Genomic DNA, 207,408 nt, shown 5'->3' with positions numbered 1-207,408 from the left:
CTTCTGGGGGAAGGAGAGGAAAGGAAGGATACCACGGAGGAGGTAGAGCTGGTAGTGTGACTTCTTAGAGACGTCAGATATGTGAGGAGAGAAGGAGAGTGTGGAGTCGAAGTTGACCCCGAGGTTTTTTGCCTTGCAGGTAGGAGCAGGAAGAGGGCCAAGAGAGGCCGGCCAGAGAGCTGCAGGGAAGCAGGGAGTGGGTGTGCCGATGAGTAGAATCTCAGTCTTACTGGCATTAAGGCAGAGGTCGTTGGCGGCACACCATTCCTGGATAGCAGAAAGACAGTCAGAGATGAGGGAAGGAGAAGAGGAGGCCGAGGGTAGCCTGAAAATGAGCTGGGTGTCATCCGCATAGCACTGAAAGTTGGGGCAGAGAGCGGTGATGCGGTGGGCGAGGAGTGCCAGATACTGGTTAAACAGCCAAGGAGAGAGGTTAGATCCCTGGGGGACACCACAGGTAGAGAAAAAGATGTCACAGAGGAAAGACCCCAGTTGGACCTGGGAGGGTCGATTGGGGAGGAAAGAGGACAGCCACGCCAGAGTCTGACCAGTGATACCCAGGTTATCACGGAGACGGTTGAGCAGGATGGTATGGTTGACGGTGTCAAAGGCAGAAGAGAGATCAAGCAAAATGAGAACACATGGAGTGTTAGAGTCAGGATTCGAGAGCAGGTCCTCACGGATGTTCAGGAGAGCAGTTTCCGTGCTTATGGCGGCTCTGAAGCCAGACTGATGGTCATGAAGACTATCAACAGATTCAGCATGGAGATTGAGCTGGGAGATGGCCAGTTTCTCCAGGAGCTTGCCCAGGAAGGGAGTGATAGAGATTGGGCGATAGTTAGCAGGGCAGGAGGGGTCAGAAGAGGGTTTCTTCAGAAGGGGGTGCACAAGGGAGTGCTTGAGAGGGGATGGGAAGACTCCAGAGGCGAAGGAGTGATTGCAGAAGTCAGCAAGGGCAGGAGCCAAGGAGTCGATGTGGTCCTTGATAGTTTCGGAGAAACAGGGGTGGACCTGTTTGGACGAGACTTTCATAGATCGGACTTGTCTCGAAACCTCGTCAGCAGAAAACAGGGAAAGGCAGAGAAGGAGAGAGGAGGGGTGGCTGCAGAAGGGCCAGAGGTAGAGCAGGGAATAGCTTGTAAGAAAGAAAATCAATGTTACCATTAAAAACACACAAAGCAAAACACAACAGAGATTAACGTGACATTTTTCTTTTTCTGCTGTTATTGAAACTTGTGCCTCTCAAACTTGCCCCCTGAGCAGTTTCGCCAGAGGTGACATGCCTATTTGAGAAGAGTTTTGACATCCGGCCCACAGCCGCCTACACCACAACTTAACAAAGGCAGAGAAGCCATAGTTCTGGTTCTGGTTCTGCTGTCTGGTATGGAATTTCATTGCACTTTGTTTTCTAAGTTGCTGGCATCAAACATTTCCTATATATTACATCACACCGCTTGAACTAAATATTAACATAAGATTTTCAGTGGAAAAGCTGCAGATATGCATACAATCATATGTATAAATACTTGCAAATATGGATGGAAAATAAGAACTACCATGTTCAGTTGATTCAGTCCTTCTGATGCTTGCCACATCCTGTGACAAACTATCTGGTCTATATCTCGGTCTGCATCTTAACTTGTGCTGATGTATGTATTTTGCAGAGTGCTGTGTATTGCCTTGACATTCATTCTAAGTTTATACTCACCTTATGGGTGGGATCACATGAGAAGTCTGGCCCTTGCATCTATTAGCCACCATGATGGAATGACCAGCCAGAGTGTAGGTTTGTCTGGAGATTGAAGGGTCGTGAACAGCACAGTTGTTAATCTCTTCTATTGATCAATCCCTCAGAAAAAGGTAAAATTATGCCATACAGACCTACAATTCAGGAAAAGCTGTTATTCTTTTTTGATTGTTCTTCTACTGTTTCTATCAAAGTCCGAAACAATACAGCAGCCTGTCCTTCCAGAAATACATACCCATGAAGACCCAAATGCCTGGCTCAGAATATCTACCCTTCTTCCCAGCACAAGACTTCCGGACCATTGTGGAGGCCCTAGTGGCCTCACACATGGATGGGGGAGAAATGCTTTACTGACAGGGTTCCCAGCTGTTTACTTGGCTCCCCTAAAAGCAGTCCAACCCACTGCAGCATGTCTTATTACAGGAACACGGAAATTTGACCGAATTACCCCATCCTACGCGATCTACATTGGGCCTCATTACAAGTTTGCCAGTAGCGTTGCCGGTAAAACTGTCAGGCTGCCGCCAAACTTGCAATATTTTCTGGCACCCGTGAATGGGCAATTACCGACCTGGCCAGACCCAGTAATTGGCCATTTGCGGGCGCCGGAATGAATTAATCCCCTATAGGGCTCAATGGGAATGGGGATGACGTTAGCACCGGCACCGTGCAGAATGGTGCCGGTGCTAACGTCAGTGTCTGCGGGCGGGTGCCAGAGCGCCCACCAGGTCAGACCTGGTGGGCGGGAAGGAACCCACCCACAGAACTCGTAGTTTGCCAGTCCGGGAGCTACGGTACCGGCAAGCTTCCCGGTATCATAGTTCCCAGACCGGCAAACTTGTAATGACCCCCATATTTTCTTCCACTCCAAGCCAGAATTCTGTTCTAGATTGCATGTATCATCTACAGAGCAGTCACAAATAGCACACCAGCGTACCTGGCGGCTAAGATCCACATATCTGGTGGCACACGCTCCTCGTGCAGCAAAGCAACCAACTGTCCTGAATCGCAACTCATCTGCAAAGAGAGGATCCTCAAACAATCCTTCTCTTGTCACACACCCACCCTCTGAAACTCAATCCCAGTGTCAGCTCGGAATGCCCCCACAATACTCTAATTTTGCAAATCTCTAACAACATGGTTCTTTCAACAACACCTAACCAAGGACTCATTCCAGCGGACGCATGCACTGATGCACAGACCTCACAGTGCTGTGCTACTGTTAAATGATGCCAGCCCAAATGCTGGCTACCCGCACTCTCTACAGCTCTCTGCTGCTCTCGAGCTAAGTCTGCGCTTTAAACAATACAAATAAATAATAAAATAAAGTCCCTTTCTGCACTACTTGTGCTGGCTGTAGGCAGTTGCAGGGACACTGGCAGCCATCAAGGATCAAACTTAAACTTCCACAGACGCTAGTGATTAGTAAAAATATCTGATGGTGTTACAGATTCTGACACATGGCCTGAAGCCCTACCTGAGCCAACGAGTCTGCAGACTGAGCAATTTCATCAAAGCGACCTGCCCATTTCAGACAGTTTTCGCAGCCGCTCAACTGACAACGCAAGTGTACAAAGACTGAGTAGCCAAAAACCAGTCATGTTGCACAAAGTCATCAACAAAGAGCATATTCTTTATATAATAAGATAACCATAATCGTATTTAATTAGGAAAAAGTTGGGTCATCCCCAAATCAGAAAGATATGTGCAGATTAAACTTTAAAAATGAGATGAGTTTAATGTTGAGCAACTTCTTGTTTAGTACATTCTTGAGTAGAAAGGTTTGCAAGCGGACATAAACATCCTGCACACTGATTGAAAAAAGATGGAGGCTAGAAAGACCATGGGCCTCATTACAACATAGGCGGCCGCGGAATGAACGGTGCCGGTAAGGGACCGGCACCGTTCATTCCGGGCCGCCTCATAACGAGGTATGCAGTGGGTCCCGCTCTGGATGCCTGGCCAGACCAGACGTGCAGAGCGGGACCTGCTGTGAAAACAGAAAAATAATATGAGGCCGGGAAGCCCAAAAGGAAACACACCAACACAGGTTACAAAGAAACATACAAGTACTTTATTTCAAGTTACAACAGTTACCAAGTCAACGGACAAACGGATAGCTATTCGGCTCTCAGTATAACATAACGAACTTCAACGAGGGTTCGATGTGTTCAGTGAGAGCCCGCACATTGGAATACCCGGGCCATTTATACAATTTGTCCAGCCCTTGGCCAACCCTCTGGCGGGTTAACCATTCTGCGAAATACAATACTGGTCTTAGGGTTCCTTGTCAGGTCAACCTTTAATATATGCATTTTGATTAGTTTTGCTAATATAAGTACTACATTTACATATCGGTCAACAGTAGGACAAGGTCTCTGTTCGTGACCCTGACAAGTGGCCTGCAGGCATATTAATTATTCAGCTGTACGGAGGTCACAACGGCCAGAATCTATTCGAAATGCCATTTGGCCTCCATTTTGATGTTCGGGTGACTGCTACACAACAAGAGAACCTAAAATGGCGGCTTAATCCAAGATGGCGGCTTACATTGATTTCTCTGAGGTCAAGACCTTGCCATGGAGTTTGTTCGCGCATGATGTTTAGACAACTTGGCGTAGGCCAATATACATACAACTATTACAATAGGAGGCATAATATTATTTCTATTCCAACACTGCTAGCAGACCAGGATGCTAACAATGGGCCCGTCATTAATGGGCCTGTTGTTAGCATCCTCCCCATTCCCATTGAGCCCTATGGGGGCTCAAATGGGAATGGGGATGTACCGGGTCCCGGTCCCACAAAAGGGTATTACCGGGCCCTCCAAGGTCAGAATGGCCCAGTAAGTACCCTTTTGCGGGACCCGGTACCCGGTTTGGGGATAGCCATGCCGCTAAAACGGCATGGTTACCTCCAAACTCATAATGAGGCCCCATGACTTCCTGACTAAATATTAAGCTTAGAAATTAAAATGAATAGGACCAATGATAGCTGTAGATAATAAAGAAGAATCAATCACTCAACTTTTTGATGTAGAATAAGCATTGGGATGGCTATATAAATGTAATAATTCAAAATGAAAACAATGTACCGTCTGAACCACGGGCCCAGGTCCCTGCCCTTCTAGTTGCACACCTGCACTGCATCCTGGCAACCCTGCACTTGGGGCTTTATCTGCAACCCTACAGTCCCCCTACATGCACTTATCTAACACTTGTTGTCTGCACTTAACCCCTGCACTGCCACCTGCTCGCAGCACTTCTTGTTTTTTCGATGTTTGATCCTATGTCTTGCACTTGCTCCTCCTCTCGTTCCCCAGGCACTTTTCCCCTTCCCTCTCCCCTGCAGCTGCGCGTTCTCAATGTCACTGGGCCAAGTAACATTGTTGTCTTGGCCTCCCTTTGTTCCCCTCCCTTGCCTCGTCGAGCCTTGAGACACTTGTGTATAGGCACACTATAAATGTCTTATATCAATGCATGCTAAGATTTCTAGAGTATGTACAAGGATTTAGCTGAAAATCTTAATGCATTCAATGTCAATAAGCAAGTTAGTAAACCCAATTTTGCAAGTGCGCACTTTAGAAAAGATTGCACTTAGATCAGGGAATCAGTCTCACCATAGTAAGCAATTTCTATCAATTGAGGTGGTTAAGGAGATAGTTCCAATTGCCAATATGTACAACTCTGATCTTGATAAGTAGGACACTTTCGAGCCCGATAAGATACAGAACATTGTGTACATATCTTTGATACCCAGGAATCACAATCCTAAGTATTATGCATTGTGCTATTGGGATCTTCAGCCAGATAGACCATATTGCCATTAGTAGTCATCTGAACTTGTTAAGGCAGTTTGTATCAAGCCTGGACAAACTGCATAGAATACTTACACTGAAACCCAAAGGTGCCTGCCATGCTGAAGAATCAATATTATACTCAAGTTAAACTTTATTATACACACAGAAAATCCTTTAAAAGAAAATATAAAGACATATACATTTTATAGGTGTGGAGGTTTCTTAGTGGTTGTATTCATGGAGTTGTGTATCACAGTGGGCTGGCGGACTAACCAATTTATCAGATTGTTCGGTAAAGTCTTCCTCATCAGTAGGACACAAATCGTTCTCCCGTTCCCTTTCCTCCTCACCTGAGCTTGAATTTAACTTCTTTCTTCTGGCGTGGAGAGCGGGAAGTCTCTTCTTCTGTAGAAGGTAAGGTCGGCCTCGAAAGGAAGCCACCGCGGCTCCAAACACAGGAGGCACGGTGACCCCCCTCCGCGACGGACTAACAACGGAGTGAGGGGAAAAGCCAGAATGGCATAAAAACCCCTCCGGAGTACTTGAGCAGGCAGGAACCAGAAACACAGGAATACTCGGGGAAGCACAATCAGACGAATATGCAAGGTGAGTAAGAGAGTGTACAAGAGGGACGAGCTGCGATGAGAAAGGAGCCGAGAAAGAGACAGCCAGGGAAAGGAACGAAACCGGTGAAGACAACCGGGAAGAGAACACTGGGAAGGCTGGAAGGAGAAAGAGCGTAAGGGAAAGAGAGCAAGGGCCAGGTAGCCCCAGAACAGCACGGGCGGAGCACCGCCAAGGAGAAAACAATAGAGGAGCGAGAGCAACAGAGGGAAATCCGAAGTTGCAACGCGCCGAACTGCCTAGCGTGTGGAAGTAAATACGCGTAGGCAGCGGCCATGTTGAAAAAAGACTAGACCGTTAATGCTGTCAGGGAGAAAACGTGGTGGCACAAATCAATGGCGGCCCCGCTTCCACCTCTCCCACAGCCGCCAGCGTCCAGCGGTCGTGACATTGTGGTCTGCACTGAACTGAATGAATTCCGGGGGAAACATGGACTCAATTTTGTATTTTCGTTCGTATTTAGCTTTTATTGCCTAAGCGCGGAAAAATAATATGTTTTGGTACAATAAAATGAATAATGTCTATTATGAAGAAGATAGAAAGTGTGTTTTTAGACAAGTGCGTAAAGAAGAGAAAGAGGTAAGGCACCAGACATATAGTGGAAGGGAATCCCATAATTTTGGTGCTGAAAGCAAAATACGAACAGAAGCGTGACTGGGCACTCGAGGACTTTGCACAGATCGTAAACACGGTCTAAGTGAACGCAGAGAGCGAGTGGGCTCATACAAAGAGATCAGTGCAGAAACATAGAGGAGCAATCCCATGCAGACATTTGAAAACATTACAGAGAAAATGGATTTTAAGGTGAGTCTCCAAGGTTACCCGTTGCAGAGCATGAAGAGCATTAGATATAGGATCAAGGGGAGAACGAGAACATACGAGGTATATATAAATATTGAAAATGGCTGCAAAAGGGGCAAGATGACAGGTGGCCAGACCAAGAAGAAGAGATGAACAATAGTCATGACATGGGAGAATACTAGACACCAGGAGTTTGGTGGCGCTAAAAGTAAGAAACCGCCAGGCTTTCCGAATTTTGAATCAATGGACACGGCAGTGTCGAGTAACCAATGAGATATGAGGGTTAAATTAAAGGGAAGAATAGAATAGAATGCCAAGGTTGAGAGCTGGAGTAGAGGAAGATGGAATCGAGGAAAAAAGGTAGAGGGTGGAGGAATAGGAGGGGGAATTTGAGATGAAAGAAAGAACACAATTTCTGTTTTAGCATAATTTAGATGGAGAAAATCAAGAAGAGTAAACAATTGCTGAAAGAGGAATAGTGGATAGCGTGAAAACATAGTGGACTAAGGACTGAGCCCTGAGAGACTAAGGACTGTAGAGGACAGGAGGTAGAAGAATATGCAGCCCAGAAGTAGAATAAAAGCACGAAGTGTGATAGGGAAGAAACCAAATGTGAACACCTCCAGGGATGTCAAGAAGACTGAATAGCGTGATCAACTGTGCCAAACTCCACTGATAGGTTGAGTTAGATGAGTATAGAACAATGTTTATTGTAGCGAGAAAACAAAAGAGAATCCACAAAAAAAGTCCATCATTCTCCAACTCTGATGCTCCCAGGTAATGAGGAAGAACATCTTCCTACTGCAATGCCAGAAAAACAATAATTGCTTGCTTCATACCAAGGCAGCAAAAATTGAGAAGGTGGGATAGGCGGGAACACCCGTGAATATATGGATTGGTGGCTGGGGATGTTTAGAACTCACAGAATGATAATGGGCATAAGGGGATCTATGTGATTACTGTGGCAATTTTAGTGCTACAGCCAAAAATTTCAATTTATTTTTTTAATTTGTACCCCATTTTCACTGCATTTATATATTTTGGGGACTGCACCGCCTACTCCCTTCCACATTATTTACTGTACCCATCCCCCACATATATATGGGTTGAAATGGGGATAACAAAAATTGACATTTTCGGCTGTCGCAGTAAACTTGGCGCAGTAATTGTATGATGCTGGCATAATTATAAGAATTGTTTCTGAGTGATTCGAATCCTGGTGTGTTTTTAAAATCTGTGCACCCCCATTTTGCATTGCATTTCTGTGCTTTTTGGTAATTCGAATCCTGGTGTGTTTTTAACATCTTTGCACCCCCATTATGCATTGAGTGTTGCTATTGTTTATGTTTTTCTCGCTTCCTTGGCTAATTGGCTACCTGGTGAGTTTGTGTTCGTGCTGTGCAACTTCTACTCTATCTGCCATCCTTATATCTACACCACCCCTATGGCACTGACCATCTCTTCTATCTATTCTAACTGCTATACTATCACATCCTCCCTCCATCATGAAGTCTGGAAGGAAAAAGTCATTGCATACACCTGCATCAGCATTGCACACACCTACATCAGCCCAACTTTCAGACAGTTTGTCACTGATATCGATATCTTCTATTCTGTCCCCTCTCCAGATCTTTGCACTCCACATCAGATCTCCACTCTCTCTCCTCTCACTTCTTCATAGATTAAGGGTGGCACTAGATGGGAAGTACTCTTGGTGGCCTTCCCATCATCGAGGTGTATCATTAATATCTATCGCAATGGCACTATCATGGCTCATGGTTCTCAACCCAACCTCCTCCTTCGATTGGCTCTTGTCATCCGTCATCAACTTTCTTCCCACACCTGTCGCTCCATCTTCCTCTCTCTCTCTGCCCCCTCCTCCGACTGGTGTACCACACCACTGTACCCCTCCTCGGAAAACCTTCAAAGACAGATGTGACCTTTTGCATCTATCCACGCTTAATGCCCGCTCTGCTATCAAACACTCTGCCAACATCTGCATCCTCCTTGAAGACATTAACCTCGATCTCCTCGCTCTCACCGAGACGTGGTTCAATACCAGCTCAGTCACTGATTTTGACTCCCTTCTCCCTGATGGCTTTAAGATCATCTCCAAGCCTGGCCCTAACCTTGCTGGCGGTGGGGTTGGCCTGATCTTCCCTGAGTGGATTCCTTCTTCCCTCATACCCACCCAGCCATATTCCTCCTTTTGAGAGCCTGGTCTGCAAGCTGGTCATCTCTCCCACATCCTCCCTGACCATTGCCACAATCTATAGGCCACCTGGCTCTATCACCCTGTTCCTCTCTGAATGGGCTGATTTTGCCTCCTCTCACCTCACATCTACCTCTAAACTCCTTCTCCTGGGTGTCTTCCACATCGACCTTCTCTCCTCAGCCACGGCATCCACTCTCTTCCGTCACCTCTGCACCTCGCTCTCCCTCTCCATTCTCGCCTCTGGCCCTACCCACTCGGCTGGAAACACTCTTGATGCCTTGATCCACACTGATATTTTGTTCTCCGCCATACCCACCACCCACTCTGGTCATACCACTCCCTCCTCTCCTCTCACCTGGTGCCTCTCTGCCATCTGACCGCAACTACTCTAGCCCTGCCAACATCGTTCGCGGACAAACAACCGATGAAACGAGTGTCAGCTGATGCCTTCTCAGCCACTGCGATGCCCCCCCACTGCAGACTTGACCTCTGACCCTGTTCTCAGCAACCTCCATCTTGCCATCACTAACACTATCGACATTCTTGCCCCAGTCATGAGGATCTGCCTGAAACATGCCTGCAAGCCTAACACCTGATACGATTCTGAACCTGCATCCCTGAAACACAAGTGCAGAGCTGCAGAACGGAAGTGGCAGTCCGCAGGCTCACCCTCTGACAAACTGGCCTGTTGTTTCCTTCTCCAAAGGCAGTACCGACTTTCCATTTGTTCCAAGAAAAGGGCCCACATCCAGGCTCTCATCTCTGGGGCATCCAACAACACGGCTGAACTCTTTAAAATCTGCAAAGAACTAGCCAACCCTTCAGCAGTCGACACCTTACCTCTTCTCTCGCAGGCCCTTTGCAATGCCCTGGCCACACACTTCACTGCAAGAACCCAGGACATCCTGAGCACTCACTCTTCCCTATCTCCCTCCCCCACCTCCTGGTACCGATGGCCTCCCCACCCCCTCTTCCTTTCTCTCCTCCTTCTCTCCTGTCACATCTGAGGAGGTTACTAGAGTTGTCTGCTCTATGAAGGTCTCCTCCAAACAGGTATCCCCCTGTTCTACCATAACTATCAAGGACAATATTGGCTCTCTTGTCCCTGCACGAGCTAATTTCTGCAATCACTCCTTTGCCACTTGGTTTTTCCCTTCTTCCCCCAATCACTCTCTTGTTTGCCCCCTTCTGAAAAACCCTTCCATCGACCCCTCATGTCTGGCTAACTACCACCCCATCTCTATCACTACCTTCCTTGGAAAACTCTTGGAGAAGTGGGTCTTCCCCCAACTGACCCAGCACACTGAGCTTGTTGGTTGCCTACACGAAGAGCTATCTGGATTCTGAACATCCAGAAGTACAGAAACTTCTCGTCTGAACACCCATTAGGAACTGCTTGCATCTCTTGACTCCAACTCCCCAGCTGTTCTCATTCTACTTGATCTCTCCTCTGCATTTCATATGGGCAACCACTCCATCCTCATAAAACGGCTCCATGATACCCTTGGTATCTTGGAGCGGCCACATGACTGGCGGACTTCCTTCCTCAATGACCGTCCCTCACAGGTTATCCTGGGCTCTTTCTCCTCTCCCACCTTTGGCATTCCCCAGGGCTCCAACATGTCTCCCTGGCTCTTTAACATCTATTTTGCTCCACTTGCACATCTAATCTCCACGTTCTCTCCCTACTTCCAGTGTTATGCACAACTCTTCTTCAAACTACCCTCTGATTCTCTCCTTACTTCCTCCATCATTCCTGACTGCCTATCTGCCATCCAGTTCTGGAGTGCCTCCAATGATCTCTGCCTTAATGCCAGCATGACTGGGATCATACCCCATGGGACTCCTGCTCAGTCTTTCTTCCCCTTGCTCTGGCCACCCTCTATGGGCTCTCCCCTTCTCCTTCATATGAATCCAGAAACCTCTTTGACTCCTCGCTTTCCTTCCGTCCTCAAATCCAGGACCTTTTCAAGAAGGCCCACTTTCAACTCTATCTCCTCAAAGGAATCCTTCCTTTCCTCACTTTCCCCCAGAAGGGCAATTTCTCCAGAGTTCTGGTACTGTATGCTGGACTATTGCAACAGCCTCTTCCTTAATCTCCCCTCTTCCTCTCTATGTCCCCTCCAGCTTATCGAGAATAGTGCTGCAAGACTTATCCTTGGCCTCAAATCCAGGGACCGCATCTCTCCAGCCCTAAAGTCTCTCCACTGTCTCCTGGTTGCTGCAAGGATCAAATTTAAATCCATATGCATCATCCATAAGGCTGTATAGAGTCAGGGACCACGATATCTTCAACTTGTTCTCACGAAATACTATCCCTCCAGATCTTTACGCTCTTCCGGTGCCACCTCGCTGCATGCCAAGCGCTTCTCTAAACAGTGAGCTGGTGGCCGATATCTTTCCTCAGCTGGCTCCCTTCTCTGGAACAGCCTCCCCCTTCCTCTCTGTCTTGGGCCGGATCTTCTCATATCCTGGAAGCTCCTCAAGACTTTCCTTTTAACACCCTCCTTCCCCCTCACACTACCATGCTAAAACCCCACAGTTGCCGATATTGGTGACCAGGGCCGTTATGTGACCTTCTGGTACCTGCCCCCCTCATAGCCTTCATCCTCTGCCCACCCCCAGAACTTGCTGTTAGGGTCCCACTGGCCTGTGCTATCTGACAGGCCTGCCCTTATTGTTTTCTTGTCAGTGACCACTCTCACCAAGTGATCTCTGCCAGGCACTTAACAGCTGCTTGCAACTTAGTCCTCAGCACTTCCCTCCGTGGTACTCCCAGCACTTACCCCCATTCCTTCTCTCTCTCTCTGCACTTGCACATTCTGAATGCTCACAAGGCCAAGTAGGACCGCCTCTCTCTTTCTTTTATTATTGTATTTGCCTTTCTTTCTCATGTTACCTCCCCTTTGCTCTGTGGGCACTTAAAACAATTTACTTGTTAAAATACAAAAAAGGTAGCAGGCGCCCTCTCTAGAAAGAACATGGCATGATAACCTGTTCTTTGTTTTTTTCCCACTTCGAGAGTCGGCAGCCATCGCTTTTTGCTCACTGTACTTTTCATAAAGGCGGAATATCCATTTGCATATTAGTCTTTGGCCCGCCCACAAGGGCAGTCCACCATCAAAATGCAAATGGGTATTCCTCCAAGTACAGTGAGCAAAAAGCAATGGCTGCGGACTCTTAAAGTGGGAAAAAAACACAGAACAGGTTATCATGCCATGTTCTTTCTAGAGAGGGGTGCTTGCTACCTTTTTTGTACAATTGACTTGTTGTATATGCACCTTACAAATGCACTATAAATAAATAAATATCCTGAATCCGTCTTCCTTGTTTGTTTGTATGATTGAAGAATTCATCTTACAACTAAGTCGTTGCCAGATGCATGTCTACATTAATTGGCGTACACTTTGACTGCAATGTTTTTACGTTTGCTTCTCTGTCTTTCTCTAATCTCATTTAGCATGCTGGAAAAGGACTGGGTGAGGTAATCTAGTTATTAATGGCTGGGTCATCACGAGTTCATCTTGCATCATGCAACTTGGTGATATAGTGATGCAATACCTTGCACAATGCTTGTCAAGCTCTGCTCTTTTTGCTGTTCTCTTGATTGTGGCCATGAATCTTTCTTTCATGCCATTGGCTTGTGGCCACAAAGGCATTACCTTTTGGTGTGTAATCAGCTTATCACTTGACTCTTCTCGGGATATCGCCTTCACCAAAAACCTCATATTATTTGAACTGTTGTTTTGAAGTATTCCTGGTTATTGGGAATCTTGAATATTCATCTATCAAAACAAACCCATAAAACCCCTCTTGTGTTGGTCCACAGACCCCTATGGCTACTGTGTGCCATATTGTTTCTGGAAGGCCCAGGATCTTTAACAGAGTCGGTCGATTTGCCTTGGCCATCATTTGACCCATTTGCCAGGTTTCACTCGTTGGGCATCATTCCAAGTTTGATGGTATTTCGGAAGTAAATTCTCCAAAATTCCACCAAACAGATTTACTGTTACTGCCACTTACTCCAGCAGAATTACAACCAGATTACAAGTGGTGGTAGGCGGTGTTAGTCCTCATTTATTTTAGTTCATATGACTCCATGGGGATTTCAGCAGAATTACCGCCAGTGGTAATTCTGACGATTTTGCCTATTTTTTTGTGGTAAGGTGTCGTATTTTCCAAAAGGTGGAGAAAAATCCTCCACCTTACCGCCAAAGTTGTAGTATGGGCGGGGCAGCAATGCAGCAGTATTACCACAATTTTTTGCTGCAACGCCACACTTGTAATAAGGCACATTATTTCTACGGGGTGATTTTTGTTGGGAAACTAGACTTGATGACATAGGAATCTCTTGGTGTTGAATACTCCACAGTGGCCATCATGTGCAATATGCACTATGGTTTTCCTCGAAGCTGCAGGATTACTTACTCTCATACCTATCATGAGCAGTGTGATGAATCCTATGGAGTCACTAATTCCCCGACAAAGATGTCCTCCCATGTGGCTAGGGGATGTCCTCCCATGTGGCCTGGGGATGGTATTATGGGGGAGGATTACGTGGGAGGGGGCAGCTGCTCAGGAAAGGTGGTGACCCCATCAGGAGAGACACAAAGGGGAAGACTGCATCATTACTAAGATTGTGATGGGTTGTTGTCCCTATACAAGCCCTTTCTGTTGTGAACCCCAAAAACCTCTTCTTGAAAATAACTCTAGGCATAACGCCATTCGTACCTCATACACACATAAGACTCCTTTAACATCTCTTCTCTCTAATGATTCTCAGAACAGATGTTCTGAATAATATCACATTGGGAGTCACAGAAACTCTATGAACGCCAACTCGCAGACAGCCTCAGTTACTGATATGAGGAGGAAGGAGTTAATGCGGATCAAGAGAAACACAAAGTTAAACATACAGACTAGTTGTTTTGGGGAGGTCTGAGTGAGTGGGACATTTAAAAATGGTGTCCACATTGAAAATGTGTGAGCCGCAAAAAGAAGGAAACAAAGCCGGATATGAGGGAAGCAGAGCCAAAGCAGGCCACAGTACGAGGAAGAACTGTGCTGGGGGAAACAAGCATTTCCACTCCGCCGCTCGCAAGCGTTACATACCTGTGTGGTGCAAGGCCAAAATGGGCACTGCAGGCACTGAGACAGAACCGTCGAAGAGCTGGCAGCAACCACAGAGCTACTGGCAGCGCGGTCGTGCAGAGGAGCAGCTGTCATGTTGATGGGTGAAAGTGGAGCTGCCTGGAGAGCTGCAAGGAAGTCTGCACTGTAGGAGAGGCCGTCCCGGAGTTGAAGCTTCACCGCCACAGGTTGGAAACGCTTCAATGCACCAGTGCATCTTCCCAGAACCTTTGGGGACCCAGGGACATACCAACAAGCATGTGAACAGACAGAAATATTTGAATGTTGACCCAGTAAAACATAAAGAAATAACTTGAACAAGTGCCCAGGCATGAGATATCAATATAGGGAAAGTCGGAAAAGTAGTACATCAAGCCAATGAAGTAGAAAGCACAGTGAAGTAACACAACTGTGTTGAATTAAGACTGTGATTTCAAGAAGAAGTCCTTGTGAAAGGAACACACCAACAAGTGACCATTGGTAGACAAGATACATGGCAGGAAAGTACACAAGGGGATCTGTAAGACCCAGAAAGGGTTTCCTGGCAGGGGAGTATACCAGAAGGTCCAGTGAAGTCATATAGAAAGTGGAAAACCCCCTGGCAGGGAGTATACCAGGGTATCAATGATTCCTGGCAGGGGAGTATACCAGGAGGTCTATTAAAGTTGTATAAAGAAAAGTGCTTGTTTTGCAAAATATATGGTAAAGAAGTACACCAGGGATACTTTTGCCTTCCTAAACGAATTATTGTTTGAAAAAGACAATTTTACCATCTTTGAGAAATTATTGTTTGAAAGAGACACTTTCGCTATCCTTTAGAAGCTGTTATTTGAAAGAGACTCTTCTGCCACCCTTAAGAAACTATTGTTTGAAAGAGACACTTTTGCCATCATACTTAAATAATGCAGGGGAAGGGAAAGGCGCACCTGCGAGAAGTACCTGGGAAGTGCCTCTTTGCCTGACCGGCTGGTGGTGGACCGTGGACTGTGGACTGTGGATCCTGCTGCGGTTATTCTGTGGACGTTATGGCCTTTACAAGGAATAACAATTGTGGAGTGATTAGCCATGCCCCCAGCGAGGTAACGGCTTAAAATCAAGCCTGCGCGCGCGCACCTGCGAGACGGGCCTGGGAAGTGCCTCTTTGCCTGACCGGCTGGTGGTGGACCGTGGACTGTGGATCCTGCTGCGGTTATTCTGTGGACTTTGTGGACTTTACAAGGGTATTTTTAGTGCACTCCTTGATACGAAGTTTACGAGTGATTGAGGACCCGTTTCTTTTAGCATTTGCTTTCTCTACTTTATTGTAGAATAACAATTGTCGAGTGATTAACCACGCCCCTAGCGAGGTAACGGCTTAAAATCAAGCAAGTGCGCACGTGCACCCACGAGAAGTACCTGGGAAGTGCCTCTTTGCTGAGGCGTCGAGACTTCGGGGCAGTTCAGGTGCTTCTTGCAGTGCAGAACAAATTGGCCCTCATTACGACCCTGGCGGAAAGTAACTGACATGACCGCCATAGCGCAAACAGCGTTTCCGCCACTGCACGAAGGAGCAAAGTGCGGCTGATTCCGACCCATCAGGCACGAGCATTACGCCATGGCGGAAGTGCAAAGTCCGCGACGGCGGAAATGACCCCAAAACGCCCCTTACCGCCGTCGTACGCCGCCCTAGGTGCAATACCGCCACCCATCTCAGCGGTCACCGGAATGAGCGGCCGGCGCAAACTACGGCCACCGTAAATATACGGAAACGGAAGCTAAAACATGGGGCCGGAACGGGAAACAGCACACCGTACACCTATAAAACAGAACCCCCACACAACCATTAAAACTCCGACCCCGAGACACATCCCAACCCGTCAGCCAGCCCAGATTAAAAAACTAAAATGGGAAAAGTAGCCAAAAAAGCGTGCGACCGCAAGCGGCAGGTCCATTTCTCCCATGAGGAACTCACCGTGCTCACGGAGACCCTCCAGGAGCATGCTGCCGTCGTCTTCTCCACGCAAATGACGAGGACGGCCCTTGCGAACAAGAAGGCCATATGGGCCCTGGTGGCACAGTGGGTAAGTGCGGTGGGGACCGCACCCCGCAACCCACAGCAATGCAGAAAGCGATGGGACGACCTACGGATACGCGTCCGGAGCATACTCTCTGCCAACCGGAACATCGCCACAGCCACCGGGGGAGGATCGGAATCACCCATCAAGTTGACCCCCTGGGAAGAAATCTGTGCCTCCACCATTGGAATGGAGAGCATAGAGGGAGTCGGAGGGATGGAGAAAGGAGTGCAGACATCCGAAGAATCAGGTAGGTGGCCCAATTGAAACCATGCCAAATCCACTATTACCAACCATGTGAAGTACCTGTGTCCCCATAGTGCAATAGGAACACATGTCCAGGAGAACGACCACATACACCGCCATGACAGCGCCCTTTAAAAGTCAGAATAAATACATAAATAATTAAAAACCCCAAAAACACACCCTACATGTGCAGCATGCACACCCTAACTGCAGACTGCAAAATAACTGCATCCCCAATCCACACTAAAATGAGACCACCTCCAAGGCCCTGACCCAAATCACCCTCAGGTACCACCCCAATGCATGTGATACAATGCCATTACAATTACCACAGACCCATGAATAACGCTCGCCCTCCTCTACTCCACCACAGGGTCCGATTCAAACGACGAGCTCCAGGATACCCCTACCAGCACACCTGCAAAGAGGGCCAAGACCAACGGCCAAAGACCCTCCACCTCAGCTGCACGGATCAAGACACGGCAGCAGCACAAATCAAGCGGCAGCACACTGGAGGGGACGCCAACAGGCACCCCAGCAGCCAGCACGTCCACAACAGCAGCACCACAGGTCCCCCCAACGGATGCCACAGAAGGCACTGCCTCTGGTGGCAGCAGCACCATGGGTGACACTGCATTCATGCCAGCATGCTCCGACACAGAAAACGGTGCTGTCGACGTAGGAGCCATCCGTGACCTGTCACAATCCCCCTGTCTGCATCATCCCGTACACCATGAGGAAACCACGCAGGGGCACCCACAAGACGACGACTGGCCAACCCCCCCAAGTCCTGTGGCAAGGCAACATGAGGCGTCCAGCCCCTCTGTGACACCACCGCAAATGGGCATGGCCCAGCAGAGGCAACAGTCCCTCGAGCACATGATCGTGCAACAGCAGCAACTGGCCACGCTCCTCAAGGACCATGCTGCTGAATGTGGGGGTTCTAAGGCAGCCATTGAAACATCTACTGAGACACTCAGGGCAGAAATGGAGAGAAGCACCGAGAGCCTGAGGGTACAGATGGAGAGAAGCACCGGGAGCCTGAGGGAACAGATGGAGAGAAGCACCGAGAGCCTGAGGGAACAGATGGAGAGAAGCACCGAGAGCCTGAGGGGGGAACTGCATGCGACGTCCAAAGACGTATGTGGTGAACTTGCCGCTGTGCGCCGTGTGCTCACTGAGCTCTCACAAACCCTTAGGGACATGCATGGACGTGAGCAGGCAGAGACATCATCCGTTGCAAGTTCCGTCCAGGGCAGCCCCCAACGTAGATCTGGGAGGACCCGGCGCTCTACAGGCAGGGGTGCCCCTGATACCCGGAGAGGAGGCTTGCAATAGCGTCTGCCCACTGACAATGAGCATCTCTGGACACTGGTGTTCGGGGGGGAGGTGGGAGGGTGTAGGGGGTGTGTTGGGCTACATTGGGTGGCGGGTCGATTGGGTGTGTAATGTCATTTCACAAATGCAATACAATCCTACACAATCATCCTATGAGATGTGTGGACATTGATCTTTGTGTACGAGGCCTATCTATGCGTACAGTCCACAATGTGCATGTCCCAGACACACACAGTGCCACAAGTCCCGTGTCCATGTAACAGCCACCAGGCGTGAGTGCTAGAAGCATGCATCTATGATACTCTGACGAATCTCACGGGCCTCCTGTGCCTCGCGGCCTCCTTGAGGTGCTGCCACATCCCCGCCCTCATCATGACCATCTTCAGGTGCTTGCAGTTCTGCGTCGGGGGGCATGGCCACATTCCTACGTACGCACATGTTGTGTAGCATGACACATGCCATGACCATCTTTGCAACCTTCTCATGGCGGTACAGGAGTGCCCCGCCAGACCTGCTGAGGCAGCGGAAACGAGCCTTCAGTAGGCCGAATGCCTGTTCTATGACCACACGGGTACGTGAGTGGGCATGGTTGTAGTCCTCCTCATGCTGGTTCTGTGGGTTCCGGACTGGTGTAAGGAGCCATCTCTTCAGCGGATACCCGGCATCACCTGTATGTGGACAACAAAGGATGTTTGTGGAATGTCATTGCTACGTACGCATCCCCCACCCTTCCTGCCAGGTCATTCACGCATCGCCTACCCCACATACTCATGCATCAAATGAGACTCACCGAGTAGCCAGGATCGGTGCCCTGCGTGTCGCTCCATGTAGCGTGGTATCCTAGAGTTCCGCAAGACCATAGAATCATGGGTTGATCCTGGAAATCGTGCACAACAATGTGTAAAGATCCTGTTGGAGTCACACACCATTTGTGCATTGATAGAATGATATTGTTTCCGGTTGCGGTACTGCACCTCCATGGCATGTGGGACAACCAATTCCACATGGGTGCAGTCGATGGCACCAATGCAACCCGGTATGCCGCCAAGTGCATGGAATCCCACTTTGGCGTTTGTAATCTCCTGCTCCGAGCGTGGTAAAGTGATGTAGTCGTCTGAGTGCTTCAGGAGGGCATCAAGCACTTGGAATAGTGTCCGTGAAAATAGTGGCTGTGAGATGCCATGCAACTGTCCGACTGTGTGCTGGTAGGTGCCTGTGGCCAGGAAGTGGAGTACAGACACCACCTTCAGTAGGGGTGGGATGGCGGTTGGGCTATCTATCATGCTGACAAGGTCGGCGTGTGTCATGTTGACAATGGCGGCTATGGTGTCCCGGTCCAAGCGGTAGAGGGTGTGGATCTGCTCAGCTGTGAGGTTGAACGGATTAGCTCGGAGGCGTGGGATTGCGGGCTGCCTGCGTGGTGCTGGTGGGGCTTGCTGGCCCTGCCTTGCCCTCCTCCGCCTCCTCCTCCTCCTGCGTCTCCTCTGTGCGGCCGGTTGTTGGAGTAGTTGGCGTTCGTCTTCTTCCTGCAGTTGGAGTACTTGCAGTGCAATCAGGTCCCCCAGGCCCAACATCGCTAGTCCTGCCGGTAGCATTCTGGAGTGGGTGTGGTTGGGGGAGGGGGTTGGCCGTGCAATTTATGTGTGTTCAGGCTGTATGGCCTTCACCTGTGGTGATTCATTCCACCTGTGTCAGCTGCGATGCCTTTCGTGCGAGCACGTCCCGCACACAACGCTGCAATCCGACGCATGGCATCTTGCATTTACATTCATGTTTTCAATCCGGATGGCAGTGGCTTATTGGTTTATTTGTTGATTCTGCTATGGCCCCATTGTTCCACATACTATATTAGCATTCGCGAGCAGACTTATGAAGGGTCAGTGGAATGTAGTACTCGATCAACGGTGGACCCTCATGCAGCACCGTACCGACGTGCACCGACGGGAGGGGAGTACCATTGCTGATTGGGTGCAGTTGCCATTTTCACACACAGCCGCACTGCATAGATGAATTTGTGAATTGAAGCGTACACAGGTGCCTTATCGACGTGATGTTGCAAATTAGGAATTCGAAGGACAGCGCTTTCGGGTCTCAACTAGCGGCGTGGAGACGCCCACGGGTCTGACTGGAAATGTAACGTTCCATTGTTGAATGTCCTTCGGACAGGGCCCATGACGGGTATGCAATGATTGATATGAATTGTATGGGATGCGCAATAGCGTAGTGGACGATTAGGCAGGACGTTCCCAAATACATGTTCCTTCACTACACTGGGAATCCGGGCAGGAGCACAGTGGATTTTGCAGGCTGCATTACGCACAGACTCAATGGAAATTTCTAATGTCATGTGAGTGGATATTCTGGCGTTTTCATACCGGGATGGGGGAATGATGGATGGATGGATGCATGGACAGTTGATTTAATTGGGGGTCTGCCATGTACATGGCTATTTGGAATCTGTCCCCTTCCCCTGCGCTATGTGATGCAAAGCTGCCATAGTGGGACCATCGTCTGTCTGCCCTTGTTGGACCCTCCCTGTCTCGACGCGCCTTCAATCACTTGTGTCTATGCACGTTGATAATCCCATCTGATGGATCCTGTACTGACAGGCGCATGCACATAGACACTCGTTTGTGATAGTGTATCCACCTCGATTAATGTCGTTGTATTTCGCAAGTGATTTTCGGGTGGAATTGGTCCGTTTGGGTGGGCTAGCATGCATATGGTTGTATGTTTAGTGTGTTGCATGTAGTGAGTTATTCGTATGGAGTTCGGATGCCCATGCCATTTTCTTTTTCATTCGGGTGACAGGTATCTCCTCCCCTTCTGCCGCTGCCATCTGTACGCCACTCCTGCAGATGGCTTCTTCAGTCGACACCTGCAGCTTCGGGTTAATCAGTGGAGCTCCATTACGGTCTTATGGGACGATCGTCAATGGGCCACATGTCCTTACGCAGTACTAGTGGCTAGGAGCAGCATACCTACCTTCCAGCTGGACTAGTGCCTACTTCATGGGACGGCCCTGCGGTCCTGGGCGCTTCCATGTTGCCTTTTTGGACGTTGATGTAGCCCCTGTGTGCCATGGGGGTACAGGGCGTCACACAAGGGGCAGCTGGTCATTTCTTGCGGATGCAGCCCACAGTAATGATGATCAGTTGGGAGTTTATGTTCGTATGGCTGTATGGGCTTGGTGATTTTGGTGTGCATTAAATATTTATTCAGATATTGCCCGTGTGGCGTTATTCTTTGCTGGTAATGTGGCATATCCCGATTAGTGGCGCGATGTGTTGTGAGGTGATCTGCATTGGGTTCCGGCTTCTGGGTACAGTTGTGTGGTACGTGCTTGTGCTGATGGTTGGTTTGGCAACTGGCATGTGTACAGGGCTGGTGCGGTCTCCCTCAGGTTGCTGCTTTGCATGTTTACACTGGTGGCATGCGATGGGGACTTGTTCATTCCACTGGTTGCATGGTGTGACTACATTGCGCCTACAGGGAGTTGTGCTATGTGGCCAGGTAGTGGAGTACGGGCACTCGGCAGGGCCATTTACGGTTGGTTCGCGATGCCGTAGTTCTCGCCATGGCGGAATGGTACTTTCCGCCATGCTTGATGGCGTTATGTGGATGTCCGCTGGGGTCGGCATTCGCGTACCGTTGCGCCATGGCGGAATTTACGGTTTTGCAGGGCGCGCGTGCGCGTACTTGGTGCAGTTTGCATTGGCGTTCACTACGGTGTCGCTGATGGCATCGTACTTTACGGTGACGGGTCTTAATCGCAACGGGCGGTATTCGATGGCGGAATTCCGTTTCCGCCATCGTTTTTCGGTTTCCGCCAGGGTCGTAATGAGGGCCATTGTGTTGTGTATGGAACTAGTCTAGTGTTGTACTAGATAGTAATGATCCGGCAAACCTTGAAAACGGGCATGCCGGCGCGAAGCCCCTTGAAAAGTGAGAAAGCAGCGCAACCAATAAAAATCAATTTGACCACGCATGTAAGTTCCACACCTAGACGAGGTGGAAATAAGAATGGTTCATTGGGAACTGCGGATATCCGCAGATTTTGTAATGGGTCCTTGTCTGCATTCCGAGCTCAATCTGGAAAAGGTCGAAGTGAGATGGGAAAGTTATTTATTGAAAAGTCGGTCGCTGAAATGAACGGTGATGTGGACCTTGTTAAAAATATAAAAACTCCTGAGCAAGCCCTAGGAATGCCGGTGGCTTGCATAATGGCGGCGTGTTAACTATTGGACACGGCCTTGTTAGACTCTGTTCCAATTACAGGGCTTACTCAGAAGGCTCCAGCTGTGTGTCATGAGCGAGTGGAGGATGTAGTAGGTGTAGTTGTAATCGATTTAGATGCAAATGACTTAGGCCCTCATTACGACCCTGGCGGAGTACCATGGTGCAAATTGCACCATGGTACATGGCGCAAAGCTGCCAATTCCGCCAGGGTGGTTGGCGGATTTACCGCCCCATGCCGACCTTGGTGGGGCGGTAAATCCCCAATCCCCATTTACCCTTCCCCATTCCCATTTTTGCCCCATAGGGTATAATGGGAGTGGGGAAGGCGTTAATTACGCCGCCGTAGAATACGGTGGCGTAATTAACAACGAGGGTCTCTACCGCCATGGATTTTACCGCCTGCAAAAAGCAGGCGTAAAACCCTCCATGGCGGTAGAAAATCTCGTAGTATGGCGGAGAGGTACGCCATGCACTACGCTGGCGTATAACCCTCTCCGCCATGGTCGTAATGAGGGCCTTAGTCTTTTCAAACAATTTGCTACCTGAAAATCTGTCAGCCTCCCCAGTAATGTTTTCGGAGAGTAGTATAAGTGACTCCTTTTCTTCTAATGTTGCTCCCTCCCTGATAAAATTGATAACCAATAATCACAGTACGAATACCTCCGTCATTATTCAGCAGCCCGACAACATGTTGGGAATTACCTTGCAGTCATTGAATTTGGCGATAGTATCTCTGTCTAGATCATTGACTATATGTGAACAGAAATTACTTGTTCAGGGTGAAGTTTGGAAAAAATTATTGCGTGGCAAACGAGGAACGCCCGCCAAATTGTCAGAGTAGTTGATAAAAGAGTAGCAGGTGAGTTGGAGATGAGCATGGCCTCTGTGGCATCTCAAACTGAAAGTAACTCAATTAGTACCCAATCTCCTAAAAATACTCCTCATGATAATAGAAAAATGCAAGTAATTAAGTCTGCAGTACCATGCATTAACAATATCATAAAACGAAGTTATGGCAGATAAAGTCACAGGTCCACAGCACTTGTATAACAATTAAAAAGATCAACCAAGGCTGCAGGTGTCTGGGTGGTGTGGGTATACTGCCAGTATAAATCCACGAGGTAAGTTATGAAGAACAAAAGAGGTCCCAGTCTCGCTGCGCCAAGGAATTGGAATTTATTAAAGGTGAAAAACGCCTAACACATCTTTCAAGCTGCATACAGCTCTTCTTCAGAGGCTACAGTTATAAAAAAAATGGCAAGCAAATTATAAATAAATTACAATGTATGCAGTTGGTGCAATGTATCAAAAACAAACAAAGGTACAAGGGAAGGGAAAGGAACCAGGGCAAGGTGCAACCACAATTAACACATGTGTAATACATGTAAAAAGCCGAATAATAAATGAGGTTAAATTACTGCAAGTTGTCAATTTCATTCGTAGCAGCACGTGTGCATGGAAACAATTACAGAGAAAAATTAAATATGAATACCAATTGTAGCCAGATGTTCACAGATCCTAATTTTAAGTGGGCGAATAGTGCTCCCTATGGCGTGGCAGTTTGAGGTATGTTATAATCTTTAATGAACCTGGTATCTTGGTTATAAATGTTTTTGTTCTAATTTTGGTTGATTATATTCATTACATATTGGGGTCCTTTCAGAATTTATCCTGGCATTGTCCTACGTTCAATTTTGACGACTGATTGCTGTAATTCAAGGTAAATCCGTTTACTTCACAATTATGGGGCACATACTAGTCTTTTATTTTAAGATTTATCTGATTGATTCGTTTGGTACATGATTGCGCTGCTATGGTCAACCTTTGTTTCTAAAATTGTGCTTTAATTTTTCTCTGTAATTGTTTCCATGCACACGTGCTGCTACGAATGAAATTGACAACTTGCGGTAATTTAACCTCATTTATTATTCGGCTTTTTACATGTATTACACATGTGTCAATTGTGGTTGCACCTTGTCCTGGTTCCTTTCCCTTCCCTTGTACCTTTGTTTGAATATGAATATGTAGGGCGACCTTGGGGGAGGTTTCTTTGTCAGTCTCTTCTGTCCTCTTCTGTCACGAGGAAGACATAGTCCTCATGAGGTTCTTATAGCGTCAGTGGGTTAATATCTATATGTTTATATCCTGCACTTCTTCATGGGGCTCTTCTGTCCTCTTGTGTCATAACATTGGGCGTTTAACATTAGGGTTTCCTGGATGTTGTGATGGGAAAGGTCGCACATCTCTGCAAAACTTTTGAAAATGGTATTGATGGCTGCTTTTGTTGCATCTTTGGCTTAGGCCAGCACACTGACCTTTATGGGGGGGGGAAGGAGAAACCACATTGGTAACATATATTCAGTGGATGGTCAGTAGCAGTAAGTGGAGCCAGGGCACTCTTGTTTGATATGCGTGTAGGGTGAAAGTTGGTGGTTAGTGTCATTGCGGTTTCGGATTTCTGTGGGGCTTCCATGGTAGCAGCCTGGGAATCTACTCACTCAAACTCTAGCAACATCAAGTATTTCATGTAGCAGTAGTGGTTTCTTGAGATGTTTTCAAAATGTGCATGATGTGCACCCTTCAATTATGCAGAGTCATATTGCTTCTTCATCAGAAAATGCTTTGGATTGGCAATGGGCTACTTTTTGTAGCCTATGGTCACATTCATCCATTGTTTCTTTATTGCTTTGCTTGCACTGGTTAAATGTGTTTCTCTCATAATCACGATTCTGTTTGGCCACAAATGGGCTCAGAGAACTGTCTGTCCAGATTGCAAAGTGTCTTAGAGCTAAATTTCATTTCTCTGCCTACCAGATTTTTGAATATATCCGCCATGTCATTGGCCTATTTGTCAGCTATGGCTTTGATAAAATCCTCAAAACCCTCTACCCAGTCTGACCATCTGGTACCTCTGTTGGGTTCAGGTGCATGTTCAAATAGAAGTGCAGAGAAATGGTGCCCTGTGATTAAGATGGTGGCCGAGGGAGGGCTTCATTGTCCTGCTTGATGTGTTTTCAGAGGAATTTCATTTTGCCCTCATTGGTGAGGAAATAAAGCTTTATTCCATGCAGTAGTAAATAGAGAGAGTTCAGTGGCCCATACAGTGTTTCAGTCGGCAATGCATAGGCTTACCTCAGGAAGGCCCAATATCAGCATAGATTGGCCTTGTAAATAGCATGAGAGGCCACTAGGGTGGGTGAATTGCACAACTAGTCTTTGTGAGGAATGTAATTCAGGAACCCTCCCAAGGCTTGTGTAGAGTCACGTGTGCAGTGACACGTGACCCATGACACGTTAAGTCATTGACTAAATAAAAGGGCTGCACGGCTCCCTGTGCGGCAATTGAACACCTAACTCATTGACTCCTGTGTCCATGCATGGCCACTATGCAGGAGGGGGTCCAACTTATCCGGTGCCTATAACAATGGCGACAAGGGTCTACAAAGCTTGCGGGAGGCCTGACCACGCCGAAGTGCATGGCTGGAAGCACCCACCAAGCAGAACTGCCAAATCCTATGTGAAATCTGGTCCAACGACCGTCAGCCATGCTGACGAGGACCCGAGGTGCTCGGGCACCGGTCACTGCAGTCTCCAGTGCAGACTTGCAAGCACCATCTGAAATATGTCAGGGGCAATCCTGATGACTGCTGGTTCGCTGGGTCCCATGGTGCATGGGCGCAGCACTGCTGGAGTCCCCAGTGTGGGCCTCATCGCACTGTCCAGCAATGACAGGGGCAGTCCTGTCGACTTCCGATCCGCCAGCGAGAGTTGCGCACACCAGAGAGCCCGGGCATGCAGTAGCAGCAGCGGGAAGCAGAACCCACTGTTCTGTTGCTCCCTGCCGGTGCACCGCTGAAGGGAAAACAGAAAGGGGGCCTGCGTGGGGCCCTGACTGCTGAGCTGCAAATGATACACACGACACGCGTTGTCTGTGGTATGCCCGTAGCTGCATAGTGTGTACGATCTGGCATATGTGCTCTTCTGTTTCTTCTGCCTCATTCACTTCTCCAAAGGTGGCTGCCCTGGGGTGCTGGGATAGGAAGTCCGCTGGGTTGTCAGTGCCCGCTTGGTATGCCAACTCAAACTTGTAATGTTGCTGGTGGAGCAACCACTTCCCTATTCTGGTGGGGGGGGGTGAAGATGACCCTGTGAATATTGGGAAGAGGGGCTTGTTGTCTGTGTAGGCCCTGAATTTCCATCCGTAGAGATAGATGTGGAAATGGCGGCATCCCCACAACACTGCTATGGCCTCCTTCTCGATGTGTGAGTATTGTTGCTCTGTTGGTGTTAAGGGACGGGATGCGTAGGCAATGGGCTTCGTTTCCCCTGTTCGAGACACTTGAACAAGGATGGCCCGAGGCCGACAGGGCTGGTGTCGACATACAGTTCTGTTGTTAGTGTAGGGTCGTAGTAGGCCATTGTCGTCTCGGTCGAGATGGATGTTTTGATACGCTCGAATGCCTCTTGGCAGTCGGGGCTCCAGGCCCATTTGGTGTTCGATCTGGTGAGTTCACTGAGTGGCTCGGACATCGTTGCCAGGTTGGGGATGAACCTCCCGCAGTATGTCGCCATTCCTAAGAAGCTGCAGATTTACTTGTGTGTTGTTGGGGGGGAGGCCTCCTTTATGTCCGCGACTTTTTGTGGGTCGGCCGACACTCCCGCGCTTTTGAACACGTATCCGAAGAATGTGATCTCCTCCTTCATGAACTCGCACTTTTCCCTGTGAATGGTCAACCCAGCAGTCTCTAACCTGCTGAGCACCATCTCGAGGCGACGCATGTGTTTGTGCCTGTCACTGGCGTGGATGAGAATGTCATTACTGATGTTCAGCACTCCAGGGATACCCTGCATTGCCTCCTGAATGGCCTGCTGGAAAACCTCTGCCGTTGAGGAGATGCCGAAGCTCAGTCTTTTGTATTGGCGTAGGCCCAGGTGCGTGGAGAAGGTAGTGATGTATCTTGAGTCACAATGTAGTTTTAGCTGATGGTACGCAGCGATGAGGTCAATTTTCGAGAACACTTTTGACCCTGTAAGGTCCATGATGGTTTCATCCAGTGTGGGGGTGATGTGCCATTCATGCTTGATTCCCGCATTTAGAAGGTGCATGTCGATGCAGATTCTCACTTTCGACGGCTGCTTCGGCTTCTTTGTCACCACCATGGGAGACACCCAAGGCGTCGGTCCTGTTACCTCTTCAATGATTCCTGCTTTTTCAAGTTCTCGCAGTTCCTTCTCAACCAGGTCCCTCATGTGGAATGTGGTCCTTCTGTGGCGTACTGCTCGGGGCTGTACTGACTGGTCGATGTCAAGCTTTATAAGTTTGCCTTTTCGGCATCCAATGCCCTTGAGGATGCCCGGGTACTTCCCCAGGAGACTGGTGATGTCCGATTAGTCCGCTACATCGCAGAGGAAATAGATGAGTCTCAGGTCTTCCGCTGCATTGCCACTAAGTAGGCATTCGATTCCTGCATTGACGACGTATACTTTTGACTGGAGGACTCGATCACCTCTGCTTAGTGTTGTTCTGAAGCGTCCCTCCACTGGTAGTGGGGTTTTGCATCTGTAGGACAATAATAGTGTGTCAGTTGGCTTGAGGCCAGGACAGGGACGCAGTTCTTGGAACATTGTTGCCGGCATGACGTTTACTGGTGCTCCAGTGTTGATTGTCATTTGCGTCTCCTGGCCTTGTATGGACACGAGGCAATTGCGTCTTCTTTGTCTCTTTGCCGACTATACACCTCTGTGATCAAGTGCCGAGACCAAGTATACTTTCCTTCTTCTTCTCCTCCATCCACTTTCCGCATTTTTTGCTGGGTCACCATCGGCATCACCGGATTCGTCGTTTGACGATTTGTCAGACTCTACACGGCGGGTGTTGGCTTGTTTCTTCTTTTTGGGGGTGCTTTTGTCCAGTTGCGGTTGGGGTTGGGGGCGTTGTGATTGCCCTGATGATCTGCAGACGAGTGTGTAGTGTTCCTTCCGGCCACATGCTCCACACGTGGTTCCTTGTGCTGGGCCGTTTCTTCTTCCGTGATGGTACCTCCACACCATCCACACTCTGTCGGCCATGGGATCCATGATTGCCACAGTGGTGAGTTGTTTGTGTCGTTGAATTCCACTCTCGGTGGTTGGCGGTTGGTAATTTGAGCTGTTGTCACCGTCGTCTGCATCAGTTGGAGCTTCTGCAATGTGGTGCACATGTGTGCTGCCCTCGCGTGTAACAGTTCTCTTTGGCGCCCATATTTGAGGATCCTGGCTAGGGAAATGCCTTTCTCGCTCAACACCATTCTACATAATTTTTCGGAGTGCATGCCATTGATAATTTGGTGCCTTATCTCCTTCTCAACGTTGTCGAATTCACACGAGAGTGCAAGTTTCCTGAGTCTTGTATGCTAGGCGTCAAGTGTTTCCTCCTTCATCTGAACCGTGGTGCAGAAGATGAATGTTTCGTAGTCCGTGTTCAGTTGTGGCATGAAATGTGTGCTGTGAGAGCGTCTTTGCCTAGTTGATAAATGTCTGACCCATCACCGATTACCACCAGTGAGTTGAAGATGCGCAGGACGTCGTCGCCAACGTTGAGTAGAAGGTGCAACCTCATCTTCCTGGGCGTTGTGATGTCTTTGCAGTCCATCGCCATCTCAAACTTCTGGATCCACAATAGCCAACGGGGGCCCACTGACGATGGGTCGGTGCAAGGGTCGAACGGCCCCAGCGCCATTGTCGTCCCACCGTGAGGCCAAGGGAATGGTGCTGTAGGTGTCAGTGATGCTGCAATCCTTGACGGCGTGCTGGATCTGGGTGTGGCCAGGCCAGTCGCCATGTTTTTAACGGTACTGGAGTTGCCGCTGTCTTTGTGTGTGTTTGACGAAGCACTCCCCACCTTCGTGAACTTTGTGTCGATGGGGCCTTCAGGTACCCAACAGCTCTGCTCCGTTGCCGTCTGCAGTGCAGTGGCGCTTGCTGCACTGCGCAGAAGACAAACCTCAGACGGACTGTGAGACATGCAGCCCTCAGTCCACCGGGTATTCCCACTGCATCTGTGCCCAGCCACCATCGCAGGTTAGTCTCCACTTCCCGACCCAGGGGCGGAAAGTGTCCTCCCCCCCGTGGATAAGGGACCGGCAGGAAGCCCTCTCCCAAAAGGAAGCACGAGCTCTTTGCCAAGACATGGCGAACGCCAAAGAAAGGACCTCACAATTTGTTCTGGCGCTTGCATTGGTGGCCGCGCAGGCATGCCGCCGCCATCCTGCATAGCCTAGCAACTTATGGTCGTGGTGCTGCAAGGGACCAAATCAAACTCTTCACCTTCAAAGGTACGTCTTCGCGCAGCATTTGCATTAGACTTGGCACAAGTGTTTACAGTCATGCGTCCCAGCACAGCATAATTACCATAATAATGCAGCAAAGCAGCGCCCACCCCCCCGCCCGCATTCATGGCAAACCCTGGTGAACCCCCAACAGCATGGGACCTGTGGATTGATGCCTTCAAGGTATCTGTAAGAGCTGCAGGGGGCGCAGGGTACTCTGATGATGAGAAGGAAGCAGCATTGCTGAACTGTTAGGGGACTGAGGGGCTGAGAGTGTTCAGACATCTTCCGGTAGAGGATATGCATGTTCCAGATGCAGGAGAAGGGGAGATGGTGGCGAGTATGTATGAAACTGCACTCTAGAAACTGGAAGGGCGTTTTGGCAAGAGGCCCAACGTGGTTTTAGAGAGATACCATTTCCTCTCCAGGGCACAAGCTGCAGTGAATCAATTGATGCCTACATCACTGCTCTGTGCACACTTATTTCAACCTTCAAGTTTACGGGCGTACTGGACGAATACATAAGGGACCAACTCATGATGAATACCAGTAATGCCAAGGTGAGAGAGAGACTATTGATCGATAGAGATCCTCGCCTGGAAAAAGTGATCGAGATCACCAGGGCAATTGAAGAGTTGCGACTGAGTGTGCAAGTTGTGACTGAGAAAAACGACAAGGAAAGCCAAGGTGGTCAAGAGGAACAAGTGCACCCCGTCATCCCCAAGAGAAATGCAGGGGGGGTGAGGGTGAGATTCAACCGAGGAGAGAACATTGCCAACAAGGACAACAGAGGGACCTCTACTGGAAAACAGACTTGCCGTAGGTGTGTTTGGACAGGTCACTCCACAGGAGCCAGGCAGTGTCCAGTCTGGAATGTTGATTGCAGGAGATGTAGGAGGAGGGGGCACTTTGCCTGAATGTGCAGAACACTTGCTAAGGCAAGACAAACTGTGAGGATGTTGGATGCTGAGGGAAATGTGGGCGGTGCAGTAGGCTATGTGAGTGAGGGTGCGCGCGAGGGAGTGTTGTTGCGTGTGGGAGGAGCCCCAAAGAAAGGAGCATGGGGTATGGTCACCATTAATGGTGCACAGATTGAAATGCTAGTGGATTCACGGCCACCATACACCATGATATCTCCCAAATTGTATACCAAGAGCTATGGAAAGGCATTATCCACACTCTTCTGATATGAACCCATATGCGTATGGCCAAGTACCCATAAAGGTCCTGGAGTATGAATGGGCAAAGATTGAATTCAAGGGCCGCACTACTGAAGGGAAGTTCTATGTTGCACACAAGGGCGTCAGTGTTCTAGGGTGGGATGAGCAAGCTGCCTTGGAAATTAAGATACATTCAGGGAAAGTCATTCCTGTGCTTTGTGTGGAGGATGGTGGGCGAATGCAAACTGAGGGCGCTGTAACTGCTGAGTATTTGAAGGATACTTTTCCCACTGTTTTGTCAGAGAAGTTAGGGATGCAGAGTGGTTTTTCCCACAAAATTGTGTTGAAGAAAGGAGTGGTACCCAAGGCTCATAAGGTCAGGGGAGTGACAGTGATGGCCAGGGAAGGTTTAAAGAACGAACTAGCGAAACCTATCGATGCAGGTATAATTGATTAAATTGAGTGTTCAGAATGGTTACCACCAGTGGTACTGGCATGAAAGGTGGATGGGAACATATGGGTTGATCATCACCCTTTGCCCAACATTAATGAGCTCCTAGCAAATGTAAAGCGAGCAACGTGTTTTTCCACACTCAATCTATCTTCTGCCTACCACCAGATACATATGCATGAGGATTCCCGACCTCTGACCTCTTTTGTCACACTTTTTGGGGTGTACCAGTTTTGATGCATGCCATTTGGTTTGGCATCAGCCTCCGCTGTGTTTCAACGGTTGATGTAGATGCTGTTCAGGAAGGTGCAGGGGGTGGAATATTTCCAGGACGACATTTTGGTTTGGGGCAAGGACCGTAAGGAGCATGAATCTAGGGTGTTTCAGGTAATGCAAGTCCTGAAGAAGAGTGGGCTGACTGTTAAGTTGTCCAAGTGCCATTTTGGTGTTCCGAGTGTCACCTCTTTGGGCCACACATTGGAGGCTAAGGGGATAAGTCCCAAAGAGGAGTTGGTGAGAGTGATGAGGGAGGCACCGTCTCCTGTGAACAGGGAACAGCTCAGGCCTTTCCTGGGCATGACTGAATACTATGCCAACTTTATTCCATCTTATGCAGAGAAGACCATGAACATACATGCATTATTGAAAAAGAACACCAGGTTCAAATGGTCAGAGTATTGACAAAAGGAGTTTGTCGATTTGAAGAGCGATGTGGGTCATGCTCCATCCCTTGGTTCATTCAACCCGAGGAATAAGACTGTACTTACTGTGGGCACTAGTGATGTTAGTTTGGGTGCGGTGTTGGAGCAGTGGTAGGACAGGCCCAAAGCCTTTGCATCTAGGGTGTTGAGGAATGCAGAGAAGCATTACGCAATAATTGAGAGAGAAACATCGGTAATGGTTTGGGCATTTAAGCTTTTTTTGACGTTTTTGTGGGGCATTCCCTATGTGGTCCAGACGGATCACAAACCCCTCACATTTGTGTTGACAACTAAGGGGATAGGGTCTGTCTCATCCAGGATAGCAAGATGGATGGCTGATCTACAAGAATTTGGGTGGAACACCTCTCTGGATTGAAGAACATTGTGGTGGATTGTCTATCCGAATTGCCTGGCGGCTGCAATGAGCTGCAGGAGGAGGTTGAGGAAAACATGCAGGATGCATGTGTGTTTCCAGCGGTTGATAAGGATGAGTGGAATAAGAAGTGTGTGGAGGATCCAGAGCTGGCATGGATCAAGGAGGGTTTGAGAAGTGAGTAGACAGAGCTGAACTTCAAAGGAGAAGGAAAGGGTTACGTGCATGTTTGGCACACATTGTTAGATGGGCCGTGGGGTGTTACGAGAGGGGAAAGGTTGGTTCCTCGTCTCAGTTTGAAGTCAACGTTTGTGAACTTAGCTCATGAAGGGTATCTGGGCAGATCCCTGATGAAGAGAAGTTTGCAGGAATCAGATTGATGGCCAGGGATGGATGAAGATGTTGAACAAGTGGTGAAGGATTGTGTTGCGTGTTCTATAAGTGATAAGAGCAAGGTGGGGCAACCGCAGCCGGTATACCCTGTGGAGGTCCCCAAGGAAGTGTGGTCAAAATTGGCTTTGGACATTGTTGGGCCCATGGATTTGCTTGGGGGGCAGTTGAGGTTTGTCGTGGTCCTGGTAGATTACACTTCTCATTGAGTGGAAGCTACAGCTCTGGATACGGTCACGGATGATAAGATTGTGAATTTTCTAATTAAGTTCCTTGACAGGGAAGGGGTTCTAGCTGGTACTGTCAGGGATAATGGGGTGCAGTTTGTGTTGAGTTGCATTCAAGATGGTCTGAGGAATTTGGGCATAAGGCATCACAGGACCGCTTTGTACAAACCTTCTGCAAATGGGTTGGTGGAGAGGATGAACCAATTAATTAAGGATGTCATCCAATTGGCTGTTGACAACAGGTTGGTTTGGACGAAAGTGTTGTCTGAAGCTTTGTCTGCGCATAGGTGTTCACCTTCAATGATCAGCGGACATTCTCCTTTTGAACTCATGAGAGGTAGGAAGGCTGGTTCGAAGTTGAGGACTGTTGCCCTTGGTGGGGGCATCTGCACCGAGGTGGATATGGCTGAGGTGTTGGCAGGGTGCACCTATGTCTGGAGAGTGTGACAACCTTACATGGCCCTTGGGTGGGTAAAAACACTGTATTTTGTATTTGGCTGGCGAAAGCCCATTGATTCCTATGGGAGTGGCAGGTGACACCCACCAAAAGCGTGTGAGTTGAGAGGTATGCAATTGGACAGGAAGCCTCTTGAGGTTTTTCTTGGTGATTGTGTTGTGTGAAAAATCAGCGGTTTGTGCCCAAGGGTTGTAGTGTGTACATGGCTCTGCGCACCATGGTAAAGGTGGGTGCAGGTTATGTTGTGTTCAACGACGGTTAGTGGTGGAGCAAGAAGAGGGTGGTAGTGCCAAGGTGATCAGTTGTGCCTTTCAGGCATGTGTCTAGTGAGGGAGTATTGTGTGCGTGGGGGCCCAGTGAGGGTTCCGATTCTGTGACCATGGAGTGGTGTGAATGGGGAGGTGTTTAGCCAGAGTGGGTAAGCGCCCAGCCCAGGTGTGGAAGGGTACGCGAGCCAGAGGGGTGTTTCTGTTCCTTGTGCCCCTGTGGAGGAGGAGAGGAGGCAAGAGCAGTTTAGTTCTGCTGAGGATGAACGAGTGGGGTATGGATGCACCTCAAGGATTAAGCTGCCTCCCATCAAGTATAAATACTATGTGCTCTGGGGTGCCATGGAAGTGAGCTGTTTTTCATTCCGTTTTTATTAGTAAGTTGTTCCTTTCATGTTCTTTTACCTCCTTTGTCTTTTCTTCTTTTCTCTTTTCCTTTCCTTTGTTTCCATCCACGGGGGAAGACGTGTTGTAATGTAACCCTGGTGTGTGGACTTGTGTCCAGGGTGCCATTTTCTGTTTCAGTTACGGCGGAGAGAGAGAGCAGCTGGGTGGATGAGGTTTGTGCTCCATTAAACTAACTGTTCCTCACCCTGTGTATGCAACTTTCTTTCATTTTACCTTTATATGGGCATCCCCCCATCTCAAATATGTTTGAATGTCAGCCAAGTAACCACATGTAATGAAAGTGTTGCAGCCACACATAGAGACTTGTGCAGTGTCACGTGACACATGATGTCATTGACTAAATAAAAGGGCTGTACGCCTTCCCTGTTTAGCAGTTGAATGCCTTACTAACTGACTCCTGTGTCCATGCATGGCCAGTATGTAGGGCGGCGGGAAGGGGGGTGAGGGGGCGCACCGGCCTTATCCGGTAACCCATAACAAGGAACAGAGACGGATGTCTCAAGAGTCAGCAGGGTGACTGTTGACAGCAGGTGGCACATTGGTGAAGCAGGAGGAGGACGACGCGGGGAACAGTGGCCGGTTGTGTAGAGAACACCAGTTGAAGGAGTTGGAATCCTGACAGTTTACACCCCCGATACAATGCTGTGTAATGAAGGTGCAGCAGGAATGTTAAATGTTAAATGTTAAAGGTATTTGTACCGCGCACCGTCACCAACTGAATTGGTCCCCAGGTGCTCTGGCGGATCTGTAAACGATAAGGTGGGATGGGTTAGTAAGGTGAAGAGGGAGTAGGATAGTGAGAGGAGTGGTGTTCTGTTGGCAGCTTCAGCTCGGTATACACCAGATACTGAGCTTTGGTGCAGGTCTTGGATTGGTGTCAGTCCGAGTGTGCTGTTGCTCCGGCTTATGTGTTGTTGCAGTGTTGTGAAGTGCGTGCGGCTTGTGGTGCGAGAGATGGTTGTGTGTGTTTTTGAGTGAGATAAGCATGCAGAGTTTGAGGTTATATTGGTTAGTGGGTTACCTGACCTTTAGCATGCTAACATTCACAGTTTTCTCTAAGTGTGGCACTTGTTGGCCTTCACAATCTTATCTAGAAGCGGCACAGGCCAATGTTCAGAGTTCTATCTAGGTGTGGGCATTCACAATTTTATCTAGGAGCGGCGCAGGCTGCTGTTCACAGTTCTAAGTGTGGCACATGTTAACCTTCAAGTTTCATCTGGGCGCGGGGCATGCTATCCATCAATCAAAGGCCTATTTAGATGCGACGCAGGCTAAAGTTCCCATTCTATCCAGATGCCACGCAGGCTAATGTTCACAAATGCTACATACATGTTAACATTCTGAAGCAACTGGGCGATTTTGTCAAAGCGGGAGAAAAATATTTTCCCATTGGCTTACATTGGGGCTAGATATATTTTAGGCTGGAGAACGGGAAACATAGCAATATTGTAAATGAAAAATCTGGAGACTCCTGCCTAAATTGGGATGGCTACCACACATGTTAGTATCACCCTCTCTAAGAATGTCCACTTTATTTTAGTGATGATTTGCAGCACTTCTTTCCGGCCGGTCACTTTCCATATGGATCGTGTACTTTTTATGAGCGCCACCTGTTTCCTGATGCCAAACCCCTCGATGGAGGAGCATTTTATTATTGCTGTCTCTTTTTAAGTGTGCTTTGCTGGTTGGTGTCTCTTCTGTGCGCATGCGTGTTTGATCGGCACGTGTCTGGTTTATTTGTGTCTGTTCACTGAGCGTCTCTATCGGCTGCGCATGCGCTATTGATTCTATTTTCGGAACCTTTCTCCTAGTGGACACCTTAAATAGCGGCGTTATTGCGAGCCCACGGTGCGCATGCGCTGTCGGGGCCCCCTACTGCGCATGCGCTCTGATATTAAGTCTTGCACACTTTGGTGGAGTGCACGTGTATATTCTCCTCTCTCCGGACCGCTTCCCGTGTCTCGTTTGCGTGCAAACTATAGAGGAACACGTACAGCATATAGTGATATTGGTGAGTAACAGGGAGCTGCTCCACTCTCATTTTGAAGTGAGAAAGTAATCTTTTTTTATGGCAATTGTTAAATTGGCTCTGCCTTATCTTTACGAATGTCTCTTAGTGCTCGGCTGTATCACAGTGGTAGAAATAGAAAACAATTGGTGGGGGCGTTGAGTTGAGGTTGGAGTGGGGTGGATTCTCCCCCCTGGTATATTCACATGATTGTTTTGCTGTGGATGTCTTGCAATGCTCAGAGTATGTGCTGTAAATCAAGGATACATTAATGATATGCCAATGGTTGCTTCCTCCAGGCCTGAAAAACTGTTGCCAGGAAAATGTGAGACACACAGGATATAAAGGCAAGTGACTGCTGTGGTTTAAGTTTACCCTTGTGCACACGTTGTTCTTTGATTCTGAGGTAGTTTGTCTCGTGTGCTCCACGTCTCCCTGCCCTTTGTGCCCCTCTCTTTCCTTCCTCCTTTCCTGCCTCGTCCTAGGGGTCAAGTCCTAAAAATTCAAGTGGGGGGACTCATCAACAAACACAAAGGGATGTGACATCGTCAGGAATTAGCATATCAAGGTGAAATATGCACATTTCATTAAATTGGGTTTGCATAACCACGCAAATTGCACAGGACGAATGGCATTTGCCTTTCTTAAAATGAACACATACACACAAAAACCAAGAGGATATTTTCTTCCAATAGTGTTTTTGAAAACGTTAAAAGGTGTGCATGTTTTAAACTCCAAGAACCAATACAAATATTTTCCCTGGGACTTGCAGTACCAAAATGGGACATTTCACCTTTAGTTTATTTTTCCTCATGTTATATATAGTGCAGTGGTGAAGTGTCCAGCCAGCAAACCTGACGACTGCGGTTTGATCCACGAGGTTGGCTTTAATTCATGAATTCAAAGAGGACATTCAATGTTTCTCATTTTAGCTGGGGGGGACTGAGTACACTCTGTGAATAAGGTGGGTGGACTCTGTCCCCCTGCGTGTACCCTCAACTTGAGCCCTGCTCTTCCTGGAGTTGTTTATCGGGTCCCTTTGATTTCTGATTCGGGGTCCAGGTCAGTGGACAAGTGCTCCCACTATAGATTACGCTTGACATCTTGATCGCTGTTTCCAATCCCTCCATGTCCCCTCAACCTTTCATCCTTCCAAGGTGGACAGAATAAGTACCACTAATCTGGGAAGCAATACACCTGTTATCCGTCTATAGCTGCAAACTACCCCAGGGTGAGTGCGCAGGATGACCACGCTGTATCATACAGCACCCACCGCAAAGAGAATGGCGAGGAGTGCCTGAGCAAATCAACGTGAAAACGGATGCGATGCAGTTGCTTTTACCAGCGTTCTGTTTTGCATCCAGGGCTCACTTTTCAACTGGCTCTCAATTTCACAAGTCGATAATCGCCTGAGTAAAATAAGTATGTACGTCAATCTCACATGTTGCATTTTACCCGAACTCGTGGATCTCCCTATTTTCACCTCCTGTAAGCACTGAAATTTGACCAGGGCACTAGGTCAATGATTCTCTTTTGCGTCTCGGAGAGAAAATTACTTCCCCTCTAATGAGCCCCCACAGGGTCGTAAACGTCCTGTATCGGACCATGCTGGTGGTACTGGTTTCGCCAAGATGCATAAGAGTGGCACCGGTCCGCCGGCCCAAGGAGGACATGTGGAGAATGCACATGAATAAAAGAAGTGGAAAACTAATTCCGTATCCAGGCCTGCGTCGCTTGTCATTCAAAAAGAGTAGAATGGGGAAGTTGTCGGGCTACTAATCATACTCGCAGTCTCTCCGCTCAATGGGAGGAAAGGCACAGAGCGCCTGCCCCAAATGAGGCAGCAAAGCTAACAGCACCGCCGCTCGAAATAAGGAGGGGTGTGTGCTCCCCAAGGAGAAGCCCGGCGGAATGAAGTAAGGAAAAGGGGTGGGCCGATTGCCCTCCCATGTCAAAAGAACAAAGCAGCCGCAGCCGCGAGAATAGTGTATGGGCGAGTGTCTGCTGCCCCACCCTTGCCCCATACCCGAGCGTGTCGGGAGTGATAGAGGTGTCCCGGGCCAGACGATGAGGTGAAGGACAGAGGCTGCCCACCCACAGCAATGGTGCAGGCAGAACTCTGTGGTACCAGCGGGCCCAGCTGCTGTAAGACCGGGCCGCCGGTGATGAAACCCATGGCTCCAGGTTGGAGCAAGGAAACGGAGAGCCCTGGGGGGCCCCAGCGGTGCTGAAGGATGAAGGGCTCCAAGTCGGAGCATGGAAAAATAAAAGATGAAGAAAAGATGGACATGGTTCGGTGATCCCAGGCCCATCAGCAGTGAGGTGACCGCTCCAATGTGGAAGTTGGAGTGTAACTCCTGCACTGATCCCGGGCCTCGGCGGTGCAGATGGGGGGAGATACAATAATGTGGTTTCCCCCATGTGTGTGTCCTAGTTCCTCAAAGGCCAGGTGGTACTCTGTTGCAGTGTGGCAGTTTCCTTCTCCTCCCTGCTAAGTAACATGGGCATCGGAATGACCAGCTGGGATGCAGAGTGTGTTGCAAGTTTGCTCACCAGAAACATAGCTCATCTATACCACAGAACAACCTCTCACCCATAAGTGAATGGCCCACAAGAGGACTGGGGTGGAGGGTTGCGTTAAAGAAATGATTATGGAATGACCCATTTCCAGCTGAAGCCACTGCCTTAATGCTACAGGGTTGCCCGCAGCCCGTGTGGAATTGCTCTCCATTGACATGGTACAAGATGAAAGAAGTATGCTAGCACCGCAGGAATCAAAGATGAAGGCACACTGTATGACCCCGAGCCATCTGGCGATGGGCACGAGGTACGTGCGGAATAGTCCCAGCGAGGCCCCAGGTGCCCGGTGGTAATAGAGGTAGCTATGTGCCAGAGGCGCCCCAGCAGCTGATCCTAAGGCGCAACCGGTGCTGAGTGCACAAGACACCAAGCAAAGCAATTGCACTAGCGCCCCACCAGCGCCAACAAGGACCACAGCGCCTCTGAGGTGGGGATTCCACCCTCATGCTCCTCAAGGCTCCCAACCTGAGTTCAGTCGACAACTTGTGTCCGACCAATTAACCAGGCAGCCCCGGGCCCCAACAAGAAGAATCTGCGCATCAGGCAAGAAATGGGTTGCAGCTCATCGTGAGTGCTTGTGCACCCTCCTGCGCTCCTGGAGGAAAGAGACGTGCCGGATTGGGAGAACATCGCTGACGAGGGAGTGAGTTAGTGATGTCCTCTCACACCGTGCCCTGTCAAAAGCACATGGAGCAGCCTGGATGCCCTGCGATCTGCGACTCACGGCCCTGCTCTGAACATCAAGGGACCATGCCGATGTGGCCCATGGTACCCGCCAGGTGCGGCTTTGCCAGCCATAAACTGTACCATCAATGGACCTGGACCCGGGAAGTGACTCCTGAACGGACACTGATGGAAAACTAACTGGTCTCCTGCAGTCCTGCAATTTCTTAAAGAGGACTCAGTAAACTTGTGTGTTTTGATGCTGTGAACCTGCATAGTAACTACATGCTTAAAGTGGTCTCAGTAAAGAACAATAATGTGAAGCTGTGATCCCGCAGTTGTGAGGTGTGCATGTAGTGCCAGCCGCCGACCATGGCGTTCTTTTCGGTGGTTGCCGTTCCGAACCCCAGGTTAATAAAGGGTTTTGTAAATTGTGGTAGTACTGCATTTCACCGGCAGCTCATCGACCACGACTGTCACCCGCTGAGTATGTTTAGAAATTGGTTAGTATGTGTTATGTCTGTAACTGTCGGAGTTAGTTATGTATGTGTCAGTGGCATATCCTACTATCTGTTTACCCTGTAAGTTCTAAAGTGAAAAGTATTTCGTTGTTTTGTAACGGGCAGGTTGCATATATGTTTCAGCAATATTTGTTTTGTTCCTTATGAAAAAGGAAGAGTGTTAGGTGTGACCCTCCCATGTATATTGCCCCTTTAAGGGGATGTGTCCCTCACACATGTATTGCCCCTTTAATATGGGCCATGACTCTGTCATGGCCCAACCTAATAAAAGGAGCCCCTGCAGGCACGTGAGACAGAAGGGCTGCAGACTCCAGAAGAGGAGGTCCTGAGTCCGTGGTTCATTTCGTGTAGGCCTGCAGCCCTGATGCCGTGGGACCCACGTGCCAGGACAATGGCAGAGGTTTGCATGGTCAGGGGCCTGGTAGGCTGTGCCCCCACCCCAAATGGTGCTGATGCCCCATGGCACCAGGGGGCATGCCGGATGTCCAGGGTAGGCCCCAACCCCCACAGGCACTGGGCCTGACGTGTGCTGAACAGAATAGCACCTGGGGTGCCTGCTGGATGTCCATGGCAATCAACCCCCCCAACAGTAGGTGGCTGATGCAGTGACTGAAAGCTACCCCGATCCTTTCCACAACAGGATTCAAACAGGAACAGTTTGGGTGAGAAATGGGACGGTGTCCAAAAATAGGGCCGTGTTCAAATTCCAATGTATATGGAAGTTACACAATTGTTTACACAATTGTTTACCCAGCTGTTAAAACACCTGTCAAAGTCAGAGATAAAAACAAAAGACTGTGAGTGCCAAACCTATAACGTTGCAAAACTATTTACAAGCAGAAACAATGAAATGGTAGCAGTCTAACCGTTAACATACAATGCCATCATTTCACGGGACAAACAAAACGCACAGACATAGATCCGCATTATGCAAGCAGCTGCAGCGAGGGTCGAATGATGGATATTTTTATTTATTTATTTATTTATTTAGATGTATATAGCATGCAAACAGCCTTTGGGCATCAAGGCGCTGTTACATGGGATGAACTTAGTTACAGGGGGCATCAGAGATGCCTTAGGAATCAATGCAGATTATTTGCATACATTTAAACATAGTAGGCAGGTAGTATAAGTGGCAGGCAAGTACTATTGACAGTGTAGTGTATGTGTAGCATATGATAAAGGTTTAGATGCAGAGTAGTGTCTTGACCACTTTGCGGAAGGCCATGTGTGAGTTTTTCGGCTCTGAGAGACGGCGGAAGGGCGTTCCGTTGCAGTGCTGCCAGGTAGGGGAAGCTGGCTCCACCTTCTCTGACTGCTTTATCATCTTGGGCACTGTGAGCCTGTTAGAGTATGGAGTTCTGATAGGTCTTGTGGATGCGGATAAGTGTACTCTTTGGTGCAGGTAAAAGGGGGCAGTTTGGTGGACACATTTGTGGGTCAGAGTGAGGGTCTTAAAGAGGACACACTCCTTAATGGGTAACCAGTGTGCCTGTTTCCTGGCAGTGTTTATGTGTTCCCGTTTGGGGATGCCTAATGCTGCCGGCAGTGCGCTGTTTTGTATAACTTGCAGTTTCTCCATGTTTTTTGCTGACGTGCCTAGGAAAAGGGTATTACGGTAGTCTATCAATGGTTAAGCAATTGTCTTTGGATAGAAAGTGCCTGGCTGTGTTTAGGAGTTTGGCGGGGTAAACCGCGGCAGAGGCGATGGCATTGACTTGCCTGGTCATGGAGAGGTTTGAGTCGAATTAAACTTCAAGCGTTTCACTGAGTCTGAGACTGGTATTTTGATGTTGTCAATGGTGAAATGACTCAAGTATTAAGATTTTTTAGAGTTTCAGTGGAGCCAATCAGGAGAAGCTCAGTTTTGTCACTGTTAAGTTATCTCTCGAGTGCCTCTGTCTCAGCAGCAACTCGGCAGGGCCAGCGAACCACACCATGGGCACAGAGCTCTTTCAGCAGACGGGGCGGAGCTGCAGCAACACTGTGCATGCGGCAGAAAGCCCACAGACTCCATGCTCTTCGCAGGAGAAGAGCGTAAAAACCCAGAGTCTCTGGCCTAAACCCGGAGGTTATACAGCTATGGAGATGGTCCTGTGGCATTAAACAGGTTCATTCATAGGTACAAATCAGTTGTCTCTTTTAATCACCGGGGGAGCCAGCGTTTGATTGTAAAGTCTTGCTGAAGAGGGAACCAATGCTGGCTAATGGACCGCCTCTCACTGGATCCGAGATCCGGCATCAGATCTCCAGCCAGATCTCGGGAGCCAGCTTGCCTCTGCCCCAGCCCTGCCAACCAAATGTGCACAGTGCGCTCACACGTTATCTAATCTGCTCTATGCGAACGCACTGTGCACACAGACACTGTGTGCACAGTGCGCTCGCAAAGAGCACATTACGTCACAGAGGCCCAGTGACTAACCGAGGGGGAGCAGCTGCAGGGCGTTTATCAGTGGGACACCTGTCCCGTTCAGCACCTCTATGAGGGTGCCCAATAGGAAAGGTGTCCCGCTGGCGGGGCAATCTGTGTTGAGCAATTCCTGCTCAGTGCATTCATTGTCCTGGCGGCAGGACACCTTCACCTTTGCGAACTGAGAGGTGTCCCGCTGCCAGGAAAATGTCCCAAGGAGCTCCGGGCATGGAGGGGCTCTCACGTTGCTTTGTGTAAACAGATGTGAGCTATTAGGCACTGATGGAATGAAGGTGGGACTATTAGTAGAGACTTTAGTCTTTAGAAATGTGAATGGGGAGGGATAAGTGTGCATAATGTTGCATGCTTTATGAAATTATGACTATGGGCATCGTTACAAATCAGGCGGTCCGGAAATAACGGTGGCGGTAAACCCGCCGCCATCGTTGTTTCCGGACCGCCTGATCCCGACTCCTGCAGGCGGGAGGTGATGTTTCACCTGGCGGGTTTAACACCGCCCGCCTGCAGGCAGACGAGGCAACACCGGCAGCATCACGAGATGCTGCCGGTGTTTCCATGATCCTGGGACTAAATGGGAATTGGGATTAACACCATTCCGCCTCCATGATTCCCTGGAAACCGGGGTTGTAATGCCCCGGTAATTCCGGGAATCACGGAGGCGGAATGGTAATACGAGTCCGGCGATAACCAGGTGGTTTTACCGCCTCGGTTACCGCCGGACTCGTAATGAGGCCCTATGGCTTTAAAACCCAAGGGGCATTTGTTAGGCTCACTTTGAATGCAGGAGGGGGAGACTAAAACTAAAGCCATACTCATATTGCTCAACTTATTTATATGACAATGTATATAGTGTATAGTTAGTTTACTATGAAAGGCTAGTTTATTATGTAATGTGGTTTGCTTCTAAGGCATTGCTACAAATACAGTTTTATTTAAGCACAGGAAATGCAAAGCAAAACCTTAATAAATAGGTATATCAGCTAAACCTGGGAAGATGTGCTCATTTGCTTTAAATTGTCCACATCCCGGTTTCACCATGTGCGATCCTGGGCAAGTCATTTATCTGCAGCTCTGTTAAGTGATTCTGATTCACGTCATAGCTTATATTAATATATCATGATATTATGAAAAAAGCGTAATGACTATAGAGTTGCTCCATATATAATAATAGTGCAATTAAGATATTTTGCACCATGAAGTTATTTGCCACTTGGCTTACTTATGGCAACGTGTTCTAAAGTAATTTCCATGGTGCCTCCAAGTATCAAAGACTGATGATGCTCCTTTCAATGTCCTTTTCTGTGAAGTCACTTCTGTTTGTGCAATCCATATGCAAATTAGTAGCTGTGCATGTATATTGCCCTGGAGCACCTGGACAGAGCCCTCTATAGATGAGTGTCCTGCATCTGTAATGATTCTGCAGTTTAATTTGTTTTATTATTTGTTAAACTGCCATCTGCAACTAATGTTACCAAAAATGCAGATTGCAGCGAGGGTGGCCGGTTTGGGGGTACGAATGAGACGTATGTAATTGTGCGCACTGCATTTGGGGGAAAAGTAGTAGGACTTTTTTCATAGCTCACCCCCCACTCTTGCAATGTTGGATACTCCCCTGCTGGGGACAACCCCCAGGGTCGCCGAGGGTCAAAGACCTTGTGACAGAGCACAAAGCGCACTGTGCACACAGAGTAGAATCCATTTGGAAAACGCAATGATCACCGAGCCCCCAGATTTGTGGGCTCGGTAATGTAATCAGCTCTGTGCGAGCACATTCTGCACACAGAACTGATTACATTATCGAGACCCCGGTGATCTTTGCCTTTCCCAAATAGTTTCTGGTATTTTTAGTCTTGAGAAGATGGCTTGAAAAGTGCGCAAACCATAGTAATGTACGATAGTGCATATCTTACTATGGATTGTGTACTTTTCAAGCCATGAAAGAAATTACGCAATTTTAAAACTATTTTGAACATCCTTAGATCAGAGTTCAACTGCCAGCTCTGCCACCTCGGAACTCTGTCCCTCCTCTAAACGCCGCCCCCATCCTGGCCCTTGTGGGATCCCCCTTCACATTTTTTCCATTTCCACCACTGCATACAACTCCTTCCTCAGCAATACTTTACCATGGTACCTGCTGTCACTGGCTGAATGTATCAGCTAGAGTGGGGAATTACACAGCCTACATGCTAATCTGTCCAAGAAAAAGTAGGTAGCAAGGCCCCTTCCATCCACGCTTCACCAATGAGCTACAGCCTTTAAAAGAGAAAGCTAGTCAAGCTGAGAGAAGTTGCAGGAAACGCAGCAAGTGCTCACAGGATCCTAGTGTATGATTCAGCCACATGGGGCCAGCTCATCAAAGGGAGGATGCGCAGAGCATGTTTCTTACTGAATTCTTGTCACTAAGTTGATTCCGTTACCTTTGATGCTCTGAAACATGTAAGGCCATCATCCAGAATAAAAGTTGACCACAAAGGGTTGTTTGTGTCTTGTGTCTCTTCCTTGCCCTGGTCCTGCATGAATGTGTGCTTGATGGAACGCATGCTGCAATGTTAGCTGGTGGAATGTTGTGGTGTGAGTGCGCCTTGAAGTTCAATGAATGTGGCGTTCATCCCCCGTTCCAGGGATATTATGATGACGTATTAACGTCAGTAAACGTTCCGACGTTCGCATGAATGAAATTGCACGCAGCTGGGTACTCTTTTCTTAGTGAACCGCATTCAGGAACTCATGCCAGTGATGTAGGACTGAAACGGCATGTGCGGCTGGTGTCGCATGATGAAAAGAAAGGAAGGCGTATCGGTGGAGGTGCTGTGGCATCCTGGCATGTTACTGTGGCAAGCGTTCAGAGAACTGTCAAGAGAAATGAGGTACTGTGATGCTAAGCTAGGGGAAGCGCTGTCATTGCTGGGTATGGTTGAGTTTTTACAGGTGCTCCTTTCAGCGTGCCCTGGCATGGTCGGAACATTTTGGGGAGTGCCTCTGTGCACAATGCTAAGTTACATGGAATGGTGTGCCATGCTGCTGGTGCCACCATTTCATTTTGATCACTTAACTGTTTTCACTTGAGAGACACTCTGCTGTCCATTTCAGCTGCAGGTAGCATCCAGTATCTGTTGGTTATGGAGGTGTCGACGGGGTGGAACCCTTGTGGAGGCACCCAGACAACAGGGCAGCATCCTCCTTCCTCACCCTGGTTATGGGGGAGGAGTTTGCGGCAAAAGCCCAGGAAGCTGGAGGGTGATCCCGGGAAAGACTCAAAGGGGCTGGAAGCCTGCAAAAGACAAACAATAGGAAGTGAGCATGCCTGGGGGGATAAATACGGCACAGACACTGGCAGCATCAGTGTTGCCAACAGAAGATGCCGGAAGATAGGAGGTAGCGAGCAGATTTTGGCTGCTGCTGCCAGCAGCTGATAGCAGTAGCGGGACGTGGAGGTGAGAGAGGAAGGGGGATGCAGAGCAGCTGACCGCTCGCCCCTCTCGCCACGGCACAGATGCATCGCGAGACGGCGTACCGCTTTGAACGGTACAAACCTCTCTTCCCACTGAAAAAAGAACCAGGCATTCCAGGCCGCGACGGTGAGAAAGCTCGATTGCAGCTGTTAGACTTCAAAGGGCCGCGGCGGGGACGGAAGAGCCCATTTTTACAAAAAAAAAAGAAAATACAAGATGGATCGGAAGCCACCAATAAGGGGGACTTTCCCTTGCATATTACATTGTGGAAATAGTTTCAGGCAACAACGGAATAGGCAAAAAGATTGGAAATGAAATAAGGTAGTGACATTGAAAGTACGCAGTGCATGTGCCTGAAAGGCTGCTGCAGGGACTGCATAACAGTACGTGTGAAGTGCAGTGAAAGTCGAAGGAAGAGTAGCAAACCTATGCAGTGCGTGCGCCTTAAGGGCCGCTGCAGGAATGCATGATGTCAACACAAGGGGGAGGCATACCAGGAGCAAGCTACCCGGAGAAAGAAATACAGCAATTCATGCAGACGGCACGAATGGTAGCTGCCAGGCATGGGGCAAATTGGCTGCAGAAGGTGGCAACTGAGCTCAATGGGGAAGTGGCTGGGCCAAGCAACAGGTCACAGTCGCCTTTGCTGTTCCCCACGTACACAAAAGAAGAGGCTATGCAGGAACTATTGGCAATTGAGGAAGAGGAAACTGGGACCATTGAAGAAGAGGAGCCGGTATCCAAAAGGAGAAGGACACTGACTGCAAAAGCCAAGGCTAATAGGCAGCAGATTGAAGCAACCAAAACACGGAAAGCAACAGGGGGAGACAAAGACAGAGGGAAGAAGCAGGGGTTGTTGCCAATCCGGCGGCTTTGCCTGAGAGGTTCCAAGGTGTAGCGGCAGTGGACCCAGCACGCATGCAGCAACACGGTGGCAGTGGCATCATAGGGACCTGCATCCTTGGAGCAAGTCATAGATATGGTTATGCAGTGCTTGCAAGCTTGGGATAGTGTTTATATTTGTATTTGTTTATTTATAGTGCGCACCTTGCCCAAAGGCTTCTGGGCGCATGTTTAGAGAGTAGTTACAGTTACAATTTACAACAAAAATAGCTGAAGTATACAATTTACATTGTGCCAAATGAAGCATGTTTAGAGAGCAGTTACAGTTACAGGTTACAAAAAAATAGATAAATTATGCAATTTACATTGTGCTAACTTAAGCATGTTCATGGTGAGGCAAACAGTTGAGGAGGCGGAAGTAATACAAATCCAACAGATAAATTACGGTAAAACATTTTCTTTTCTTCACATATATACATCGTGTACATCATAGCAGTTAGCGTGTTGGGAACAGTCAATTGTTATTTGGTAATGTCAATGCATTTAATCAATTCAGAAGGAATGCTGAGGCAATCCACCAGCCGGGGAAGGTCCAGAGAAGGGTGCTGAGCAGTTTGAAGGGGGCCATGAGCCCTGGCACTCAGGGGCAATCCAGTGCTTTGCCTAGAGAGAATTCTCTAGGGGTGGTCAGTCAGCTGCAGCAGGCGACTACAACGCCGGCCAGCAGTCAGGCGCAAGGCATGTTTTTGTGTAATGGTATACTGTATGGGGGAGGGATGCCAGGCTTTGCACCAGTGCGGGCGGTGTGGAACGCATTACTGTGGCATATCCCTATGGCATACAAGGAGAGGATTTGGCAGAAGGAGTACTTTGATATTTTTGCCTTGCTTGATATAGAACCAGTGGGGCTTGACCTGCTGCAGAGTTCAGAAAAAGAGAAGGATAGAAAGAGGGTTAAGAAAGAAGAGAGCATTCACAATTGGTTAGCGGCTTTCAGAATTCTGGCATCCATTATGATAGAGAAGTTTGCCCAGGATGTGGGGGCGCTATTCGCATGTGAGCAGTACATCAATACAAAATCTGCAAATTCAAGCACGCATTTGGCAAATGTTCAGGGAATCACAGCACGATGGGGGAAAGAAGAGCCGTAGTGCAAAACTGAAAGAGAATGCAAAACATAATTGACACCCCTCTGCCCACATCAATACTCCTTGCCTGAATGACCCCATTCCTAAACACATACCACAATAGCACAGATGCAAAGCTGCTTTGGCAAGGCTTCAGGGTGGGGCGGTTTGTAATCCCTTACAAAGGCACAATGGGAAGCAGGGATGCGGACAATCTGAAATCAGCATTAAGAATGCCGGAGGTAGTGGAGCAAAAAATTGCTAAAAACATTAGACTGGGTACGGTGGTTCATCCTTTCACTCCTCCTCCTTTGAAGAACTTTTTTGTATCCCCCTTGGGTTTGGTTCCCAAGAAAGAAGGGCAGTTTCGCCTCATCCAACACCTGTCCTTCCCAGAGGCAAACGAGAGGATGACCCCATTCAAGGGGCAGTGGTGGGGCATGATAGAGAAAATCTGAGCTCACTGGTCGACTCAGCATTGGCACCAGGCACAGGAAGGAGGTACAAAGTGTTGGGAGCGATTCTTGACCTTTAAGGAGCAGTTCTTGACTGAGCAACCAGGGGGATCACCAGCATGTGCCTTTGTCGGTTGGGGCTGGCGGAACCGGAAAACCAGATCCTGGATAGCTTATCACTTGGCAGCCATTCGATACTACCACAAACTGGGGGGAAGCCCGACCCCACGAAAGAGCATTGAAACACTTGTGTATAGGAGTGTTATAAATGCCATATCATATCATAACGTCACAATGGCAATTAAAGGTTGGGCGAAACACATAGAGAGGAGGCCCGATCCTAGGCAACCCATAGATATTCTGAAACTACACGTTTAATTGGAACTCTGCCTAAAATTTGCCTGAGTGATGGGGAGAGAGTTCTGTTCACAACAGCATTCACCTTGGCCTTCTTTGGAGCTTTCAGAGTGAGCAAGCTGGTCTCACAGAATAGGGAGGGCCGAGGTTCGGGGATTTTGAGATTGGAGGATGTGGAGTTGATGGGGGATTGTGTGCACATTCTCCTAAGGCAGTGGTCTTCAAACTTTTTTGGCCGGGGCCCCCCTGTGCAAAATTTGGGCAGGTCGGGACCCCCCAGAAATGCCAAATGGACAGTATATATTGCGCGTCGTCACCTGCTCCCATCACAGTCGCTGGGCTCCCTCATCCCACTCCTACCCAGTTGCTGGTCTCTCCCCACCCCATCACACACCCCGGGCTCTCCCCACTCTGCTCCCACCACTATCCCATGGTTCCCACCCATTGTGCTCCCACCATACTCCCTGCGTTCCCCCATCCCGTTCCCAACACAGTCTGAGGGCCAGTGGCGGCTGGTGATTCTTTTTTAAGTGGAGGGGCATAACTATTTCTGCCAAAAATGCAATAGCGACCGAGCATAGTGAGGGAGCTTGAACCAATAAAAGTGGTTTCGGGGGGGGTTTCCCCCCTGTGAATTTTTTTTAAATAATAGGTTAAAATGTTGCATTGTAGAGCATACTTTTAACAAAAAATGGGTAAGTAGCCAAACAGTTTGCAATTGGTGCTGGGAGTCCAGGGGGCAGGCATTGATATTTATATTGATATTTTATCTTTATCGCGCTCATACACAAGTGTTTCAGAGCGCGACAAGGCAAGGGAGGGGAACAGAGGAGAATAAAACAGCGATCTTACTAGGCCCAGTGACATTGAGAACGCGCAAGTGTGAGGGGAAAAGTGCATGGAAGGGGGGAGAAGTGGAAAGTGCGAAGCAGAGGAGAAACAGATAAATAACAATAAATAAATAATAAAGGCAACAAACAGTGGTAGTGCAGCCAGCAATTTGCAAGTGCTACGTTTAAGGCAGCAGACAGGGTAGGTCTGATAAGTGCAGGAAGAAAGATGGTTCTCCTCAAGTTTTTGAGTGGCAGGGCGCTGTTCCAGAGGGAGGCCCCAGCCGAAGACAGAGATCTACCCCCAGCTCGTTTCTTTGATAAACTGACCCTGAGGGAGTTGGAGGTAGAGGAGTGAAGAGCTCGAGAGGGGAGATATTTGCGGAGGAATAGCTGAAGGTATTTTGGACCGATGGCCCCAGAAAGCCTTGTGGCAAATGCAGAGGGTTTTGAATGATGGATGTCCAGTAAAAACATACCATCCCTGTCCCCTGGGCCCCACTGGTCCTAACACAATCAACATGATTATGTGTGTATGTAAGGCGCTGCACATTCATACAGCAATCACTCTATCATTCACATGAGCATCCATCACCATACACTCATAACATAAGCATACACGCATCCATACACATGTTTAAATAAAAACAATGAACATAAATGTACCTACTGCATTGGCCCGTGCGTTGGTGCTGAAACGGCCTGCTCCAGCTGCTCTGTCCGTATGTGCGAGGAGGCGCAGGAGCTCCTCCTCGGACATACAGACATGCAGTGCCCCAGCCAGCATTTCCAATGAGCTATGCAATGCTGGTGAAGCAAAACGCCCCAGCACTTGCATGGCTCAGTGAGCATGTGCGGCTGGGGAACTAAACTGAACTGTCAAAGGGAAACAGTGTTTCCCTTTGACAGTTCAGCCAGCCCAGGAGCACTCCATTAGCTGGATAAAGCAGCTGAGGGAGTGCTCACTGTTTCACTGGGCTGGCTCCTTAGCTCCTCCATAATGGGTGAGGGGCCACTGGGTGGGAGCCCCTTGCCATTATGGATGAGCCTCCAGGCTCGGACAGGCCTATAGGGCAATACCTGTACCAAAAATGTAAAATGCTAGTGTGGGCCAGTCAAAATGGGCCACCATTTTGGCCAATGTGGACCATTTTGATGAGTTGCTTAACTATGCAGTTAGTAATGTTGACCATTGTTGCTGAATATATCACAATTTACTTACATTTTAACAGAAAGCACCCTCTTGGGTACTATTGAAACAGTGGGCTTCATTATAACTCTGGCGGTAGCTGTGCCGGTAAAACAGGCACGGCTGCCGCTGGAGTTGCATCCGGGTCTGGCACCCACGAATGGCCAATTACCAGGTCATGCCGAGTTAGGTGGACATGATAATTGCCCTTTCGCGGGTGCCGGTACCGGTAGATCCCACTTCCCATTTGAGCCCCATAGGGCTGAATGGGAATGGGGAGCTCGGATGCACCGGTACCATTAATAACGGTGCTGGTGCATCCGACGAACTGTGCTCGCGGGTGCCGCACGGCCTGCCAGGTCAGACCTGGTGGGCTGTCAGGCACCCGCAAGCACAACTCTTACTATGGCGGTACGGTAGCAGCGGTGCCAGTAGCTTACCGGCACCGTTGTTACCATACCGCCATAGTTGTAATGAGGCCCAGTCTGTGACTAAAGGAATGAATATCCATTTACAACTGTGGCCCACTTTTTCATTGTTGCCTGAGACAGTTTCATGCTTCAGCCCGACCATGTGAGCCACCTCTACCCATTTCTTTGAATCTAAAAAATGTTGTTATAATTCATGCTGATATGATATAATATGATACGGTATTTGTAACGCGCCTATACACAAGTGTTTCAAGGCGCGATGAGGCAGGGAGGGAGGGAAACAAGGGGAAAAACAGACAAACGATCCTACTAGGCCAGGTGTCATTCAGATCGCGCAAGTGCAGAGGTAAGGGGAAAAGGAGGAAGTGCAGGGGGGAGGAGGTGGGGGGGAAGTGCAGTACAAGGTAAGTAGCGTAAAAAATAATAAATAAAAAGGGCCAGCTGGTGGCAAGTGCGAGGTAAGTGCAGAGCAAGTGCTGGGAAAGGGGCTGTAGGGATACAGTGACAGTCCCACAGTGCAGGGTGAGCCAGGGAGGCAGTGCAAGTGGAGAGTGGCTGGGCCCTGGACCGAGGTTGCTGAGAGTGGCCCAGATGCAGGTTTAGTGCTGAATTCAGTGGGGAGTTAAGCAGGATTAGCAGGGGAGAGGGAGAGAGAAGGCAGAAGCGAAGAGGAAGGTTTTGAGGTGCTTCCGGAACCGGAGATGGTTCTCCTCAAGTTTCAGGGAGGCAGGAAGGCTGTTCCAGAGGGAGGCCCCTGCTGCGGAGAGAGATCTACCCCCAGCTCGTTGCTTCGAGAAGCGGCTGACCATGAGGGAGTTGGAGACGGATGAGCGAAGGGCTCGTGAAGGAAGATATTTAGGAAGAGAGAGTTGGAGGTATTTAGGTCCCAGGCCCCAGAAGGCCTTGTGGACAATGCAGAGGGTTTTGAACTTAATCCTCGCAGCCACTGGGAGCCAGTGAAGAGATTTCAGTCCTGGAGAGATACGGTCCCTGGGCTTGAGGCCAAGGACAAGTCTCGCAGTTCTGTTCTGGATAAGTTGCAGAGGGCGGAGAGTGGAGGCAGGCAGATTAAGATAGAGGCTGTTACAGTAGTCCAGCCTTGAGAGAACCAGGGCTCGAGAGACAGTGAGCTTCTGGGGGAAGGAGAGGAAGGGAAGAATACCTCTGAGGAGGTGCAGCTGGTAGTGTGACTTCTTAGAGACGTCAGATATATGAGGAGAGAAGGAGAGTGTGGAGTCGAAGATGACCCCGAGGTTTTTAGCCTTGCAGGTAGGGGCAGGAAGGGGGCCAAGGGAGGCCGGCCAGAGAGCTGCAGGGAAGGAGGACTCAGGACCCCCCCAGGGATGCACCCGCGGACCCCTAGGGGGTCGCGACCCACAGTTTGAATACCACTGTCCTAAGGAGATCTAAGACGGATCAAAAAGGGAAAGGGAGAGCGATCACCCTCTATAGCATCCAGGGAAACACAGTTTGTCCGGTCGTTGGGCTAGCTGCTTACCTTCAAGGAAAGCAGCCGGTGGGGACTGGGTCACCTTTATTTTTGCACAGGGACGGGTCGGTCTTCAGCAGGTTCCAATTCAAGAGTGTGATGGGCATGGCTTTGAAAGTCATGGGAGTGTCAGAGGTCTTTTATGGAACCCACTCATTTAGAATTGGAGCAGCCACATCAGCGACAGAGCTGGGCATGAGACCTGAGACAATTATGAGAATCAGGGGTTGGAAGTCTGGCTGTTTCAAGAGGTATATAAGGCCAAACAAGATGTGATGTTAATATACCACGTTCTCATCTCTTCCCAAATAACAGCAGCTCGAAGGAGGAGATGGTCCGTTTGGGTGGTGGGTCATTCTTTTGTGACAATGGCCAAGGCTAAATGGACGACGGAAAGAGAGAGGTTGACCGCCGGTGAGTATCGGATCTGGTGGCATAGGGTACCCGGGATGAGATGGGCACAGCTACAAGGGCACATGGATAAATTGTTAGGCAGGCATCACAGGCCCGACATGTAGATCATTCATCTAGGTGGAAATGACCTGACAAGCTTCGGCAGAGGGTCATTAATGAGGGAAATAATGAACACCTTACAGGGATTGGCCTCTCGGTTGGGAGATACGGAGTTCATCTGGTCCGAGATTATTCCAAGGAAAGACTGGAGGGCAGCAGAAAGGCATGCAGCGGTGGAGAAATCAAGGAGAAAGTTAAATGGGGCAATGGCCAAGTTCTGCAGGGGCAGAGGTTTCACTCAGGTCAGGCATGGCCTGATCAACCTAAAGTCACCCGAGTACTACAAGAGGGACAGTGTGCATTTGTCACCGGCAGGCATGGATCTGTTCTTCTGGGACCTGTGCACGACGCTGCTGGAGTTTAAAGCAAGGACTGGGAGAACCACAGAGAGTGTGGACCCTGAGACAGTGTTTTTGAGACCAGTGGCACTGTACAGACTATTAATGAGTCGTCCGAAAGCGGGAAGGGTTTTTGCTCTTCTCGCAATCAGCGACCCTTTGAAGCCTAGCGCAAAGGGCTCTGGACGTATCGATGAGGGCTTGGCTTCCCCCGGCAAAACGGCACTCCCCAGCTCAGGAACACCTAAAGGGCAGGTGGGGCACAGACAAGAATGGTTGGGGGAGCTTTGGCCTAGAGGGGACTTGGTTGGAAAAGGGGAAAGCAAGGTTTGGACACGGAACAGTCGGCAGTGTTAGGGAGAATTCTCTTTTAAGGCTAATTTCCCTCACTTAGTGAGTCCCCCAGCAGCTTTGCTGGATTTTTGGGGTTTGTTTTTTTCTCCTGCTAAGAGTGAGACTCTTTTCCTCCCACTCTTAGGCATGATATGTGGTATATCTTTGACTTGGTATGTGTTCATGGGCTATGGGTAACCTTTTTACTCCATAGGGCATCATCTCTTTTTCCTATGTGTGTTACACAGCACCCTAAGTGCAGTGACACAGGGGTGTCATAGTGACCCCCAAACATAGACTCCATACCCTGGGACTGACTACTGTCTCCCAGGACATGTAAAGTCACCATTGGCTTTACTAGTCCAAATCTGTGAACAGAACAAGTACAAACCATCATATTGTGGAAGTACTGGGTAGGGGTAATTCGATTGCCCCTGGGTCTGTTTTCAAGGGGGCACTGTCCAGTCCCCCCTTGTCGAGTTTCTGGCTGGTGGCAGTGGTTACCACGCAAAATATTCCTTTGGAATATTCTCTATGGGATTTTCCCATTGATTTTAAACGCACCACTTTTTGACTTTTTGGTGCAATGTTAAAGATACCGCCGGGCTATTTATTTAATATTAATTCCCCGGTTGGGTCTTTTTGCCAGAACTTGGTTCTAAAATGGCGTTTGTGTCCGTCTCTGTGACTCTGACCAAGGTCGAGCCCTTTGTTCCACAGAAGTCCTCCAAGTGGTGCCACTCTCTCTGGGTTCCATAGGAGGGGGTAGAGGGGGGATTAGGCACCCTGGACTGCGTTGCCTTGGCAACCCAAGTCACACTCTTCTCTGATTGGCCCAGTGGTGAGCCGCCCAGCTTACCACTTAGCATGTGTGATTGACAGCTAGGCTGATGAATGGGGGTTTTTCTGCATAAAAGCAGGGCCTTTGGGACTGGAACTTCAGAAGTCGCCACAGGACCTAAAAATCCGATGAGGAATAAGCTGAGCCACCTGCAACCCGACGACACCACCGGTGAAGCCCTGCTGCACAAACTCACCACTTTCCAACGACAGGGAAGATCTTCAACTGGAGAGTCTTTCCCCCTTTGAGCTGGTGGGACCAACCAGTTCGCCTTCTTTCGCTCCCAGAAGCGTTACTTGGTCGAATCGCCCGTGCCAAGCACCCCGGTGGCCGGATAGCCAAGCTCACCACTTTTGACCGCGAATAAAAGGACTGCACCTTTTAATCGGGAACTCCGCGGCTGGTTTCATCCCTGGGCAGGGCAACGACTCCAAGCTTCCTCTACGACGAAATCCTCTTCCTCTGACTGGAACAACGAGCTGCAACCACTGCCAGGAACAACTGCCCCGCTGGAGCTTCCTTCCCATTTAAGGTACTATGTCCTGCCTGGCCTCCCTTTCTACAGAGTGCCCAAGGTGTCCCCTAAATCCTTGACCTCTATACTGGGTTGGCCCCAGACCTGCTAAACTTTGCCTTTCTGAACTATTTCAACCCTTTTTGACTTTTCTGCATTTCCACTGTGTGATCTTGGGCACATTCCGCCTTGCTGTCTCCAAGAGTGGGCCTGGCCTATGAACCTTTTGCTCTACAATAGACCCTGCCTTTCTTGACTTGCTGTGGTTTCTTAAAAGTGTTGATACTGTGTTATTTCCATACCCTGCCTTTTCTCTCCCCTTTTAACTGAATTATTGGAGTTTGTTTTGTTTGTTTATTTATTTCTATAGCGCTCCGGACCCAGGAGTATAGGGGCGCTTAGTACAAGGTTACAAGGCACGGTACAGGGTAATAAACAGTGAAGCTAGAACAATTTAAATAGCAGTTATATACAGGCAGTGAAGGTGAAAGCACGTAGTAGTAACATAAGTGACATAAGTAACATAAGTGAGGAATAGATAGTCAATACATTATATAACTAGGTCTGACTTCAAAGTTGGCTATTTGTCAGAAGCCACCCAATGACCAGTTTCCTAAATGACTGGAAGGAGTTGGAAGCTTTAATGCTCAGTGGCAAGGAATTCCAGAGTTGAGGGGCGAGGACAGTAAAGCTCGAGCCTCCGGCTCTTTTGGAGTTAAATCTAGGCACTGTAAGGCATAAGGTGTTGGAAGATCTCGTGGTTCTAACGGACGGTTTCATGGTGAGTTTGTTGGTCAGGTATGGGGGTGCTAGATTGTTGAGGGCTTTATACGTCAGGCAAAGTGTTTTTAGGTCGATTTTATGTTGGATGGTGAGCCATCTGCATGTAGTTCTGGTGGCTGAGATGTGCTCACGTCTGGGGATATTTAGCGCTGCCCGAAGTGCATTGTTTTGAAGGACTTGGAGCTTGTTGATTGACGCTTGATTGGCGCCTAGGTAGAGACTATTGCAATAGTCTAGTTTCGATTGTATAAGGGCTCTGGATAGTATGAGGCAGCTGTTAGGGGAGAGAAATGGTCTACAGGCTCTAATGAGTTTTCCGGTATATGCCGTGGCAGAGGCGGTAGCATTAATTTGTTTGGTGAAGTTAACGTTGGCATCAAGATAGAAGCCAAGTGTTTTCACATTTTTGGCAACCGGGATGGTGTTGCCATCGATTATGATGTTAGAGTAGTTAGGACTCAATTTTTGTAGGTTATTCGGTGAGCCAACAATGAGCAGTTCGGTCTTCTCGTCATTGAGGCAGAGGCCATGTGTGGCCATCCATGCCTGAATGACGGAGAAAATTTCATTGATCCTAGCTACATCAGTATCGTAGTTGCCCGAGATAGTGAGGAGTATATGGGTGTCATCCGCGTAATTTGTGTAGATGACACCCAGGCGGTCCAGTTTATCGAAGAGGGGCTTTGTAAAGATATTGTAGAGGGTGGGTGAGACACATGATCCTTGTGGGACACCACAGGATATGGGGATAGGGTCTGCTGCTGCCTCCAGAGAAAAGACCCTCATAGATCTGTTGGCTAGGAAGGACTGTATCCACGAGACAGCAGAGGGGGAGAAGTGGGCGGCAGAGGAGAGGTGGTTACAGAGTATTTTATGGTCAACCAGGTCGAAGGCCGCTGAGAGATCTAATAGGAGTAGGATAGCAGCCTTACCCTTATCTTTGATTTCGTCAATCTGACTTTTAAGGTCGACAAGAGTAGTTTCTGTTCCATGCTGAGGCCGGAAGCCAGACTGACGCAATCCGAGTAATTGGTTAGCCTCTAGGTAGTGCTGAATTTGCAAGTAAGCAACTCTAACGAGTATTTTTAGCAAAAAGGGAACAGTTGTAATGGGCCTGTAGTTTGTGGGGATGGAAGGATCCAGAGTCTGTTTTTTTAGTAGCGGGAGGACCCAAGATTGTTTCAGATTGTTGGGTACTGAATTAGTGGAGAAGGATGCGTTTATGAGCTTGGAAATGAAGGGGGCGAGGTCTCTAGCAGCATCTTTTATGATCTGTGCAGGGCAGCTGTCCCCTTTGCAGTTTGATGGTTTGAGGGAAGTTATGATTTTTTTGCACTTCTAGTGCGGTTACGTTTTTGAAGGTGAATCCCTGGTTGGTGTTGGGGGTGGTAGGTGGGCTGGGCATGATGGTGCTAAAGATAGGGCTGCTATTAGAGAGTTGAAGTCTTTTGTTTTCGATTTTAGTTTGTAGGCCAGTGATTTTGTTTGCCAGGGCATCTTGGATATTTGTGCACCAAGATTGGTCCTTCACAGACGAGTCCATAGGTGGATTGGGGTTTTCTAGCTCCTTCAGGATAGTGAATAGCTCTTTGGTACTGGAGCTGGCATTACTTATTCTAGTGTTGTAGGCTTCCTTTTTAGTGCGGATAATTTCTTTTTTGTAGAGGGAAGATGCATTTATGAGATTGACTTTTTGTTCCACGGAAGGGTTCTTTTTCCAGAGGGTTTCCATTTTGGACTTATTTTTTCTTAGTATTTTGAGTTCTGGAGTATACCAAGAATTGAGGTGTGCTTTAGGTTTACTTTTGCGTAATTTTAGTGGAGCAATACGGTCAATAGCATTAGCCATGACGCTATTGTAGGTGTCTACTAGAAGGGTAGGGTCTGATGTGTTAGGGATCATGTTAAGGGTAGGTAGAACAAGTGGGATGAGGGCTTCACTGGTGATGTTCCGTTTGTTTCTCGTCAGGCATGCTGGTGCAGGCGGGTGTTGTCTGTGGAGGGGGTTGTTAGTACTAATGTCGAATGGGAGTAGGAAGTGGTCAGTCCATATCAGTGGTTGTGGGTCCCTGCAGATGATGTTGCAGTTATGGGCAGCGAGCCAGTCTAGGGTTCTGCCTTTTTGATGTGTGGGTAAGGTGTTGAGTTGAGTGTAGTTGTGTTCGACAAGTACATTGGTGAGGGAGGAAGCTGGAATGTCATGAGGGTCATTGTAACCCAGGTTGAAGTCGCAGAGGATAATATTCTGTGATAGAGGTTTGGATTTTTCGGCTATGAGGGTGGTTATGTCTTCTTCGAATGAACCTATGGGCCCAGGGGGGCTGTATAATAGGTCCAAGGTAATGGAGTTCTTGGGGGAAGTTTGAATTTTGATTGATAAATATTCGCAGGACTGTAGAGGAGGGGCGGTCACCGGTCTAATGTCAAGCGAGGATTTGAAGATGAGTGCTACACCTCCTCCACGGGCATCCGGTCTGTCGGCCCTGAGGATGGAGTAGTTGTCTGGAACTGCAAGAGATAGAGAGGGGCCTGCTGCCGTATGGAGCCAAGTTTCTGTGATGGCTAGGAAATCCAGGTCTGCTGACCAGATGATGTCTGCAATTTCCGTAGGGTGGGCCACAAGGGATCTAACATTGAGTAGGGCTCCTTTGAGTGGCACAGAGTTTGCAATGGTGATTTTATTGGTGATTTTAGTGATATGATTCAAGGTCATTTTGCTAAGTAGGGTAGGGAGTCTACAGCCTAGTCTGTCGTTACGGGTCATGATGTTGGGGTAGGCTGCAGGGCAATGTTCGATTGAACTACGCAAGTTTAAGATGTTGTCAGAGTGGTCATTTGTAACGAGGCTGCGTGTGGTATTACCTAAAGTAGCGCTCGTTTTAGTAATAGGGTCTATGGATGCGCTGTGGGAGAAAGGAGGTGGGGAAGGTAGGAAGGGTGTAGGGCAAGGAATGGGGTGATGTCTAGGACAGGCAAACTTGGCGAGTCCATTATTGAAAGGGATATAGCTGTTTCTACTGCATGGTGTGCAGTCAGGCATAATGCAAAAGGGGAACATGATGAGTATTAGCCAGGCTGGCATAGTTTGGGTGTGGATTTGGGTAGTATCTGGCTAGCAACCAGAGGGCCCAACACAATCAATGTGGTCGAGTAGCGACCAGAGGCACAACACAGTGAGAGAGGTTTGTTAGCGAGCAGAGGGCGCAGTACAATCAGAGTGGTCTAGTAGCGACCAAAGGCACAACTCAGTTGCAGTGGTCCGTTAGCGAACATAAGGCACAACTCAGTTACAGTGGTCCATTAGCGACCATAAGGCACAACTCAGTTACAGTGGTCCATTAGCGACCATAAGGCACAACTCAGTTACAGTGGTCCATTAGCGACCATAAGGCACAACTCAGTTACAGTGGTCCATTAGAGACCATAAGGCACAACTCAGTTACAGTGGTCCATTAGCGACCATAAGGCACAACTCAGTTACAGTGGTCCATTAGCGACCATAAGGCACAACTCAGTTACAGTGGTCCATTAGCGACCATAAGGCACAACTCAGTTACAGTGGTCCATTAGCGACCATAAGGCACAACTCAGTTACAGTGGTCCATTAGCGACCATAAGGCACAACTCAGTTACAGTGGTCCATTAGCGACCATAAGGCACAACTCAGTTACAGTGGTCCGTTAGCGACCATAGGCATGACAGGCCAGGGTAACATAGTCAGGAGCCAAATTGTATGCAATAGGGCAAGGTGGTAGCTATGCAAATATCGTTAGGCGCAAGTCATGATAGGCAGTGGTGGTAGTTCGGGGTTTAGCAGATACCAGTTTGGAAAAAGTCAAGGTGCAGTGCAGGATAAGGAAGGTTGTTTGCTGTGCAAATTTAGAATGTAACCGCAGATATGTACTCATGGGAGTTGTTAACTGGTAGCCGAATGAAAACTGCTCCTCCGACTTTGCAGGAGGTTTCACTCTGCCGGGCTGGTGGCGCAAAGTGGCGAACACAGTAAACAATAAAGGCGGCGGCCATCTTGGGTATTCGGGAACTCGTGTCGTAGTGCACACGATTCCGAGTGCCTGCGAGAGGGGGCACGGCGTGGGTGCGCACCGCCGGTGGGCTTAAGGCTCACCTGCCACGGGCGGGGGGGGTCAGCTGGGCGCTTCCACGCGCTTCTGAAGCCAACTTCAGATGATGCATGGCTGCTCCTGCAGTCCGTGTTGTAGATAGGCGGCGGGACGCGGGTGGTGCATCAGGTGCACGGTGAGGGGGCTCCTGCCCTCTCAAGCGTCAGGATGAAGTGAGCGATGATGGAGTGCCATCTAAGGTTACACGCTCACCTCTGTTTTGCAAATAAGTGGTGTCTTAACTTAGACTTGTCGAATAATTTAACTTGGGAGGTGTATATACTTATAGTGAGTGTGTTTGAAATTGCTTGATATATTACTGCTAGTGTATTTTCATAAGTGTGTTTTTAAATAAATAATTATATACTTTTATACCAAAGCTCAGGTCAGTGTTTGCTTGTGCTACTGTATTTGTGTACCTAATGAGTATACTCGATATACTGACTAACTCTTCTTGAGAGAAGTCTGACTGTTCAGCCACAGCTACCAGGTAAATCTGGGTGGTGCAGATGGCTACCAATTGGGTTTACTGCCAACACCTGTAGTCTTAATCTTCTTGCAGTGCTCCCTAAGGGAACTGCAAAGGATTCTGCCTAACAGCCGCGCCTTGAGAACTATTTTCACAAAGTTTGGTTTGCAGTGATTTGAAGCATGTAGTTATTAGCAATGTTGTGAAAATAAATCTGCAACCTTTTATGCCAACAAAAGAAAGATGTCTCCATCTGCACTTTTTTCTAAAGGAGGGTGGCAAGGGTAGCGAATGGAATAAGCAACGATGTTGGTGTAATTATGGACAAATGCCCAGGTTATGTACTGTGCTGGGCATTGTGTTACCCTGGTGTATTGACTGAGCGAGGACATGTGTTTTCATCTCAGTGAGACAAAAGTTATTCAATTTTGGTATTTTAACTTCTGAGTACTATTGTGTTATTAGTGCATTGTCATATGAGGCCTGATTAATTGAATTTGCCTGTGTTTGTTTCCATGATGATATGTTTTGGTTTTGGATGTGAGCTTCAGCATTTGTGTCATGGCCTCTGTCATTTCTTTTTGCCAAAGTGTAAGAGGCGATATCAGAAATTCATCCATTCTGGCAGAAATGTTTGCATAATGTATGTTTAATTTTCTAACAGACATTAGTGCCTCCACAGCACCACCCATGTGAAAGGACTTTGGAGCTCAGGGCCATTGGACTCGATTAGAGTAGGATTCTCTCGTTTGCCAAGCCTTTAATGCTCAATTTGGTTTATAGTGATAATGTCGAAAATAAAATGTCGAACTACAAAAATGTCAAAAAAAATGTCGAAAATGAAAATATCGAAAAGATATACATATAGCTAAAAGAGTCAATTTTTTGAAAAGTAAATGTCGAAAAAAAACATTGATTAAAAATATCAATAACCCGATGTAAAGAAGCAACAAGAGTATCATTTAATAGGGTGGGTTCCCCCCAACCCCTCCTCACCCAACACCCCGCAGCCACCCACCAGCCCCCCGACCACCCTCTCACCCCTCATACACAACACAAGAGGGTAAAAAAGGGTTAAACTCATAGGTGACAACCGCGAGTAAAGAACCTTGTATAGGTACCAAGAAACCAATAACGGTTGTGGAAAACCGTCATTACCTGACTAGGGGTGTCACGGTATTAGTTTTATGACGGTACAATAACCTTCTTGCCAAATGACGGTATATTATGGTTATCGCGGTATAGCAGGTGGAGTTAACTAATCTTAACAAATATTTTCTAAAAGGTCATAAATTGTCAGATTTATCATCACAAACAAAACCAGGCACCCAGGGCCAGAATTGGGCTTTTCAACATACTTTCCACTGAAATGCCACCCCTTGCTTCCACCAAACACAAACACACATGTGGAGAGGAGACAAACACACGTGTGGAGAGGAGAGGCGGAGGGGAACCCTGCTGCAACTGGCAAAGCAAACTGAATAGCTTTTCTTAAGTGGTCATTTTGGCTTTTAGCCCCCCACTGGCTACTGGTGAAGATGAACATGTTGCTATCTTGATAACCTGCATGCCACAGATCAATGGAGTCTGATGGTAGTATACGCTTGTGCGCATACACACACACGCACACACGCACTCTCTCTTTACATTACAGCCTTCAGTTTACTTGCGGGCCAAAAGGTGTTCAGTAATCACGGACATGTTACACTTTGGCATGGCAGCAGAGAATACCCACAGAGATGAGTACATTTCGCACTATGACTTATTATATGTAAATTCAATGATGGAACCAGGGAAATCCCCCATTGTCATATGTTTAGAAAACATTATCCATTATAAATATATAAACCCCAAACCGCCAACCCAAAGTAAACACTTTTCCTTCTTGGCACTGTATTTATTGTTCCTATTGCTAACATATTGATTTTGTGTCAGGCACGTGTGGTTTATGGAATGGCATTAAAAACTGCTCCAACTGAAACTACTTGGCAGACGGCACATCCAACAGTGCAAGACCAAGACTGCGCAGCACTTGCTTACTGCAGCCTTTCCAAATCAGATTGAAAAGCACACTTAACGGTATGAACGGTATACCGGTATAAACAATGTGACGGTTATTATTGTTCAATTAAGTGGTTCACGGTAACTTTAACCGTATACCGTAATAACGTTACATCCCTATACCTGACAGAACATCACTTGAGAACGTACTGCAGGAAATCGATTGGAGTTGCTTCAGACTAAAACAGGTAATATCGTCATAACGAACATGTAACTAGACATTAGGGTATCATACAATATACAATTGTGTGACAGGAAAGATAAAACAGTTAATTTTATTGTTTATTTTAGACTAAAGAATGGAGAACATCACCATACAAAAAGGAGGAAAGCAGTTGGTTATAAATGGTTACGTTTTCTATAAGAAAACCCCAAAAAAAGAACGCATTTACTGGAAATGCAGAGTATGCCAAAGCGAAATGCTGCGCACGAGCAATTACAGAGGGCTCAGATATAAAAAGTAAAAATGAACACAACCATCTACCAGATCAGACCAATATTATTATCAGAAAAACAATATCCAAACTAAAAAGAAAAGCCGTGGAAAGTCAAGGTGAAGCTAGTGGATCAGTGCTTGCAGGTGTTTGTGACAAATTACCCACACATATATCGGCTCAGTTACCAGCTGAAAAATTAATGCAGCGTACGATAAACTGTACTAAACAGAAAGAAAATCTGCCACCAGCACCAATGTTATTTAGTGATATGACAATCCCGGATATTTTTAAATTAACCGCCAAAGGAGACAGTGTTCACCATGCCACACTGGAATTGAACAATGAAACAATATTGATATTTCCGACTGCTGCCAACTTTCAACATCTCACTCGGAGTCAAAATTGGCAAAGTGACGCAACGTTTAAAGTGTGCCCACAACCTTTTCACCAGTTTTTCACCGTCCATGGGACAATTAATGACAAAATCATACCACTTTTATATATTTTGATGCCAAAAAAAAGTGAGGAAACATATAAAATCGTGTTCAACAAAATTAAAGAGACTGCACCTGATTCTAATCCAAATACAATAATCATGGACTACGAAACGGCGAAAATTAAGGGATTTTCATCAGTGTACAAAGGGACAAGGGACAAGGGTTCAGGGGTGTTTTTTCATTTTACACAGAGTATATGGTGAAAGTTACAAAAATTAGGATTAAGTACTAAATATACAGAGGACAGTTGTTGCCAATACAACATAAAAAAACTTTTTGCATTGGCTTTTGTACAGGAAAATTATGTTGTTGATTTTTACGAACAATTGATTGAAACTGAATACTACAAGAATCATGAGGAGGAAAATATTGATTTATTAGACTATTTTGAGAACACTTAGATTGGACAATTGACTCGAAATGGAACAAGACGCAGGCCAAAATACCCGGTACCGTTGTGGAATTGTTACCAAGCTACATTAGAAAGTACACCGCGCACCAGTAATACATTAGAGGGATGGCATAGCAGATTAAGTAAACATTTCAACATCAACAACCCTAATTTATGGCATTTTTTTAAGGACTTGCAAATTGAAGAATAATACCAAGAATTTAGGTTATCACAAACAATTTCATTGGCAAACCGAGAACCAAAAAGAAAAAAATACAGGGATTACAAAAGTAAACTGGTACAACTGATACGAGATTTTGACGCACAGAATAAAGAAAACTTCCTGAATTCGGTGGCATCTAACTTAAAATGTTAAGTAAACTTATGTTTCATGGACATCTACGATCCAGTGTGGCATAGGCGAAGTAAATTCAAAAACACCAATCAGCAACGCCATAAATCTGAATCTGCAACGGCAATCGATCCAGCAGGGAAGAATATCTGCAACTCCAAAACGTACCCATACAAAAAAAAATCCACAATCCTCAATGAGAAACTCCAAAAATCCAAGTCTGCAACAGCAATCCATGTAAATAAGCAAAGAAAAAAAACAAGAAAAATCCAAATCCAGCAGGGAAGAAAATGTGCGACTCCAAAAGTAACTCATATGAAAATAATCCACAATCCTCGATGCTCCTGAAGAAAAGGGATAAAAAATCCATAAAAGCCACTTAATCCAATGGGAAAAACATGATTGCTCCAAAAAAAACCATGAAAAAGTAAGAAAATCCACGACAGGAGTAACGGAGACGCGAACGCTGGGGAACCGGTTGGAAAATTAGCTTTAAAAATGGTGCTTACGCATACGAAAGCAGACGTAACGTACATAGGAAAACATAAACAAACAATATATATATATAGTAAAATACATGTTTCTAATGCTCTAGCACCATCTACTGGACAATAAGTATAGTGAACGTTAAACTTAATAAAAACTTGCATGTTATATGATGTTATATATTTATGAATACGTTTACAATTACATAAAAAAATAAACTATTAATTCATATAATAAATAGAAGTTATTATTACAAAATGTGTTGTTAATAAATAAAAAAAATGATATAATAATACAATAAAAACACATATTATTATAATGTTATTTTTGGATTTGTGTTACCTTATATAATGCTTTTATTAATATTTTCGAAAAAAATATAGAAAGAATTCGACATTTATAATTTTCGACATTTTATTTTTTTCGATAACATTTTTTCGACATTTTGACTTTCGACTTTATTGTATTCGAAATTATGACTGACCACCGCTCAATTTGCCTATACTTGTGGGGAGAGGCCTTATATGTCGTATGTCTTATGTTGTAAACCCGCCTAGTGGCCTAGCAAACTACTTGTTAGTGTTTGTGGTGGCCCCACCCTATTTGTCTGTGTTTTTACAGTTCTCTGTCCGCTGTAGAGCTTGACATGACTGAGTTCTGTTGGTGGTGCAGTGTCCGCTGTAGAGCCTGACTTGGCCATGGTCCGTCCGGGGTGTTGGACATCTGGCTTTTGGGGGGTTTGGACCCATACCTCTTTCATTCAGTAGAGTTGGGGTGGTGGACACCAGCACTTCGGGGGGGTGGGGGTTTCCAGCCCGTGCTCCTGTGAAGTTCGACACTTCATCTTTAAGAGAATGGTCCTTTCCGCCTGTTGGCAGGAAGGTGTGGGTGCCTGTGCCCTGTCCTCTAGTGCATTTGTTTTGAATTACATTGGTGTTGTTATGGTGTAGAGGTGTGTTGCAGTTCAACGCACCACAGATGACTCAGTTTGAAGGTTGTGGCATTGATGTGAGTTGTTGTGGTTGGGCTGGTTCCCTTAGTTAGTGTGTCTGCTGTGGGCCTGCAACCAAATAGAGTGTACTGTGGTGGTTGCCTGTTTTCAGATTGAGGGAATGAGGTTGGTGGGAGCGTTGCTCCGTGTTCTTCAGAATGGAGTGAGTGGTACCAGTAATGGTTTTGAGTGAGTGGAGTTGGGAGGTTGGTTGCAGCCAGAGTGTTGGTTTCTTTTACGCTTTGGCTCCATTACCTGGTGTTGTTTCCTTTGTGCTCATTCCGTACCTTGTCCCCTGGTTTGGGGTTTTGGTTTCCATTGAGGAGGGAGATGTGTTGTTTCTTGTGTCTCCCTTGCCCTGCTCCTGCATGAATGCTTGCTTGATGGAACGCATGTTGGAATGTTAGCTGGTGGAATGATGTGGTGTGAGTGCGTCTTGAAGTTCCATGGATGCCAGTTGGCGTGAAGCTGCTGTTGAGAGTGGAGGCCGGTGGATGTCTTGTAGTCTTCTTGTACCTTCCTACTTACTTACCCATGGACTTATGTGTCTCTGGAGTACTTCATTCTGTCCCTGAGCACATCTTATCAGGTTTACCGTAAGGGGAAGCCTGTGTGAGTCACGTGTCTGTCACAATTCTGCAGTGGAGTAGCAAATGAGCTCAGGTGCACATAATTTCACTTCTGTGGTAGCATTTCACATCACCTGCTATTTAGTTATCTTCAAACATTGAACACACTGTTATGGTAATACTATCAGACAGCACATTTCAAATTTGCACACTTCCTTCTATGATGATGTGGCCCCCAGGCAGCTATAGAAGCCTCTAGCTGCCGTACATTTATTTCAGAAGATCAGTCATTGACACACATTTTATGTCTGTCAATTACAAAGTAATTCCTTCTTGTTTTTGCTCAACTCAGTCAGGACCTGTTAATCTTTGTATTACCTGAAAGGATTCCTGTCCCCCGATTTCATTTAACCACCAACCTATGGGAAGCTGCTTTAGCTCAAGCCCTTAGCAAACTGAAAACTTCAGACCCAGCCATTGATGTGATTCCGGGTGGGCTCTGCAGTCTTTGCTGAGTGCATATCCCTGTATGTATTGGATATCTGTAATGGCTCCCTGCAAAGCTGTGATGCGCCCACCACTGTGTATAAAGTGCTGAGCTAGCATCTTCCCTTCATCCCAATGTTCATGGTAACTACCGCTCTCTTAGCTTTCTCCCCCGGGAAGCTGTAGCCTTGCAGTGGGAAAGGGTAGGACTGCAAGGTCAACTTAAAGAACACCCTCTTCTCTGGCTTTCTCAGTCAGTTGTTGGGCTTCGATATGGTGCAGAACCTGCCCTGCTTGAGGCTTGGGTCCAAGCTATTGTTCAGGGATTTTTCTGAGGTGGCATCTTTATTGGTGCTCTTGGTACCTCCTGATATGTTATATTTTATTTGTATTGCGCTCATACACAAGTGTCTCAAAGCACCACGGGGCAAGGGAGAGGAAACAAGTGCCAGTGACCTCGAGAACGCTCAAGTGCAGCGGAGAGGGAAGTGGGAAAGTGCAGAGGGAAGGGCGAAGTGGAAAGTGCTAAGCAAGGGATCAAAACAACAACAATTGATAGTGTAGTGAGCAGGGTGGCAAGTTCAGGGTTTAACACGCATACCAGGGGTGTCTGATAAGTGCAAGTAAGGGGACTGTAGTGTTCTAGATACAGACCAAAGTGCAGGGGTTGCCAGGAGGCAGTGCGGGTGAGTGGATGGGTCGGCAGGGACCTGGGCCCGAAGTCAGAGGGTAAACCAGGTGCAGGGTACTGATGCAAAACAGATCAGAAGGGGAGAGGAAGAGCGAAGGCAGAAGCAAATAGGAAGGTCTTGAGGTGCTTCCGAAACCGGTGGTGGTTCCCCTCAAGTTTTAGAATGGCAGGGAGGCTGTTCCAGAGGGAGGCCCCAGCCGAGGAAAGAGATCTACCCCCCAACTCGTTGCTTGGAGAAGCGACTGACTCTGGGGAGTTGGAGGTGGATGAGCAAAGAGCTTGAGTGGGAACGTATTTACGGAGGGTGAGTTGAAGGTATTTTGGACCCAGGCCCCGAAAGCCTTGTGACATTCTGTGCTGTTGAGCAACATCATATTGTAATATTTCTTGGAGATCCATCTGTGCAGCCTCCTATCATTGAGGTGGTTTTCTTCACACAAACCCTTGGGCATCAGAGCGCTTTTACCAGTTACATGGGGCCCGTGGGAGGGCAAGTCATAGATTATTTCACAGATATAATTTCCAACACAGAAGTACTAGTATTAACATCATCAATGTACATACCAAGTACATAGGGGTTGGACTAGGTGAACAGCCAAGTTTTTAAGGTTTTACGGAAGATCCAGTAAGATTATTCGGCTCTGAGGGCAGGGCGGGGGGGCGTTCCAGTACTTAGCAGCCAGAACTGGGAAGAACTGGGAAGCTAGATCCTCCTGCTTTAGCTCATTTGAATCTGGGTTGGCCCAGCCTGTGAGTGTAGGGTGTTCGCGTAGGCCTGTTGGTTTGCACTTTCATAATTTTCTGTGCAAGTTAAAGAGGGGCTGAGTTAGAGATGCATTTGTGGGTGAATGAGAGTGTCTTGAAAATTAATGGATAGCCATTGGGTGGGCAGCGGTGATGTGGTCTGTTCATGGGATAATTAGGGCACCGCGTTTTTGTGCAGTAGAGCGGTCTGAATGGAGTTGCACCAGGTTGAGTGCTTGTGGAGTGTTATTGCATGGGGGATAGGAGTCTCTAGTTCCTTGAGAATAGCGAATCGGTCTTTTGAGTCAGAATTGGCATTAGCAATTCTGATGACGAGGGAGGGGGCCTTGGCGTGAATGATGACATTCTTGTATAACTTAGACTGAGTAGAAAAGGCTTGTTTCGAAGATGAGGGGTTGATGCTTCATCTAGATTCACAGTCTTTTTTTCCACTCTTAGTGTGGTGAATTCAGTGGTGTACTAGTTATTGGTGTGGATAGTTGGTTGGGCACTTTTTGCAGTCAGGGGGGCAATTGTGTCAATGGCGCTGATGAGGGTAGTAGTGTACTGTAGTAGTAAGGCCTCCGGGTCATTAGTCTCCAGTCGGTCAGGATTGAGTGCGCTGAGAAATGGATCTCCTTGGTGTGTTTGCGGGAGCTACGGGCAAGAGTAGGGGGGGTGGAAGCTTGAAGAGGTTTGGACAAGGTGGGCATGCTGGTAGAGAGAAGGAGATCATGTGGTGGTCTGACCATGGCCATGGGGAGTTACTTTTGACGGAAATGGGGCAGTTAGCATCAGCAATCCAGTCTAGCGCTTGTCCTTTTATATGCGCGAGGCCGCAGAAATGCTGGTCGAAGCCAAGATCGGACAGGGCAGTAGCTAGCGATGTAGCTAGGGGTCAAGAGGGTCGTTGGGCCCAGGTTTATGTCCCCGAGGAGTATTACTTGGGATGTGGGCTTGAGGTTGTTCGTTTGAAGGAGAAGTAGGTCCTCTTCAAAGGTGAGGGTGGATCCTGGCGGGCAATAGATGAGTGAATGGTGACTGTATTGGGGGGGGGGTGGACCATTTGATTGAGAGGATGTTGCTGTTATTGTTCAGGAAGGAGGGGTCTTGTCTAATGGAGTGGTGGTCTTTGGCAATAAGGTCCACTCCCCCTCCTCTAGCGTTGGGTCTGCCGCTTCTAAAGATTCTGTACTCTCAGGGGATAGCGAGAGATAGTGGGGGGCTGGAAGCGGTGTGCAACCAGGTTTTGGTTATAGGTAGGGCTTCTAGGTTGTTCACAGTGAGTAGATTGTGGATCTCGAGGGCATGTGCGGTAAGCGAACAGGCGTTGATTAGAGCAAGGTTGATGTTGTGGGAGGCGGAAGAGAGGGATCACTGCAGAGAGTTGTGGGCGATGTTATAAGTAGTTAGGGCGGGCCAGCAGGGCTTCTCTGCTGCTGGTGAAGGGGAGAGAGGAGGCACTCCTGTGCCCTCTGTATTACTGTTCAAATATACAAAGGGCACTGTTAGATAAAATTGCCATACGGCAAACGAAAATTAATGCCAAAAAGAACACCTCATCCGATATTTCACTGAACACACCACCGCTCGACCTCCCTGTCCCCTCACGCCCTCTAAAACCTTTTAGTTTCTCTCCGCTATCCATTGTGGAAGTGGAAGATATTATCAAAAAGCTTAAACCTTCAAATTGTCAAGGAAGCTGAGCATGACTTTGCACCATTCATCACTGCTTTCATGAATGCCTCCTTCAGATCGGGCATTGTCCCAGATAACCTCAAGGACGCTTGGGTTATCCCACTAATCAAAAAACCTTCCCTTGACCCAAGCAACCCTGCCAACTATAGGCCTATCACCACAGTACCATACCTTCTAAAAATTCTGGACCGCGCTGCATACCTGCAAATTCAGGATTATCTTATTTTATTATTATTATTATGATTTTTTTAATCAAACCAATTACTTGGTCTTCGTCAATCCGGCTTCTGGCCTAGACACGGCACCGAAACCGCCTTGATTGACTTAAAAACTCAAATTGACAGTCTAAAAGATAAGGGCAAGTTGGCACTCCTCTTGCTCAATCTGTCAGCAGCTTTCGACTTAGTTGATCGTAAAATTCTCTGCCACCATCTCAAAATTCCTGCCCACTTTTCGGACTCGGCATCGTCCTGGATCAGTTCCTTCTTAGCGAACAGAACCAGCCTCAGCTGAATCTGCACCTGTCCTTTGCGGAGTCCCCCAAGGATCCTGCGTCTCTCCCACATTATACAATGTGTTTACCCAAGCCTCTCTTTGACATACTTGACTATCTGGGTGTCTCATACACCAACTATGCTGATGAAACCCAGATACTCATCCCTATCTCAGGTGACTTTGCTTTGGATACCTACCTTATCATCCAGGCTTGGATGGCTCATCAAGGGCTTTGCCTCAACGATGAGAAAACGGAGCTACTCATCCTTCGATCGCACATCAAACTAGCTAAACTCGACCCAGCATATAAGTCATTCACCATAGACGGCAACATCATTAAAGTGTTGAATGTAGCTAAAACTGTAGGCATTTATCTTGACGCCACACTATCGCTAACCAGACAAACCAACGCCATAGCATCTGCCTCAGCCTATGCCTGTAAACTCATCACAGCCTGCAGACCTTTCCTGACCACTGATAATTGCATCATTTTAGCGAGAACACTAATCATGGCAAAAATAGACTATTGCAATGCCCTCTACCTAGGGACTAGCCAAAAAAACATTGACAAGTTACAGGTTACACAAAACAATGCCATCAGGGCCGCCCTCAACATCCCTAGAAGATCCCACATTTCAGACATCAGACGCAACCTCCACTGGCGACCTGTCACGCAGCGAATTTCGCTCAGAACATTAGCCTTTAACTACAAGACCCAAAATAACCCGACACCAGCTTATCTGACCAGCAGGTTCTCACAGCATGTTGCGCACAGACCTCTGAGATCAGCCTATGTCAACACACTCTCTATTCCCAGATTTAAGTTACAATCTGCTGGGGGATCTAGCTTCCCAGTCCTCGCAGCCAAACTATGGAACACCACCTCATCCACACGCCTTCAAAACTAACACCAAACGTTGGCTTCACAAGCTTGATGAGCCGACTACACCCGCATCATAGGTGCCTCCGCAGCACTCGAGCACTTCTCTCCCTGGTCTAGCTCTTATATGTTCTCTCTTCCTCTCTCTCTTTTACAGCCTTTACTTTAGCCTCTAGTATCCGCTGTACACTGGAGTAACTTGGTGTAAATTGCTTTGCTTTGTCACTACTTGTCTCACTGTAAGTTACATTGCTTTTCTCTGTTAGACTGCTCCCCGAGGGGAACATGTTATGCCTGCCTGTAACCACCTTCTTGTAACTATGCGCCCAGATGCCTCAGACAAAGATGCGCTTTACAAATAAAATAAATACAAATACAAATACTTGCAATGGGCATGGCATCATGGCTAATGTCGGACAATGCAGCAGAAATCACTTTAGGCTGAGTTGTGGTACTGCCATTGGATGTGGGGGTGGGTACAATACTATCATGTGGCATAACAGTGATAGCATTTGACAAAGCAGTAATATCAATTGGCAAAGCAGTAGTAGCATTTGACCTAGCAGTGATAGCATTTGACAGCACAGTAGTATCAATTGGCATAGCAGTATTTTCAATTGGCAGAGCAGTAGTAGCATTTGGCTGTAGAACTGTGCAGGCAATTGGGGCAGAGATGAGTAAATTGCAAACATTGGACGTTGCATCCAGTTTATATTAGAGGGTACTGTGTGCATACTGGGTGCCAGTATGAAAGCCATGTCTGGAGGCTGCCTGTTGGTAGAGCTACGCAGATGAACAGTGGCGTGAGGCATGCATAGCTTTAGGCAGGTGTAGGAGATTGGTAGAGTGACTGTATGTGCACAATGGTGCGCTGCAGGGATCATTGACATGGGCATAGATGTGTATGTCATAGGGATGCAACCCTTCCATTTTTTGTTTGTGCCAGGGGTGGGCGGGGCGCCAGTCATTTTCAGGCAGAGTTGTAGGGGCGGCCTTCTCTTGGTGCCAATTCTAGAGCAAATGCGATAGCACCTCAATGCTGGTCGGAGGGGTATACTTTTGAGGGACGGAGGCAGCGCAATACGGCTTATGAGTCTTAGGTTTCGTACGCTAATGCTGAGGTGAAGCATAGTCATGGGCAGAGACGTGATTGAGGGAGTTGCTGCAGGTACAGATCTTGATGGGCTTTGGAGAACATTGGGTAGAAACAGATAGGGTGGGATGGAGTACCAGCTTGGCAAAATGACTGAGGATGATAGTCTGAGTCGGAAACCAGTAACGGACACATACCGTTGCTTCCCGTGATCCGGTGTTGTCCGTTCGGGATACGGACAGGGCCAGACATGGGTTGTGCTTGGCCTTAAGAGTGGGCCTTCAGAAGAGGACTGCAATGCCTGCGACAACCAAAACGCTGAGCAGGTTCAACACCAGCTGGGCCATCAGCTCGTCGCAGGGGCGGGAACACCCTCCAGACAGCTTCTCCAGGTCCTCAGACAAAATAAGAATGCCGCAGCCGCGGCCATCTTGGTCGTGTAATGTTCTTTGTTGCGGTGGGGCCCAGCAGGGAATCTATACTGCTGGGGCAAGGGAGAGAGGAGGCACTCCTGTGCCCTCTGGATGAAAATGTCAATATGCACCGTTCCTTACATCTCAGCATCTCCTTCGTTTGGGCTGTCAATCATATGAGGAGGACCCTCAAATGTACCCGGCTATGGATGGTCGGCCAGATCGACTGGAACACTTATCCAACTGCTTGGCCTGAAATATATAGGGAGCACTATTCGCCCACTTAAAATTAGAATTCGTGAACATCTGGCTTCCATTGGGAGCCAAGATGCTAAATACCCCCTTGCCTATCATTGGCAAAAATCTCATTAAATGGACTGCAAAAATGACATTCGTTTTGTGGGGCTGTGCAAAGTGTCATTGCCCCCACGGGGTGGTAACCTTACACTAAAATTACGACAATTGGAGGCCAAATTAATTTGTAAATATCGCACTTTTTCTGATGGACTTAATTCAGATCATGAGTTTGCCATATTTTTATAATTCATATTTCCTCTGTTGGGGTTGACAAGTGCCTTTAATTATCCTCTTGGGGGGAGCCCGTCCTGTAATTATATTCTTGTTCCACGTGTATTATTACTGTGCAATGTGCCTTTATTTGTAATGTTGTTCAGTAGCAGCGCACTCAGGCCCCACACTTTTTTTTAGTGCATTGGAATTGTTGGTTTATTTAAATACCACTTCAATTATTCATGACTAGCAGTGGCTTGTTACTTTTAAATTAATTTTGTCTCTAAAAAATAAATAAATAAATAAATAAATAATAAAAAAATAAAACTAATATATATTTAAATAAATAAATAAATTTAAACAAAAAATACATTTCATCAGCAAAACATGAGTAATAATTGTTTGCTAAATTCTCCTTTTTATTTTTTGGCTAATTTGGGCTTATGGACCGGTTTCACTAAGTTAGGCTTTTCTAAAGGTGTGTTTAGTTCACCCAACATGGCGATCCTTTTTGCCACTTTCTGTTTGTCTTACTTGGAAGGCCATGCATTGTGCTATACTTCATTCCAGTATATTTAGTCCTACCTTTCTTTCGTGCATTGTGCAATGGTAACACGAGTAGACTGAAACAAGCGGTCATTGAGGTAGGTCTGTTTATTTTGCTCTCCCCATGTTGTAGTTTTAACTTTTAATTGGCTTTTTTGGTTAACCAGTCAGGAATTGTCCACAGTCCTTTTGAATCACGAGTTAATTGGAGTTAATCTAATGGGTACTTTGGTGGTTTTTTGAATACTAATTTGAGATTTATTTTCTTTTCCTTGTTTCTTTGGCTAAATTAGCTTTCCGCAACTGCGAGGCATATTGAGGTATGTTTTTATTGACAGCATTACGGTTTGTTTTGGTAACTTACGTAATATTTTTCTGCAATTGGCTTTCCAGTAATTACTTAATCTATCTGCCTACAGAACTGTATCTGGCATTGTCCTACTCAAAATGTGGAGTTCTTATTGCTGCAACCTAAGGTACTTATTTTTGGAATACATTACAGTGTTTGATTTAAGACTAAGCTTACTAAGTGGAACTTGATTGCGCTGCTATGGCCAACTTTTGTTTCTAAAATCATGTTTCTTTTTCTTCTTTTTTTGTTTGTCTGTCAACGGACTACTACGAATGAAATTGGTTAATTTGTGGTAACTTAATTTCTACTTTTTTACTCTTCCTACATGTGATGTACATGTGTTATATTTTTTGTGGTTGCATCGCGCCCTGGTGCTTGCTCACAACTTGTGCCTATGTTCTTTATGTAACAATTCTTTGCACAAAACAATCATGTGTATATTTTATTTTTAACTTTACCCAATTTGTATGGAAATGATGTACTATGCAATTTAAGCCTCTGATGAAAAGCTGTACACAGCTTGAAACACGTGTCAGGCTTCTCTTCGCACAAACAATGAAGGCTTTTCTTTGCACAAACAACTAATTATAATTTCTTGGCGCATTGAGACTGGGAACATCTTTGTTTTTCTCTAACCCTTATTCATGGCCTGACAAGACTGAGGCTCTTCAGCAAATACTCAAAGAGAATGGCGGACAACTATTTCCAAGGCATACATTCGTTTTCAAAAATTGATTAGCAGAGTTTCCTTATTACATGTTTCTGGATTAGCAAACAACCCTATTTGATTAGCAGTGTTGTACTAATATTTATAATGCCACCAGAAGGTATTTGTACACATGACATAAAATGAGCATCAATACAGCATTTTTGTGTACCGCTGACGTAATAAGCTAGTGAGATGAGCCAAGCTTTCAAATTCCCCTAGACCTGCAAATCGAGTAACTTAGTTTACCTACTTGACCTAAGAGAAATGCACTTGACCCATGGTAACGGATGACAACAAAATGTAAATGCCCTTTCTGTAAAATGGCACATGTCGCCAAAAATCGTCTTTGTTTGGCACACTGCAGCCACCCAGAGGCCAGCCATTCGCAGTGCAACATTTATTTGATATTTATTTCAAACAAAGTAAATGGCACATAAAAGTTTCAAAGATCCCCTGCAAATGGTACTCACCCTTCATAATATCTAATAAACTATGTGAGTGTTTAAGCAGATTTTGCGAACCCCCAAATGCCTCCTCATATATAATTCACTTCCAGCCCCCTCCTGCACCACTCCAGGAGCCTCTTCCTGGACATCATCTTTCTGTAATCCTGCCCCTATTAGACTCCAGCATTTCACATGAATGTACTGTCAACAGGCTTCAGTCCAGTTCCATTAATCCATTTCTCTCTCGACCGACTGGGAAATGTGTAATCAAATGTTTCCCCTTCCCTACTTTATTTCCTTTACTCTCTGCTTTCCTTCCATGTTTCTTTCCTTTTAGGATGCAGCACCAATTGAGAAACATTTTCCTCTACTGTGATTTCCATTTCCCATTGCTCTTTCCAGCGCTTCAGGGTCCTTATTTGTCCCAAATAATTAAGCTTTTAGTCTTCTTAAAAATGTCCTTGATCCTAGGTTTAACACAATATTAGAAATTTTTGTTTGGATTTTCTTTTTATTAGACCGAGCATTAATGATATGATAGTTTATTTATATAGCGCCTATACACAATGTGTATCAAAGCGCTTCAAGGCAAGGGAGGGAACAAGGGAAAATAGAATTGCCCTCATCACGAGCATGCCTGTCAAGTAACAACGGTGCCAGTAAGCCTAACGGCACGTTGTTACCGAACCAGCACACTCAGTATTCTGCAGGCGGGTGCCGTCCCGCCCGCCAGGTGACATGGCGGCCGGGATGTCAACCGCCCGCAGACTTTGATGGAAGCACCAGCACTGTTGAGCATGGTGCCGGTGCTTCCGCCCTCCCCATTCCCATTGAAGCCTATGGGACTCAAATGGGAATGGGGAGTAACAATTGCTGCTGCCTGACTTAACCAGTCCGCCGGGGCTGTAATGCCCCGGTTATTCCGGCAAGTCAGGCGGCAGCAATTCATTACGGGTCTGGTGGCTACCTGCCGGTTTTACTGGCACGGCTACCGCCGGACTCGTAATGAGGGCCAATGACATTCTTCCAGGCCATGAACAGTAAGGATGTGAAATTAACTATCATACTCGGCCTGACAACATTTCAGATAGTGCAAGAGCTAAAACACAGATAAGGAAGGAAGGGGGAGAGTGGGAAGGAAATGGAAGCAGACAGGCGTCTACCGTACTAGGCCTTACAGCATTTCTGATAGAGCCGCAGAAAACAAAAAGTGAGGGAGAGCGGTGCAGAAAGGGAGTAGAGGAATAAAACAAGCGACTAGGCCTGATGACATTTCGGATAGTGCTGGGGGGGACATTTAGGGAAGGGTGGAGGAGCCCCTATCATATTAGGACCAGGGACAATTCTGATAGAGGAAGTGCATAGTAGAAAGTAAGGGGAGGAGATAGGAAAAGGAGAGAACAGAGAGTAAGCAGTCAAAAAGAGTGGAGAAGCAAGAGGGGAGAGCGAGTACAATTGCAGAAGTCAGTAGTAACACATAATGTTGCAAGCCTGGATACAAGATGAAGACGGGAACAGCATGTTTCAGGTCCACCAAAAGAAAGGCTGACACACTGCGAATCAATGAAGTCCATAAAGTCAAATCCAGCACTGGCCACAAGACAGTGATGGTGAAACCAGAATGTATCAGGACAGACTCCTGCAGAAGTAGGCTGGAGAGGGGATAGGGGGAGCAGGATAGGAGAATCAAGCAAAACTGGCAACACAGCTAGTTCACAACAATACAGTCACTCCCACTCCATTAACATCTGCAGTATAGACATTGGAACCCACTGTAGCAGCGTGAACCAAGTCAACAATTATAACAGAAGGTTCTTGAGACATTGCTGCCGAAATCACCTCATGCCCCATTTCTTAGTCCGACACCCTCCATAACCAAGTACAGTCTCTCATTAGATTTGACATAGATATAACCCTTGTAAGAAATCCAAGGGTACTCTCATGTCTGCTCCCCTGGTATCCTCTGTTCAGGTGGCCAGGCGAAAGGCCATCCTCTTGATCCCGAGCCTGGGGGTGGACAAGCGAGGGAGGATCACCTAAGTGGGGAGTCCTTGGGGATTGGAGAGAGGGTACCTCTAGGCGAGACATGGTATCCCCCTTTCCTAGTACTGACCTACCCTCCATTAGCCTTTATGGGATATTGTCAGTCTAAGTCCATTATACCAAATGACTTTCTTTTAAGTACTGAGAAGAAGAAGAGGCAACTAGGAGCAATACAGATTACCACTCTGGTACTGAGACAAAGAAGAGAGGATTAGCAAACAAACCCATTTGATTAACAATGGTATACTAATCATTTTAATGTCACCAGAAGTTGTTTTTACCCAAGACATATAAATACAGCATTTTTGTGTACTGCTTAAGTCAACACATTTGTGAAAAAGAGTCAGGTCTTGCAAATTCTTTAAAATTAGGCTAGACCTGCAGGTCTAGAAACTTAGTTTACCTACTTGACCGAAGAGAAATTTACTCAACCCTTGGCAACAGATGCCAAAAAATCTAAATATGCTTTCTGTAAAATGGTGCAAGTCACTAAAAACACACTTTGTTTGGCATGCTGCTGCCACCAGAGGCCAGCCATGCACAGTGAAACTTTGATTTGACATTTACTGCAAACAAAGTAAATATTAAATACAAGTTTCAAACGTCCCCTGCAAATGGTACTCACCCGTCATAAAATCTACTCGACTATGAGATTGGGCAAGCAGACTGCCTTCCCTGGATGAGTGTCTGTGAAAGGTTAGCTCCATCAGTGGACACACATAGATGCAATAAAAAAGGCTCTAGAAACAGTTTGGCCAACTCTCGTGCTTATGCTGTTATAGAAGGTAATCCTAATCGTAGAGCAAATTGAGCTCTGGAGGCTAAATACGGTGGATGGTATTGCTGCAGATCAGTAGATGTACAGACTGGATGGAACTATTGACCACTATTTTGTGTACATATGTAGTTATTTTTTGTGTATTCATTATGTAAGTGGAGGGAAAGTAAGAGAGTTAGCAGAGTGGATGGCGTAGAAGGCAGAGGACTTGACACACTACGTGGAAAATTGTAGTTTGTGCCCATCTCACTTTCAGGGTAGATGGTATATATAAAGCAACATTGCACAATCAAAATTAAATTTTTTTAAATGAAATTAAAAATAAATAAAGCAACAGTGTTATAAAGATAGAATGTACAGCAGTATGGGTTCAGCTCCTGGGCTGAGCACCAGTGCAGGTTTGCCATCTAAAGTGTTTGACTGTGTAATCGTGCATATTTTCAAAAGTGTTCTCTCATCTATATGAAGCAGCTTCCCCAATAAAATGAAATCTACTTGGCACTGAGATTTAAATATACTAACCTAAACTTTACTGTAAAGCCGGGCGACACCGCAGTGTTTTACAGAAGCAATTATGCATTATGTAAGGAATGGAAATGCATGACTGTCTTTTAAAAAATACAAAGCTAACGCATACTGGTTTTTGCCAGACAGGATATAGTTGGCTTAATAAAAGTGTCACTCCAATTAATTCTGGCTTGCAATTATTTGAAGAAAAGAAATTCTTGACTAGCACTCCGACGCAGGCCTTTGGCACTTAAGAATGGAGGAGATGATTACTGCAGTTAACAGAGGAAAAAAGGGTGGCGAGAGGCATGAGGGCAAGAGAGGAATGCAGGGTGAGCTGTGCATTCATTGAACAGGGCAATTTAAATAGCTATTTTTGCTACACAAGTGTCACTTTAATTAACAAACCTGCAGAATGGCATAGCAAATTGCTATACGACTGCTTATTTTATGCCTTGAAAATATACCTTTGTTGTCTGTGTCATCTCTCTTGATACCATGTCTGTCTCACACACTCTAAAAAGGTCCACTGTGCCACGTTGTGAGGGTACGCACCTGAGATTTCAAATCTGCTCTTGTAATCTCATATAATTTTACTAGCGATGTTAAAGCAAAATTTAGTGCATTCATAGCTGAGTTGGAGTCTGATGCCCCTTCCCCATGTGATGAATTTAAATGATATATTGGTCGTTGCAGTGCTGACGATGCAAAGAGCTTTGTGCTCTGAGGTATAAAGGGAAGGAGGATGGGATAAGTCTGACGTTCGTGAATTACCAGTTCGAGTAAGAAACCCTGATACAATAGTATGCTCAGGCACATGGTCTTATGGAGCTTGGGTATGAGTTTCTCCCAGTTCTATTAGCAATTGCGTCAACTTATTGCCCTGTATTTTATCTGTCACAGCCTCCAACATACAATTGTCAGTCACCTAAAGAGATATCAGTTTCAACGGTTGCACATGGCATTGCTAATGTAATTTCTTTTTTGAAAAACAAATTTTATTGGCATTTTAAGTTATAACAGCACACATTGTTCATCACAGCTTTTATCCTGTACATAATTATAACAATAACCCCTCCCCTGAGCCCCTCTCCCCCTCCCACAACCATGGTTCAAACAGATATGCCTGGAACATTGATAAGGCTTCACTTCAGGACGCAATCAGGACTGTACACGTATACACACCAGAGCCTTGGGCTTGAACTTACCCCCCTTATAGTACTCAACATTTGCAACATGTCTTTTGATCGGGTCACTTTTTCCGGAGATCTGTCCAACCCCAGGTTCCTTTCAGGCCCTTATTCATCACCTCAGGTCAGGCGACCATATTTATAAAAAAAAAGGAAGCCATATCACTTTGATATCCGATTGAAACTCATCTATGAGATGCGTTAAGAACTCCATATCATAAATGGCACGGACTTTGGTGACCCATTCTTTTTCGCTCTGCATCCGCAGGCTGTTCCATTTTTGGGGCCAGGCAACACCTAGCGGCCACCAACAAAATCTGTAGCATAGGGCCCTGTGTCATGTCATGGTTCCACCCCACATCAATCCCAAAGAGAAGGAGCCATGGGCATGGGCTCTCCACTCCGTCCACCCCCTTTATCCAGGACAGAACTTCTCCCCAGTATGTTTGCACTATTGGGCATCTCCCCCACATGTGTATGTAATCTCCTTTCACAGTCCGACATTTGCAACAGTGCGGATCATACCCCTCTTTCATCCGGGCTATCCTCTGCAGAGGGTAATGCCACCTATGTAACACCTTCAGGGCCTGGTGCCGGAATTGGAGCGAGGCCGTAGAATGACTGGCTCGTCTACACATTTTGGACCATCTCCTATCGTCAATTTCTCCCCCCAAATCCCTCCCCCACTGTGTCCGTGCTGGAGCAGGGTCCCTTGGTGCCGCAAAGAGCAAAAGCTTGTAGATGCGTGATATCACTCCCTTGGATCCCCGTCTTGAGATGAAAAGCTTTTCAAAATCTGTTAGGTCCCTTCTAAGTGTATCCCCCCCAGGAGGGTTCAGTGAGAGCTCCCTTTAGCTGAAGATAACGGAATGGGAAGAGATTACTCAACCCCAAGGGGATCCTCCAGGTGCTTCAAGGGCATAAAAGATCCCCCCACCCAGAGCTTTTCCTGCTTTACTAAGGCCAGCCTCATACAAGAGTTGGAACGCGCTCGGTTCAGCAATCTTATCCCTGATCGGAGGTGCCCAAATGCAGCACAGCGGGGAAGGCCATGTTGTAGGCCACCTGTAGTATCCCCCTTCTTTCCACACCGACCATAACCCCACCACCACTGGTTGCTGCAAGACCCTCCTCGGGATACACTTCTTGGGAACTCAGAGCCATTCATCCAATGTAACCGGGGAGAGAACCCTGTTGTCCATTGCCACCCACTGCTTTTCCATCCCCAGGGTAAAGTGATCCACCGGTATCCTCATTTGGAAAACCTTATAGTATGTTTCTAAATCCGGGAATCACACTCCCCCATCTTCCTTGGGCCTCGTTAACACCTCGTAAGAGATTCTATGCTTCTTACCCGCCCAAAGGAACCTTAGGAGGGCTCGCCTCACCTCTACCAAAAATGTCTTAGGGATGTACACCGGGAGTATTTGGAACAGAAATAAGAACGTGTGGAGAATCACCATTTTCACTCACACCATCCATGAGAATCCTGCTCTCCCCCCACCTCTCCATATCTCTCTTAACCACTGGCCAAAGAGGGAGAAAGTTATTAGCAAACAAATCTTCGGGGCTTTGCGTCACCTGGATTCCCAAGTAGCAAAATGTATCCCTCTGTACTCGAAAGGGGAGCTCTTCTACATATTCCACCTCTGCGTCCGGTAGATTGCCCACAACAAATGCCACGGCTTTCCCAAGTTAACTTTAAACCCAGAGAAGTCTCCATATTGTACCAAACTTTGCAAAACCCGGGGTACCATTTGAAATGGCCTGGTTATATACAGCAGTGCATCATCTGCGAATAAGCCTATCTTGCAGTGTGATTTCCCAATTCTTACCCCGTCAATCGCCCCATCCTCACGGACATAGGCCGCCCAAGGTTCCATTACCAAAGCATATATAAGGGGTGACAGAGGGCATCCCGGCCTCGTGGCTCTCCTCAGGGGGAAGGGGCCTGACTCAATCCCATTGGCAACCACCTTGGCTGTGAGGGCAGAGTATAAAGTCGCTATCCAGCCCAGCCATCTCAGCCCCATCCCCAAAGAAGCAAGAACCTCCCCCATGTAGGCCAAGCTGACCCTATCGAAGGCCTTTTCGGTGTCCAAAGCTAGTAAAAGCTAGTCTATTCAACACGAAGCCCACCTGATCCGGGTGTATTAAAGGAGGGAGGTATGTCTCCAGATGGGATGCCAGGATCTGTTACGCTCACCTGGCCTCTGCGGAGGCGTTGGGGCATGGTTGCAGCCCTCCCAGGGATAAGGTTGCTCGGGTCCGACTTCGCCCTCTGCGCTTATGTGGTGACTGGTGGTAATAGGTGATGCTGCTCGGGACTGCTCCTGTTGATTAGTTTTGGTGAGCACTCCATCCTGCTGCTTCTGGCAGGGGCACTTGTTTGATCTGGACCGAGTTCCTTCACTGGTCCCTTGCATGTGGTAGTCCAGTCCTGCTGCGACTAAGCCACTATACTTCAGGTAAGTGTTCCTGTTTGCCTTAGTCTTTCCTCGTCTGTTTTTATTGTATTGTAAAGTTTGTTGTCTTGTATTGCTGTCCATTCCACTTTTGATGTTTGCTCTTTTGCTTTCTTCCCTTGCAGGTGCTGTTGCCGGGCCGGCAGAAGCTGTGGAGCTTGAGGTGGCAGCCGGAGGGAATGAGGAATGAAGCTGCAGCGGTACAGTAGCTGTTAAGTTGTTAACTAGGGGGCGAGCAGGGTTCAAATGCGGTGCGGCCCTAGGACGGATGTTCTAACCTTGTCTTTCTTCTTCTTCACAGGGTCTGAGTTTGCGGAGTGCAGTGCTGCGGCGTCGGGATCAAGATCACTGGATGTCAGGAGATGAGTCTGCAGATGAAGCGATGAAGCACTGGTTTCCTGGAGGTGAGTATGCAGGAGAACGCCTGGTTTCCAAATGTAAGTAAACTGGTCCAAGCGGTGGTGAGCATCACATTGCACGTGAGTGCACAGTAAGGATGTTGCAGCTTATATAGCTGAGCTTCTGAAGCCATGTCCACCGGGTTCAGCCTGCATGCCACACCCTGCCATACCCAATGAGTCAGCACATGAAGACCAGGCCTAGGGAGCCACACCCGATGAGTCAGCACATGAGGATGTCCTCTGGAATAAAGACTTTCAGCTCCTGGAAAGTTCTTGTAAAATAAAATCGCTCCTGCACTGAAATAAAGTAAAAGCACTCCTGCACTGAAATAAAGTGTTCCTGTTGACATCTCTATATGAGCCTGACGCCAAAGGCGCCAGGACTGAGTCCAGCCAGGGCCCCTGTATTTATAGGTCGCAAAGGGACATAAGTGAGTCAAGTGACCCATAGCCCCCATCACTAGATGGTGTGGTTTTTGTGTTCTGGGGCCTGTGGCCATGACAGCACCCCCCCCCTCAAGGCACCTCTCATGGGTGGTTTCCCCCCTGGCCCTGGTTTAGTGGGGTTATTGCGGTGGAACTGCTCGATTCATCATGGAACGTGGGCATGCTCACTGGGTGCCCAGGTCCGATCTTGGGGTCATAACCTTTCCAGTCTATAATGTAGTATAACTTGGACCGGACCATCTTAGAGTGTAGGATCCTTTTAACTTCGTATTCTGGTTCTCCTTCAACTATTTTGGGATCCGGTGGAGTATCGATCTGTGTACCTGGTCTCCATGGTTTTAGGAGGGAGACATGAAACACCGGGTGGATCCGCGTGTGGGCCGGTCATTCTAATTTCACAGCCTTCATAGTGGAGGGTCCCAGATATCTAGGACGGAACGCCCATTGTCCTTTCAGGGGGATGTTTTTGGATGCTAACCAAACCTTGTCTCCGACTTGGTAGTTGGGAGCTTCTCTTCGGTCCTGATCCGCAAACTGCTTCTTTTTCTCTTTGGCTCTGGCAAGATGCTCTGCTGCTTTCTTAAAAACCTGGGTGATGGTTTTGTGTAAGTCGTTACAGCCGGCATTTCTAATGATTCGAGTAGGTTGAAAATGGATGTCCGTGGATGTCGACTGTACTCTATGTAGAATAAGATTTGTCCCATACTGGTGTGAATGCAATTGTTATATGCGTATTCTGCTAACCAAAGTATATCCTTCCAGGTATCCTTGGTTTGTTGCAGCATACACCTTATGTATTGCTCAAGGGTCTGGTTAGTCTGTTCGGTCTAACCATCAGTTTGGGGGATGATGGCTTGTAGATAACTGGAGGTCGATTTTGGCAATTTTACAACATCTTTTTCAGACTGCAGAGACTAACTGAGTTCCTTGGTCTGATATCAATATTGATGGGAACCCGTGAAGCCGGACAATCTGTTCCAAAAACACGGTAGCCAGAGTAGAAGCAGTTGGGAGACCTTTCAGAGGAATAAAGTGGGCCATTTTGGAAAACAGATCTACGATGATTAAGATGGTATTGTATCCGTTACAGGAGGGAAGGTCTGTAATAAAATCCATTGATAGTGTATGCCAAGGTGCTGGGGGTACTTCTAAAGGACGTAGCAGACCTGCAGGACTTTCATTTTGGGACGTGTGTTGTGCACAGGTGCCACAGGTTGCGATGAACTGGACAATGGGCCTCATTACGAGGCTGGCGGCCGCGGAATGAACGGTGCCGGTAAGGGACCGGCATCGTTCATTCCAGGCCGCCACATTACGAGGTCTGCAGTGGGTCCCGCTCTGGACGCCTGACCAGACCAGACGTGCAGAGCGGGACCCGCTAGTAGCCCAGCATGCTAACAACGGGCCCGTCATTAACAGGCCCGTTGTTAGCATCCTCCCCATTGAGCCCTACGGGGGCTCAAATGGGAACGGGGACGTACCGGGTCTGGGTCCCACGAAAGGGAATTACCGGGCCCTCCAAGGTCAGAATGGCCCGGTAAGTCCCCTTTTTTCGGGACCCGGACCGGAGTTTGGAGGTAGCCATGCCGCTAAAAATGGCATGGCTAGCTCCAAACTCGTAATGAGGCCCAATGTCCTTTTGCTAAATTGGCCACCAGTAATTTTTCTTTATTTTATATTGGGTTTTGGCTATTCCTGGATGCCCCTCTACTAATGAATCATTATAATTTGCGATGATTTGGTTCTGTAATTTCTTATCCGGGATGTACAATCGTCCTTGGTAGTATGGTAGGTTGTCCACGATCGTATACCGGTCTCCCTTCCCTAGCCATTCCTGTTGCGCTGGTGGACTCATCAAGTGTTGCAGGTCAGATTTTAAGTTGTCTAGAGTGATGGTTGCGGCAATCATGCCTTGGATTCTTCCTTCAGGGATGATGGCAACGGGGTCTGGTGTAGTGAATGCCTCTTCTCCCTCACTCATCCAAGACAGGGCGTCCGCTTTTCCATTGTGTACTCCGGGTCTATAGGTGATGACGAAGTCGTATTCCACAAAGAAGAAACCACATTGGAGTTGGCGTGATGATTGCGCTTTAGCAGTCTTCAGATATTGTAGATTGCGATGATCCGTGATGATGGTGACTGTATGTCTAGCTCCAAGAAGATAATGGGCCTCATTACGAGTTCGGAGGTAGCCATGCCCTTAAGAAGGGCATGGCAACCCCCAAACTCGGGTCCGGCTCCGGGTCCCGCAAAAGGGGACTTACCGGGCCATTCCGACCTTGGAGGGCCCAGTAATTTCCTTTCGCGGGACCCGGAGCCGGTACGTCCACATTCCCATTTGAGCCCCAATAGGGCTCAATGGGAATGGGGAGGATGGTAGCAGCAGTACCATTCATAACGGTACCGTTGCTACCATCCTGGTCTGCTCGCGGGTGCCGCTCTGCACGCCTGGGCTGACCAGGCGTCCAGAGCGGCACACGCGAGCAAACTTGTAATGTTGTGGCATGGCAACAACGGCACCGGTGCACTACCAGCGCCGTTGTTGCCTTACCACAACGGTCGTAATGAGGCCCAATGTCTCCAGGCTTGGAATGCTGCCTTAATAGCTAGCAGTTCTTTATCAGTGATTGCATAATTCAATTCAGGGGCTTAAATCTTGTGAGGCCAGAATGCCACGGGATGCAACTGACCTGTTTCGGGGTCTCGTTGTGACAGGACTGCTCCCATTGCTATGTTGGAAGCATCAGTTTGGACCACGTATGGTAGTTCTGGTCGAGGATGCTGTAGAATTGGTACTGTGGTAAATGTTTGTTTTAGCTCCTAGAAGGCTTTCTCTGCCTCTGCGGACCAATTAATTTGTTTATTTTTCTGTATTAAAGTGATGATTAGGTGGACGATCTGGGAGAACCCGGGAATGAACCGGCGATAAAAGTTGGCGAACCCGAGTACACTCTGTACTCCCTTTATGGATGTCGGTGAGGGCCAGTTAAGGATAGCGTCTACCTTGCGTGTGTCCATGCGTACGCCCCGTGGTGTGCCAATAAAGCGGAGCAATTCTATCTCTGTCACATGAAAGAAGCATTTCTCCAATTTGGCATATAGCCGGTGTTGCCGCAGTTTCTGCAAAACTGCCCGGACATGGTTGACGTGGTCCTCCTTGGTGGTCGAATAGATAAGAATGTCATCAATATAGACAAGAGCGCAGACGTCCAACAGTTCGCGGAGCACGTCATTCATGAATCATGAAAAACTGGAACACTGCCGGGGCATTACATAGTCCAAAGGGCATAACCTGATATTCATAAAGGCCATATTTCGTGCGAGAGGCCGTCTTGTACTCGTCTCCTTTTTTGACTCTTACTAGATGGTAGGCCCCTTGTAATTCTAGTTTTGTAGATATCTGAGAGTTTTTGACTTGATCCAAGAGCTTGGGGATAAGCAGTAACGGGTACCATTTTTTTACCGTGATCTGGTTAAGTGCTCTGTAGTCAATGCAAGTTCTCAGGTCTCCCTCCTTTTTAGGCACAAAAAAGAGGGGCGAGGATGCAGGGGACTTGGACGGACGAATGAAGCCATTTGCCAGATACTGATCAAGGTAGGTTTTTAGATGCTGGTTTTCCTGTTCTGTTTGGGCGAAATCCGGCTGCAGGGAGCTCCAGGTACCAGATCAATTTGGCAGTCATACGGTCTGTGCGGAGGTAGGGTGTTCACTTGCTCGTTTTGAAAGACATCTTGGTAATCAAGGTATTCAGGTGGTAGTGAACTGGTGAGGCCCAGTATGGTTTCTTTCTTCGACGAACCTGGTTGGTAAGACCTTTTAATGAGAATCCCTTGCTAGAACAGGTGTTGGCACAGTCTTGGGGAAAGGTCATAACTCGTTTACGGCAGTCAATCCTGGGATTGTGGGTCTCCTGCCAGGGCATTCCCAATATCATCTGGAACTGAGGAGCGCAGATGAGATCAAAGGTGATGTCCTCTTGGTGACCGTCCTGACACAGAAGCGTGACCTTCTCAGTGTAATGCGTCACTGTCTCCGATGATAGCTGAGATCCATTAACTGCTGTGACGTTTTCCAAAACCTGCTTCTGTCGGAGAGGAAGGCCTATCCGTGTAGCCAGATCTTGGTCCATGTAATTTCCCACAGCCCCACTGTCAATGTATGCCTCCAAGGCATGTATTTTCGACGGTTGCTTTTGGTTTACCATGAGCACAGAGATTACTAGATGTGAGGTCTGTATAGGTATCTTTTCAACGCTCGACAAGTGGACCCCTACGCTTGCCGGGCGTTGGAGTTTCCCGAGTCCTGTTCTTCACCCTTGTCAGTTGCTCCAACTGCTTGCCTGGGTGGTTTCACCGGGCATTCTCTGAGATAGTGACCTGCCTTACCACAGTACAAACAAAGCTGCTGCTGTCTCCTTTTCTCCCTTTCTGCCTTGGTGAGTGGGCTCTGCAAGCCTCCGATTTCCATTGGCTCGGACTGATCGTGTGATTTGGTTTGATTCTCACAGGGTCGCACGTAGACCGACCGCCCCTCGGCCTTGGCCCGATCCATCTTCCGATCCTGCAATCTGTGATCGAGCTACGCTGTCAGGTCGATGTATTCAGCACATCTTTCCAGGGGATTTACTACTTGGGCTAATACGTCCTTAAGTTCCCCTTGCAAACCTCGGTAAAAGAGCGTAGTTATTTTCTCTTCTGGCCAGTTAGTTTGTGCTATCAGACGATTGAAGGAAGCAATATATGTAAGTAGGTCTTGATTACCCTGCCGTAGTGATAACAGTTCATTGTCCAGAGCCCGCCCTTGAGTATTTCGTGCAAATAGTTTCTCCATTTCACGCTGGAAACTGTCATGATCTTTGCTTCCAAAAGGTCAGGGTTTTCCCAACTCCCTTGGAAGCAGATCCATAACCCAGGTTCCGAGTGCCAACCAGTCCCAATTGGGACCTTTTGGACCCAGTCCTGGCGCCAGTGGCACCAGGCTCATAAATATGCCCAGTCCCAGCGCTGGAAGCGCCGGGCTCATAATGCTTGGGTGGACTTACCTGCAGCAGACCATGCTGCTTACTTGCCTGCCATTTGAGCCTCTGATCCTCTTCTGTTTGGAACTACTTTTCCTGTTGGGTGGGGCAGGAGCCACTCCCTAGATTCAGAACACTGGAACTCTTCTGGAAAGCAGGAACTCTTTTCTTACCTAGGCGTGGCTGTGGAAGGAGACACCTAAGCACTACAGGAGGCTATTTAAACCACACCCGATGGATGAATCTTGCTTTGCGTTATTCTGCATCCTCTGCAGCAGAACGCTCATCGTGTCTTCTGCATCTGATCCTGGGCCTAAGGGAAAAGGCTTACCATCCTGAATCCAGTCTTCAGCAACACCTATAAAGACAAGAAAGAACAGGTTAGCATTACGGTCTTCAGTGACAGCTCTTCACTTACCTGGTCCATCGGCTGTCACCAACGCCTCGCGCTGCATTCCGGCATCTGAAAGACAAAGGCTTACCTACTCTTTGTGCGCTCCGGAGGTCTTCACACTGCATTCCGGCATCTGGAAGACAAAAGCTTACCAACTCTTCGCACGCTCCGGAGGCCTTCGGCGCTGCATCCCGCATCTGAAAGACAAAACAAGGTGCGTTTAAAGACATTGGGGAACTTTAATACTCACGTGCCATTACTCCTTTCCACATCTAACCCAGTGGGTATTCCGGCACCCTGCAGCCGCTCCGAACTTGTACCTGCAAAATAAAAAGACAGTTAGAGCGCATCGTGAAGCAGGCAACAAGCGCTTACTTACGTGCTTCCAGGCGCTTCTATTCATCACACGGGTTCCATTTTCAACTCACTTCAGCCTGTCATCCGCCATCGCCGGAACCCTGCAAAACAAGAGACATCATTACTAAAGACTTTAAAGACATTAGATTTACTCGAAACTTACCGTTCGTGCAGTAAACGACGGACAGCAGTCCTCTGAAGTCAAGAGGCCTGCTCCCCTTATCCAGTGAAGAAACTGGTTACAGCACCCTGCCCCGAGGCAGATGGAGAGCACGGCGTTCACTTACCTAAGGTGAGAGCATTAACCTTTGGGGTTCTACAGGAGAAGAGAAAGGGAAGAAGAGAGAGACATTCAATAACCCAGTTCCTTAATCCCATATTTTCTATCTGCAGACATCTTACCCTTCGAGTCAGACATACAGTGCACAGAGGTCCAGCCCAAAGAGCCAGCCGTGTGTTACACATCACCTTTGAAGATACGGTATACGCCCAGTCAAGACCGGCGCCTCTACGGGAATCAGGTGAGCGTTACAGAACGCAAAGCCTACCACAAAACTCCCGTCCAGGCGCTATGGAAACCTTGGATACCGACCAGCTAGCCCAGTTACTTGGGGAACTAAGGGCAGAAGTGCATGCAGCCTGTCAGGAAACGAACGCTCTAAGAAGGGAACTGATTATTTCCAAGGAGCGAACTGATGATCTCGCTAGACAATTGCTACAGTCTCAAGCCGGACAGACCCCGTTACCCGCATCTGGGGGAAATCTTCCTTCTACATCCTCTATGAATCCAGTGCAGATCAACCTACCTGGGAATGTACCTCTGGCTCCGCCCGAACGATTTTCTGGTGACCCAAAGAGGTTTGCAGTATTTATCAATCAGTGCCGGTTGCATTTCTTATGCCGGCCAGCAGCCTTTCCAACTGATCAAGCTAAAGTAGCTTTCGTGCTTTCGTACCTTAGTGGCAATGCGGCAGACTGGTCGATCCCTCTAGTAAATCAAGATGATCCGGTCCTCCATGATTTTCAAGCTTTTCAGCTCAGTATGGAAAAACTGTTCGCAAGACATTCACAGGGGCAGGCCTTGGACAATGAGCTTCTTTCGTTGCGACAAGGTAATCAAGACCTTTTGGCTTATATTGCGTCTTTCAACAGACTGATAGTGGAAACTCAATGGCCTGAGGACAAAAGGATTACGCTGTTTTATAGAGGTCTACGTGGAGAGCTCAAAGATGTGTTAGCCCAAGTAGTGAATCCCCCACAAGATTGTTTGGACTATATAGACTTAGTCGTTCAAATAGATCACAGACTGCAGAACAGGAAGGCCGATCGTTCCAAGTTTGATGCTCGAGTATTTTCCAAACCGCCAACTCCTTCCAAAGGAGTAGACTCCGGGGAACCCATGCAAATAGGGGGTCTGAAAGGTCCTCTAACACAAAAGGAGCGGGAAAGGAGAAAACAGTTGCAATTATGCCTCTATTGCGGAAACTCAGGGCACTTTCTTCGAGACTGTCCGGTGAAACCTGCCAAGAAGGCAGTAGGAGCTGCAGTTACCAAAGTTACAAACTCTGAGCAGGGAAACGACCTCGCCCGACAAGAATAGAGGTCCTCTTGCCGAGCGTGAAAACCAGTTCCGTGACCTCGCATTTCGTGATACCTATGGTCCTCATTAGCCCTGATAATCCGGATCGATTACATGCAATTGAAGCTTACGTCGACAGCGGTGCCATCGGCAATTATGTGGATCATGAAATGGTTTTGAGGATGAATCTAACTCTTTGTCCCAAGGCTGTAAAGGACGTCATTACTACGGTGGATGGTACGGAGATAGCCTCCGGGCCAGTAACGCATACCACTCAAGAAGTGACGCTAGTAAGTCAAGATGGACACCATGAGAAGATCGTGTTCGATGTGATCAAGGCCCCTCAGTTTCAGATTATTCTAGGAATACCTTGGTTAGAGAAACACAATCCTCTGATCGATTGGCGAGCAAGAACGGTCCAGTTTCCAGAATGTGTCTCTACTTGTCACCCTCCACCTGGTGTTGCACTGGCAGCAATTTCTTCAGAGACTCCCCAGTTACCTCCCGAATACCTAGAATACCAAGATGTTTTCCAGAAGGATCAGGCTAACTCTCTACCTCCTCATAGGTCTTATGACTGCCAGATAGACCTGATACCTGGATCTACTCCTCCTTGTAGTAGAATTTATGCCCTCACCGAGCCTGAGAACCTTCACCTTCGACAATACCTGGATCAATACCTGGCAAATGGGTTTATTCGTCCTTCCAAGTCCCCTGCTTCTTCAGCTTTGTTCTTCGTTCCAAAAAAGGAAGGAGACCTTAGAACTTGTATAGATTATCGCTCCCTGAACCAGATCACCGTTAAGAATAGATATCCGTTACCTTTGATTCCTGAACTCCTGGACCAAGTCAGAAAAGCATGCATATATACAAAGCTGGATCTTAGAGGAGCTTACCACTTGGTACGAGTAAAAGAGGGCGATGAATGGAAGACGGCCTTCCACACCAAGTATGGGCTATTTGAATATCAGGTCATGCCCTTCGGACTTTGCAATGCCCCGGCCGCCTTTCAATATTTTATGAACGATGTCCTCAGAGAGCTCATAGATGTATGTGTTGTTGTTTACATTGACGACATCCTCGTTTATTCTTCATCGGAATCTGAACACCGGAAACACGTGAAAATGGTCCTCGAAAGATTGCGTCAACACAAACTTTTCGCTAAGTTGGAAAAATGTGTTTTCAACGTGACTGAAGTTGAATTCTTGGGATTCATATTATCACCTGGCGGAGTGCATATGGATTCAAAGAAGGTCGATGCAGTTCTCAAATGGCCATCACCATCCTCCGTAAAAGGTGTGCAAAGCATGTTAGGCTTCGCTAACTTTTACCGCAGGTTTATCCCCGAATTCTCTCGGATAGTCCAGCCCATCACTGCCTTGTTAAAGAAAAACAAACGTTTTGAATGGTCTACCGAGGCGGAACAAGCTTTCCAGGATTTGAAGACTAAATTTATCTCTGCACCAATCTTAAAACACCCTCGCCCCAAACTCCCCTACATCGTGGAAACTGATGCTTCAAGCCTTGCCATGGGGGCAGTTCTATCACAAAAGGACCCGGTAACCAATCAGTTGCATCCCGTGGCATTTTGGTCCCGCAAATTCTCGCCTCCTGAAATCAATTACACAATTACTGACAAGGAACTTCTGGCTATCAAGTCTGCCTTTAAGGCTTGGCGGCATTATCTGCTGGGGGCCCGACACACCGTTACTGTGATTACGGATCACCGAAACCTGCAATATTTGAAAACCGCAAAAGCCCAATCCTCTAGACAACTCCGTTGGGCATTATTCTTGGCCGAGTTTGACTTCATAATTACCTATCGACCTGGTACAAAGAACGGTAAAGCTGATGCCCTTTCTCGGATGGGAGTGGAAGAACACTTGATCAACCCTAAACCTGTACCAATCATTCCCGAACAAAGAATTCGGGGTGTAATCGCCACAGAATCCATAGAGGAAGTTAAGGATAAAGCCAGGCAACTTGTAACTCCAGCGGACATACAGAATTGGCATCTGCAGGGAAAGGACTTTGCAGTAAAGGACAACTTATTGTATTTCCAAGAACGATTATACCTACCCAGCACAGATTTACAGAAAAAAGTAATCTCTTGTTATCACGATTCTTTAATGGAAGGACATCCCGGTATGGCCAAGACCTCAGAAAAGATCAAGCGCTACTTCTGGTGGCCATCTTGGAAAAAAGATATCAGAGACTTTATAATGTCCTGTGGAGTATGCGCCCAAAACAAGAGTCAAAAGGAAAGACCAGCAGGCCTCTTATGCCCTATTGACATCCCACCTCGCCCTTGGCATACGCTTTCTATGGACTTCATCACCGATCTACCTCCATGCTCCGGATACAATACGATTCTAGTAATCGTGGACTTATTCTCCAAGATGGCGCATTTCATTCCGCTCAAAGGCTTGCCAACAGCAGCAACTCTGGCCCGAGAATTTCTCGAAAACATCGTCCGGCTGCACGGTTTTCCTTCGGTTCTAATTTCGGATCGAGGTAGTCAATTTATTTCTCATTTTTGGCGAAGTTGCTGTCGGTCGGCTCAAATTGATGTGAGACTATCGACCAGTCACCACCCTCAGACCGACGGACAAACCGAGAGGACCAATCAAACTCTGGAACAGTATTTACGCTGCATGCTGCAACAAACTGAAAAAACTTGGAAAGACATCCTTTGGATAGCCGAATATGCCTACAATAACTCTGTCCATTCGGGAACTGGGAAAACCCCGTTTTTTCTTTTGTACGGCAGTCACCCTCGAACCTCGGAGTTGGATCCCCTCCAAGATCTTGAAACACCAGCAGTAGACTACCTGCATTCTACAATCACCCAAGCCTTTAAGGAAGCTGTTTCTCACCTTCAAAGGGCTAAAGAACAATACAAGAAAGGAGCAGATCAACATCGGGAGGAAGCCCCTCAATATCAAGTAGGGGATCAAGTCTGGTTATCCACCAAGTATCTACCTCTAAAAGGGCCACGCACATTCAACCCAAGATACCTTGGTCCCTATTCCATCACTACCATAGTAAACCCAGTAGCGGTCAAGTTGGACTTGCCCCCGCACATGAAGATACATCCGGTCTTCCACGTCTCTCTATTAAAACCCGTGCAACCTCAAACCCGACTAACTAAATCTCCAAAACCTATCCTAGTTGATGGAGAACTCGAGTTTGAAGTCAAAAGCATTCTGGACTCCAAGATCTCCAAATCTAAACTATTTTACCTAATTGACTGGAAAGGCTACGGCCCCCAAGAGAGATCCTGGGAACCTGCTGAATATGGCCACGCTCCTCGCCTAATCAAAAGATTTCACCGAACATTTCCTGACAAGCCAAAACCCCCGGAGAAGCCCGGTTTGGGAGGGGCCTTGAGGGGGGGTACTGTCATGATCTCTGCTTCCAAAAGGTCAGGGTTTTCCCAACTCCCTTGGAAGCAGATCCATAACCCAGGTTCCGAGTGCCAACCAGTCCCAATTGGGACCTTTTGGACCCAGTCCTGGCACCAGTGGCACCAGGCTCATAAATATGCCCAGTCCCAGCGCTGGAAGCGCCGGGCTCATAATGCTTGGGTGGACTTACCTGCAGCAGACCATGCTGCTTACTTGCCTGCCAGTTGAGCCTCTGATCCTCTTCTGTTTGGAACTACTTTTCCTGTTGGGTGGGGCAGGAGCCACTCCCTAGATTCAGAACACTGGAACTCTTCTGGAAAGCAGGAACTCTTTTCTTACCTAGGCGTGGCTGTGGAAGGAGACACCTAAGCACTACAGGAGGCTATTTAAACCACACCCGATGGATGAATCTTGCTTTGCGTTATTCTGCATCCTCTGCAGCAGAACGCTCATCGTGTCTTCTGCATCTGATCCTGGGCCTAAGGGAAAAGGCTTACCATCCTGAATCCAGTCTTCAGCAACACCTATAAAGACAAGAAAGAACAGGTTAGCATTACGGTCTTCAGTGACAGCTCTTCACTTACCTGGTCCATCGGCTGTCACCAACGCCTCGCGCTGCATTCCGGCATCTGAAAGACAAAGGCTTACCTACTCTTCGTGCGCTCCGGAGGTCTTCACACTGCATTCCGGCATCTGAAAGACAAAAGCTTACCAACTCTTCGCACGCTCCGGAGGCCTTCGGCGCTGCATCCCGCATCTGAAAGACAAAACAAGGTGCGTTTAAAGACATTGGGGAACTTTAATACTCACGTGCCATTACTCCTTTCCACATCTAACCTAGTGGGTATTCCGGCACCCTGCAGCCGCTCCGAACTTGTACCTGCAAAATAAAAAGACAGTTAGAGCGCATCGTGAAGCAGGCAACAAGAGCTTACTTACGTGCTTCCAGGCGCTTCTATTCATCACACGGGTTCCATTTTCAACTCACTTCAGCCTGTCATCCGCCATCGCCGGAACCCTGCAAAACAAGAGACATCATTACTAAAGACTTTAAAGACATTAGATTTACTCGAAACTTACCGTTCGTGCAGTAAACGACGGACAGCAGTCCTCTGAAGTCAAGAGGCCTGCTCCCCTTATCCAGTGAAGAAACTGGTTACAGCACCCTGCCCCGAGGCAGATGGAGAGCACAGCGTTCACTCACCTAAGGTGAGAGCATTAACCTTTGGGGTTCTACAGGAGAAGAGAAAGGGAAGAAGAGAGAGACATTCAATAACCCAGTTCCTTAATCCCATATTTTCTATCTGCAGACATCTTACCCTTCGAGTCAGACATACAGTGCACAGAGGTCCAGCCCCAAGAGCCAGCCGTGTGTTACACATCACCTTTGAAGATACGGTATACGCCCAGTCAAGACCGGCGCCTCTACGGGAATCAGGTGAGCGTTACAGAAACCTCCGAAGTCTCGAAGCAAAGGATCATCCTGGTTTACCAAGGGTATTGACCATTCCGCTGCACTACCTCCCAAATATGAGAGTACAAATGCCACTCTCTTGATCAGTGGGGAATTCCCCAGGTCTGCACAAGAAATGTAGGCGACATTGATTCATAAAGATGGTGTACTTATTTGGATCGCCTGTGAAGCGTTCTGGTGGGGCCAGGGGAACCCCCCCTCTGGAAGAACCACCTGTACTGACGTGGGTTGTGGAGGCTTGGCAGGAGGGGCATACCGCGGCAGTGGGACATGGCCTGCCTGTACCTCGAGCATTTGCCTTGCTAGTTCATCTGTCCGCTCCCAGTTCACAATTAGATCCCTCCTTAGGGCATTGGTTTCCTGTCTTGAGGCATGAACTTCAGCCCGTAACTCTCCCAGTAATCAGGCCAACTGGTCCGTTTTAGAAGTTTCCATAATGCCCAGGCAGAGATTCAAAGATGCTTTGCGTTCTGTTACGCTCACCTGGTCTCTGCGGAGGTGTTGGGGCACGGTTGCAGCCCTCCCTGGGGTGAGGTAGCTCGGGTCCGACTTCACCCTCTGCGCTTATGTGGTGACTGGTGGTAATAGGTGATGCTGCTCGGGACTGCTCCTGTTGATTAGTTTTGGAGAGCACTCCGTCCTGCTGCTTCTGGCAGGGGCGCTTGTATGATCTGGACCGAGTTCCTTCACTGGTCCCTTGCACGTGGTAGTCCAGTCCTGTTGCGACTAAGTCATTATACTTCAGGTAAGTGTTCCTGTTTGCCTTTGTCTTTCCTCATCTGTTTTTTGTTGTATTGTAAATTTCGTTGTCTTGTATTGTGGTCCGTTACACTTTTCATGTTAGCTCTTTTGCTTTCTTCCCTTGCAGGTAATGCTGCCGGCCCGGCAGAAGGTGCAGAGCTCGAGGTGACAGCCGGAGGGAACGAGGAACGAAACTGCAGCGGTACATTAACTGGTAAGTTGTTAACTAGGGGGCACGCTGGGTTCAAATGTGGCGTGGCCCTAGGACGGAGGTTCTAACCTTGTCTTTCTTCTTCACAGGGTCCGAGTTCGTGGATGCAGAGTGCAGTGCTGCGGCATCGGGATCAAAATCACTGGATGTCAGGAGATGAGTTTGCAGATGAAGCGATGAAGCACCGGTTTCCTGGAGGTGAGTATGCAGGAGAACGCCTGGTTTCCAAAGGTAAGTAAACTGGTCCAAGCGGCAGTGATTGTCACGTTGCACGTCAGTGCACAGTAACGCGAAACACCAGCCTTAAGGATGGAGCAGCTTATATAGCTGAGCTTCTGAAGCCACGCCCATGAGTTTCAGCCTGCCTGCCACACCCGATGAGTCAGCACATGAAGACCAGGCCTAGGAAGCCACACCCGATGAGTCAGCACATGAGGATGTCCTCTGGAATAAAGGCTTTCAGCTCCTGCAAAGTTCTTGTAAAATAAAAGCACTCCTGCACTGAAATAGTGTTCCTGCTCACATCTCTATGTGAGCCGGGCGCCAAAGGCGCTTGGACTGAGTCCAGCCAGGGACCCTGTGTTTATAGGTCCCAAAGGGACATAAGTTAGTCAAGTGATCCATTGCCCCATCACTAGATGGTGTGGTTTTTGTGTTCTGGGTCCTGTGGCCATGACAGGATCCTGGCAAAGATCTTAGCGTCTATGTTTAAAAGGGAGATAGGTCTATACGAACCACATTCCGTCAAGTCTTTCCCTGGTTTGGGTATTACCGCTATAAGGGCCTGTAAGAATGTTAGCGGGATTGTATGTCGGTCCTGGATCTGATTAAACAGCTTGGCCAATGGTTTTTGAAGATAGACTGGTACTGCTTATAGAAGTCGGTCGTATACCCATCGCCACGCGGGGCTTTTCCCGCCTTCAGTCTCTGAATTACCCCCTTAACCTCTTCCTCAGATATATCCCCCTCCAAGGCCTCCCACTCCGAGTCCCCCAGTCGGGGTAGAGGATGTTCAACCAGGTAGGCTTGGATATCCCTTATCGATTAATCCTCCCGTTTAGCGTACGACTCTCTATAGAAGTCCGCAAAGCACTCCACTATGTCCTCCCCCTTTTGCACACTTTGTCTTCCCTCTCCCTAAAAAGCCCACCCTCCTTTCGTTTCTGCAACCCCTTGTCCTATGAGCTAGAAGGGTCCCGACCCTATCCCCCCATTCATAATACCTCTGCTGTGTATACCTCAACTTTTTTACCACTTCCCCAATTAGAACTGTATGCAGAGCCTGTCTCTTCTCCCACATTTCTTCCAGGAGGGCGTCTCAATTTTCTCCCTCATGAGAGAGTCAAGCCCACATGGCCCTCAGTTCATCAGGGAGCCTTGGTCTCTACAAGTGCCCTTTCATGCTTTCGCCGGGACCCCTCAGCAATAAGGAGGCCTTGAAAGGTGGCCTTCGCTGCATCCCACACCATTGCTATTTCTGTTTCACCGTTGTCGTTAATCTCAAAGTAGGCTCTCATTCTTTCCTAAGGAAGTCTCTAAAGACCCTGTCCCTCAGGAGCGTGTCATTACAAAGCCAGCGGAAGGTCCTTGAAGTTCTTGGTAATAGCCAATCAACCACCAGGAGCTCGTGGTCAGACCAGGTGATTGCCTCCACAGTCAGCAATTCAATCTCCCCCCTCCCTCCTCCGATATCAATAGAAGATCAATCCTCGTGTAAGTGTAGTGTGGGGGTGAGAAGAAGGTATAGCCACCCGGACCTGGACACGGTTGACGCCATACATCCACCCAATAGTGTTCTCATCCCTCTGCCCAATCATCCATTACTCTGAAGATCCATTTCAAAACCTGTAGCTGTCCCACATTGGGTGCATGTTACGCTCACCTGGCTCTCACAGGGGCGACGGTCGGAACTGGATAGCTGCGGCCTCTACCAATGTGAATTGTAGTGCAGAGATGACTGACTGGACTGGCCTGCTCAATTTCGTCTGCTTGACCCGTAGGAGTATTCTCCTGAAAGCGGAGAAAAGGAATTAGCCACCCGTGGATTGAGCGAGCACACCCCCACCGTTTTCCCACTGTTACGCTCACCTGATTCCCACGGGGGCGTCGATCTGGACTGGCTCGCTGTTGCTTCCACCAGAGTAACACGTAGAGCCGAGATGACAGATTGAACAGACCCACTTAGCTTCGTTTGTTGGACTCGTACGAATATCTTTCTGAAGATTTGGAAAGATGAGCTCTCCATCCTGCATCGAGCGCAGGGGCGCGTAGACGACCAGTTACTTCACTGGCGTGGAGGAATTGGTGAGTTCCAGTATTGACTCTAAGTCCAATTGTTCGTAAGAGTTCAAAAGTCTGATCTTCACTCTGCCAGATTCCTTGCAGGTTGCGGATTTAAACCACCAGAAGAGTTCCAAGTGGCAATTGGTAAGATCCTGGTAAGTCTATTGCGGTTCTACTCTTTGGGGCCGGGGTACAGCGATGATGCAGAATTAACTGCGCCGACCCGAAATGAGGTGAATACCCCCCTGTGGTAATCAGGTAAGTCTTTGGGGGTGATTTGTATTGACCTTGTTTTTTCACCTTAGGGGCCGGGGTGCGGCAGTGATGCAGAATTGACTACGCCGACCTGAGATGAGGTGAGTACCCCCCTATGGTAAATCAGGTAAGTCTTTGGGGGTGGTTTGTATTTCCCTTGCTCACCTAACTGGGGTTTTTGGGCATGCTTCAAGTGGCATGATGCCTGCTTCCGGGGTTGCTGGGCCTGGTCTGGCTTTCCGGGGGCAGGCATCGTCACAGCACTCCGCCTCATGGCCCCTCCTAAAGCTGTTCTCCCTCTCGGCCTTGATTTGTCTGGAAATTCCTGGTGGAACCTTTTCACTAATTGAGGTGCATGCACATGGTCACGAGGCTCCCAAGATCTTTCTTGTGGACCATACCCTTTCCAATCAATGAGATAGAAGAGTTTTGATCTCACCCTTTTAGAGTCCAAAATATTCTTGACTTTGAATTCGGGTTCCCCGTCTATGAGGATAGGTTCAGGTGGGGTGGTTAGTCTAGTTCCTGGTTGCACAGGCTTCAAAAGAGACACGTGAAAAACAGGATGAACACGCATATGACCAGGCAGGTCCAACTTGACGGCCACTGGGTTAATAATAGCCTTAATAGAATAAGGTCCCAAGTACCTGGGGTTAAAAGTCTGTGTTCCCTTGAGTGGTAAGTACTTGGTGGCTAACCATACTTGGTCCCCTACTTGGTATTGCGGTGCTTCACTCCTGTTTTGATCAGCATCATTCTTGTATTTATCCTTAGCCTTTTGTAAAAGTGCAGTCGCTTCTTTAAAGGCTTGTGTGATAACAGCGTGGAGATGGTCCACCGCAGGCATCTCTAAATGCTGGGGAGAATCTAAGTCTGAGGTTCGAGGATGGTGACCATGTATGGTAAAAAAAGGGCTTTGTTTAGTTCCTGAGTGTACAGAATTATTGTATGCATACTCGACGATCCAAAGAATGTCTTTCCAATCCTCCTCAGATTGATGTAGCATACAACGTAGGTATTGCTCAAGAGTTTGGTTGGTTCTCTCAGTTTGACCGCCGGTCTGGGGATGGTGGCTGGTTGAAAGCCTAACATCAATTTGTGCCAGCTGGCAGCACTTCCTCCAAAAATGTGAAATAAATTGACTTCCCCGGTCTGAAATTAACACGGAAGGAAAACCATGTAGACGGACAACATTTTCAAGGAACTCCTTGGCCAGGATTGAAGCTGAAGGTATTCCTTTTAAAGGAATGAAATGGGCCATTTTAGAAAAAAGATCTACAATAACTAGAATGGTGTTATAACCTTTGCACAGGGGTAAATCCGTGATAAAGTCTAATGACAAGGTATGCCAAGGAGTAGGTGGTATGTCTAACGGTTGTAATAATCCAGCAGGTTTTTTCTTTTCCCCTTTATTTTGAGTGCAAATGCCACAAGACATGACAAACAACTTGACATCTTTTCGCCAGGTGGGCCACCAAAACTGTTTCTTGATTTTGGCTTCAGTTTTAGCAATGCCAGGATGTCCTTCCATCAAGGTTTCGTGGTAATGAGAAATGACAAGTTTCTGTAGTTCCTCTAGTGGCAAAAATAGCCGGCCTTGGTAATAAGGTAGATTGTTGGTGACAGACTACTCTGGGCCTTTCCTTGCCCAGCCCTATAAGGCATCGGAATCAAAGAGTTGATGGACCTTTTCTTGAATGTCCTCCAGAGAGTGTATGGATGTCAGACCAAGGATCCTCTGTTCAGGAATTATGGGTACAGGTTCTAAAGCTCTTTCTGTTTCTCCCATTCCTATTCGGGACAGGGCGTCAGCTTTTCCATTTTTACAACCTGGTCGATAGGTTATTACAAAATCAAACTCGGCGAAGAACAATGCCCAACGGAGTTGGCGTGAAGATTGGGCCTTGGCTACCTTTAGGTATTGTAAGTTGCGGTGATCAGTGATGACCGTAATGGTATGCCTGGCGCCCAGCAGATAGTGCCGCCAAGCCTTGAAGGCGGACTTGATGGCCAACAATTCCTTGTCGGTTATAGCATAATTTAATTCGGGAGCCGAAGACTTTCTTGACCAAAACGCCACTGGGTGCAGCTGGTTAGTTTCAGGATCCTTTTGAGAGAGCACTGCTCCCATAGCTGAACTGGATGCATCTGTTTCCACTATGTAGGGAAGCTCTGGGCGTGGGTGTCATAATAATACAGGAGCGGACGTGAATTTCTTTTTTAACTCTTGGAAGGCGTTCTCGGCTTCTTCTGTCCATTTAAAGCGTTTATTCTTTCGCAATAGTGTTGTAATGGGATGTACAATGTGTGAGAAGTCCGGGATAAACCTACGGTAGAAATTGGCAAAGCCGAGCATGCTTTGCACTCCTTTGACTGAGCTTGGTGAAGGCCAATTAAGAATTGCGTCCACCTTCCGTGTATCCATCCGGATTCCTTTCGGGGTCAGAATAAATCCAAGAAACTCTACTTCCGTAGTGTGAAAGATGCACTTTTCCAGTTTAGCGTATAACTTATACTGGCGTAACTTTTCTAGGACTGCTCGGACGTGCTTTACATGATCGGATTCTGATAGGGAGTATACTAAGATATCGTCGATGTAAACGACTACACAACATCGATGACCTCTCGGAAGACATCGTTCATGAAGAACTGGAAGGCTGCTGGTGCGTTACACAGTCCGAAAGGCATCACCTGGTACTCAAATAATCCGTACTTGGTGCAAAAAGCAGTCTTCCATTCGTCACCCTCTTTGACGCGTACCAGATGATATGCCCCCGAAGGTCTAGTTTTGTGTATATACAAGCGTTCGTTACCTGGTCTAGTAGTTCAGGGAACAAAGGCAATGGGTACCGATTCTTGATAGTTATCTGATTCAGCGCGCAGTAGTCAATGCATGTTCTAAGGTCGCCTTCCTTTTTTGGTACGAAGAACAAAGTGGAAGATGCAGGCAGGGGACTTGGACGGGCGGATGAAGCCATTAGCAAGATACTGGTCTAGGTACTGGCGCAAGTGGAGATTTTCAGGTTCCGTGAGGGCATAGATTCTGCTGCAAGGTGGTTGTGCTCCTGGTATGAGATCTATTTGACAATCATACGATCTGTGCGGCGGTAAGGTGTTTGCCTGCTCCTTTTGAAAGACATCCTGAAAGTCTTGGTATTCAGCAGGTAATTGTATGGCAGCTGGGATTATTGGGGCCAGTACTGAATAACAGGTGTTAGCACATTCTGGGAAGGTTAGTCTCTTCTCTCGCCAATCAATACAGGGATTGTGTTTTTCCAACCAAGGGATTCCCAGTATCAGTTGAAACTGTGGAGCCTTGATTAAATCAAACACCATAACCTCTCGGTGTCCATCCTGACCCAGCAAAGTCATCTCTGCAGTGGAATGAGTTACGGGCCCAGAGGCAATTTCAGTTCCATCAACAGTGGTGACGACATCGGTAGTGGTCTTTCGGGTGAGAGGTAGATTCATCCTGGAAGCCAATCCGTAGTCCAAATAGTTTCCTATGGCTCCACTATCTACGTACGCCTTTACCGCGTGCATGCGTGATGGCTGCTCTGGATCTATAAGGACCATGGGTATGGTGAAATGCGAGGTCAGAGTGTCCTTCTTTAAGCTCGGCAAGCTGACCTCTACGCTTGCCGGGCGTGATCGTTTCCCGAGTCAGGTTTCAAGTGGGTTTCATCTGCTGCTCCTATAGTTTTCTTTGGTGGTTTTACAGGGCAGTTCCGAAGGAAATGACCAGTAGCTCCGCAATATAAACATAATTGCTGTTGCCGTCTTCTTTCCCTTTCCTTCTGGGTTAAGGGTCCTCTAACCCCCCCCCGATTTGCATGGTTTCTGAGCCATCTACCCCCTTCGAGGGTACGTAGGTTTTAACCAAGACCTTGTTTTCAAACTTGGTTCGATCAGCCTTTCTGGTTTGAAGTCTGTGATCTAACTGGACCACAAAATCTATATATTCAGCACAGTCTAAAGGCGGGTTCACGACTTGGGCTAAAACATCCTTGAGTTCTCCCCAAAGCCCTCGATGGAATAATGTAATTCGCTTGGCTTCAGGCCATTCGGTTTCCACAACTAATCTATTGAAAGTTGCAATGTAAGATAAAAGATCCTGATTACCTTGCCGTAAGGATAAAAGTTCGTTATCCAAAGCCTGTCCTTGGGAATGTTGGGCGAACAGTCTTTCCATGCTAGTTCGAAAACATTGGAAATCTCGAAAGAATCGGGTCATCCTGATTTACTAGCGGAATGGACCAGTCCGCTGCACTGCCGCTGAGCTATGACAGTACAAAAGCTACCTTGGCTTGATCATTTGGGAAAGCTCCAGGTCTACATAAAAAGTGTAAGCGACATTGATTCATGAATATAGCAAACCTTTTAGGGTCTCCGGCAAAGCGTTCAGGCGGAGCCAAGGGAACGGCTCCAGGAAGGTTTATCTACACAGGGTTACTCGGTGGCACCAGAGCTGGGCTGGCCCCGAGTCCAGGTAGAGGTGTTTGTCCAGCCTGGTTTTGTAATAGCTGTCTGGCCAAATCATCTGTTCGTTCTTTTGACACTATCAATTCCCTCCTGAGGGCATTGGTTTCCTGGCGGGCGGAATGCACTTTGGCCCTTAGTTCCCCTAATAATTGGGCCAACTGATCGGTTTCCGAGGTCTCCATGACGCCCAGGTGGGTATTTGTGGGTAGGCTTCGCGTTCTGTTACGCTCACCTGATTCCCACGGGGGCGTCGATCTGGACTGGCCCACTGTTGCTTCCACCAGAGTAACACGTAGAGCTGAGATGACAGACTGGACAGACCCACTTAGCTTCGTTTGTTGGACTCGTACGAATATCTTTCTGAAGATTTGGAAAGATGAGTTCTCCATACTGCGTCGCGCGTAGACGACCAGTTACTTCACTGGCGTGGAGGAATTGGTGAATTCCAGTATTGACTCTAAGTCCAATTGTTCGTAAGAGTTCAAAAGTCTGATCTTCACTCTGCCAGATTCCTTGCAGGTTGCGGATTTAAACCACCAGAAGAGTTCCAAGTGGCAATTGGTAAGATCCTGGTAAGTCTATTGTGGTTCTCCCCTTTGGGGCCAGGGTACAGCGATGATGCAGAATTAACTGCGCCGACCCGAAATGAGGTGAGTACCCCCCTGTGGTAAATCAGGTAAGTCTTTGGGGTTAGGTTGTATTGTCCTTGTTTTTTCCCCTTAGGGGCCGGGGTGCGGCGGTGATGCGGGATTGACTGCGACGACCTGAGATGAGGTGAGTACCCCCCTGTGGTAATCAGGTAAGTCTTTGGGGGTGATTTGTATTGACCTTGTTTTTTCCCCTTAGGGGCCGGGTTGCGGCAGTGATGCAGAATTGACTATGCCGACCCGAGATGAGGTGAGTACCCCCCTATGGTAAATCAGGTAAGTCATTGGGGGTGGTTTGTATTGCCCTTGCTCACCTAGCTGTTCTTGTCTCCCCCAGGTGTTGAAGAATGGCCTGGAGATGCTGGATTCGCGATGGAGTAAAGGAATGCAGCCTCGGTTGGTGAGTTCAGCGCGGCTCTGCGAGGTGCGTGGCAATGCACCTGAGAAGGCCTCTCTCTTCCAGATCGACGATGTGCTTGATCAAGGCTTCAGGTAAGGGTTTTGTTCTGACCTCTTCTCCTTTTCTTGTTTCAGGTGTTCCAGGGCTGAAGCGGGCGTGGCTGAAGACTGGAGCTGCTGAAGACACGGTGAGCGTTACGCTGCAGCAAGCAGAATAACGCGAAGCACGTGCGGCTTTCCGGGTGTGGCTTAAATAGCCTTGGAAGAAGTCCCAGGTAAGTATTCTTCCACAGCCCCACCCGAGAGGAAAGGAGTCCCTGAGGTAAAGTAGTCCCTTTAAGCCTTGTGGCTTCGTGCAGCATGGTCTGCATCAGGTAGGTATGCAGCATGGTCTGCAACAGGTAAGATTTCTGTAATGAGCCTGGCGCCCATGGCGCCAGGACTGACTTTATTCTTATGAGCCTGGCGCCATTGGCGCCAGGACTGTAGCCAAAGAGCCCCTAACTGGGGTTTTTGGGCATGCTTCAAGTGGCATGATGCCTGCTTCCGGGGTTGCTGGGCCTGGTCTGGCTTTCCGGGGGCAGGCATCGTGACACCCACTAATCACCTCCGATATTGCCTTTCTCCAGTCTCACCTTATGGTTTTGAATGATGAGCTCTCTATCCTGCGTGGAGTGCAGGGGCACGTAGATAACCAGTTACTTCACTGGTCCAAAGGAATTGGGTGAGTTCCAGACGAATATTGACACCGAGGTAAGTGGCGAGGAGCTGTAAGTATTTGGTTCTTAAGAGTTCAAAATGTCTGTTATTCACTCTTGTCCGAATCCTTCCTTTGTTTTGCAACTTGATTCGAGAGGAGGTTGTCTCGTAGCAGCTGATTGCGTTTAGGTAAGAGTCTGTGTTACCCAACACTGTCTGGTAAAAAATGCCAAAATGCCAGTGCTTAACCTGTTGCTTTCTCTCTCGTTACAGGTGCAGCGTAAGACGATGTGGCGTGTAGAAAAATGATATCTCCGGCGGTAACTCGGTAAGTCTATAGTGATAATAGAAATTGTCTTTGTTGGTTTTCTCGGCTCACCTTATTGTCTTTCTTCGTCCCCTTAGGTGCCGGGAGTTCAGTGATGAATGATGGAGCAGCGCCGGGTCGAGGAGGTGCTGTGAAGACTGGTAAGTATAGCGCGGCGCTGCAGCTGGCGGTGCAATGCGTCCAAAATAAAGTATTTTTTCTTGTTTCGATGCACAAAGGATCCAGGATCAGATGAAGAATGAAGGTAATGTTCTTGCTCTAACCTTTTCTTCTTATTTCCCTTCTTTCTAGGAGCTCCGGATTCGAGGCAGGCGTGGCAGAAGACTGGATGCTGGACTGACAGGCACGGTGAGCGTTACGCTGCAGGATGCAGAATAACGCGAAGCGTGTGCTGCTCATCGGGCGTGGTTTAAATAGCCTCCAAAGTAGTCCCAGGTAAGAAGTTCCCCAAGACCACACCCGAGTAAAAAATAGTCCCTGAAACAAAGTAGTTCCTTCCAGGCCTCACGTTGGCTTGGATTCTTTGCAGCATGGTCTGCATGAGGTAAGTTTCTTCCTATGGCGCCAGGACTGATCCCATATATGAGCCTGGCGCCTACGGCACCAGGACTGATCCCAGATAGCCCCTAGCCGGGGTGGCTTGGTTTTCAATAGGTGTCTGGATGCCTGACCCCTTGACTGATGGACTTGGTCTGGATGTCCGGGGGTAGGCATCATGACAGTGCATACAAGGTAGCCAATGTGATCCGCTCTCCCTCATAAATACCCTTAACCCCAAGAAACCATCCCCCGAAGCCCCTCTTAGTTTCCATGTCTGTGAGGTGAAATGATCTACTCAGGAGTATGCCTACCCCCTGCTTTTTAGAGCTCTCGTGAGAGGCCCAGAAATTCCTCCCAATTTCCTTCCCCTTTATCATCAATTCCCTCCCCCACCCCCGTTTATAGTGGGTTTCCGGCAGGAAGAAGACCATTAACTGTTGTTTGTGGAACATATTGCTAGTGAGAGATCTCTTATTCTGAGAGTTCAAGCCCTTGACATTCGGTGTGCCTATTCGCCCTGCAACCATTATCGTCCTTGGTCTAGTTCCCTAAGAATTCCCTTTAGACTGCCCGCTCCAGAGCCCATTTGCCCATTTCAGATTATAGGTCCATGGTTTGACCCAGCTGACCCCTCCCTCAAAGCCCCCCCAACTTTCTCCCCTTTTTGCACCTTCCCTCCCCCACCCACCTGAGCCCCCTCCCCCTAGACATGTCCGGACCATTGGGACCTCGAGCAGACTCTGAGCCCTCTCCATTCCGCCCCCCCGAGGGTCCTGCACGGCCACCCATCAGATCCTCCGTGACCCTCTGAATGTCTTCCTCAGATACAAGATGGTGCTTCTCCCCCTGCCATTCGAACGCCAGATAGAAGGGGTGGCCCCACCTGTACCTGACCCCCTTCTCTTGTAGCCATCGGGTAAGGTTGCCACACTTCTTCCTCATCAATAGTGTGAGGGCCGAGAGGTCCTGAAAGACTGCGACCGTGGAGTCCCCGTATTATATGCTCTGTAGGTTCTTGGCCTTTTCCAAAATCCTTGCCTTATCTCTGTAATAGTGGAATCGGGTCAGCACCGAACGAGGGCCCCCCCGCCCCCCAGCACGGTGGACTCTGTCCAGTACAATCCTCTCTCCAGGACAATTCATGTCTTGTACCTTGCCTTCCAGACTTAGCAGGTTTTCCCCCTCTGATTCCGCCATGCCAAAAATATGCAGGTAATTTCTTCTTTCCCGGTTTTCCATATCGTCCACTTTAAAGCGTAACTCTACCTTGCGTCGCTGCACTTCCATGAATCTTGCCTCCATTTGAGTTTCTAGGAGCGCCGTGGACAACTGGTTGTTTTCGACACCCTCCATGCGATCCTCCAGTGTGGATACCTTTGTCGTGAGATCTGCTAGTGTCGCCCCATATCAGCCCTGATCTCCTCCAGAATGATCTGAATATTGTTTTGCATCATACCCAAGTCCGGGGTAGGAGCCGGGGGGCCTCCAGTCGCCATGCCATTGCCTCCGGTCTGGAATTGGCACTTGGATAGAGCTTCCTTCCAGCTCATGAGGACCTGCCCCAACACCACAGTGACGATCAGGTGGAGCAACGCAACAGGCCCACTATATGCCTGCAGGTATGGCACACCTCTGGGTGGGGCTATGCTCCAGGGGTTGCGCTAGCGTCCCTGGTTAATAGGATTGATCGGTCGGAGCCAGCCGGCGTGAGGCTGCGCTCAGTGGTTTACTCACCCACTGCCCCTCCCCTCCACTCAAATTCCACTGGGCCGAGCCCCAGAGGGCCCGTCCTGTTCAGATATAAGACTCCTCCAGCGGGCAATAAGCAAGGCAGGGCAACACGAGGTCAGGTGGCCTGTCGCGCAAAAGTGTCTCAGTCTGAGGGCTAGCAGGAGGCAGCGCCGGTTACCCCAGGTCGTGAGGTGGTGCCTCCTCATTCAGGCCCAGCGGCATTGTGTGGCCTTCACGTCAGTGGGAACGCTGGTACTGGATGTTTGTTTATTTGTTTTATTCACTTTGTGTGCACGCCTGACCCAGGGGTAGCAGGGCGCAGTGGCAACTCTCTGTGCCCTCTCGGCCCAGGCTTTTTGTTTCAGGTGGCCAGAGGCAAGTTAGACAGAACTTCGCTTCACCACACGTGGCACTGAGGTGCTCATCCCACGCTTCCAATTATGTGACACTGGCTCTGCTCGTGGCTTTGTGCCCAGGTGGTTGCCCCAAGCTCAATGCGGATTTGTCAATAGTATGTCAGAGTTGTGCTCCACACCTCTAATTCCGCCAGATCAAAAATATGTGCCCCTTGTCAGGAGTCCAGGCGGTAACTCCCGCATATAATCCACCGCATGTAATCGGCGTGTGGATTCGCCCCTCTCGTTGTGCCTGTCCCAATTGTCCAGGGTCCTCCTTCCAAGGAATGGGCCAGGCACCTTTATAGCCCAAGGTCACTGTATAATTGGGAGGGCTCTCTCCCCAGGCCGCACACCATAGCATCCGTGATGCCAGTCTCACCCGCGACCTCTCAAAAGAGCAGGTTTTAGGCAGAGTTTGTGGAGGGACGGATGCGTACCTTCAATACTGCGTCTCCTTCGCGGACCGCCTTCCACGTTCTATAGGAACTTTTTCGCTCCCTCGGGGCCGTAGATCAGGCACCGCAGCCGGGATCCAAGCCGACTCCTTGCACCCCACGCGCCAACAGAGGGGTGAGGGGGCGGCCCGTCTCCAGCCAGTGCTGCAGTCCTGTGTCCCGCTGGGAGACTCTCCGGTAAAACTCCAACCCAGGGCTGATGGGTTACCCAGGTCCGTCTGCCGAGCCTCTCCAACGCCTCAGAGGTCGCCCTCGTCAGCACCAGTGCTCCGCAGCGTCCCCAGGCACCAGTTGTATGTCAGAGCTTCAAAGTTGTCGTCCCAGAGGGTGCAGGGGAGGGGTGGCCCCACACTCGACTACGTTTTTCTCGGTGTGAGAGTCACTCCCAGACACCGTGACCACACCAGATGGGGGCAATGAGCCACACCACAAATGGCAGAAGCTTTCAAGGGGGTAGGATCCCCTTCTCCTTACGAACTCCACAGATTACTCGGGTACACAGACGGCGCTACAAGCTCAGGCAGTATAGTTTATAAAGAGTTAGTCACTTGCATCCCCAAAAGCAAATCTGGCAAATTATACATTTACGGTATCGCTCTGCTCAGTGCATCCGTTCGTATGGACTTAATTGCTATTCCTACGCGGATGACACTCAAATCCTGATCCGTTTGGATCAGGATCATATAAAGGCTTCAGCTTCTCTTCATGACTGTTTGACATCAGTCGGCATTTGGATGGACCAAAACTGGCTCAAGCTTAACGGCGACAAAACTGAGGTGATGTTGGTGGGTTGTCCCCCCCGCCCATCACTTTGGACCCCTGCTTTCTGGCCCACCTCACTGGGCTCCCTGCGTTGTCCAGTGGACAAAGTAAAGAACCTAGGAGTTATTCTCTCCACTTCCTTGTCCATGTCAAACCAGGTCTCTACGGTCTGCCAATCTGCCCATCACCAGATCAGGATACTCAAGAGGGTCCTCCCTATGATCCCAGAGGCAATGCGTCCTCCTGTGGTAGCCGCATTAGTCCTCTCACGGTTGGACTATTGCAACTCCTTATACCTTGCCCAGTCAATGGGCCTTCTCCAACGTCTCCAGCGCATACAGAACCTGGCAGCCAGACTGGCCACAGGTTCCCCCTATGGAGCTCACATCTCGCCAGTGCTTCGCCAACTTCACTGGCTCCCGGTGGCCCAGCGAGTTAAGTTCAAGTCACTATGCATTGTCCACCGGGCAATCCAGGGCCTAGGTGCTGAGTTTCTCCAAACTAAATTTGTCCGTTATATACCAGAACGCAACCTTCGCTCCCTGAACACCAACCTTTTGGTGGTTCCTAAGTACAATCGGGAAAGACTCGGCGGCAGAGCCTTTTCCATTGCTGCGGCAAGGCTGTGGAACGCCCTCCCACTGCCACTCAAGTCTATCTCCAACCATCTGGCTTTCAGGAAAGCCCTGAAAACTACCTTATTCTAGCCCCCCGACTATTACTGCTCTTCCTGTGTGACAGTTTCCTCATCAGCGCCATGATGCCCCCGGGCGACCGTGCGCTCTACAAATTTAGGTAACATAACATAACATAACATAACATGCATTGAAACGTTCTGTTTCTCTTAATCACTTTTTGGATATACTTAGAGAACTGCACTCTTCACACAAACTGGAGCACCACTTCCTTCCACAGAATGCCGATGACTGCCTCCACACTCGGCTCACACTCCACCAAACATTACTTAGCAGTACTAAATATAGCACTGACTTTTACAGATACCAGAAACCTTCTCGACTGCTAACTAAAATTTAAAAGCACACTAAAAGGAACACGAAACGTGGATAAAAAACTGAGTCTAGGGGATCTAGGGCTGTGATGATCTAAAGAAGGGCCAGGCCAGAAGACTCAATCAGCATTCCTCCAAAGCAACCTGACTTTCAACAGCCCACGGAGAACCCCTGAATAACCACCCTCCTGTCATCCCCCACCACTGCACTGCCTGCTCCAACGAGGCTCCACTGAATTCAGCAGGATTTTCAAAAACCTCTCCAGGCTCGGCACCCTGGTCACTGGTACACTGCTGACCTATAGCTCTGTGGTATGGCCGATCCGATTATAGAAGATGACCTACACACGTTCCGTGTTGTCTGTTCTTTGTGGCAAGCTGCACTGATTTCAAACATGTTCTCAGCCGCTTCCGATATTGTGATGACTTCTCAAAAAAGTCAGATACACATATGTTACACATCAATCTTTAATAGTAGCTCGCTTATCAATGGTTATTTTATTGAATCGTGTGGTCCTGTGGTCTCCATTTGGTGAGCTTCTTTTCCATGGACTGCATTGTGTGATATGGTGGTGTAAGGAGTCAGACAAAGGGGTGGCCTGTTTCAACACATTTTTATTTAAGAAATAAAGAAAAAAAAAACCTCTCCCTATTTCTAAAGGGTTATTCCTACCTAAACAAATATTAACTTGGGTGCTCGTTATCAGGATATTTGTCCAAACAAAAATGTCCATCCTCTGTCCTCTAACCTTACCACTAATCTACAAAAGGGTTCAGCATCGAAATGAGAATAGTACCATGAAAACTGGTGAACTGGCCCAGTCTTTATCTCTTTTCTAACAATCCTTTGTACTAGTTTCTGATTCAACAAAGAGAGTATAGTCAGGAGACTGACTCCCTTCTCCTTGCCTATCCTGCACAGTTGAGGGCTGTCTCTGATAGTCTTTTGCAGTAGTCCTCAAAAGTATTTTCACTTCCTCCCAAGGGCCCTTGAAAGCTTGCTTTAAAGTTCCAGAAATGCTTCCCTGTCTTGTAACTTTATAAAAATGTCTTCCAGACAGCTCTTGTTGTCTAGTATCCTCTTTGATCTTACTTGGGTTACCACTGTAACAAGGGAGATTAGTCCCGATGTACTTGTGACTCCTGGCTCTCTGGGTATCACTACTGTGATGGGGAGATTACTCCTGATTCTCTCAGGTCGGGCCTGCCGGTAGATCACAGCCCGTACCGGCAGACCTGGAGTGAGCCATTCCAGTAGAACTGGCGGCGCAGGATTTACCAGCATTTATTCTGGCATTTTTTTTACTGGACCGGCTCACTCGTACTGAGCCCCCTTTTTGTATTTAAACAACCTGTGTTATCCCAAAAATTGAAAAAATTAAGATGTAGCTATCCATTTTTAAAAATGAATATATATATTGTAAAGGCTCACTCCCCGACTTAGCAGTACAGAATAAAAAAAATGCAACACACCCCAATGGTGTATGAGACTAGGAGAACAGGTTGCAAGATTTAGTAAGTTTATATAAAGTTGGTATCCAGAGAACTCTGCTGCCTCGAGAGCGCTCTGGCAAACAATACAGTTACATGGAATTATAAAGTAAAACAGCGTCATACATGACACAACTAACATAGGGTACTACAACATTGCAGGATTGGCTGAGGAGTGGTGGCACATATGTCGTTGTAGGTGCCGCTTCTTCTGGATAGGTTGCCCAGACGGCGGGAGGGTAAGCGTCACGAGGTCCAGCTGCCTGTGTCTGGGAAGGGTGAGGGTTAGGTCACGGCGAGGTAGAGTTGACACTGACTAAGCTGGCATGAGAAGCTACCACTAGACATATAATAAACAACAATCATTATTATACCTTTTGAGTAAATCTTGAAAACCTATAAATTGACACATGACTACATCATCCTTCAATAGGGCTTTTATGAGGTACAGGGCTGAGGGGTCTTGTTCTGCAGGATGCCCTGGGTGACGGGATGGGTCTTTGCACATCAAGGCAAGTGGGGGGGTACACTGACATTTGTTAGTTTTAGGGCACAATATACTGCGACAGAGGTCTGGTTTTAGTGGGGGCACTCTGGGGTGGGCTGCACAGCAGGGTCACGCTTCTGGTACATCAAGAGAATACCTTAGGAGGGCATAGGGTTAAATTGGCAGTCATTTTCCAACAGCGGGGGTAAGAGGGCAGGAGCGGGGTTTGTGGGGATGGATGAGCTACAAGGCATGGTTCGAGCCGGTTCACACACAGTACAGTGATCACAGAGGAAGGGTGATATGATACATTCTATTATTTGTTTCAATTATCCCTGGCGCATCCGTGAGAAAGGGATTTGTGAGGATTTCATACAGTGGAGAAAAAGGTGGGGGACATGAGCGCGCTGTGCACGGCGCTGCAGAGGGGATAGAAGCCTTTTCCTATTATCGAAGTGAGACCTAATCCAAAGATGGAGTCGAGGGCACACAAAATGGAAGCCAAGTGTGTCCTGCAATAGCCTCACTTATGCTAATGTGACAAAATCTGACACCACAGGTAAGTATAAGTGTCTTTATTCCAGACCTCGCAGCAGCCGCCGCCGAGCCTAAGCACATCCACTTCAAACTGGCCCACCTGGAATGTTGCTCTACAAACCAGAACAACATTCCACACGTGCCAGACTACGACACATCTCCCCCCCTTAACAACCCAACAACACCACATACAGATAACCTTGCATGAAGAATAAACATGACGAATGCATACTATGGCAAAAAAATGCAAGATAAATAATCTAACATTCTCAACAATAAAACTAGCACACATAGGGCCTCATTACAGGTACGCAGTAAAATACGGCATTTACCGGCATGGCACTATTAATGTGTCCGCCTTGGCAAGAGGCCGCTAATTGCATACCATTACGAGTACGCGGACACAAGCATAGCGCCATGCCGTTAAAGACCCCAAAAAATCCTTAGCGGCAGCGACGAAAGCGCTGATAGCACTTCCGACCTCCTGCACCACGCAAATAGCAGTCACCGCTATTTGCGGTCACTGCTAAATAGCAGAACCGAAAATAGCGTCATCGCACAGGAACAGGAAAGAGCACGGCGGCCATCTTTAAAAACACAATCCATTGCCATCCTCTGCCTCCTGGACCTGTTTCGACAACTGTGCCATCCCAAAGCCACAAGGATCCCCTCACCATGCCAAAGGCCATAAAAAAAAAACACTGACCGCCAGCGTAAAGAGAAGTTTACGAACGAGGAACTCATAATGCTGACAGAGACCCTAGCAGCAAACTCTGATGTGGTATTTGCCAATGACATGCGGCGGGAGACCCTGATCCAGAAAAAGGGCATCTGGGCAGAGGTCGCCCTGAAAGTGAGTGTGGTGGGCACCACCACCCGCACCGTCAGGGAGTGCAGGAAGCGGTGGGACGATCTCCGCCTCTGGGTCTGCAGCATACTGTCTGTGAACCGCAAGCTGGCCATGGCCGCAGGAGGTGGCGCTGATTCACCAATTAAATTGAAGGAGTGGGAGGAGACCTGCGCCAGCACGACTGGCGTTGAATCAATCGAGGGAGTCGGGAGCATGGTGTGGCCACTACATCAGATGGAGGTGAGTGTACACATGAAACAATGCACTGTGAATGTTGAGGCACCCCCCAAATGTGAGCCCAGATTCACCTCATGGATGCGGCCACAATCATACATGCACACAACCCTGCTCATGTTAGTGTCACACCCCAACACACACACATGCACGCATCACCACAGACAAGTGCCACACAGACCCATGCATGGATGACCCACTCAACAGCCCCATCACCTGAATCCCCACCAATTAAGTCCCAATGCACAGAACAGCATGATGAACTGAATCTGCATGAAGCACGTTTATACCTTCACCAATGCCATCCCCCTCTTTGTCCCCCACAGGCTCACACACAGACAGCGAAGAACCTGCCACTGCGACTCAGGCTCCCCCTGCCAAGAAAAAACCCAGGGCACAGGAGACAGGGGACACCCCCACCACATCAAGGGGAACAGGGAGGAGTGAGCCCCTGCAGAGGGTCAAACATCGCAAGAGCGCCACTGCACCAATACCGCAGTCTACGCCAGCAACAATTGCCACACCCACTGATGTGAACCCCCCACCACAGGTTACACCCACGGAGGGCCCACCCTCCGCTGCCACAAGTTCCACTGGTGAGGCAGCAGCCACAGCGCCGCTGTCAGATGTGGAGGACCCTATAGAGTTCACCATGCAAATTCACACCCCCACTCCCCCAGGAAGCCCAGAAGCAACTCCACGGCCAACACCAGGATCCAGTGTCCATGGCCAGTCTGGCGAGGAGAACACGGGAGGGTGCTGGAGCCCACCGGTGGCCTCACCTGATGTCCAGGACGTAGAGGAAGGCACAGCAGCCACACCACGAGCTGGCCATCATCAGGCAGCGCCAGGAGGACATTACATTGCTGGTTGGGCAGCATGTGGAAGAGGCTGCCCGTCTCAGGGGGGAGATCACAGAGACTGCTAGGCACTCGTGGGAGGCGTTGGACGCCTGTACCAACAGACTGCGTGGATATTGGCCAACTGAGGCTGGTCCTCACGTGCATAGCGGACGCGATGGACCGACAGTTCCCACCACCACCACAGGGACAGACAGCCACCTCATCATCTGCGAGTTCAAGGTAGACAAGCCCCGTCCGCAGATCCATGTGCACCACGAGGCGCACATCCCAACCTCCTAATGGTGGTGGTGGCAATGGGAAATAGGGACAGCAGGGTCTAGCTGGCACGTGTGCAGCAGGACACCAACATTGTGCAAGCCACACATGGGGTTGTTGTGGGGGGAGGGAGGAAAGGGTGTTTCGGGAGTGTTGTGGGGGGAGGGGGAAAAGGGTGTTTCGGGAGTGTTGTGGGGGAGGGGAGAAAGGGTGTTTCGGGAGTGTTGTGGGGGGGAGGGTGTTTCGGGAGTGTTGTGGGGGGAGGTGGGAAAGGGTGTTTCGGGGGTGTTGTGGGGTGAGGGAGGAAAGGGTGTTTCGGGAGTGCTGTGGGGGGTGGGGTGGGTGAAAGGGTGGTGGGATAGTTGGGAACATGCACTTTTTCATCTCATTATACCTTAATACACTGGTGACTAGTTGAAACACAGGCTTGGACTTCGTCATTGTGCATGTGTACTTTATTGGGGACAGGGTCCATTGTGCGCTTCACCACAGACACCAGTGCACTAATACCCATATCCATCCTACAGAGTTAAATCATGTGTCTCAGACTATTTGGTTGATCAGATACTGTCGCACATCGCGTCCCTCCTGGGCATCGCCTCTTGCATGACCAGCATCCCCGTCACCTCCGTCCTCATCACCATCATCATCCTCATCAGGTGGTTGCATTTCAACGTCAGGGGGCAGTGGCACATTCCGTCTGATACACATATTGTGCAGCATGACACATGCCATGGTGATCTTGGCCACCTTCTCATGGCCGTACAGGAGAGCCCCACCCAACCTGCTTATGCACCTAAACCGTGTCTTCAAAAGGCCAAATGTCTGCTCAATCACCAAGCGGGTACGGGTATGTGCACCATTGTAGTCCTCTTTGTGCCTGTTCTGTGGGTTCCGTACAGGGATAAGGAGCCACCTCTTTAGGGGATAGCCGGCATCACTTGTATGGGGGGAAGAATGGGGACCTGTTACTGTTCACCTCAAGAGCGGCCTGTACATATCACACAAATCGACTTTGCATTGTGATTGAAATCCACGATTACCAGCATGCATGTAGACGATTTGTGTGACTGCAATGTGCAAAGGTGAGCTCGACCCTGCAAGTGGACATGCCCGATTCATGCCTCCGACAGTAATTGACATGTCCTGGGTGAGGCCAGGTCTTAGGTGTCCCTGGGTCCAGGCAAATTTGGTACCACACTGCTAGTGTACTGCCATTCCGACATTGATGTTGCCATGCTATGAAGCATCACTTCAGTGGTGCTATAGGTGTGTGGTTCAATGCTATGGCTAGAGGTGATCCCTCTGCATGCATTCAAGGGCACATTGCTGTATTGATGTTCTGCTGCGCTAATTCTGTATAACTATCTTGAGGCCATGTTGCTGATTTGTGTATTATGTGGTGTGGCATGATGTGCGATGTGGATGGATGTGTGATATTTGGAAACCTGGATTGTTCCCAATGTTGTACAGCTTCAAATTGCATGTGTGTTCTTCTCAAGTACATTGTGGCCTTCCCTGATGGACATTGGCGTACATCTGCATGTCCATTTGTCCTACGGACGACAGTCAACACCCAGTTGGAGTATGTATCTCTCCCCCCCAATCACACCCAGTTCGAGTATGTATCTCTCCCCCCCAATGCCATGTGCTTGCCCTGCTACTCACCAAGTAGCCACAAACGTTGTCCGGCTTGTCGCTCCATGTAGCGTGGTATTGTTGAGTTCCGCAGGACCATAGAATCATGGGTTGATCCGGGAAATCGGGCACAACAATGTGTGATTATCTTGTTTGCGTCATATACCATTTGGACATTGATGGACTGGAATTGCTTTCTCTTTCGGTAGACTACTTCATTGGGATGTGGGACCACCAATTCCACATGGGTACAGTCGATGGCCCGGATGCAACTTGGGATGCCTGCCAGTGAATAGAAGCCAACTTTGGTGTTTGTGATCTCCTGGGCAGTCCGTGAAGGAATATGTGTTCACGTGCATGCTTCAGAAGGGCATCGAGTACCTGGTTCAGCGTGCGTGAGAATACTGGTTGTGAGATGCCATGCATCTGCCCCACTGTATGCTGGTAGGTGCCTGTGGCCAGGACGTGGAGCACAGTCACCACCTTCAGTAGAGGGGGGATGGCAGTTCTGATGTCTATGAGGCTCACAATGTCATCATGTATCATGTCCACGATGCTGGTGATGGTATCCCGGTCCAGACGGTACAGGGTGTGTATCTGCTCAGGGGTTAGGTTAAATGGACTGGCTCGGATCCTGGGGATTGGTGGCTGCCTCTGTGGTATTACTAGGTGCCCTGGTGGTGCTTGCTGCTCCTGTCTTGCCCTCCTCCTCCTCCTCCTGCGTCTCCTCTGTGCTTCCTGTTGTTGCTGCTGCACTGCAATCATGTCCTCCAGCCCGTGTAATGCTGCTAGTATTGGAACCATCTTGGTGTGGGAAGGGGTGTGTGAAGGGGTGTGGTGTGCTCCTTTTGTGCTGCCACAGTCTTCATTGCCTCCACCTGTGCTGATTGTGTCCACCTGTGGCAAGTCGGAACACTGCTCAGTTCTCTTAACGGGTGGTTCTCGATGCCGGTATTAGCGCCATGCCGGTAAGGGTTTTTTGGGGCTTTACCATGCCGCTATTAGCATGTCCGCATGGCTTGTGATGGTGTGCTATTAGCGCCATGCCGCTATTTACGAGATGAAGGGTAGCGCGCCCGCGAACTAGCTGCTATTAGTGGCACCGTACTTAGTGGTGCCGCTAATAGCGGTAATCTGGGGCGTAATTGGCATGGGTGTTTAACGATACCGGTATTCCCTTACCGGTAACGTTAATCCCTTACCGCATGTGTAATGTGGCCCATAATCTCTTAACTTGATAGTAGGCCCACGCCTCCTTTCAGGACGATCTGTGGCAGCATGTACAACTTCATTCAAAACCTCATCACTACCACCACCAACTTCACACATGTCAACCGCAACCACTTCCCTTGACTGCCCCACATCTCCCACAAGAACGGAAGATAGACCACCCTGCAGGCAAGGATGAAAATCAGGCACCGCACCATCTGAAACACCATGCCGAACACCACCAGAAAACCTGCCATCATTACACCCATCCAGAACCACAACACGCCTTTTACTCCACGTCGAACCATCCTCCAATTGAACATACCCCTCACCACACTTTACAACCTTTAGAGGCAAAAATACACTCCTCCCCTTTGGCACAAACCTGGGATTTTTTACACACACAGTATCCCCCACCCTCACACCCCACCTTTTTTTTAGTAGATTGACTCAACCTTACCCCTTCATCACGCACACGCACCCTCTGCTGTACATTATTCAGATCCATGCAACACGGGCCACCACCACCACCTAACGCCATGGACCTCAACCTTGACCCTGCCTTCCTGCCTCTCATTAATTCAAACAGCGTCCTCTGAGTAGAAACCGATGGGGTTCTCCTGTACGCTGCAAGATAAACAGTAACAACATCCTGCCAATCCAATCCATTGGCTAGTGCAAGTTGGATGGCACTCTTTATCACACCATTCACCCTTTCTACCAAACCATTGGCACAAGGGTCATACAACGCAGTACGGTGATGCTAAATGCCAAACTGTTCCAAAAACTCCCTCATCTGCTTGGAGACAAATTGAACGCCATTGTCTGCGACTATGCTAGCAGGAACACCCACCCTCCCTGTCAAAAAAGTTCTTAAGAAATCCACTAACTGCCACTGTTGTCACTCTACCAAAAGTAGTAACCTCTACCCAACGGGAGGTATAATCAACCAAAGCTAGTAAAAACCTCAACTCAGGTTGCAAACAATCAAAAGGACCCTGTGACGGAGTCAGTCTCTACAGGTGATCGCAGAATATAAATGGGTAGTAATATATATATATATATGACTATTAGTTCATTCAGGAAAAACCAGGAAGCCACAGATGTATGGACTTTCCTCTAATGTTTTTCACTCTGTTTGGGTTGCCTAGGAAACGTCTCGAGAGGAGGGGAATTCGGAGGAAGACAGTTTGGTGTGGGCGTACTGAGGAGGAAGATTGAGCTGCTGGAGAAGCGCGGCTGGCCGAGAGGGAAAACAACGAAGTACACGGAAAAAAACAGTTAATTCAAGGTGATCATAACAAAGCGACTCGGTGCCGAGTTCGCTCCCGACCACTCGGGAGAGTGAACTGGGCGAAGCGAAAACTCACGGCGAGCCGGCACCAAGAATCCTCATGCCGCCGGTTTTCGCCTTCCCAGCTGAGCGAAAGAAAACCGGCGAACGGAGGTGAGTGAAGGAGAGAGCGAGAGAGAGAGGAAGCGCTCATGTTTACCCCAGAAAGCCACCGAGTGGTTTAAGCGACCGTTGTCGCAGAGAGACTGACAAAGCTAACGCTGTTGTGTTCTATCCTAAGCTCTCCCATTGGTTGAAGGAGACTCGAGTACTGGGGGAAAAAGTTATGAAATAAGCGCCGTTGCGCCAACGTTGTTTGGGAGAGTGGGGGTTTAAAGTCAGCGCCGTTGCGCTAGTAAGGAAAGTCTCACGTGTGTCGAGTGAGATAACATAAAAATGAAAAGGGACCTAGAAACCAAGCACAGGTGCGCCAACGAGATAAAGCAGTGAGGAAGGCCATCTAAGGAAAGGGTGTAGGAACCACCATTCACTTGTGACAGGCTGTCCAAATGAACTAACAAAAGGATAACTAGAGAACTACATTCTATTCATATCAGAGCTATTAGGAGCGAGTGAACAGAGAGCTAATGTAAGGGGTGAAAGGACGCTTTACTACGCCCACCTGCAGTCACGAAGAGATTTCCACAAAGAAGAGTCCCTAAAGTAAACGGGGTGAATGAACAACTGAGAACAGAAGGGAGAAACAGTTAATACAGTATAGAACGTTTAGAGAAAGAGAAAGAAAGACAAGGAGAACGAAAGCACTGAGGGAAAACATCCTATGCAGAGTGCATGAGTAAGGGCGGAACTAGTTGAGACATTCTCCAGTAGACACTTACCTGAACTTGAGGTGAAGACATCCTCAGGCTGAAACACATCTTCTTCCGGAGAGACGTATCCTTTTTTCAATCTCTAAAGTAAAGAAGGAGAAAAATATCTGTTGTTAATAATAAAAAAAGTGGATTCTCGTGGTAATTCACACATCCTACGTAGTGGCTCCGAGTCTGATTCATGTGCTAAAGATCATAATACTACAGTTGGTGTCAGAAGTGGGATTCTGAGAACGTCATGGAGGACCTCATTAAGACCCTTTCCGAGGGACCACAGATGCTACAACAAGCCATACAAATGCAGAATCAGCAAGCACAAGCAGATAGATTAGCGTTTCAACAGGCATTACAAATGCAGCAAGCGCAGTTGTTGGAAGTCACAAATATCAGGAATAATCCCCAAGTACCTACTTCAGTATTACAAAAATACTCAGTAGGAGAAGACCCAGCCCATTTCTTCGTAAACTTCGAGAGAGTCGCTCGAAATGCTCAATGGCCTACCGAGAGATGGTGCCACTACATCGCACCATTGATGACCGGTGAGATGCAGTCAGCTTATCAGACCGCAAATCCCACGGGGGATACCACATATGGAGACATGAAGAAGGTGGTCCTAGAGCGTATGGGACACGATGAGGAGACCTATCGTATCAAGTTCAGAGAGGTTAAACTGGGGGGAGAGGAGACCCCAAGACAGTTGTTCTAACGAGTGAAGGAACTGGCAGAGAAGGGGTTACAACCCACTGTGTCTTCACTGGCTGAGATATTGGAAAAGGTCATCTTGGAGCAATTCATAGAAGGACTACCCGGCCCAGTACAACGATGGGTCAAACAACACCATCGATTATCGTTGTTGGAGGCAGTGGAAGTAGCGACAGCGTATCAAAAGGCAGGACAGGGCCGGGTGTTGACCTATGCATCAAGTTCTAAACCACCCGTCTTGATGAATAAAACCACACCCCAACCAAGATGGCCTCATTCTATGTTGAGGAAACCCGAAGGGGAGAACCTCCGGATCAGACCTAGCAGTGAGGGACCCTCAAATTATCGTACAGCGACAACGTCAATTCGAGGCCCACAATGCTTTGATTGTGGAGAATGGGGACACCTCGCCAGATTCTGTCCAAAGAAACCAAAATCAGAACCAATGGATGTGAGTGTACTTGAGTCTATGAAAGGAAGAGAATACCCGGAAACCTTACACGGAAGACAGTCTCAATATTTATATACCTGTGAGGCGGAGGTCGACGGGAAGCCTACCAGTGCCCTAGTTGATTCAGGAAGTCTACAGACGGCGGTGACATCAGAACTGGTAGGTGATAGTCCTCATTCAGCAGGGGAAATTCCTATTAGATGTGTGCATGGGGATATAAAAGCTTACCCTGCAAGAAAGATACAAATTAGGGTGGGTGGAGAAACAGTCGGAGTGAAAGCAGCGGTACTACCCAGTCTACCGAAACCTTTACTAATTGGCTCCGATCTGCCGAAATTCTCTAAACTAATTCATGAGATTGAGAAGAGCTGGTGGGAAATGGCCCCTTTTCATGGAGAGGAAATAACCTCCCCGTGCCCCAAACCTCAGAAGAGTCGGAAACTAAGGAGAAAGATGAAGGAGGAGTGGAGAACTAAGAATGTGTGTCCAGTATCCGTAGATTGGAGGTTGGATGAGGAGGGCGATAGTTTCAGAACCGCTCAGGACCTAGATCCATTACTCCAATATGCACGAGAGCGGGCTAAAGAGGTTTCACCTGGAGAAGGTCCTCATTTCATCAAGGAAAAAGGGCTACTATATAGAGTGAGTAAATCTAGGAGTGGAGATGTGTTGAAGCAATTGTTGGTACCAAGCAAATATTATACGACGGTTCTAGAAGTCGCTCATTTACAGGTCGGGGAGGGACATCTCGGAACCGAAAAGACCTCTAAGAAGATTTTGGATAGATTCTACTGGCCAGGGATATACCAGCAGGTGGCTAGATTTTGTCAGTCATGCGAGGAGTGTCAAAAGAAAAATAGAGCGAACATCAGGAAGGCACCTTTGCAACCTATGCCGTTGGTACTTGAACCCTTCAGCCAAATAGGAATTGATGTTGTCGGACCCATGGAGCCGACCAGAAGAGGTCATAAATACATACTTGTTATTGTAGACTATGCTACAAGGTATCCGGAAGCTTTTCCCCTAAAGGCAACAAATACGCAACAAATATGTGATGTCCTAGTCCCCTTCATTGGACGAGTGGGAATTCCTAGAGAAATTGTCAAGGACCGTGGAACCAACTTCATGTCCAACGTTCTAAAGCAAGTCTGTGAAACCCTAAAAATTGAACATTTAAAGACAGCAGTATATCACCCACAGACCGATGGTTTAGTGGAACGCTATAACCAAACGATCAAACAAATGTTACGGAAGACAACCTCGCCGGAGAACAAAGACTGGGACAGAATGCTACCCTGGATATTGATGTCCCTGAGGAACACTCCCCAGTCGTCAACAGGGTTTTCACCCTTTGAACTGTTGTTCGGGAGACCTGTAAGGACTTTATTAGATGTGTTGAAGGAAAACTGGGAAGAGCAGTTGGATAATGAGGTATCGTTGACCGAATATGCCTCCCAATTACGGGAGAGGATAGAGAAACTGCAGACTATAGCTAGCAAGAACCTTCTCCAAGCTCAGATGAACCAAGAAAGATATTACAATCAAAAGGCCCAGCTACGTACCTTTAATACAGGAGATCAGGTCTTGGTACTACTACCCACTTCGGACAATAAGATGTTGGCTACCTGGAAGGGGCCTTTTGAAATTCAAGAAGTGCTAGGACCATTAACATACGAAGTGAAACAACCTGGTACTAGACTGTCGTGCCAAACATATCATGTCAATTTACTAAAAAAATGGATACCACCCATTCAACCTATAGCTATGATTTCTAGTGAACCCTCATCAGAAGAACATTTTCCCCAGCTTAAAGAAAGAATAGGAGTTGAAAGTTTGAATATCAATCCTGAACTGAAATCTGCCGAAAAGACTGAGCTGTCCCATCTCTTGCAAGAGTTTGCAGAAATCTTTTCTTCTCTTCCAGGGAGAACTAATCTAACCTGTCATCACATAACCACCAAACCCGGCTCTATAGTTCGTCTCAGACCCTACCGAATTCCTGAGTCAAAGATACAAGCTATCAACCAAGAAGTGAAGGAAATGTTAGATTTAGGGATCATCGAACCTTCATATAGTGACTGGAGCTCTCCGGTGGTCTTAGTACCGAAGGCAGATGGCACCGTACGATTTTGTATGGATTTCCGGAAAGTAAACGAAGTTTCCAAATTTGATGCCTACCCAATGCCACGGATAGAGGACCTCTTGAATAACCTGGGGAAGGCCAAGTTTCTAACTACCATTGATCTAACCAAAGGTTATTGGCAGATTCCTTTGTTACCATCGGACAAAGAAAAGACGGCATTTGCAACACCTACTGGATTATATCAATTCACGGTACTACCCTTCGGCCTACATGGGGCTCCAGCAACCTTTCAGAGGTTGATGAACCATCTAGTAAAAGGACATGAAAGTTATGTAGGAGCATATCTGGATGACATTATCATTTACAGTCAGAGCTGGGAGGAGCATCTAATCCATCTACGGAAGATGTTTGAGACTCTGAGAGGGGCCGGATTGCACATAAACCCCAAGAAGACTCATGTGGCAACCTTTCATACGAAATATCTGGGGTATTATGTGGGTCAAGGGATGATAAAGCCACAAGAGGAGAAAGTGAAGGCCATAAAGCAATTAAAATTCCCTGAAACCCCGAAGCAAGTAAGGGCCCTTCTGGGGTTTGTGGGGTATTACAGAAGATTTATTCCGCATTTTTCCACGTTGGCTTCTCCTTTAACAGACCTATTGAAGAAACCCACTGGGAACAGAAAAGCTTGGCAAACGGTTGAAACCCTAAGGGCCTTCAATGGCTTAAAAGAAGCTCTAACTACTCAGGCGGTTTTACACTGTCCTGATTTTTGTGCACCATTTTTTCTACAGACGGATGCCTCAGGTACAGGACTTGGGGCAGTACTTTACCAAAATGAAGGAGGAAGAGAAAGGCCTATCCTATTCATAAGTAGAAAGTTGCTACCTCATGAACTAAGCTACCCAACCATCGAGAAGGAATGTTTAGCGGTCAAGTGGGCCATTGAAGCACTTAGGTATTACCTACTTGGTCAGGCGGTTTTACACTGTCCTGATTTTTGTGCACCATTTTTTCTACAGACGGATGCCTCAGGTACAGGACTTGGGGCAGTACTTTACCAAAATGAAGGAGGAAGAGAAAGGCCTATCCTATTCATAAGTAGAAAGTTGCTACCTCATGAACTAAGCTACCCAACCATCGAGAAGGAATGTTTAGCGGTCAAGTGGGCCATTGAAGCACTTAGGTATTACCTACTTGGTCGAGAATTTACACTGATAACTGACCATGCACCATTAGTTTGGTTATCCCGAAACAAAGACTCGAACCAAAGAGTGTTGAGGTGGTTCCTTTCCCTTCAGCCCTTCTCATTTAAAACTATTCACCAACCGGGGAAGATGCTTTCACGGGCTGATTTCTTGTCCAGAGCAGAAACACTTCCCGAGCGTAAGGGCTTAGTAGAGGGGGTGTGACGGAGTCAGTCTCTACAGGTGATCGCAGAATATAAATGGGTAGTAATATATATATATATATTACTATTAGTTCATTCAGGAAAAACCAGGAAGCCACAGATGTATGGACTTTCCTCTAATGTTTTTCACTCTGTTTGGGTTGCCTAGGAAACGTCTCGAGAGGAGGGGAATTCGGAGGAAGACAGTTTGGTGTGGGCGTACTGAGGAGGAAGATTGAGCTGCTGGAGAAGCGCGGCTGGCCGAGAGGGAAAACAACGAAGTACACGGAAAAAAACAGTTAATTCAAGGTGATAATAACAAAGCGACTCGGTGCCGAGTTCGCTCCCGACCACTCGGGAGAGTGAACTGGGCGAAGCGAAAACTCACGGCGAGCCGGCACCAAGAATCCTCATGCCGCCGGTTTTCGCCTTCCCAGCTGAGCGAAAGAAAACCGGCGAACGGAGGTGAGTGAAGGAGAGAGCGAGAGAGAGAGGAAGCGCTCATGTTTACCCCAGAAAGCCACCGAGTGGTTTAAGCGACCGTTGTCGCAGAGAGACTGACAAAGCTAACGCTGTTGTGTTCTATCCTAAGCTCTCCCATTGGTTGAAGGAGACTCGAGTACTGGGGGAAAAAGTTATGAAATAAGCGCCGTTGCGCCAACGTTGTTTGGGAGAGTGGGGGTTTAAAGTCAGCGCCGTTGCGCTAGTAAGGAAAGTCTCACGTGTGTCGAGTGAGATAACATAAAAATGGAAAAAGAAACCTAGAAACCAAGCACAGGTGCGCCAACGAGATAAAGCAGTGAGGAAGGCCATCTAAGGAAAGGGTGTAGGAACCACCATTCACTTGTGACAGGCTGTCCAAATGAACTAACAAAAGGATAACTAGAGAACTACATTCTATTCATATCAGAGCTATTGGGAGCGAGTGAACAGAGAGCTAATGTAAGAGGTGAAAGGACGCTTTACTACGCCCACCTGCAGTCACGAAGAGATTTCCACTAAGAAGAGTCCCTAAAGTAAACGGGGTGAATGAACAACTGAGAACAGAAGGGAGAAACAGTTAATACAGTATAGAACGTTTAGAGAAAGAGAAAGAAAGACAGGGAGAACGAAAGCACTGAGGGAAAACATCCTATGCAGAGTGCATGAGTAAGGGCGGAACTAGTTGAGACATTCTCCAGTAGACACTTACCTGAACTTGAGGTGAAGACATCCTCAGGCTCAAACACATCTTCTTACGGAGAGACGTATCCTTTTTTCAATCTCTAAAGTAAAGAAGGAGAAAAATATCTGTTGTTAATAATAAAAAAAGTGGATTCTCGTGGTAATTCACACATCCTACGTAGTGGCTCCGAGTCTGATTCATGTGCTAAAGATCATAATACTACAGTTGGTGTCAGAAGTGGGATTCTGAGAACGTCATGGAGGACCTCATTAAGACCCTTTCCGAGGGACAACAGATGCTACAACAAGCCATACAAATGCAGAATCAGCAAGCACAAGCAGATAGATTAGCGTTTCAACAGGCATTACAAATGCAGCAAGCGCAGTTGTTGGAAGTCACAAATATCAGGAATAATCCCCAAGTACCTACTTCAGTATTACAAAAATACTCAGTAGGAGAAGACCCAGCCCATTTCTTCGTAAACTTCGAGAGAGTCGCTCGAAATGCTCAATGGCCTACCGAGAGGTGGTGCCACTACATCGCACCATTGATGACCGGTGAGATGCAGTCAGCTTATCAGACCGCAAATCCCACGGGGGATATCACATATGGAGACATGAAGAAGGTGGTCCTAGAGCGTATGGGACACGATGAGGAGACCTATCGTATCATGTTCAGAGAGGTTAAACTGGGGGAAGAGGAGACCCCAAGACAGTTGTTCTACCGAGTGAAGGAACTGGCAGAGAAGTGGTTACAACCCACTGTGTCTTCACCGGCTGAGATATTGGAAAAGGTCATCTTGGAGCAATTCATAGAAGGACTACCCGGCCCAGTACAACGATGGGTCAAACAACACCATCGATTATCGTTGTTGGAGGCAGTGGAAGTAGCGACAGTGTATCAAAAGGCAGGACAGGGCCGGGTGTTGACCTATGCATCAAGTTCTAAACCACCCGTCTTGATGAATAAAACCACACCCCAACCAAGATGGCCTCATTCTATGTTGAGGAAACCCGAAGGGGAGAACCTCCGGATCAGACCTAGCAGTGAGGGACCCTCAAATTATCGTACAGCGACAACGTCAATTCGAGGCCCACAATGCTTTGATTGTGGAGAATGGGGACACCTCGCCAGATTCTGTCCAAAGAAACCAAAATCAGAACCAATGGATGTGAGTGTACTTGAGTCTATGAAAGAAAGAGAATACCCGGAAACCTTACACGGAAGACAGTCTCAATATTTATATACCTGTGAGGCGGAGGTCGACGGGAAGCCTACCACTGCCCTAGTTGATTCAGGAAGTCTACAGACGGCGGTGACATCAGAACTGGTAGGTGATAGTCCTCATTCAGCAGGGGAAATTCCTATTAGATGTGTGCATGGGGATATAAAAGCTTACCCTGCAAGAAAGATACAAATTAGGGTGGGTGGAGAAACAGTCGGAGTGAAAGCAGCGGTACTACCCAGTCTACCGAAACCTTTACTAATTGGCTCCGATCTGCCGAAATTCTCTAAACTAATTCATGAGATTGAGAAGAGCTGGTGGGAAATGGCCCCTTTTCATGGAGAGGAAATAACCTCCCCGTGCCCCAAACCTCAGAAGAGTCGGAAACTAAGGAGAAAGATGAAGGAGGAGTGGAGAACTAAGAATGTGTGTCCAGTATCCGTAGATTGGAGGTTGGATGAGGAGGGCGATAGTTTCAGAACCGCTCAGGACCTAGATCCATTACTCCAATATGCACGAGAGCGGGCTAAAGAGGTTTCACCTGGAGAATGTCCTCATTTCATCAAGGAAAAAGGGCTACTATATAGAGTGAGTAAATCTAGGAGTGGAGATGTGTTGAAGCAATTGTTGGTACCAAGCAAATATTATACGACGGTTCTAGAAGTCGCTCATTTACAGGTCGGGGAGGGACATCTCGGAACCGAAAAGACCTCTAAGAAGATTTTGGATAGATTCTACTGGCCAGGGATATACCAGCAGGTGGCTAGATTTTGTCAGTCATGCGAGGAGTGTCAAAAGAAAAATAGAGCGAACATCAGGAAGGCACCTTTGCAACCTATGCCGTTGGTACTTGAACCCTTCAGCCGAATAGGAATTGATGTTGTCGGACCCATGGAGCCGACCAGAAGAGGTCATAAATACATACTTGTTATTGTAGACTATGCTACAAGGTATCCGGAAGCTTTTCCCCTAAAGGCAACAAATACGCAACAAATATGTGATGTCCTAGTCCCCTTCATTGGACGAGTGGGAATTCCTAGAGAAATTGTCACGGACCGTGGAACCAACTTCATGTCCAACGTTCTAAAGCAAGTCTGTGAAACCCTAAAAATTGAACATTTAAAGACAGCAGTATATCACCCACAGACCGATGGTTTAGTGGAACGCTATAACCAAACGATCAAACAAATGTTACGGAAGACAACCTCGCCGGAGAACAAAGACTGGGACAGAATGCTACCCTGGATATTGATGTCCCTGAGGAACACTCCCCAGTCGTCAACAGGGTTTTCACCCTTTGAACTGTTGTTCGGGAGACCTGTAAGGACTTTATTAGATGTGTTGAAGGAAAACTGGGAAGAGCAGTTGGATAATGAGGTATCGTTGACCGAATATGCCTCCCAATTACGGAAGAGGATAGAGAAACTGCAGACTATAGCTAGCAAGAACCTTCTCCAAGCTCAGATGAACCAAGAAAGATATTACAATCAAAAGGCCCAGCTACGTACCTTTAACACAGGAGATCAGGTCTTGGTACTACTACCCACTTCGGACAATAAGATGTTGGCTACCTGGAAGGGGCCTTTTGAAATTCAAGAAGTGCTAGGACCATTAACATACAAAGTGAAACAACCTGGTACTAGACTGTCGTGCCAAACATATCATGTCAATTTACTAAAAAAATGGATACCACCCATTCAACCTATAGCTATGATTTCTAGTGAACCCTCATCAGAAGAACATTTTCCCCAGCTTAAAGAAAGAATAGGAGTTGAAAGTTTGAATATCAATCCTGAACTGAAATCTGCCGAAAAGACTGAGCTGTCCCATCTCTTGCAAGAGTTTGCAGAAATCTTTTCTTCTCTTCCAGGGAGAACTAATCTAACCTGTCATCACATAACCACCAAACCCGGCTCTATAGTTCGTCTCAGACCCTACCGAATTCCTGAGTCAAAGATACAAGCTATCAACCAAGAAGTGAAGGAAATGTTAGATTTAGGGATCATCGAACCTTCATATAGTGACTGGAGCTCTCCGGTGGTCTTAGTACCGAAGGCAGATGGCACCGTAAGATTTTGTATGGATTTCCGGAAAGTAAACGAAGTTTCCAAATTTGATGCCTACCCAATGCCACGGATAGAGGACCTCTTGAATAACCTGGGGAAGGCCAAGTTTCTAACTACCATTGATCTAACCAAAGGTTATTGGCAGATTCCTTTGTTACCATCGGACAAAGAAAAGACGGCATTTGCAACACCTACTGGATTATATCAATTCACGGTACTACCCTTCGGCCTACATGGGGCTCCAGCAACCTTTCAGAGGTTGATGAACCATCTAGTAAAAGGACATGAAAGTTATGTAGGAGCATATCTGGATGACATTATCATTTACAGTCAGAGCTGGGAGGAGCATCTAATCCATCTACGGAAGATGTTTGAGACTCTGAAAGGGGCCGGATTGCACATAAACCCCAAGAAGACTCATGTGGCAACCTTTCATACGAAATATCTGGGGTATTATGTGGGTCAAGGGATGATAAAGCCACAAGAGGAGAAAGTGAAGGCCATAAAGCAATTAAAAGTCCCTGAAACCCCGAAGCAAGTAAGGGCCCTTCTGGGGTTTGTGGGGTATTACAGAAGATTTATTCCGCATTTTTCCACGTTGGCTTCTCCTTTAACAGACCTATTGAAGAAACCCACTGGGAACAGAAAAGCTTGGCAAACGGTTGAAACCCTAAGGGCCTTCAATGGCTTAAAAGAAGCTCTAACTACTCAGGCGGTTTTACACTGTCCTGATTTTTGTGCACCATTTTTTCTACAGACGGATGCCTCAGGTACAGGACTTGGGGCAGTACTTTACCAAAATGAAGGAGGAAGAGAAAGGCCTATCCTATTCATAAGTAGAAAGTTGCTACCTCATGAACTAAGCTACCCAACCATCGAGAAGGAATGTTTAGCGGTCAAGTGGGCCATTGAAGCACTTAGGTATTACCTACTTGGTCGAGAATTTACACTGATAACTGACCATGCACCATTAGTTTGGTTATCCCGAAACAAAGACTCGAACCAAAGAGTGTTGAGGTGGTTCCTTTCCCTTCAGCCCTTCTCATTTAAAACTATTCACCAACCGGGGAAGATGCTTTCACGGGCTGATTTCTTGTCCAGAGCAGGAACCCTTCCCGAGCGTAAGGGCTTAGTAGAGGGGGTGTGACGGAGTCAGTCTCTACAGGTGATCGCAGAATATAAATGGGTAGTAATATATATATATATATTACTATTAGTTCATTCAGGAAAAACCAGGAAGCCACAGATGTATGGACTTTACTCTAATGTTTTTCACTCTGTTTGGGTTGCCTAGGAAACGTCTCGAGAGGAGGGGAATTCGGAGGAAGACAGTTTGGTGTGGGCGTACTGAGGAGGAAGATTGAGCTGCTGGAGAATTGCGGCTGGCCGAGAGGGAAAACAACGAAGTACACGGAAAAAAACAGTTAATTCAAGGTGATAATAACAAAGCGACTCAGTGCCGAGTTCGCTCCCGACCACTCGGGAGAGTGAACTGGGCGAAGCGAAAACTCACGGCGAGCCGGCACCAAGAATCCTCATGCCGCCGGTTTTCGCCTTCCCAGCTGAGTGAAAGAAAACCGGCGAACGGAGGTGAGTGAAGGAGAGAGCGAGAGAGAGAGGAAGCGCTCATGTTTACCCCAGAAAGCCACCGAGTGGTTTAAGCGACCGTTGTCGCAGAGAGACTGACAAAGCTAACGCTGTTGTGTTCTATCCTAAGCTCTCCCATTGGTTGAAGGAGACTCGAGTACTGGGGGAAAAAGTTATGAAATAAGCGCCGTTGCGCCAACGTTGTTTGGGAGAGTGGGGGTTTAAAGACAGCGCCGTTGCGCTAGTAAGGAAAGTCTCACGTGTGTCGAGTGAGATAACATAAAAATGAAAAGGGACCTAGAAACCAAGCACAGGTGCGCCAACGAGATAAAGCAGTGAGGAAGGCCATCTAAGGAAAGGGTGTAGGAACCACCATTCACTTGTGACAGGCTGTCCAAATGAACTAACAAAAGGATAACTAGAGAACTACATTCTATTCATATCAGAGCTATTGGTAGCGAGTGAACAGAGAGCTAATGTAAGAGATGAAAGGACGCTTTACTACGCCCACCTGCAGTCACGAAGAGATTTCCACTAAGAAGAGTCCCTAAAGTAAACGGGGTGAATGAACAACTGAGAACAGAAGGGAGAAACAGTTAATACAGTATAGAACGTTTAGAGAAAGAGAAAGAAAGACAAGGAGAACGAAAGCACTGAGGGAAAACATCCTATGCAGAGTGCATGAGTAAGGGCAGAACTAGTTGAGACATTCTCCAGTAGACACTTACCTGAACTTGAGGTGAAGACATCCTCAGGCTCAAACACATCTTCTTACGGAGAGACGTATCCTTTTTTCAATCTCTAAAGTAAAGAAGGAGAAAAATATCTGTTGTTAATAATAAAAAAAGTGGATTCTCGTGGTAATTCACACATCCTACGTAGTGGCTCCGAGTCTGATTCATGTGCTAAAGATCATAATACTACAGCTGGTGTCAGAAGTGGGATTCTGAGAACGTCATGGAGGACCTCATTAAGACCCTAGCTAGCAGGAACACCCTCCCTGTCAAAAAAGTTCTTAAGAAATCCACTAACTGCCACTGTTGTCACTCTACCAAAAGTAGTAACCTCTACCCAACGGGAGGTATAATCAACCAAAGCTAGTAAAAACCTCAACTCAGGTTGCAAACAATCAAAAGGACCCATAATGTCCAATGCCACCTTCAACCAGACTTCTCTGGGAACTTCCACAGGATAAACCGGCTGAGGGCGCACTACCTTGGTCTTATCACTAAGAGCACAAGCATCACAGTCCTTCACCATAACTTCAACATCCCGGTCCATGGCCGGCCACCAATATTCTTCATGCCATCTCTTCTTGGTAAATGATCGTCCTATATGACCTTCATGCGCCAGTGCAACCAATTTATTCCTTACACTCACAGGGCAAATTAGCCTCTCACCTCTTGACACACCCCAAGGCCCAACCGCCAACTCATCCAGGACTTGGGCTTAACCCTTCCCTTCTGCTCTACCTTTGACTGCATCCCACCCTTTGAGAAGACCCTCCTTAACCCAAGAAAGTTCCACATCCCTGTCACTTTCCACCTCCCACTCGCCCTTATCGATAGCGGGGAGGATACACGCAACCTGAATACCCACATCACAGGGATTTTGTTCATCATTTGGCACTACAACAGGCAATCGTGATAAACAATCAGCAACTACATTCTTCCTTCTAGGAAGATACTGCATCGTAAAATTGTACTCTTGCAAATCCACCACCCATTTGGTTATTCTTGGGGAAACAGATGCAGTACCTTGAGTGGTGAGCACATGCACTAATGTCTTGTGATCTGTCCTGACCCTGTAAGGGATATCCCATAGAAACGTTCTAAAATGTTGGGAGGCCCATGTGACTGCTAGTGCCTCCCTCTCAATCACCGAATATCTTGCCTCCGCATCGCACAGAGCCCTGGTAGCAAATGCCACTGGACCATATTCACCATTACACCACTGTTCTAAAACTGCCCCAAGCCCCACCTCGCTGGCATCCACCGTGAGAACCGTCTTACATTTGGGATCAAAAGACTTCAAACACGGAGCGGGATTCACATCCTTCTTAACTAAGTCAAACTCCTCTTGGCATATACAAGTCCATTCAAACTTAGCACTTCTCTTAAGCAAAGACCTCATAGATGCTGTTTTCTCCGCATAATTGGGAATAAACTTAACATAGTACTCTGTTAATCCCAGAAACGATCTTAACTGGTCCTTGTTTGTGGGAGCAGGAGCCTCCTTCATAACTTTAACTAATTCTGGTTTGGGACTGACCCCACCAGCACTAAGAGTATGACCCAAATATGTCACACCGGCCACACTGACCCGGCATTCAGACAATTTTACAGTGAGCCCCTTTTGAAGTAGCACCTTCATGACCTTATGCACCGTCTCATCGTGTTCCATGCGACTACTACCCCAGACCAGGATGTCATCTTGAAAATAAGTGACACCAGCCACCCCACCAAACAATTCTTGCATCAGTCGCTGAAACACTGCAGATGCCAACGCCAAACCAAAAGGCATGCAGCAAAAGCGAAAAGCACCGAAAGGAGTTACAAAAGAAGTAAGCGGCCATGACTGCACGTGTAAATCAATCTGATGGTAGGCTGCAGATAAGTCAAACATCGAAAACCACTTCGCCTGACCCAAAGACAAAAGCAACTCATTGATATTAGGTAGGAGATGTCGATCTACCCATATATTGGCATTCAACTCCCGGAGATCTGCACACATCCTCAAACCCCCATCACTCTTCTTTACTAAACCACTGGGACCAACCACTCGGAGCTCTCTATTTCTTTAATGACGCCTTCTGCTTTCAACTTCTCGAATTCACATTTCAACCCTTCTCTGGCCAATACTGGAATGCCCCTGACCTTGTGCACTTTAGATATTGCTCTCTTTTTTAGCACTATGCAGTGAGCAAAAACCCCACAACCTCCCCAATGTTTCTGCAAAAACACCTGGATACAGATCCCGCAAAGACTGGGCCGTCAACCCTGCACTAACTCCACTGGACCCCTCCTGAACACTCAACACTGGCACCACCTTCGCCGGGCGAATCTCAATATTGAGAGCAGCCTGCTTGTCCCAACCTAGAACACTAGCCCACTTATGTGCAACATAGTTTTCCAACTGCACACCGCCCCTTGAATTCAACTTGGGTCCACTCGTAACCTAGCACCTTAATAGAAGCCTGTCCATATGCACTGGGATTTATGTCAGGAGGACTTAAATTTGTCACGTCTTTGCCAAACTTCTACTTTGCATCGTCTGCACTCAATATTAATGGCCGGACAATCCTTTGCACCAGTCAAATGGCTGAACCAGCTGCATTTCTTACAGACTTCTCTGCCTTTAGACAACCTCCAACATTGATTGTCTAATTTCTCAGGCCTTTTCTTTGTATCAGTGCTGCTCCTCCTATACTGAGGTAACACTGCTTGTACGGCGTCCTTTTGACCCTCCTTTTCTGTGACTATCTGCACACTAGCCCGAGATGCCTCAATAGCCCTAGCAATCTCCATGACTTTGTCTAACGGTGGGTCACTCTCGATTCAGAGCCTCTCCCTAATTTTGGGATTGCTAGTTCTCATCGTGATATGGTCACGTATGTATTCATCCAAAACACCCATAAATTTGCATGTTGCCATTAAAGTTCGCAAAGCAGTGGCATAAGAACCAACAAACTCCCCCACACCTTGTGCCCTTGAAAAAAAATGATAGCATTCCAGGACCACGTTAATTCTCCTCCCAAATCGACCTTCCAGTTTCCGTAAAGCAGTCTCATATGCACTGACTACCCTTTCACCTTCGCCGTCACCTGGAACATAAACATTGTCACCTGGAAGATGCCTAAAGATTCATAGGCCCTCTGTGCCAATGCAATTTAATAGTGCAGCCTCCTCGTCATCACTGAATTTCGCTCCACCAGCAGCCCTTAAGTATACTCTAAAAGCATCAATCCACTGATCCCAAGGAGATGCAGGTTCACTGAGAGACGACACTGGAGTGCAGCATGGCGAGCAACCACAAGTGTAACAATAACTGAACACCAGCACTGGTCTTGCACACCTGGAAGCAAGACCAGTGGTCCGTAGTCTTTAGGTGAGGAATAATTCCAAGGGATGTCCAAATGTTCTCTCCCAGCACACCACTCTATGACATGCAGTTGTTATATGCCCCCTATACGCGCAGCGGTTGCTCAGGCTGCGGCAAAAGGAGAACACCAAAACACAAAACAACACAGTACCTGCGTCACGATATGCAGCCCAGTGGTTGTACCCTTGCACTTGTGATCCGCACCTTTACCATGGCGCTAAATCACCTTATGCGGATCGCCACAGGTCATACATCATGCCCGAAGCGGCTTCATGACTTGGGCGGCAACGTGGACCTTACCACGCACCAAGGCAAGCGTGGCCGACACCGGATGGCTATTGGGCCCCCCTCCAATCACAGCTGCCTCCTCCAATCACAGCTCACCAGTGGGCGATGCCAACGCCGGATGGACGTCGAGCCCCTTCCCCCAACCACAGCTCATAGTGGGCGTGGCCAACACCGGATAGATGTTGGCCCCCCTCCAATCACAGCTGCCTCCTCCAATCGCGGGTCACTGGCGCCTTCTGGAAAGGCGGAAATCTCTCAGCCTGGGGACGACAGGGAGCAGCGGCCGTACTGCGCCTTAAATGTTGAGCTGCCCCTCTTGACACCAACCGGCAGGCACGATCCATGCTCCAAGATGCGTAAACACTGCGCCGGCAGGGGCAACAGCCAAGCCAACCACCGCTCGTAGACACTGATGCGCCCCTTTGGACGGCGGCTCCTTCCTGACGAGGCCACCCGCACCCATGGGCAAGTGGCAGTGTCTGTAAAATAATCCTTGTCGCCAAAACACCCATAAATTTGCATGTTGCCATTAAAGTTCGCAAAGCAGTGGCATAAGAACCAACGGACTCCCCCCACACCTTGTGCCCTTGAAAAAAAATGATAGTTCCAACTAGATGAAACACTTGTGTATAGGCGCGTTACAAATGCCATATCATATCATATCATGACAAAATCAAACACCACAGGTAAGTATACATGTCTTTATTCCAGACCCCGCAGCAGCTGCCGCCGAGCCTCAGCACATCCATTTCAAACTGGCCCGCCTGGAATGTTGCTCTACAAACCAGAACAACATTCCACGCGTGCCAGAATACGACATAATGTTACCATACGGGCAATGGAGGCGTCCCTCGCTAATGCGTGAGCAAGTGGCTTATTTTGTGCTGAATGTGTGAGGGGGCCCATACGACCCCTCACTCCCACACAATATTCAATAAGATCAAATGAGAAATAAAAAAATTGTCAATTCTCAATGTGGGGTCCACACAAATCTACAAATCAAGAATCGCTATAAGAAGGCAGAAAAATCTATAAGATGCTATAGTTCACTCATGTCAAGGAAACCCTAGACAGGCAAATTACCAATACAGACTCTGGTCTCTTCCATGGGACATAGGGCATAGTCCTTGCCTTGTGGCTCCTGCTCAGTCTGCAAACAAACATGCGAAAGCAGAATTGTTGATGCAGGTTGGAAAACACCATGGATACAAAAAACATTTACAAAATGCAACTCCAACATTGTAATTTACCTCATTTCGTGTCCGTGGGGCCTCCGCTACAAAAGCATGACCAATAGAGCTGTAAAATAGCAGATAATTGAACGTAAATCCTACATACAGACCGGGAAAGATTACGCACCAATGGTGGAACATTTCCTGAAAGAAAAACATTCAGAGAGAATCTTCAAATAAATAGTTTTGGAAGAGCAGGAGATATCATTACTATACCTTTAAGACGAGAACAACGCTAGATCTTCAGATTAAAATCTGATCTATATGGTCTGCATGAGGGCATCCCATGGCACCATCTGGCTGCTTTATGAGAAAAGAACCTTTTTTCCCCCTTCAACTCCAAGAACTAAAGTCTTACTCAGTTCCATGCTTGGTAGTTGGAAAAAGGATCTCACACAAACCTGACCCCCACGGCCCCCTTTTTTTAAAAAAAGACAGGACCGCTGAAAATGTTCTATATTAAATAACAGTCATGTATTCCGAAATCATCTGTGTTTCCTATATTAATCATAAACCAAACACTGATTTTCAGTGTACGTCACTACATTAAGATGGAGACTGTAAGATGCAGCTTCACCAGGAGTCCTACGACTCCATGTGGTGACATCAAACAGAGGCAGACCGCTTTTGTCTCCTGAATGTCTCATAATACCAATTAATGGTGGCCGCGACTGAAACACCTGACCTTTAGTGCCCTCAAACATCGTTTATACCATCAAAAAAGACTGTATGCTCTCCATGTAAGCATTTTGTTCCAACTAGAAATTTTATAATTTGTATAGAGGCACTCCTCAGTTTTGGCACAGACAGCACCACGCTAAGATGGTGACCCAATTAATAGAGTCATGTGGCTCCACGCAGTGACATCGTAACAGGCAGGTGGCCTGAACCTATGCTTACGAAAGTTATAAAATACTAAATAACAGTGTCTGCAGTGAAAACACCTAGCCTTTTCTACCACAGAACCAAGGAGTCTGATTGCCACCTCCAGGTAATAATAATATGTGTAAAGTGCAACTTTCTGTTGCCTACAAAGTTACTAAGTTGGCATTTTTCTAAGATTAATTCTCCCGTTATCTTCCCCTCTTGTCTCTCCAACGCAGTGACTGTTGGATGTCAAATAATGGTGCTATTACGACATAGAACCCACAATAGGTGGGCAGGTACTTTGCCCCCATGCCTCTCTTATAATATTCAAGAAGAAGAATACGTGTTTCTTTAATAATGTTACATAAATGTTTGCTTAGAGAAGAAACACTTTTTTCTCTCTTCTGTCTCTCCTTTAGACATAAAGATGCCACACTGGGTGGGTGACTCACGGAAATAATCATGGCATATTTAACCCTCATAAGAATTCAGATGCTCCCACAAATATGTTAGTAGCACATTCTCAAGAAAGCGGCACAATAATATTTTGCTGAAACCGGTCAACTGATATTCGCGGGATATCAAATATTAAGCTGTGATACCATTGGAGAATTAGTTCCATACATTGGTGCCACCAAAACAATTTTTAAATTTATTTTTAAAATTGTGTTTTGATGTTTTTAATCCAATATTGATGGCCACCGAGAAAGGAAAAATAAAGGGCACTACTTTATCCTTGCTGTTCCATCCTTTTTTCTTTTTTCTCCAATTTTTGGGTTATGATAGCGCTGGTTGCTTAAAGATATGCACATGATGTTTTAAAAGGTGGATACATTTTTCTTCCATCCACTTTTCTAGATAGGCGGCACTGCACTGTACATTAGGGACAACCTTCATTCTTGAGGGAAATGTTAGCTCTTTCTATACGGAAACAGACAGTGACACATGGCACCAGTGATTCCAAAAGATTCTTTATGTGATGTGTTAAAAAAAATTGAGTTTTGGGCATTTGAAAGAATCAAAGTACCCGATTGGCCTTACAATATTATGTTGCTAGATCCACTTATACTATAGAAGTGAAGGGCAGACAAGTAGGTCTAACAGCCTTTGCCAAGGTCAGGCAATTAACACTAAGGGGCCGATTCATGGAACAAACGTGCGCCGAAAATCTAGGCGCAAGCATGCGCAAGCGGAAAAAAACAGGCGCACACGCACGCGTGCGATTCATGGAAGTCCCTGCGCGTGTTCACCACGGGATGTGCGCCAAACCCGTGCATGGCGCACAAGTCACTGCAACATCGCGAAAGGCGTCCGCGACGCGCACAGTGAAAGCGCACAACCTCAGCGCACACACCAGAAAGTGGGCGGGACATGGGGCGTAACGCGCGGAATGGGGAACAACACGTGAAAATAAGGGCGTAACTGGGGATGTACTGCACTGAAGCAGAGGGAACGCCCACATGCACTCGAACCACACGTATTCATGGAATGGAATAGGGCAAAGCCACGCACAGCCAAAGCCACGCACAAGCTGAAACACGGCCGCCACACGAAGGCAGGCGGTAGAGTCCCAGCGCACCAAAAAAGTGGCGCCGCGGGAAGTTAAATACGCGATTGAGCGGGGTACGTGTATTCCGGTGGTGCGCGGGAAGTTACACACGCGATTGAGCGGGGTACGTGTATTCCGGGGGTGCGCGGGAAGTTACACACGCGATTGAGCGAGGTACGTGTATTCCGGGGGTGCGCGGGAAGTTACACACGCGATTGAGCGAGGTACGTGTATTCCGGGGGTGCGCGGGAAGTTACACACGCGATTGAGCGGGGTACGTGTATTTCGGGGGTGCGCGGGAAGTCAAATATGTGATTGAGCGGGGTACGTGTATTTCGGGGGTGCGCGGGAAGTTACACACGCGATTTGGCCGGGTACGTGGATTTCAGGGGTGCGCGGGAAGTTCCACACGCGATTTGGCCGGGTACGTGGATTTCAGGGGTGCGCGGGAAGTTACACACGCGATTGAGCGGGGTACGTGTATTCCGGGGGTGCGCGGGAAGTTACACACGCGATTGAGCGGGGTACGTGTATTTCGGGGGTGCGCGGGAAGTCAAATATGCGATTGAGCGAGGTACGTGTATTCCGGGGGTGCGCGGGAAGTTACACACGCGATTGAGCGAGGTACGTGTATTCCGGGGGTGCGTGGGAAGTTACACACGCGAATGAGCGGGGTACGTGTATTTCGGGGGTGCGCGGGAAGTTCCACACGCGATTTGGCCGGGTACGTGGATTTCAGGGGTGCGCGGGAAGTTCCACACGCGATTTGGCCGGGTACGTGGATTTAAGGGGTGCGCGGGAAGTTACACACGCGATATTATCAGGGTATGTGTATTACAGGGGTGCGCGGGGAGCAGCACACGTGAATTGCACGTGTGGGTCCTCCCAGGTGTACCCTCTACACCCTCCACGGCCCCTGCAGGTGGCTCACACCACAGGGGCCTACCCAGCACATGTCCTGCAGGCACCCCATCCACCATGGCCATGCCCACCAGCCAACCCACATATCAACTAGCACTACTGCCCACCAACACATGTCCCCTTGCACCCCCAGCCACCAGGGGCAGCCTCCACCAGGCCCCCACCCATGTCTCCCACCACCCCCACCCCCCCAGTCACCAGGGGCAGCCTCCACCAGGCCCCCACCCATGTCTCCCACCACCCCCACCCCCCAGCCACCAGGGGCACCCTCCACCAGGCCCCCACCCATGTCTCCCACCACCCCCACCCCCCCAGTCACCAGGGGCAGCCTCCACCAGGCCCCCGCCCATGTCTCCCAGCACCCCCACCCCCCAGCACTGTGGGGCACCTGCCAGCAGGCCCCCACCCATGTCCAACTCATGTCTCCCACCACCCCCACCCCCCAGCAGTGCAGGGGCAGCCTCCACCAGGCCCCCACCCATGTCCAACTCATGTCTCCCACCACCCCCACCCCCCAGTCACCAGGGGCAGCCTCCACCAGGCCCCCACCCATGTCTCCCACCACCCCCACCCCCCCAGTCACCAGGGGCAGCCTCCACCAGGCCCCCACCCATGTCTCCCACTACCCCCACCCCCCAGCCACCAGGGGCATCCTCCACCAGGCCCCCACCCATGTCTCCCACCACCCCCACCCCCCCAGTCACCAGGGGCAGCCTCCACCAGGCCACCACCCATGTCTCCCACCACCCCCAGCCCCCAGCACTGTGGGGCACCTGCCAGCAGGCCCCCACCCATGTCCAACTCATGTCTCCCACCACCCCCACACCCCAGCACTGTGGGGCACCTGCCAGCAGGCCCCCACCCATGTCTCCCACCACCCCCACACCCCAGCAGTGCAGGGGCAGCCTCCACCAGGCCCCCACCCATGTCTCCCACCACCCCCACCCCCCAGCAGTGCAGGGGCAGCCTCCACCAGGCCCCCACCCATGTCTCCCAGCACCCCCACCCCCCAGCAGTGCAGGGGCAGCCTCCACCAGGCCCCCACCCATATCTCCCAGCAGCCCCACCCCCCAGCAGTGCAGGGGCAGCCTCCACCAGGCCCCCACCCATGTCTCCCACCACCCCCACCCCCCAGCACTGTGGGGCACCTGCCAGCAGGCCCCCACCCATGTCCAACTCATGTCTCCCGACCCCCCAGCCACCAGGGGCACCCTCCACCAGGCCCCCACCCATGTCTCCCACCACCCCCCAGCCACCAGGGGCACCCTCCACCAGGCCCCCACCCATGTCTCCCACCACACCCACCCCCCCAGTCACCAGGGGCAGCCTCCACCAGGCCCCCACCCATGTCTCCCACCACCCCCACCCCCCCAGTCACCAGGGGCAGCCTCCACAAGGCCCCCACCCATGTCCAACTCATGTCTCCCACCACCCCCACCCCCCAGCACTGTGGGCACCTGCCAGCAGGCCCCCACCCATGTCCAACTCATGTCTCCCACCACCCCCACCCCCCAGCCACCAGGGGCACCCTCCACCAGGCCCCCACCCATGTCTCCCATCACCCCCACCCCCCAGCAGTGCAGGGGCAGCCTCCACCAGGCCCCCACCCATGTCTCCCACCACCCCCACCCCCCAGCACTGTGGGGCACCTGCCAGCAGGCCCCCACCCATGTCTCCCAGCACCCCCACCCCCCCAGTCACCGGGGGCAGCCTCCACCAGGCCCCCACCCATGTCTCCCAGCACCCCCACCCCCCAGCAGTGCAGGGGCAGCCTCCACCAGGCCCCCACCCATGTCTCCCACCACCCCCACCCCCCCAGTCACCAGGGGCAGCCTCCACCAGGCCCCCACCCATGTCTCCCACCACCCCCACCCCCCAGCCACCAGGGGCACCCTCCACCAGGCCCCCACCCATGTCTCCCACCACCCCCACCCCCCCAGTCACCAGGGGCAGCCTCCACCAGGCCCCCACCCATGTCTCCCAGCACCCCCACCCCCCAGCACTGTGGGGCACCTGCCAGCAGGCCCCCACCCATGTCCAACTCATGTCTCCCACCACCCCCACCCCCCAGCACTGTGGGGCACCTGCCAGCAGGCCCCCACCCATGTCCAACTCATGTCTCCCAGCACCCCCACCCCCCAGCACTGTGGGGCACCTGCCAGCAGGCCCCCACCCATGTCTCCCAGCACCCCCACCCCCCCAGTCACCAGGGGCAGCCTCCGCCAGGCCCCCACCCATGTCTCCCACCACCCCCACCCCCCAGCCACCAGGGGCAGCCTCCACCAGGCCCCCACCCATGTCTCCCACCACCCCCACCCCCCAGCCACCAGGGGCACCCTCCACCAGGCCCCCACCCATGTCTCCCACCACCCCCACCCCCCCAGTCACCAGGGGCAGCCTCCACCAGGCCCCCACCCATGTCTCCCAGCACCCCCACCCCCCAGCACTGTGGGGCACCTGCCAGCAGGCCCCCACCCATGTCCAACTCATGTCTCCCACCACCCCCACCCCCCAGCACTGTGGGGCACCTGCCAGCAGGCCCCCACCCATGTCCAACTCATGTCTCCCAGCACCCCCACCCCCCAGCACTGTGGGGCACCTGCCAGCAGGCCCCCACCCATGTCTCCCAGCACCCCCACCCCCCAGTCACCAGGGGCAGCCTCCACCAGGCCCCCACCCATGTCTCCCACCACCCCCACCCCCCCAGTCACCAGGGGCAGCCTCCACAAGGCCCCCACCCATGTCCAACTCATGTCTCCCACCACCCCCACCCCCCAGCACTGTGGGGCACCTGCCAGCAGGCCCCCACCCATGTCCAACTCATGTCTCCCACCACCCCCACCCCCCAGCCACCAGGGGCACCCTCCACCAGGCCCCCACCCATGTCTCCCACCACCCCCACCCCCCAGCAGTGCAGGGGCAGCCTCCACCAGGCCCCCACCCATGTCTCCCACCACCCCCACCCCCCAGCACTGTGGGGCACCTGCCAGCAGGCCCCCACCCATGTCTCCCAGCACCCCCACCCCCCCAGTCACCAGGGGCAGCCTCCACCAGGCCCCCACCCATGTCTCCCACCACCCCCACCCCCCAGCCACCGGGGGCACCCTCCACCAGGCCCCCACCCATGTCTCCCACCACCCCCACCCCCCCAGTCACCAGGGGCAGCCTCCACCAGGCCCCCACCCATGTCTCCCAGCACCCCCACCCCCCAGCACTGTGGGGCACCTGCCAGCAGGCCCCCACCCATGTCCAACTCATGTCTCCCACCACCCCCACCCCCCAGCCACCAGGGGCACCCTCCACCAGGCCCCCACCCATGTCTCCCACCACCCCCACCCCCCCAGTCACCAGGGGCACCCTCCACCAGGCCCCCACCCATGTCTCCCACCACCCCCATCCCCCCAGTCACCAGGGGCAGCCACCACCAGGCCCCCACCCATGTCTCCCACCACCCCCACCCCCCAGCCACCAGGGGCACCCTCCACCAGGCCCCCACCCATGTCTCCCACCACACCCACCCCCCAGCCACCAGGGGCAGCCTCCACCAGGCCCCCACCCATGTCTCCCAGCACCCCCACCCCCCAGCAGTGCAGGGGCAGCCTCCACCAGGCCCCCACCCATGTCTCCCAGCACCCCCACCCCCCAGCAGTGCAGGGGCAGCCTCCACCAGGCCCCCACCCATGTCCAACTCATGTCTCCCACCACCCCCACCCCCCAGTCACCAGGGGCAGCCTCCACCAGGCCCCCACCCATGTCTCCCACCACCCCCAGCCACCAGGGGCAGCCTCCACCAGGCCCCCACCCATGTCTCCCACCACCCCCACCCCCCAGCCACCAGGGGCACCCTCCACCAGGCCCCCACCCATGTCTCCCACCACCCCCCCAGTCACCAGGGGCAGCCTCCACCAGGCCCCCACCCATGTCTCCCAGCACCCCCACCCCCCAGCACTGTGGGGCACCTGCCAGCAGGCCCCCACCCATGTCCAACTCATGTCTCCCACCACCCCCACCCCCCAGCACTGTGGGGCACCTGCCAGCAGGCCCCCACCCATGTCCAACTCATGTCTCCCAGCACCCCCACCCCCCAGCACTGTGGGGCACCTGCCAGCAGGCCCCCACCCATGTCTCCCAGCACCCCCACCCCCCCAGTCACCAGGGGCAGCCTCCGCCAGGCCCCCACCCATGTCTCCCACCACCCCCACCCCCCAGCCACCAGGGGCAGCCTCCACCAGGCCCCCACCCATGTCTCCCACCACCCCCACCCCCCAGCCACCAGGGGCACCCTCCACCAGGCCCCCACCCATGTCTCCCACCACCCCCACCCCCCCAGTCACCAGGGGCAGCCTCCACCAGGCCCCCACCCATGTCTCCCAGCACCCCCACCCCCCAGCACTGTGGGGCACCTGCCAGCAGGCCCCCACCCATGTCCAACTCATGTCTCCCACCACCCCCACACCCCAGCACTGTGGGGCACCTGCCAGCAGGCCCCCACCCATGTCTCCCACCACCCCCACACCCCAGCAGTGCAGGGGCAGCCTCCACCAGGCCCCCACCCATGTCTCCCACCACCCCCACCCCCCAGCAGTGCAGGGGCAGCCTCCACCAGGCCCCCACCCATGTCTCCCAGCACCCCCACCCCCCAGCAGTGCAGGGGCAGCCTCCACCAGGCCCCCACCCATGTCTCCCAGCAGCCCCACCCCCCAGCAGTGCAGGGGCAGCCTCCACCAGGCCCCCACCCATGTCTCCCACCACCCCCACCCCCCAGCACTGTGGGGCACCTGCCAGCAGGCCCCCACCCATGTCCAACTCATGTCTCCCGACCCCCCAGCCACCAGGGGCACCCTCCACCAGGCCCCCACCCATGTCTCCCACCACCCCCCAGCCACCAGGGGCACCCTCCACCAGGCCCCCACCCATGTCTCCCACCACACCCACCCCCCCAGTCACCAGGGGCAGCCTCCACCAGGCCCCCACCCATGTCTCCCACCACCCCCACCCCCCCAGTCACCAGGGGCAGCCTCCACAAGGCCCCCACCCATGTCCAACTCATGTCTCCCACCACCCCCACCCCCCAGCACTGTGGGCACCTGCCAGCAGGCCCCCACCCATGTCCAACTCATGTCTCCCACCACCCCCACCCCCCAGCCACCAGGGGCACCCTCCACCAGGCCCCCACCCATGTCTCCCATCACCCCCACCCCACAGCAGTGCAGGGGCAGCCTCCACCAGGCCCCCACCCATGTCTCCCACCACCCCCACCCCCCAGCACTGTGGGGCACCTGCCAGCAGGCCCCCACCCATGTCTCCCAGCACCCCCACCCCCCCAGTCACCAGGGGCAGCCTCCACCAGGCCCCCACCCATGTCTCCCAGCACCCCCACCCCCCAGCAGTGCAGGGGCAGCCTCCACCAGGCCCCCACCCATGTCTCCCACCACCCCCACCCCCCCAGTCACCAGGGGCAGCCTCCACCAGGCCCCCACCCATGTCTCCCACCACCCCCACCCCCCAGCCACCAGGGGCACCCTCCACCAGGCCCCCACCCATGTCTCCCACCACCCCCACCCCCCCAGTCACCAGGGGCAGCCTCCACCAGGCCCCCACCCATGTCTCCCAGCACCCCCACCCCCCAGCACTGTGGGGCACCTGCCAGCAGGCCCCCACCCATGTCCAACTCATGTCTCCCACCACCCCCACCCCCCAGCCACCAGGGGCACCCTCCACCAGGCCCCCACCCATGTCTCCCACCACCCCCACCCCCCCAGTCACCAGGGGCACCCTCCACCAGGCCCCCACCCATGTCTCCCACCACCCCCATCCCCCCAGTCACCAGGGGCAGCCACCACCAGGCCCCCACCCATGTCTCCCACCACCCCCACCCCCCAGCCACCAGGGGCACCCTCCACCAGGCCCCCACCCATGTCTCCCACCACACCCACCCCCCAGCCACCAGGGGCAGCCTCCACCAGGCCCCCACCCATGTCTCCCAGCACCCCCACCCCCCAGCAGTGCAGGGGCAGCCTCCACCAGGCCCCCACCCATGTCTCCCAGCACCCCCACCCCCCAGCAGTGCAGGGGCAGCCTCCACCAGGCCCCCACCCATGTCCAACTCATGTCTCCCACCACCCCCACCCCCCAGTCACCAGGGGCAGCCTCCACCAGGCCCCCACCCATGTCTCCCACCACCCCCAGCCACCAGGGGCAGCCTCCACCAGGCCCCCACCCATGTCTCCCACCACCCCCACCCCCCAGCCACCAGGGGCACCCTCCACCAGGCCCCCACCCATGTCTCCCACCACCCCCCCAGTCACCAGGGGCAGCCTCCACCAGGCCCCCACCCATGTCTCCCAGCACCCCCACCCCCCAGCACTGTGGGGCACCTGCCAGCAGGCCCCCACCCATGTCCAACTCATGTCTCCCACCACCCCCACCCCCCAGCACTGTGGGGCACCTGCCAGCAGGCCCCCACCCATGTCCAACTCATGTCTCCCAGCACCCCCACCCCCCAGCACTGTGGGGCACCTGCCAGCAGGCCCCCACCCATGTCTCCCAGCACCCCCACCCCCCCAGTCACCAGGGGCAGCCTCCGCCAGGCCCCCACCCATGTCTCCCACCACCCCCACCCCCCAGCCACCAGGGGCAGCCTCCACCAGGCCCCCACCCATGTCTCCCACCACCCCCACCCCCCAGCCACCAGGGGCACCCTCCACCAGGCCCCCACCCATGTCTCCCACCACCCCCACCCACCCAGTCACCAGGGGCAGCCTCCACCAGGCCCCCACCCATGTCTCCCAGCACCCCCACCCCCCAGCACTGTGGGGCACCTGCCAGCAGGCCCCCACCCATGTCCAACTCATGTCTCCCACCACCCCCACCCCCCAGCACTGTGGGGCACCTGCCAGCAGGCCCCCACCCATGTCCAACTCATGTCTCCCAGCACCCCCACCCCCCAGCACTGTGGGGCACCTGCCAGCAGGCCCCCACCCATGTCTCCCAGCACCCCCACCCCCCAGTCACCAGGGGCAGCCTCCACCAGGCCCCCACCCATGTCTCCCACCACCCCCACCCCCCCAGTCACCAGGGGCAGCCTCCACAAGGCCCCCACCCATGTCCAACTCATGTCTCCCACCACCCCCACCCCCCAGCACTGTGGGGCACCTGCCAGCAGGCCCCCACCCATGTCCAACTCATGTCTCCCACCACCCCCACCCCCCAGCCACCAGGGGCACCCTCCACCAGGCCCCCACCCATGTCTCCCACCACCCCCACCCCCCAGCAGTGCAGGGGCAGCCTCCACCAGGCCCCCACCCATGTCTCCCACCACCCCCACCCCCCAGCACTGTGGGGCACCTGCCAGCAGGCCCCCACCCATGTCTCCCAGCACCCCCACCCCCCCAGTCACCAGGGGCAGCCTCCACCAGGCCCCCACCCATGTCTCCCAGCACCCCCACCCCCCAGCAGTGCAGGGGCAGCCTCCACCAGGCCCCCACCCATGTCTCCCACCACCCCCACCCCCCCAGTCACCAGGGGCAGCCTCCACCAGGCCCCCACCCATGTCTCCCACCACCCCCACCCCCCAGCCACCGGGGGCACCCTCCACCAGGCCCCCACCCATGTCTCCCACCACCCCCACCCCCCCAGTCACCAGGGGCAGCCTCCACCAGGCCCCCACCCATGTCTCCCAGCACCCCCACCCCCCAGCACTGTGGGGCACATGCCAGCAGGCCCCCACCCATGTCCAACTCATGTCTCCCACCACCCCCACCCCCCAGCCACCAGGGGCACCCTCCACCAGGCCCCCACCCATGTCTCCCACCACCCCCACCCCCCCAGTCACCAGGGGCACCCTCCACCAGGCCCCCACCCATGTCTCCCACCACCCCCATCCCCCCAGTCACCAGGGGCAGCCACCACCAGGCCCCCACCCATGTCTCCCACCACCCCCACCCCCCAGCCACCGGGGGCACCCTCCACCAGGCCCCCACCCATGTCTCCCACCACACCCACCCCCCAGCCACCAGGGGCAGCCTCCACCAGGCCCCCACCCATGTCTCCCAGCACCCCCACCCCCCAGCAGTGCAGGGGCAGCCTCCACCAGGCCCCCACCCATGTCTCCCAGCACCCCCACCCCCCAGCAGTGCAGGGGCAGCCTCCACCAGGCCCCCACCCATGTCCAACTCATGTCTCCCACCACCCCCACCCCCCAGTCACCAGGGGCAGCCTCCACCAGGCCCCCACCCATGTCTCCCACCACCCCCAGCCACCAGGGGCAGCCTCCACCAGGCCCCCACCCATGTCTCCCACCACCCCCACCCCCCAGCCACCAGGGGCACCCTCCACCAGGCCCCCACCCATGTCTCCCACCACCCCCCCAGTCACCAGGGGCAGCCTCCACCAGGCCCCCACCCATGTCTCCCAGCACCCCCACCCCCCAGCACTGTGGGGCACCTGCCAGCAGGCCCCCACCCATGTCCAACTCATGTCTCCCACCACCCCCACCCCCCAGCACTGTGGGGCACCTGCCAGCAGGCCCCCACCCATGTCCAACTCATGTCTCCCAGCACCCCCACCCCCCAGCACTGTGGGGCACCTGCCAGCAGGCCCCCACCCATGTCTCCCAGCACCCCCACCCCCCCAGTCACCAGGGGCAGCCTCCGCCAGGCCCCCACCCATGTCTCCCACCACCCCCACCCCCCAGCCACCAGGGGCAGCCTCCACCAGGCCCCCACCCATGTCTCCCACCACCCCCACCCCCCAGCCACCAGGGGCACCCTCCACCAGGCCCCCACCCATGTCTCCCACCACCCCCACCCCCCCAGTCACCAGGGGCAGCCTCCACCAGGCCCCCACCCATGTCTCCCAGCACCCCCACCCCCCAGCACTGTGGGGCACCTGCCAGCAGGCCCCCACCCATGTCCAACTCATGTCTCCCACCACCCCCACCCCCAGCACTGTGGGGCACCTGCCAGCAGGCCCCCACCCATGTCCAACTCATGTCTCCCAGCACCCCCACCCCCCAGCACTGTGGGGCACCTGCCAGCAGGCCCCCACCCATGTCTCCCAGCACCCCCACCCCCCAGTCACCAGGGGCAGCCTCCACCAGGCCCCCACCCATGTCTCCCACCACCCCCACCCCCCCAGTCACCAGGGGCAGCCTCCACAAGGCCCCCACCCATGTCCAACTCATGTCTCCCACCACCCCCACCCCCCAGCACTGGGGGGCACCTGCCAGCAGGCCCCCACCCATGTCCAACTCATGTCTCCCACCACCCCCACCCCCCAGCCACCAGGGGCACCCTCCACCAGGCCCCCACCCATGTCTCCCACCACCCCCACCCCCCAGCAGTGCAGGGGCAGCCTCCACTAGGCCCCCACCCATGTCTCCCGCCACCCCCACCCCCCAGCACTGTGGGGCACCTGCCAGCAGGCCCCCACCCATGTCCAACTCATGTCTCCCACCACCCCCACCCCCCAGCACTGTGGGGCACCTGCCAGCAGGCCCCCACCCATGTCCAACTCAAGTCTCCCACCACCCCCACCCCCCAGCCACCAGGGGCACCCTCCACCAGGCCCCCACCCATGTCTCCCACCACCCCCACCCCCCAGCAGTGCAGGGGCAGCCTCCACTAGGCCCCCACCCATGTCTCCCGCCACCCCCAACCCCCAGCACTGTGGGGCACCTGCCAGCAGGCCCCCACCCATGTCTCCCAGAACCCCCACCCCCCCAGTCACCAGGGGCAGCCTCCACCAGGCCCCCACCCATGTCTCCCAGCACCCCCACCCCCCAGCAGTGCAGGGGCAGCCTCCACCAGGCCCCCACCCATGTCTCCCACCACCCCCACCCCCCCAGTCACCAGGGGCAGCCTCCACCAGGCCCCCACCCATGTCTCCCACCACCCCCACCCCCCAGCCACCAGGGGCACCCTCCACCAGGCCCCCACCCATGTCTCCCACCACCCCCACCCCCCCAGTCACCAGGGGCAGCCTCCACCAGGCCCCCACCCATGTCTCCCAGCACCCCCACCCCCCAGCAGTGCAGGGGCAGCCTCCACCAGGCCCCCACCCATGTCCAACTCATGTCTCCCACCACCCCCACCCCCCAGTCACCAGGGGCAGCCTCCACCAGGCCCCCACCCATGTCTCCCACCACCCCCACCCCCCAGCCACCAGGGGCAGCCTCCACCAGGCCCCCACCCATGTCTCCCACCACCCCCACCCCCCCAGTCACCAGGGGCAGCCTCCACCAGGCCCCCACCCATGTCTCCCAGCACCCCCACCCCCCAGCACTGTGGGGCACCTGCCATCAGGCCCCCACCCATGTCCAACTCATGTCTCCCACCACCCCCACCCCCCAGCACTGTGGGGCACCTGCCAGCAGGCCCCCACCCATGTCCAACTCATGTCTCCCAGCACCCCCACCCCCCAGCACTGTGGGGCACCTGCCAGCAGGCCCCCACCCATGTCTCCCAGCACCCCCACCCCCCCAGTCACCAGGGGCAGCCTCCACCAGGCCCCCACCCATGTCTCCCACCACCCCCACCCCCCAGCCACCAGGGGCAGCCTCCACCAGGCCCCCACCCATGTCTCCCACCACCCCCAGCCACCAGGGGCACCCTCCACCAGGCCCCCACCCATGTCTCCCAGCACCCCCACCCCCCCAGTCACCAGGGGCAGCCTCCACCAGGCCCCCACCCATGTCTCCCACCACACCCACCCCCCCAGTCACCAGGGGCAGCCTCCACCATGCCCCCACCCATGTCTCCCAGCACCCCCATCCCCCAGCAGTGCAGGGGCAGCCTCCACCAGGCCCCCACCCATGTCTTCCAGCACCCCCACCCCCCAGCCACCAGGGGCACCCTCCACCAGGCCCCCACCCATGTCTCCCAGCACCCCCACCCCCCTGCCTGCCAGCAGGCCCCCACCCATGTCCAACTCATGTCTCCCAGCACCCACACCCCCCAGCACTGTGGGGCACCTGCCAGCAGGCCCCCACCCATGTCCAACTCATGTCTCCCACCACCCCCACCCCCCAGCCACCAGGGGCACCCTCCACCAGGCCCCCACCCATGTCTCCCAGCACCCCCACCCCCCAGCACTGTGGGGCACCTGCCAGCAGGCCCCCACCCATGTCCAACTCATGTCTCCCACCACCCCCACCCCCCAGCCACCAGGGGCACCCTCCACCAGGCCCCCACCCATGTCTCCCACCACCCCCACCCCCCAGCACTGTGGGGCACCTGCCAGCAGGCCCCCACCCATGTCCAACTCATGTCTCCCAGCACCCCCACCCCCCAGCACTGTGGGGCACCTGCCAGCAGGCCCCCACCCATGTCTCCCAGCACCCCCACCCCCCAGTCACCAGGGGCAGCCTCCACCAGGCCCCCACCCATGTCTCCCAGCACCCCCACCCCCCAGCACTGTGGGGCACCTGCCAGCAGGCCCCCACCCATGTCCAACTCATGTCTCCCAGCACCCCCACCCCCCAGCACTGTGGGGCACCTGCCAGCAGGCCCCCACCCATGTCCAACTCATGTCTCCCACCACCCCCAGCCACCAGGGGCACCCTCCACCAGGCCCCCGCCCATGTCTCCCACCACCCCCACCCCCCAGCACTGTGGGGCACCTGCCAGCAGGCCCCCACCCATGTCCAACTCATGTCTCCCAGCACCCCCACCCCCCAGCACTGTGGGGCACCTGCCAGCAGGCCCCCACCCATGTCCAACTCATGTCTCCCACCACCCCCACCCCCCAGCACTGTGGGGCACCTGCCAGCAGGCCCCCACCCATGTCCAACTCATGTTCCCCACCCAACATGTCATCACAATCCAGATCCCTGGTCTCTATGGTCAGCCCCCAAATGCAAAACACCCACCCGAGTATTGCATCCACCCACTCATAATTTGCAATTACATCACAGAACACCAATTGCAAGTTCCGAAACAAACACATGTCCCTCACATACACCCAATGGGTGTCAGTGAATCTCAAAACACATAACATGGAATGCATGAAAACAATGAGATACCACACATTGAAGTTCAACAAAAAAATAATGTATTAAAGGAAACATGAATAGAATCAAAAATGAAGAAACAGAAATGTGAATGTAAAAAAATGAAAAGAAGCATGTCCGTTCAAAATAAAAAAAAAAAAGAATACTGAAATCCAAAGTAATGTTGTACAAAGTCAATGTCCACAAAACAAAATCCAATGGGAAATAAAAATAAAAGCCATTGATCCATGGAGAATGTTAAAAAAGAAAGTATGTACAAGTCTACAACTATGTACAATGCAAGAAGCCAGGGTCCATTATCCCAACAAAATAAAGGAAACCTATCTAACTACACTAATAAAAAAACTATATACAAAAATGTGGCCAATGTCCAAAAGGTCCAAATGAAACAAAAACAAAAATGAAACCTAACACTACCTACATAACTATGTACAAGGGCAGCGGGCTAGTTCCACGGCTCACTTCTGGATGTGCCGGGCCAGGGCATCATCGAACTCCTCCTCAATGTCCCGGAGGCGGTCCTCCTCCATGGCCCCGAGGGTCCGCAGGGCCGTCGACGTGTCCACCTCCAAACCCCTGCGGATTGCCTCGAGGCACTCGGCCCGCCTCAGGGCCCTCTGCATGGAGTTCTCCGCCCTGACCATTGAGAGCCGTGCCTCTTCCGCCCGCTGTTGCTCCGCATCTATGGCGTGGCCCAACCGCTGCCACACGGAAGACACTTTTTGTCCTGGGTCCTCCTGCCCTCCGGCCGATGCCTGCCCCTCCGATGTCGAAGGCCCCGAGCCTTCATGCCTCCCACCATGGTGCTGCTGCTGCTGTGCCTCTGCCCCTGCACTGCCTCCTGCTGCCTGCACATCCTCCGCCGGCTGGGGTGCAGTCGTTGACGTGGCCACCCCTGCTGGACGTCCGACTCCCGACTGTGGCAGGGATGCCTCCTCCACCAGCCTGGCCGCACCGTCAGAGGCAGCTCCACAGGGCACCCAGGTGACTGATGGGTGGGAAGATGGCACAGAGTACGACTGGCGCGTAGGGGGTCCAGCTGAGGAGGGGGTCGTGGCAAGCCCCATCAGACGGAGGAATCCGGCCTGGGTGACCTGTCCCAGCAGGCTGACGTGGTCAACGAGCCATTCGAGATGACGTGCAGTCTCTTCATGAAAAGACTGCAGGTCACCTCGCATGGCCCGTTGACGCAACGCCACACCAGCCAAGACAGGCTCAACCCGGGCCTGGATAGCCACGTCCGCAGGCAGAGGAAGGCCAGTTGACGTCAGCTCATCCCCTGCCTGAAAACTGGTCTGGACATAGGCATCCCTGCTGGTGCAAGATGATGCAGGGACAGGATTGCACACAGGCACCTCCGCCGCAGCCTGTGCTGCCTCCTGTTCCTGGTCCTGCACTGCACCACTAGCACCAGTGGGATCCCCACCCCCAGACCCCGTCTCTGGTGCTTGCACGGCCTCCTCCTCCACCAAACCCCCCACCAACCTGGATGACTCTCTGCCATCTTCCCCCGTTGGGCCCTGTGGGGTCCCAGCTGCCCCTTCTGCTGCCGAGGAGTCCAACTGCAACCTCCGCCTCTTGGACCTCCCCCCGGCAGCTGCGGCCTGGGACGCGGCACCGGACTCCTCACTCCCCGACGAGATGACAACATGGGAGGGGAGCCGGGCCTTGCGTCTCCGGCTGGCGGTGGGATCCCCGCCGCTGTGCTCCACAGCACCTTCTCCGCCCTCTTCATCAGTTGACGCTGCAGACAGGGAGAAACAAAACACACGCATCAGGGCAATGTACAATGGACACATACACACATGACAGTTGTACATGAGTGGCATTGGCAAACCTCAGACATGTCATCACGATCCCCAACACACATGTCATTACAACTCGCACACACGAGCCATACCACAGCCATATCGCAACTGCCAACACCATCCATACACATACAACAGCATGAGCAGCCAAAGGTGAGCCAGGCATCACATGCAACACAGGAAGTGCACCACACATGTACACACACCACCACACTTGCATGCATGTGTACACCTCTGGCAAGTGTCGCAGTGTTCAGACGGGCATCCATGTCACATCTGCCCATCAGGCTTCCACATACCGCTGTCACATGCATCATGTTGCATCACTGTTGCACCCTTGTCAAATACACACACATGCACATGTACACAGCGCTGATACATGCAGCTGAAAACAACATACATGCGTGACATCACGGACATGTCTACTCACATACACATTCATACAAACTTGTGTGCCCACACAACTGCATTTGGCATGCAAGCCCACACACACAGGCACCATCCATGTCTCACACATTACAGCCCTCGCATGTGTCAGCCCCACGGCCCTGTACACCCGCATCCATACTCGACCCCATACAAACAGATGTGCAACCTGCACACTACTGAACAATCACCACACGCACTGCTCACAATCAGGATGCATGTACACTCACCGCTCGACTCCAGACGGGTCTGCCTCTCAAGGACCTGGACGTGGAGCGCTGGGGATATGTGTTCCAGGACCCTCATCTGTTCCTCCGACAAGTGGCCCCGGCGCCCCTTGGCATCCGCTGCCTTCAAGAGGCGCCGGGCCTTGTTCAGGGTCCTGGACCTGAAGTCCTCCCAGCGCTTCTTGACATGTTGTAAGTCGCGGACTGCCACCCCCTCCGCGTTGATGGCAGTCACGATGTCAGTCCAGATCCGAGTCCGTCCTTCCTTGTCGGCGCGGGAACTTCCGAAGAGGGCATCATACTGCCCCAGGACTTGCTCCACCAGGACACCAACTTCGGTGGCACTGAAGCTGGTGCCCCTCTGCTTCTCTGGCCGGGGGTTGTCAGTGGTCACAGATGGAGTTTGCCCCGACATGACAACCCCAGAGGCAGGAGTGGGTGGGCAACTGGGTCCTGGGGCTGGGCTGTGGAGCGATGGAATACCAGTCGGGAGTCTTTGGTTCCAGCAGGGGTGGTCACACCAACAGCACCCCTGGCTGATGTGCAGGCAGCAAATGGCAGGGCGCGTGGGCAGCAGGCAGTCAGGCAGCAGCAGATGGCAGGTGGGAGCGTGCTCGGGGCTCTGGGGGGCTGTAGTTCGGCCTTCTGGGCAGGAGCGTGGTCTTCCGTGTGCTTACGCGTGGCCAGCTTGATACGGAGTGATTTGGCACGTGAAAATTCTGCACGTCAGCGTGTAATTCGAGGAAAGGCCCTTAGCGCGTAAGCGCGTCTGCACGCATACGCATTTTCATTGGACCAAAGGCCCTCAGCGCGTGAGCGCGTCTGTGACGTGACGTGCGTGGGAGTATCCCTCATTGCACGTGATGACAGAACACACGTGGATTTCAACCAATCGCGTGTGAAAGTTCACGGCACCCCGGAACACACGTACCCAGGCCAATGGCGTGTGGAACTACCCGCGCACCCCGAAACACACGTACCCAGGCCAATGGCGTGTGGAACTACCCGCGCACCCCGAAACACACGTACCCAGGCCAATGGCGTGTGGAACTACCCGCGCACCCCGAAACACATGTACCCAGGCCAATGGCGTGTGGAACTACCCGCGCACCCCGAAACACACGTACCCAGGCCAATGGCATGTGGAACTACCCGCGCACCCCGAAACACACGTACCCAGGTAAATGGCGTGTGGAACTACCCGCGCACTCCGAAACACACGTACCCAGGCCAATCGTGTGTACGCTCGCTCCCCTCCGATCACACGCATGACACCCGAATACGGGAAACCAACGAGTCCGCCCACACGGAGGCGTCCCGCGCCCGCGCACAGCATAAAAGTGCGCGCAAACAACAAACGCGTATATACAGCGACGATGAATGCCCCATTTGTTGCTGCACTGATTGTGGGACACCGCAGGAGGAGGAGAATAGCCAGGGCACGCATTTTTGCACCACGGACAAGCCTTTTTGGGATGCCTGACGACCAGGTCTACGGCAGGTATAGGTTCCCACCCCATATCATCCTAGACCTGGTCAGGGAGTGGGAAGATGACCTCACATCCCCCACCCTTTGCTCCCAAGCATTGAGCCCCTTGGAGAAGCTGCTCAATGTCTTGCATTTTTTGGCCACTGGGTCGTTTCAGCGGACCACTGCCATAGTGGGGGGGGTCTCAAAGGCCACGCAGTCACGCTGCCTACACCAGGTACTGGCAATCATGACAGCGCGCCCCTCAGTCCGCAGGCACATATACATGCCCAGAACACCCGCAGAAAGGCAGGCCGTTGTCCTGGATTTTTTCAGGGTGGCACACTTCACCAAAGTGCTCGGTGCCATAGATTGCACCCATGTGGCCCTACGTCCACCTAGGGCCACTGAGCACATCTATCGAAACCGCAAGCACTGGCATTCCATCAATGTACAGGTGGTATGCGATGCAAAGGGAATCATCACCTCTGTCTATGCAAACTACCCTGGCTCCACCCATGACAGTTTCATATACAGAATGTCCGCCCTGAGCCGGGCCCTGGAAGCTGGGCAGCATGGCGACACATGGCTCCTAGGTCAGTACAAATGCCCTTGCACATGCATGCAAGTCACGCACAGACAAATATACCAACCCTAATAATCTCAATTATTATCACCTCCCCAGGGGACAGTGCCTACCCTCTGAGCAACCACATGATGACGCCAATCCGGAACCCCACCACACCACCCCAGGTAAGATACAACGCTGCCCATATTGCAACCAGGGGCATAGTGGAGCGCACATTCGGAGTGCTCAAGTCACGTTTCCGCTCCCTTGACCGCTCTGGTGGGCAACTACTCTATGCACCACCAGTTGTGTGCAGGATCATTGTGGCAGCATGTGTCCTGCACAATGTTGCAACACGGCAGGGCGTCCCGGTGGACATGGTGGTGCCCCCACATCCCCAACCACAGGCACAGGCGCTGCCCATGGGAGGGGACAGGGCACGTGGCGAGGAAGCCCGGACCCAGCTTGTGGCCACATTTTTCACCTAAACTCCCACCCCTGCGGAGTGCACACAGGCCTGGCACATACCAGGTGACAATCGATGATGACAAAGTGACAGTCAACTGTCACAACCCTACCACCCTGAGATAGTTGCCATGGAAGTGCCACATCGTCTGCATCCCTAGCTACTTAAACACAAGCTATCCTGTGCAACCAAAATGCACACATATGACATGTGACATGACATGAGCCATACACAAGTATTCCAAGGCACAATGAGGCAGGGGGCGGGGGGAACAAGGGAACACAGAGAACGGTACTACTAGGCCAGGTGTCATTGAGATTGTGCAAGTGCAGGGGTAGGGGGAAGGGAAAAGTGCAAGGGGAAGGGTGGGGGGAGTCCAGTACAGGGGAAGTAGGCCAAAAAAATAATACATAGGTCGCCTGGTGGCAACTGCAAAGGTAAGTGCAGACAAGTGCTGGGAAGGGAGGGCTGTAGGGATAGAGAGACAGTACTGCAGTGCAGGGGTTGCCAGGGTGGCAGTGCAAGTGGACAGTGGCTGGCCCAGGGACCGAGGTTGGTGAGAGTGTCCCAGTTGCAGCTCCTGTGCAGTGAAGAATTCTGCAAGGGAGAGGCAGAGAGTAAGCAGAAGCAAAGAGGAAGGTCTTGAGGTGCTTCCAGAACTGGAGATGGTTCCCCTCAAGTTCAAGTCAGGAAGTCTGTTCGAGGGGGAGGGCCCTGCTGCGGAGAGAAACCTACCCCCAGCTAGTTGCTCTGAGAAGCGGATGACCTGGACATGCAAGGTGTGCATCACACACACCTGCAAAACAGGCCATGGCCATCACTGTCATGTCACTCAAACCCTCCCAAACATCAACATGACATGGCAAGCAATACCCATACACCGACCCAGTAACGATAAGGTACACATTGCCATGTCCTAAATGTACAGTGGCATCGGACAATGATGCCTGACCAGGAATCCGATGAAATGACAGACCAACAAAATGTCCCACCCAAAATAAGTCGATTCCAAATGCATTACAACAGTCGTAGACGTAACATCACAATGAATGCCTGTCTATATGCACATTATGCATTGCAAAATCAACACTGCAGCTCATGTGTGCAATGTCCTACTCCTGCATCACACTGCTCAGCGCACAGCACAGTGAACAGCCATTGCGTGTGATGCACACCCTGAGCATCACATCTAAGTGACAGACTACATCAAACATCAAATTAGGCATGTACTGGAACCATAATCGGTCACAGAACATGTGCTGCCGGGACACAGTGGGCACCAGAAGGCAAACAGTGTACACGTGGATATGCAAGGGTGGGAGTGCATCCGAGTGCAAGTGTGTGGTTCTGCAAGGACATGCACTCCACATATGCATGTGCACTCAAGTGACCATCAGTGTTCCCTACACATCACATGTGAACATCCACTATGTGTACACCCCAGCATGTCAAACCACTACTATCCCCTCACACCTGAAAGGAAAACACAACACATGAACAGGCATTGATCAGCAGAACACAACATGTACATAGGACAACAACATTACAATGTCAGAGTTCCCATCACACTGCAGGGCAACGCAACTATCAACAACAACCCCCCCCCCCTCGCAAATGACCATGACCCACTGAACAACTGCACCTGGGTCATGGAGCCTCCAACCCTCATTCCCACCTGGCCACAGGATCACCTTTACCCTTCGTGTCCATCTCCCACCTTGTGTGTAAAGAGATGCCTGAACCCTCAGAATCCACACTCATTTCCAAAATCACATAATCCAAGGCATGAAAAGGAACCCAAACACCCTCCAGTAGATGACTTGACATAGCAGTACGTCTCAAAGGCCAAGTACTACCACAATGATGCAACAACCAAGGTAGCACAGCAAAACAATGTCACGACAGGATGTGAGACATGTGTGGTACATGACATAGGATGATGCACCATGAATGGATGTGTACTGTCACAGGTCCCCTGTACAGGCGCCGGAGTCTCATGAAACAACCACCCACACCATGTCCCGGGTGCCTGCAAGGTCAAACTCACACAGGCCCCTGAGATCCTGGTGGGGAATGAGGTTCAGGGATATGCAGTCGGGACAGGTGTAGACACACTGGATGACTGGAATGCGTGGCAGGTGAGGGGAGTAGGAATGACACATGAAACTAGGGAATGCACGAAAATGTACAACCTGCATGAACACATGCACAATCCAAACAAACTTGGACATCATTGTCATGGCCTTCTGTAGTCCAGGCTCAGGAGTGGTACGAACCAACCACCCCCTCTTGGGTTTTGGCGCCTGCAAGTTCGGGGCTTACACAGGCATCCGCAACCCCAGTGGGGAAAGAGGGTCAGGGAACGTTGCTTGGATAGGCACGGGAAGCAGGAACACCGGGTAGAGGGTACAGGTTTCAAAATTGCATAGGATCACGGGTGATTAGGGTAAAAAACATACCAAATAGGACCACACATACATCCATGCATCAGTACACTCCCCAGCAAGCCTATGCAGGGCAGTCTGTAAGAAAAACAACAAGACACTTAGCTCTGGTTTTGAGTGCTGGCCTCCTGCCTGCGCACTCTCAGGTCCGGTTACAGGAGCACTGCAATGCTGCAAAGAGAGACACAGTCAACAACCTGTACGTGCCAATTACACAAAAACACAACACAAAACATGCCCCCTAACAACAAACTACTCTACAAACAGACAATCTGTGCTCCATGCTTCGTAACATATATAACATCACTCCTGTGACGGGTCATTCACAGTCAATGCAGTAAGTCAGCCGCTGGTGGGTGCGTGGCAAATGGAACACCAATGTGTCACAATTCACACAACATGCAATGTTCCCTGGGTAAGCAGACAGACCCATATGGCAAGCCATGACTACAGAGCAAGTTGCGTACCACCATGACCAAAACAAAGTTGCCAGTGCATTTATCATGAAGTACGTGGAATAGACATGCACTGCACCCGAGTATGTCCCTTGCTGTATGTCCCTGTGAGCTGCCCCTTTCCATGTCTTGGAAGGCTACATGGTTGATACAAGTGCCTCAATGAACCTTGGTGTACCGCAGGGTATGTGCCACTGCCCCCGCATGTGTCCCAGACAACCCTACTATCAACAGCCATCAGTCCACAAACACATCTGAGCTGCATTGTGTGCTTCAACACCAATATTTGTCTAAGCTCACCCTCAGTGCTGTGACTAAGCCTGCATGTGCAACTCGCCTGGTGCAAGCTTTGCTGTCTCGTGGCCCCCCTGTGATGCTCACCTTGCCTGGAGTTCCTTGGAACATGTCAGCAGTTCTAGGATGTGGGTCTGCAATCACTGTGGCTCTGCTCGTGCACACATGTGCATGTGGGCACCAACAAACGGGTCAGGAATTCCGTCGTCCAATGGCCCATGTCTGCTGGCAAAGGTGCTCTGGTGCCTCATCCCCCTGCAGAAAGTGCATGAAACACATGATTAATGCATCAAAGTGATCTGTGTGTGTCTCATCAGGCATCTCATTACTTGACCATGTCAGAGAGTCACATCACAAATCACACCATCAGTCCGTCTTTCACCTCCAAAGTGTGGAACACTATCTACAGCATGATTTGCAACAAGCACGTGTACAGGAAAGATATGAAACATAATACACAATGCATAGCAATCAATGTCCACATTAATCATGACACACCCCATCTAGCAAAAGCTGAACAGTGGACAATTACACCTAAATCATCCCCACTAGGGGTGTCAACACAAGTCAAAAAGCACCAGACATGCCACAGATATGACAGTCCAAAGCCCTTGTGTAAAATTCTGTAACACCGAACCATCCTTGCGAGCCCATGGATAAGGGAGGCAGGAGTGGCATATGTGAGTCAAGGAACCCAAGCAGCAAACACATACACAAGACAACCATGAAGGGCCCAGCTGGAACAGACAGTGGATGCCTTCAAAAACCACAAGGCACCGCACTGTCACATGAAAGCACAATAGACTACACATTTTAAACTAACTCAACTATTAACTAATTACACTAACTATGGAAAACCTACATTACCTATTTAAACTAACTATCAAACAGAAACTTAACTAACTAAACTAAAAGAAAAATCAAAAATGGCCACATACGACCCGGGGGGGAGGGGAGGCACCCAGGAGGGGGGAGGTACAGGGTGCTGCTCAACATCCACATGCGATGATGCTGAGCCAAAAAAAAATACCTCCATGGGCTCAACGCCTTCACAGCACGACCTATGTGGGAGATAGATGGTTGTCCGAGTCTGGCTCATCCTGTAAAGGAGGACGTGGCACAGTAGCCTGGCCACGCCTAGCCGCAGCTTGCCCCTCGTCGGCAGCAAGTCTGCCGGACAGGTGAGCCTGGTTCTGTGTGGCGATGTTACATAGGTCTGCATGCAGAACCTCACGTGATACACGTGCTTCCTCTTGCAAGGTAGCACATGTAACACGGAGTTCCTCCTGCAAGGCCTGGCTGGACAACCGCTGCACCTCCCGGCAAGCCTGTAGCTCAGCCGAGATGGTGCGCTCAAGCTGTGCAAACCTCTCCTCTGCATGCTGCCTCTGGGACATCATAAGGACACCCAGAGTGGATCTGAGGGAGGCATACTCCTCCCTCAGGGCATCCATGTGCGCCTCTGCGTGAGCAGCAATTGCTTGACGCAGAGACGACATTTCAGCCTGGCGTGCCCTGTCTGAGGCCGCCATGCCCAGCCTGAGTGAGCGGGCCGTGGACCGTGCCGCCTGCTGCTGGAGAAGCACCTGCCTAGCAGGGGGGAGCACAGATCGGGCCACACGCTCCATGCTGTCAGCGATGTTCTCCATTGCTGCCCCCTGCCGTTCGGAATTGGCAGTCATGTCTTGCTCCCACTCAGTATACAGCGGTTGCGCGCGGCGACCGCGTTGCCGGGCTTGACCCCTGCGGGACCCAAGGACCGGGGGTCCTCGCTGTGTTGGCACCGCCTGCGGGTGCACGACTACATGCCCCCGTCGACGTGATGTCCCAGGCACATCAGTGACTGGTGTGGAGGGTGACCCTGCGTCCCGATCCACCACGGGCGGAGGAACCAAGACTGTCTGATCCCTCAGTGCAGGTGTCGCAGACAGAGGAGTGTCCACATCAGAATCACTCACCCCTGACACATGGACTTGATGCTCATCCAACTCAACATGGACGTCAGAGTCGTCATCAAGGCTGGACTCATAGGCAGCCAGAGACAGGATGGACTGCAGCACTTGGGGGTTTTCATGGCCTACCACCCCACGACCCCCACTAGTGCCGGGTTGATGTGGTCTTACCAACCCTGTGTCTGGCATGACAACACCATCCTCTGCATCCATTGCGTCATCACCTGAAAAATAGAGAGGAAAAGGTCACTACACATGTCAGAAGCACACAACACACGACACACACACCGACAGCAAAGGCATCCGGCAGACATGTGACACACAACATATGACCTGGCATGCATGCTGGGTCTACTTAGAATAGCTTCTGTGATCAGACCTGTTGAAAGGTGGCAGTTTGCATGGAAGTGGGTCTATGCAGTGCAGAAAATGTGAACCGCACTCACTACCTACATGTACAAGCACTCCATGGTGTGTGCCAGGAAATGTGAAGGCAGTGCAATGTCAAAATCAGACATCACGTGCATTGTGTATTCAATGTGTACCATGTCTAGAAGGCAAGCACCCCTCCACCCCAGTACCAAAGCAGGGATGCCTAGCATGGTATCAAAAGGCTGACCATACACCTGTGTATTGACAAGCAGTGTTGACTGGCATCAACAGCTTAATGTGATTTAAATTACAACACTGCAAATGATGCTGGGACAGTGGGCAGGACACATGATGGAAGATCCGGAGGCCGGCCACGTGTGAAGAAGACACGACAAGAGTTGGACAGAGTCATTGGCCATTGAACAGGCTGAGGCCTGTGAGCCACTCAGATTGTCAGAGCCTAAACATGTGTGCAACGCAGGACTGAGCCACAGTTGACATGGGGAGGCCGATAATATGGCAGGCAATGTATGTAACCAAGGACTCATATTACAGTGATCATCCAGTCAAGGACACATAGGGGCATGCGTGCAATGCACATGGAGCATGAATGGGCACTCATGTCCCTGCGGGACATCTGACCCATGCACAGTACAAGTGGGATACCCTGCATCGAGTACTAAGGCTGTACCACACGGCATATGTCTGGCACTTTCTAAGCTGGAAGTTAGCATCTACACAGGACACATGAACAAGAAACTACACATTGGCAAGAATGTAGCAGACCAGTGCAAAGGTGGAACTGGGGTGCAGAGTGGCGGAGGAGGGGCAAGGGAGCATGGCCACATGGAGTCCCGCATGCAGGCAGAGGAGACATGCATGACGGTGGCATTGCATTACTTACACATCAGAACCATGTACACGTCACATGTAGCAGCAATCATGCACAACACATCCCACAAGTGAAACACACACGTCCTCAACAACTACGCATCAACACTCACTGGACTGGGCATCAAAGTCCAGCATCTCTCCCACACCTTCGACCAATTCTGGTGGTATGAACTCCGCAACGAGAGCCTCATGCGGAGTGAGTTCTTCCTCCTCTGGTGCAGGCCTACCGCCAGTCACCATAGTCAAGTTGTAATTTGAGGCACGCTTGGCCTTAGTGCTGCGCTTGATGTCATTCCAGCGCTTTTTGCACTCCTGCGCCGTGCGCACCTCATGGCCGAATGAACTGACATGTTCCGCAACATGCTTCCAGTGGGTGTCACGTTGGGCAGCCGTAGTCTGACTATTGGCACCCACTAGCATGTCACGGCTGTGTCCCCGCACGTAGTCCACGAGGAAGTCCAGTTCCTGCTTACAGAAAGGCTTCTTCCTCGACGTGCAGGAGGTCGTGGCTGTGTGTGGGGTCCCAGCCTGTGCTGCAGATGCAACCTTCCTCCTCTTGGACTGTGGCGCAGACCCTGGCTGGCTAATGCCGCCCTGACCAGTATGGCCAGTGGGTTGGGTGGATTGAGCCGAGGGAGTGGCAGGTGGAGGGATGACCAAAGGCCTGACTTGTGTCAGTGGCAGCTGGGTGCCCACTAATGGACCCTGCGCAGCAACATCAGCTGTGGCAGGGTCATTGACCGCAACGGTCCTGGTTGGCAGACTCACAACCGGGGTGCTGTTGGGTGCATCTGCCCCTGCACTTGCCAACACCCGGCTGTTCGGGGCAGCAGATGACATGACTGCCCCAGGGACACGTGTCTTGGTCTGAGCAGCCCGGCCTGCCCCAATGGTTTCCCCCCTGGCCTGTTGGAGATCTACCAAGGGCTCTTCAAGTGCCAACGCAGCCTGCGCTGGCAGACCCTGAGCCTGGGTGGCGGTGTCCACAGCTGCACCTGCAGCTACCGCTACCCTTGGGCCCGTGGCAGTCGATGGAACGGACTGCCGGGTCATACGGGTGCCAGTGCCAGATGCAGGAGCTGCATCCCCCTGAACCACAGGGGGTGGTGGCATGGCTGCACCAACACATGGCACAACATTGTGCTCAAGTGGCGCACCCCTGCCTCTTCCCCCTCTGTGGCTGCCCTGGACACCCTGGAGTCCCCCTACTCCCTGGTCACCACGGCCACGTCCCCGACCACGCCCGCCACGAGGAGGACGCCCAGCTGAGGCGCCCCTCACCTTTGGTGGCCTCCCTACCAGGGCACAGATGTAATAGTGCTGGCACAGATGGAGTGGTGCCAATGGGAGGTGTACAGCACAATTGACCTGGGCAATTGGGGTGAAGGGGGTGGGAAGCAAGATGTTAACAGCCCCCCTGCACCTGCAAGGCTGTATGTGACCCTGGTGATGTGTTGACGGGTCACGCAACGCTCAGGCACCCCAAAACTGCAGTAAAACCGTGCACACAACCCTGCAGCCTACGTGCGTGGATTAAACCTCCCGCAGTACGCAGTGGCACCCAGTAACACGAATAACGCGTACGCGTGGGACACGCAGGCTACGATGACATCGAAAATGGGTGCGATACACAGGGGCACCCGCAGTGGGAAAAGGAGCGTTTGCGACTCACCGTCTGACTAGCGCGATGCAGAAAAACACGCGTAGCCAATACCCCCGCCAAAAGAAGAGATACGTCCTTGAGAGCTGTGAAGTAGATGGCGCGCGAAACAACTGGAAGCAGCAACACACGTCGGTCTCCACGAAAGGCACGTACAGCGAACTGCTGGGCCCGCTCACCTTTAACCCGTGCTGAGGGAAACGCACGCGTGCGTCACGTCACATGCGGACGTGCACTTTTTCACGTTTGATTACGCGCATTACACGTGGATGTGCAGTTTTTCACGCGCGCTTACGCGCATTACACGCGGACGTGCAGTTTTTCACGCGCGCACGCTTATGCATGGGCCCTTTCCTCCTATTACACGCGGACGTGCAGTTTTTCACGCGCGCTTACGCGCATTACATGCTGCGTGCAGATTTTTCACGTGCCTAATCACTCCGTATCAAGCTGGCCACGCGAAAACACACGGAAGACCACGCTCCTGCCCAGAAGGCCAATTCACTGGCCCCCAGTGCCCCAAGCAGCCTCCCACATGCCATCTGCTGCTGCCTGCCTGCCTGCCTGCTGCCACCGTGCCCTGCCATTTGGTGCCTGCACATCAGCCATCTGCAGGGGTCCAGTTGCTGTGTCCACCCCTGCTGGTACAGAAGACTCCCGACTCAAATGATATCGCTCCACAGCCCAGCCCCAGGACCCAGTTGCCCACCCACTCCTGCCCCTGGGGTTGCCATGTCGGGCACATCCACATCTGACACCAGTGGCAACCCCCGGCCATTGGGGCAGAGGGGCACCAGCTTCACTGCCACCGAAGTTGGTGTCCTGGTGGAGCAAGTCCTGGGGCAGTATGATGCCCTCTTCGGATCGTCCCGCGCCAACAGGGAAGGACGGGAGAGGACGCGGAGGGGGTGGCAACCCGCACCATCCAGAAGGTCAAGAAGCGCTGGGAGGACTTGAGGTCCAGGACCCTCATGAAGGCCCGGCGCCTCGTGGAGGGGGGCCGGGGCCGCATGAGTTCCATCCAGTTGAGGGTCCTGGAACGCGCACACCCAGCGCTCCACAGCCAGGTCCTTGAGAGGGAGACCCGTCTGGAGTTGAGCGGTAAGTGGCCAAGCATTGCTGTGTGAGACAGGGCATGTTGCAGTGTGCTGGTTGTCTGATACTTGCCTGCATGTGTGACATAGGCCATGTACGCATGTATGTGTGCAGGGACATCATGGTAATGCATGTGCGACCTGTAATGTGTGAACCGCATGGTTGTTGCATGTGTTTGAATGCGACATGGGGAGCCCTGTGCAGATTGCACACATGACAGCATGGCAGTCTCTGTTCCTGGACATGGGTGGGGGCGAGGGATGGGTGCTGATGCCAGATACATATGTGGTATCCATGTCTGTGTGCCTGACCTGCGTGTCTGTGACTTGTGAGTGCCATGGATGCATGACACATGTCTGTGACAATGTACTGATTCACTGATGCAGCCTAGTCATCCCTGTATGCACTGTGATTGGGGTGTACGGGGCCAGATGGATGTGACTGAGGTGAAGTGTGTGCATGTGATAGGCATGACCCCTGATGCATGTGAGTCCCATTACATTGTATGATTCGTGAGTCCATTGGACATGCATAGAAATGTCCATGGCACGCAGCATGACTGTCACTGTGTGTGTTTTGCCTGGACTGACACATGTGTTGTGGTGTGACATGATGGAAGTGTACTTTGACAGTGGCACTCATCTGCTATTGCTTCCTGTCTAGGGTACCATTGTACAGTACCCTGATGCTTGTGTTCTATGTCTCCCTCTACGCAGCGGCTAGTGAAGGAGAGGGTGTAGACGGCGCTGTGGAGCAAGGCGGCAGGGATGCCCCCACGGCTGCAGCGGAAGGGGTGGGTGAGCCCCCACAGGGGCCTGCTACGGCGGTAGATGGCGAGGTGCCATCCAGGTTGGTGGTTTCCACAGAGGAGGAGGAGGCCGCCACTGAGGCGCACATGTGGCCTGGTGGGGGCTGCCCCTGGTGGCTGGGGGGTGGGGGTGGGGGTGGTGGGAGACATGGGTTGGACATGGGTGGGGGCCTGCTGGCAGGTGCCCCACAGTGCTGGGGGGTGGGGGTGGTGGGGAACATGAGTTGGACATGGGTGGGGGCCTGCTGGCAGGTGCCCCACAGTGCTGGGGTGTGGGGGTGGTGGGAGACATGGGTGGGGGCCTGGTGGAGGCTGCCCCTGGTGACTGGGGGGTGGGGGTGGTGGGAGACATGGGTTGGACATGGGTGGGGGCCTGCTGGCAGGTGCCCCACAGTGCTGGGGGGTGGGGGTGGTGGGAGACATGAGTTGGACATGGGTGGGGGCCTGCTGGCAGGTGCCCCACAGTGCTGGGGGGTGGGGGTGGTGGGAGACATGGGTTGGACATGGGTGGGGGTCTGCTGGCAGGTGCCCCACAGTGCTGGGGTGTGGGGGTGGTGGGAGACATGGGTTGGACATGGGTGGGGGCCTGGTGGAGGCTGCCCCTGGTGACTGGGGGGGTAGGGGGGGTGGGAGACATGGGTGGGGGCCTGGTGGAGGCTGCCCCTGGTGACTGGGGGGTGGGGGTGGTGGGAGACATGGGTGGGGGCCTGGTGGAGGCTGCCCCTGGTGACTGGGGGGGTGGGGGTGCTGGGAGACATGGGTGGGGCCTGGTGGAGGCTGCCCCTGGTGACTGGGGGGTGGGGGTGGTGGGAGACATGGGTGGGGGTCTGGTGGAGGCTGCCCCTGGTGACTGGGGGGTGGGGGTGGTGGGAGACATGGGTGGGGGCCTGGTGGAGGCTGCCCCTGGTGACTGGGGGGTGGGGGTGGTGGGAGACATGGGTGGGGGCCTGGTGGAGGCTGCCCCTGGTGACTGGGGGAGTGGGGGTGCTGGGAGACATGGGTGGGGGCCTGGTGGAGGCTGCCCCTGGTGACTGGGGGGGTGGGGGTGGTGGGAGACATGGATGGGGGCCTGGTGGAGGCTGCCCCTGGTGACTGGGGGGTGGGGGTGGTGGGAGACATGGGTGGGGGCCTGGTGGAGGCTGCCCCTGGTGACTGGGGGGTGGGGGTGGTGGGAGACATGGGTGGGGGCCTGGTGGAGGCTGCCCCTGCACTGCTGGGGGGTGGGGGTGGTGGGAGACATGGGTGGGGGCCTGGTGGAGGCTGCCCCTGGTGGCTGGGGGGTGGGGGTGGTGGGAGACATGGGTGGGGGCCTGCTGGCAGGTGCCCCACAGTGCTGGGGGGTGGGGGTGGTGGGAGACATGAGTTGGACATGGGTGGGGGCCTGCTGGCAGGTGCCCCACAGTGCTGGGGGGTGGGGGTGGTGGGAGACATGGGTGGGGGCCTTGTGGAGGCTGCCCCTGGTGACTGGGGCGGTGGGGGTGCTGGGAGACATGGGTGGGGGCCTTGTGGAGGCTGCCCCTGGTGACTGGGGGGGTGGGGGTGGTGGGAGACATGGGTGGGGGCCTGGTGGAGGCTGCCCCTGGTGACTGGGGGGTGGGGGTGGTGGGAGACATGGGTGGGGGCCTGGTGGAGGCTGCCCCTGCACTGCTGGGGGGTGGGGGTGGTGGGAGACATGGGTGGGGGCCTGCTGGCAGCTGCCCCACAGTGCTGGGGGGTGGGGGTGGTGGGAGACATGGGTGGGGGCCTGGTGGAGGCTGCCCCTGCACTGCTGGGGGGTGGGGGTGGTGGGAGACATGGGTGGGGGCCTGGTGGAGGCTGCCCCTGGTGGCTGGGGGGTGGGGGTGGTGGGAGACATGGGTGGGGGCCTGCTGGCAGGTGCCCCACAGTGCTGGGGGGTGGGGGTGGTGGGAGACATGAGTTGGACATGGGTGGGGGCCTGGTGGAGGCTGCCCCTGGTGACTGGGGGGTGGGGGTGGTGGGAGACATGGGTGGGGGCCTGGTGGAGGCTGCCCCTGGTGACTGGGGGGTGGGGGTGGTGGGAGACATGGGTGGGGGCCTGGTGGAGGCTGTCCCTGCACTGCTGGGGGGTGGGGGTGGTGGGAGACATGGGTGGGGGCCTGGTGGAGGCTGCCCCTGGTGGCTGGGGGGTGGGGGTGGTGGGAGACATGGGTGGGGGCCATGCTGGCAGGTGCCCCACAGTGCTGGGGGGTGGGGGTGGTGGGAGACATGAGTTGGACATGGGTGGGGTTCTGCTGGCAGGTGCCCCACAGTGCTGGGGGGTGGGGGTGGTGGGAGACATGAGTTGGACATGGGTGGGGGCCTGCTGGCAGGTGCCCCACAGTGCTGGGGGGTGGGGGTGGTGGGAGACATGGGTTGGACATGGGTGGGGGCCTGCTGGCAGGTGCCCCACGGTGCTGGGGGGTGGGGGTGGTGGGGAACATGAGTTGGACATGGGTGGGGGCCTGCTGGCAGGTGCCCCACAGTGCTGGGGTGTGGGGGTGGTGGGAGACATGGGTGGGGGCCTGGTGGAGGCTGCCCCTGGTGACTGGGGGGGTGGGGGTGGTGGGAGACATGGGTGGGGGCCTGGTGGAGGCTGCCCCTGGTGACTGGGGGGGTGGGGGTGGTGGGAGACATGGGTGGGGGCCTGGTGGAGGCTGCCCCTGGTGACTGGGGGGTGGGGGTGGTGGGAGACATGGGTGGGGGCCTGGTGGAGGCTGCCCCTGCACTGCTGGGGGGTGGGGGTGGTGGGAGACATGGGTGGGGGCCTGGTGGAGGCTGCCCCTGGTGACTGGGGGGGTGGGGGTGCTGGGAGACATGAGTTGGACATGGGTGGGGGCCTGGTGGAGGCTGCCCCTGGTGACTGGGGGGTGGGGGTGGTGGGAGACATGAGTTGGACATGGGTGGGGGCCTGGTGGAGGCTGCCCCTGGTGACTGGGGGGTGGGTGTGGTGGGAGACATGGGTGGGGGCCTGGTGGAGGCTGCCCCTGGTGACTGGGGGGGTGGGGGTGGGGGTGGTGGGAGACATGGGTTGGGGCCTGGTGGAGGCTGCCCCTGGTGACTGGGGGGGTGGGGGTGGTGGGAGACATGGGTGGGGGCCTGGTGGAGGCTGCCCCTGGTGACTGGGGGGTGGGGGTGGTGGGAGACATGGGTGGGGGCCTGGTGGAGGCTGCCCCTGCACTGCTGAGGGGTGGGGGGGGTGGGAGACATGGGTGGGGGCCTTGTGGAGGCTGCCCCTGGTGACTGGGGGGGTGGGGGTGCTGGGAGACATGGGTGGGGGCCTGGTGGAGGCTGCCCCTGGTGACTGGGGGGTGGGGGTGGTGGGAGACATGGGTGGGGGCCTGGTGGAGGCTGCCCCTGCACTGCTGGGGGGTGGGGGTGGTGGGAGACATGGGTGGGGGCCTTGTGGAGGCTGCCCCTGGTGACTGGGGGGTGGGGGTGCTGGGAGACATGGGTGGGGGCCTTGTGGAGGCTGCTCCTGGTGACTGGGGGGTGGGGGTGGTGGGAGACATGGGTGGGGGCCTGGTGGAGGCTGCCCCTGGTGACTGGGGGGTGGGGGTGGTGGGAGACATGGGTAGGGGCCTGGTGGAGGCTGCCCCTGCACTGCTGGGGGGTGGGGGTGGTGGGAGACATGGGTGGGGGCCTGCTGGCAGGTGCCCCACAGTGCTGGGGGGTGGGGGTGGTGGGAGACATGGGTGGGGGCCTGGTGGAGGCTGCCCCTGCACTGCTGGGGGTGGGGGTGGTGGGAGACATGAGTTGGACATGGGTGGGGGCCTGCTGGCAGGTGCCCCACAGTGCTGGGGGGTGGGGGTGGTGGGAGACATGGGTGGGGGCCTGCTGGCAGGTGCCCCACAGTGCTGGGGGGTGGGGGTGGTGGGAGACATGAGTTGGACATGGGTGGGGGCCTGCTGGCAGGTGCCCCACAGTGCTGGGGGGTGGGGGTGGTGGGAGACATGAGTTGGACATGGGTGGGGGCCTGCTGGCAGGTGCCCCACAGTGCTGGGGGGTGGGGGTGGTGGGAGACATGGGTTGGACATGGGTGGGGGCCTGCTGGCAGGTGCCCCACAGTGCTGGGGTGTGGGGGTGGTGGGAGACATGGGTGGGGGCCTGGTGGAGGCTGCCCCTGGTGACTGGGGGGTGGGGGTGGTGGGAGACATGGGTGGGGGCCTGGTGGAGGCTGCCCCTGGTGACTGGGGGGTGGGGGTGGTGGGAGACATGGGTGGGGGCCTGGTGGAGGCTGCCCCTGCACTGCTGGGGGGTGGGGGTGGTGGGAGACATGGGTGGGGGCCTGGTGGAGGCTGCCCCTGGTGGCTGGGGGGTGGGGGTGGTGGGAGACATGGGTGGGGGCCTGCTGGCAGGTGCCCCACAGTGCTGGGGGGTGGGGGTGGTGGGAGACATGAGTTGGACATGGGTGGGGGCCTGCTGGCAGGTGCCCCACAGTGCTGGGGGGTGGGGGTGGTGGGAGACATGAGTTGGACATGGGTGGGGGCCTGCTGGCAGGTGCCCCACAGTGCTGGGGGGTGGGGGTGGTGGGAGACATGGGTTGGACATGGGTGGGGGCCTGCTGGCAGGTGCCCCACAGTGCTGGGGGGTGGGGGTGGTGGGAGACATGAGTTGGACATGGGTGGGGGCCTGCTGGAAGGTGCCCCACAGTGCTGGGGGTTGGGGGTGGTGGGGAACATGAGTTGGACATGGGTGGGGGCCTGCTGGCAGGTGCCCCACACTGCTGGGGGGTGGGGGTGCAAGGGGACATGTGGCTTGGCTGGGGGGCATGGCCATGGTGGATGGGCTGCCTGCGGGACATGACCAGGGGTGCAGGGTAGTCCCCTGTGGTGTGGGATGCCTGCAGAGGTCGTGGAGGGGGTAGAGGGAAGACCTGGGAGGACCCACACTGCCAATTCACGTCTTGAACTTCCCGCACACCCACGTAATACAGTACCCCACTCGCACAGGCCCTTTCGCGTGTGGAACCACCCGCGAGCCCCTGAAATCCACGCACCCCGCTCCCCCAGGCCCGATCGCGTGTGGAACTACCCGCGCACCCCTGAAAACCACGTACCCAGGCCAATCGCGTGTAGACTTTCTCGCGCACCCCTGAAATCCACGTACCCAGGCCAATCGCGTGTAGACTTTCTCGCGCACCCCTGAAATCCACGTACCCAGGCCAATCGCGTGTAGACTTTCTCGCGCACCCCTGAAATCCACGTACCCAGTCCAATCGCGTGTAGACTTTCTCGCGCACCCCTGGAATCCACGTACCCAGGCCAATCGCGTGGAGACTTTCTCGCGCACCCCTAAAATCCACGTACCCAGGCCAATCGCGTGTAGACTTTCTCGCGCACCCCTGAAATCCACGTACCCAGGCCAATCGTGTGTTGACTTTCTCGCGCACCCCTGAAATCCACGTACCCAGGCCAATCGCGTGTAGACTTTCTCGCGCACCCCTGAAATACACGTACCCAGGCCAATCGCGTGTAGACTTTCTCGCGCACCCCTGAAATCCACGTACCCAGGCCAATCGCGTGTAGACTTTCTCGCGCACCCCTGGAATCCACGTACCCAGGCAAATCGCGTGGAGACTTTCTCGCGCACCCCTAAAATCCACGTACCCAGGCCAATCGCGTGTTGACTTTCTCGCGCACCCCTGAAATACACGTACCCAGGCCAATCGCGTATGGAAACACCCGCACACCCCTGGAATACACGCTCCCAGCTCTGCGTTTGCTGCTGCCCTTTGCGCTGGGTTGGGGATTTTGATGGCTTTTCCCTGCGCGAGAGGCGTTCTTGGAGGCGTAACTGGCGCTGCTGCAGGGTCGCTGCGCCACTGTGCGCCACGGCTGGTTTTGGTGGCTGGAATCCATGAATACGCTGTGCGCGGAAATGGATTTTAGCGCACGCGGCTGGCGCAGGGATTCGCACGCGCACACTGTGCGCCAGCCGCGTGCGCCACTTGTGCGCTGGATTCTATGAATTACCGCCTAAGTGCCTACACCTGAACTTAATTGCCCCACCTGTTAGGCATAAAAGGCTGCAGCAGGACGGAGAAGGAGAATGGAGCTGGGGCAGGAACCAGAAGGCTGGCAATAGTAGCAGAAGGAGAGGAGCACAAGGCTGGCAGTCCATGAGGAAGTGTGTTCATTTAAGGGATGCAGGGGGAAAGAGGAAAGCAGCTTTCACATGCAAGTCCTGAGAGAGTCCTGTGTTCACAAACCCTGCTTTGTCATGGCTGCTGTAAGGAACTCACGGTGGCAACAGTAAATACAGACACAAGTGATCGCGATTTAAGGGTGTTATTTAAACAGTTTGCAGGTTGGAAAACTCCTAATCTAAACCTAAATCTAAGGTGGGAGCAAGCTTCATCCATCCAATGAAAAATATTTTTAGGATTATATATATGCCAAGTTAGTAAGTACAGCTAAACAATATATAGTATTGTAAAATGGCTGCTGCCAACATATATTGTGATGCTAACTAAGCCAACTCATGTTTTTCTGTTTTGTATTTTTTCTTTTATATATCTATGTAAAGTTTTACTGAAAAAATGTTATTGAAAAGTTAATGTAATCAGCTAGATCAATAACATAAAATACTATATAATACTTCAGAGAAACATCTGAAGTGACCTGGTGCTGTAGGGGAGGCCTGCTTGCTGCTGAGGCATTGGTACCTAGGACTCTACAAATACTCTCTGGCAACCTTCCTGGCTTGGAATAGTTAAAGAATGGCGTGCATTATTTAATGAGACCCTGCACACTGCCCCTGGTGCCCAGGATTTAAGATGCAGCAGTGGGCTCTGACCAGTTTTCAGCAGACTCGACCACTTTTGAGTCTTTTCGCTCTGCTTTAGGACAACAGAGTATCTACCAAAAAAGTAGACCAGGTCCTTTATTCCTATGATGCAGTCTCGTACGTAACGTAATATCATTAGTTGTAGGCATCCATTTTTTAAAACAAAATGTATATTTGATAAGTTAATCTAATATACAAGGGGCCTCATTTTGACCCAGGCGGTAATGGGTTAACGGCGCCATAAAAGGCTGCAGCGCTGTTAACCCATTAGCGGCTAATTACGAGGTCCCTTTGCGGAACCCGACCTTAACGGCTGGTGTAGACCAGCCGTTAAAGTAGGGACCCGCAAAGGGACCTTGGTGCTAATTACAGTGCCGCAATTTGTGGCACCGTACTTAGTGCCTTCCCCATTGAGCCCTATGGGGCAAATATGGGAATGGGGAAGGGCCATGGAGGAAGGGGGAATTACCGCCCCGCCAACCTTGTAATGGGGTGGTAATTCCCCCTTTCTCCATGGCGGAGTCGGTAACTTACCGGCATGGACCATGATGCTAATAGCACCATGGTCTTCCGCCAGGGTCGTAATGAGTCCATTTGAAAACAATAATTATTTTAATTTTTAAAATAATAAACTGTAGAGAAAGTATAAAATGCCGGAAACAAACAAATAATGTATGCTGTGAATATTTTCAAAAAAGGGAAATCACGACTTGATGTATAGATGGAGGAAAGAAGACTAATTCCACAGAAGAATAAAATCATCACTGTGTGAACAAAAGAGAAAATGGTGAGTGAATAGAGATCAGGCACCAAAAGAAACAGACTGGATGACTGGATACAACTCTTGCACTCCTAATAGAGTTTAAACCTAGTGTCACACTCATGTGTTCACCCTCGAAGACACACGTCTCAGTGTATTAACGTTAAATATGATCATTGGGATAAAGGGCCCAAATCTGGCCATAATCTCCTCTGGAATTAAGCATGGAGTGGTATTGATGGATCAATTGACATAATGCCTTAAATAGAAAAGGATTCCAACTCGAGTTTCAACTTGTAAATGCCTTGTCCGTCCATAAATCCCAGCCTTCTTCAGGGCCACAAAAACGCGTCTCGATGAAAGAAGACAAGTGGAGGTTTTCAAGAGGTTCCTGTAAGCAAATGACCAAAACACAAAGATCTGTTTAGTGCCATACTTTATGGCTTTCATGTGTAGACTAAATCTTCTTATATCCAAGAACACGTTTAACTTAACAGAGAGTAAAATCTCAAGGCTTTACCTTGTAGAATATACTTTTGGTATTCAAACAAAGTTCTCACATATTCAGAAAACCAAACAAAAACACCCCATCTGAGGTCTACTGCTCACGGGATGCCACTACTGAGTCTGAAAAAAAGACCTGCAGGTCAATTTATAAGGGACTGAACAACCCTGTTGACTATAAAATAAAAAAAATCAAGTCCCAGCTATGTACATTGCACATTATACACAGTGACAATGTGCACAACCAGACCAGATTGCAGCGCTGATGATGAGTGAAATGAAAAGAAACTTCCAATTCAGTGACTCTGTTCTGCGAGTGCCATACTGAAAACAACACATGCATGTCACGACTTGAGCCATGGTAAAAGGCAATTATAAGCATGCACTGTCCTGGTAGTACACGAACCTACTACGTGTGCAGCGAATCAGACCTATGTAGAAATCTGCACAGTAAAACGGTGAGAGTCGGACTGTACGTGGAAGGCATACACAACATATTGTGGCAGGCTATTAAAGAAATTAACTTCTCCTACCGGAATAGACATTAGAACAACAGAGTGTTCGTCTATGCCTTTTGAATATCTTTATGCCATTTTCAAGTCACCTGACCACAACTCGACCCATTGTTAGCAATTACCTCAAACCATTTTGATGTCGACTGAACCCATTTGGCAGCGCCGTCGCTGTATGGACTCCACCATTGGTAAACCCCTGACACTTCGTACTTGACACTGATCCAACCCAGTCAAAAGCAACTAAAAGCTTTGCCCAATGCTATCGAGCCCCCTCCCCCCATGCCTACCCTCTACCGAACAAGAGCAAAATGTACTTTTAGTAATACTGTCCCCTTTGCATGGTTTCAAGGGTCCTGCAGACATGTATGACCCCACTCCTTATGATGTATGCTTTGAAATGAAATATTGCTGCATGGACAATTGGCCAAACACCACTGTTTTCATACCTAAATGTCCCCTTACATCCACAATTCTGCATATTTTGTGTATTCTTCGTAGAGTCGTGGGCTGTTCGTTCGTGAAGTTTATAGTTTATATTTTTCAATTGATTATAGACCACTCTTTTTCTTTTATTGTTAAACCTTGTTGGGGCATTTTGATTATTTTGGGTACAATAGTAATTGTTTTGTTTTTATGTTTTCTTGCTTGCTCACGCCGCTCTTGACTAGTTTACCCTGTCTGTAGCCCATGCTACTGTGAAGGATGTGTATCGTTCATCGTCTGCCTGTTTATGATTGAGTTCACTGCTGGTTTAGTAGTATTGTCGGGCTGAGTAAGTGTTTAGGTATCAATAATCATCCCTGTACTCATGCAGATCAGGAGACATTTTGTCACAGTGCTTACATGTTGAATCATTGGGGCTATTTAAATACATTGGGCCTCATTACAAGTGTGGTGGTCCAGACATAAGGGTGCCGGAAGCAATGTACTGGCACACTTTCCGGACTGCTACATTACAAGTCTGCCTGCAGGGACCGTTGCATCCTCCAGTCTTTTTCGACTCCATGGGAATGGGGACTTACACTTTCCCCCGCCTGATATCCTGGGCCACCGGGACCCAGTGTAATGTCCCCGGTGGCACTTTGATATCAAGCGGCGGAAACAGTGTTATGAGTTCGGCAGCAGCCCGCTGGTAGCACCGGCGGATTGCCACCAAACTAGTAATGAAGCTCACTGTATTATCAGGCCTCTGTAATGCTGTCCCATTACATAAATTATAGGCAATGGTAATTCAAGATTTCCTGTACAGTGCTCACTGAAAGGGAGATGAATGGCTTTCACTTTAAACTTCAAATCAGTCTTTCAATAAGGATGCCAGTGATGTTTTGAGCAATGTACATTTCTCATAGGTAGGTAATCACTTAACCGCTGACATACTGGGATGTTCAAGGTATATGTAGTGACTGCTGTACTGCTGACCAAGTGCAGAGTATCTGTTCTTTTTTGTATATTATTGGCCCTAAAACTTTTCATGTGATTGTTCGTGCATTGTCGAATAAATAAAATTGTAGAATTTAAATGCTTACTCCTGATTGATGAAGTGTTCCCTAAGAATGCTGTTTTTTTATTCCAGCCTGTATTGGAATTAATTCTTCTTTTACCCTTCATGATGATTGCTTATAGTAAAAGTAGGATGTAAATAAAAAGGCAAATCATGTTATCTGCTCCCTATCACTTTTAAATTACATTTCCCAGTTGGAGCAGAACTACACTACTAACCTTTTAAGTCCAATCCACTTATTCAAAGGCCCCAGACAACGTCCAATTCATATACATGTGCCAACTAATCATGTGAATCTTCTTGTCTTTCAATAGGTGGTTGATGACCTGAAAAGCAACAACAGTGATTTTAACATTGATTCTGTGAAAATGTATTAAGCACTACAACAGTGCAAAGATTCATTGGTGGATAAAGTGATTTCTTCAGATCTCAGGCTGCAGTTCAAGAAGCTATTTGCCACTGCAGAGTACTTAGGAACTTGGATTTAAGCCATCTACTGAACATGAGGCCTACAGCTCAGAGATACAATAACTATATAGAGTCATGGATTAATCAGCTGAACATAAAGATGTATGTCAAACTGGCAGTGAAGGAAACGGTAGTCATTATTTAAGTACTGTAAGAAAAGCCAATTATTTAACATGCTATTCATGATGGAACACATTCAGTGATATTATTTGATCGTATATTGATTGGAAAGCAAATGTTTGGAAAGGGTTTTATAAAATCCCTGTGACTTCAAATGGGTAAAATGCAGTTTCTTTGCACTGAAGGTGCTAAATATTTGAGAAAGAACGAAAGGGCACATACACGTGAGAAACCTTATCAGTGTATTGAATGTGGGAAATCCTATTGTCAGAATAGACACCTTATTCTTCACCATACAGCACACACAGGTGAGAAGCCTCATCACTGCACTGAATGTGGGAAAAGCTTCATAACAAAGCAAACTCTTACTCATCACCAGAGAATACACACTGGAGAGAAACCCTATCAGTGCACTGAATGTGGGAAAAGCTTTAGTCGGAAAGGAACTTTAATTTACCACCAGAGAACACACACCGGAGAGAAACCTCATCAATGTTATGCATGTGGGAAATGCTTCAGCCAAAAGGGTAATCTTGTTCTTCACCAGAAAACACACACAGGTGAGAAGCCTCATCACTGCACTGAATGTGGGAAAAGCTTCCGCAACAAGAATAATCTTATTCATCACCAGAGAATACATACTGGAGAGAAACCTCATCAGTGCACTGAATGTGGGAAAAGCTTCCACAAGAAGAATAATCTTATTCATCACCAGAGAATACATACAGGAGAGAAACCTCATCAGTGCACTGAATGTGGTAAAAGCTTCCGCGAGAAGAACACTCTTATTCATCACCAAAGAATACATACTGGAGAAAAACCTCATCAGTGCACTGAATGTGAGAAAAGCTTCTTAGAGAAGAAATCTCTTATTCATCACCAGAGAATACATACTGGCGAGAAACCTTATCAGTGCACTGAATGTGGGAAATCCTATTGTCAGAATAGACACCTTATTCTTCACCAGACAGCACACACAGGTGAGAAGCCTCATCACTGCAATGAATGTGGGAAAAGCTTCATAACAAAGCAAACTCTTACTCGTCACCAGAGAATACATACTGGAGAGAAACCCTATCAGTGCACTGAATGTGGGAAAAGCTTTAGGCAAAAATGTCATCTTGTTCTTCACCAGAAAACACACACAGGTGAGAAGCCTCATCACTGCACTGAATGTGATAAAAACTTCTTACATAAGAAAAATCTTATTCATCACCAGAGAATTCACACTGGCGAGAAACCTCATCAGTGCACTGAATGTGGAAAAAGCTTCCGCGAGAAGAACACTCTTATTCATCACCAGAGAATACATACAGGAGAGAAACCTCATCAGTGCACTGAATGTGGGAAAAGCTTCAGCAAGAAGACAACTCTTAATATTCACCAGAGAATACATACAGGAGAGAAACCTCATCAGTGCACTGAATGTGGTAAAAGCTTCCGCGAGAAGAACACTCTTATACATCACCAGAGAATACATACAGGAGAGAATCCTCATCAGTGCACTGAATGTGGGAAAAGCTTCCTTGAGAAGAAATCTCTTATTCATCACCAGAGAATACATACTGGAGTGAAACCTCATCAGTGCACTGAATGTGGGAAAGGTTTCCTAGAGAAGAAATCTCTTTTTCATCACCAGAGAATACATACTGGTGAAAAACCTTATCAGTGCAATGAATGTGGGAAAAGCTTCAGTCTGAAAATACATCTTATACTTCACCATAGAATACACACAGGTGAGAAACCGCACCCGTGCACTGAATGTGGTAAAAGCTTCCTAGCGAAGCAAACTCTTATTCGTCACCAGAGAATACATACTGGAGAGAAACCGTATCAGTGCACTGAATGTGGGAAAAGCTTCAGTGTGAAAGGACATTTAATTTGCCACCAGAGAACACATACAGATGAAAGCCTTACAAATGTACAGAATGCAGAAAATGCTTTAGTCAGATAGGTCATCTTACTTTTCATCAGAAAACATACACATGGGAAAAACCACTTCAGTGCATTGAATGTGGGAAAAGCTTCAGTCTGAAAATACATCTTATACTTCACCAGAGAATACAGACAGGTGAGAAACCGCACTGTGCACTGAATGTGGTAAAAGCTTCCTAGCGAAGCAAACTCTTATTCGTCACCAGAGAATACATACTGGAGGGAAATCCTATCAGTGCATTGAATATGGGAAAAGCTTCAGTGTGAAAGGACATTTAATTTGCCTCCAGAGAACACATACAGGCGAGAAGCCTTACCAATGTACAGAATGCGGCAAATGCTTTAGTCAGAGAGGTAATCTTATTCGCCATCAGAAAACACACACAGGTGAGAAAAACAGCATCAGTGCAATGAATGCGCTAAATGCTTCATAGAGAAGGAGCCTCTTATTCACCACCAGAGAATAAATACCGTAGAGAAACCCTATCAATGCACTGAATGTGGGAAAAGCTTAATTGGGAAAGGACATTTCATTTACCACCAGAGAACACATTCAGGTGATAAGCCAAACAAATGTACAGAATGGGGGAAATGCTTTAGTCATATAGGTAATCTTACTCTTCATCAGAAAACACACACATGTGAAGAAACCACATCAGTGCACTGTATGTGGGAAAAGCTTTAGGCAAAAATGTCATCTTGTTCTTCACCAGAAAACACACACAGGTGAGAAGCCTCATCACTGCACTGAATGTGATAAAAACTTCTTACATAAGAAAAATCTTATTCATCACCAGAGAATTCACACTGGCGAGAAACCTCATCAGTGCACTGAATGTGGAAAAAGCTTCCGCGAGAAGAACACTCTTATTCATCACCAGAGAATACATACAGGAGAGAAACATCATCAGTGCACTGAATGTGGGAAAAGCTTCAGCAAGAAGACAACTCTTAATATTCACCAGAGAATACATACAGGAGAGAAACCTCATCAGTGCACTGAATGTGGTAAAAGCTTCCGCGAGAAGAACACTCTTATACATCACCAGAGAATACATACAGGAGAGAATCCTCATCAGTGCACTGAATGTGGGAAAAGCTTCCTTGAGAAGAAATCTCTTATTCATCACCAGAGAATACATACTGGAGTGAAACCTCATCAGTGCACTGAATGTGGGAAAGGTTTCCTAGAGAAGAAATCTCTTTTTCATCACCAGAGAATACATACTGGTGAAAAACCTTATCAGTGCAATGAATGTGGGAAAAGCTTCAGTCTGAAAATACATCTTATACTTCACCATAGAATACACACAGGTCAGAAACCGCACCCGTGCACTGAATGTGGTAAAAGCTTCCTAGCGAAGCAAACTCTTATTCGTCACCAGAGAATACATACTGGAGAGAAACCGTATCAGTGCACTGAATGTGGGAAAAGCTTCAGTGTGAAAGGACATTTAATTTGCCACCAGAGAACACATACAGATGAAAGCCTTACAAATGTACAGAATGCAGAAAATGCTTTAGTCAGATAGGTCATCTTACTTTTCATCAGAAAACATACACATGGGAAAAACCACTTCAGTGCATTGAATGTGGGAAAAGCTTCAGTCTGAAAATACATCTTATACTTCACCAGAGAATACAGACAGGTGAGAAACCGCACTGTGCACTGAATGTGGTAAAAGCTTCCTAGCGAAGCAAACTCTTATTCGTCACCAGAGAATACATACTGGAGGGAAATCCTATCAGTGCATTGAATATGGGAAAAGCTTCAGTGTGAAAGGACATTTAATTTGCCTCCAGAGAACACATACAGGCGAGAAGCCTTACCAATGTACAGAATGCGGCAAATGCTTTAGTCAGAGAGGTAATCTTATTCGCCATCAGAAAACACACACAGGTGAGAAAAACAGCATCAGTGCAATGAATGCGCTAAATGCTTCATAGAGAAGGAGCCTCTTATTCACCACCAGAGAATAAATACCGTAGAGAAACCCTATCAATGCACTGAATGTGGGAAAAGCTTAATTGGGAAAGGACATTTCATTTACCACCAGAGAACACATTCAGGTGATAAGCCAAACAAATGTACAGAATGGGGGAAATGCTTTAGTCATATAGGTAATCTTACTCTTCATCAGAAAACACACACATGTGAAGAAACCACATCAGTGCACTGTATGTGGGAAAAGCTTTAGGCAAAAATGTCATCTTGTTCTTCACCAGAAAACACACACAGGTGAGAAGCCTCATCACTGCACTGAATGTGATAAAAACTTCTTACATAAGAAAAATCTTATTCATCACCAGAGAATTCACACTGGCGAGAAACCTCATCAGTGCACTGAATGTGGAAAAAGCTTCCGCGAGAAGAACACTCTTATTCATCACCAGAGAATACATACAGGAGAGAAACATCATCAGTGCACTGAATGTGGGAAAAGCTTCAGCAAGAAGACAACTCTTAATATTCACCAGAGAATACATACAGGAGAGAAACCTCATCAGTGCACTGAATGTGGTAAAAGCTTCCGCGAGAAGAACACTCTTATACATCACCAGAGAATACATACAGGAGAGAATCCTCATCAGTGCACTGAATGTGGGAAAAGCTTCCTTGAGAAGAAATCTCTTATTCATCACCAGAGAATACATACTGGAGTGAAACCTCATCAGTGCACTGAATGTGGGAAAGGTTTCCTAGAGAAGAAATCTCTTTTTCATCACCAGAGAATACATACTGGTGAAAAACCTTATCAGTGCAATGAATGTGGGAAAAGCTTCAGTCTGAAAATACATCTTATACTTCACCATAGAATACACACAGGTCAGAAACCGCACCCGTGCACTGAATGTGGTAAAAGCTTCCTAGCGAAGCAAACTCTTATTCGTCACCAGAGAATACATACTGGAGAGAAACCGTATCAGTGCACTGAATGTGGGAAAAGCTTCAGTGTGAAAGGACATTTAATTTGCCACCAGAGAACACATACAGATGAAAGCCTTACAAATGTACAGAATGCAGAAAATGCTTTAGTCAGATAGGTCATCTTACTTTTCATCAGAAAACATACACATGGGAAAAACCACTTCAGTGCATTGAATGTGGGAAAAGCTTCAGTCTGAAAATACATCTTATACTTCACCAGAGAATACAGACAGGTGAGAAACCGCACTGTGCACTGAATGTGGTAAAAGCTTCCTAGCGAAGCAAACTCTTATTCGTCACCAGAGAATACATACTGGAGGGAAATCCTATCAGTGCACTGAATATGGGAAAAGCTTCAGTGTGAAAGGACATTTAATTTGCCTCCAGAGAACACATACAGGCGAGAAGCCTTACCAATGTACAGAATGCGGCAAATGCTTTAGTCAGAGAGGTAATCTTATTCGCCATCAGAAAACACACACAGGTGAGAAAAACAGCATCAGTGCAATGAATGCGCTAAACGCTTCATAGAGAAGGAGCCTCTTATTCACCACCAGAGAATAAATACCGTAGAGAAACCCTATCAATGCACTGAATGTGGGAAAAGCTTAATTGGGAAAGGACATTTCATTTACCACCAGAGAACACATTCAGGTGATAAGCCAAACAAATGTACAGAATGGGGGAAATGCTTTAGTCATATAGGTAATCTTACTCTTCATCAGAAAACACACCACACATGTGAAGAAACCACATCAGTGCACTGTATGTGGGAAAAGCTTCCGAACACGCAAACTCTTATTCATCACCAGAGAGTACATACTGGAGGGAAACTCTATCAATGCACTGAATGTGGGAGAAGCTTCATTGGGAAAGGACATTTAATTTACCACCAGAGAACACATTCAGGTGATAAGCCTTGCTAATGTACAGAATGGGGGAAATGCTTTAGTCAGATAGGTAATCTTACTCTTCATCAGAAAAACACACACATGTAAAAACCACATCAGTGAACTGAATGTGGGAAAAGCTTTAGACTGAAGGTAACTTTTATTTACCATCAGAGAACACATACTGGTATGAAACCTCACCATTGCACTGAATGTGAGAAAGGCTTCAGCCAGAAAGGTCATCTTATTCTTCACCAGAGAACACATATCAGTGAGAAACCTCATCAGTGAACTGAATGTGAGAAAACCCTTAGTTGCAAGTAAACATTAGTTTGCCACCAGAGAGCACACACAGGTGCACAACCGCATCAGTGCACTAAATGCAGTAAAAGTTTCCTAGAGAAGACAACTCTTTTTCAAACAAGAGAACACATACCGGAGAGAAACCTCATACGTTCACTGAAAGTGGGAGAGACTTCAGTGATCTTTTATTTAACATCAGAGAAAAGACAGGTGGAAAACCTTCTGTACGCTGAATCTAAGGAAAGCTTCAACCACACCGGAGTTCGTATTTATCTCCAGAGGGCATGTACAGATGAGACTTCAAATCTGTGCTCCATGTTGAAAATTCTTTTGACAAAATGGTGATCATGTTCTTCACCAGAGAATACATACAGGTGAGAAACATCATCAGCCGCTACATTTGGGAAAAGATTCCTTGAAAGTGTGTGAACGAACGGGAGATAGAAAGAGAGAACAAGAGAGAGAACAAACCCGTACTAGAGACTGACTATGAGTGATAGAGCTTTTCAGTGTACTGATTGTGGCAAACACTTTAGTAAGAAGGAAACACAAAACTGTAACATTATTGCCCACCTTTATTTAAACACTTGATAGTTCAGCCATTTAGGGTAAACTTAAGGAGGTATATGCAACAGTACGTAGGGTGCAGCACCCTCTGATAAAGTTATCTTTCTCGAGAATGCATGAAATTGGTATACAACATGCAGAAAAAGCCAAACTTTTTCAAATGGTCCAAAAAATACAAATGGGTTTTTATAAAAGATCTTCTGTTCATATAATGGAAGCAGTGGAAGGAATATCTGTTGTATTCACTGAAAATCCAGAAATGTATATGAAAATTGTGGTTGAAATTAAATTGTGGTAGGTGTAACAGAGCAATAGCTAGACCCAGCGTAAATGCACTGTCAAGGGGAATTGAGCGTCGTGTCTGGAAATGCAAAGATAGCGAGGTGTGTGATGATGCTCTGATGGTCACCCACTCAAGAATTCAATGCAATGTCTCTCTTCATCCATTATGTAAGCGTGTCTTATGATGTCTAATTGATGAATTACCGTTCTTTACCGTTCTTCTCCCTTTAAATATTTTACATGATCATTATGCCTTAGATATGTGCCTGTGGTTCTCATTTAGAAGAAAGGACGTTATCTATCTATCAATCTATCTATCAATCTATCTATCTATCTATCTATATTATCTTTTATATACCTGAAGGCGCTCAGTTATTGGTACACTTGCATGTAAAGCAGTGCCCTGTGTGTGCTAAACATGCCTTTGTATTAAAGAAGGGGCTGTGTGTCAGCGTTCCCAGTGCTTGTGTTAACAATTCCTTCATATGTATGAAAATGTGAATGCTCCTCTCTCCTTGGGGGAGGAGTCCATTGGTATCACAGATTCCTTTGAAGCCAACATTGGTGCTAATGGGGCGAGTGATGGGTGTAATACCTGCTTTCTATGAAGTTATAACTATACAGCCTTTATTTTATTTACGTCCTCCTTAATTGTAAACATCTAATTGTGAGGATGTTTGTGTAATGAATAACGCCAACAGTAAGAACAGTGATTTTATGAAATGTCATCTAAAATGGTCTAGTATGTCTTCAAGCGATGAAAGGCAATTCTGAAGTGTAATAAATATATTTATTGTATTAAATGTTATAATATTTGATGGTAATGTCCACATTGAGAAATCCTAAACATTAATAAAGCAGCTTGACATACTACCCATATCAGTTTAGAGAAATGTTCTTGTTTGTGAACATTGTGATATGTGTTATCATCGGTGAAGCAGTTATATTTTAAAACATTTTTAACATCGAACAAGAGAATAGATTGGAATACAATAAGGAGTGGTACACTAAATGGAAACAGGGGTTGTGGGGAGTTCATGGGAGTTTGACCCCCCCTCCAACCCCCGCCCCCTGTTTTGGACGCTTCACAAAAAGTGATACGTGTGTGTGTGTCTATGCATCTTAGCTTGAAAGACAGAAAACCACCATTAAAAACACACAAAGCAAAACACAATAGAGATTAACGTGTCATTTTACTTTTTCTGCTGTTATTGAAACTTGTGCCTCTCAAACCTGCCCCCTGAGCAGTTTCGCCAGAGGTGACATGCCTATTTGAGAAGAGTTTTAACATCCGGCCCACAGCCGCCTACACCACAACTTAAAGAAGACAGAGAAGCCATAGTTCAGGTTCCACTGTCTGGTATGGAATTTCATTGTACTTTGTTTTCTAAGTTGCTGGCATCAAACATTTCCTATATATTACATTACACCGCTTGAACTAGATATTAACTTAAGATTTTCAGTGGAAAAGCTGCAGATATGCATACAATCATATGTATATATACTTGCAAATATTGATGGAAAATAAGAACTACCATGTTCAGTTGAGTCAGTCCTTCTGATTCTTGCGGCATCCTGTGACATCCTGTGTGGTCTATATCTCGGTCTGCATCTTAACTTGTGCTGATTTATGTATTTCGCAGAGTGCTGTGTATTGCCTTGACCTTCATTCTAAGTGTATACTCACCTTAAGGGTGGGATCACATGAGAAGTTTTGCCCTTGCATCTATTAGCCACCATGATGGACTGACCAGCCAGAGTGTAGGTTTGTCTGGAGATTGAAGGGTTGTGAACAGTTCAGTTGTTAATCTCTTCTATGGATCAATACCTCAGAGAAGGGTAACATGATGCCATACAGACCTAAAATTCAGGAAAATCTGTTATTCTTTTTTGATTGTTCTTCTACTGTTTGTATCAAAGGCCGACACAAGACAGCAGCCTGTCCTTCCAGAAATACATAGCCACGAAGACCCAAATGGTCTGGCTCAGAATATCTACCCTTTGGAAATTAAACCCTTCATCCCGGCACAAGACTTCTGGACCATTGTGGAGGCCCTTGTGGCCTCACACATGGATGGGGGGAAATGCTCTACTGACAGGGTTCCCAGCTGCTTACTTGGCTCCCCTAAAAGCAGTCCAACACACTGCAGCATGTCTTATTACAGGAACACGGAAATTTGACCGAATTACCCCATCCTACGCAAACTACATTGGGCCTCATTACAAGTTTGGCAGTGGCCTTGCCGGTAAAACCGGCAGGCTGCCGCCAAACTTGCAATATTTTCCAGCAACCGCGAATGGGCAATAACCCAGTAATTGCCCATTTGTGGGCGCCGGAATTAATTCATCCCCATTCCCATTGAGCTCCATAGGGCTCAATGGGAATGGGGATGACATTTGCACCGGCACCGTGCAGAATGGTGCCGGTGCTAACTTCAGTGTCTGCGGGCGGGTGCCAGAGCGCCCGCCAGGTCAGACCTGGTGGGCGCGAAGGAACCCATCCACAGAACTCGTAGTTTGCCAGTCCGGGAACTACGGTACCAGCAAGCTTACCGGTACCATAGTTCCCAGACCGGCATACTTGTAATGACCCCCATATTTTCTTCCACTCCAAGCCAGAATTCTGTTCTAGATTGCATGTATCATCTACAGAGCAGTCACGAATAGCACACCAGCGTACCTGGCGGCTGAGCTCCACATATCTGGTGGCACACGCTCCTCGTGCAGCAAATCAACCAACTGTACTGAATCGCAACTCATCTGCAAAGAGAGGATCCTCAAACAATCCTTCTCTTGTCACACACCCACCCTCTGAAACTCAATCCCAGTGTCGGCTCGGAATGCCCCCACAATACTCTTAATTTTGCAAATCTCTCAAAACATGGCTCTTTCAACAACACCTAACCAAGCACTCATTCCAGCGGACGCATGCACTGATGCACAGACCTCACAGTATTGCGCTACTGTTAAATGATGGCAGCCCAAATGCTGGCTACCCGCACTCTCTACAGCTCTCTGCTGCTCTCGAGCTAAGTCTGCACTTTAGACAATACAAATAAATAATGAAATAAAGTCCCTTTCTGCACTACTTGTACTGGCAGTAGGCAGTTGCAGGGACACTGGCAGCCTTCAAGGATCAAACTTAAACTTCCACAGACGCTAGTGATTAGTAAAAATATCTGATGGTGTTACAGATTCTGATACCTGACCTGAAGCCCTACCTGAGCCAACGAGTCTGCAGACTGAGCAATTTCACCAAAGCGACCTGCCCATTTCAGGCAGGTTTCACAGCCCCTCAACTGACAAGTTTACAAAGACTGAGTAGACAAAAACCAGTCATGTTGCACAAAGGCATCAACAAAGAGCATATTCTTTATATAATAAGATAGCCATAATCGTATTTAATTAGGAAAAAGTTGGGTCATCCCCAAATCAGAAGGATATGTGCAGATTAAACTTTAAAAATGAGATGAGGTTAATGTTGAGCAACTCCTTGTTTACTGCATTCTTGAGTAGAAAGGTTTGCATGCGGACATAAACATCCAACACACTGATTGAAAAAAGAGGGAGGCTAGAAAGACCATGGGCCTCATTACAAGGTAGGTGGCCGCGGAATGAACGGTGCCGCTAAGGGACCGGCACCGTTCATTCCGGGCCGCCACATTACGAGGTCTACTGCGGGTCCCGCTCTGGACGCCTGGCCAGACCAGACGTGCAGAGCGGGACCCGCTAGCAGACCAGGATGCTAACAACGGGCCCGTCATTAATGGGCCCGTTGTTAGCATCCTCCCCATTCCATTGAGCCCTATTGGGGCTCAAATGGGAATGGGGATGTACCGGGTCCCACGAAAGGGAATTACCGGGCCCTCCAAGGTCAGAATGGCCTGGTAAATCCCCTTTTGCGGGACCCGGTACCCGGTTTGGGGGCTGCTAAAAACGGCATGGCTACCTCCAAACTCATAATGAGGCCCCATGACTTCCTGACTAAATATTAAGCTTTGAAAATAAAATGAATAGGACCACTGATAGCTGTAGATAATAAAGAAGAATCAATCACTTAACTTTCTGATGTGGAATAAGCAACGGGGTGGCTATATAAATATAATAATTCAAAATGAAAACAATATACCCTTGAACCACGGGCCCAGGTCCTTGTCCTTCCAGTTGCACACCTGCACTGCCTCCTCGCAACCCTGCACTTGGGGCTGTATCTGCAACCCTACAGTCCCCCTACATGCACTTATCTAACACTTGTTGTCTGCACTTAGCCCCTGAACTGCCACCTGCTGGCCGCACTTCTTGTTTTTTCGATGTTTGATCCTATGTCTTGCACTTGCTCCTCCTCCCGTTCCCCGGGCACTTGTCCCCTTCCCTCTCCCCTGCACCTGCACGTTCTCAATGTCACTGGGCCACTGGGATCGTTGTCTTGTCCTCCCTTTGTTCCCCTCCCTTGCCTCGTCGAGCCTTGAGACACTTGTGTATAGGCACACTATAAATGTCAAATATCAATGCATGTTAAGATTTCTAGAGTATGTACAAGGATTTAGCTGAAAGTTTTAATGCATTCAATGTCAAAAAGCGAGTTAGTAAACGCAATTTTGCAAGTGCGCACTTTAGAAAAGATTGCACTTAGATCAGGGAATCAGTCTCACCATAGTAAGCAATTTCTATCAATTGAGGAGGTTAAGGAGAGTATGTACAGAGTTGTACATATTGGTCCAATTGCCAATATGTACAACTCTGATCTTGATAAGTAGGACACTTTCGAGTCCGATAAGATACAGAACATTGTGTACATATTGTTGATACCCAGGAATCACAATCCTAAGTATTGTGCTATTGGGATCTTCAGCCAGATCGACCATATTGCCATTAGTAGTCACCTGAACTTGGTAAGGCAGTTTGTATCAAGCCTGGACAAACTGCATAGAATACTTAGACTAGGTGTAAAGTAAAGATGCCTGCCATGCTGAAGAATAAATATTATACTCAAGTTTAACTTTATTATACACACAGAAAATCCTTCAAAAGAAAATATAACAACATATACATTTTATAGGTGTGGAGGTTTCCTAGTGGTTGTATTCGTGGAGTTGTGGTCTACACTGAACTGAATGAATTCTGGGGGAAACATGGACTCAAATTGGTATTTTCATTCGTATTTATATAGCTTTTATTGCCTAAGCGAGGAACAATACTATGTTTTGGTACAATAAAATGAATAATGTCCATTATGAAGAAGATATAAAGTGTGTTTTTAGACATGTGCGTAAAGAAGAGAAAGAGGTAAGGGACCAGACATATAGTGGAAGAGAATCCAATAATTTCGGTGCTGAAAGCAAAAAAAGAACAGAAGCGTGACTGGGCACTCGAGGACTTTGCACAGATCGTATAAACGGTCTAAGTGAACGCAGAGAGCGAGTGGGCTCATACCAAGAGATTAGGGCAGAAACATAGAGGAGCAATCCCATGCAGACATTTGAAAACATTACAGAGAAAATGGATTTTAAGGTGAGACTCCAAGGTTACCCGTTGCAGAGCATGAAGAGCGTTAGATATAGGATCAAGGGGAGAACGAGAGCATACGAGGTATATATACATATTGAAAATGGCTGCAAAAGGCAAGATGACAGGTGGCCAGACCAAGAAGAAGAGATGAACAATAGTCATGACATGGGAGAATACTAGACACCAAGAGTTTGGTGGCGCTAAAAGTCTGAACCCGCCAGGCTTTCCGAATATTGAATCAATGGACACGGCAGTGTCGAGTAACCAATGAGATATGAGGGTTAAATTAAAGGGAAGAATCAAATATAATGCCAAGGTTGAGAGCTGGAGTAGAGGAAGATGGAATGGAGGAAAAAAGGTAGAGGGTGGAGGAATAGGAGGGGGAATTTGAGATGAAGGAAAGAACACCATTTCTGTTTTAGCATAATTTAGATGGAGAAAATCAAGAAGAGTAAACAATTGCTGAAAGAGGAATAGTGGATAGCGTGAAAACATAGTGGACCAAGGACTGAGCCCTGGGAGACTAAGGACTGTAGAGGACAGGAGGTAGAAGCATTGGCAGCCCAGAAGTAGAATAAAAGCACTCAGTGTGATAGGGAAGAAACCAAATGTGAACACCTCCAGGGATGTCTAGAAGAATGAATAGCGTGATCAACTGTGACAAACGCCACTGATAGGTTGAGTTAGATGAGTATAGAACAATGTTTATTGTAGCGAGAAGACAAAAGAGAATCTACAAAAAAAGTCCATCATTCTCCAACTCTGATGCTCCCAAGTAATGAGGAAGAAAATCTTCCTACTGCAATGCCAGAAAAACAATAATTGCTTGCTTCATACCAAGGCAGCAAAAATTGAGAAGGTGGGATAGGCGGGAACACCCGTGAATATATGGATTGGTGGCTGGGGATGTTTAGAACTCACAGAATGATAGTGGGCATAAGGGGATCTATGTGATTACTGTGGCAATTTTAATGCTACAGCCAAAAATTTCAATTTCTTTTTTTAATTTGTACCCCATTTTCACTGCATTTATATATTTTGGGGACTGCACCGCCGACTCCCTTCCACATTATTTACTGTACCCATCCCCCACATATATATGGGTTGAAATGGGGATAACAAAAATTGACATTTTCGGCTGTCGCAGTAAACTTGGCGCAGTAATTGTATGATGCTGGCATAATTATAAGAATTGTTTCTGAGTGATTCGAATCCTGGTGTGTTTTTAAAATCTGTGCACCCCCATTTTGCATTGCATTTCTGTGTTTTTTGGTAATTCGAATCCTTGTGTGTTTTTAACATCTTAGCATCCTCATTTTGCATTGCTTTTCTGTGCTTTTTGGTAATTCGAATCCTGGTGTGTTTTTAACATCTTTGCACCCCCATTATGCATTGAGTGTTTCTATTGTTTATGTTTTTCTCGCTTCCTTGGCTAATTGGCTACCTGGTGAGTTTGTGTTTGTGCTGTGCAACTTCTACTCTATCTGCCATCCTTATATCTACACCACCCCTATGGCACTGACCATCTCTTCTATCTATTCTAACTGCTATACTATCACATCCTCCCTCCATCATGAAGTCTGGAAGGAAAGAGTCATTGCATACACCTGCATCAGCATTGCACACACCTACATCAGCCCAACTTTCAGACAGTTTGTCACTGATATCTTCTATTATGTCCCCTCTCCAGATCTTTGGACTCCACATCTGATCTCCACTCTCTCTCCTCTCCTTTCTTCATAGATTAAGAGTGGCACTAGCTGGGAAGTACTCTTGGTGGCCATCTCATCATCCAGGTGTATCATTGATATCTATCGCAATGGCACTATCATGGCTCATGGTTCTCAACCCAACCTCCTCCTTCGATTGGCTCTTGTCATCTGTCATCAACTTCCTCCCCACACCTGCCGCTCCTTCTTCCTCTCTCTCTGTGCCCCCTCCTCCGACTGGTGTACCACACCACTGTACCCCTCCTCGGAAAACCTTCAAAGACAGATGTGACCTTTTCCATCTATCCACGCTTAATGCCCGCTCTGCTATCAAACACTCTGCCAACATCTGCATCCTCCTTGAAGACATTAACCTTGATCTCCTCGCTCTCACCGAGACGTGGTTCAATACCAGCTCAGTCACTGCTTTTGACTCCCTTCTCCCTGATGGCTTTAAGATCATCTCCAAGCCTGGCCCTAATCGTGCTGGCGGTGGGGTTGCCCTGATCTTCCCTGAGTGGATTCCTTCTTCCCTCATACCCACCCAGCCATACTCCTCCTTTTGAGGGCCTGGTCTGCAAGCGGGTCATCTCTCCCACATCCTCCCTGACCATTGCCACTATCTATAGGCCACCAGGCTCTATCACCCTGTTCCTCTCTGAATGGGCTGATTTTGCCTCCTCTCACCTCACATCTACCTCTAAACTCCTTCTCCTGGGTGTCTTCCACATCGACCTTCTCTCCTCAGCCACAGCATCCACTCTCTTCCGTCACCTCTGCACCTCGCTCTCCCTCTCCATTCTCGCCTCTGGCCCTACCCACTCGGCTGGAAACACTCTTGATGCCTTGATCCACACTGATATTTTGTTCTCCGCCACACCCACCACCCACTCTGGTCATACCACTCCCTCCTCTCGTCTCACCTGGTGCCTCTCTGCCATCTGACCGCACCTACTCTAGCCCTGCCAACATCGTTCGCGGACAAACAACCGACGAAACGAGTGTCAGCTGATGCCTTCTCAGCCACTGCGATGCCCCCCCACTGCAGACTTGACCTCTGACTCTGTTCTCAGCAACCTCCATCTTGCCATCACTAACACTATTGACATTCTTGCCCCAGTCATGAGGATCTGCCTGAAATATGCCTGCAAGCCTAACACCTGATACGATTCTGAACCTGCATCCCTGAAACACAAGTGCAGAGCTGCAGAACGGAAGTGGCAGTCCGCAGGCTCACCCTCTGACAAACTGGCCTGTTGTTTCCTTCTCCAAAGGCAGTACCGACTTTCCATTTGTTCCAAGAAAAGGGCCCACATCCAGGCTCTCATCTCTGGGGCATCCAACAACACGGCTGAACTCTTTAAAATCTGCAAAGAACTAGCCAACCCTTCAGCAGTCGACACCTTACCTCTTCTCTCACAGGCCCTTTGCAATGCCCTGGCCACACACTTCACTGCAAGAACCCAGGACATCCTGAGCACTCACTCTTCCCTATCTCCCTCCCCCACCTCCTGGTACCGATGGCCTCCCCACCACCTCTTCCTTTCTCTCCTCCTTCTCTCCTGTCACATCTGAGGAGGTTACTAGAGTTGTCTGCTCTATGAAGGTCTCCTCCAAACAGGTATCCCCCTGTTCTTCCATAACTATCAAGGACAATATCGGCTCGCTTGTCCCTGCACTAGCTAATTTCTGCAATCACTCCTTTGCCACTTGGTTTTTCCCCTCTTCCCCCAATCTCTTGTTTGCCCCCTTCTGAAAAACCCTTCCATCGACCCCTCATGTCTGGCTAACTACCACCCCATCTCTATCACTACCTTCCTTGGAAAACTCTTGAAGAAGTGGGTCTTCCCCCAACTGACCCAGCACACTGAGCTTGTTGGTTGCCTACACGAAGAGCTATCTGGATTCTGAACATCCAGAAGTACAGAAACTTCTCGTCTGAACACCCATTAGGAACTGCTTGCATCTCTTGACTCCAACTCCCCAGCTGTTCTCATTCTACTTGATCTCTCCTCTGCATTTCATATGGGCAACCACTTCATCCACATAAAACGGCTTCATGATACCCTTGGTATCTTGGAGCGGCCACATGACTGGCGGACTTCCTTCCTCAATGACCGTCCCTCACAGGTTATCCTGGGCTCTTTCTCCTCTCCCACCTTTGGCATTCCCCAGGGCTCCAACTTGTCTCCCTGGCTCTTTAACATCTATCTTGCTCCGCTTGCACATCTAATCTCCACGTTCTCCCCCTACTTCCAGTGTTATGCACAACTCTTCTTCAAACTACCCTCTGATTCTCTTCTTACTTCCTCCATCATTCCTGACTGACTATCTGCCATCCAGTTCTGGAGTGCCTCCAATGATCTCTGCCTTAATGCCAGCATGACTGAGATCATACCCCATGGGACTCCTGCTCAGTCTTTCTTCCCCTTGCTCTGGCCACCCTCTAGGGGCTCTCCCCTTCTCCTTCATATGAATCCAGAAACCTATTTGACTCCTTGCTTTCCTTCCCTCCTCAAATCCAGGACCTTTTCAAGAAGGCCCACTTTCAACTCTATCTCCTCAAAGGAATCCTTCCTTTCCTCACTTTCCCCCAGAAGGGCAATGTCTCCAGAGTTCTGGTACTGTATGCTGGACTATTGCAACAGCCTCTGCCTTAATCTCCCCTCTTCCTCTCTATGTCCCCTCCAGCTTATCCAGAATAGTGCTGCAAGACTTATCCTTGGCCTCAAATCCATGGACCGCATCTCTCCAGCCCTAAAGTCTCTCCACTGTCTCCTGGTTGCTGCAAGGATCCAATTTAAATCCATATGCATCATCCATAAGGCTGTATAGAGTCAGGGACCACGATATCTTCAACTTGTTCTCACGAAATACTATCCCTCCAGATCTTTACACTCTTCCAGTGCCACCTCGCTGCATGCCAAGCGCTTCTCTAAACAGTGAGCTGGTGGCCGATATCTTTCCTCAGCTGGCTCCCTTCTCTGGAACAGCCTCCCCCTTCCTCTCTGTCTTGGGCCGGATCTTCTCATATCCTGGAAGCTCCTCAAGACTTTCCTTTTAACACCCTCCTTCCCCCTCACACTACCCTGCTAAAACCCCACAGTTGCCGATATTGGTGACCAGGGCCGTTATGTGTCCTTCTGGTACCTGCCCCCCTCATAGCCTTCATCCTCTGCCCACCCCCAGAACTTGCTGTTGGGGTCCCACTGGCCTGTGCTATCTGACAGACCTGACCACTCTCACCAAGAGATCTCTGCCAGGCACTTAGCAGCTGCTTGCAACTTTTCCTCAGCACTTCCCTCCGTGGTACTCCCAGCACTTACCCCCATTCCTTCTCTCTCTCTCTGCACTTGCACATTCTGAATGCTCACAAGACCTAGTAGGACCGCCTCTCTCTTTATTTTATTATTGTATTTGCTTTTCTTTCTCATGTTACCTCCCCTTTGCTCTGTGGGCACTTAAAACAATTTACTTGTTAAAATACAAAAAAGGTAGCAGGCGCCCTCTCTAGAAAGAACATGGCATGATAACCTGTTCTGTGGTTTTTTCCCACTTCGAGAGTCGGCAGCCATCGCTTTTTGCTCACTGTACTTTTCATAAAGGCGTAATTTCCATTTGCATATCAGTCTTTGGCCCGCCCACAAGGGCAGTCCACCATCAAAATGCAAATGGATATTCCTCCAAGTACAGTGAGCAAAAAGCGATGGCTGCGGACTCTGAAAGTGGGAAAAAAACACAGAACAGGTTATCATGCCATGTTCTTTCTAGAGAGGGGTGCTTGCTACCTTTTTTGTACAATTGACTTGTTGTATGTGCGCCTTACAAATGCACTTAATAAATAAATATCCTGAATCCGTCTTCCTTGTTTGTTTGTGTGATTGAAGAATTCATCTTACAACTAAGTCGTTGCCAGATGCATGTCTACATTAATTGGCGTACACTTTGACTGCAATGTTTTTACGTTTGCTTCTCTGTCTTTCTCTAATCTCATTTAGTATGCTGGAAAAGGACTGGGTGAGGTAATCTAGTTATTAATGGCTGGGTCATCACGAGTTCATCTTGCATCATGCAACTTGGTGATATAGTGATGCAATACCTTGCACAATGCTTGTCAAGCTCTGCTCTTTTTGCTGTTCTCTTGATGGTGGCCATGAATCTTTCTTTCATGCCATTGGCTTGTGGCCACAAAGGCATTACCTTTTGGTGTGTAATCAGCTTATCACTTGACTCTTCTCGGGATATGGTCTTCACCAAAAACCTCACATCATTTGAACTGTTGTTTTGAAGTATTCCTGGTTATTGGGAATCTTGAATATTCATCTATCAAAACAAACCCATAAAACCCCTCTTGTGTTGGTCCACAGACCCCTATGGCTACTGTATGCCATATTGTTTCTGGAAGGCCCATGATCTTTAACAGTCGGTCGATTTGCCTTGGCCATCATTTGACCCATTTGCCAGGTTTCACTCGTTGGGCATCATTCCAAGTTTGATGGTATTTCGGCAGTAAATTCTCCAAAATTCCACCAAACAGATTTACTGTTACTGCCACTTACTCCAGTAGAATTACCACCAGATTACAAGTGGTGGTAGGCGGTGTTAGTCCTCATTTATTTTACTTCATATGACTCCATGGGGATTTCAGCAGAATTACCGCAAGTGGTAATTCTGAGGATTTTGCCTATTTTTTTGTGGTAAGGTGTCATATTTTCCAAAAGGTGGAGAAAAATCCTCCACCTTACCGCCAAATTTGTAGTATGGGCGGGGCAGTAATGCAGCAGTATTACCACCATTTTCTGCTGCAACGCCATACTTGTAATAAGGCACATTATTTATACGGGGTGATTTTTGTTGGGAAACTAGACTTGATGACGTAGGAATCTCTTGGTGTTGAATACTCCACAGTGGCCATCATGTGCAATATGCACTATGGTTTTCCTCGAAGCTGCAGGATTACTTACTCTCATACCAATCATGAGCAGTGTGATGAATCGTATGGAGTCACTAATTCCCCGACAAAGATGTCCTCCCATGTGACTAGGGGATGTCCTCCAATGTGGCCAGGGGATGGTATTATGGGAGAGGATTACGTGGGAGGGGGCGGCTGCTCAGGAAAGGTGGTGACCCCATCAGGAGAGACACAAAGAGGAAGACTGCATCATTACGAAGATTGTAATGAGTTGTTGTCCCTATACAAGCCATTTCTGTTGTGAACCCCAAAAACCTCTTCTTGAAAATAACTCTAGGCATAACGCCATTCGTACCTCATACACACATAAGACTCCTTTAACGTCTCTTGTCTCTAATGATTCTCAGAACAGATGTTCTGAATAATATCACATTGGGAGTCACAGAAACTCTATGAACGCCAACTCGCAGACAGCCTCAGTTACTGATATGAGGAGGAAGGAGTTAATGCGGATCAAGAGAAACACAAAGTTAAACATACAGACTAGTTGTTTTGGGGAGGTCTGAGTGAGTGGGACATTTAAAAATGGTGTCCGCTTTGAAAATGTGTGAGGCGGAAAAGAAGGAAACAAAGCCGGATATGAGGGAAGCAGAGCCAAAGCAGACCACAGTACGAGGAAGAACTGTGCTGGGGGAAACAGGCATTTCCACTCCGCCGCTCGCAAGCGTTACATACCTGTGTGGTGCAAGGCCAAAATGGGCACTGCAGGCACTGAGACAGAACCATCGAAGAGCTGGCAGCAACCACAGAGCTCCTGGCAGCGCGGTCGTGCAGAGGAGCAGCTGTCATGTTGACGGGTGAAAGTGGAGCTGCCTGGAGAGCTGCAAGGAAGTCTGCACTGTAGGAGAGGCCGTCCCGGAGTGGAAGCTTCACCGCCACAGGTTGGAAACGCTTCAATGCACCAGTGCTTCTTCCCAGAACCTTTGGGGACCCAGGGACATACCAACAAGCATGTGAACAGACAGAAATATTTGAATGTTGACCCAGTAAAACATAAAGAAATAACTTGAACAAGTGCCCAGACATAAGATATCAATATAGGGAAAGTTGGAAATGTAGTACATCAAGCCAATGAAGTAGAAAGCACAGTGAAGTAACACAACTGTGTTCAATTAAGACTGTGATTTCAAGAAGAAGTCCTTGTGAAAGGAACACACCAACAAGTGACCATTGGTAGACAAGATACATGGCAGGAAAGTACACAAGGGGATCTGTAAGACCCAGAAAGGGTTTCCTGGCAGGGGAGTATACCAGAAGGTCCAGTGAAGTCATATAGAAAGTGGAAAAACCCCTGGCAGGGAGTATACCAGGGTATCAATGATTCCTGGCAGGGGAGTATACCAGGAGGTCTATTAAAGTTGTATAAAGAAAAGTGCTTGTTTTGCAAAATATATGGCAAAGAAGTACACCAGGGATACCTTTGCCTTCCTAAACGAATTATTGTTTGAAAAAGACAATTTTACCATCTTTGAGAAATTACTGTTTGAAAGAGACACTTTCGCTATCCTTAAGAAGCTGTTATTTGAAAGAGACTCTTCTGCCACCCTTAAGAAACTATTGTTTGAAAGAGACACTTTTGCCATCATACTTAAATAATGCAGGGGAAGGGAAAGGCGCACCTGCGAGAAGTGCCTGGGAAGTGCCTCTTTGCCTGACCGGCTGGTGGTGGACCGTGGACTGTGGATCTTGCTGCGGTTATTCTGTGGACGTTATGGCCTTTACAAGGAATAACAATTGTCAAGTGATTAGCCATGCCCCCAGCGAGGTAACGGCTTAAAATCAAGCCTGCGCGCGCGCACCTGCGAGACGTGCCTGGGAAGTGCCTCTTTGCCTGACCTGCTGGTGGTTTGACCCATGGACTGTGGATCCTGCTGCGGTTATATTGTGGACTTTGTGGACTTTACAAGGGTATTTTTAGTGCACTCCTTGATACAAAGTTTACGAGTGATTGAGGACCCGTTTCTTTTAGCATTTGCTTTCTCTACTTTATTGTAGAATAACAATTGTCGAGTGATTAACCACGCCCCTAGCAAGGTAACGGCTTAAAATCAAGCAAGTGCGCGCGTGCACCCACGAGAAGTACCTGGGAAGTGCCTCTTTGCTGAGGCGTCGAGACTTCGGGGCAGTTCAGGTGCTTCTTGCAGTGCAGAACAAATTGCGTTGTGTGTGGAACTAGTTTAGTGTTGTACTAGATAGTAATGATCCGGCAAACCTTGAAAACGGGCATGCCGGCGCGAAGCCCCTTGAAAAGTGAGAAAGCAGCGCAACCAATAAAAATCAATTTGACCACGCATGTAAGTTCCACACCTAGACGAGGTGGAAATAAGAATGGTTCATTGGGAACTGCGGATATCCGCAGATTTTGTAATGGGTCCTTGTCTGCATTCCAAGCTCAATCTGGAAAAGGTCGAAGTGAGATGGGAAAGTTATTTATTGAAAAGTCGGTCGCTGAAATGAACGGTGATGTGGACCTTGTTAAAAATATAAAAACTCCTGAGCAAGCCCTAGGAATGCCGGTGGCTTGCATAATGGCGGCATGTTAACTATTGGACACGGCCTTGTTAGACTCTGTTCCAATTACAGGGCTTACTCAGAAGGCTCCAGCTGTTTGTCATGAGCGAGTGGAGGATGTATTAGGTGTAGTTGTAATCGATTTAGATGCAAACGACTTAGTCTTTTCAAACAATTTGCTACCTGAAAATCTGTCAGACTCCCCAGTAATGTTTTCGGAGAGTAGTATAAGTGACTCCTTTTCTTCTAATGTTGCTCCCTCAATGATAAAATTGATAACCAATAATCACACTACGAATACCTCCGTCATTATTCAGCAGCCCGACAACATGTTGGGAATTACCTTGCAGTCATTGAATTTGGCGATGGTATCTCTGTCTAGATCATTGACTATATGTGAACAGAAATTACTTGTTCAGGGTGAAGTTTGGAAAAAATTATTGCGTGGCAAACGAGGAACGCCCGCCAAATTGTCAGAGTAGTTGATAAAAGAGTAGCAGGTGAGTTGGAGATGAGCATGGCCTCTGTGGCATCTCAAACTGAAAGTAACTCAATTAGTACCCAATCTCCTAAAAATACTCCTCATGATAATAGAAAAATGCAAGTAATTAAGTCTGCAGTACCATGCATTAACAATATCATAAAACAAAGTTATGGCAGATAAAGTCACAGGTCCACAGCACTTGTATAACAATTAAAAAGATCAACCAAGGCTGTCTGGGTGGTGGAGGGTATACTGCCAGTAAATATCCACGAGGTAAGTTATGAAGAACAAAAGAGGTCCCAGTCTCGCTGCACCAAGGAATTGGAATTTATTAAAGGTGAAAAACGCCTAACACATCTTTCAAGCTGCATACAGCTCTTCTTCACAGGCTACAGTTATAAAAAAATGGCAAGCAAATTATAAATAAATTACAATGTATGCAGTTGGTGCAATGTATCAAAAACAAACAAAGGTACAAGGGAAGGGAAAGGAACCAGGGCAAGGTGCAACCACAATTAACACATGTGTAATACATGTAAAAAGCCGAATAATAAATTAGGTTAAATTACTGCAAGTTGTCAATTTCATTCGTAGCAGCACGTGTGCATGGAAACAATTACAGAGAAAAATTAAATATGAATTTTAAGTGGGCGAATAGTGCTCCCTATAGTTTGGCAGTTTGAGGTATGTTATAATCTTTAATGAACCTGGTATCTTGGTTATAAATGTTTTTGTTCTAATTTTGGTTGATTATATTCATTACATATTGGGGTCCTTTCAGAATTTATCCTGGCATTGTCCTACGTTCAATTTTGACGACTGATTGCTGTAATTCAAGGTAAATCCGTTTACTTCAAATTATGGGGCACATACTAGTCTTTTATTTTAAGATTTATCTGATTGATTCGTTTGGTACATGATTGCGCTGCTATGGTCAACCTTTGTTTCTAAAATTGTGCTTTAATTTTTCTCTGATTTACGTGTGTTGTTGGGGTTGGGGGGCCTCCTTTATGTCCGCGACTTTTTGTGGGTCGGCCGACACTCCCGCGCTTTTGAACACGTATCCGAAGAATGTGATCTCCTCCTTCAGGAACTCGCACTTTTCCCTGTGAATTGTCAACCCAGCAGTCTCTAACCTGCTGAGCACCATCTCGAGGCGACGCATGTGTTTGTGCCTGTCGCTGGCGTGGATGAGAATGTCATTACTGATGTTCAGCACTCCAGGGATACCCTGCATTGCCTCCTGAATGGCCTGCTGGAAAACCTCTGCCGCTGAGGAGATGCCGAAGCTCAGTCTTTTGTATTGGTGTAGGCCCAGGTGCGTGGAGAAGGTAGTGATGTATCTTGAGTCACAATGTAGTTTCAGCTGATGGTACCCAGCGATGAGGTCAATTTTCGAGAACACTTTTGACCCTGTAAGGTCCATGATGGTTTCATCCAGTGTGGAGGTAATGTGCCATTCACGCTTGATTCCTGCATTTAGAAGGTGAATGTCGATGCAGATTCTCACTTTCGATGGCTGCTTCAGCTTCTTTGTCACCACCATGGGAGACACCCAAGGCGTCGGTCCTGTTACCTCTTCAATGATTCCTGCTTTTTCAAGTTCTCGCAGTTCCTTCTCAACCAGGTCCCTCATGTGGAATGGGGTCCTTCTGTGGCGTACTGCTCGGGGCTGTACTGACTGGTCGATGTCAAGCTTTATAAGTTTGCCTTTTAGGCATCCAATGCCCTTGAGGATGCCCGGGTACTTCTCCAGGAGACTGGTGATGTCCGATTAGTCCGCTACATCGCAGATGAAATAGATGAGTCTCAGGTCTTCCGCTGCATTGCCACTGAGTAGGCATTCGATTCCTGTATTGACGACGTAAACTTTTGACTGGAGGACTCGATCACCCCTGCTTAGTGTTGTTCTGAAGCGTCCCTCCACTGGTAGTGGGGCTTTGCATCCGTAGGAAAATAATAGTGTGTCAGTTGGCTTGAGGCCAGGACAGGGACGCAGTTCTTGTAACATTGTTGCCGGTATGACGTTTACTGGTGCTCCAGTGTTGATTGTCATTTGCGTCTCCTGGCCTTGTATGGACACGAGGCAATTGCGTCTTCTTTGTCTCTTTGCCGACTATACATCTCTGTGATCAAGTGCCGAGACCAAGTATACTTTCCATCTTCTTCTCCTCCATCCACTTTCCGCATTTTTTGCTGGGTCACCATCGGCATCACCGGATTCGTCGTTTGACGATTTGTCAGACTCTACACGGCGGGTGTTGGCTTGTTTCTTCTTTTTGGGGGTGCTTTTGTCCAGTTGCGGTTGGGGGTGTTGTGATTGCCCTGATGATCTGCAGACGAGTGTGTAGTGTTCCTTCCGGCCACATGCTCCTCACGTGGTTCCTTGTGCTGGGCAGTTTCTTCTTCCGTGATGGTACCTCCACACCATCCACACTCTGTCGGCCATGGGATCCATGATTGCCACCGTGGTGAGTTGTTTGTGTCGTTGAATTCCACTCTCGGTGGTTGGCGGTTGGCAATTTGAGCTGTTGTCACCGTCGTCTGCATCAGTTGGAGCTTCTGCAATGTGATGCACATGTGTGCTGCCCTCGCGTGCAACAGTTCTCTTTGGCGCCCATATTCGAGGATCCTGGCTAGGGAAATGCCTTTATCGCTCAACACCATTCTGCATAATTTTTCGGAGTGCATGCCATTGATAATTTGGTGCTTTATCTCCTTCTCAACGTTGTCGAATTCACACGAGAGTGCAAGTTTCCTGAGTCTTGTATGGTAGGCGTCAAGTGTTTCCTCCTCCATCTGAACCGTGGTGCATAAGATGAATGTTTCGTAGTCCGGGTTCAGTTGTGGCATGAAATGTGTGCTGTGAGAGCGTCTTTGGCTAGTTGATAAATGTCTGACCCATCACCGATTACCACCAGTGAGTTGAAGATGCGCAGGACGTCGTCGCCAACGTTGAGTAGAAGGTGCAACCTCATCTTCCTGGGCGTTGTGATGTCTTTGCAGTCCATCGCCATCTCAAACTTCTGGATCCACAATAGCCAACGGGGGCCCACTGACGATGGGTCGGTGTAAGGGTCGAACGGCCCCAGTGCCATTGTCGTCCCACCGTGAGGCCAAGGGAATGGTGCTGTAGGTGTCAGTGATGCTGCAATCCTTGACGGCGTGCTGGATCTGGGTGTGGCCAGGCCAGTCGCCATGTTTTTACGGTATTGGAGTTGCCGCTGTCTTTGTGTGTGTTTGACGAAGCACTCCCCACCTTTGTGACCTTTGTGTCGATGGGGCCTTCAGGTACCCAACAGCTCTGCTCCCTTGCCGTCTGCAGTGCAGTGTCCCTGTCCCCCCCCCCGTGGATAAGGGACCGGTAGGAAGCCCTCTCCCAAAAGGAAGCACAAGCTCTTTGCCAAGACATGGCGAACGCCAAGGAAAGGACCTCACAATTTGTTCTGGCGCTTGCATGGGTGGCCGCGCAGGCATGCCGCCGCCATCCTGCATAGCCTAGCAACTTATGGTCGTGGTGCTGCAAGGGGCCAAATCAAACTCTTCACCTTCAAAGGTACGTCTTTGTGCAGCATTTGCATCAGACTTGGCACAAGTGTTTACAGTCATGCGTCCCAGCACAGCATAATTACCATAATAATGCAGCAAAGCAGCGCCCACCCCCCCGCCCGCATTCATGGCAAACCCTGGTGAACCCCCAACAGCATGGTACCTGTGGATTGATGCCTTCAAGGTATCTGTAAGAGCTGCAGGGGGCGCAGGGTACTCTGATGATGAGAAGGAAGCAGCATTGCTGAACTGTTAGGGGACTGAGGGGCTGAGAGTGTTCAGACATCTTCCGGTAGAGGATATGCATGTTCCAGATGCAGGAGAAGGGGAGATGGTGGCGAGTATGTATGAAACTGCACTCTAGAAACTGGAAGGGCTTTTTTTGACAAGAGGCCCAACGTGGTTTTAGAGAGATACGATTTCCTCTCCAGGGCACAAGCTGCAGTGAATCAATTGATGCCTACATCACTGCTCTGTGCACACTTATTTCAAACTTCAAGTTTACGGGCGTACTGGACGAATACATAAGGGACCAACTCATGATGAATACCAGTAATGCCAAGGTGAGAGAGAGACTATTGATCGATAGAGATCCTCGCCTGGAAAAAGTGATCGAGATCACCAGGACAATTGAAGAGTTGCGAGTGAGTGTGCAAGTTGTGACTGAGAAAAACGACAAGGAAAGCCAAGGTGATCAAGAGGAACAAGTGCACCCCGTCATCCCCAAGAGAAATGCAGGGGGGGTGAGGGTGAGATTCAACCGAGGAGAGAATATTGCCAACAAGGACAACAGAGGGACCTCTACTGGAAAACAGACTTGCCGTAGGTGTGTTTGGACAGGTCATTCCACAGGAGCCAGGCAGTGTCCAGTCTGGAATGTTGATTGCAGGAGATGTAGGAGGAGGGGGCACTTTGCCTGAATGTGCAGAACACTTGCTGAGGCAAGACAAACTGTGAGGATGTTGGATTCTGAGGGAAATGTGGGCGGTGCAGTAGGCTATGTGAGTGAGGGTGCGCGCGAGGGAGTGTTGTTGCGTGTGGGAGGAGCCCCAAAGAAAGGAGCATGGGGTATGGTCACCATTAATGGTGCACAGATTGAAATGCTAGTGGATTCACGGTCACCATACACCATGATATCTCCCAAATTGTATACCAAGAGCTATGGAAAGGCATTATCCACAATCTTCTGATATGAACCCATATGCGTATGGCCAAGTACCCATAAAGGTCCTGGAGTATGAATGGGCAAAGATTGAATTCAAGGGCCGCACTACTGAAGGGAAGTTCTATGTTGCGCACAAGGGCGACAGTGTTCTAGGGTGGGATGAGCAAGCTGCCTTGGAAATTAAGATACATTCAGGGAAAGTCATTCCTGTGCTTTTTGTGGAGGATGGTGGGCGAATGCAAACTGAGGGCCCTGTAACTGCTGAGTATTTGAAGGATACTTTTCCCACTGTTTTGTCAGAGAAGTTAGGGATGCAGAGTGGTTTTTCCCACAAAATTGTGTTGAAGAAAGGAGTGGTGCCCAAGGCTCATAAGGTCAGGGGAATGACAGTGATGGCCAGGGAAGGTTTAAAGAACGAACTAGCGAAACCTATCGATGCAGGTATAATTGATTAAATTGAGTGTTCAGAATGGTTACCACCAGTGGTACTGGCATGAAAGGTGGATGGGAATCTCAGGATTTGTGTTGGCCTGAGAGCTGAACGCCAACATATGGGTTGATCATCACCCTTTGCCCAACATTAATGAGCTCCTAGCAAATGTAAAGTGAGCAACGTGTTTTTCCACACTCGATCTATCTTCTGCCTACCACCAGATACATATGCATGAGGATTCCCGACCTCTGACCTCTTTTGTCACACTTTTTGGGGTGTACCAGTTTTGATGCATGCGATTTGGTTTGGCATCAGCCTCCGCTGTGTTTCAACGGTTGATGTAGATGCTGTTCAGGAAGGTGCAGGGGGTGGAATATTTCCAGGACGACATTTTGGTTTGGGGCAAGGACCGTAAGGAGCATGAATCTAGGGTGTTTCAGGTAATGCAAGTCCTGAAGAAGAGTGGGCTGACTGTTAAGTTGTCCAAGTGCCATTTTGGTGTTCCGAGTGTCACCTCTTTGGGCCACACGTTGGAGGCTAAGGGGATAAGTCCCAAAGAGGAGTTGGTGAGAGTGATGAGGGAGGCACCGTCTCCTGTGAACAGGGAACAGCTCAGGCCTTTCCTGGGCATGACTGAATACTATGCCAACTTTATTCCATCTTATGCAGAGAAGACCATGAACATACATGCATTATTGAAAAGGAACACCAGGTTCAAATGGTCAGAGTATTGACAAAAGGAGTTTGTCGATTTGAAGAGCGATGTGGGTCATGCTCCATCCCTTGGTTCATTCAACCCGAGGAATAAGACTGCACTTACTGTGGGCACTAGTGATGTTAGTTTGGGTGCGGTGTTGGAGCAGTGGTAGGACAGGCCCAAAGCCTTTGCATCTAGGGTGTTGAGGAATGCAGAGAAGCGTTACGCAATCATTGAGAGAGAAACGTTGGTAATGGTTTGGACATTTAAGCTTTTTTTGACGTTTTTGTGGGGCATTCCCTATGTGGTCCAGACAGATCACAAACCCCTCACATTTGTGTTGACAACTAAGGGGATAGGGTCTGTCTCGCCCAGGATAGCAAGATGGATGGCTGATCTACAAGAATTTGGGTGGAACACCTCTCTGGATTGAAGAACATTGTGGTGTATTGTCGATCCCAATTGCCTTGCGGCTGCAATGAGCTGCAGGAGGAGGTTGAGGAAAACATGCAGATCGCATGTGTGTTTCCAGCGGTTGATAAGGATGAGTGGAATAAGAAGTGTGTGGAGGATCCAGATCTGCATGGATCAAGAGGGTTTGAGAAGTGAGTAGACAGAGCTGAACTTCAAAGGAGAAGGAAAGGGTTACGAGCATGTTTGGCACAAATTGTCTGATTGGCCGTGGGGTGTTACGAGAAGGGAAAGGTTGGTTCCTCTTCTCAGTTTGAAGTCAACGTTTGTGAACTTAGCTCATGAACGGTATCTGGGCAGATCCCTGATGAAGAGAAGCTTGCAGGAATCAGATTGTTGGCCAGGGATGGATGAAGATGTTGAACAAGTGGTGAAGGATTGTGTTGCATGTTCTGTAAGTGATAAGAGCAAGGTGGGGCAACTGCAGCCGGTATACCCTGTGGAGGTCCCCAAGGAAGTGTGGTCAAAATTGGCTTTGGACATTGTTGGGCCCATGGATGTGCTTGGGGGGCAGTTGAGGTTTGTCGTGGTCCTGGTAGATTACACTTCTCATTGAGTGGAAGCTACAGCTCTGGATACGGTCACGGATGATAAGATTGTGAATTTTCTAATTAAGTTCTTTGACAGGGAAGGGGTTCTAGCTGGTACTGTCACGGATAATGGGGTGCAGTTTGTGTTGAGTTGCATGCAAGATGTTCTGAGGAATTTGGGCATAAGGCATCACAGGACCGCTTTGTACAAACCTTCGGCAAATGGGTTGGTGGAGAGGATGAACCAATTAATTAAGGATGTCCTCCAATTGGCTGTTGCCAACAGGTTGGTTTGGACGAAAGTGTTGTCTGAAGCTTTGTCTGCGCATAGGTGTTCACCTTCGATGATCACCGGACATTCTCCTTTTGAACTCATGAAAGGTCGGAAGGCTGGTTCGAAGTTGAGGACTGTTGCCCTTGGTGGGGGCATCTGCACCGAGGTGGATATGGCTGAGGTGTTGGCAGGGTGCACGTATGTCTGGAGAGTGTGACAACCTTACATGGCCCTTGGGTGGGTAAAAACACTGTATTTTGTATTTGGCTGGCGAAAGCCCATTGATTCCTATGGGAATGTAGGGAGCTTGGCTGGTGAAATAGCTGCCTAAGTGGCGGGTGACACCCGCCAAAAGCGTGTGAGTTGAGAGGTATGCAATTGGACAGGAAGCCTCTTGAGGTTTTTCTTGGTGATTGTGTTGTGTGAAAAATCGGCGGTTTGTGCCCAAGGGTTGTAGTGTGTACATGGCTCTGCGCACCATGGTAAAGGTGGGTGCAGGTTATGTTGTGTTCAACGACGGTTAGTGGTGGAGCAAGAAGAGGGTGGTAGTGCCAAGGTGATCAGTTGTGCCTTTCAGGCATGTGTCTAGTGAGGGAGTATTGTGTGCGTGGGGGCCCAGTGAGGGTTCCGATTCTGTGACCATGGAGTAGTGTGAATGGGGAGGTGTTTAGCCAGAGTGGGTAAGCGCCCAGCCCAGGTGTGGAAGGGTACGCGAGCCAGGGGGGTGTTTCTGTTCCTTGTGCCCCTGTGGAGGAGGAGAGGAGGCAAGAGCAGTTTAGTTCTGCTGAGGATGAACGAGTGGGGTATGGATGCACCTCAAGGATTAAGCTGCCTCCCATCAAGTTTAAACACTATGTGCTTTGGGGTGCCATGGAAGTGAGCTGTTTTTCATTCCGTTTTTATTAGTAAGTTGTTCCTTTCATGTTCTTTTACCTCCTTTGTCTTTTCTTCTTTTCTCTTTTCCTTTCCTTTGTTTCCTTCCACGGGGGAAGACGTGTTGTAATGTAACCCTGGTGTGTGGACTTGTGTCCAGGGTGCCATTTTCTGTTTCAGTTACGGCGGAGGGAGAGAACGGCTGCATGGATGAGGTTTGTGCTCCATTAAACTAACTGTTCCTCACCCTGTGTATGCAACCTTCTTTCATTTTACCTTTATATGGGCATCCCCCCATCTCAA

General features: G+C 49.7%; 1 protein-coding gene and 1 pseudogene across 1 annotated transcript; both read left to right on the top strand.

The window, feature by feature from the left end:
• The first annotated feature begins 35,837 nt into the window (after positions 1-35,837).
• On the top strand, positions 35,838-181,088 carry LOC138511242 (zinc finger protein 585A-like; annotated as a pseudogene).
• LOC138510697 (zinc finger protein 300-like) lies at positions 181,086-182,272 on the top strand (the record flags this gene model as incomplete). Its single annotated transcript, XM_069626468.1, has 1 exon — positions 181,086-182,272. A coding segment is annotated over one exon (918 nt), but the record flags the coding sequence as incomplete, so codon positions are not given.
• Between the last annotated feature and the right edge of the window lie 25,136 nt (positions 182,273-207,408).

The sequence above is a fragment of the Ambystoma mexicanum genome, chromosome 6p, assembly GCF_040938575.1.
Source record: "Ambystoma mexicanum isolate Mex_15411 chromosome 6p, UKY_AmexF1_1, whole genome shotgun sequence".
In the NCBI taxonomy this organism is placed as follows: domain Eukaryota; kingdom Metazoa; phylum Chordata; class Amphibia; order Caudata; family Ambystomatidae; genus Ambystoma; species Ambystoma mexicanum.
Note: the sequence above shows the minus strand (reverse complement) of the source record. Positions and strands in the feature narration are given on the sequence as shown.